The sequence below is a fragment of the Panthera tigris genome, chromosome C2 (genome assembly GCF_018350195.1).
Source record: "Panthera tigris isolate Pti1 chromosome C2, P.tigris_Pti1_mat1.1, whole genome shotgun sequence".
In the NCBI taxonomy this organism is placed as follows: domain Eukaryota; kingdom Metazoa; phylum Chordata; class Mammalia; order Carnivora; family Felidae; genus Panthera; species Panthera tigris.
The window spans coordinates 127,644,683-127,902,580 of NC_056668.1; the positions used below are offsets into that span (position 1 = coordinate 127,644,683).

The window sequence follows — 257,898 nt, forward strand, 5'->3', positions numbered from 1 at the left end:
TGGAAAGCCTCTCTAGATACCCTTTACTCTGTGGGTGAATGAAGTGGGCAGAGGCGGTCCACTGTCCAATGGCTTTTCTTCCGGCACTGCCTGCTGTTGTGTCCAGGGTTCTTGGACCACAGGTGCATAGGGGAAGCCCACAGACAGAGGACAAGCCCAGACCAGGCCCAGAAAGGCATCATCCTGTGGGTCTTTGTCTTAGCCAAAGTTTCCTGGGCATTGAAGGTGGGTTTATGCTTTTCCAGGAGACAGGGTGGGCTTCCAGAGGTTGGCTCATCAAGAGACTACAGGGATTAGGGAGCTGGAAAAATACTTCCAGAATTGGATTCCTTACTGCAGCTGCTTTTGGCATAACTTTCTTGTCCTTCTCTTGAAAAGTCTCACCTTCTTTCTCTTCTCTGCAGTAGGAATTCTAGTGGAAAAAGTCTTGGGGGAAAAATAAAGCTGCTGTTCTATTCCAGCCCTGAGAAGGAGGCCAGTGGGGTGCGTCCTGTATGTCCACGGGGGGTCCTCTCTCTTGGCCAGAAGTACTTCAGGCCAGACCCAGCCATGCTGACACTTGACAGCGCCCGCAGTTTACCTTGGCTCAGGTCCAGAGAGTTCGGGCCCTGCCCGGGCGGCCCCCTCTCCAGCGCAAAGAGCAGTTTAAATATAAATCAGTCCTCGACACAAACAGCCTCAGCGAGTCTCAGAGCCATCACCGGAACTGAGAGCCCAGGTTTTCGGCAAGTGCAAACAAGCAGAGACCCGCTCCGTAAATCTCCCCGAGTGCGTCGGGAGGGGCGCCGCTGCACCCCTCTCCTCTTGAAACCCCGCTCCCTTCCAGTTCCCTGGCTCCCGTTGGCCCCTCCAGCACCCCCTCGGTTCTCCTCCTGCCCCCGGAGTCCTGCCAACCTCTTCTCCGGTCCCTTCCAGTCGCCCGCCTGTCGGTCCCCGCTGCACCCCCCGTCCCGCCAGTCCCGCAGGCGCCCCCACCCTCCTATCGTCCCCTGCCCCTCCAGCCACTACCTCCCCTCCCCGGGGCCGCCGCTCCCGGCTCCCCAGCAGGCGGGACCTTCTCCGGGGCGGTCAAGCCTCGCGGGTCCTAGCCAAGCTGCGGGAGCAGAGGCGACCCCGGGCCGGGAGCGAAGTCACGCGCGGCCAGCCGCCGCGTCACACCTGTCTGAGGGGCGGCCGCGGCGGGGGCGGGGGCTCGCAGAGCCTTCAACAGCCGAGGAAAAGAGGGAGGAGGGAGAGCGCGTTTCATCATCGGCGACGGCGGCGGCCACTTATAAAACTTCTGGGCGCGCACTCGCTCGCGCAGTCTCCGCGCTGCGAGCCTCCTGCGGCCGTCGCCGCCGCTCTCACCAGCCACCCGCGCGGCCGCCCCGGCCCGAGGCGCCCGGCCCCTGCTCGCCCCGCCGCCCGCCCGGGGCCTGCCGCCGTCCCGCCCCGCGGGGGCCGCCACCATGGGGCTCTGGCCCGAGCCTGGCGCGCGCCAGGACAGCGACGCTTCTTCGCGCCAAGCCGGACGCTGTCCCCGCTCTGTCTTCAGCAACATTAAGGTGAGCGGAGAACCCTCGACCTCCGGGCGCACCTTTGGCGGGCCCGGGCAGGGGTGCTGCGGGAGCCTGGGGCGGGGGAGGGGGCGCCGGGGCTCCCCGTCAGCCCTTAGTGCCGCGCTCTGCGAAGCATCCCTGCGGGACTGGCGGCGGGCTGGGGGCGCCTGGACTGGCGATCTCTTTCTGGGAGTGTGTGCGCGCGTGTGTCTGTGCGCACGTGTGTGCACGGGTGTGTGTGTGTGTGTGTGTGTGCGCGCACACTCACGCCCTCGTCGGGGTTAAGAAACAGGACAATGACAGTACCTATTGGTTCAACTCTGGTCGGATAGTGTCTTCCTCTTTGAAAAAAGAACATCTCGCGGGACACTTTTTAGGTCTCCTGAGGGCAGTTTCTTCGTGAAGGGGTGAGCTTGGAGGTGCCGGGTGACAGGCTGTGGTTCCTCTGAGATGGAGGGCAGAGCCTAACTCATCCTGGGGTGGGTGGCAGAAGAGATGTTTTTCTGCCCGACGAGCAGCGGTACAGGGGCTCCACTACCCCACCGCTCTGCCGCGCGCAGGGTTCAGAATTCCCCCGGGCTGGCAACCAACTCTGCGTGCTTCCTGGTCTGGAAAGGGCCCCAGGAAAGCAGCAGGCCCTCGCGGTATGTTCAGTAACATCTAAGCAGGTGCCTCTCCCCTAGCAAGTTATGGGGAGTGGCTCTATGGTGAGGACGCTTTCTTCCCCAGGGGGTCGGGAATGTTTACCGCTTCCTCACCAGGCCAGGGAGGCCTGGAACAGTTGAAGCCTGAAACAGGCTTTTTTTTTTTTTTTTTTTTTTTTTAAACTGGTTCTACCTGAGCAGAAGTGACCTAGAAGTACACGTCCTGAGAGGACAGAGCTGCTATGGTGAGGACTGTAGAGTCCACATGAGGGCTCCTTGGAGACAGTGGGGGAAGAGGGGGGCGGGATTAGGTATGGTGCAGAGAAGTTGTTTCCAACAATCAAACAGTCAGATGGGGCTAGGTAAAGCTTCCAGTGGTGCAATTAAAGGGATGGTCTGGGAGGAGTGTCTCTGTGAACTGATGATGTGAGTGTTGAACAGAAAGGGATCTGGAGGTCACAGTGAATCCCACGAATGTATTTACTCATATTGTTAGCAGAGGAGCTGGGATCCCCACTTCTGCTTCTGCTCTATCCCCACACCACAATAAATAAAGGCTGAGTTGATTCCATGGTTGGATGTAAATAAGACATAGACATTTTGAGATGGTTTCAGATAATCCTCAAATTGCCTCACCTTTGGCTAGACCTGGATGGCCAAAACACTGTGTGTGGCTTTGGTCCCACCATTCAGAAGAGTCTTGGAGAAGTTTCAGTAGAGAATTGTAACAAATTTGGTGTTTATAAATTAGGAACTGGGAGGAAAGGGTGGGAGCAACAGTTGGGTGGTCGGAAAAGAAAGAGGCCCAAGAAAGAGCCAGGGTAGGGGCAAACTCTCCCTATTTTCACCAACAAGGGCAAGAGAGATAGATTGTCCCAGAACAGTTTCCTGACAGCAAGGGTAACCCCTCAGTGAGGTTGATTCATTTAGACCCACCCTGAATCCCTAAAATGAGTTTATGGCAGCAGTTTCTTTGAAGATCCATAAAAATGAGATAATTTATCACATGTTGATGATTTAGCCACAAGTGACTGAGGCCTAGACCCAGGCCAGTTGGCCTCCTGAAGGCTCATACCAATTAAGAGTTTTTCTTAACTCTAAAAATCAAATTCTCTTAATTATTACCTCCATTGATCCATAGTAACACTGAGACCAGAGTTTGGAGAGACTTACACTTAGCTTCACTTAATCAACCTGAAACCAGGTACAATTTGGATATCTCAAGGCAAATCTGGGGCTTGTAATTCCATTAAACTCACTTAAGCCTTTTCTTCCAGGGGGGTGGTAATGGTTGTTTGGGGGGTTGCTATTTGTTGGGAGATTCCTTCCTCCCAATGAGAGGTTGGTTGAGTGGCTGCCCTGCACTCTCTCACTGGGGTATGGATGGCACATGTTTTGTGACATGTGTGACATGGGGGATAACAGGGGATGCCCAGCCCAAGGACCCATCATTTTTCTGGGTTCCTCATTGCTGGGACAGAGTAACCAATTGGCTTTATGACATTCCTGCAAAACCCCACATACCGTATGGTTTAAGGGAAGGGAATGAGGCCAGGGGACTTAGATTCACCTCTAAATCTAACCTCTTACTAAATAGGTGACAAAGGGGAGCATTTCTTACCTTTCCTGGACTGCAGAACCTTTACGTAAAAAAAACAAAACAAAACAAAAAACAAAGACAAAAACAAAAAGCAGGTACTATGAATGATCCCTACCTCATGGGGCTTCTTAAGGATTATGTGGGATGAGGTGTAGGAAAAGGGTTTTGTAAACCATGCAAGACTCTCCAGGACTGACATCAATAAAATGTCAGTTCTTGCCTCTACAAACAGGACTGCTTGTTTAAATATCATTTAGGATCTGTTGTTTCACCAATTATGCCTCACATGAGGCATACTTAAGAGAAACTATAGTTAGCAGTCATGTCCAAAATAAAGGTAATAGTAGCTAACACTAATGAAGCCATCTGGATGTACCAAGAACTTTGGATATATTTCACCCATATGTAATCCTCAGTACAATTCTATCTAGTGAGTATTATTACTGTCCCCATGAATGATGAGGAAAACTGGGCTTAGTGAGGTGTAGACACATAGCCAAAAAGGGGTGGAGTGTAGAGGAACCAGATATGTGAGATTGCAGGGTCAGAGACTCTAACCACCATGCACCCTGCCCTCACCATCACACAGTGCTGCTCAATTCTGGCTTAGCACTTAGGGATACTGTATGTATAGTTGTTCCCAGAGTCAGTACTGTTTTCAGTTCCCGGTGACGCTCACATCCCAGCTGTGAGCAGGGGTCACTGTGGTGGCTGCAGGATGGATATCCCCAGTCACTAACAGGCTCATTATACTTTTTCATTCTTCATAACTCTCCCCTAAAGAGCTTGGCAACTCTCACTTATGGGGTGAGGTTTTTGTATGCCCTCCTGTAGTAGTAAATATAATTGTGTTTAATCTGGAGACATCTCAATTGCCTCTGGCTTGCAAGATTCTTAAGAAACAGAAGACCTGCTCACTAGTCATTGTCAGAGAGAGCAGTTCAACATCCAGAACTCTAAATTAAAAACAGGTTCATTCAGCGATTATGGGGGTGTGGGTGGGGAGGTAGGAGACAGCCTTTGTGGCTAACTCATCCTGGCAGCCTCAAAGAGATCTGTTTCTTCTTAAAATGAAATTTTGGGGGGCAAACCGAGGTTATCTTATAAAAGGAGTAGATGATTGGTAATTGCTGCCCAAATTTCACGAACTCCCACACCCCAGGTCCCAGTTTAGGGAAATAGTGCATATCTCATCAGTGAGGGAGAGTCCAGTGGGAATGGAGGGCAGGGGAAGTACAGTGGTGAAGAAAAGGGTAGGCAGATGTCAGCTTGGCCTGAGTGGCCTGGGGACCTTCGATCTGGGAGGGAAGCCCAAAAATGAGGAAGAAGTGCTTTGTTTTGGCTTGTGTCTGTAACTTCCTAAGGCCTTTGACCCCCAACTGTGGGGAGGCATCTTGGGCTTAACCTCTTGGTTTCCAGAGGAAAGTGCTATATCCACCAAACTGATGCTCACAAGTGGGGAAAACACTTTCAAGAGAATCCCTGGAGCTAAAGAATTACTTAACAGACCTCATGGATTAAGAGGTGCCCATTCCTCCCCCAGGCTGGTGGGTGTTTCTCTGATGTGAATGAGGACAGCATTCATCTATCCCCTGAGAGGGCCTGGCATGCCCACCCTGCTTTTGTGTGGGGGTCGGGGGAGGGGAGACCAACGGGAACTGGTTGGGTGGGGTCACAGGTCACTGAGAGCCTTTTCCTCCTGTGATAATGCTCAGAGCCCTTCTCCTGGTGATGAACTGTGACCTACACTGCCACAGAACAAAGGGAAGGTGATTTATGTCTCACACTATGGATAGCTCATCTCTTTCTCATCACTCTCTTTTGTCTGTGACAGTGACTTTTTTTCCATTCTCGAAGACCCGGATGTGATGTTGGGGTGTTGGGTTGGGACCATGGCTTTCCCTCACCTTTTTTTGCCCTGTTTATGGAATGCGGAGGAATGTGCATGGTCCCCAGGGTAGACCTCATCCCTCCTTGTTCTCCCTCTTCACATCCCTGCTTGGTCTTATGCTGTCTCATGGGTTCAGCCACTCCCAGCCCTTGCTTCACCCCACTTTCTGCCTGTGGAGGCACTGGCCTGTGGAGAGCTCCAGTTGTGTGCCAAAGCCAGAGAGCTGGGCGTGGTGGAGCTGAGAAGCTCGGGATGGTCCCAGGCAATGGACCCATCGGAGGACCTTGCCTGGGGCTGGGCGAGTCTGGCCCCCATTTTACATCATAAGATCATTGCTGTGTACTTGGGCATTGCACTGTCAGTTTCTGTTGATAAAGGACATGAAGAAATAGCTGTGTGAACTTACACTTGTCTGTACCCCACAGGACTAGCACAGATGGGTTGTCACTGTGGTCCTTGGGGGCTCCTTTTGAGGGACCATGGGAGAAAGCTGAGTTCTTAGTACCAGACAATGCTTGATTTATTTTGAGTTCTTAAAAAACTTTTTATTTTGAAACAATCCCATATTCGTAGGAAACCAGTGCCGAGATGTCCTGTATACTCTTCACCCAGTTTCTTCCAAAGGTTCTGTCTTACATATTGCACTATAATACCAAAAGCAGGGAACTGACATTGCTATAATGTGTGTGTATAGTTCCATGCAATTTTGTCACATGTATAGATTCATGGAACCACCACCCCACTGCCTCAAGACACAAGAACTATTTCTGTCACCACAAAAATCTCTGTTGTGCTGCTCCTTTGTTGTCATGCCCACCCCCTTCCAACTGACTACCGTCACAACCACTAATCTGTTCTCTATCACTGTAATTTGTCATTTTGAGAATGTTGTATAAATGGAATCGTGCAATATGTAACCTTTTGAGATTGACTTTTTTCATTCAGCTTAATACCCTTGAGATCCGTCCAGGATGTTGCTTGTATTAATAGTTTGTTTCTTTTTATTGCTGAGCTTTATTCCACGGTATGGATATACGGTGATTTGTCTAACCATTCACCTATTGAGGGACATTTGGGTTGTTTCCAGTTCGGGGCTATTATAAGTAAAGCTGATATGAACAATCAGGTATAGGTTTTTGGGTCAGACATAAACTTTCATTTCTCTGGAGTAAATACCCAGGAGTGCATTTGCTGGGTAGTATGGTAGTTGCATATTGATTTTTTTTTAAGAAACTGCCAAACTCTTTTCCAAAGTGGCCATACAGTTTTATATGTACACCAACAATGTAGGAGAAATCCAGTTTCTCTACATGTTTGCCAGCATTTGGTGTTGTCATTACTTTTTAAAAAAATTTCTTAATGTTTTTATTTTTGAGAGAGAGAGAGAGAGAGAAACAGAGCGCGAGTGGGGTAGGGGCAGAGAGAGAGACACACACACACACAGAATCTGAAGGAGGCTTCAGGCTCTGAGCTGTCAGCACAGAGCCCGACACGGGGCTTGAACTCATGAACCACGAGATCATGACCTGAGCCGAAGTCAGGTGCTTAACCGACTGAGCCACCCAGGCGCCCCAAGTGTTGTCATTATTTTTTATTTTAGCTATTCAAATGGGTGTGTAGTTACATCTCAGCATGGTCTTCATTTACATTTCCCTAATGGCTAGTGATGGTGAACATCTTTCATGTGCTTATTTGCCATGTGTACGTGCTCTTTATTGGAATGTCTGTTCCTATAGTTTGTCCTTTTTCTAATTGGAATTTTTACTATTGTTTTGAGAGTTCTTTATATATATGAAATACAAGTCCTTTGTTGGGCATGTGGTTTGCAAGTATTTTCTCCCAGTATGTAGCTTATCTTTTATCCTCTTAATAGGGTCTGTCACAGAAAACATTGTTTAGATTCTGATGAAATCTAATTTATCAAGTTTTAATTTTCTGGATCCTACTTTTGGTGTAAGTCTAAGAACTCTTCACCAAACCTAGTTCCTGAAAGTTTTCTCTTATGTCTTCTTCTAAAAGTTTTATAACCTTGCTTTAAATCTATGATCCATTGTAAGTTAATTTTTGTATACGTAAGAAGTTTAGGTCAAGGTTATTTTATTTGTTTGTTTTTTGTTTTTGTTTTTGTTTTGCCTATAGGTATCCAATTGCTACTGAACCATTTGTTGAGAAGACTGTCCTTACTCTATTGAATTGCCTTTACTCCTTTGTCAAAAACCAATTGGCCATGCTTGTGTGGATCTGTTCTGGGTTTTCTGTTCTGTTTCATAGATGTATGTGTATATCTCTCTGCCAATACCACACTGTCTTGATCACTGTATCTATACAGCAAGTCTTGATATCAGGATCAGGTAGAAGATTGATTTTCAGTCTGCAGTGGTATGTGTTTATCTTATGGTTACCATACTTCATAACCCATTCAGTTTCCCTTCTACTTTGCCTTTTGGGAAGATTTAAAGACAAATTTGAAGCTTGCTTTTAGTAACTGGATGGGACCTTGTGTATTTCTGTGCTCCAGCTTTTCTTCTGGGCTTATCTAAATAGTTGTGTTTTCCCTTGAACTTGATTTGTTAATCAAGAAAAGAAGTTTCCTAAACTTTTTCTACTCTCAACCATGGCCTCGCAAGGGGTGGGGGGTGCTCAGCATCTCTCTTTCATACTTAAGAAAATGGAGGCTCATTTAAGAACACCTATCCAGTAAATGGCAAGCAGGAATTCCCTCCCAGGGTCATCGCGCTCCCTAGTTCTCTTCTTCCCATGGCCACAGAATGCCTCTCGGTTCTGGATTCTCTCATTCGTAAACATTTGGGCCTGAGCTCAATGATCTCTGAGGTTCTTGTAAGTTCTCAGATTCTCATCTGTTAAGTTGCTGATGGAGATGAGACTGGGAGCAGGGCCAGTTGGGTCTGAGCTTTGCTGGGAGACCTGCTATGAAGGCTGGCAGAAGTGGAAGGTGCAGGCTAGGTGGTTATCTTTGGTCAATCCCCAGCTCTCTCAGTTTAGAGGACCCTGATTCTCTGGGTGTGTCCTCCTGCTTGGGATGGATTACATTTGACCAGGGTGGGGAATGAAACCAAGGCAGGGAGTGTCCTCTGGCTGTTGAAGGACAGGTGGATACTCCAGTGAGCAGCCTTCTTCCAGAGCCTGTCCTCCCAGCCTCTTTGCCCTGTTGAGCGGGATACTCAGGAGGCTCAGAGGAGATGCTGGAGGCTCTTGGCGTGGCTGGTGGGGTGGGGTGGGGGCGGAGAGCAGCACCAGCCTGGGACGGTAAATCCCAGATGAGCTTTGGGACATTCAGTCTGGTCAGGATCGGTGCTGGCTCCCCACAGGCTGCCCCCCTGCCTCCCTAAAAATGGGCAGACTAACCCTTTGTTAGAAATTTAGTGTGCTAGTTCCTCAAATTTAGTTCCTGAGTTCTGTAGGAATCTGGGAGTCCTGGTAACAAGTTTTCTTTTGTTTACTCAAACACTGGTAATATCTACTTATGTTCTGAAGAATGCCCCATCTAACATCCTTGCGAGATGCTGGCCTAGAGCACAGAGGACCTCAGTTAAGACTCAGATGTTATCAGAGAGGGCTGTAGTAAGCTAGTGTTTTTCAAACTGCCTCACCAAGATGCCCTGAATTCTAGGACAGAGTGATCAGGTTTCCACGTATGAGTAGACAAGAGGATGAAGGGGATGAACTGTGATGTGAGCACTACATTTCTGTGATATTTTATGTTTTAATCTTAAAATCAAGTGAATTTTATATTTTCCTCCACAGTATAGGTATGTGTTTCCAAAGAATATGTTCTATTTCCCCCCAAATCTTGGAGTAACATTGATACTCTCAGAAGCTATGCTGTATGTGGCTCATGTCTCCCAGATGTGACTAGCAGGTAGGGCATACCAAGTTTGGGAAACACAACACAGGTAGACCTCAAGTCAGAACTAGTTTATCCGGTTAGTTCACTCAGCCAGCTTGTGAGGCACAGAGGGAAAGGTACCTAGAAAGTTTAAGTGGGACAGACATGGGGTGTGGATATCAGACAGCTCCTGAGCTGAGCCCTGTGGGACACCCCAGGAGAGGAGCCAGCTAGAGAATGCACTGAGGTCCCTGTGGACCTTGGGGGAAAGGGATGGTGGCAGAAGGAAGGGGCTGGGAGGACAGCAGGCTTCCAGAGCCACTCTTGCCCTGCTTATTGGACTGCCAAGGAGTTTGCAGGATGGGATTAAATTGACCACTTTCTCATTCCGTTTTACATCATTCCTGCCTTTTGCCTCAGGCCCTTTTTGATAACTTCCTGCTTTACCTTTGATCCTCAGTGCTTTTGAGGGAGTTGGCGGGAGCTGAGTGTTGGTGTAGGAGCCTGGGACTCACTCACTCAGAAGCCTTTACTGAGCATTCACCGTGTGAGGCTCTGTACCAGGTATTACTGTTTTGGCATTTGGCTCCCTAAGAGGTTCCCAAGCTTCCCATAAATGATAGCCTGTAAATTCCCTGCCTCTCAATGTGACCAACTGCCTCTTTTTGCCCAGGACGAAGGCAGTTTCTGGAACACAGAGCTTTCAGTTTTAAAACTGGAAAAGTTCTGGGCAAATTGGGACAAGTTGGTCCCCTATAGCCTCCCTTGCTGTGACATTGTACACAAATGGACTTCCACCCTCTGTGGGGCAGTGGAGATGCCGAGGGAGGGTCAGGGATGGTGTCCGTGATGGAAATAAACCTCAAGGATCTATGGTAGGAAGGGATTGTAGTCTTCCAAAGAAAGGAGAAGCGGGAACCAGGACACTGGAGGCAGACTCATGGAGCAGCAAGCCCCATGACTCCTTGTCTGTACACCAGGTCCTGCTATCTTCCTTGCTTATCATGATTTCTACAGCATTTTTTACTTCTCATGTTGTAGAATCCATATAAGTCATGATAAAACTGACATGTAGAAAGATAGTACTTCCTGGCTTATAGAATATTTGGATTTCAGAATTGAAAGTGACAAGAAAGCTCATCTGCTCAAAGAAGCAGGAATCCTTTTGAAGATGTCCTTACCTCTGTTTGCATAGCTCTAGTAATGGGGAACTCACCCCTTCTCAAGGCAGGCCCAGGACTGGAAGCTCCACAGTCTTTAAGTCTCTCCTGTGTTGAGCCAAAATCTGCCCCTATCCTTCCATGTACATCCCCAGAGGGAAGCTAGCAGAACCCCCTCTTCCTGGCTACTCTCTCGATGTTTCCAGTGGAAAGCAGTCTCCCCTCTCCCATAAGTCCCTCTAACTGGAAAGCTGCTAGGCAGGGTTGAAATGGAAAGCCAGATGGTCTGGGCTACCTTCCTCTGAAAGGTGAACAGGCTCTGAAGTTGGGCGTTGTTAAGGGGACATGTATGACCCCTGATTCTTGTTGTCCCAGATCACAAAGGTCTTCTTGCTGGTTCTAGTCACTGCTTGGTCAGCTTAGTCAGCACTCATGAGGAACCCTCGGGCTGTGTGGAGGCTGGTGGACCTTGAGTTTTCTGGAACCAGCAGAGATCTTCCCATGATGGGGACCTCCACACATCAGGCCCTGCAAGTTTGTTGTGCCCTCATGAGCTCCAAGGCCTGCCCCAACCTGTCTCTCACACTCCTTCTCCTCACCCCTAACTTCCTCTGTTTTCACTCCCCAGCTCTCACTTCCCCCTGACTTTGGGGCTTTCATGGAGTGTCCATGCCAAACCTGGAAGAGCCCTGGATAAATCATTGCGTCTACTCTCTGGCCTCCAACTGGAGGACATCTCTTAGGAGGAAGTAGATGAGGGGCACACTGGGGACTTACCTTCTAACTTTATCACCAGAGGGCCCAGCATAGACCCTCAGAGAGGGATCTAGCCTAATGCTAACAGGAACATACCTGTGGAGTGTACTCCAAGAATGCACCCCATACATCCCTCCCATCCCAAGTGGCAGAGCCAAATTATTGTAGAACCAGCCTTGTCTTTTGGACCATCTCCACCCCTGGACCTTGTCACTGACTTGGAAAGTGAGTCTACATAGCCTTGTGATTGTCCATTTCATTTCACATTGCCCCTGCCATCAGGAGGCTGTCCTTCTAGACTCGCCTGAGACTCCTTCTTCTTCATAGTCAGCATCCCAGGAAAGCACAGTCCCACTGAGTCAACCTATAAATTTAACATATAAATATGTAAACTTAGCAAGGAGTGGGGACAAACCTATTCTGGATGCCCTAAAATCACAAATTCAGAATTCCCACCCTCAGCAACACATTTTTATTAGCAAAACTTATGATACGATTTTCTGAGCTATCATAACATAGATGGATACATTTTATTAGGGCACATACATATGGGCAATATATGGGGGCATTGGGATATTTAGTTGTGAATGCAAATGCATGTATTTGGGGGAACCCATTATGTGCCAAATTTAGTGAAATAATAAGTGGACAAGGTTAGGTCCTTTCAGAAATGCTGTCTTGACTAAAGCCTCCCTCCCATGCTCCAAGATGCATATTACCCACATTTTATAGGGGAGGATACTGGCAGGAAGCTCCTGGGAATTGGCACGTTACACAGTGACAAAGCTGGTATCTGGGAACTCTGTCTTATGATTCTCTTCTCTATGACTGCTGCCTGCTTCACACCACAAACCCCAAGCAGCTGAGCCAGACTGTGCTACTTCAGTCCTCCATACCAACAGACACAAGCAGGGCTGCTAATGTCTGTAGTATTTTATTTTCCCAAGCCAAATTTGGCACTGGTGGCCCTGTAATTCTTTGTGCCTCAGCTTTCCTCTCTTAAACCTTTTTTATAGGGGCACCTGAATGGCTCAGTCAGTTAAGCGCCCAACTCTTGGTTTTGGATCAGGTCATGATCTCACGATTTGTGAGTTTGAGCCCGACATCAGGCTCTGTGCTGACAGCACATGGAGGCTGCTTAGGATTCTGTCTCCCTCTCTCTCTCTGCCCTTCCCCTACTTGTTCTCTCTATCTCTGTCAAAATAAATAAATAAAAATAAATAAAACCTGAACCTTTATTTTAAATAAATTATTTTAATTTATTTTTCTATTTTCTTTTTAAGAGAGAAAATGAGACTGGGCGAGAAAGGCAGAGGGAGAAAATCTAAGCAGGCTTCATGCTCAGCATAGAGCCTGACACAAGGACTGATCCCACCACCCTGGGATCATGACCCGAGCTGAAATCAAGAGTTGGATGCTTAGCCGACTGAGCCACCCAGGCATCCCCCTCAGCTTTCCTTGTTGCATGTCCCCTCACCCATGTTGATAAGGCTAGACAGATACTCCAGCTGTACAGCACACAAGCACTTAGACCAGGGACTCGGCTTGGGGCGGGGGTGGCCATCAAGTGGCTTAGAAACACTTCCTGGAAGAATAAATGGAAACCCAGTCAGTTGAACAACATTTTATTATGTGACTCAAATGCTCAGAAGCTTATAATGACGAAGTGACTTGTATATCTAGCAACTGGAGAGTCAAATACATCAGGGGACATCCATCTGTAGCATATATAAAAATTATTTTTAAAGTTCTATTGAGAATAGTTTAAACTTGGGAGAAGGGTTCATTCTATAATGTTAAGCAGAGGCTGCAGGATAGGCAACCAGATGTAGAGATGATCCACATTTTTAAAAGTCACAAGAAGACTTGAAGAGGGTCTATAGCCAAACAGATAGTTCTCTGTGTGGGAAGCCTACAAATGGTTTTATTTTCCTTCCTTGTGACTTTCTGTATTTTCCATTTTTCTGCAGTAAACAGGTCCTGGACTTGTAATTAGAAAAAACTGCCAACTAAAAAACTCTAGTCTGTGGTGACCCCCACAGTCCCCTTTGCAGCGAGACATTCTGATGTGATATATGAAACGCAATATAAGATGGACTGCATATCCATATAATGGACTTATATCCATTATATCTTATACCTCTGGTCTCCATGTACCTGAGGAGGGACCGAAGATGAAGCCAGGATGGCAGGCAGGGGCAGGGGCTTCTCTAGAAAGACCATTCCTGCAGTTTCCATCACTGTCCCCCCTGCATTATTAATCTGTTACCACATTTGAGTGCTATGGCTCCTCAGAGTTGGAGATAAAGTCAGATAACAATACTTTAATTCTAAGAGAGAGGTCAACCTATGGAACATTTTCTTTTTTGGGAAGATTGAGAGGTGTTTGTCTGCTTCCCTCTCTTTCTTCTAGTGCCCACTCCGAGAGGCTGGCTCAGAGCTTGGGAATCTAACCCTAAAGATGGCCAAACATCTTAGGGAAGTGAGTATATCTGATGGGCTCCATGCCATGAAGGAAGAGAGGGCCTGAGGAGGAGGCAGTGAGGATAGAGGCTGGGACAGGAACTGCTAAGTGCTGCCTGGGGTCTGGTCCTGAGCCTGGACTTTTATACCTGGGAAGGTGTGGGGACATCCCTGGGTGGATTTTCACCCAGTCATTTGGTAAGCCTTGATTCACTATCCACTGTTTGTAAGATAGCACTCTGCTGGTGTATTCAGCAGGAGTTTCGGAACTTTGAGGGCAAGAACGGTGTCAGGATGGCTGCCTGAGATGCATTCATTTGTTCATTCATTCACGCAACATGTCATTACTGATCACTTACCATCAACCATTGGAGATACAACAATGAACGAAAAAGAGTGGGCTATGCTCTCATGAGAGATATAAACAGTGGGCAGATGCACAGATAGATGTAGTTACAAAATGTGTCAAATAGGAGGGTACCGAACTGGCTTTTATGAGGGAGAAGGTGGTAGAGACAGAACTGGATTCTGCTTAATACATAGGAGGCCAGGAACTCTAGGTTCTAAAAAGTCACCTTCATACTTCTGATATATAATCTCTCCATGGGGAACACAGCTGCAAATCATACAAGGTAACTCTCTTTTAAAGGCTCTGGCTAGTTAGGATAAGATGGATCATAAAGAACTATAGTGAATTATGGCTTCCATCAGCATGATGGGTTCACATAACAGGGGACTTCATACTATGAATACCGAGACACTGCATAAAATAGAACACCACCAAATATTTAAATGCATAGCCAAGCTTGCAAGAAAGTGAAATTTTCAGGTGCAAGAAATGAAGAATGAGTTGAATACCAAAACAATGAGTGTACCAGCTGACCCTGCAGCAGGGATCGAGGGGGAAAGTGTGTGTGGTATGACTGGATCAGTAAAGAAACCCTGAAGAAAGCCCTAATGGAGACTGGGTATTAGTAATCACACAGATAGCAACGATGACATGGGGAGCTGGTCCTCAGACTTATGCCTAAAGCTGGCCCCTTGGTGAGAAGGGAACTTATTAAACTCTGCCCACCACCCTAGGGACAGCAAAGAGGCTGATCTCTAACAGGACCTCTGGGTAAAATAATGCCTCTAAGAAATCAAAACCCCAAGTCTGTGCCACATGCAATGGAAAACAGAATTTATGCTATCCACATGATATGGGAATCTCTAAGCAAATAAATTAGCATAAGAATTGTTAGGGGGCTGGTGATAACTCTTTGCTATCTGGTAGACGCAAAAGTGAAACCACTCCAGAAGGATGCTTCTATAATGTAGACCAACCGGAATCCCCAAGGGAAGACTGCCTTTGGAAGAGGAGCTTACAACAAAAAGTTACACAAGGAAATGACCCACCATAACAACAGGCAGCAAATATATCAATGGGGGAGATTAGCACCTCAAGATTTTGAGATAATGGAACATTTTGACAGAGACTATAAAAACTATATTAAAATGCTTAAAGAGGTGTAGGAAGAAATAGAAAATACCAAGAAAGAACAAATACTCTGAAAAATGAATGGGCAGTTTTGAGAAACGTGGGAATTCTAGAAATAAAAAAATATAGAAAGTAAAAATTCAGTGAATGGTTAAATAGCAGGTTAGATAATTTCCCAATTTGAAACCCTTAACTTAATCACACCTGTGCTTAATGATATTACCAAGTGGAAGATAAGATTGAAGAAGTCACCCTAAATATGGCACAGAGGAATAAAGAAACGGAGACTGTGAAGGACAGGGTAAGAGATATGGAAACAGTAAGGACAAAGTGCAATGAAGGTCTGAAGTGAACAACAAAGAAGAGAGTAGAATGAATAGGTGACAGACACTATTGAAGAAATGACAGAGAATTTCCAGAGTTGAGAACACGTATGGCACCATGATATAAAGAAAGCACCATAAGTTCTGACAGGAATTTACAATTATAGCATGCCTCCGGGAGCCTGGGTGGCTCTGTCCTTGGGTGACCCCCTCTTGATTTCAGCTCAGGTTGTTATCTCACTGTTTGTAGGTTTGAGCACCTCATCCAGCTCTGTGCTGACAGCACAGAGCCTGCTTGGTATTTCTTTCTTTCTCTCTCTCTCTCTCTCTCAAAATAAATAAACTTAAAAAAAATTTAATAAAGAAAAGAGCACACCTCTGCTTATTATACTGAAACTTCAGAACAGTAAAAATAATAATTTTAAGAGTTCTATGGTGAAGTTACAGACTACTTATGAGAATCAGCAATTAGACCAACACCTGTCTTCCCAAAATAAATAATAGATACTAGAAAATAATGGAACAATTTTCAAAATGCTAAGAGAAAATTGCCACCAAATTCAAATTTTATAACTAAATAATTCAGGGAGACAAGTTAGAGATTTTTCAAACAAAAGCAGGTAATTTACTAATCACAAGTCCTCACTAAAATAAAGAAGGGTGAAATACATAAAGCAAGAAATGAAACACAAAAAAGGATAGGATGCAAAAAGTGGTAGTAATTATTAATTGGTGGTAGGCAAAAAATAATAATGATTTATGGAGGGAAGAAACATTAGAAGGGAAAATTGGAGTTAAAATCATAAGTCCTTGGCTTGTTTGGGAGGAGAGTGGAAAAATTAATTAACTTAATTTTTAATTAATTAACTTTGTTGTCAGTTATGTATGTTAAAATGTATGCATAATCATTAACAGAAAATGATAAAATGAGGTAGATATACATCTAGATTTGTCAGAAATTACAACACATGAAAATGGTCCTCTCACCATTTCAGAGCTAGAGAATCTCAGACTAGATTGAGACAGGAGCAGAGACAGACAGAGGGAGGGAGGGTGGGAAAGAGAGAGAGAGAGAGAGAGAGAGAATCCAGTTACATGCTCTTTAAAAGAAAATGTTGAAAATCGAAGGACAAAAGCAGATAAATCAGGAGATATATCAACTAAAGAGAAGATTTATCTACTTTAATCACAAAGAAGAGTTTGTTAAGGCAAAAAGAATGACAGATTGTGAGATGCTTACAATGTCTAAAACTGACTAGAGACCAATATCTAGATTGTATAGGATCTCCTGACAAGAAAGAGGCAAGAACTACAATAGAAAAATATGCAAAGGATTTGGGCAGGTGGACTAGAGTGCCAGCTGGGCTCCGTCTGCCCTCTGTACTTTTCTCTGAACGTCATTGCCATTATCGTCCCCTGTAAATGTCTGACTTCATGGCTAAGTGATGGTCAGCAACCAGCATTCCTGTGGCCTTTCATTTTAGTTCCAACTTGGAATAATCCTGGGAAAGGACTCTGGCTTAGCTGGGTCAGGTACCCTCCTTGAGGCAGGGCAAGGTCCTCTGACTGGTGGCTTCTCCTAGAACCCTGTGGTTGAATAAGGGTCCTTCTCTAAAAGAAAGAGGGAGGCAGTGCTGGTCTCAGGAGGAGGGCTCAGCAGACAAGACGATTGAGACTTCCTATGGAAAGGAAGAGAACACGCTATAGCAGACACTGAAAAGGAGATGTGGTCCTGCTGAGGGAAAAGAGGTAGCCTGAATGAAGGCACTGGTACTGGGGAAAAAGGGAAGCGTCCTGGATGGAACAGGGTTTGTATTAGATTTTTACTCCTGTTGGAACAAATCACCATAAAATGTAGTGGCTTTAAAACAGCACCAATTTACTGTCTTAGAGTTGTGGAGAACAGAAGACCTAAAATCAAGATGTTGGTAGGCCCGTGGTCCTTCTGGAGGCTTTTGTGGAGAATCTGTTTCCTTGCCTTTCCTGGCTTCTAGAGACTGCCTAATCCTTTGGCTTATGGCTCCTTCCTCCTCAGAGTCAGCAAGTTAACATCTTGAAATCTCTCTCCCTCTCACCTTTGTTTCTGACTCTGACCCTCCTGCCTCTCCCTCCTAAGGATCCTGTGATTACACTGGGCCCACCCAGATAATCCAGAATAATCTCCTATTCTAAAACAATTAATCACATCTACTTAAGTCCTTTTTGCCATGTAAGGCAACATGTGTTCACAGGTTCTGAGTATTAGGGTGCTCAGACACTGGGGAGGTCATTGTTTTGTCTATTTCAGGGTTCAATCAAACCAGAGCCAATAGAAGATACACATATATGTATGTATATGTATTTGTATTTCAAGGAATTTGCTTATACAACTGTGGGGGCTGGATAAGCAACTCCAAAATTCATAGGGCAGGCATTCAGGAAAAGATGATCACAGGCATTGGGCGAAAGCTCCTGTTCAGGGGGCATCTATCTTTTTCATTCTCTCTCTTCCTCTTTCCTTCCCTCCCTCCCTCTCTCTAGCTTTGTTCTCTCACACCTGCTTTTAAGACCCTCTGATTAATTGAATCAGGTCCACCCAGATTATCTAGGATAATCTTCCTTACTTAAAGTCATCTCACTATATATTGTAATGACATCTGCAAATTTCCTCCACAGCAATACCTACCTTAATGGTTGATTGAATAACTGGGGACTGAAGCCTAGCCAGACTGACACATCAAAAACATTGTCACAGGGGCAAAGGGCAGTGACATTCAGGACATGTACATGACAGAATGTGGCAACAGCACGCAGAGGGCTCCAAGAAATGTGAGAACTCCCGGGCAATAGACAACCCCAAAAGGAGTGCCGCAGGGGCCAGAGGGGCTTTGCCGAGATCACTGAGGGGAGGAAGGCATACTTTGGGGTGAGTTGCTGCAAGGAGGCCTAGAATGAGACATTCCATCCATTTCCATCCACTTCCCATAACTGGAGTCTTCTTCCCTCCTCTACGCTGATCAGATCCCAGCATGTCACCAGTGCCTTGATACTCCTTTCTTATGTTGCTTATCAGTATTTGTTCTGTTGAGGTCACAGGCCCCTGGGCTGCAGACATGAGTAGATAGCCGTGTTGGAAAGGTGGGTGAGCTCATGTCTGCTGCTCCTAGGGCTGCAGCTGGTAGGCGTCAAGTATTTGCTTAGCTAATCTTTTCCCATCTAAAGATGCTTATTGATGATTTCATTCATGAGTCTTGAAACCTACAGGTAGCAATCCCAGCCAAAACACACCAGGTGTGGATGATGAAAACACATTCCCTTGCACTTGCCTCCGACAACTCTAGTGAGGTGGCATGGGGGAGTCAAAGGAATGGGGAGGTGGACAAAAGTACACAGTCAGGGCTGGTGTGCCGGCCTCTACCAACAGTACAGCCAGAGCCACACCATGTGAGGACACCTCATGTCAGATGGGCAGATGCACAAGGGGAATGCTGAGAAATCATGAGATTTCTCGATTTTACACCCCCCTTTTTTTTTTGGTAATGGATTTGCATACAGAGGTTGGACCTTGTCTCCAGGAAAGAGATATCTGGAAGGAAAGATTTAGGTTAAAGCTCAAGAGGACCTACGTGAGTCTCAGGCGGTGGTTCCCTAAGTGTGGTCCCTGTACTAGCAGCATCAACATTACCTGGGAGCTTGTGATAAATGCAGACTCCTGGGCCCTATCCCAGAGCTTCTGAATCTAAAACTGGAGGTGAGGCCCAGCCAGCTGTTTCAACAAGCCCTCTATCTAATTCTCATGCACCCTGAGATTCCAGAACCTCTATTCTGAGGCAAGGCACAGATAGGAGCACTGATTCACATCAGAGGTCACTGGACTGTCTGTGATATCCTTGTCTCCAAGATAGTCACTAAAGTGACGTATGGGAAGTGATCCCAGTAAACTGAAATGATTCCCAGGAAACGGGGGTCTCTCAAGTGGAGCCACAACTGATGGGAGGAACTTGGGGGACCTTCTTGCTACATGTAGCCTGAGGCAAAGCCAAGGGCTGTGCAGCTCAGGCCCTGACACCTGCCTCTGGGCCACGGAGAAGGGAGGATGGGGAGGGTGCAGAGGGCAGTGTGCTCAGCCTGGAGGAGCATGACCAGCCACACGTTGGAATTCAGAGAATCTCCGGAGGTGCCTTGGGCCCACAGACTTGCTGTACCAGGCTGAGTGACGTTTCAATCTCTTTTTATTCCCCCAGGTAGTTTGGAAATGGCAAATGTTCTCAGGGGCTGAGGTCAGGGGTGTTCGAATTAATGATATTTATAGCTTAAAATTAAATCCTGTAGGTAAACAGAGAATTTGAGAAATGTGCTCGCTTTCCCCCTTGCTCCTACTCCTTCCCTCATTTCCTGTGTTTGGACTGGACATGTCACAGTGCACAGAAGACCTTGGCACCCTGAGTGAAGCCTCCCCACAGTGATGGAGATCACTGTGGCCCTGTCCCTTTGTCACTCCCTGGGGTCCTGGGCAGTGGTGTGGGAGGGGGTGCCAGAGGGTGTGGGTAGCAGGGAAGGATGTTCTGGTGGCTCTTATCTAAACATGACTTTCCGGTGGGAAAGAGGCTAGCATGCCTTGCTTGACTTCCTGCCTTGACTTCTAGTATAACAGTTTCCTTTCTTCTCGAATACCAGCCTAGGACCTGAGGAAATTTTCCAAGAGAGGCTTTGGACATTTTCTGCAGTGTTGCCTGCCTCTCTCTCTCTCTCTCCTCTCTGCCTGAAGACTGGTTCCCACCCAGCTTTTCTACCTTTCCCTATGCAGGCCCACTGGTGTTTCTCCCTCCTTGCCCTCCTGGCTGAGCTGAGGACTGGAACTGGGAGGAAGGCAAACAGAGGGGAGGTGGGGAGAGGGAGACCTTGAGAGACACATAGGAAAGTCAAAGAGGCAAGGTCACAGAAGGAGTGGCCCTCTGTCTGCAAGAGTCCAGAAAGAAGCTGAAGCAATGGAGAGAATAGAGCTGGAATAGCTGGCCGGAGATGCCGACAGAAGACCACCTATATCCTGATGCAGACTTCTACCCATCTGGAGGCTAGACGAAAGACTCAACTTGGACCAAATCATGTATGTTGCTAGCAACCAACCTACTTCTGTCAGCCTCCAGATCCTTCACCTTTAAAAGCCAGAGTTCTTCTGTCCCAGAGAGCCTTGTTAAAGGCCTGTGTATCATCCTGATTCTTTTTTTTTTTTTTTTGAGAGAGAGATGGTGGGAGTGAGCAAGGGGCAGAGAGAGAGGGAGAGAGAGAGAATCCCATGAGAGGCAGAGAGAGGGAGAGAGAATCCCACGCAGGCTTTGCACAGTCAGCGCAGAGCCTGAAGTGGAGCCTGTGCTCACCCGAAGCAAGGCTCGAACTCAGATCCGTCAGATAATGACCTGATTCTTCTGCAAATTTAGAAAGTGAAGTTCTGTTAGGAGGTATGCCCCAGGGCTCCATTTCAGGCATCTCATAGATGGTAACTTGCAGCTGTGTAGAGTCTAACAAAACATAGGGTTCTTTGGCCTCAGGGAGAAGGAACAAAAGGTAACGGAGATAATGGGATAAGACATCTTCCCATAGCAGCATTCTTGCAATGTTGACACCCAAAGAATGTCAACATTGCATAAAGCCCAAAGGGGATTTATTTCAAAACCCCACATATAGCTATTGAGTCACCATTTTATTCTGGAGATTGATCCTTATATTCCATGTGGTCCAAAAGAACTTATCCTATTTTCCTGGGTATGAGGTTGAATAGCTGTCAGAAGTAAGGCTCACTATCTGTAGAGGCACCTGCTGGCCAGCCAGCCTGAAACCCAGGGATGGCTCCCTGGATGTCCGCTTGGGTCTGCCCCAGCCCCATAGTCTACATGTGCCTCTCACCACTCACCATGTTCCCACTGTCTTTTGAGTTCCCTCTTTCCATTTCCTTGGTCTTCAGATCCTCACTCACTACCTCCCATTTTCCCTTAGTCATCAAGTCATTGCCTTCCCTGGAGCTTTTCTCCTGCTGATGTCCCCTGGTCCACTGCCCCTTCTGACTGGAGGCTTCCTCTACCTGTTCCAAAACCTTGCATTGGCCTACCTGCCTCCAGTTGTCCTATTCTCTCCTCTATCCCTCATCCTGTTACAGTTTAACCTTTCTAAAAATGTTTGACGTGCATTATGTCTTCCCAGAAGTCTTCAGTGATGGCCAAAGAGAGATAAAATTCTGTGGCTTTCCTTGGGCACCAATCCTCTTTCCTGACTGGGTTTTCCCCTCTCACCTAGCCAGAACTTTCTCAGACTAACCAGATCATTCCCTGACCCCAATCCTGTCATGCTTGTGTTTTTCCATTCCTCATCTTGCCTCCTGGGCTAGGATGACCCCTTTGTTCCCCTCCACTTTCTGACATTCTCCTCATCCTCAAAAACCCAGCTCTGACCTCATTTTCTCCAGGGACCTCTCCCTCACCTTCTCATATTCTGAGTGCCTCTGGCACCATTACTTGTATCATTCCTCTAGCGTCTGCCATATTGCCTTGAGAGTAGTTACTACCACTATTGTGTACATATGTTTCATCTTACTAATACACTGCACCAGAAGGGTCTGGCCCTACTTGACCCTTGGTCTCTTCTGGAATATGCTTGGCTCATGGTGCTGTTCAATAAATATCTGCTTACTATATTATTTTTAATGTTCCTTCTGGGCAAAATTAGCAATAATGTACCCCCCCCCAACATACACACACACAGCCCCTAGTAAAATCTATCAGCACTGGCAGGCCAAAGAATTGTAAACTATATCTGCACCTTTGGCAGAGGAGGTGCAGTTTCAGTCGTCTTAGGGAGATACCACATCCAGTGAAGGGTAAGTCTTGACTTGTGTGTGTTTTGAACTAAGTGAGGATTTTAAGAGTGGACCTGCCCCCCCCCCGCAACCCTGAATAATCATGATTGCCCTGGAATCACAGCTGTGATGGCATTAAAGTGATGTTCAAACAGAGCTTGGTAAGGAAATCACAGGCCGACAAGGAGGTCTGGGCAGGGAGGACACAGGAGAGTGTTCTAGGCCGAGAGCAGCATGTGCAGGGGGCATTACCCAGATGAAGAGAGATGTGTTTAAGGAATGGACACAAGTGCAGTGTGATGGGGCTTGCACCACCTCCCAGAGCCAGCCACAGAGAGGAAGGGGGCCTCTTACAGGTGTGCCTGCTGGCAGGCATGGTTTAGAGGGAGTCTGGAAAAGGAAAAGTCTGGAAAAGCAAGTCAACCTGGAGCTATGTCCTTTATAAGATCTAGAAAAAATGGTGAGTAGATATTCTTTGGCAAAATGTCTGCAGACGATTCTCTGATGCTTGTGAGAAATTACCATCGACCAAGGAGACAAGTCTTTCTACATGGCAGCTTTGAAAGGTACGAGGTAAACCATTTCAGTTGGAGGAGAGAAGGTGTCCCCTGCCCCATCACATTTTACATGGGTTTCCTGTGACTATTGGCTCACACGGAAAAGAGGTCTGTGTGTTTGGGGAAAATTCTCATGAAACATGAGCAGTCAGCACCGTCCAGTTGTGAATAGAAGGCAGAGGAACCTGAGAACAAGTAAGAAGACACCCAGGGTTGGGGGAGCAGAGCCTAAATTGGGCAAGCAGATCAAGGATGGGAACAGGGGTGAGGCAGGAAATGTGTGCCCAGCACAGAAGGTCCTGGCTGTCAGTGTTTGTCCACAGTGGACAATAAGTGAATAATAGAGGAATTAAGGAAATAGCTGGGGTGAGTTTGGAGGGACTTAACAACTAGAAAAATAAAGCGAGGCGCCTGCGTGGTTCAGTTAGTTAAGCATCTGACTCTTGATTTTGGCTCAGGTCATGATCTCACGGTTCATGGGATCAAGCCCCCAGTCAGGCTCTGTGCTGACAGCATGGAGTCTTCTTGGGATTCTCTCTCTCCCTCTGTCTCTGCCCCTCCCCTGCTTTCTCTTTTGTGTTCTCTTTCTCTCTCTCTCAAAAAATAAAGCAACCTACTTCCTCGAGCAGCTGGAAAGCAGGTGAGAACACGCTCCTGAGAGCTGGAGGAGGTAATGTGGTGGCCCAGAGAAAGTGACACAGGTTTCTGTGAGGGTCAGCTGAGGACACCTGAGCCAGAGGGACAGGATTCTGTCACTGAACCAAGAGGATGAAGACCAAGGCATGTCCCTTGCACTTCTAATGATTGGCAAAAGTCCTTGGTATTCCTTGGCTTATAGACACATCAATCCATTCTTTCCCTCCATTGCCCTGTGTATCTCTGGATCCCAATTTCTTCTTCTCATAAGGATGCCAGTCATTGGGTTGGGGCCCATATTATTCTAGTATGACCTCACCTTAACTTGATTACATCTGCAGAGAGCCTATGTCCAAATAATGTCACATTCCTGAGTACCTGGAGTTAGGGCTTTGACCCTAACACAATCCAAGGACACAGTTAAACCTATCATACCCAGCAAGGAAGCTGGGGGCAGCATAGGCAGTAGAGAATGTCCTTAGCATTTTTCTGTGAGTTCCAGGGTCTAAGAGAGTTTGGTGTAGAGAGACATGAAATCAGTCATGAAGATCATAACAAAGAGTGTTGGGGGACCACCACTGTAGGTGGTATAGTCCTTTGGGTCCATATCTTTGATATTTTGTCATGGGCCAGTGGGGAAACTGAGATTACTGGGTTACACGCCATTGCTGTGATCTATAGGAGGTCAAGTGGCAGAATCTGGAATCATGATCATTGCTTAGCACTTAGGGAAGACATTTTATTCCCTTGAGGTTCTGATGGGATAGAGACATTTGAGTGTGAGACAAAGAACCCTTTCCTTCTGACATCCTTCCAACTGCCACCAGAAGAACAGAGGGAAGGAATAACCAAAGAAGTGTGGTGATTTTCCTATGTAGGAGCAGTCAATTCCCTCTGTTGCAGGTTGGGTTTTCTTTTTTGTGCCTCCTGAATGTCTTATCCTGGCTGCCAAGGGTCTGCTCCACCTGGGGCCAAGTTATTAGGGGGCTGCATAGCTTTCATGGAGTAATGAGATTTTGGAAGGGTGTGGGCATCTGTGAGATCAGCCCGTGAATCCTGGGTCCCTCGGCGTGCAGGGGAATGCCAGGGTGATCAGGATGGGGTGTGACAATGTTCCCAAGCAGGAAAGCATGTCTCTGCCAGTGACAGGCCTGTTGCAGGGGAGTCCCCACCTGTGTGGGTGCACGTGGTGGGAGTGGCGAGCTGAGCACACCTGTCTGATGCATGTGTGTGCATGTGTGCATGTGTGCGTGTGTGCCTGTGCCGTAGCCTCGGGAGGCACTCTGACACCAGAGCAGCGGGAGGGAGAGTGCTGACAGGGAGCGGTGCCCAGCACAGTGGCTGGGCCTGGGCCAATGGGCGGCCACACGCATGTCAGAGCCTGGGCCTCTCAGAGTGGGCAACGGCTCACCCTCCTCTCAAACACCTGCTGTGTTTAACTCTCTTGCAGGTTCTTGACACTTTGTTCTCAGGCCTCTCCTGTGGCTTTGATGGGCTGAGCGTGCTGTGATTTATCCAGAACTCTGAGGGAGGCTATGGACTGGTCTTCCCAGAGCTGATGCTGCTGAGGCCCAGCATCAGTGGGTGGGCACAGGCTGCCCACTGTGGGGGTTTCCTGGGCAAGGGCTCTTTCCTTATTCTGCCAGGAGACCCACTAAACCTTCTCAGGCTCTTCACCTGGTGGCCCCTGGCCACACCCAGACACTCACTCACCACTCCCTCCTCACCGCTCAGGGCAAGTCTCCAGTCTCTTGTCTGCTAAAAGACCCGGAAAGGCCAAGAGTCAAAGATGGGTCTAGGCTTTCATTTCTCCAAGAGGAGATGCTTGGGAGCTCTGATTTGGAGCTAGTCCAGCACTAATTCAGAGGAAAGTGAAAGAATTTATAAGGGCTTGCTAAGTAACTTACCAGCCTCCAGAACTTTTTTGGAAGATAAATGAGTACAATAGAAGGAAAAAAGCCACCTATTTGTACAAGGAATTTGCAATCCCTTTTGATAATTGCACATCCACTTACTTATGGTTTTTGGGTGCCGAGGTTACCAGTGGTGCAATTCACTAAAATGTATTCCTTCCCTTTGATTTATTCATTATCAAGCATTTGCGGAGCCATCGCCTCTTCCTCATAAAGTAGCAGCCGCGTTCTGTGGTCATTCTCCTCCTCTGCCCTGCTGGCAGGTGACAGGTACATGCTAGGTTCCAGGATTGCTGCAGGGCCCAAAACACTCATGGTGGTTGTAAATGCAGTCTGGGCTCAGTGCCCCATAGGAACAGAGACTGTGTAACAGGAGGGCCACTCTTTGCCACCAGAAAGACAGGTGAGTAGAAGCTAACCAGGGGAGGGGACAGGAGTAAAGAGCCCCCAGGTAAAGTGAATGGCTCTGAGGCAACACCTCATCTCACAGGGGCCGTGAATTTTCCACTCAGTTTTCACTTTCTACAACAGGCTGAACATAGGAGAAAAGGCCCAGGTGGTGGGTAGTGCAGCGAGAGCAGAAGGTAGACAGGGGCTAGATGGGGGAGGGAGGTGCCTCTAGGCTGGGACACTTTGCTTGTTTTCACTTTGAGATGGAGGGAATCTATTGGAGGGTCACAACAGGCTCTGATATTCATTTTCAGAACATCATGCTGACATAGTATGTGATTGTATTTCGGTAAAGTACAAACAAAACACGCAGACTAGCCCATTGGCTAGAAGCCACTAACCCATGTGGCTAGAAGTCAGGAGAGTCATTCTGCTGGAGGTGGGGAGTGGTGAGAGGGGTACTCGGGCTTTTGGGAAGCAGGACATGTTCTGTTTTTCGATCTGTACACTGGTCCTTTAAGTGTCCTCAGTTTGTGAGATTTTACCAAGTTGTACTCTATGACTTAGGCCTTTTGTGTGTGAATGTTATACTCAAAGCTCTTAAAAGATGACTCCTTGGGGGAAGGAGGGGTGCCTTGTGGCTCTGGTGGTTAAGTGTCTGACTCTTGATCTTGGCTCAGGTCATGCTCTCACAGTTCATGAGATTAAACCCTGCTTAGGGTTCTCTCCCTCCCTCTCTCTCTGTCCTTCCCTGCTCGTGCTCTCTCTCTCTCAAAAATAAACAAATAAACTTAAAAAAAAAATATGACTCCTGGCTAAGGAACAGATTGGAGGGAGGAAGGCGTGAGCTTAAGAAAAGGGTAGGAACCTGATTGCAGCCAGGCGAGATCTGACATTGGCTGGAGTGGAGGGCGGCAGTGGAGCTGGAGACCATGAGCTAGATTTGAGTCTTGGTTTGGAGCTTGAAGTCCCAGGGTGAGAACTGACATTGAGAAGAGGAGATCCAAGGTAAGATCATGGTTTGGGGCATGGATTTCAGATACTGGAGGAGAGTCAAAGCTGAAATGTGTGGAACGCAGTTCATTGCAGGACCTGGGCTAGAGGAGGAGGGGTCTGCCCTCCAGCGATGGCAGGACTTCAGCATCCCGCCAGGGTGGCCCTTTGGGGGCTGGTGGGCAAGGTTCCCAGGGCCAATGTGTGTAGAGAGATGGGCAAAAAGGCTGAGGATAGAGCACAGATACCACCCTTTTTAGGTGGGGAGCCAGAAAAGGGCTCCCCCAAGGATTTCTTTTTTTTTCTTTTTTTTTAACATTTATTTATTTTTGAGACAGAGAGAGACAGAGCATGAACGGGGGAGGGGCAGAGAGAGAGGGAGACACAGAATCGGTAGCAGGCTCCAGGCTCTGAGCCATCAGCCCAGAGCCTGACGCGGGGCTCGAACTCACGGACCGCGAGATCGTGACCTGAGCCGAAGTCGGACGCTCAACCGAATGAGCCACCCAGGCGCCCCCCTCCAAGGATTTCTAAGAAGGGACAGACAGAACAAGAGGGATGATAAGTAATATCACAAAGGTGAGGGAAACCAAGTGTGTCGAATGCTAACAAAACTTAGAGCCACCGTTGGAGGCCACTGGATTGGCAATTAGATAACCAGTAATCTTGCTGAAAACAACTTCAGGGATGCTTCCTTCCACCAAAGTCTCATAAGATCGGGCAGCTCGGTGGGGCAGGGTGATGGCCTGATTTGGCGTCAGCTGGCTGCCTACCATTTACCAGCTGTGTGACATGAGACAATTGTGTAAGCTTCCCTGAACCTCCATTTCCTCATCCATAAACAAAAGGAATCCTACCTACCTCTCAGGGCAGTACGAGGACTAACTTAACGGAGCAAATATTAATTGGACATTTATTATGTGCCAGATGGTCAGCCAGATGCAGAAGATACAGGGTGACCAAGACTGATGAAAGGGAAAGAGAAAAAAGTAAGCAAACAAGATGATATGAAGAAAGCAGACAGCCCCTCAGTGCTCCCCCATGGCCACGAGCCAGCCTCCCTTCTGGCCAGCTTCCTGGGGATCAGCTCTCAGGGTTCCAGGCTCTTCTCACTCCACATCCCCCATCCCCACTTTCTCTGTGAAAAACTAGCTTTCCCTTCCTTGCGGGCTTAATCTTCAAACCCTTCAGAGAAGCAAGGGAAAATATTAACATCCTATCTTGTTACTGCAAAGAATAGCAAGAATATAAAATAGGTAAAGTCTCCATATTAATACAGTCTGGATGTTCTTTTCCTGCCATAAGTGGATTCAAAGAAGTTTCCCTAATAACGCCTTATTTCAATCTAACAAATTACTTTTGTGCCAACTTCCAAAAAAGACAAATGGCACTTGTACTCCATGAAGGGAAGCTTTTCTGAATTAAAAACATAATAATAACTTTGGGAATTTCTGAGGAAGAATTTGGACACATATTTACATAAATGTCAATGATATGTTTGTTTCAAAGTTTTTGTTTTCTGGGGACACTTGAGTACCATACTTCTAGCTAATCTGATAAACTCATTTAGTCTCATGTGCTCATGTCTCATCTCTTCCAGAAATTTGATTTCTAAAGCCCAGAACTGCAGGTCCCTATTATATCAGGCAGTCTCTCACCCTCTGTCCTCCATTTTATTTTCCCTCTCAAATGCTACCAGATCAATCTAGCCCTTTGCCTTCTCCCTCCCTGGGGCCAAGTGCCAGACAGGCACCAGCAGGATAAAACCTAAGACAACCACAACCAAAAGTGTTTGAGAATCACTAGTGTTAGCAGCTAGAAAGCTCATGTAGCTCCCTTTCCTGTGCCGGTGTCCCCTCCGACAAGGACTGAATGGCAATCCCCATATCTCTTTACAGATGGTTCTGATCTTTGTACTTGCAAGGCCCCCAGGGCCTGGGCTTATCAAAGGCCTGTTCTGGCTCATAATAACATTAAACACAGAACACACAAAATGACAACAAAAACTACAGAATTATGCAGATTGGGACCTTCATGGTCCATCTAGTTTCATCTTACAGGCGAGAGTTTTCAGGTGAGATTTTTATCTAAGCTGAGTAGACTAGACTAAACAATGGCCAAAAGATCTTTTTTCTAATTCAGAGCGTTGGGGACCTGGCTCCAAACAGTGCCTTGGCCAGGACCCCCCAGGCGGTGTGAAAGCGGGAGAGCGTCCACCTGCGCATGATGTCCCTCTGTGCCTGCTGTGGTTTCCAGTGGCCTCCTGGCCTCCACTGAGCCTCCCTCCTCCCTGAAGCAGCTCTCACAGGCCTCAGAGAGTGGCCTTTGTCTGTCATATTAGGAGAACCCTGCCATACAGTAAGGCCATTCTGTGGACAGTAGAGGCTGGCAAGGGGGCGCTGGAGAGAACAGACAGGGGCCTGGCTTGACCACTTCCCCTCCCAGGCAGGGTCCCAGTTACAACTCTCCAGTCTGGCTACTTCCTTCTTAAGGAACAAGGAGGCTGTGGTGGAAATCATGTTTTTCTTCTTAGATTATCCTGATTTTTATACTTCCAAGGGTCTCCCAGGGCCCTGTCATATCAAAGGCTCTTTCTAGTTTATAATAATACTAAAGATACCTTTTATTATTGCCCCTATGAATACCACCAACTTTGACCCTAGGCTGGCTATTTTGAATCTCTGAACTTTATCTTGTTCAGGCATTCTTCCTGCATGGGAAAATATTTGATTTCCTGAATCACTTCTTGAAAGAGACGTTCCCCTTTGGGGCCACTGGGCCATGGTTGGGATCCAAAGCCACACCCTGCAGAAGGTACAGGAGGGGTAAGCCAGCCGACTGATGAAGGAGGCCTTTCACCTCTGAGTCCTTGCTTTGCTTCCTTCTTTTTCTTGTGTCAGGACAGGGGAAAGGGATCCCTGTTTCCCATCCAACTCTGTCTGAGGGGCCTTTCAAGTGGGCCTCAGAGGAGCTAACACAGAGCCTCCTCCCCTTTCAGTTGCGTTGGTCTGTGAGGTCACTGGGAAACGGCGAGCATCACCCTTTCTGAGTTCTCTTCTTCGTCCCCGTTGCACTAGGGCATCTTGAGCCCAGGGCCTCACCTCCAAGGTCTTACCCATGTGGTGAACTGCCAGCCAGGACTGAGATTGGGCTATGAGGGTAGAGACACTGAAAGACGCAAATACACGTGGAGATGGGCAGACACCTAGAGCCAGCACCACCTTCCAGCCATGTGCCTTCTTTTGGAGATACCACTGGAAATAGCACTTTGTGGAAGATTCTGATCAAAGAAATGAGGTATCAGAATGCATGAATGTAGTAGGGAGGTCGTGGGGGAGAGTTGTAGAGAAAGACCTGGATACACGTTTTGGTTTGACTACTTCGTCCACAGACAGGTGTATACTGCTTTTTTTTCTCCATTGTAAAAGTGGGCACAGAATTACCAATTTGTTTGCTAGACCTAGCATCAGGAAAGACGTTGTGTTTATGATTCAAGATGGCAGGCCAGGCACATATTTGTCTCCCCTCATCTCCATCACCCTCAGTATAATGAGAGTGATGAATAAAAGAATGGTGAAAGCCAGTAACAGAAAAGAGAAAGGAGAGATTATGAGTAGGTGAACAGTTGCAATAATCTCAGTAGATGGAGGCAGCTGAGAACGTCGATGGGCCGAGGAAGGCCCGCTGTCAGGTGCACGCATGGGGCCTGCAGCGTGTGGAACCCTTGCACTGGGCACAGCCCTAGAGAGCGACCAATTTAGAATGTGGAGGGCTGGCAGAGACAGAGATGGGAAGTGGGGCCAAACCCCAAGGGGTTCATCCATTTACCCTTGGGAAACACAGGCAACCTTCAGCTGAGGAACCATCAGCTGGCACACGTGCACACTGAGAAGGGAAGTTTTGCGCCTTCTGGCTCCCTGCCTGCTTGCCGCAGAGCAAAGTGATCCAGTGTTGGGTCACTTGGTAGATCCAATATTGTAGAACTATTGCAAGTTGGAAGGAACTGGGAGAGGGGTGGGAGATGTAGGAATACATGAGCTAAATCCTCTCCTCTAATGGCATGCAGTCCAAAGTGATAAATCAGGAGACTGCAGAACAAGCGTGTTATTCTGATATGTGTGGATGTAATCCACCGAACAGCTCAGACCAAAGGTGGTTGTCCCTGACCTCCTGCTGCACTGGTGCTGGGCTTGAGCTGAGGGCAGGGCGGAGCCTTGGCAGTCTAAGCCCTTCCGTGTTACCTGATTTTTAAAAATATATGCACATCTTACATTGATACAAAACGAAGGGAGAGAATGAAAAAGAGAAAAGAAGTGTAAATGGGTTTCTGATTACATAGGAGAGATTCCAGTTGACTGTGGAAAGGGGGTTCCGAATGCCAGCTGTTGCTCAAACCCAGGAGGGTCTTCAGCGTGGCTCTGCAGCTCTGATGCTTCCTGAGAGACGTGTGAGCCTGTCTGGGGTGTGGTCAGCTCCAGCCGGGGGACAGGAGCGGCAGAATGGTCTCTGGAGCCAGATTTTGACTCCAGAGGTTGGAGGAATGAAAGCAAGCAGTGCCTTGGGGTCTCCGCCCTCACTCAGAGAACTGCTGAGTGGTCCTCAGCACACCCCTGAACTCTCCCTGAATTGCTGGGAGGGTGAGAATAAGGTCTCACTGTGCTCTTCTTTTCTCTTTCTTCTCTCTCCTTCCCTCCCTCCCCCTCCTCCCTCATTCCTTCCTTCCCTCCTTTCCTCCCTTCCCTCCTTCCAAAGAATAGTTCCATTTAGATTCGTGGCAGCTGCCATGTATGGAGGGAAGTAGTTGTTCAAACTGGGAGGTCACAGCCTAGGTCTCAGTCCAGCCTCACCTCCTGCTCCTGAATGGTTTTCTTCCTACTCCTAGCCTCTCTTGGTAGATTAAATTATCTCAGAGATGTCACATCCTAGTGGACATCACGTATCAAGTGAATTTTTTAGAGTTTTGCCTTCCCTAGGATGTGTGTGTACAAAATCAGAATTGGTGGACGGCAGAGTCCATGATTAAACAGGTAGCAACCTCATGGGCATCACATTTCAGAACCTCTGCCCAGTGTCCCTATAATCGTGAGTGGATGCCTCAGATCATAGTCATAATGCTTAGTTTGGAAAAGAGGGTGATGGACGTGTAAAGGACACCATGTATTAGCTGCACTTTGACCCTTTCTCATTTATCTTGAGCTGCGAAGGATTCCCTCCTTGTCCTTATGGCTTACCCTCTATGGTGGTATTACTTACATCTTGAAGCTTCGCTGGGGCCCAGGGCCTCACTCTGAACCCTCACTTGGCATCTCAGCCATCTTGTCAGCCTTTTGGAGCTCTTTGGCACATGTAGCAAAAAGATTTCTCTTCTTTAGAAGAAAGACCTTCATGACCACCCCAGTTTCTCTGCTTACCTCCTCTCCAAGCCTCCTCATCATGATTATTAGGGTTGAGAGAAGGAATGGGGTTGTGGGCATGAGCATTTGGGTCTAAGAGATTCCCTTCTACCACGCCTTGCAGAAATATTCCTCTGTGTTAGCCTTCTCCTCGAGCTTCCTTCTACAAGATGTGCCAAAAGACATGTACAGTTTTACACACACACGGAAACCTAGCTGCTTATATTGGCACACCACACAAGCATAGCCATTTACGTGGGTTCTGACCCTTTCAAAGTGGGCTCTTTGAGTAAATAAATGTATTCCAATGACATTACCAATGCTCATATTAAAAAACAAAACCAAACTGTGGAACTCCCTTCAAAGCCTCAGAACATTATCTTGAATACCTTCATGGTTGCAAGTCCTTTTAAAATCAGTTTTTCCTTAAATCAACTTTATTGAACTCTAGTTTATATACAAAAGTGCACAGATTTTAAATGATTGATGAGTTTTGCCAAATGTATACACCTGTGTAAATACTGCCACAATCAAAATATAAAATATTTCTACTACCCCAGAAAGCCCCTTCAGACATAAATGCGAATGTTGAACTTTTTAGTTTGGGTTTAGAAAAATCCAACAGTGACTTAGCATTGAGCCAAGAAAATGAATGGGGCAGCAGAGTGGATAAATGTGATTTTGTGCCTTGAGACCTATGTGGCTTATAGACTGATCAAAGGCAGCACTGAGGGGGCATTCATAAATGACTGAGGACAGATCACTGGAATGAACCTGCAGCTTCCTCAGTGGCTCTGATGGACGAATTTCTTGAGCAAGGACTCATGAGTTAGAGTATTTATTTATTTTTTCTGTTTACTTATTTTTGAGGGGGGGGAGGGAGGGAGGGGGAGAGAGAGAGAGAGAGAGAGAGAGAGAGAGAGAGAGAGAGAGGGAACCCCAAGCGGGCTCCTCACTATCAGTGAGGAGCCTGATGTGAGGCTCAAACTCACAAACAATGAGATCATGACCTGAGCCGAAATCAAGAGTCAGACGCTTAACCAACTGAGCCACCCAGGAGCCCCTGAATGTTTCTTTAAATACTCTAACTCATGGGGTGCCTGGGTGGCTCAGTTGGTTAAGCGTCTGACTCTTGGTTTTGGCTCAGGTCATGATCTCACTGTTCATGGAATCAAGTGTGATTCCCCGCATCAGGCAGAGTTGACAGTGAGGAACCTGCTTGGGATTCTCTATCTCCCTCTCTCTCTCTCTGCCCCTCCCTTGCTCATGCATTTCTCTCTCTTTCTCTCAAAATAAATAAACAAAATTAAAAAATAAAGATAAAGACACATATATTCACTCAACAACAATTGAGCTCTGACATGGACCGGGCATTGTTCCAGGCAATGGGGAAGTGGCACCTTAAAAACCATTCATCATCTTTCCTCTGTGCAGTCTCTGTCTGGTGGGGCAAGATGCCAATAAGTGGCAATGATATAATTTAGGAAGCAAGAAGTGCCATGAGAAAGAAAAAACAATATAGTGAGGGGATTGAAGATGATAGGGAGAGAGAGGGTTCGGTTGGAGAAGTATGGTGAAAGTTGGCTGAAAGCTGGTGATGAGGTTGGCTCTGTGAGGGGGTGTAGGATGTGGAAAGGTGCCAGCTGGCTCTAGGCAGAGGCTCCCACCTAGTATCTGGGGGGGAAAACGGGGAATTTCTGTGTTTCCTGGAGAGAGAAAAGGCAGATCTTTCAGGAAAGATTGGAGACAGATTTTTTTTTTTCTCCCACTGTCCTCACCTTCCTCTCATGAGACTGCTGGGGAATTTGGTAGAGGTTAGTCATTCCTATTAATTCATTACTAATTTGGTTAGAGGGAGACTGGTCTTTTCTGAGCTTTATGCTCAGAAACTTGGATACTCCAAAACTGAACTCAATGTCCTCTCACTCCATATACACTCCCCTGCCTGGGACCCCATCTCCACACACAGCCTTGCCCCCTTCCTGGCCCTGAGGCTGGAAACTCTGCCCTTTTTCTTCCAACTCAAATCACTGATAGCTTTGTGAATTCAACCTTTGTGGGTGCCTCCCTGGATCTCCGCTGCCCGACCCTTCATCCCGATCTCATACTCTCTCCCAGGCTGTTATGACGGCCCTCACTCCTCTGCTAGATGCTGCTGCCCTTAATGCCAACTATGTGCCAAGCCTCCAAGAGGCCTCTGCAGCAATAGTATGCTGGGATTTTTAGAAGCAACCTTGAACTAGACACATAACTGAGCCACATGCTGGGCAAGAAGAGCCAAGAAGAGTTAGTTATCCAGATCAAGAAGGGGAAGATAATTCAGCGCAGATTGTGAGCAGAGACACAGACAATGAATGTGTGCTGTGGAGAACTGGAGTAGTATGACCTTGATAGAGTTTGAAGGGCAAAGTGTATGGCCATGGGGGTTGTAGCAATCTAGTGCTGCATTACAAAACAATGCAAAACTTAGTGCTTCAAAGAATGACAGCATTCATTTGCTCACAAATCTGCCATCTGTGTAAGGCTTGGTGGGATCGCTCATTTCTGCTCCACTTGGCATGAAGGCTGGGGCTGGAACCCTCCAGGGGCTCTTTCAGTGACATGTCTGGCAGTTGATGCTGGAACTTGAGCTGGGGTTGGCTGAGACAACGACGCGTGACCTCTCCATGAGCAGGGAAGACTGGGCTTCCTTACTGAGCAGGATGTCTGGCTTCTTAGGGTCCCAGGAGAGTCAGAAGGATTCTCTGTCAGTGTCAGGACTTAGCCTCAGAGATCACATAGCATCACCTTCTGCTTCACTCTCTTCATTAGAAGCAAGTAAATAAGATTGGCCCAGATTGAAGGGGAGGGAACACAAGACCCCACCTCTTGGTGAAGGAATGTCATTGTCACATGGGATGGCAGATATTGTTATAGACATTTTCATAAAATACAATCAGCCACAGCAGAGTAGGCAGAGGCAGGCAAAGTCTGGGATCTGTAGTATCTTAAATACCATGCCATTGCATCTTAAAAACCAAGGCATTGGTTTTTATCTTGTAGGAAGTGGGGAGCCAGTGAGTGGTGTTCATTTGGGTATAGCCTGCTCACATCTGAGTTTGAGAAAGCTGTCTCTGGGGTGGTGGGATGGGGGATTTTAAGGGGAGGGCCTGAGGCAAGGCATGCCGTGCAGACAAAGCACAGGTCAAATACAAGAGGTGCCAAGGAGAAATCACAGGGCTCAGCAAGGGCACCAGATGTCAGAGTGTGAGAAGCACGGGCATCTAGGAGGATTCCCAGTTTCTAGCTTGGGGAGCTAAGTGAAGGTGCTGGGGAAAGAAGGGAAAACAGGAGAGGTTTGTGGGGACAATGAGTCATGTTTGGGACGTGGGTCTGAGAATGTCCAGGTGGACACAGTCAGCAGACAATAGGATGGACTTGAGTGTCAAGCCCTGGGGAAAGTTCTAAATGAGGGACTGAGATGTGGGTGCCACAAATGGGTTTTCCAATGAATGTGTGCAGAAAGGGTGCTGTGTCCCAGAAATGGGGACAACAGACAGAGCGTCAGAAGAGGTCTGGTGAGGCATCTGAGATCACTTGGCTCTTTCCTGGATCTGTCCTGGGCCAGGAAGCGGGATTCGAGCCTGCTCCACTGCCGTGTCCGTCCTGGAAAAGTCCCTCACTCTCCTTTACTGCCACCCTCACTATCTTAAGGTGCTTTTCCATCTGACCGATCCTCAGCAGAAACCCCTGTACATTCGGGACTGTCTGTGTTCAATTTGTTTTCTTTTCCTCATCTTCATACATTACCCTCTGCACACAAATGGTCAGAGCCACGGCGTCATAACACGCATTGCCCAGTGGATTCTGCTGGGTGAATTTGTCTAAGTAACACACTTCGGGCTTCACCTCCACCAGTTTTGACTCAGCAGGCCTCAGTTTGGGCCTGACCTTATATTTCAGAGACACCACCAGCCCCCACTAAGCGATCATGGATGAGAACTGAGTTAAGAACCACCAATTTAGCCCTCACAGGGCTAATCAAGACCCCAAGAGGCAGGGCCAGAACTGGTGCACTCCTGGTATCTCACTGCCTGGCACCCGAGCCCAGAGTGCTGACTCCATGCAGAATACTCTGCAAGGCACTTGGGAGCCCCATGTCGGGACCATAGTTTCCCCATTTATAAAAGACAGTGGGACTAGATCGTTTTCAAAAACATCTTTATCACAAAATCTTAAGAATCGCAATATATGAAATGAAGCTAAGCGAGGCCTCCCTAGGGAGGCAGGTATGGAGTGCTCCCTCCACCTCCAGGTGTACAGGCTTCCTTCTGTCCCTGGTGAGGAGCTAGGTGGCCGCGGGCTCTAGTAGGCGGCACTTTGGAGAGGTGTGTGGTTTTGTGGGTGTCTTGGCCTCCTCTGATTTGGAGACTGTGAGCATGGATGCATGTGTGGGCAGACAGCCAGTGCCGGGCCCTGTCGGAGGCCCCAGGCTGCCCTCACAAGGGCTCTGCCCTGGCAGGTAGGAGAGGGAATGTCAGCTCTGATCCCACAGCCTGGAGGGGGGCCCCCGCACAGGGGGTGGCCTCGGCTGTGCAAGGAAAAGGAAATGAAGGAGGAGACCCAGTTGCTCTTCTAAGATGCCAGCCCTTAATTAAGGGAAGAGTTTTGGCAGACTATGAAACACAAGGGCACCGCACCCTTCCCTGGAGGAAAAGTGCAATCTCCAGCAAGGGGCACCTTGCAGGGGAGCTCAGGGATGTGGGACTCCTGGCTCTGAGCCTGCTCTGGCCCAGCCCACTGGCTGAGAACCAAAAGGTCCCAGATCTCAGCCTGGAGCCAACTCCAGGTGCTACAAACCGTTGTCACCCTCCCAGCTGTGTATCTGTCCCATCAACCCCAAACTCACATTCATATTTACTCATACTCTTAGGGCAGACATATAGGGCAGGGAAGGATGAAGAGACAGTGGCCCAGGGCCTTCCTGGGACCCTTATCATTCATCCATGGAGGAGCAAGCACAATCACAGAAACCCCTGATAAGAGGTGATAGCAAGCTGGGGGACATTCATTCAAACCAGGGGTTTTGGGAATCCACCATGGTGCATTAGAGACCAGCCTTGGAGAATGGAAATTGATGGTGGAGTGGGGAATGGAGAACAGGTCAAGAGGAGTGAAGCAAGTGCCCTCAGGCTTTCTGTGTCCCTGAGAGTGACCTGGACAGCTGGAGATTGGCTTCCAGTCTTCACAGGACTCAGGAGGAAGGGCAGAGCAGTGCCAGGGGAGGGGGGGGGCGGGCACTGTGGTGTAGTTAGGGGACAATTCAAGGTGCTGAGTGCTCTAGATGTGGGGCTGATGAGTCACGCCTTTCCCTCCCCTTGGGGGTGAGGGTGCTTCTCCAGCCCTGTGGTTTTGCGGGGACCTTCATGCTGACAGGGCTAGGAATGGCGGGAATGATGGCAATGGCCAGCAGCCCTGAGTGAGTCCGTGGGGCAAAGCACTGATGCAACCATATCATTTCACCCTCCGGACCTAGCCATAAAGTAACTGTTCCCAAGTAACAGGTGAGGAGGCAGGCCGGACTGCTGGGGCTCCATGCCGCAGAGGTCCCGTGGTGGAAGGCCAAGGTCCTAGCCCGGGCTCACTGTCTCTTCCCCTAGGTGTTCGTGCTCTGCCATGGCCTCCTGCAGCTCTGTCAGCTCCTGTACAGCGCCTACTTCAAGAGCAGCCTCACCACCATCGAGAAGCGCTTTGGGCTCTCCAGTTCCTCTTCAGGGCTCATTTCCAGCTTGAATGAGGTAAGCAGGAGGTTCCAGTCCCTTGGACCCCACTTGTGTGCCACCCTGATCACAGGGTCTGCTTGAGGGCTCTGAGAGGGGCAGGGGAGCTGGGGATGCATACATGGGACCTAGAGACTGCTAGATGCCTCAGGTATGGAGGCAGCTACCTTTTCCGAGGCTTTGCTGAACCAGGCACGGGGCTAAGAGCCTCTGGCAGCACCTAAACTTGGGGCCTAGTCACAGCAGCCCTGCGAGCAGGTTTATTTCTTTTTTTTTTTTATTAAATTTTTTTTTAATGTTGATTTATTCTTGAGAGAGTGAGAGAGAGACGGAGCACGAGCGGAGGAGGGACAGAGAGAGAGAGGGAGACACAGAATCCAAAGCAGGCTCCAGGCTCTGAGCTGTCAGCACAGAGACCGACACGGGGCTCGAACTCACAGGCTGTGAGATCATGACCTGAACCGAAGTCAGACGCTTAACCGACTGAGCCACCCAGGCGCCCCGAGCAGGTTTATTTCTTAGACCTAACAATCCTGTGTGTGTGTGTGTGACTGTGTATTCCTGTGTGTACATCTGTATCTCAGTATTTGTGTGTGTTTGCGTGTGTCACTACATATATGTATCTGTGATCTGTGCCTCTATGTGAGACTATGTGTATGTGTTATTTGTGTCTCTGTGTCTATGAAGATCTGTGCCAGTGTGTATCTGTCTGTGTATTTGTGTATGTCATTGTGTGTGGGGGAGGTAGATGGGTGAGTGTATGAAGGTAGGAGAGGAAACTCAGCCAAAGAGCTTTCTACACTCTTGTTGTTTCTGATGCAGGCATTTGGAAACAGACTGAGTAGTAAAGTAGGGCTCTTAGCAGCAGAGCAGGAGAGCAGAGGGCAGCCAAATCAGGGGAGGCCTTTATGGTCAAGCTCAAGGCTTCCAGCTTTTGTGGTAGGTGGTAAGGAACTGGCACGGCTACTTGAACAGAGCCAGGCAGGATGAACAGTCTCATGAATGGGAACCCCCTGGAAGAGGTGACTGGGAGACACTAGAGGTGGGGGACAGTGCATCCAGAAGTCAGCTGGCTGGGAGCTGGTGCCACCAAGCCAGGCTGGAGAGGCTGGGGGAGAAGAGGACCCCAGCAACAGTGCGAATGAAGAAAAGGCAGGATTTGGCAGCTGCTGGAGTGCAGGGTTGAAGTCCCACAGACTACAGGGAGGCTGCCGCCAGAAGCCTGAGAGGTGCTAGAGGAGAATGGGCCTGGTGGAGGGGAAGGTGAGGCCGTCTTGACTGTGGAGTGTGTGGCCAGCCTCCAGGTGAATGAGGCTTCGGGCTGCTGCCTGGTCCCAGAGCCTTCCAGGCTGGCGGGTGAGTGAAGGGGAGGGGAGGGCTGGGTGCAAAAGGCCAGCGACAGGACGAGGAGCTTGGCTGGCGGGAGAAGACATGGGCATCTTGCCCTGTGAGGCAGCCTCTTCTTCTGCTCACTGCTGCAGGCCAGGCCTGGGCAAAGTCAGAGGGAGCCCTCGGGGCTCCACCCTTAATGCCTGCCACCAGTTTGCCCTGGGGACACCCGTGTTTGGGGACACTGATGGGCAGGGAGGTGTCACAAAAGGGCTCAGTAACAACTTTCAGGGGTCTAACGGGATGTCAACGAGCTGTTCAGGGGCTGCCGAGGGGCTGAGGTGTGGATGGCAGGGCCCTCCTCACCTCAGCTAGAACCGCCTCATTCATGTGTATGAAATGATGTTATATTTTACTATGGAAAAATGGCTTTTTCAAAGGGACTCCACTGCTGAAGAGAACTTTGGGGACTAAGGTCTTAAGCCAGCATCAGCCATAAGTGCTGTGGAGGCCCCACTTCTCTCCAAGAAGTGAGCCCAGGCCCTGGCAGTGCTGGAGGGGCCAAATCCAGATGGACAGGGCTCGGGCACCACAGGCCTTCCTCCCCATTGTGGGGTGCTTTGCTACCCCTCCTCACCCAGACCTTTTAAAGTCAGCCTCAGGTAGCTTAGCCTTTCTAGTCTGACAGTTACAATCATTTCTTGAAAAAAAGAGAAATAAAAGGATGGGGAGATAAAAATCTAAGAAGCATAAATGAAAGCTTTGCTTCCGGGTATGGGTTTCAGAATCTTCTAGAACCATGTCTAGCCGGGGGCCGGAGCAACCCCCTAGATCAGGTTAGGCTGCCTCCCCGCGTACCTTCACACCCCCTTTCTGTATATACTATAAACCATCTTACTCTTGGCCACAAAGCAGGAATCTTCTGAGCAATTGTGCCTTCTTAAAAAAGCCTATCATTCATTCATTCATTCATTCATTTATTCAACAAATATTTAATGAGCACTAACTATGTGTCAAACACTGCTCTAGGTATGGAGAGGCAGAAATGAACAGACAGATAAAAACTTCTGCTCATATATCATTCTAATGATAAATAGGACATTTGTTTACAGAAATAAATAAAATTTGGTAAATCAGATTACAGTAAGTGCTATGAAGAAAGATAAAGTCATGGAGTGAAGTGGTGGTTTTATTTTAAATAACTTTTTATATAAATTCTATTTAAATTATGAAAATATTTAAATAGAACTTAAATTATAAAATGGATTTAGAGGCACTTGGGTAGCTTAGTCGGTTGAGCGTCTGACTCTTGATTTTGGCTCACGTCATGATCTCAGGGTTGTGGGACTAAGCCCCGCATCAGGCTCTGAACTGAGCATGAAGCCTGCTTAGGATTCTCTCTCTCTCCATCTGTCCCTTCCCTACTTGTGTGCATGCACGTACACACGCTCTCTCTAAAATAAATTTAAAAGATATGTATTTAAATATAACTTATAAAAATATTTAAATACAATTTAAATTATAAAATATATTTAAAATAACTTAAATTATAAGTTATACTTAATTATCATAAATATGAGTTATATTTAATTCATTTTTTATTGAGATATAATTGACATTTAACATAATATTAGTTTCAGGTATACAGCCTAACAATTCGACCTTTGCGTATATTGCAAAATGATTTCCGCAATAAGTCTAGTTAACATCCAGCACCTCACACAGTTACAGCTTGTTTTTCTTCTGATGAGAACAGTTAAGATCCACGGTCTTAGCCACTTTCAAATAAACAATACAGTGTTATTAACTAGAGTCGCCATGGAGGGCATTACATCCCAGTACTTACTTATTTTATAACTAGAAGTTTGTACCTTTTGAGCACCTTCACCCCTTTCACCCAGCGCCACTCCCTTATTTTTCAGAGAAGACCTTAATGAGACATTTCCATCTGAGCAGAGGTCTAAAGTAGGTTAGATGACAAGGGAGCCCTGTGGACACGTAAGAGAAGGGGCAACAAGTACAAAGGCCCGACGAGGGCATGTGTTAGAACAGCTAGAGGCAGAGTAGCTGGGGCGAGGGAGGAAGGGGGATGGAGGAGAGCACATCAGAGCCTTAACACAGAGGGAGGCAGGCCCCATAGGGCTCGGGAGGCTCTGGGACAGACTTTGCCTTTTACTGTTATGAGTTTGAGCAAAGGAAGCATGGTCTGACATGTCAACAGGATCACTCTGTCTGCCAGGTGGAAAATAGGCTGCAGGAAGGCAAGAGTGGCCCCCCTGGGGCCCAGTTAGGAGGCTGCTGCAATAGTTCAGGCAGGATGTGGCAGTGGCTTAGACCAGGAGGTAGTGAGGGAGGTGGAGAGAAGCACTCAGCTTTCAGGTGGCTATTGAAGGTCCAGCCAGGGGGACGTGCTGATGGTTGCATATGGGTGTGAAAAATCAGTCAGGGATGATGCTCAGGTGTCTTGCTTGGGGCATTGGCGGGATGCAGGTGCCATTGACTGAGACATGAGGTTTGGGTGTGCTAAGAAGCCTATGAGAATTAGAAGCACACACAGAACATGTAAAGCCGTGGGTCCGGGTAAGGTCACCAAGACAAGAGCAGAGTCGAGAGTTCAGGAGAGCAAGGAGGAACCAGCTAAGGAAATAGAGAAGGAGCCCCCAGGAGAAGAAAACTAGAAGGTGGGTGTCCTGGAAACTCAGTGAAAGAAGTGTTTCAGGGAGAAAGAAATGGTCATTGGAATCACATGGTGCTGAGAGGTCATGTAAGAAGAAAACTGAGAATTGGCCAGTTGGTGGTTTGGCAAGAGCCATGTAGCAAGACTCTGACCCCTATTTCCTGAGACAGGGGTGCATGCTTTTCCAGCCAGAAGACTGTGGTGTGGATAGGGCAGGGCTGTGAGTGCTGGCATTTAAGGCTCCTCCAGTCCAGGTGAGCTTACATTCTGGGACAGAGGACATCTCTTTGGATAGAGTTGTAGTCAGAAGATCTGCTAGCACCCCTTTTATCATTTGAGACCCTGCTCCCCAGGCTGAGCCTTCAGTTCCCTTCCCTGGCTCAGGGTGGGGCTCAGAGACCACACCTTCCAGGGAGCACCAAGAATGTGGAGTTACTGATGTTTGCAGCCTGGAAGGAACTCAGGGGGTGGTTTGGTCCTCCTCCCTCACTAGCAGGAGTGGAAGTAGGCCCAAGGAGGGCCAGGGGCAGGTCAGTAGCAGACGTGCTGGGACAGGAACCCACTGCTCCAAGAGACAGGAGACCAGTCTACCTAAGACTGGGTGCTTTAAATTCAGTAGTCCCTGCTCAAGCCACCTCCTAACCCCATAACATGGGCAAGTTATCTGATATTCTGAGCCCCACTTTTGTCATAAAGAGAGAGTTGTTCCAGGATGAAGTGAGATAGCACACGTTGCTTGGTGATTTTCTGACTACCGAGCCAGAGTCTTTAGGGCATTTAGAGAACATGTGCTTTGATAGGAGCCAGCCAGAACTGGAGGCTCCCTTGGACTTTGCCCCCAAAAAGATTTGGTTCTAAGATGGTTGAAATTTAGGCTGTGAGCTTTACATGGTCTCTAGATACTTCCCTTGGTCTGGTCCAGAAGGCTGAGGCTGGTAAGGGTTTCTGCCAATAGGGGAGAGCTGAAAGAGCGCATGCTGGACCCTCTGTGAGGGTCTCTGGGCAAGGCTGACCCTGGGCGGCCTCTCACCTCTCTGCTTTTCCTGGACCAGGTACAGTCAGGTCTTCCCTGTGGGTGGGTAGGGACAGAGTCTCAGGTCTCACTCAGCCCCTCTGCTCTCTCTGCAGATCAGCAACGCCATCCTCATCATCTTCGTCAGCTACTTTGGCAGCCGGGTGCACCGTCCACGGCTGATTGGCATTGGGGGTCTCCTCCTAGCTTCGGGTGCCTTTGTCCTCACTCTCCCACACTTCCTCTCAGAGCCCTACCAGTACACCTTGACCAGTGTTGGTAAGTGGCCTCCAAGAGGATAAGGAAGGAGTGGGCATCTCACCAAAGTTGGTTGGGATGCCACTGGGGCAGTGGATACCATTCTGGGCCATGCTGTCCCCTCCCACCAGAAAGCATCCTTGGATTTCATTGTTTTGTTTCTCCCCAAAGCACATCTGAAAGTGAGAACATATGGAATCATGAAGAACTTTGGAGCAGCCCTGGCTTGCTGAGGTCAGAGCGTGAAGCTGGTGGCTCACCTCCCCCTGTGATTCTCTGTAATTCCCTGTGCTTTGTGCCAGGAATGACCCAGCGCACACAAGTGGGGACGCTTGTGAGCAGTGCCTGTGATGGGCTTGTGGAGGGTCAAAGCATTGACCATGATGAGATCTGTGGATTTTCTGCATGTTTGATCATGTGTTTAAAACTTCCCAACATTTTACATTCATCCATCACTCTTGAGGTCACAACACACTTACACTGTGATCTCATTGGAGTCCCCTTGACACCTGTGAAGGGGAGAGAAGAGGTCTAAGATGAGAAGTTGGCACTCAAAGCTGTCCAGTAACTTTCCCAAGGGTACCAGTCAGTTAGGGAGAGACAGACCCGGGTCTCCCGATTCTTGGATAAGTGGCCTTTCTGTGACAAGGAGTCCCTGGTTCTTAGTGATGTGCCCTGTAGTATAAGGAGAGATGTAGGAGGATTATACACAAGTAATGAACGAGGAATTAAATAACACCCGATTGCCCAGTAAGAGTTCCCTTTTCTTAAAAAGTTATTTTATTTTTGGGGAGCCTGGGTGGCTCAGTCAGTTAAGCATCCGACCTCGGCTCAGGTCATGATCTCACAGTTTGTGGGTTTGAGCCCCGCGTCGGGCTTTGTGCTGACAGCTCAGAGCCTGGAGCCTGCTTCAGATTCTATGTCTCCCTCTCTCTCTGTCCCTCCCCTGCTCACACTCTATCTCTCTCTCTCAAAAATAAACATAAAAAAAAATTAAAGTGTACAATCCAGCAGTTCTGGCATGTTATTTTAAAATTGTGATAAAGTATATATAAAACATAAAATACGCCATCTTAACTGATAGAAGTGTACAATTCAGTGGCATTCATTACATTCACGGTATTGTGCAACTATCACCACTATTTCCAAAACTTTTTCGTCAACCCTAAGCAGACACTCCGTACTGATTAAGCAGTAACTCCGCATTCTTCTCTCCCTGCAGCCCCTGGTTACCTCTAACCTGCTTTCTATCTCTATGAATTGGCCCAATCTAGATATTTCATATCAGTGGAATCATACAATATGTGTCCTTTTGTACGTGGCTTATTTCAATTTGCATCATGTTTTCAAAATTTATCCACGTTGAACTTGTATCAAGAACTTAATTTGTTTGTGGCTGAATAGTATGCCCTTGTATGGATGCAACACATTTTATATATCCACTCACCTGTTGATGGACACTTGGGTTGCCAGATACCCCTTTTCAAAAAAGAAAGAAGACATTAACACCCTCTTGACTCCTCACTTCTTCCCCAGAGGTGGCCACTCTCCTGTAGTTGGTGTGCTTAAGCCCGTTGTTTATTTGTATACTTTTCTTCCTTCTACTGTTATGTCCTATTTCTTTAGTCTTATTTTTTTTTCTTCTACTCATTTGGAAGGTATACATTATTAGTTATCCTTGTGTTGAAACATTAAAAAAATTATTAGAGAGTAAAATTGCCTTTGTGTTAGGGGTGACACGCAGTTCTATAAATGTGAATACATTTATAGATTGTGTAACCACCACAGTCAGAATACAGAGCAGTCCCATCACTCCAACACCCCCATCATGCTATTCCTTTATGGTCATGCTCTCCCCAACCACTGCAACCATTAGCCCAGTTCCATCACTATAATTTGTGGCTTTTGGGAATATCACAGAAATGGAAATATATAGCGTATAACATCTTGAAACTAGATTTGTTTCTACACCATAGACATTTGAAATTCACTTACATTGTTGCACGTATCAGCAGTTCATTCCTTTTTTATGGCTTAATAGTATTCCATTGTATGGCTCTACCACAGTTTATCCATTTACCTGTTGAAAGACATTTGAATTGTTTCCAGTTTGCACCAATATAAATAGAGCTGCTGTAAATATTTACATATAGTTTTTTTTTGGTAAATATAAGTTTATGATGTCGAACATCTTTTCATGTGCTTGTCAGGCATGTATTCTTTTGGGGGAGGTGTCTGTTCAAGCCTTCTGCCCATTTTGTAATTGAATTATTTGTTTTCTTATGGTTGAATTTGAGAGTTCTTTATAAATTCTGAATACAGATTCTTTACTGGACATCAGATTTGCAAATATTTTCTCCCAGTCCTCAGCTTTTCCTTTATATTCTTTTAACAGTGTCATTTGCAAAGCAAAAGTTTTTCATTTTGATGAAATACAATTTATCATTCTTTCCCTTTAATGGATCTTGCTTTTGGTGCACATTTAAGAACTCTTTGCCTAATCCCAGATCAGAAAGATTTTCTCGTGTGTGTGTGTGTGTGTGTGTTTCTGTGTTTCCTTAAATTGTATAGCTTTATATTTAGATCTATGATCCACTTGAGTTAGTTTTTTTATAAGATCCTTTCCTTCTTTTTGCATATGGATGTTAAGTTGTTTTAGTATCATTTGTCAAAAAAGACTGTCTTTTCTCCACTAAATATTTTTTGCACCATTATCCAAAATCAATGGGAGGGCCTGGGTGGCTCAGTCAGTTAAGCACCCTACTCTTGATCTCAGCTCAAATCTTGATCTTGGGTTGTGAGTTCAAGCCCCGTGTTGGGCTCTGGGCTGGGCATGAAGCCTACATTAAAAAAAAATCAATTGGTCATATTTGTGGGGGCCTTTTTCTAGACTTTCTATTCTTTTCCATTAGTTTTTGTGTCTGCTCTCTCCCACTATCACACTGTCATGATTATTGCAGTTTTATAGTTTTTTTGTATTGGTTAACATTTTATTCATTTATTATTTAAATTTTAATTAGTTAATATACAGTGCAATATTGGTTTCAGAAGTAGAATTAAGTGATTCATCACCTACATTCAACCCCCAGTGCTCATCACAAGTGCCCTCCTTAATGCCCATCACCCATCTAGCCCATCTCCCACCCACCTCCTTCCAACAACCCTCAGTTTGTTCTCTATCATTAAGAGTCTCTTGTGGTCTATTTCTCTTTCTTTCTTTTTCCTCCCGTTCCCATATGTTCATCTGCTTTGTCTCTTAAATTCCACATATGAGTGAAATCATATGATATTGATCTTTCTCTGATTGACTTATTTTGCTTAGCATAATACATTCTAGTTCCATCCAATTCATTGCAAATGGAATACACACACACACACACACACACACCACATCTTCTCTATTCATTCATCACTTGGTGGACATTTCAGCTTTCTTCATACTTTGGCTATTGTTGATAATGCTGCTATAAACATTGGGTGCATGTACCCCTTTGAATCTTTATTTTTGTATCTTTGAGTAAATACCTAGTAGTGCAATTGCTGGATCATAGGGTAGTTCTATTTTTAGTTGGTTTCTTTTTTTTTTAATTTTTAAAAATGTTTATTTATTTTGAGAGAGAGAGAGCATACATGTGAGCAGGAGAGGGGGAGAAGGAGAGAAAGAATCCCAAGCAGGCTCTGCACTGCCAGCACAGAGCCTGATATAGGGCTAGAACTCATGAACTGTGAGATCATGACCTGAGCTGAAATCAAGAGTCAGACCCTTAACCACTTGAGCCAGTTAGGTGCCCCTATTTTTAGTTTATTGAGAAACCTCCATACTGTTCTCTAGAGTGGCTACACCAGTTTGCATTCCCACCAGTAGTGTAAGAGGCATCCCCTTTCTCTACATCCTCACCCCCACCTGTTGCTTCTTGTGCTATTAATTTTAGCCATTCTGAGAGGTGTGAAGTAGTTATCATGGTTTTGATTTGTATTTCCCTCCTGATGAGTGATATTGAGCATCTTTTCATGTGTTTCTTAGCCATCTGGATGTCTTCTTTGGAAAAATGTCTATTCAGGTCTTCTGCCCATTTCTTTACTGGGTTGTTTTTTGTTTTTTGTTTTGTTTGTTTTCTTTTTTTTTTTTTTTTTTTGGTTTTTTTTGGATGTTGAGTTTGATAAGTTCTTTATAGATTTTGGATACTAACCTTTTATCAGATATGTCATTTGCAAATATCTTCTTCCATTCTGTCAGTTGCCTTTGAGTTTTGTTGATTGTTTCCTTCACTGTGCAGAGGATTTTTATCTTGATGAAGTCCCAGTAGTTCATGTTTTCTTTTGTTTTCCTTGCCTCTGGTGACATGTCTAGTAAGAAGTTGCTGTGGCCGAGGTCAAAGAGATTGCTGCCTGAGTTCTCCTTTGGATTTTGATATAGCATTACTCTTACATGCTGGAAACATAACAAGCTTTTAAAACACACAAACAACAGAAACTTAGCCAAAATAACAAGATGGGGACTTCTTCCCAAAACATAGAAGACACCAGAGAAACCCTTGCTGCAGAGATCAAAGACCTAAAAACTAGTCAGGCTGAAATATAGAATGCTATAACTGAGATGCAATACAGACTGAATACAATGACAATGAGGATTGAAGAAGCAGAGGAGAGAATAGATGATATAGAAGATAAAATTATGCAAAATCATGAAGCTGAAAAAAAGAGGACAAGAAAATTATTAGATCATGAGAGACTTAGAGAACTTAGTGATTCTATGAAACAAAACACTATCCATATCATAGGAGTCCCAGAAGAAGAAGAGTGGGGAAAGGGGGCAGAAGGTTTATTTGAACAAGTTATAGCTGAGAACTTCCCTAATCTGGGAAAGGAAACAGGCATTCAAGTCCAAGAGGCATAGAGAACTCCCCTCAAAATCAACAAAAACAGGTTAACACCATGACATATCATAGTGAAACTTGCAAAATACAAAGATAAAGAGAGAATTTTGAAAACAGCGGGGGACAAAATGTCCTTAACCTACAAGGGGAGACACATAAGATTAGCAGATCTGTCCACTGAAATTTGGAAGGCCAGAAAGGAGGGGCAGGAAATATTCAATGTGCTGAATGGGAAAAATATGCAGCCAAGAATTCTTTATGCAACAAGGCTGTTCATACAGAATAAAAGAAGACACAAAGAGTTTCCCAGACAAACAGAAACTAAAGGAGTTTGTGACCACTAAACCAGCGCTGCAAGAAAGTTTAGTGGGGATTCTCTGAGTGGAGGGGGCGGGGATTCTCTGAGTGGAAGGGAAGACAACCAAAGCAACAATGATTACAAAGGATCAGAGAACATCACCAGAAACACCAAATCTACAGGTAACACAATGGCACTAAATTCATATCTTTTAATAATCACTCTCAACGTAAATGGATTAAATACTCCAATCAAAAGACATAAGGTATCAGAACATATAAAAAACCAAGATCTATCAATATGCTGCCTACAAGAGAATCATTTTAGACCTAAAGCCACCTGCAGATTGAAAGTGAGGGGATGAAGAACCATCTATCATGCTCATGGACGTCAAAAGAAAGCTGGAGTAGCCATACTTAGACAAACTAGACTTCAAAACAAAGACTGTAACAAGAGATAAAGAAGAGCATTATATCATAATTAAGAGGCAGTTTTATAGTTTTGAGACTTAAAATTGGGTACTGTGATTCCTCCAATTTTATTTTTCTTGAAATTATTTTATCAATTCTTATTTCTTCCCATATAAATTTTATAATCAGTTTGTGTATATCTAAAAAAATCCTTCTGGAATTTTTATTCAAATTGCATTAAATTCATAGATCAATTTGGGGATAATGGACATGTTTACTCAGTTGGCAAGTCCATGAACACAGGATGCCTCACCCTTACCCTCACATTTTCACACTGACCTATGATTTAACAAACTCTAAAGATGACAAATGTCTCTATTTTCCAACAGAACAAAGTAAGGTTGCTAGGATGTTTTACTACTTGGTCTCCTCTTCCATCTTCCATGTTTTTGTTGACCAGTACTTTAGTTCTGCCTGTCTTTAACCTCCCCCCAGTGCTCATTATTATTATAATTGTTGTTACTTATAAAGTCAGCACTTATGCACATTTACCCACACGTTTACCGGTTTCTTTGCTCACAATTGCTTCTTGCATTTCACCTACCCCCTGTTGATTTAATTTCCTTTTTCCTGAAATATATTCTTTAGCATTACTTTCAGGTGGACCCATGGGTGAGAAAATATCTAAATCTATGTCAGAAAAATGACAATTTTACCCTTGTTCTTACATTGTAGTTTAGTTAGTTTAGTTTAGCTGCAAGCAGTATTTTAAATTCACAGTTATTTCTTCTCAGTGCTTTGAAGGTACCTCAAAGCCTCTGTCTTCAGGCTTCTCTCATTGGGGCTTCTCCATCAGTCAAATTGTCATCCCTTTGTAGGAATTCCATTTTTTCTCTCTAGTTGTCTTTAAGATTTTTCTCTCTATTTTTGTGGTATTGCATGTGTACCATACAGTGTCTAAACATAAGTTAATTTTTCATGTCTATTTTGAAGTTCAATGTGCTGTTTCTTTTGAAGATTAAAGTTTTTCTTTGATTCTGAGAAATTTTCAGTCAAGAATGTTCCTGATATTGCATATTGCATGGCCCTATTTCTCCGTTCTTTCCTCTAAAGATCCATAAATATATATATTTTTATTCCCGTTCTCCTTGTCTCTCATCTTTCATAGTTTCAAGTGCCTTATTCATCTAAGCTGCTTCCTTTGTGATTTCCTCAGATATGTCTTCCTGTTCACTTAGTCTCCCTCCAACTCTCTTCATCTGATGTCCAACTCCTAGTATACATTTTATATCTTAATGGCTCTATATATTTTGCTAACTTCCAAAAGTTATTATGATAGTTTCTCAAATCTATCTGCTCGATCTTCATGGTTTTTGATATTTACTTATGATTTATATTTTTATTTAGGTCTCTTGAGTTATTTTAAACATTTTAATTTTATAGTCTTTTTCAGAACATTAGTTGAAGTTTTGGGAATGCTAATCCTCCCATTTTTGTGTTTGCTTGTTCTTGTTCACAGTGGCTTATTTCCTGTGTGTTCTGTCATGTTTGGCTGTGGGGTCATTTGCAGTGGGATTTTTTTCTTCTGAAGAAATTTGTGTGTTCTTGGTTGGGAAATAGCCTTACAAAGTGGTTTTGCATTTGTATTCACTTGGCACACCAGGAACAACCCTGCTTTGGTGCTAATTTTATGATAATTTATTGGCTTGGGATAAACTTGCACTTCTTTTCAGGGATGTAAGAAGGGACAGTGGTTTTGTGATGAACAGCAGTGAGAGGCCAATCCACAAATGCTCATCCTTGGCCCGCTGTATTGGAATTGAAGATGTCTGAGGATAAATGAACCATCAGAAAACAGGCCAAGGGACAACTGATTTCTGTTTGCTTAAATACCAGGCTTTTTTGTTGTTGTTATATGTGAAGGTCAGATTCGAGAGGTGAATCACTTAGAATGATAGAAGGGATTCCTTTATAGGTTGTGAGACCTATGGTAGAGAGAGACAGGTGGCTGGATTGGAAAAAGAATGGAACAGGAATAATAGCATCTAGTGATGAGATGTCTGTTGGGTTCTGATCATGGGAATATTTTAGATTTCTACATAAATCACCAGCGAACTAATCTTTTATCATGAACACATTGTGGCCTTGTGTCTATTTGGACTGTGTAGGGAGTGAATCCTTCAAGTAGGTCCAGGAGGAAGACAGAACCAAATCTAGGGGTTCTACCATGCTCTTTCTCCTCCTCAGTCTAGACAAGGGGTTTGAGGCCAGCTCTGAAGGAGAGTCAGGCGTTCCTGGCCACCCTCCCAAGGAGCTGTGTGCCAAGCCCACTCCAGACCCAGTGTCCCTGCCCTTCCCCACCAGCATGAGGACTGGGTTGATGAAATCAGCAAGGGAGCCTGGGCGCAGGGGCCAGACTGATGGGAGGGCTTCCTGCCAGGCACCACACACCATGGGTTGGTGGGTTGGCTGCCTGCAGCCTGGGCCACATACCAGTGGCATTTCCTTCACACAGAGAAGCCACCACAGAGGGTGGTTAGAGACAGGCGGGCCTCTGAAAGCAGTCACTCTGCTCCTTGTTAAGGATGGTCCATTGGCTGGGGTTCAGCCCACCAAGATCTTCCCTGCTCAGAGTTCACTCTGGCATTCCCTCCTTGACCTCAGTGCTCTTAGCCAAACTCCAGTGAGAGGGGACTGAAGGGCATGGGGACAGGGACCACAGCTTGCCTCTCAGCCTGTGGGGAGGAATCGCAGGCCAGTAGAGGAAACTTTTTCTTTGTCGTTGCTCATTTTGTGTGTGTAAATTCTATCTGTGATGGTGAGGCCAGCAGTCTCCCTTACTCTGGCTGGGTTCAGAGCAGCAGCTGGAAGTGCTTGGGCAGAGCCACCTTCAGGGCATCTTCCCAGTGCCAGGAGGTGGGATGAGGAGGACGTTGGCTCAGGAGCCACATCCATAGGATCTATCAGGGGCTGTGTGCTGGGCTCCAGTGCAGCATGGGCTGGTGCTGTGCTAAAATGTGCAAATGAAAATATTCAGAAAGTCTTACTTCATGGGAAAAGTTTGAAATGCGACTCCTATTTCAAATGCATTCCTATGGGAACTTTAGTTTTGAATTATGCAAGGCGATCAGGAACAAATGAATTTTATTAAATGCACCACCCTGAGTGGTGTTCTGGAGTCAGGCAGTCCTCGGGATTTGACACTCCCTCACAGTGCGGCCCAGGCAACCTCCTCCACAGCTCTGAGGCTCAGTTCCTCCCTACATGAAATGGACCCTCGCTCACAGGGCTTCAAGGGCTGGGAAGATGCATGCTCAGAATTTGGTGGGGACAAGATATGTATTATGCTGGTTAAACTAGGGTCCCAAATGAGGGGAGGCCCTGCTTCCTGTGGTGAGCAGAGTCTCACAGCTCATGACTGATGGGCCTGTTGTCCTGGGGGCTTCGAAGGCAGCTTCCCCCCGGTCCTCACTGTAGGTCTTCTGCTCTGGCTCAGAGCAGGGCTTGTCCCTCAACCTAGTCCCTGCTGCGTCCTCCATATGTGAGTCAGTAGGATTCCTCTTAGTTGAAGCTTAGGCTGCTTTTCTGCTCTCTTCCCAGACCCTCAGTTAGAGCAGCCTGGTATTATGGAGAGAGCACGGACTTCAACATTTAAATGGCTAAGCCATCTACTTGCCAAGCTCCTACTTTAACTTTCTGAACCTCGGTTTCCTTATCCGTAAAATAGAACCCATAATACCTTCACTTTCAGGGTGTCCTGGGGGCAAAATCAACACAAGATAGTATAGGTAAAGTGCCTGGCCTATGTTAGCTGTCCAGCACATTTTTCTTGGCCTGCCCTTGTTGTGACATTTGAAATTTGTTACTCATGAGTAATGACCCCCAGACCTATTATGTCCTGATTGCTGATTTCGTCTCCTTGGAGCAAAGCTACTCCAGAAATGAACATGGGAAATGAAGAGTAACTATGTATTTTAGGAAAAAAAAAAAAAGAGGGGCTGAACATTGTGGAAATCATGGAGACCTTTAACAACTAATTGCTAATTTTAAAAAGGCCAGGCAGACATTTATGAATGTTTAGATTTTCTAAATGTCAGAGGGGTCCGGAAATGTGCCCTGGCGCCTTTAGAGAAAAGACTAGCTACCCAGCCAAACCTCCAAGACCACTTCTGGAAGGCGCAGCAACGTTTCGGTAGATGGGAAACAGGCCAATGTGACACCAATTCTCTCAGGAGATAAGAGAGGAGTCTTCGGAAACCAGAGTCTGGCAGGACGAGGTGTAACCTCTGAAGGCTCCTGGGCCAAGTCCAGAGGGAAGTGGGCCCCTACACAGACAATGGATGCACACAGGCAAGGAGTTTCCTGTAAGATAAGAGGTGGGGGTTGGATTGTATTTTTGGAGCAGTCAAGAAAAGAAAGGGAAGAGTCATTTTCTAGTCCTTTATTCATAAATGTGCCAGCCCCTCACCCAGGCTCATTCATCCCTGAGAAGGAGGATGGGAAGGAGGTGTAGGGAGGGGAAGCCTCTGGGCCCTGAGTGACTGTGCCCCTTGCTCAGTGGATGATAAGCAAGGCTTAGAATGAGCTCCCCAACCCCCAGAGCAGAATGCACTCCACTGAATGGTGGGAGCCATGCAGCGCCCTTCCGCTGGGAGAGCTGCTCATGGCAGACCAGCTTAGGGGTGTTCAGTGGGGGAACACCCAGCTGTGGTATGAGATGGGTATGCTCAGAAGCTGTGCGGGGTAGACGGGAAGTATGAGTGTGTTTGTGGGGTAATTGTGTATAGGTGTGGAGGGGAGGGAGGTGTTTTATGTGTAGGGAGTTGAGGTGTACTGGTGTGGAGGGGAGGTGGATGTATTTGAAGATGGGAAAGGTGGGGGTGGAGCCATATGCAAGGGAAGAAAGGTGGGGGAGGTGTTTGGAGGGTGTAGGGGAACAGTGTGGATATGTGGGGGGTGGAGATGGGGATATACGTGAGAGGGAAAAGTGAGTGTGGCAGGGGTTGGAGGGGATGTGGAGGTGGGGGGCATATGGAGGGAGGTGTAAGTGTGTGTGTGTGTGTGTGTGTGTGTGTGTGTTGGGGGGCATGAGTGGGTGGGCAGTTGGCGCAGTTGGATCTATTTAACCTGAAAAGAAAGAGAAAACAACAAGAGGGGAGAAATCACAAGACACATGGGGGTTATTAAATCAACTGAGGAAAAAACAGCCCCAAACGGATGAGCCCAACAAAAACTAATGAGATTTGATGTGGAACATTCTTTACTGCGGAGTGCAGGAAAGAATAGAAACCACTGTGGAGAAGTGATAGAGAATGCTAAGCTGCAGTGTTGGACATTAGGGGAAGGAGCCAATGGGTCATCTCCATGGCAATAGCACCATGGTCTCTCTAAAGGCCCAAGCAGTTGATATGAGAGTAGTCGACTCTGTCAGGCTTTCTTCCCATCTGTTTTGTGGGCAAGCCACAATTCCCGCCCCCAACCTTGGCCAGACTGGAAATGAGACCCCCTGTTCTCCTGGGTCTCCGGCTGAGGTCTGAGTAGGGACCTGAGCTTGGCTCCCCCTCCCTGTCAGGCCCTCAGGGCTTGTTTAGTCATTTCCCCCATTCAGGAATGAGGCTGGGGTGGCAGCCGTGCTTGGGGCCGGGTGAGCTGTATCCTGCAAGTTGTATCCTGCATCCTGCTCCAGGGGAGAGTCACTTCTGCAGGATCCCTTAGATGCGGTGGGGGGCTTGGAGGGTCTCCTTGGGAGAGTCAGCACATGGAGTAGAAAAGAAAGGCTGGTTACAATTCTACTGGCTTTGGGCACCCCAGGAAAACTGTTAGGGAGTGAGAGGTAGCCCCACAGAAAGAGTGCAGGCCCCTGTCCTGCTGGAGTATATGGTTTGAAGAAACCATTGATCTCTCCTGCAGGAGGCCTGGGGCTCCCTGAGGATCCCTGGGGGACACAGGGAAGAACTTTCTGCTCTTCTTGCCACACCTGGTAGAGCAGAACTTCTGGCGGTACCCAGACACCTCCTGTGGCCCAAAGGCTTGAAATGGGAATCACCAGGCACGTTTGGGCAGTGTGCTACCCACTAGGAGGCAGGAAACCAGCAAGAGCAGTTTCTTTCTCTCAGGGACAAGAGGAATTTTCAGGGTTCAGAGCTCAGATTGGCCACCATCAGAAATGATGTGAGGCTCAGATCTAACAGGGGAGAACAGCAAAGAGAAGTCAGGACCAACATGATGGCGTTAGGAGGTGGCGCCTTTGGGAGGTGATTAGGTCACAAGGGTCGTGCCCTCATGAATGGGACCAGAGTGCTTATAAGACATCAGAGAACTCCCTCACTCTCTTTCTGCCTTGCGAGGACATAGAAGTCAGCAGTCTGCCACCCAGAAGAAGCTCTTGTTAGAACATATCTGTGCTGACTCCCTGATCGCAGACTGCCAGCTTCCAGAACTGTAATAAATGTCTGTTATTTACAAGCCACCCAGTCTATGACACTTTGGTATAACAGCCCAAACTGACTCTATTAGATTTGTTCTCTTTGGTTGCAGCCCCACTTTATACCCTCAGACCTAATTTTGAGCTTTCAGGCTTTGGACTGTCTTGTTAACCATTCTTCCCAGCTTTGTGTCATTCACAATTTGTCAGCTGTTCCTGCTTTCACCCCAGGCCATGACAACAGTGTTGAGTTGTGGGCAGTTAGGGCCACCATCTTCTGGGTCACACTGGCCCATTGATGCCTGCCCTGGGCATGCTTCGGGCCAGTTCTCCCCAGAGGACTCTCCAGCCACGTGTCCGCATCTTGTCTACCAGGATATTATGACAGGCTTTGTCAAAAGGCTTCCTCTAGTCAAGTAACACCATGTTACAACTTCCTGCTGGTCTGGGAGCCCCACTAACAAAGGAAATGAGGTTGGTTTGGCATGGCTGACTCTTGATGAACTCATGTTGGCTCAGCTAATCACTTTTTTTTTTTCCAAAGAGCTCCTCATCAGCCTACTGAATAAATCTGTGAATAATAAGTTCTGCTTCATTCCCAGTTGGAGGGTGCATAGTAAGTGCACATCTCTTCCAGAATTAAAATTAAATGACTTTGAGCCACCATCCTGCTCATTGAGGTATGTTTTCCTTCCCTCCTATCCACTAAGAAACAGTTTTGATGACAAGCCAAGCCAGGTGATGCCTCCTTCCTTGGCCTGGTGGCAATTCCTCAGGGTGCAGGGGCAAAGGTATGGGTGGGGTAAGCCCCTTGCCTGCAATATAATATGCAGTAGACCTGCCCTTTCAATGCAGCTCATTGGTCGCATGGCCTCCTCAGTACAAGTAGGCATTTTCCCCAGGGCCCCTTTAGTGCCAGGGTGGCTGTGTGGGAAGGGGTGCCCAGCCTCAGCCTCAGAACTAGTTTTGGAAACTCAGTCTGAGAGCAGAACACAAGAATATTCTCCTTTTCCTCCCTCAAGCTCTCTTTTCCTTCACAGAGAGGAAACCTTCCAAGCAGCTCCTTTATTACAGTCTATCCACTGCCAGTGATCAGCACTGATCTTACTTGTCTCTGGTTTCTAGACCCAGTCCCCAAGTTCTTAGAAACTTGGGCATTATTGCCTGTCCCCAGAGTTCTGCCATCTCCCTTTTCCCTTTAAATTTCTTATAGCTTCTGACCCCTTTGGATGAAAATTGATTTTATGTGATCCCTATGTCCCAGGTTATGATATATACTCATTATTTTTAATCCTAATATAACATTACAAGGTAGGTATTATTATATCTATTTTGAAGATGAAGACGTTGAGGTTCTGAGAGGTCCCCCAACCAGTGAGCAGTGGAACCAAGATTTGAACTTAGTTTATCTGGCTCCAAAATGTGAATTCCTTCCATTGCCCCATGATGTGACTCAGGCTGTCAACCCTAACTCTTTTGTTTTCTGCTGGTGCAGAAGAATATGTTCTCCTAGTTTCCCAAAATGAAAGTCAGTCTAATGGGAATAGACCACATATTACTACAGGGGTATTTACAGATTAATATGGCTTTGAGAACTCCACTGAGAATCTAATCACTTCTGACGTGTGAACAACCCACTTTGCAAACCACTTTGAGATCTCGAATCATGGACCAGGTTTGGGACAGTCTGTTCCAGGCCTGATGGTGGGTGTTGCCAGAGTTTCGGGATGAACTTGAGTAGCTGAATTTAGGAGGATGGGGAAATAGGTCCTTCAGAGTGGAACATTCTGAATGAGGTTCCAGGAGTTTGCTGATAGTCTGAGGGCTTGCACCTTGGCCATGTTTCCAGAAAACTCTCTGGAAGCACCTTCCTACCTTTCCCTATTATTCTCTTATGGATTGCATCTGAGACTTGGGTCTTGCTAACCTCCTCCTCACTTGACTCTACTCACCCAAAGCCACGCCATCTTCTGAGCAGGGAGGTAATGTGTGGCTTTCAAGGAAATGACTTGAAGGAGGACTCACTGCTGCTGTTCTGTTTGCTGTTTCCCAGAAGAACTCTCTCTTTCCTCTACCAGAATGATGAAATGATCAAAGGAAAGCCCCATTTGCCATGGCCTTCCTGTGTTGCTTGACCCTTCTAGGCTTCTCTCTTGGACCCAGTTTCAGATCTTTATGTGCTTGGGAGCCTGACCTCAGGCTGGCCACACCTGGAACGTGTGTGCTTGAACAATGGAGTGGCTAGACCTAGGTCTGCCCAGATTTGCCCTGTCTTTATGGGTTCCATTCTGGGGAAATGGACCTTCTTCCCACAGTCCCCTATCTTTCCAAACCCACTGAGAGGTCTAGAAATTAGAACTGAAACTCTGCATTTATATTGTGAAATGAGTCAGAGGGTTGACTCACGTGCAGCTGGGGTTGTGCTGGGGTAGCTGGAGGAGGGGAGAGGTCCCAGCCTGTTTCTAGTTAGCATTTCACAGCCCTGTGAAAACTGGCACAGCCAGACTTCTGGTGTCTTGTGGGAAAAGAATGTGTTCTGATGAACTTGAGCCTTCCAGAAGTCTGCCTCAGGGAAGATGAGAAACAGACTGACATCCCTCTAATGAAGACTCCCCTCCCTCCCTTTCCCAGGGCCCTCCAAGATGGAGGAAAGTGACCTTGGGTGGGCAGGCAGCCTCTGGAGTCTGCGGTGACTGGAAGAGGCAGGCATTTTTCTGACCTTACCACCGGATTTGACACGGTGGGAAGATTGGAGCTAGCAACACTGGAAGAGGAGGGTGACGTGCTTCCATAAGTCAATGGAGAGTAACTGGGTATAGGCCCTTTGCTGGAATGCTTGCGAAATGGGGAGAGGTTGCTCTCTCTCCTTCACATGGGCCTGAGCTCCTGAAAGAAGCTGAGAAATCCACTCTAGGGAGGAGAGGGATGCAGTGAGGTGAAGAAAGCCGAGCTCCCCCACCACTCCCAGTTGTGCCAAAGTCTTCTGATACAAGGTCTTTTCCTCCCCCTTCTTCCAGCCCTTGGATTCACCAACCCCTGTCCTCTAGGTTTTTAAGAGAAAAGCCTACTGGTCTAAATTCTGGAAGACTCTGCTCTCACCAGAGCAAGCTGGCCATGACTACCCACTGCAGAAAGTCCCAGGCATGAGTTCTTGGGAAGCTCACACTATGTCTGTCTCTGACATAAACACCTGTGCCTACATCAAGCCAGGGAGCAGTGGGTCCTACCCACTGCGGTGCCCTGTTCCTCCTGGCTCCAGGTCTCGCTGCCTCCAGGACAGCCAGCTGCTGTTTCCCTCAGGGCACTGCTCCCTGGTGAAGGAATCCTTGCCCTCTGCAGGTGAATTTTGCATGAGTCACAGCCTGCGCCAGGGTGGATTTGGCCCCATTCAGGACTGGCAGAAGGAAAAGAGAGTTTGTTAGGAGATATTCAATCGATTTGGAATGCAGAAGAGCCAAAGAGGAATTCTGTAGACTTGGAGTTGGGGCCAACTGGTTATATTTTTTAAATACACATTTTTAATAAAGGCAGTTCCTGACATATAATCTGATACTTTAGAAGTTAATAATAACAAATGATCCCCAGATCGTTTTCGCCTCCTGGACATTTCATTAGGTGAAATTTCGTGAGTATTTTTGTGGCACTGGTGTAGCATGCAAGGTGCCATGTGAAGACTTAATAAGCCAGTCAACGTTTTTACGATCTTCGATGACCATGAAATGTCCCACAAAAAAATAATTCTGCCAGCCAAGACAGCAACAGTGTTCTATTAAATGTGAATGTAGTAAAATAACAAGAATCAGAGAAATAAAGAAGTATAACTTTTAAAAAAATATTTTAGTGTTCATTATTTTTGAAAGAGAGCAAGCAGGGGAGGGGCAGGGAGAGAAGGAGACACAGAATATGAAGCAGTTTCCAGGCTCTGAGCTGTCAGCACAGAGCCCGACATGGGTTCAGACTCACGAACTGTGAGATCATGACTTGAGCCAAAGTTGGATGCTCAACCGACTGAGCCACCCAGGCACTCCAAGAACTACAACTCTTGAAAAAAATACTTCTCCAGTCCTTCATTTGTCACACACCTGCACTCCTGCAGCCAGCCTGGCCTGTGTCTCACATATGCCTCTGGGCTGTGCGTCACCATCTACATAACCACAGAGCGGCCAGCACCCCCTGCCCCTCCTGGAATGCACAGCCTTACCTATTTTGCCACTGAAATATCTCTTTACCAGGTCAATTCCACTCCCTACACAGGGGCCTTGCAAACTGGTCTTAATCCCTCCAGTGTGTTCGTTGCATTACCACCACTCATGATCTTCTGGAACTTTCCTTAGGAAACAATCCATGCCCCTTCCCAGCACACACAAGCCCTCCAGAAGCAGCCATGCCTCACCCTGAGTATACTTGCATGCTGACCACCCTGAACTTCATTTTGTGCCATGGAGCGTGTTACCCACATCTCTGAGCCCCGCCACAAGCTGCTTCTCAGTCCTCCTCACTACCAATCTTTGTCTACTCCCTTTGCTTCCTCTTAGTTCAGGGCCATCTTCCCCAGGAATCTTTTCCCAAACCCTCTCCCAACCAACACTTGGTATGGTGCTCCTCCTACGTGCCTTCTGTTCTCTCCCAACTCATGTCGACCAAGCTATATTATTTATTGTGGAGATACATATATATATATATATATATATATATATATATATATAATCTCATAACATTTACCATTCTAACCATTTTTAAACGTACAGTTCAACAGCATTAAGTACATTTTCACTATTGTACCACTGTCAACACCATCCATCTCCAGAACTTTTCATCTTTCCCAACTGAAGCTGTCCTCATTAAACACCAACTCCCCATTCCCCCTTGCCCCTGGCCCCTGGTAACCAACATTCTACTTTCTGCCTCTATGAATCTGTCTATTCTAGTTGCTTCATATAAGTGGAGTCATGCGATGTTTGTACTTCTGTGCCTGGCTTATTTTAGTTCACATAATGTCTTCAGGGGTCTTCCATTGTGTATGCAGCACGTGTCAGAATTCCTTTCCTTTTTAAGGCTCAGTGATATTCCGTTGTGTGTCTATATCACATTTTATTTATCCATTCATCCATTGATGGACACATTGATTATTTCTACATTTTGGCTATTGTGAATAACTCTGTTATGAAGGCTGGTATAATGTTCAAGTCCTGCTCTAAATTCTTTTGAGTATATACCCAAAAATGTAAATGCTAAATCATATGGTGGTTGTATTTTTTTAAAGTTTATTTATTTATTTTGAAAGAGAGTGTGATCAGGGGAGGGGCAAAGAGAGAGGAAGAGAGAGTATCCCAAGCAGGCTCTGCACTGCCAGGGCAGAGCCTGACACAAGGCTCGATTCCACAGACAGCAAGATCATGACCTGAGCTAAAATCAAGAATCGGATGCTTAACCAACTGAACCACCCAGGGGCCCCTGGTAGTTATATTTTTAAATTTTTTGAGGAACTGCCATACTGTTTTCCATATGGCTGCACCATTTTACATTCCTTCCAGCAACGTACAAGGGCCTTAACTTTTCCACATCTTTACCCAATACTTGATGTTTTCTGTTTTGGTTTATACACACACACACACACACACACACACACACACACACACAATGACCATTCTGATGAGTGTGCAAAGATATCTCATTGGGTTTTGATTGGATCAGGCACTATTGTGGGTGCTCCTTCAATGATCTGTGTACCACAAAAGGCTGGAGAATTTGTAAGGGCAGAACCTATGCCTGTCTCAGTCACCTTCTTGTCCTCACCTGAGTGGTGTGTCTGCCCATACTCACTATTGGCCAAATAACTGAACAACTGAGGACGAATGAAATTTGGTCCAGTAGTCTTTTCATGACTTAGCATCCAAGCTTTCTCCCTGTCTGGATGGCCCTGACAAGAAGACATCTTGCCGTCCCTTGCTGTTCCTGGGACAGGACTCCCTGTTTGATGGGGGAACCCTGCAGGCCAGCAGTTTTCAAGTGTGTCCTATACAAACACCAGCGTAGAGGACAGGTGAGGGCGGGGCCAGGCTGTACAGAGCATGTTGTGCCTGGGGGAAGAGAGAGGGCAATGAGGAGGGCAGAACCTCCCTAGCCCCACCATCCAGAGCAGCCCTGGGCAAAGCATGAGGGGCAGATCTGGTCCACAGCCTTCATATTTCCTCTCTGTAAGGCTTTGAGGCCCACAAAGATCAGGGCTATACCCTCTCTGGGAGCATCCCAAATGGGAATTAGAGGAAATCATGTTAGTAGAGCAAGATTGGTGACTTCAGTGGTTTCCATTGGCCTGGACAAGGTAAGTAAAGAAGGGATCTTATGGGAAGGGAGTCCTCAAGAGCTCTCAAGGCCTTGGAGAGCTGACAGTGCTTACTGGTTGGTGTGGGCATGAGATGGCAGTCCAGCCTGACCAGGTCCCCACAGCCACAGGCAGCATGGTGCCCACTGGAAGTTTCTGGGGGCCTCACAGAAGGGTCTAAGGTGCAGCCTGGCTCCTGGGTGTGCAGTCTTGGCTCCCCATTTGTAAGAGGAGAGATTGAACTAGAAGGTCTCAAAGTCCTTTCCAGCTTCCCAAGTCGTATGATTCTTGATTGCTGCCCATGTTTGGTAAGGACATTAAATGCCTTTGGCAAAAGGCTCTCCAGTATGACACAGTGCCAGGCTTATCCAGGAATCAGGCTCCAGGAGTCATGACACAGGAGGGACACATCCAAGGTGGGGGTGACACTGTCTTCTGTGAGACAGAATAACCTTTGTCCTGCTAAAGAGAGCCACACCCTGGGGACCCCAGGCCTGAGGCTGAGCACAAAGCACTTCAGGCTGGTAAGCCTGGGGTTTGATCCTGGATCCCCCTTTTGCAACTGGGGGATTCCTCCAGGAATTATGGCATTGGTCTCCATGCACAGCTCCCTGCCTGTTACCCATAGAGGACAAAGAATGGTTCCCCATGAGTGGATAGTGTCCTCTTCCACCTAGGAAGGGCTGCTTGCAGGACAGGAAGCCCACACTCACCTTTCTGTCACCTCCACTCACTCTCAAAAGGCCTGGGAGAAAGGCCAGCCTCAGAGGCCGGCTGGTGGAACCCGGAGACTGGGGTGGTGGTAACCGGCATGCTCTCTCATTGCAGGGAACAGCAGCCGCTTCCAAGCTGAGCTCTGTCAGAAGCACTGGCAGGACCTGCCCCCCAGTAAGTGCCACAGCACCGCCCGGGACTCCCGGAAGGAGACCAGCAGCATGTGGGGTCTCATGGTGGTCGCCCAGCTGCTGGCAGGCGTTGGGACGGTTCCCATTCAGCCATTCGGGATCTCCTACGTGGATGACTTCTCTGAGCCCAACAACTCACCCCTGTACATCTGTGAGTCACAAGCTTGAGGAAGGCTGTGGGGAGGGGCCCAGTCCTGATGTGGCACTCCTTCAGGCCCTGAGGGACTGAATTGAGGCCTAACCCTCTTTGTGCCACAACACAGCAAATGAGGGCAGAGCTTTGGGGAGCAAATAGATCTGGTTTGAAGGCCAGCTCTGTTAATCTACCAGATGTGTGATCCTGGGCAGGTGGCTGGGCCCCAGGGCCCCAGGTTCCTCACCTACAGAACAGGGCCAATAGTATCTGTGCACTGGGCAGCTGTGGGATTACATAAGTAATGTATATAACCACTGAGCCGCATGCTGGGCACACGGCAGCTCCTTTATCAGCCCCTTAATGTTATTGTCCTGTCCTCCAGGCACGGGCCGGGGTACACATGTCTTCTCAAACCGTCCACTTAGGGGCAGTTTGGCTTCAAAGAAGCAAAAGCAAAGCAGATAACAGATGACCATCTGACAGCCCCGTCCTTCCCTTAGAGCACGGCACATTGAGCATTCTCAGGGCCCACATGCCAAAGCAGACAGGGCACACCCACCCACTTGGTGGCCCCACAGCTCCTGCATTTGCAGGAAGCTTCACCCACCAGCACCCCCAGCAGCAAACTTTAAATGCTGAGGAGGCTTTTCCTCTCGGCAAGTGGATCTCTCTGGCAGCTGGCTGGAGGAGAAACAGTTTTGGTTGTGCGCATCCTTGAGGGATTCTGGTCTTGTCTATGGGAAATGCCTTCAGTGTGGACTTGTCAGGGCCAGGGGACAGATTCCTGACATCTCAGGAATCCCTCAGCTAGGGAAAGAACCTGGTACCCTTTCAGTCTCCTCAGCCTCCTTTCTCTGCTCCCGTTTCCAGCCATCTTATTTGCCATCTCTGTATTCGGACCGGCTTTCGGGTACCTGCTGGGCTCCGTCATGCTGCAGATCTTCGTGGACTACGGCAGAGTGGACACAGGTGAGTGTGGGCGAGGATGCCCATTCCATCACCGGTTCCACGAAGCAGCCTCCCAAGCCCCAGACAGTCGAGGAAAAAATGAAACTTCAACTCCAGATGCTCAGGACTCCTCTTTCACTCACTCATTCACTCCTGCAGAGCCTCAGACAGCCAGCCAGAAGCAGACAGCACACCTCCTCTTCCCAGGCTGGGCTGGAAAACACACTTTCTGTCCTCAAGAAGTTTGTCACAGGACACCTTGAGACCTGGAGCAGGGCCTCAGGTGTTGCTAACACAGCTGCCCGTCTTGGTGGTGGTATTAAAAATAGTTTTATGGGGGTGGCACCTGGGTGGCTCAGTCAGTTCAGCTCAGGTCATGATTTCATGGTTCGTGGGTTTGAGCCCCGCGTCTGGTTGTGTGCTCACAGCTCAGAGCCTGGAGCCTGCTTTGGATTCTGTGTCTCCTTCTTTCTTTCTGCCCTTCCTCCCACTCGTGCTCAGTCTCTCTCTCTCTCCAAAAAAAAAAAAAAAATAGTGTTATGGTTCTTTGATTCTAAGATGGTTTTGATTGTTTTAAAAAAAAAAAGATCTGATAAGAGCTGTTTTGAGGGGAAAAAAACCAAGCAGTACACAAAATATACACATGGATTATGAGTCACATCCAGAAGGGTATAACATCGTGTTTAACTCTGTGGGCATTGGTAGTAGACAACCTGTGTCTAATGCTGATTCCACTTCTCACTGGCTGAGTGCTCTCTAGCAAGTGTCTTTATCTTTCTGTGCCTCAGTTTTCTCATCTGTAAGATGGGGCTAGTGATAGTAAAATAGAGTCGTTGTAAGGATTAGCACATGCCTGATATATATTAAGAGGTTCACAGGTGTGAGCTCTTGTTCTTCACAAAATGGTATGGACTAAATCACTGTGTATCTTAGAAAGAGAAAATACAATCCATAGACCAGGGCACAAGCACTGAGTTAACCATTCATGGAGCCAGCCCCATGATGAATCCTGCGAGGGCTCCTTGACTTTGTAAGCTTGTTCCATGGCACCCAGCCTCCCACAAGGCAGGGAGGGCCAGCACTATAACAGAGGGGCGGGCGAAGTGCTTTGGAAGCTCCAAGCAGGCAGGAGACAGTGCTACTTTCTGAGGTGGGCAGGGAGGGCTTCTCAGGCAGCTGATGTCTGCGTCAAGCCCCACTGATGGGTGGGATTTCTGCAGGTAGTACTGGGAGGGAAGGCCCTCCAGGTGGAGAAAAACTCGTGGACAAAGCCAAAAGGTGGAATGTGTAGGGGGTGTGAGGGTGATACATAAAGTTCCTGCCAGCCAGAAGATATGGCTGGAAGGCAGGTCTGAGCCAGACCCTCAGGAATAATGCTCTCAACAGTTCTTCACACACAGATCAGGGTCTGCCCATCTCACAAAGAATGTAGACAGGCATTAAACCTGCCATGCTGCCAGAGTCCACAGACTCCTGTTCCTGGGGACCATCAGACCGTGATGCCTTCCTTGCGGTATCTCCTGCCTTGACTTCACATGATGGGGAAAAGCTAGGGGGAGCTTTCTGCCTCAGGGTCAAGCCATCTTTGCCCTTTTACTGGCACTTCCTGAGTTGATTCTTGCCTCTTATTGCCCCAAAAGACTAGCAGCTGAGCTCTCAGTACCAGGGACAGTGCCTAGAGATGTCTGTCATTGTTTGGCTGAGGGCCATACTGCTACCTTCTCCTTCCCTCTATGCCCCTGTAGTTTCTTTACAAAGAGAAACACAATGGCAGACTCTCAGATGCAGATGGGAGACCTGCCAGGAAAACCATTTCCTTTGGAGGCTAAGGAGCCCACTCTGATGATGGTTGTTCCTTCAGGCTCCTCCTAAGGACTATGGGGACTCCTTTCTTAGGGTCAATAAAGTTGGGAAGCAGTAGTACTCAGTGGTTAAGAATGGTTAAAATTGAGCAATCAAATGGCACTCACTAGCCTTAACCTTGCACCAGGGCAAGGTTGATTTCTCTGGTCCTCAGTGTTCTGATTGGTTAGAGGAGAATGGATGCAGCCTCCTTTGCTATTATTCCTACCAGGGGTTTGGAATAAAATAAGGTGAGGCCAAGGTTCTGATTCCTTCAGCCTGGGGATTCTCTGATGCTCTCCTTTATGCAGAGTGGCCGCTATGCTCTGGAGACCAGATGGCCTGGAGAGGGAATGTTGTCTTGACCCAGGTTCTAGCTCATGGCTTATCTCTTCTCTATCATGGGAGGAAAGTTCCCTTGATCAGAGGCCCTCATTCCAGTTAAGTGAGATTCCGTATTCATCCAGAAAACATTTGTTCCCTTTGCTTTCTCTCCAGCTGCAGTTAACCTGAGCCCCGGAGACCCCCGGTGGATTGGAGCTTGGTGGCTCGGGCTGCTCATCTCCTCAGCCTCCTTGGTTCTCACCTCTTTCCCCTTTTTTTTCTTTCCTCGAACAATGATCAGAGAAGTGGAGGTAAGGTTCTGAGAACCCCTGACTCTACCTATAGAACTTCAAGAAAGGGAGGTGGGGATCAAATTAAACTGAACTGAGAAGCTGCAGCAATTTATGCAAATTCTGCATGAAATCTAAATGAGTTGCATGATACAGGACTTCTCAAAGGCTTTAGGTGAGAGTGCTGGGAATTCCCTAAAGATGGGTTCTCACCAGTGTCCCCTTACCACTTCAACACCTCAGGTATCAGGACAGCTTCAGGGAATGTAGTTTGGGAAACTACATGAGTAGTTGAACAAATGAGTTCATCTAAACTGTGATGAAGAGTTAAGAGCTAGTAAAAGCAGAATATATGACCTGGCACCATATGAACCTGCAGGACTGAGTGGGAAGGGGGTCCCTAGAGCTAGAGAGCATAAGGGTGGCCTGAGAGTGAGCTTACTCTGAGCACTTGGACGTTCCATGTGTCTGCCAGCCCTGTCTGCTGGGGACGAAGTCAGGAAAGGATGAAAATGGAAAACAGAGAAGTCTGGTGGGGCTCTGATGTTAGGCTGAGGGTCTAAAACTTAAAGTTCTGGGGCACTGCAGTAACTGGGTGGCCAGCTGGGTTGAAGGTCAGGGAGTCAGGGAGGAGTGAAGGCTGACCATCTGAAAAAGCCGGTGTAGAGACAGGGGATGAGACCGAGCACCGGGGCAGTGGTTGCTGGACAGCTGAGGCAAGGGCAGGCAGAGATATTCTTGGAGGGGGTGCCAAGGACTCAGCAGTGAGCCAGACTGGAGGAGAAGAGGGACCGAAGTTAGCATCAAGGTTCTGAGCCAAAGCTCCACATTGGGCAGTGAGATGTAGGCCCCTGTGTGGGAGGAGGAACAGGGGTAGGAGAGCCTTCGCTTGTCTTGAGGAACAGTTTTGGACGTTGGCAGTACATCGTGGTAGTTCTGGAGTCAGGCAAACCTGAGTCTGAGTCCCGGTGTGTCACTTAAAACCTTGCCAAGTGATCTTGGACAAGCTTCCTCGTGTCTAAGTTTCCTTTACAATACTGGAGATAGAGCACCTTTACAATACTGGAGATAGAACAGGTGGTCTGTCACTCCATGAGGAGTGACAGTGCATGTGGCATGCTGGGCACGGTGTCCGATGTGGACTAAGCACTCAGTGCATGGGAGCTCCCACACCTGGTAGTGTGTTCCCCTGGGGGGCCGTGCACACCTGTGTAGGGGTGCAGAGCTGCAGCTGACGAGTTCATAAGTGGTAGGCGAGCTCACTGAAGTGGTATGAACAGAAAGCATGGGCCAGGGGCCGGGACCAAGCCTTGGTTGAGCAGGACTCAACTCTGGGCCCAGAAGGAAGCAGTGACTCCATAGAGGAGACAGAAAGAGCTGGAAACAGAGGTCATTCTAGACCAGTGTATCCCAGAAGCCTGCAGCCCATGGAATCTGAGGACAGGGAAGCAGTGCAGCCACGACAGAGAGACAGGGAGTGAGATCTGATCAGATACCTTTTGGCATCAGTCAAGGGAAAGTTAGAGGTGATAACATGCTCAGAGGTATTTCAGGAGGCATTGGCATAGATGTGTTCTGGCCGGCAGCCACAACTCTGGGTTCAGTAACATGCAGGTGGTGTTCGTTTCAAGAGAGCATTCTCTGGGTGCCCTCCCACACCCACACCCACATCCACACCCACACCCACACCCACCTGGGGTGGGCAGCTCACTGCTGCCCATCCCTGAGCCACCAAGACCAGAAGGGTCAAGGGCCCAGGGAAGGGTCATGACAAGGAGCCTCGGACATTAACATTTACCTCCTTCGCTGCCTTCAGAGGTCTCCTGCCATAGTGGACGAGGCAAGGAAGATGGACGAGGTCAAGCCAAGAAGCTCCCTGCTGGATTTCATTAAACGTAACTGACTGACCTGGCAAAGCCCTGGAGGTGGGGGGGGGTCTGTCTTGAGGGAGGTTCAGGAGGTACCCCAGCCCATGTGGTGTTGTGTGTGGTGAAGGTCAGTAAGAACAGGTGGTCTGTAACTGGCCCATCTCCCAGGAGGGGTTCTGCCAGGGGTCCTGGTGACTGCTTCTTTGCAGGTCTCAGGAGACTCAGATTTAGCAGTCAGCCCTGCCTCCATGGTCTGGCCCCGTGTTCTCTCCCCTCCTTTCACATGGAGGTGGCTGTCATGTGAGGAGAATGTTCCTGGTGTTAGTCCTATTTCTATCCAGCCTCCGCCTGATATCCTATAGGCATGTCCTCATTTTACTTAGCCTGTGAGTATGTTGAGTGGGAGTCGAGCGGCTCTGTGCCCCCAGACTGGCCACTGAACACTTTGGTGCCTCAGATCTGCCATGAGAAAGAGAGGAGAGCTGCCTGGAGGAGGAGGAAGGGCAGTGACCTAGTATCAAGGTACCCCTGGGATGACTACCACGAAGGCCTGGCCCCTGACAGCCGTCTGATTACAGGGTTTCCCCGCATCTTCCTGAGGTTGCTGATGAACCCGCTCTTCATGCTGGTGGTCCTGGCCCAGTGCACCTTCTCCTCTGTCATTGCCGGCCTCTCCACATTCCTCAACAAATTTCTGGAGAAGCAGTATGGTGCCTCCGCAGCCTATGCCAACTTCCTCATCGGTGAGTCCAGAGGGTGAGGGCGCTGTAGGAGCTAGGGGGCCTGCCTGAAGGAGAGGCTGGGCCCTCTGCCGCCCATACAGGATGGGTGAGGCCAGACCGGACACAGATAAGAGCCAGAAGAGGACTGTGGCCCTGGGGAAAGAATTTTAAGGACACTTTTCCTGGTTAGCCATCTAGAAGGTCTTTGGCAGATCTCTGGGGCCCCTATAATTCCAGGCAGGGAGAGGCAGAGGCTGGGGTCTGCCTTCCTTTCCATCAGAGGGGCTGGAAGCCTAAGGGCTTCTCAAAGGTCCTGACATCATCCGGGGCAACAGAGGAAAGAGAAAGGTGTAATTTGGGACTAGGCAAAATGCCTCCTGGTTTTTTCCCTTCTTCACCAAGGACTTGAATACATTCGCCTGGGTAAGGAGTATGTGGCCCAGTGATTCTCCACCCTGGCTGCACTTTAGGACCCCCTGGACAGCTTTAAAAAGTACAGATACCCAGGCCCCACCCTCAGTCAATGAAAGCAGAATCTCTGGGTGGGGCCCAGCATTGGTATTTTTTGCCAATTGAGATTGAGAATCACTGATGTGGTCCCAACCAAGTACCGAAGTGAATTATTGAGCCCAGTCCACAGGTGAGCTTGACCATAGGGATGTGGCAAGGTGGCCAGGGCCTCACCCCTCTAGCTTTCAGGCACCAACCGGCACATCAGGCAGGGAGCACCACTGTGTGACTCATGTGGTCACAGTGAGGGTGCAATGAGGGGCCAGGTAATGAAAAGCACTTACTAAATGCACATTCAACCCACATCCCTGTGACTGCAAGGGCCCCATTTATTTCTGTATCCTTTGCACAAGCAGGACAATCTGCTACATCAAGAGAACTCTGTAGATGTGTCTGGCAAACAGTAAGCGCTGAATTAATGTCAGCTCTTACCACAGCATTTGAATGTATCAAATGTCCCTCCAGGTAGTCGTGTCTCCTTGTCCATGGCTCAGCTCAATGTCTGCGGCTCCTCACAAGACTCCCAGTCCTATACACCCAGACCAGCTTCTCTTTACCTGTAGGTGCTGTAAACCTCCCTGCTGCGGCCTTGGGGATGCTGTTTGGAGGAATCCTCATGAAACGTTTCGTTTTCTCTCTGCAAACCATTCCCCGCGTGGCTGCCACCATCATCACCATCTCCATGATCCTCTGTGCCCCTCTCTTCTTCATGGGATGCTCTACCCCCACTATAGCGGAGGTCTACCCCCCCAGGTAATGGGAATGAGAGGTGAGAAGATCCCCTTCACTGAGGCCAGAGCCTGGATCTGGCTGCCGTGAATCTTCCTTTCTGCTTCCTCAACTCCTCTCTTCTCTCCTTTCCGCTTTTGATCTAATCTCCTGTGTGGCAACTTAGAAAATGAGGCCTTGAATAATATGCTCAATTATGAAAAGAAATCAGAGAGTCCTACTGGGTCACCAGCAATCAGGGTCAGAGTTCTGTCTTTTGTTTTGTTTTGTTTTGTTTTGTTTTGTTTTTAAGAAGTACCAAAAACTGGTTAATTTGGTTTCAGGATGAATCTGTAGGGCTGTGAGCCTCAGGAACCAGGAAATAAGCTATGTTTAGCATCAGCTCTGTGCCAGCTACAATTACAAAGTCTCCTTGAGCTGCTGAAGAAAGATGAGAGAAGGGGACTTGAAAAAATCTGGGAAAGAACAATGAAAGTGATGGCAGACTCAAACAAAATTAGGGCAGGTGAGGAAGAGGGCAGGTAAAGTACACCTGTCAGTTTGCATAAAGCAACCTGGTCCTAAGTTTTGAATCTGGTGTCATGTTCAGGAAGAGCTTTAGGGGCCTGTGAGGGAAGGGTGCTGAACAAAGAGCATTTGTTTTTACCTGAGTGCCCCTTCCAACGACTTCTTCTTTTACATTTTGCCTAACAAGGTTGCGACGTTTGGACATACTGTACCTTTCTGTCTTGGTGTTTTCTCTTTTTCTCTGAAATTACCTCTTCTGTCTTTGGTGGGTGAAGGAGGGAAGGGAGGGCTGCTCAGGGCGGGGACCCCCCCCACCACCACCAGGGTGCGTTGTTCTGCAGGCTGACTGTGGATTGAGAGGGGCCGAGAGAGCTTGGAGCCCCTGGGCTGCTCTCAGTGGGTGTTTTTAAATTTTTTTTTTAACGTTTATTTATTTTTGAGACAGAGAGAGACAGAGCATGAACAGGGGAGGGGCAGAGAGAGAGGGAGACACAGAATCTGAAACAGGCTCCAGGCTCTGAGCTGTCAGCACAGAGCCCGACGCGGGGCTCAAACTCACAGACCGCGAGATCATGACCTGAGCCAAAGTCGGACGCTTAACCGACCGAGCCACCCAGGCGCCCCTCAGTGGGTGTTTTTAGCACAGGGCTCTGTCATCAGACTGGGGAGAGTCTGGCACAGCCCTTTGTAGCTGGGGAAAGTTACTTGTCTCATCTGCAGTTTTCTCATCACAGAAACAATGGAATTAATTGAAGAGTTGTCATGATGGCTGTGTGAAAAGCCGTGAGCATGGTTCCTGGCACATAAGAGGCACCCCATTACTGTTAACTATCAGTGGTGTCATTGTTTTAGCAGCCCCCTGGCTTGTGGTTTGTCAGCCTATGCCGACCCTCCCCAGAGACGATCATGAACATCAGATGTGGCGGGGGGGGGGGGGGGGGGGTGGTGGGGTGGTGAGAATGGTGAGGTCAGCTGGTGAAACCCCCTTGGGTGCAGCACAGGGGGTGGAGCGACCTAGGCAATGTCTCCATAGACCCAGAGACTGGAGCCCTCTCGACCCCAGATTGCCTCAAGGAGCCCCAGCCTTCCCTCGGCCTGAGCACAGATGAAGGAGAAGGGAAGGGAAATATTGCCTGTGACTTTGCGTAGCACCTGCCGTCTCTTTCATCGGAGTCCTGGCTGGTTGGGTGTCTTGACGTCCTTCTTCAGTGTGGGGTTTGCTGACCATGCCTTGCTGAGCTGCACCTGGTGATGCCATGAGCCCTGATCAGGCAGTCAATTCACCATCAGCTCCGATAAGCATCATTCAGGTCCCAGGGTGGCGCTGGCCCAAGACAGAGACGCACAGGCACACTAAACAGGCGGGAAACTCACACTGGGCTGGCGTGAGGAGACTTTTCTTTGGTCTTGCTTTGTTTGATTCCCCATTTCCTGTTTTGCTGGCAGGACATCAAGTCCTATACATCCGCAGCCTCCTGCCTGCCGCAAGGACTGCTCGTGCCCAGATTCCATCTTCCACCCGGTCTGCGGAGACAATGGAGTGGAGTACCTCTCCCCATGCCACGCCGGCTGCAGTGAGATTAACGTCAGCTCGGTAGCCTCCAAGCAGCTGGTAAGGGTGGGAGAAGCCCTGTGGGGTCTCTGTGCTTAGCATGTGCCCTCGCAGACCACTCCTAGGCTCCAGGATGGGCAGACTGCCACCCGCCCCACACTCATTCCCAGCCTCTGGCCTCTGGGCCACACCCGCCCTCTCTCCACCTCCCCTTCCCTAAGGTCATGACCAGATGCCTACAGCCCAAAGTCAATTAAAGATTGGCCGATGTTCAACAGATTCACATTCCTGAGGCCTAACAATGCTCAGAGCAGAAACAAGCCAAAGAACTGCTTCAGCTGAGGCCTTTGAGCCTCATCCCGAAGGATCCTAATGGGCATCCTGGATCCTGCATACTGGCTGTGTGGAAAGCCACAGAGGCAGGCCTAGATAAACTGAGGGCAGAGGATCTTCTGTGATGTGGCCCCAGAAGGTTAGAGCTGGAAGTGTGACCTAGGGCATTCAGTGGAACCTGTCAGCCCCTACATGTGGCCACACAACTGACCTGAAGTCCTGAGCTATTTAGGGACAGATCTGGGACTAGAACCCAGGACCCGGCCTCAGTCTGGGACACATCTGTTCAAGGTCATATGTCTCCTCACCACCAGCCTTCCAGTGGTGCAACCCACATTCACTATGCCCACCTGGCAAGGCTCTAATAGCCCTCTGAGTGCTATGCTTCCTGGATTCGAGGGTCATTCAGCAGCAAACCAAGTCAAGACATTTGTTCAGTTATTCAACAAATATTTAGTGAATATCCAGCATGGCCACAGAAGTTGAGGATTCAGCAGTGAACCCATCAGACAAGGTGCCTGCTCTCACTGAGTTTGCATTCTATCAAATAAATGCACAAGATAGTTTTAGAATGTAATCCATGCCCCCAAGAGACTTAATGGACAGAGAGTGTCTGGGGGCCTCCCTGAGGAGGTGACATTAGAACTGAACAACCAGAAGAGGAAGACCCTAGAAAGTCCTGGAAGTGAGGCATTCCAGGTAAAGAAACAGCAAAAGCAACGCCCTAGGGCATGACCTAGCTGGGTGCAGGAGAAAGCAGAGAAGGCCAGGGTTGGTGCTGAGAGGCATGTCACACATAGGCCAAGGCTGGACAGGCCAGGCCTAGGATTTGGATCTACCTTTTCCTAAAAGCAATGGAAAGTCTGTTCAGTTCTGCTAAAGATGCCCTAAGGAAAAGCATATGCCTCATTCCTTTAAGCCTGTGTGGAAGGTATGGACAAGGCTAGCCCCACTTAGCATCATCCTCTGAGAGCACAGGGCAAGGCTGCTCCCACAGCCACCTCTGTGGGCAGGTGGAGGACAAGGAGTGCAGACATGATGCTCTCTTCATTGCCTTCTAGTCAAATGAGTCTGTGGTGTCTTCTGTGGTTTCCTTATCTTTATTTACTTACCTCTGACTCATCTGCTTCCAGAAATCATCTTGACAGGTTTCCAATAATTACACAGAGCCATTAGCATAATATCAAGAACAGACGGTAAATTACAAAGGGAAAAGATCTATGTTAAAAAAAAAAATCCAGACTGAAGGAACTAATAGCCATACTGCACATAACTTATTTCTGAGCTTCCTGGCAGCCAAAACAAAGAAGGTGTGTAGTTCCTGCTGTCTGCCAGAAGGGGGCATACTAGCTCCTTAGTTCTGGTCCTAGCCTTGTAACTGCTATGACACTTAAATGGTCATAGGCTAGTCCATCAGATGCTGTGAAAGGTAAGGTGAAGACCACCTGTCACGGGCAGTGGCCACCAAGGCCAGTCTTACAAGAGCGCTGAACCATCTGGACTTGCAGATTTGAGACAGGGACCTCCTTCGCTAGAGGCCTTCACAGACAGGAGGAGTTCCGCTTAGGCAGAGGCCTAACAGATGAAGAGCTCAGCGGATTCAGCTGGGTTCCCACTGCTGTCTCCTATTTATACCTTTCTTACCTTCCGTGCAATAAGCACACAAACTGCAAGAACAACCACCCACGAAACCACTGCTGCTGGGCACAGGCCAGCCTGGCCCTGAAGAGAGCCCTCCCAGCCCCTGGTCCCAAGCTGGGTAGGCCTTGCCTGGCAGTGGGATCCTGCATGTCCTGATGTGAGTGGAACCGCTGGAGGGGCCCAGCCCATGCTAGACGACCGGTTTTGGTGAAGATGGTTTTGATTGCCCAAACAGAGGTCAGAGGTGGTATCCATGGGGCACCTTGAACCCCTCACCGGGCCTGCTCTCCAGCCTCCACATGCAGCATCGCCCAGCTCCCCAGGGCAGAGCTGTCAAAACCTGAGGGGCTCTTAGGCTAGAGCTGGTGCAAGCGTTTGTCATGTGTGGAGGCCAAATAATAACAGCAGATTTCCCCCTCCCCTCTCCCTCTCCTTCCCAAGACCTATTTGAACTGCAGCTGTGTGACCGGGGCGTCCTCTTCAGCCAAGACAGGATCATGCCCCATCCCCTGTGCCCACTTCCTGCTCCCGGCCATCTTCCTCATCTCCTTCGTGGCCCTCATAGCCTGCATCTCCCACAACCCGCTCTACATGATGGTTCTGCGGTGAGTGCGCCTCTCCTTCCCCATGCTGCCTGCTTCTGCCTCTCCTTCCTTTCCCTCAGAGTCCTTTGAACGCCAATCTGCAATGCTCTTTGGATGATGTGGGATGGTAATACTAACACAACAATGTCGGGGGCCCTGCCGAGCCAGACTCGGTGCAGAGCCCCTCACTGTGCTGCCTCAGTCTGTCTCAGGGCACCCATGTGCCCTGTTGGCACCTCCACTCTGCACTGAGAGACCTCAGCCCTGGGAGGGCAGAGCCATGAACAGTTAAGTCCTGATGAAGCCGGGCTGCCTGGTTCCATGCTGTGGAAATGCCTGTAGATTCACTCATATTTAAATCCTGGAAGAACTGAGAAGAAGGAGGAGAATTGAGTTAGATGCGCAAAATCAAGGAAGAAAAATGTGAAAAGTTTTTCCAGAGACAGAATGAAGGCTATGAGGAAGAATGAAAATAAGAAAAGCCCAGTGTGTGAGGAGCCAGGACCAAGTTCTCCAGTCAGAAGGGAGAAGCTGGCCAAGGTGGGAGGGGAGGACAGAGGTGTTCCATTACAGTGGCGGTGAAATGTCTCTGAAGTTTTAGCAGGGAACTGACCCTTCCTTCACCTCATCCTCTGCAAAAGGGAAAACAACATTTCAACCAAGTTCACCTAACCCACCCCTGCCCGCCTCTTTCCTGTCCTCACCCACCTTGAAAGAAGAAAGGGAAAAACACAGGATTTGGATGCCCATCGCTGGGATCAGAGACCCAGCTCTGCCATGCGTTGGCTGAATGCCAACCTCACCGAGCCTCAGTTTCCTCATTTATGAAAAGAGGTTAATGATAATTGACAGGAAAGGACTGGTGTTAGGATTACCTGGTAAATTGCCTTGTAAATATAAGGTATCCTACATATTAGTTAATTATCACTATTAACCAAACTCTAAGAATCATTAACAGGTAGCTAGGTGCCAATGACCTATTTTTCCCAAAAGTCTAGGAGATGAAGAACAGAAGCAGCCGCTTGTCAGGACCTGGGATTTTATCCTAATTATAAGTTAGCTTGCAAACTACCAAGCTCCTGTTTTTGTTACTGTTTCAAGAATGCTGGCAGAAGACAGGAGACTCCTGGTTCAAAGATAAAGGACTATTACTCACAGCACAGTAAGGAGCGTGAACATCATTTATCCTTGTGTCCCACATCCCATGGGGTGACCTGGAGCACCCAGGTGTATGTTTCACATGCAGTGAGCTTATGACACAGTGAGGAACACTGAGCTTGAGAGAGGCACAGCTATATAGACCAAGACTGCTCTTTGTCTAGGGGAAGATTTTACCCCATGCCTCCAGGTTGCTCATTGCAACCACCATCCTGAGAAATGGCACAGAAAAAGAGCAGTCAGAACCTTGTGTTCTTAGCATATTCCACAGGAACGTGTGGGGATGCTCAGAGCCAGAGCATTTTGCTTCTCCCAATACCATCAGTACCCTCTTTCTACCACTCCCCACCCTGTGCATTCCAAGCATGAGTACTTTCACCTGAGGCCCCTGGGTGGGGTTACCTCTTGCACCAGGACCAGATGGGCCGTGGAGGACCCTCTAACCCTGAGAAAGATCTGTGGGTGGCCAGGATGAGGAGAGGGAACAGGATAAGGAAATTTCACAGGGAAGTCCCTGAGCAGTCTGCCTCCCAGAGGACTACAACAAGCCTTAGGGATAGGGAAGATGTGGAGAAGGAGTGTCATTTCAACCACAGGATGGGCTTTCCTAGGAAACCTCTCCCTTCTAAGTCTGGCAGGAGCTGAAGCGAAATTGAAGAGGCCCCAGGACCCCAAAATTGTTTAAAGATAAATCCCACTGGGAAAGATGGGAAAACGGATGCTATTTAGCGTGGAGAAGGTGAAGCTTAAAGATAACTTTGTAGGTGACCCAACTGTTGTTTGTACCCTGACCCCCAACTAGGCATGGAAATACAGGCTGGGAGGGAAGCTTCACCAGAAATGTGGAAGGAGAGAGTGGGCAGAATGCCAGAGTTAATTCACCTCCAATGGCAGCAGACACCATAAGAGGCTCAAGTTGTCCATCAGAAGGCAAACTGGGGTGCCCAAGCCCCATTCAGTTCAGAATCTAGGGGAGTCTGCCCAGGGACAATGACCAAGACTTATGAATTGGGCCACTAGAGGGACCTATAGGCATAAAGGGAGCGTCCATTAGATTGAGATTTGAGGCACTTTCCACTGGGGGGTCCCAAGTGGCTGTCTTTTTCCCCTGCTGCACCCCATGAGTACTCTTTTCACTGGGCCTTCCTTCAGAGGAACTGGAAGAGGGTCCCATTCCACTCTGCTGGCAGGACTGTAGGGACAGAACAAAACGTGTGCAGAGACCTGGAGATTAGTTCTGACTTCCCTTCCTTGATGTCCCCTCGGCCCCGAATGCCCTTCCCCCACAGATACCCACCCAGGAGTGTGGGTTTTCAGAGCACAGAGAAGCCTGATGCCTCTGCAGGCCACCTCCTGGCTCCCCACCTTGTGGATGGGGTGTCCTCCCTTTCTGCCCCATGCCCAGCTGGGATGTCAGGGCCTGGCAATACAACTGACAGATACCTTCCCCATCTCTCTCTGAATCTCCTTCCTCAGCCAAACATTCATCCCCTCTTGAGGGAAGAAGGGTAGGGGTAAGACTGGCTACATAATCTGTAGGATCCAGTGCAGAATGAAAATGGGAGGCTCCTGGTTCCAAAATTATTGAGAATTTCAAGACGGCCGCAGCAGACCGTTAAACCAAACGTGGGGCCTTTCTGAGGGTTGGGGCCTGGGAGGCTGCACAGGCCACACGCCCAGGAAGCTGGCCCCAGGGAGAGGATTCTTTTCGTTGCACACAGAAGCCTACAGCCCAGGGGCCTCAATTAGACTTTCATCAGGGCTGTCTTTATTGCTATTTACACTCCATGGGAGTTGTTCAGGCCTGCTGCTCTGAACACACCCTTCCCCATCCTTCTGTCCGTTCCCAGCCTTTTCTGCCCTCTGCCTCTTGGAGGGGACACTGGGCAACCCTGAAAGTCACAGGGACCAGTGGTTCTCAAATGCGAGTGTGCAACAGAATCTCATGGAGGGCTTCCTAAAGCACAGATGGCCGGCCCCACTCCCAGAGGATCTGATTCTTAGGTCTGAGGTAGGGCCTGGGAATCTGCCTTTCTAACAAGTTCCTGGGGTGTGGGGAGGTGCTCATGCTGCTGGTCCAGCGATGATGCTTTGAGAACCGCAGATATAAACAACAGGAGCACTTGGCTGAGGTGAATCCAGTCGGTCAGGTGGCTGTCAGGCCACTGGAGGGCAGGTTCTGGCATGCTCTGAGGTTGGCTGCCCCTGAGCGAAGGCACAGCCCTCAGTCCTCCGGCTGCTGACTTCCAATCTTCCTTTACAGCGTGGTGAACCAGGAAGAAAAGTCATTTGCCATTGGGGTACAGTTCTTGCTGATGCGCCTGCTGGGTAAGTGTCTGCGATGCCCCCTTCCTTCCTGGGGAGTGGCACCAGGCATCTGAGGGCTGTGAAGTGCAGGTTGGGGCTGCAGGAAGCCCTCTCTCATCTCTGCTGTGAAGAGAAGCTGTGCATAATCAAGCATCAGCAAAGGCCAAGACCCTATATGGACGGTTTCCCTGTTCCTTGAGGTTAGGAAAGATTCCATCTATGGCATTAATTCCAAACAAAACCATGTAAGAAAAATGAAAAGTGGACACAGCTGAGAATACCTAATAAAGAATTGAAGGCAGGTATTTTTTCATCTCTCTCCAAGAACTGGGTGTAGGAACAAAAACCCTGCATTCCTGTCCCAGAACAGCAGCTGAGCCCAGCCCTGGCTTCCCTCCCATTTTACAAAACTCCCTCCCTTGCCTCTATGCAGCAAATAATTCTCATTGAGGTGGGATGGGGGGGGGGGAGCCTCTGCCGACAAGCCCTGCCCACGCTCCAGCAGCCCAGAGCCCACCCTCCGGAGGGATGGAGCTGTGAGCACAGGATCAGTAATGCTCCCCACCCCCCACCCGAGGGCAAGCTCCCTGAGGGCATGGTCTGGGGGAGGCTGGGGCATGTGTGGACCTCACTGCCCTTTCCCAGAGGCTCATGCTGGATCCTCCCTTCTTGACACATTCAGGAATTAATGTGCAGACCCTTGCAGTGACAGGTAAACCAAGTAAAGGGACTAAATTCAACTGAGTATGAAGGACCCAGTGTGTGCACACTGCAGTGGGGAATATGGCAATTGCCCCAGAGGGACTTCAGTTGCTATGGGAGTGGACTTTCTGACCCTACATGCTGAAATCCCTTCAGGGCCCACCGTGCATTATTATCCAGGAGCCAGGCCGCGCTTGGCCCTCCATTATCGTTCTGGGGTGTGTTGGTGATGTCCCTGGTGGGGCCTGCTGAGCGAGAACCTTTGAGGAATGAACCAGCCTTTTCAATGGGATTTCTCAGGCTCGGGTCACTTGCTCCCCTCCTTCCAGCACCGTGCCTTCGGACCCTCCTCCTCAGGCCTGTATTACCAGCATGGAGGATGCAGGGCAGTGGGCTCTACCCTGTCCTGGTGGCAGAGGCACTGCCATCACCACACCTCCTTGCTGTCATTTAGCCTGTCATGTATGATTCATGTATAACTTGCTCCAAAATCTCTGCTGGGAAGGAAACCCTGCATTGTGCCCAACACAGCCAGCAGCGAGGACGGGCTCTGAGGACCTTCTCCTAGCCGCCTTGAAAACAGTCACGGTCCCACTGCTCAAAGCACCTGCTGCCTTTGTTTTCTCACTGGAGCTCAGACAACTCCATCTGGAACCACAGTTAGAAAATCCAGGCTGAAGGCATTTCCGTTCATCACCCATGAACACAGCCCCACTCTGGGGTGGAAAGAAGGACATGGATAAAACCCAGCAAGTTTTAAATTAACCACTGAAATTTGGTTGAAAATTTCTCTGGATTTTGTTTCTATTTAGGGAAGCATCCTTGGTGGACAATCCTTGTGGCCAGTTTCCATCCCCTGCTTAGCTGGAGACTTGGAAGTGAGCAGGGTCTGAGTAGAGAGGCTGGTTCTCAAAGGTTCCCATTATGGGTAGAGCCACAAGCAGATTTCCTCTTTCTTTCCTCCTGAAGCAGCTTCTCACAGGGCCTTAAAGACAGTCTGGAGACTGTTCTGAGGGCAGAGTTTGGGGTATGAATCCCGGACAAGCCCCTCCCCAGTCCCAAGACTGCCTAGAACTGTAGCTAACAATACAGGAGTTATTCTGAATATTTAACACCAGGACGGCATAGCCTTTGCCTCACCACTCAGCTGTGGGGAAGTTCAGGGGGCTGGGGTAGAGGCTCTGAGCAGTCAGAGTGTGGGGGGTCTTGTGGGGGTGCTGTCTCAGCCACTGAGGCAGCCTGTTGTGGTGAAAGGTGGGACCAGAGGAAACCAGGGTTCAGAGCCCAGCCCTGACCCTCCCGGCTGTGCAACGGTGAGCTAGCCATGCCCACCTTCCTCCTTCTTAAGACAAGGGTACCCACCCACCTGTGAGGATTTGAGGAGTCGATGCCCTCAGGAGGCTCCTGCCACAAGGTGGAGGTCAGCCTATCTCCACTTGGGACCAATCCAGCGTGAGAACGATGTGGTATGTCTGAGCTGGCATCATGGTGCCCTCTGTGACTCACTGCCCTGAAAGGATGGCTCAGGTCGCTTTTCTAAGCCTCTAGTGAAAGAGGAATTCATGCTTCTCGGGAAGCTATTCGGCTTTCCAAAGTCACTGTGGTTCCCAGGGCTGGGGCAGAGCTGGTCTCATTCAGGCAAACCACACAGGGGCGATGGGTGGGTGGGTGTGCTCTCCTGTCACCCAGTCGGGTGCCTCAGCCTGCAGCTCCATGTGACTGGACTCTCTCAACTCTCTTCCCACCGACACCAGCCTGGCTGCCGTCTCCAGCCCTCTACGGCCTCACCATTGACTACTCTTGCATCCGGTGGAACTTGCAGTGTTCAGGGAGGCGCGGGGCCTGTGCCTACTACAACAATGATGCTCTCCGAGACAGGTGAGGGCCCGGCAGCCCGCCTTGGGGGGCTGGAGAGGGGGGTCAGACCCCAGCCCAGAGCAGAGGGCAGCCATCTGCTGTGGCAGCTCTGGGGGGGGGGGCGGGGAGGGGGCAGCCAGGCTTCTGAGGGAGGGGACTAGAGGGGCGCTGCCATGGACAGGGACCAGGGGTCACTGGTGACAGAGAGCCGTCCAGGTGATGGAGAGAGAGAGAGAGAGAGAGCCCACCAGCACACGCACACACTACTGGGAGCTAGCCCCTAGTCCACAGTCCCTCAGGAGGGGCAGCAGCAGAAAGAAGTTTGCCAAAGGGAAAGGGACTGGCTGGAGTCTGAGGCGAGGCTGTGGCTGTGGAATGATGCAGGCCATCTCCCACTGCTCTGAGAGAGGTGGCCCCACCGTGGCTCATGGCACAGGTCAAGGGCAGGTGGGCCTAACCTGCCTCAGCACCCCTTCCAGCCATCTCACCTGTTGCCCATCACCATATAGACCAGAAACCGAGGGGAGAGTGGGCTTGAGGGGGTGGAACAGAGTCTGGAAACGGTGTCAGAGTGGCATAGAAGGCCGGGAGAGGGCTGGACCAAGAGGGCAGTGAGCAGACACCCGTCTCCTGGCTATGCTGGGAGGACCAGATGCTCCAAACTGGCTGGGGCTGCAGTGTTGTCTCTGGCCCTGGGAGCGTGGTGGGGCAGGGAGAGGGGAGCAGGGAGGGGGGCAGTGCAGGGGTGGGGAAGGACTACTGGATTGGGAACATCATGCCTATTCTCTGGGAGGCTCCTGCCCGTGGGTCAGAGAGATGAGGAAAGTGGTCCCCAGCTGGGTGGTAATGGATCCTTACCTGACAACATAGTCCCTGAGCCACTGTGGAAATGATGATGCTCTTCTCCATGGCCCTGGGACCCGGTCCACAGAGCCTCCACACCCCCTCACTGGCCCCGCCTCCTCCTACTATACAGGTACCTGGGCCTGCAGGTGGGCTACAAGGCGCTGGGTACGCTGCTGCTCGTGTTCATCAGCTGGCGGGTGAAGAGGAACAAGGAATACAATGTGCAGGAGAAGGCTGCGGGCCTCATCTGACTCTGGATGCCCGGCCCGGCCCGGCCACTGCCCTGCTCCAGAAAGTGGACCCTGCCCCCCCAACACCCACCTGTATTCACTGTTAACACATCACTTCCTTTTTGTTTTTTAAATAAGAGAGAAACCCCAGTCACCATTTGCCTTCCCTGCCTCCTCCTCCCCCAGGATTCCTTAGGTCCACTGTGCACCTGGGCCGGATGGGCACTGAGCTGGAGGGCCAGGTCTTCTCTGGATCCTCAGGAGGCTCTCCTCAGTGCTGGATGACCACCAAAGCAGCCCCGGCCCCTCACCAGCCTTGGGAGGTGGGGGTGGTTTCCTGAGTGGAGAGAGGAAAGGCATATCTTCCCAGAGGAAAAAGGAAGAGGGCTGGATTATGATTAATGGCCAGATCCAGGCTAGAGGAGAGGAGAGCCTGGCTGTAGCCCCTTTGAGTCTCCATTCGGCATCAGCACGGAGCTCAGGAGGGGCTGGCCTCCTTCCCCTCAGATCTTTGTGTTCTGCTCTTAAAGGCCATCTTGGAAGCTGCCATGTTGGGAAGTATGGCCAGTCTCCTCTCAGTTCCCTCATCCTCAGGCACCAGAGCAGGGACCAAGAAACCCTGAGGGTGGGTCATCCAGATGCTGTTCACGTTAACTCTAGACCCTTCTGTGCTAAGAAAGCCACACCATGGTGAAGACTTGAGGAGGGCTGTGAAGTGGTCCGTAGCCCGACCTCCCACACCCACAAAGTGAGGACGAGACCACTCGACTCAGACTGATGAGAAGACCCTCCCCAAGTTTTCTTGGGAGCAGACGAGGTGGCCTCACATGGGCCTCCCTGTCTGGACCTCACCCTGTGTGTCAAAGAGTAAAGACGGGCAGTCCAGATGTCAGCAGAGCAAGTGATGAAGCTGAGGGGACGTCAAGGGCTACCAAGCTGGATGGCAAGCTGCAGCTCGCAAAACAGAGGCCAGCATGGTCGGCTCCCCTGTTCCAAACAAGCTTGTATTAACATTTTCTCAGCCTCTTCTCACTGCCCCTCTGTGCGCCTGGGTTGCACTACCCCGCTGCTATGTGGGAAAGGTTCAGAGTTAGAAGTCCACAAAGGAGGCCTTTCATCAACAAGTATTTTATTTATTGCAAAGCAGCTTTGTGCAAGGCAGTGCTAGTACATGGTGCTCCACCGAGCTTTCCTGAGACCTCCCCTCACCTCCCTCTGTCTACACTGGGCCTTCTTCCAGAGTGTGCTCAGTGGACAGCAGCAGGAGAGGCACAGCACGAGCCCAGAGCTTATGAACAGGATCTTGGCCATCAGTGTCCCACCAGGTTGCCCCTGAACCTGGCCCTTTGCCAGATAGACACCTGGCTCACCATGTCCTCTGGAGCACCTGGGAACTGGTTATTGCCATACACGACTCTCTTGAGTGCCACTCCTCTTAGAAGAACCCTCCAGAAGCATACCAGAAGCCACCTCTGAGAACGGCTTATATGGTAGTAAGCCAAAAAATGTATGTCAGTGGCCAAACTGCCATGAGACTGAAGTCTTTGTGAAAGCCACCATTAGAGATGGCTTTATTACCTAAGCCACCTTTTTATTTCCAAAGATCTCACTCAGGAAGGGAGGCTCCATGCAACCTCAGGGGCCAGTTTCAGCATTTAAAATGGGTCTGCTTGGAAAATGATTCCCTGCAACTAATCCTGGTTCTTCTCGCTGTGATGTAACCAAATTCTGAAGGCACTACCTTCAGCTGAGCTCACAAACATCGGATGCCAGCCTGCAGATTCTGGAAGATTGGTTGCCCTCCCAAGGCTTTATTCTATTATGATATTGCTATTAATATATTATAATTTTGCTATTGCTGTAACTTGGTTATGAATTTGTACTGTCATGTGTATCTGTCAGAGAGCCCACAGAACTGTACTTTCTGGCCAGAGAAGGTGCCCAGGCCACAACCTCAGGGGCCCATAGCCATGGAGATCAGAGATAATGCGACTCTCAACCCATTAGCCTGGTATAGAGCAGGCCGCAGACTCTCTCTGTTCCTTCAGTGACATTCTGCAGATAACTGTCAAAGCCCATGGTCCTGGGCTCTCAGGAGGCCTAATAATCCCTGCCTGAGTTTATAGCTGTAAGTGGAATTGAACACCAACAGCTAAGTCCATGACATAAATCAGAATTAATATCATAATCATCATCGGTCACTTGGTCACAGCCAGTGCTACTGCTCCACAGCAAATCTTTTCTTCTGATTGCCAGCAGAGAATATAATGGTGTCACCTTCATTTCACTTCTAGAGCAAAGCTGAAGGAACTTCCTAGAGTGCTAGACACTCATAGAGGATGTGGTTAAAATGCAAATTCCCGACCTCTCCAGCTAGCCCCCGAGTTGATCTCTGTGGATCTAAGAGGGCCCAGGAGTGGCACTTTCAACCGGCTCCTCATGTGAGGCCGATGTGGGTGGTCTCTAAACCCTGTGTGGTGGGCCATCAGTGCAGCAGAACCTTGGGGACGCCCACTTGTGCCTAGGCCACTGAGAAATTTAGAGACTCTGTAGGCCTTTGGTAAGTAAAAGATGATTAGGGAAGGGGTGCCTGTTAATCTGATCTCCTGGGTGGCTGAAATCAGGAGGCAGCGGGCATGAACAACAGTCTAAGAGCTCACATTTATATTAAGTTCATACCAGTACTGAGAGTGGAATTCTCACTCTCCAAGCTTAAGTGTGCTTTAAAAAGTCACAATTATTCTTTAAATCAGTTATGTTTGATTTCTTGCCGTCTTCCTGCTGGCTGGCTGGAAATTTAGCACCAACCATCCTCAGGTCTGGCTCCCAAAGCACTTGGGTCCTGCCAGTATGAATCTCTGGTCCCTTCCCAGGCTGAGGCTCCCTAGTTGCCCTGCTTCCCCCTGAGCCTGGAAACCTTGCAGAGGCCAGATGCAGGGCTAGGCCCACAGTGAAAATCAAATACCATATCTTCATAAATTATCCTTTGGCCTAAAGCCCTCTAGGGTGATCCTCACCACAGCCCCATGAGGGAGACCAGCCTGGTCCTAAGGCCCCACTTGAAGACGAGGAATCTGAAATCGAGGAGATCATTGTGGCCAACTTCACCCATATAACACCTGGCTGGGTCTGGACTCAAACCAGGCTATCCAGATCTTTCTACTCCAGCTCCAGCTGCAGCCCCAGAGCCCCTACTGAGTTATTCTGCTGAAATGGGGGGAAGCCCCTCTATTCCCACGGAACTTCACTGACCCATGGTGGGGGCAGAATCTACTGAAGGCTATGGAGGTAGGGAGGACCAGGTACCACTTCATTTACCCAGCTTCTATTCAAGTGGCAAGAACATTACCCTTGCTGAGTTAAAGGAGAGTCGCAGAGAAACGGGACAAGGAGGAAAAAACTTTCAGGAGAAAAGGCCCTGAGAGAGCTGAACACAGACCCACAAGGGAACACCCCCACCTGGTGGTGGGTTAGCAGAGTCCCGCTTAGGAAACAAAGCCATAATGGGAGTTCTCTAACCGCTCTCAAAGATGGAGAGAAGCAGCTAAACTGGGGGCTGAATCCAGTCAGTCTCGGGTTGATATTAAAATATTATATTACCGAATCCCAAAGTGAGAGATTGGCAGGGGCTCTGTCTTTGTGTGTGTGTGTGTGTGTGTGTGTGAGAAAGAGAGAGAGACAGAGACAGAGACAGAGACAGAGAGAGACAGAGAGAGAGGCAGACAGAGAGAGAAACCGTGCAAATCTAAAAGAGAAATCCTATCTTCTACAAGCACAGGAAGTACATACCTGGGAAAAATATCCATCTCCTGCCAATAGTACCTGCTTCATTATAACCTTTCCTCAGAGATTAAATATGTAAAGAGGTCGTGGGCAAGCCCTTGGCAAATCATAAGTGAAAGAAAGTTTTTCTCCTGCCATTCGTCCCCACACTACACAGGGGTCACTCCAGCTTGCTGAAGTCCCTATTCCCCCTCCCCCGGGCACCTGCCACACCTTGATGACAATAACAATAACTAAAATGCATACGGATCTTTATGGCTCCCAGTCACCCATCCACTCCATCCACTCACCTAACAAGCTCATCTAATTGGAATTCAGTCAGGACAGGCTTGGCTATGCTGTGGTCACTTGACCAATCTGTCATGTGACATAACGGGAGTTCCTGTCTTGCTCACCTAAAGTCCACTGTGGGTCTAGGTGGCTCTCTGGAGCAGTGGCTCAGTAATCCAGTATTCTGAGGTCCCTCCATTTCATAACATGCCACTACAGTTGACAAGGCAGGGGCAGATCCTCAAAGGTCTCGCACTGGTAAGTAAATGTTCTGGCCCCGAGTAACATGCTTTCACCTCTGCTCCCAGCCTGTTGGCCAGAACTTGCATGTATGTCCCTGACTGAACTGCAGGTGCGGGGTGAGTTCAGAAGAAATAAAAAGCAGATACGGACAGTACTAGAATCTTCTACCACTGGGGGCGAACCTGGGGGACGTGGGTGCTCCCAGGGACACTTAGGCCAGGCTGTCGGGGAGGGGGAAATGCTTTCCAAAGGAGGCAGCATCAATGCTGGCTCCCAAAAGGTGATGAGATGATTTCCAGGCAAGGCTGAGCCAGCAGACAGTTTGCAGAGGGATGGGGAGGTGGGGGAGGAAGCAGAGGAAGCAGAGCTGGGGTGGCAGTTGAGAGAGATATACAGGGTCTCCTCTTGAGACAGGAGAGATTTGCTGAGCAAAGAAAGGGGTAAAGGACTGGGGAGGCTGAGGAGTCAGACAAGTACAGCTGCCCGAGTGACCCTGGGAAGGAGGTAGTGATGAGCCAGTGCATACCAGCCCTGGAAGGCCAGTATGGCTAGTCCTATCCTACGAACGGGGAAAATGAGGCCCCTTCTAGTTGTCACTTGTGTCTCCATTTATTCATTTAGTACCTGATGCAGATGAGGACTGGAGATGACAAACACAGGGTCGCTAGCCTTTAAGGGCATATCAGAAACCAGAATAAGACTTTAACAGAGGGCAGAGTTCAAGTGCTTTGAACTCATTTGGCTGAGAGATCAGAAAAATGGGTTGATGCTCGTCCTGCAGGATGGACTGGATCTCAAGAGACTCCAAGGTGCAAAGACACTTCAGGCAAAGAGAAGGAGGCAGGAAAACCTGGACAAGTTCTGAGAGACCACTGGGCACAGGATCCATGAAGGAGTTCAGAGATAAGGCCTGGAGAGGCAGTCAGGTCCAGGCTTAGAGACTTCTGGAGGGTCTTGAGGGCTGGCTTACACCAGGCTGTGAGTGGTGGGGCCGGCCTGCTCCCGGCTCCTGGGTCAGGGCCTTGGAGAAGGGCCTTAGGGCCCCAGCCAGCCAATCCCAGGAAGGTGCTCTTAGCTCAGGGTCCCCTCCTGGAGTCTACACTGGGGGGATCCTGGTGGGCCATGCCATACCCTCAAGGGGGCTGCCCTTTCAATACTCCCAGCACTCACACAGGGAGCCCCTCACCGCTTGTGCTTGAAGGAGCCACAATGCACAAATGCAGTGCTTGAAGGCTGCATTTGCAGCCTTCCTCTTGGCCAAAGCTTCAAGGCTGTCCCAGCCCAGAGTGGGGTGAAAACTACTCTATCCCCATCCCTTTCTTCCCACTGCTTCTCTCTGCCCATCTGGGCCCTGAAGCCCCAGGCTTGGAGCTGGGAGTCAGAGAGGTTCAGTCTCAGGGCAGAATAGAGTAACTAATTTAAAGGGGCACCTGTTCAGTCCCCCAGTGTTGCTAACCCCCTTCCCTCTACTCTGTCATCCATCAGCGTGAGAAACACGAGGTATCCCCTTTTCCAGATGCCAAATCCATAAAAGTGACCTCAGAGATCCCAGATAGGAACCAACATTGGTTTAAACCTTGATCCTCATCACACCTCATTACCCCTAGTTTACAGAAGAGGAACGGGGGTGTCTGGATGAGACAGAAGCTCTCCCTTTGCCGTCTACACTGGCAAAGGACCCAGGCCGATTTCACACTGTTTCTGTCTGGCCTCTAGATCCAGGCAGCCTCCCCAGACATACTGAGATTCCAGAAGGGCTCCTGAAGCGCAGAGTTTCAATACATCGGGTGTGTGGAGCGCTCAGACACCGTCCCAAATGCTTTAGACAATTTTGCACCTAGACCCATCACCGCAGCCCTATGAGATCCAATTATCTTGCCATTTCACAGACGAGGAGCCTGAGGCAAGGAGGACCGCGGTCTTGGCTGCTTTTCCCTCCTTTGCAGCGAGGCGGCGCGCGCCGGGAACGGCGGCGGCGGCGGGAGGGGGGGGGGAGGGGCTGAGCAGAGAGCGGCGCCGCGGAGGGGCCAAGTGCGCCAGCCGAGTGGCAGTCGGCCACCAGGGGGCGCGCGCGTCCCTGGGCCCTGGTCCTGCCGGGAGCCCGGAGGAGGTCAGCCCCGCGGACCCAAGACACGCGCGGCCGGGCCGGCTCCGCGCCCGGATGGGGTGCTCTGCCCGGGGTTCCGGCCGCCCGGCTTCCCCGCCCCGGCGCCCTCGGCCCTGCGGGGCTCCACACATCCATCCCACGGCGGCCTCCAGAGCGGCCCAGAGTCTGGGCACCCGCTCACAGGTCATGGCCTTGAGAAAATGTCCTTCTCTCCTGCTCCGCGACAAAGCACGATTTAGTCTGTTTACCTGCGTTTTCAGTACGAATGTGTATGAACACATTAAAGAACAAGGAAAGCAAAGAAAAAGATGCCAGGAAGCACCAAAAGGCACGCAGGGCTTCCAGAGGCAATCGGACCTGTTGTGGGCAGACGGTTCACTCAGCCTGCATATGCAGTCAGTCGTCACAGCGTCGCCCTCTCGGAACCCCTGTTCCGCGGCTCCAGGGGCCTCAGGTCCCTCTGACCCCTCTTTCCTTCAGTTCCCAGAGCACCTCCTAGGGCCTGGCCCTGAAATAGGAGCAGGCTTCAGAGAGAAAGCTATGTCTGTATCCTGGGCATCTCCACTCAGGGAGTGTCCCAATTGCCCATCCTGTGGATTCGGGTATCAGGTAAGTGGTGGACACCAGGCCTGTGGAGTGAACATGACAAACGGAACCCCTTCACCCTTGGAATTTACAATTTGGGAAGCAAAACAGACCTAACCAAGAAGGCACACGAATAGTGTGGCAACTGGCTAATAACCTATTACAGGGCCAGCAGTGCCATGAAGAAGTGCACATAGACAGAAGGACACCCGTCTCGGAATGCAGGGGGAAGAGCAGGTATGTGGTGGTACCACAAAGGTGAGAGAGGCCAGTTCCCCAGCAGATTGGGGGTCAGGAGTACAGGCAGTGAACTTGGGCTGCATGGTGAAGGATGGGTCAAATTTGTTGAGCAGGGCCTGAGAATGGAGGTGTTCTGGGCAGAGGGGGCTGCAGCAGTGAGGGCTCAGAGGCCAGAAAGCTTGGGGTATGTTACCTGGAGGGCAGGGGGTGCATAGGTCTCAGTTGGCAGAGTGTAATGAGTGCTAGGTTGCACCGTGCACACCTGCTTTAGTACCTGGATGCTGCCTGTGGGTAATGGAAAGGCACTGACAGTGTAAGAGGCAAGATGCAACCAGATTTCTGGGCTTAATAAAAGGCCATTGGGGCTGCAGGTGTACTTGGGAAAGGGAGCCTGGCTGGCAAAGGTGGGTTCTAGGGAAGGAGGCCTCCTTCTTGTCATTATGGCTGCTGGAGGCACTGGGGCTGCAAAAGATCGGAAGTGGGATGCTCCAGCGGGTCCAGAGCTGAGGGAAGGACCAGTCAGCAGCAGGAGCACCCCAGCCACACACAGGCTCCCAGCAGCTGGGCTGTGCGCTGCCTGAAGGGCTGGAGCCGATCCCTGTGCCTAGAATGTGCCTTGTTATAAAGCAGACATTGGGAACTGGCTGTCTCTGGGCCCAGCACATGGGTTCTAATTGGCCCACGTGACATTTGTGTTTTTAAGTTAACTGCAAACATTGGGAGAGTTTGAATTCCGGAGTTTCTCTTGAAAAACCCTGGCCCGGCACTCCTGCCTGATGTCAAGGGACTGGAGCTAAGCACAGAGCACTCCTTGTACCCTTAGGGTTGCTGCGGTCTCCACAGCACTGGCTTGGACCCTGTGAGTATTTACATTTCCACACGTACACACACCCTTAAAAAGTCCAGAGAAGCCACTGAGAATCCAGGTGAATGTTGGGAAAGGCCTGGAGGAGGACAGAAGGGCCGTGTTTGAGAAGTAACAAGCAGGTGGATGACTGGCGGGTAGAAGGTGGGAGGAATCGGTGCGGACCGCCAGGCGGCTGGAGAGTGAAGTCCAAACTGAACTCCCCATCTCTCTGCCCAAACTGACTTTCCCATCTCACTTAGTGGCACTCCAGCCTTCTAGCTGATGAGACCAAAAACTTGGAGACAGAAGAAAACAAGGAAGGAAAGCTTAGTAACTGGGGAGGCATGAGGGAGCCTTCCGTGGTGGTAGCCTTCCGTGTTCTATGTCTTGAATTCGTGGTGGGTGCGTTGTTTTGTGATAACGCATGGAGTTGTATGTGGAGCTTTATGCGCTTCCGTGTATTATAGTTTACAGTAGAAAGTGGCAAAATGTCACGCACGTATCTCAGTTGGGCACTATTGTTACCATAACTTCACCCCAGGGAAAAAACACAGCATCGTCCTCAAAGTAAAACTCACACTTCAGATTTGATTTTCCAACAGTTTGTTAAATTCGGGCTTCTGAGTAAATTTTAGATTTGCCCTCATGGTTTCATTACACAATAACATTTTACTATCTTTTTAAGTAAATGGTCTTTGTATTGAAATGCCCTCAGATGGAAAGCATTCCCTATCGTAAAACTTTTACCAATTTACTTTTATGATTTTTTTTTTTTAACGAGGGCCGATGTTACCATGTTGCAAGGTACCACCTGCCCTGTAATTTATTATAGATGGAGGTGGCTTCAAGCCAAAAGTCTGATTTTTTTTAACTTAATAAAAGAAATAAAGAAGTGACTTTTCCATTCCCCGCTTTCTCAGGCTGCACTGATAGGGGAGAAAACAAATTATGTGAAAAAAAAATTGGATTATCATTTTTAACATTCAGCATAAATTGTAATAACATTTTAATCTTCATTGTTTGAAATTCATCTGGAACTTGAAATGTTATAATTAATAGCTTTTTACCCAAAAATATCTACATATATTTGTTCTCTCTTGTCCGAGCACAATATTTACTTATTAAATGGAACCTTAATTTTTTTTGAGAGAGAGAGCGCACAAGCCAGGAAGGAGCAGAGGGAGAGGGAGAGAGAGAATCTTAAGCAGGCTCCACACTCAGCATAGAGGCCAACATAGGGCTTGATCTCCTGGCCATGTGATCATGACCCGACCCAAATTAAGAGTTGGATGCTTAACTGACTGAGCCACCCAGGCACCCCAGTGGAAGTTTAATTATTATTATTATTTCAAATGTTTATTTATCTATTTTGAGAGAGAGAAGGAGTGCGAGCATGAGCGGGAGAGGGGCAGGGAGGGAGAGATTGAATCCCAAGCAGGCTCCTCCTTGTCAGAGCAGAGCCTGATGCAAGTCTCAATTCCACGAACCATGAGATCATGACCTGAGCCAAGATCAAGACTCCATCACTTAACTGAGTCACCCCTGGAAGCTTAATTATTAATACATAGCTTACTTTGATATCCACAAGCTACCTCTTTCAAGAATAAAGTTTTGGGTTTTTTATAAAGTCTGTCCTTTAACAATGAATTTTAATATTCATTTAATATGCTTACACACATCTTAGGGGTTGGGTTTTTTTTTTTTAATGTTTTTATTTATGTCTGAGAGAGACAGAATGTGAACAGGGGAGGGGCAGAGGGAGAGGGAGACACAGAATCCGAAGCAGGCTCCAGGCTCCGAGCTGTCGGCACAGAGCCCGATGTGAGGCTCCAACCCACGAACCAGGAGATCATGACCTGAGCCAAAGTCGGATACTTAACCAACTGAGCCACGCAGGCGCCCCTACACATCTTAGAGTTTTGAAATCATACTCTTTCATTTGGCTTTCTGTAAAATTGCAAAGATGGGCCCCCTCAGACTGCAGGGACGGGGGAAAGAACAACATGTTCATCAAGCCTTTGGTTGTTATGACAATGAGTCAGGAATACATAAGTCACTGTACTGTCTATCTGAATACCTCTGGAGTATTATTCCACATCTTTGGATAGATAACTGCATGTGGCCATGATTCATATGTGCTGGGTGAGAATCCCCAGAGACACACCCTTCTGTCTCTGCCCACTTCACTGTGTTCCTGGGGAACATCTTGCACACTCAAGCAGTGGCACGGAGGTACTCAACCCCGTGCTGGGAGGGCCTCTCAACCCACATGACTTAGTCGAGTATGGGGATTTTCTGGGGGTGCAAAGCAGATGGTGCAAACCAGAGAGGGGGCTACGCATCCTGACACATACACAGCAAACACCTCCTTTTTGTTCTGGCTCCTGAACCGTGGGCCCCATCGTTTAAATGTGAATGGTGCTCCACACAGATGCCCTGTGCACAGTTAAGAAAAGAGACAATGGGATCAGAGCTGACTCCTGTTGAAACAAGTTGGGACCAGAAGCGTGAAACCCCATTTGTGGATCGGTACAGCCCCTTCTTCCTTCCTGTCCTTGCCAAGGGCCCAAAACAACAAACACTCAAGCCAGCCAGCACAGCTATCTTCTCTGACTGAGACTTTATCCTCTAGCTGCAGAGAGGCCCCACAAAGGAGGCCAGCGGGTGCCAGGGGAGCCCCGAGGAAAGCCTGAACCTCTACCTTGGTCTGGGACAGCGAGAGACCCCGCCCAGGTGGGGGCTTCCGATCAGAGTAATTCACGCATTCACAGCTTTGAAATGGAAACCTCAGTTTCTACAGTGTGAGGCACTGTAGAGCCTCACTGTAGAGCTAGACACTTTTCTAGCTTTCTTAATCTTACCACCTGTGGTAGGCTAAATGATGGCCCCCAAAGATATGTCCATGCCCAAATTCCCTGGAAGCTGTGAATGCTATGCTCTATGGCAAAGACTTTGCAGATGTAATTAAGGATCATAAAATGGGGAGATTATCCCGGATTATCTGGGTGGACCCTAAATACAACCACAAGTGTCTGCTAAGAGGGAGGCAGAGGAAGATCACACACAGAAGAGAAGGCAATGGGAAGAAGTAAGGAATGATTCTCCCCTAGAATCTCCAGAGACGGTGTGGCCCTGCCGACGTCTTAATTTCAGTCGAGTGATCCTACTCTCAGACTTCTGGCCTCTAGAACTGTAGGAATACATTTCTGTCATCCTCTGTTGGTCAGAACCAACTCCGACTGAAGTGGTGGTCATTTATTACAGTGGCCGCAGGAAGCTGGGACACTGCCTGTCAGCCGGAACCCTGCATTCTCAATGAAAACCACCTTGTGACCGAGCTTCTAAAATTTTGGTCCTCAACCCCATTGGCTGGCGGGCAGGCAACTCCTTCTGTATATGATTTAGTGGTTACACAGCAAAATCAACCCCTCATAGCTCTGAGCTGGTAGGGAAGTATTGTACCCTTGGCATCCCACCAGATAAAGCTCCATGCCGGGGAGGCCAGGCAGCCTGTCTCTCTGGCCACACTCCATAATTGTCATTAAAGACACCCTATGTTTTCTTTTTAAATGAATATGCTATAAATTCTTGCCTAAATATTTTTAAGGAAGAAAGCTTACCTTCAATTTCGTATTCCACAGACACTCTCCTTAGTTTATAAACCCAGATTAATTATAACAAGGTCAGAGGGGACATAGTCTAGGATTACTTGTCAAGTGGTTGTGAGCAAATCAATTTCCTACCCCCTATATAGTTTGCAGCTCTGGGTGAACATTCATAATTTTTTATAACGAGCATCTTGATAACTACTTTTCTCTACCAGACATAAAAAAAATAACACTTTTCTCTACTACACATACAAAATAAAACAAACATTTCAGTTTCTAAGGCCTTAAAGTGAGAGGTTACATTCCCAAGAAAATTTATGGTAATTCTAGAGTTAAACTGTAGAAGATTACAGCACACTCCTGTAAATAAACTACTTACAGTAGTGATAGCAAGATTAGAATGGGCAGATAATTAAAAATTTTTTTTCTTTTACATGAAAGAAAACCAGTATGAGTTTTGTAAAAAGAAGGCATACATATTATAAATTATTCAAGTACTGCATGGAGGTTAAAAAATTTCAAATGCCACTGCTCATAAATAATTAGCATTTACATTAGGAGGGTCTTCTCGTGTGTGTGTTGCAGAAAGGCTAAATAGATACATCAAAAGACTTTGATAAATATGTGATTGTTTTATATATGCTATTTGTAATGTCATTCCATTTAATTTCATTTATATTGAAAACTTGAAAAAGAAATCAAAAGGAATCTAAAAGATTACATCTAATTCTAATTATTATGCCTAATAATATCAAAATATATAATTATATACATTAGCTATATATTTGAGGCTAGGTTGAGAAATATATATTTCTCAGATATTAGATATATTAGATATATTTTTATTAGCTATGTTAGATATTAGATTTTTAAATTTTTTTTAATGTTTATTTATTTTTGAGAGAGAGAGCATGAGCGAGGTAGGTGGTGGGGCGGGGGGGTGCTGGTGCAGAGAGAGAGGGAGACACAGAATTCAAAGCAGGCACCAGGCTCTGAGCTGTCAGCATAGAGCCTGATATGGGGCTCGAACTCATGAACTGCAAGATCATGACCTGAGCTGAAGTCGGACACTTAACCTACTGAGCCACCCAGGAGCCCCAATATTAGATATTTTTTTAAAAGATCTTTTTATGATTACAAAAAAAGACTTGGGAGGAAAACACATTGAGATTACAGTAATTGTTCTTACATTCCATACTTCAATTTAGGCATTATCCTTTGATGCCTTGATATGAAAAATGAGGACATTAGATCCAGAGCCTTCTTTTCCCCTCCCCCACATCTTTACCTATTGTGATATTAATATTCTTACATAAATAGCATTTATATTTTATTTTGTAACTATAATTTGTAAAGTGTTTTGTAGTAATATTAGTAAATAGTTAAATGTTTCCAAATCTTACCAGCTTCTCTACTCCTGAAATCTTCATTTCAGTTGATGGAAAGTTAATTTCAAATAAGATCTTTATACCCTCCCAGCTAATGATATTTATTTCTTGAATGTCTTTATTTTCAGAAATAGTTCTTTTCAATAGTATTTCCCCTTAAATTTTTTACTGTAACTTGTGACTTCTATTTTCTTGAATATTTAAATTTTTCCCAAGGCTGAGAGGAATTAAAGGCTTTTACCCAGTGTCACACAGCTAGTGTGCCAAGTCAGTATGCAAATGCAGGCCTCATTTCTTTTTCTTTTCCTTTTTTTTAATGTTTTTAAATTTATTTTGAGAGACAGAGCGCAAGTCTGGGAGGGGCAGAGAGAGAGAAAGAGAGAATCCCAAGCAGGCTCCATGCTGTCAGCGCAGAACCCAACACGGGGCTTGATCTCACGAACGGTGAGATCATGACCTGAGCTGAAATCAAGAGTCTGACCTTCAACTGTCTGAACCACCGAGGTGGCCCTACAGGCCTAATTTCAAAGCACACCCTGTTGTCATCTATCCATTATCCACTGACACCGTTCAGTTATACATTCGCTCATTATCCATCACTCCTCACCTGTGCAGCTCTGTTTCTATCTATCTGTTACCTCTATCCATCCTTCAGACATCCATTTACCTGCTTCTTCATTATTCCATTCACACACATATGATACAAACTTACATACATATATATACATAGTCCTTCACCTATCCAGACATTCTACCTGTTGCACCTGTCCATCAACCCTTCATCCTTCCATTCACCTATCTATCCATTTTTCTATATTAATATACTCCAACATCCATCCATCTACCTATACTTGGATGCATACATAGATACAACCCCTCATCCAGACATTCATCTATCCATCTACTCACCAACAAAGCTACCCTTTTACAAATCAGTCCATTCTTTTCTCTTTAAAAATTTGTAATGCTTATTTTTGAGAGAGAGAGAGAGAGAAACAGAGCACAAGTGGGGAGGGGCAGAGAGAGAGGGAGACAAAGAATCCAAAGCAGGCTCAGGCTCTGAGCTGTCAGCACAGAGCCCGATGCGGGGCTTAATCTCACAAGCTGTGAGATCATGACCTGAGCTGAAGTCAGACGCTTAACTGTCTGAGCCACCCAGGTGCCCCCAAATCAGTCCATTCTATCTCCTATGGATCCTTTTATTCTTTCTATTAATTCATCTACTCATTCAACCAGTTTATCAATTTATCCAGTCACCGACAACTCTGAAAACCACACCTTCCATAGAATAGGGAGCTGTCTCCTTCTAAGATTCTTTTCTGATCTTGTTCCATTTCCTAGCCACCAAGAGAAGACCACAGTATTCCATGAGCACAATAATGAGGCTGAGCCCCTACCTGTCTCTCACTCATGTGAAAATTCTTGCAACAGACTGTGGGTCTTACGGTACCCTGTAACACCCCAATAATTGAACCTACTAATCTTCGTACAGTAACTAATCCTCTCTTTATTGAAGAGTCATCAGCAAAGATTATAACCTAAGACTATGAGGCAGAAACTTTGCCTACATTTGGAATCCTGTAGACCTCCTTCATCATTGCCCTGATATTTTTATTGCAGTCACAACCTTCTATCGATTGACCCACTGCTTAGCTCTCCGACCATCCACACCCAGTTACTCTAGAAGTGACTTGCCAATTTACACATACTTTAACTTTCCCCACCCCCATGGTAGGTTAAATATTAGGGACGCACCACTTTAATGGATCTCGATAAGAACTTGACATGACAGAAGCTCAATTGCTCACTCAAACAAGCGATTCACAACTAGAATGATTGGATCAAGGCTATTCATGACAAATACAAGTCAAAACAAATCAAAAGAGTAAAGAAATAAAAACAAACTTTAAAGACTCTCTTGCAGACTATTTTGCAAAGTAGAGATAAAGAAACTATAATCAAACTTAGAGTAAGTAGAAAAAGAAAAGAAGAAAGACAAAGAAAAAAAGAAGAGGACATTAATCATAATGACAAGGAGTTCCAGGAGGAAAAGGTTGGAGGAGAAAGAGGGATAGTAGTGTCTTACAACATACAGAACTAGCCTTGTCTTCTGGCTGCTTCCAAAACTATCAGTGATAAAAAAAATTACAGAAATGATGTCACACAACTAATATAAAAATTGTGACTGGTTCCTGGAGCGACTAAAGCTGGGGTGAACTAATGTGAAAAGTTAATAGCAGTCTCAAGTGGGGGTGGGAGGTACAGAGGTGGGAAGAAATACTCGGGAGGGGAGATTTTAAGTTCTGTTCATTCCTCTCTCCCATATTTCGCAGGGAAGGTGACTGGTAGCCTCTGCCACTGGAGGAAAGAAGTCATTGGCAATAGCTTGGCTGCTCAGGAATCGCAGAGTAATATTGGAGCCATGCTGACTTGAGATTCTGATAAAAACACATGCAGGCTGACCAGATGCCCAGGCATTTACTCTTCCATCCCAGTCTCCTCAAAACCCTCGTGGATTGACAGATGAGCATTTCAATGACAGTGGGATGATCTCCTTGTGAATGGTGGCTGACCATTCTAAAGATCTTGTCTTCTTTCAGTGCTGTTTTTTTTTTTTTCAAAGAATTTAAGAGGAATCTCTGACTAGGGAAAGTTCTCTGTGACACGATGGCAAGAGGGATGTTGAGTAGCAATTCTGGAGTCCCTGAAGTTCTCCATCCTAGGGCTCAACTCCACTCTTTCCTTCATATTCACTGGAGGGACAAAAACAGACCTCTACTATATCCCCACCCATTATCAGACTGGGCAGCTGATAACCACAAGGGAAACAGAAGCTCACAAGCCACAATCAATGGAGACCCAAGGAGTAAAACCATTATACAAGATTATACAACAAACCAAACACAATGTAGGTCTAGGACAGATCAACGGTATAAGATTGTATAATAAATATAACAAATATATTCAAAGATATAAGAGAGAATATTGGTAAAATTAAGAAGGAACAAGAAGCAATAAAAGAAGACAAACCTGTGCCTCTTCTGATAGAAGGACAGGAAATTCATTCAGGACAAGAGGAACTAGGCACAGAGTTTTAAAAATATACTTGAAGATACTGGGGAGAGAGCAAAGTAGTAAAGAAGTGGCAGGCCTAGGGGCGCCTGGGTGGCTTAGTTGGTTAAGCATCCGACTTCAGCTCAGGTCATGATCTCACAGCTCGTGGGTTTGAGCCCCACGTAGGGCTTTGTGCTGACAGCTCAGCGCCTGGAGCCTGCTTGGGATTCTGTGTCTCCCTCTCTCTCTGCCCCTACCCCGCTCATGCTCTGTCTCTCTGTCTCTCCATCTCTCTCTCTCTCAAAAATAAATAAACTTAAAACATTGAAAAAAAAGTGGCAGGCCTAGATCTTGGAGAAAATGAGAATCCAGAAAAGTGTGCTCAACATTTGAACTACTTCTGCCCCAGAAACATTTACTGATTCTGGACAAGTCAGCAGTGTTGGTAATAACCAAACACTGGAAACAACCAAAATGTCCCTCTACAACTGATGGATAAATGAACTGATACAATCACACAATGCAATACTACACAGCAGGGAAATTAATCAACTGTAACTACATGCAACACCATGGGTGAATCTCAAAAACTCAGTATTTAATGAAAGAAGCTAGATGTAAAAGAGTACACATTGTTTTATTTGACTTATATGAAGTTCAAATATGGGCACAACCGATCCATGCTGACATATCTGAATAGTTATTTGCTTTGTGGGAGCAGCATAATGACTGAAAGGGTGATGGAGACTTCCAGGGTATTGGTAATATATACGTCGGAAGGTGGAGCACACACACTTTTCACTATTCCTCTTGCTAAATATAAGTGAATACTCTAGATGTTATGTAGAAAATAAAGCTAAAAAAACTGAAAGGTGGAGAGAAGAAAACCTGTTTTGGACCTTGGGACACAAGGAATGGCATGGTGATGAATTCCCTATGTTTTCTTTTTACCTCATATATCCTAGACTTGGAGCAGAAGAAGCTGGTGACTCAAAACGCCACTGAGGGGTGCTTGGGTGGCTCAGTTGGTTAAGTGCACAACTCTTGATTTTGGCTCAAATCATGAGATCAAGCCCAGTATCAGGCTCTGCACTAACAGCGCAGAGCCTGCTTGGGATTCTCTCTCTTCCTCTCTCTCTGCCCTTCCCCTCTGTGCTCTCTCTCTCTCTCTTTCTCTCTCCTTCCCTCCCTCCCTCTCCCTGTCCCTGTCCCTCTCCCTCTCTCTCTCAAATAGTAAATAAACTTAAAAAAAAAAAACACATCGCCTAGTACAGACAAAAATAAAGCCCCAACGAAAGCCTGCTCTCTCTAACCAATGGGCCAAGAAAAGGAGAGCCTAGCAAGAAAGAAAACATTAGTCAATAACTGCTCTACTCTAGTCAAATACCACAGAAAAAAACTGAGATCTCCCCCAATACCTACCTATCCTGGCAAATGTCCAAGCTGTGAGTATGGACTTCCACCACCACCAAGCAATATCAGAGCTGCAATGGTATGTCAAGGAAGGCCAAGATGGGAGACAATGCCTTTCATCCCCACCAGGCAGGACTGAGGGCTTCAACCTGTGCTATCAGTGGAGACCATGTGGGAAGTCTGGACATTCACCCTTCCCCTACAGTAACAGGGCCCAACCTTTGGCAAAGGTGCAAAAGTAATTGAATAGAGAAAATATAGCCTTTCCCAAAAACTGGTACTGAAGAAACTGGACATCCACAGCATAAAACAAAACAAAACCCTCCAACACACCTCATACAAATGTAATTCAAACTGGATCATAGACTTAAATGTAAAACATAAACCTATTTTTAAACTTTTAGAAAAAACATAGGAAACAATCTCCGGGACTTAGGATCAAATGAAGCATTCTTGGACATGACACCAAAAGCACCAAAAGAAAAAAATCAGTAAGTGGGCTTCATCAAAAGTAAAAACTTTTACTCTACAAAAAAAAAAAAAAAACGAAAAAAACAAACAAAAACAACCAACCAACCAACAAACAAAAACCCTGTTAAGAGGTTGAAAAGACATGCTGCAAAGTGAGAGAAAATATTTGCAAACCACATATCTGACAAAGGACTAGTATTTAAATATATAGAGAACTCTCAGAACTCAACATAAAAACTCCCCACAAACAATCCAATTAAAAAATGGCCAAAAAACATAAGCAGATATTTTACCACAGAGAATATATAGATGGCAAATAAGCATTGTTCAGCATTGTTAGTGGTTAGGGAAATGCATATTAAAACCACAATGACATATCACTTCATACCTCTCAGAATGGCTTAAAAAACAAATGAAAAGTGATGAAAACAAAGGCTGGTAAGGATATGGATAGACTGAATCCCTAACACATTGCTAGTAGAAATGTAAAGTGGTAAAGTGGTACAGCCACTCTGGAAAATAGTTTGGCATTTGATTTAAAAAAAAAACAACAAACAACTAAATGCAACATGCAACTATCATATGACTTGGCAAATGCACTCCTGGGAATTTATCCCAGAGAAATAAAAACTTACAGTCACACAAAAACCTGTATATGATTGTTCACAGCAGCTCTATTGGTAGTGGCCAAAATATGGAAATAACCCAGAAGCCCTTCAATAGGTAAGTGCTTAAACAAACTGGAGTAATCCAGGGACACCTCAGTGGCTCGGTTGAACATCCAACTCTTTTCTTTTAATGTTTATTTATTTATTTTGAGCGAGAGAGAGTGAGAGAGATTGTTCATGCATGTGAGCAGGGGAAGGGGGAGGAGCAGAGAGAGACAGAGAGACAAAATCCCAAACAGGCTCCACACTGTCAGCATAGACACTGACTCGGAGCTCAGCACCATGAACCAGGAGATCATAACCTGAACTGAAATCAAGAGTTGGACACTTAATTGACTGAATCACCCAGGTGCCCCATGACTGACTCTTGATTTCGGCCCCAGTCATGCTTCTGGGGTCATGGGACCGAGCCCCATGTCCAGCTCCATGCTGAGCATGGAATCTGCCTGAGATTCTCTCTCCCTCTCCCTCTGCCCCTTTCCCTGGCTCATGCTCTCTATCTCTCTCCCTAAAAATAAAAAGTAAATTAAAAAAATAAAAAACAAAAATCAAAAAACAAAAACAGCTGGGGTAATCCATACCATGGATTCAACCAAGCAGTAAAAAGGGAGCCAATAACTGATACACACAAACTGGAAGAATCACCACAGAATTATACTGAGTGAAAACCAACCCCCAAAAGGTTACATACTGTATAATTCCACTTATATAACATTCTTAAAATGACAAAATTATTGAAAAGAACAGTTGGTTGGTTGCCAAAAGTTAGGAAGGGGTTAGGCCAGGAAGAGAATATAATGACAACATGAGGGACCCTTCTGACAATGGAAATTTTCTTTTTTTTTAAATTTACTTATTTAAATTCAAGTTAGTTAACACAGTGTAATATTATTTTCAGGAGTGGAACCCAGTGATTCATCACTTCCATATAACACCCAGTGCTCATCCCAACAAGTACCCTCCTTAAGGAGGGCATTAATGCCCATTACCCATTTAGCCCATCCCCCCACCCACCTCCCCTCTAGCAACACTCAGTTTGTTCTCTATATTTAGGAGTCTCTTATGGTTTGTCTCCCTCTCTGTTTTTATCTTATTTTTCCTTCCCTTAACCCATGTTCATCTGTTCTGTTTCTTAAATTCCACATATGAGTGAAATCATATGATATTTGTCTTTCTCTGACTGACATTTCACTTAGCATAATACACCCTAGTTCCATCCACATTGCTGCAAATGACAAGATTACATTTTTTGATCAGCAAGTACTATATACATATATATATACACACACATATATATACATATACATATATACATATATATGTGTACATATATATGTGTGTGTATATATATTCATATATATACATAACTATATATATACATATCTATGTGTGTGTATATATATATATATATACATATATAAAAATACACACCATCTTCTTTATCCATTCATCAGTCAATGGACATTGGGTTCTTTCTGTAATTGGCTATTGTTGATAGCGCTGCTATAAACATTGGGGTGCATGTGCCCCTTTGAATCAGCATTTTTGTATAAATGCCTTTGGATAAATACCTAGTAAAGCAATTGCTGGGTCATAGGGTAGTCCTATTTTTAATTTCTTGAGGAATCTCCATACTGTTTTCCAGAGTAGCTGAACAACTTTGCATTCCCACCAACAATGCAAAAGTGTTCCCTTTTCTCTGCATCCTCCCAATACCTGTTGTTTCCTGAGTTGTTAATTTTAGCCATTCTGACAGGTGTGGGGTGGTATCTCATTGTGGTTTTGATTTGCATTTCTCTGATGATGACTGATATTGAGCCTCTTTTCATGTGTCTGTTAGCCATCTGGATGTCTTCTTTGGAAAAGTGTCTATTCATGTCTTCTGCCCATTTCTTCACTGGATTATTTGTTTCTTGGTTGCTGAGTTTGATAAGTTCTTTATACATTTTGGATACTAACCCTTTATCCAATATGTCATTTGTAAATATCTGCTCCCATTCAGTTGCTTTTTAGTTTTGTTTATTGTTTTCTTTGCTGTGCAGAAGATTTTCATCTTGATGAGGTCCCAATAGTTCTTTTTTTTTTTTTTTTTTAATATCCTTTCCTTCCAGAGACGTGTTAGTAAGAAGTTGCTGTGGCCAAGGTCAAAGAGGTTAGTGTCTTGTTTTCTCCTCTAGAATTTTGATGGTTTCCCATCTAACATTTAGGTCTTTCATCCATTTTGAATCTATTTTTGTGTATGGTATAAGAAAGTAGTCCAATTTCATTCTTCTGCATGTTGCTGTCCAGTTTTCCCAGCAACATTTGCTGAAGAGACTGTTTTTTCCATTGGATACTCTTTCCTGCTTTGTTGAAGATTAGTTGACCATACGCTTGTGGGTCCATGTCAGGGTTATCTATTCTGTTACATTGATCTGAGTGTCCATTTTTGTCCCATTGCCATACTGTCTTGATGATTACAGCTTTGTAATACAGCTTAAAGTCTGGAATTGTGATGCCTCCAGCTTTGGTTTTCTTTTTCAATATTACTTCGGCTATTCAGGGCCTTTTCTGGTTCCATACAAATTTTAGAATTGTTTGTTCTAGCTATGTGAAGAATGCTGGTGTTATTTTGATAGGGATTACATTGAATGTGTAGATTGCTTTGGGTAGCATAGATGTTTTGACAATATTTGTTCTTCCAATCCATGGAATATTTTTCCATTTCTTTGTGTCTTCGTCAATTTCCTTCATAAGTGTTCTATAGTTTTCATTGTACAAATCTTTTACCTCTTTGATTAGGCTGATTCCTAGGTATCTTATGGTTTTTGGTGCAATTGTCAATGGGATGGATTCCTTGATTACTCTTTCTGCTGCTTTGTTATTGGTATGTAGAAATGCAACTGATTTCTGTACATTGATTTTATATCCTGCAATTTTGCCAAATTCACATATCAGTTCTAGCAGTTTTTGGTGGAGTCTTTCGAGTTTTCCACATAGAGTATCATGTCATCTGCAAATAGTGAAAGTTATTTCTTCTCTGCCAGTTTGGATGTCGTTTATTTCTTTTTGTTGTCTGATTGCTGAGACTAGGACTTCCAGTACTATGTTGAATAACAGTGGTGAGAGTGGACATGCCTGTTGTGTTCCTGACCTTAGGGGGAAAGCTCTGTTTTTTCCCATTGAGCATGATATTAGCTGTGGGCCTTTCGTATATGGCTTTTATGATGTTGAGGTGTGTTCCTTCTATCCCTATTTTCTTGAGGGTTTCCATCAAGAAAAGATGCTATATTTTGTCAAGTGCTTTTTTTGCATCTATTGACAGGATTATATGGTTTTTATCCTTTCTTTTATTACTGTCATGTTTCACATTGATTGATTTGTGAATCTTGAACCAGTCCTGTAGCCCAGGAATAAATCCCACTTGATCATGGTGAATAATTCTTTTAATGTTCTACGGAATTCAGTTTTCTAGTATCTTGTTGAGAGTTTTGCATCTATATTCATCAGATTAGTGATCTCCTTTCAGTGGTGTAATTCTCCTTTTTAGTGTTGTCTTTGTCTGGTTTTGGAATCAAGTTAATGATGGTTTCATAGAGTGAGTTTGGGAACTTTCCTTCCATTTCTATTTTTCTGGAACAGTTTGAGAAAAGGTATTGACTCTTCTTTAAATGTCTGGTAGAATTCCCCTGGGAAGCCATCTGGCCCAGGACTCTTGTTTGTTGGGAAATTTTTGATAACTAATCAATTTCTTTGCTGGTTATGAGTCTGTTCAGATTTTCTCCCTCTTCCTGTTTCAGTTTTGGTAGTGAGTGAGTTTCTATGAATTTTTCCATTTCTTCAAGATTTCCCAGTTTATTGGCATATAGTTTTTCATAGTATTCTCTTATAGTTTGTATTTCTGTGGTGTTGATTGTGATCTCTCCTGTTTCATTTGTGATTTTATCTATTTGGGTCCTCTCTCTTTTCTTTTGATAACTCTGCCTAGGAGTTTATCAATTTTGTTTATTCTTTCAGAGAACTAGCATTTAGTTTCGTTTATCTGTTCTACTGTTTTTTTGTTTCTATACTATTTATTTCTGCTCTAATCTTTATTTTTTCCCTTCTTCTGCTGGCTTTAGGCTTTACTTGATGCTCCTTTTCTAGCTCCTTTAGGTAGAAGGTTAAGTTGTGTATTGGGGACCTTTTTTTGCTTCCTGAGATAGGCCTCAATTATAATGTACTTTCCTCTTAGGACTGCCTTTGCTGTATCCCAAAGGGTTTGGACTGACATGCTTTCATTTTCATTTGCTTCAAAGTACTTTTTTTTCTTTAATATCCTGGTTAACCCATTCATTCTTTAGTAAGATGTTCTTTAACATCCATGTGTTTGAGGGATTTCCAAATTTTTTCTTGTGGTTGATTTCAAGTTTTATAGCATTGTGGTCTGAAAATATGCATGGTATGATGTCAATCTTTTTCTACCCATTGAGGGCTGATTTGTGACCCAGTTTGTTATTTATTCTGGAGAATGTTCCATGTGCACTCAAGAAGGTTGTGTATTCTGCTACTTTAGAATGAAATGTTGTGAACATATCTGTTAAGTCCATCTGGTCCAAGGTGTCATTCAAAGCCATTGTTTCCTTGTTGATTTTCTGCTTCAGTGATCTGTTCATTGTTGTAAGTTGGGTATTAATGTCCTCGACATGTTGGTATTATTATCAATGAGTTTCTTTATGTTTGTTACTAATTAATTTATATATTAGGGTGTTTCAGGTTGGGGGCATAAATATTTACAATTGTTAGATCTTTTTTTTTTTAAACATTTATAAATTTTTGAGAGTGAGAGAGATAGAGCATGAGCAGGGGAGGGGCAGAGAGAGAGGGAGACACAGAATCGGAAGCAGGCTCCAGGCTCTGAGCTGTCTGCACAGAGCCTGACATGTGGCTTGAACTCATGGAGTGAGAGATCATGACCTGAGCTGAAGTCGGATGCTCAACCAACTGAGCCACCCAGGCTCTCCAATTGTTAGATCTTCTTGATGGATAGACCCCTTAATTATTATACAATGTCCTTCTTCATCTCTTATTACAGTCTTTGTTTTAAAATCTAGTTTATCTGATGTAAGTATGGCTACCCTAGCTTTCTTTTGATGTCCATGAGCATGATAGATGGTTCTCCATCCCCTCACTTTCAATCTGCAGGTGGCTTTAGGTCTAAAATGAGTCTCTTGTAGGCAGCATGTTGATAGATCTTGGTTTTTTATATGTTCTGATACCTTATGTCTTTTGATTGGAGTATTTAATCCATTTACATTGAGAGTGATTATTAAAAGATATGAATTTAGTGCCATTGTGTTACCTGTAGATTTGGTGTTTCTGGTGATGTTCTCTGATCCTTTGTAATCATTGTTGCTTTGGTTGTCTTCCCTTCCACTCAGAGAATCCCCGCCCCCTCCACTCAGAGAATCCCCACTAAACTTTCTTGCAGCGCTGGTTTAGTGGTCATAAACTCCTTTAGTTTCTGTTTGTCTGGGAAACTCTTTGTCTCTTTTATTCTGTATGAACAGCCTTGTTGCATAAAGAATTCTTGGCTGCATATTTTTCCCATTCAGCACATTGAATATTTCTTGCCACTCCTTTTTGGCCTTCGAAATTTCAGTGGACAGATCTGCTAATCTTATGTGTCTCCCCTTGTAGGTTAAGGACATTTTGTCCCCCGCTGCTTTCAAAATTCTCTCTTTATCTTTGTATTTTGCAAGTTTCACTATGATATGTAATGGTGTTAACCTGTTTTTGTTGATTTTGAGGGGAGTTCTTTGTGTCTCTTGGACTTGAATGCCTATTTCCACCCACAGATTTGGGAAGTTCTCAGCTATAATTTGTTCAAATAAACGTTCTTCCCCTTTTTCCCACTCTCCTTCTTCTGGAACTCCTATGATACAGGTTTGTTTCATTTCATAGAATCACTAAGTTCTCTAGGTTCCCCCTCATGATGTAATAATTTTTTCTCACTCTTTTTTCAGCTTCATGATTTTCTATAATTTTATCTTCTATATCACCTATTCTCTCCTCTGCTTCTTCAATCCTCGTTGTCACTGTATTGCACCTCAGTTATAACGTTTTTAAATTCAGCCTGACTAGTTTTCAGGTCCTTGATCTCTACAGCAAAGGTTTCTCTGGTGTCTTCCATGCTTTTATCAAACCAAGCTAGTAGTCTTATGACTGTTCTAAATTCTTGTTCAGATATATTGCTTATATCTGTATTGAGCAAGTCCCTAGCTGTGATATCTTCTTGACCTTTCTTTTGGGGAGAACTCCTCTGCCTTGTCATTTTGGCTAAGTTTCTGTCTTCTGCGCATTTTAAAAGTTTGTTAGGCTTTCTGTACCTGAGAGGACTGCTATATTAAAAAAGGGTCCTATACACTGTCCGGGGGCTGGTACTTCAGGAAGTGTTTCTAGTGCATGTTGTGTGCAATCTGCCATTGCATCTTGGCTGCTCTTTCCCACGGGTCAGTCCTCTGCAGAGCTCCTCCTTGCTTGCAGTGGGGAGTATTTGAACCTTTAACTAGGTGTGCTTTGATTTATTTGTTGAAGTAAGCCTGCCACACTGTCTCCCTCCAAATGTGGAGATCTTTCTGCCACCTGTGGTTGGTTTCCTGGGCGTTCAAAGTGATCTGACCTCAATACAGCTGTTTTTGAGAAACAAGGAAAACCCAGGGTCCCCCTACTTCTCCATCTTAACTCCTCCCCAGTGATGGAAATGTTCTATACCATGACTGTTTGAGTGACAACACCCTAGCTGTGGCATTTTACTATAGCTTTGCAAGATGTTACCTTTGAAGGAATCTGGTTAAAATGATACACAGAATCTGTCTTATTTCTTACAATTATTTGTGTATCTACAATGATTTCAAAATAAAAAGTTTAATTTAAAAAAGTATATATCACAGCAAAGGGCTGAGAATATCAAGACTTTCTTGAAGAAAATAAAAAAACATAGGTGAAGATGTAGAAATACATGACCTGAGGACTATCTTTGGAAAACAGTTTGGTTTAAAATCAAAGACATATTTCTTTTTTTTTTTTAATGCTTATTTATTTATTTTGAGAGAGGGAGAGAGAGAGAAAGAGAGCATGAGCAAGGGAGGGGCAGAGACAGAGAGAGACAGAGAGAGACAGAGACAGAGAAAATCCTGACATGAGACTTAATCTCACAAATTGTGAGATCATGACTTAAGCCAAAATCAAGAGTCAGATGCTTAACTGACTGAGCCACCCAGGCACCCTACATATTTGATTCTATACCTCAATTCATCTACTTGATAAATATCTTGGAAAAACGTCTCCCAGGTGCATTAGGAAGCACATAAGGAACATTCATAGCAGCATTTGTAGTAGCAGAAAGAAACCTCTGTGTGTTTCCCAATGTTAATTTCCTTTTTTTACTAATGTATAATAGCAATGTGAGATGTTATCATTGTGAATTAAATGTATGATGGTGATGTAAGATGTTATCACTGTGAATCTAAAATTATTTTAAATTAAAAAAAACCCTTTTATCTGGACACATTTTACTGAAAATGATTTAAAAACTGTATTTAAAAACTGTAAAAAGCATACAGTGGAATACTAAACAGCAATGAAAACAGAAGAACCACGGCTATATGCAGCAACAGATATATCTTAGGAACATAATGTTAAGAAAAATGCAAGTCATGGGGAGACAATACAGTTTGATACCTTATATAAAGTTCAAAGGATGCAAACAGAAGTATTGTTGAAGGACATATCCAAATGTGATAAAACCCAAAGAAAAACCAGAGTTCTGCAATTCTGCTTTGAGGAGGGAGGAAGGGAAAAGGGCACAGGGGAGGGAAACAACTAGAGATCTCAAAAGTACTGTAACTTTGAGGGCTTGGAGGTGCCAAGACAGGCCTGTGTTCCATCCACCCTCCCCTACTGCCTACCACCTTGTGTGCAGAGGACCAGGTGATCAGAGAAGGTATATGACTTGCCCAGGCTCACCTAAAAGATGGTACACTTCCTGTCACATCTCAACTGCTTTGTCTTGCCACTGACAATGTCCCCAGTAAAGGCTGAGAGGGTGCAGGAAGACAGCACCAGGTGGCAACTTGACCATGATTCCTCTGGAACCTTGGTGGAGGGACCACTCAGAGGTAGGAAGGGCTGCGGCATGGGAGCGTCTTCCAGAGCCTCCTTCAGCCCCATGCTGGATGCAGTCTCCTGAGAGAATGAGAACCTCAGAGCGGAAGTACAGTGGGAGTTTGGAGGGTCCCCCTGAGCCTGATGCCGGGCACAGTGGAGTAGATATCCCAGAGTGCTGGCCTGCAATCCCTGAGGCTCCAAACCAAAGGTGACTGAGAAATAGAACAGCTGTTCTGATTTGCGTTCTAGACATTAGCTCAAACGTTCTACAACTATTTAGTAGGCTCTCAGCTAGATCCTTGAGATCCTATAGTGGAGCTTCAACAGCTGCTTTCATGGAACTCACTTTCTAGTTTTTAAACAAGCAATGAGAGAGGGGCTTTAGGTCAACAAACCAGGGAGACACCCCAGTCAAGCCCTGTAAGTCAGAAAGTGGGTAGCAAATGTTCCTTGGTAATACCTGGGGATTAAGATTGTTTCTCATTCTTTCTTTCTCTCTGCGCGTGCGCACACACACACACACACACACACACACACACACACACACAGCCTGTTCCCAAATTAATGTTCTTTGAACCGCTGTAAGGAAGGAGGTGGTAGGAGAGTAGTAGGCAGCTTTGTGAAACCTGCATTAACCAGAATGCCTTACCATATGGCTGTCCTGAGAATGCTTCTAACACTTGGGATCCCTTGTTCTCACCCACTCACAACCTGTCCTTTGTGCCTCAGTGGGCCAGTGACATACAGGGGGTAATGGAAGGCCACCCTCCCGGCCTCTGGGAGCGCATTGTCCAGATACAACTAATTGCCAGGGCAAGCAGTAGTCTTGTCAGCCTGGTGGCCCCAGGGTCAAGAACTCCAGAAGCACTGTCTAGAGTTGGCCACACTGATATTCCGGACGTCATTGCTCCTTCTCACCCAGGGGACAACAGACTTAGGGTAAAATTCTCTGTAGGAGAGGTTGGCTTCAGAAAGGCACACCTTGGACTGGTCCTCTTCTCTTGCTGGCCAGGTCTGAGGTGACACCTATGACCCCACAGAGGCACCCAGAGGACCTAGAGAGGGGAGGGCAGGCTAGAGGCCCCACGGGGTGACAGTAGAGCCAGCCTACCCGCACATGGTCCACCACACAACCTGGCTCTGCCCCAACCTCCTTTCCTTTCTGTCTTCTCATAAGGCCGTGCATCTGCGGTGTCGCGGGAGGTGGAAGAAGGGACTGGCATCTAGGTTTTGAAAGACCAGAAACAAACGTCCCCTGACAATTTCTCAGTTTCTCCTGTCATTTTTCTGGATTCAAAGGAGGGGCAGAGTTAAGAGTGGGGAAGACAGACGTAGTGGGGCAAGGAGAGACGGCCCGATCCGGGGGTCCCCCGGAGGCCGGGCCAGGCGGTTCTCTCCCGCCGAGCGTGGGCTCGCGGTGGGCGGGCGGACGCCCCCAGCCCCGCAGCGCCGCGGGCCCCGCATGACATCAGAGGCTGGGGAGCGCGCAGAGCGCAGGCGCCGACCGAGGAGGGAGACGGGAGGGGGCCGCGGCGCGCGGCTCGAGAGAGCGCTCCTCCGCCCCGCGCGCCGTCCCTGCGCCCCGCTCCGCCCGCGCCTCTCTGTCCGCGCCGCGCCTCGGGCGTCCAGAGCGCGCCCCTCGCACCGCAGCGAGCGCCGCCCGCAGCAGCCCAGCCCCAGCCTCCTCCTCCTCCTCCTCCGCCGCCGCCGCCGCCGGACACGCAGCCGCAGGCCGGGGCCGGGACGCAGCTGGGGAGTCAGGGACGCGCGCAGCCAGCCCTTCCCCCTCCGGCTCCCGCACCGCCGGCCGCCTCCCCTCGCCCTCCTCCTCCCTCCCTGCTCCTTCGCTTCTCCTCCTCCTCCTGCACGGCCCGGCTGCCAGCACCATGTCCGCAGGGGGAGATTTTGGGAACCCACTGAGAAAATTCAAGTTGGTGTTCCTGGGGGAGCAGAGCGGTAAGTACCCCGCTTATTCTCTTGGCTTGGCGCCGCGCCGAGGCGACCCCTGCCGCCAAATCATCCGCCCCGTTAGGGCCCCGGCGCCGGCTCGGAAAGGCCCCTCCAAGCCCGGGCGGAGGGGAGGGATGGGGATGTGGGGGTCGAGGCTGGCTCGGGCGGCGCCAGGCAGGGGAGGGGCCCGGGGTAGGGATGGAGGGGGCGCTGGGCCCCAGGTGGGAGTGAGGGTGGGAGGTGGGGTGCGGGGCGAGAGCTGCGGGGCCGGTGCGGCGCGGCGGGGGGCCGGAGGGCGGCGGCTCGCTCGGCGGCGCCGGCCGGGGCGTGAAAGCGCCGGGCTCGCCGGCTCGCTCGCACTGCGGCACCGGCTGCGGGCGACCGCGCAGGTGGAGGGGTGCCCGCGGGGGCCGGGGGAGGATTGGCGCCCCTCTTCGGAGAACGAGGCGGGGCCGGCGTCTGGTCCGAGGGCTTCCTGCGGACCCTGCAGGACCCATGTTTAATGACGGGCACGTCCGGGCCCTGGAGCCGAGGGCCGCGGGGGAAGGCCAACACCTGTCTCCTGTGGAAGGAGCGGGCGCAGGCTGTAGGGGAACCGGGCGCCTACCTCCCCTGGCCTGCGTCCGACTGAGCACGGAAGGTTCTAGACGCTGCCCTGTGCCAGCGTGCGTTAGTGTCTCTCGGGCTCAGGGTCTGGGCGAGGACAGCTAGGGTTCCCTGGTGCGACGCCGATTTGGGGGATGGTACAGGGCGCTGCGCACCAAGAGGCGGCGAAGCCTGGCGCTGGGCAGAGAAAGGACCAGGCGACACGCCCTGCCTGGCTTCCCAGCACCCCTCCTGAGAGCGTTGTCGGCGGAGGAGGCTTCCCACCCCCACCTCCCAGCTCACCGCCAGTCTTGGGGGAGGGGAGGTCACCGTGGCAGCCGGCCAGGGGCGGGGGGGGGGCGGGTTGGGGGAAGGAGACAAACGGCTTCCCTGCCGCCCAGCAGCCTCCCCAGGGAGAGCATCTCTGAAACCCGGGTTGGCCCCAGGGTGGGACGACCAGAGTGAAGAGTGTGGACCCCTCTGACACCTGTAGGAAGGAGTGGTTCTCAGTGCACCTCTCCAGAGGCCTCTTCCCTGGGGCTGCAGAGGCGCAGGCTGGGCCTTGCCCAGCTCACCTCAGGAAGAACGTGGTTGCTGGGGACAGCACCCCCAGCTCTTGTTTTGCAGACCAGTCCAGTTCACCTGGTTTGCTGCCTGTCTGTACAAGGAGCTGAGACACAGGCAACCTTAGGAGGACCTTGTGGGCTCAGGAAACAGTGCTACTGTGGTGTGTGTACATGTGGGTTGTGAAGGTCGCATGGCAGTCTCCTGTGTTGCTGCTGATTACCTGGGATGGATGGTTGAGAGAAGGATGTCAGACATGGTCAGACCCTAACACGGGGGTGCATCCTGGGGCCAAGCAGGGCATTTCAGAACAAGATCAACTGAGCCAGCCAGTCCTGTGTCCTGGACTCTGAGTTTCTGATTTTAATAGAGTCCAGTTTCAGAGCTCACTTTTCCCATGCTTGCAGGGATTTCAGGGGTCTTCACATCCCAGTGCTTATCTTACCCAGCCTGGAGCCCTGGGAGAGAACTCTGAAGGGATCAGGCATCCTGGGAGTTGAATTCCTACGTGGTTTGCCTTGAGCAGAGTTTGAGGCCTCTCTGAGCCTCAGTTTCTGCCTCTCTGAAATGGTTGCTTGAGGGCACTTCTCTTCCTCCTCCGTGTTTCCCCTGTGCCTCTCAAAGGTCCTGGACCCTGGTAGGTTCTCAAGAAACATTTGTTTATCCCAAGTCTGAACTTGCTTCAGTAAAGGACCAGGGCTTTGATGAGACTGTCTCTTGTGAGTTTGAGTGAAAACTCTGGACTCACTCAGAATCTCTTATGGGTTGAGGTCCCTGAGGAGCCTTGCAAACCCCCTTTGTTCCTAAATCACAGAAATGAGAGTTTAGGGCCTTAGAGATAGAGCCCCCACCTTGCATGTGTAGATTAGAACTCTGAGCCCAGGGGTGGGGAGGGCTTGGAGAGAGAGAGAGCCCCCATCGGTGTGTTGCTAGCACTTCTGGGGCTAGAAACCACATCTTCTGTTCCCAATCATTAAATGTTGGGAATCAAGATGACCTTGAATTGGGGAAACAAAGAATTGGGGAGCCTTCCAGAGTTGAGGTGAGGATTGCCATTCTCTGACCAGACTTGTGGCTGGGTTAGGTGACCTGGGAGGAATGCTGGGCTGTTTGGTTGGGGGCAGGGTTTGTGGGCCCTGGGAACACAGTCATTAGAGACAAAAGACTGCCATCAGTGAGTTTGGCTATTGGCTACTCTGGTTCCTTCTGGCTGGGATCCCTAGGGCCCTGAGAAGCCCTGAGTAAATCATTAGTGGGTTGTGTACCTTGTATTCTGCATGGCTTTTGGGACCCCCCAAGTTAGGTGGGGATCATATGCATCCCTGAGCCTGATGGGATGGGGGGGGATTGCCTTCATAGCCGTTGCTTCTGTCTGGCCTGCACACAGTTTTGTGTGTGTTGATCCTTTGTGCCACTGCAGTCTCTGCAGTGCAAGGAGCCCCTGAGGTCTGGCCCTCCTGCCACCCTGGCTCTCCCTCTCTATGTGACCTCGGAGGCCCTCACCTTCTATACCTGGGACACTTGGGCCAGCTGAGCTTGACAGAGCCTTCTAGAGGAGCATGCATGGGTCTTCCTATATGAGCTGACTCCCTTGGATAGAGGCCAGGGGAAAGGGCTGGAGGGATGTGGCCTTCCCTTGTTTCCTGTGCCTGGTATAGTGGTGGCATCTCCCTAGACCAGTAGATGAGGACAGCTAGATTCCAAAAAGGAGTACCCAACCTGGAGCCCAGTGATGAGAAGAACACCCTGAAATAGATAATCCCAAGAGGGCATCAAGCCTTCAAAGATACCAGGACCTGGTTTGAGTGGGAAGACCTTAAGGAACCACTCTAGAGAGAACACCTCAGCCCAGGAGAGAGCCCACTTCCTGGCAGCAGAATGACGCTGTCCCCTGGACCATGGACTACAGGCTTGCTGTCTGTGTCAATCTGGCAGGGCGTGGGGTTGTGGAAAGGGTGCTGTGGATCTAGAATGAGTAGATTCTTTGCAGTAGGAAGGCTGTGCAATGCTGCTGGTGTTCAGATGGCTCTCTCTGGGCCTTTTGGCCATGCCCTTGTGCTGATAGCAGTGGCAGGGGATGGTGTGGAGGGCGAGGCACATGCCCCTGTGCTGATGGCAGTGGCAGGGGATGGTGTGGAGGGCGAGGCACACTAATCTCAACTGCGACTCTTGGTGACATCCAGAGAAGAGAGGCATGAGCAGGTGTCTTAGGAAAGAGAGGGGGCCTGGGGGACACATGCCTTCCTCCTAAGTTCAGACGGCATTCTGTGGGGGTTTAGGCTTCCTTCAGTGCATCTGGGTGTGTGGTGGGGACTAGGGATGTGGGATATGCCTGTTGGGTGTTCTGGCCTCTTCTGATCTCCCTTCCCTTTGACTCCTCATGCCAAAGCAGGAAGATTGAGGGACACCACAAGTTGGGTCTGTATTCCCAGGCTGAGGCCAGCAGGACAGCTTCTCTCTCTGACCTGCCTTCTCCTTGTCCTTTCCCTGGCAGTTGTGCTCTGGAGGTGCCATCACAGTGAGCATGATGGGAATGGCATTCTCAGAGTATACAACACAGTGACTGTGCACACAGCTTTGGCCATTTAGTCATTTGTTCACTCATCCCTGTCCCCACCCCCACCCATCACTCTCTCCTTTCCTCCTTCCATCATCCATTTATTTATTTAGTCAGGCCTTTGAGTGTATCCCTGCCTCCCGGAACTTATGGTCCACTGGGGACTTCAGACATTTGTGGATATAATTACAGTAAAGGTCTGTGCAAGCGAAGACAAGAGAACAGCTGCTATGGAAGCACACAGCACGGCGTCCCACCCACCTTTGTCGGCAGGTGTCAGAGATGGCTTCTAAGGCTTCAGAGGAGGAGATGCTTCTATAGGCAACTGGCTGGTGCTCCTTTGGTGGGCTGAGTACAGGGAGTAGGACTTGCGAGGGGCCCACCCTCTCGAGGGAGCTTTGTCTGTTCTCCCTGCTGTGGAGAAGAAGTGTGTGGGGGTGGGGGGCAAGAGGATGAGAGTGTCTGGCTTGCCAGTGCTGAGGAGGGGCTATCCCCGACTGTCATCCCATTCCTCTGGGTTAAGGAGTCTTCAGTGCCCCTCCACTGCCTGGAGGGCTCCCCCTGCCCCTCCCAAGGCCTGGCTCAGCCTGACCCCTGCCCTCCCACCACACACCACCCATAACCACATAGGGCGCCCTTTGTTGGCCTGGGGATTGTATGTGAAGCCCATCCCGATGTCTCCTTTCCAACACCTCCCAGATCCCCTCCCTCTGCTGTGCCCAGCCCACCTGGGCGCTCACCATGGAGTAGCTTTGGTTTCTTTCTGAGCATTTTTAAAAAAACTATCACATGTTGCCCCATGACCTGTCTGTTGTCTCAGTTATTCTGGATTTTTAAATGTTTATTAGCTTTTTAAGAAACAAAACCCCTAACTGAATTTTAAGCCCCTCAAACGTGAATTTAAGCAACTGAGAGGACTAGATCTTAGTTCCTTTCCCCTTCTCCCCATCTGCAGGAGACTTTTGCTCATTAAATATCTGGATTTAAAAATGATGAGATTATCCTCACTGTTTGATATTTACTGATGGTCCATCAGTAGATTAAAAGTGAGGGGAGTCAAGGCAGTTTGAAGCAAGATTCTTCATCCTGACACCTGCTGCTTTCTCAAGCTAGGAGATTTTTACCAGAAACACTTAAAAATCTTTCACATTGGGTTGAAGCCTTTAGCCTTGGTTGTGCCCAACCCATAGTACATCTCACAGAAGGTGAAATTCTCAAGGGACTCTCATCCCCACCACCTTCTCTAAAGAAATATGAGAAAGCAGTAAGGCCACCAGAGGTGGGAAGGAAGGGATATGCCCAAATGGGATGCTGCCAGAGCTCACTGTGAGATTGGGCATAAATCCAGTTGCTCTGTTCCTCAGTTTCTGGGTCTCGTTTTTGGTCCTCCCACTTTTTTCCTTCCTTTCCTCAGTGTCTGGAATGATAGCGGGGTACCTTGGATGTGGGCCCAGAATGTTGGCTTTATTTGTTTAAAAAGGTGTGCATGAGATGAGAAAATCAGATGAGACGCCATGATGAGAATTAACCTGTACTTGGTAGAAGACAAACGTGGCACCCTCCATGCTAAGGGTCAGAGACAAGAGAACTAACCAGAAGAGAGAAATGAGACCGTTAGATTATGTTCTGGCTATGCAGATGTAATAGTACCATCTTTTTTGTGATCCTATTATCATTTGCAGCCCCCAAATTATAATGAATCCCACTAAAATACAACAAAATAATCTCATTGTCCTTTTTTACTTATAACATCCATAAACTCAGCCAATGAATATTTAACTTGGTAGGTGTTACCTTGACCTTGCAAACTCCTTGGGGGCACATCTGAGGGTGGTACCATCTGTGTCCCATCCAGGCTGTGAAGTCTCTCTGTCCTTTGCACTCTGTGTCTTCCGCTGTTGCTGAATGAATGAACCATTGAATGTGCAGTACTGCCTGATCTTAATGTAATGACTTAAAGAAATTATTGGGCAGAACCATTGATCAAGGTGAGAAAAGATTAGGGTAAAAAGCAAAATCCATAGACATCAGAGGTGAACTGCTAGAAAAACTGTGCTGGGCATTTCTCAACTGTCCACTATCATCCTTTTCCATTTCTCAGCACAGAGAAGAGAAGATGGGGGAGGTTGCCAGGGAGAAGTATCAGACTCACGTTGAGATGGGCAGCTTTGTTAGAGCCAAAAAGACAGGCCCCAGGAAATGGGGCCCCAGGCAATGGGGCCCCAGGCAAGGCCTGAGGGCACTGAGGCACAGGCCAGTCTCTGCTGCTTGGGACTCAGAAGGAAAGGAGAAAGATTCATAACACCTACAAACTCCTAGGGGTTCTTTATTGTATCTTAGGGCTTGAAATTTCCAGCTTTCCTTTTTATTTTCATAACTTTTGACCTAAACTAAGTGGGATCTTGTTTTAAAAGTAAACGTTCACTGCTATGAGTACTTTGTCATTTTGGTGAAGTGATTTATTTTTAGTAGAAAAACAGATTTATTCTGGTCTCTTGGTAACAAGACCAGTGGGAGCCCAGGTGACTCAATCACGTGTCCTGGGCCAGGCACCACCTGTTCCCAGGTGGGGACCTACCCAAGGGACAGGGCAGGGTCCAGGAAAAAACAGATGATATCCTGCTCCTGAGGGCAGAAAAAAGCCTTAAAAGCGAAGGTTACTTCCAGGAAATGCATTAGAACACTGGCCACCTGATGCCCCATAGTTGCTGTGGGTAGTGGGCCAGGGAAGAAGGAAGACGTCAGTTGTGTGCGTTCTGTGATAGAAATCACAGCTTTCTTCCAAGAGCTGGATGGACAGTTGGGGAAAGGGCATGATGCCTTAGTGGGATTTCCCCCAGAGAAAGGGACTTCCAGCATTAGGTTAACCAGCTCACCCAGCTTCCCCTGTGGCTGGAGATGAGGTGTGAGGGCAGGTCACAGAGGCTGGCCATGAGCTGTGGCTTTATTCTGAGGGAAGTGGGGAGCTGGTGGAGGATCCTCAGCTGGGGAATGGCTCAGTCACATCTACACCTAGGAAGGATTCTTTATTCTAAGGGTTTGGAGAGGATGATGGGAAATGGAGCTAACCTTCCTGGGTTTCCGTGTTCTTCCTCCAGTTAACCTCAGATGGCATTTAAGAATACACTCTATGCCCTAGGCTCCACACAGGGCACTTTTCTTTCCGGCATCCTGTGATAGATGTGAAATTCTCCCTGTTTTGCATGTCAGGAGACAGGGGTTCAGGGAGAGCCGGTCATGGCCACAGACTTACTGCTAGTGTGAACCCAATCTTTGAACCCATTGTCCATGAACCCAGGTCACTATGAGAAGCACATAGTGATCTGTTAGACCTCATGCCTCAAAGGCAGGCTCAGGCCCTGTTGTGGGGAAAAGAGGACAGAACACTGAGGCCTTATAGACAAGAGGTCTGCCATAAATGTCTCCTCGGGAATCATGTGCCAAGCTGTTTGCTGAGGAATGGATCACAACATGGGGGTGGCTGGGAGGAGGTCTTTGATTCCCTTAGGCTGGTGAGAGGGCACTGGGGCCCTGAGCAGAGAGGAGGGCAGGGGGATAGCTCTAAGAAGCAAGCAGTCTCTCCAATGTGATTGAGCTGGATTGCATATCAGACACTGCATTCTTACATAGAATGAACTGCTTATTTGGGGTGGTTTGAAGGGAGTTGGTTGGAGAGGATGTGGGGCAGTTAAAGCCTTCCCAAGTCAGTCCTGCACACCATGGACAAGATGTCATCTGGGTTCTAGCTGAGAACTAAATCCTAGGAAGGGAAGAACCAATCAAACTAAGTGGCTGGTTCCCACCTGCTCTGGGGTAACCCTTCTCCTGGCCTCATCCTCCCTTCAGGCCTGGAGATATCAGGGCCTGGAGACCCTGATTCTGTTTGGGGTCAACTACCAGCAGCCTCTGTGGTTGGATAAGCCCACAGTGTTCTCTGGCTTTCTCAATATATCCTCGGAAGCTGCTGGATGGATGACCACTCAGGCTGATGGAGCTCTAACTCTGGTCCTGTAATTCACAGCTAGCTCAGGGTATGATGCCAAGCCAGTAACACTCTCAGCCTGGAGATTGCACTGCTGGCTAGAGAGGTCAGAGGAACTGCAGAGATGAAGGCATGTAATCAGGGCCTCTGCTAATTATATCCCCCCCAAACTCCCCTGGACAGCCCCAGTGCAGAGTCCTCCCCAGTCTGCTACCTCTTTTTCTGGGAGGCATTCTTGGCCCTCTTCCCTGGTGTGCCCCCAGGGCGCTGTGGCTCCTCTCTTCTGACGGTGTGTTTGACTCAGGTTGCCAGGCAATCGGGATGGGGCTATCCTGCCCTCCCTGCTGGCGGGCAGTTATTCCATACCGAGAACCTTTGGTGAGGACAGCAGAACAGGTGACAGCTCCCAGGTACCCCTACTCCAGGATACTTCTTTCTGCAGCCAGGTGGGTGTGTGGTAAGCAGAGAGGGCTGGGAAAGGGCTGGCATCACCAGACCAGCCCCAGCTCCTGCTCCAGCACCACCACTTACTGGTGCTCCTAAGCCCTGCACTTCTGCCCCAGCCCCACTTCTCACTCTCTGGGTGGAGCTGGGATATAACAGGACCACCCTGTGCTCATTTTTCTCATCAGACAGCAGGGCAATCCTTACCTTGTTGAGGTTGCATGAAGATCTAATACATCAGTACATGGCACACGGTGAATGCTCAAGTGACAGGTAATTTTGTTAATGAAACAATGACAGCAATCCCCCCTTTTATAGATGAATGAGAGAGAAGTAGGGTGGAGGTTTTGAGAATCACCCATTGGTCCTCTTGTGTAGTGAGCTGCATAGCCTACATCCTTGTGATCTGATGAGTGGAGCTGTGTACCCATTTTATAAACGAAGAAAGTGCGTCTCGGAGAAGGAAAGGCTTTAGCACAGATTGCAGGACCCAGAACGGTTACTGCTAACTGGGAGGAGCTCCCAGGCCTCTGACTCCCTGGTTGGCATTTTTCCACTGCCCGTCCCAGCAGAATTGGGACAGATTCACCTAGCCTTGCTCTGCTGGGCCCCCACAGCTGCTCCCAGGAAGAGCACCTCATCTTCACGGCTCTGTAACTTCCCCAAGGACAAAGAGTGCAGCCTGGGTAGACCACAGGGGCTGAGGCTTTGCCATGTTGTGATTAGAACAGTGCTTGGTGAGGTAGGCAGGTGATAAATCTTAGCCAGTGTTAATGTGACTGTTAAAGCACACAAGCAAGGCTGTGGGTGTGGTCTGCTGGGGGAGTCAGGGAAGGCTTCCCAGAGGAGGTTTTGCATAGTGAGAGGGAATTCATAGGCACACAAGGGAGGCATCTTGAGCGGAGGGCCCAACTATGCCAAGGTTGGGGGCTGGGAGAGGCTTGGAGTTTCTGGGGGAATTGGGTGTAGTTCAAGGTGACTGGACTCTGGCGTAGGTGTGGGAGGTGAGGTCGTGAGCATAGTTAGAAAAAATCATTGAACCTGGAGAAGTGGGCAGGTTCAGGCCTCAGAGAATCTTGCTTCTACACACAGGGTCTGTGTCTTCCCTGCAGGCAGTGGGGACCCCCGGGTGGTTTTGACCAAGGAGGGACATGCTCATGGATTAGAAGACAAAGATGAATATGGCCTGATTGGAGGCAAGAGATGCAGGCAGCCTGAGCCAGGCCATGCAGGGAACAGTCAGAGAATGGAACACAGAGGAGGGTTTGTGAGCCTGAGCTTCCAGCTCTGAGATTTAGACCTCTGGGTACATAGATTTTATTGGTTCTTTCTCTATGTGGTGAAAACTTTGGGGCAATGAAAGGTTGTAGGGGAGGGGCTCCTGTCCTTCTTTACAAGGCCATGCTGTACTCAGATGTACCCAAACTGGCCTCCTTGAACTCCTCTGTCCTTCCTGCCTCCACAATGCCCTGGGTCCCCTGACTGCTTCTGTCCGCCAAAGGGGTGCTCCAGGGCTGCTGGCTGCCCTTCCAGACTCTTCCCCTCTGCCACCTGCTCAGGTTGGTTATTAGATAACTGTACCCCTAGCCTCCTGGTCTTTGGGTATGTGAACTTGCCTGCCTCTCTGGTCATTGGGTGTGTGAGCTCCCCTGGTCCTTTGTGCAGCCTCTTATCACTCCTTCCCTTTCTGGGTTCCTCTTCCAACAGATGCTTGATCCACTGTCTTTGCTTTCTCCCATGGATTCCCTTGCTCTTCTCTGATGAATTCTAGCTCCCTAATAAGCTTAGGGGCCTGTGAAAACTTGAGGGAGGGCAGCATTATATAAGGGAGAGCCCCTCTCCCTGACTTGGAGACAGAAACCCAACCTCAAGTGGCTGCACAAAAAGTGAATGGCAAGAGCCAGGGAGCCAGAGTAGAGGCAGGGGACTGCCATCCTGAACCCAGCCCTAGACCAGAGAGGGCAGCCTGTTCAGGTCAGTTGATGCAGTCCCCCGCCCGTGGGTCAGCTCATGGTCTGTTCTCAAGGACTGAAACCTCACCCTGCAAAGCCCTGGTGACCCCTGCTCCCTGTCCCTCCTGTCTTCTGCTCAGGCAGTGCCCATGCACGTTACTAAGCACCCAGCTGGGTATTCCTTTGTCAGTGTGGCTAGTGAGTAAAGAATATCCTAATTGTCAGTAATCAAGCACATTTTAGTCACTGCCTATGGCCCCTCTGAGCAGTGCCAGATTAATCGTCTGAGGTCACAGTGGGTAAGGAGACCCATCCCCTTGCTTGGTGCTCAGCAGAGGTGTCACCCTTGCCTGGAGTTGCTGGCCTGGAGAAAAACAGACCCCGAAGCTGGCCACAAGCAGCTCAATGCAGCTTTGACCATTTGAACCCCTTCTGGTTCCTCCATTGCCCCTACCCCTGGGGCAGAGGCAGGACCAAGAGACCCATCCCTGGTTCAGGACTGAAGAGCTGTGATGGTGGCCTCCACACGAGAGACAGGTCCCACTGAGGATTGTGTGCTACTTCGGAAAGACGTGGAGAAAACGTTCTGTTCTGACCCTGTTGATGAGCAGAGAGTAAACACTGTGCAGAAGAGATTAAGTGAAGCATTTAGAACAAGTGTTTCTTGTTTCCCCATCCAGTGAAGGGAGAGGTCTAGGAGAACAGAATGGGGAAGGGAGAGCCATGGAAGCGCTGAGACGGGGAAGGGACGTGCTCTCACCAGACACAGATGGACCTAGGTGTGCCAGTCACAGGGCTTGTGGGCCAGCACTGGTGCCTTGGGAAAACCAGGGTGGTTTGCAGCTCTGGGCGGCAGTGCCGTGCATCCCAGGTTCTGTCCAAATAGAACGAAGGGCTGGAGGTTCCCGTGGAGGCACTGGTGTGTGCTGGGTACAGGAGTGAGGGGACCCATTCTGTGTTCGGGTCGAGGACAAGGTGAGGAACCAGGGCTGTGGCTGCTGCTGTGAGGAGGGTTGAGGACCGCCAGCCAGGTAGAGCCGGAGTGGAGAGAAGGGCTCTTACCTTGTCCTGGGGGATGAGAGAGGATGTTCAGCAGCACCAGTGCTCCAGTGCTGGGCTTCAAGGAGCAGACGCAGTTTTGTTCCTCCCTCCCAGAGTCAGGTTGGCTCTGCCCCACTGGGACCCTGCAGTTCCCAGCTCAGGCGGCTGTGAGTAGGGTCAAGTCTTGGGACCAGGAGATCTTTGTTTAGTCCTGCTCTTCTCTGAGTAGAGAGCACCTCTGAGAAGGTTTCTTTTTAGGGAGAAAAAAGGCTCCTCCCAAATTAGTCAATTTTTATGATTGAATACCTGTAGCGCCAGGATCCAGCAGTTCTCTGATTCCAGTTAAGTCTTCCCTCCCTTCCCCCACATCCAGCCAAAGCACTGCGGCTGCTGCCCAGATCGGAAGATAATACAGTCCTGAAAAAGTGCCCAGCTAACCTCCCACCTTGGTTCTCTCGCATTTACGTCAGAAGAGGGCAGAGCCCAGCTCTCTCCTGCCTCCATCATGCAGCAGAAGGGCCACTTAGCCAGCGTTCTGGTCTGGAGAGCTCGTCCATCCACCTCAGCTTGGGGAGGGCTGGATGTGATGTGCAAGAACTGTGCAGAGCAGTGTGCAAATGCACGATGTAGTCGACACAACAGGGGCCCGGCCTTTTCCCCCATCCCCCCCAGCCTCTGTCCCAGGCCAGCTTTTAGCTTCTGCCTTGAGGCAGAGAGACCCATGAGATTCTGCTGCAGGCGACCAAGCCACCTCACTACTATAGGAGAGGAAGCAGAGACTGAGTGAAGAGTAGAGGTGGTGTCTCTTAGGAATGTGTAAATGTGAGTGTGGCAGATGCGACCTCAGGTGATGCCGAATGAGTCATGCCCTTGCACAGCACTCCCCTTGAATGCACATGGAAACTGAGGCTTGCCTCTGGCCAGTATGGTATGGCAGAGGTGGTGGGTGTCCCTCCCATGGTTATTTCTGCAGAAGACCCCTCTTGCTGGCCTTGAAGACATGAGCCGCCATGTGTGAGAGACCCTGTGAGGGGTCATGTGGCAGAGAACTATGGGTGGCCTCTAGGAAATAAAAGTGGCCTCTGGCTGGCAGCCCCACCAAACTGGAACAAGCCACAAGGAACTGAATTCTGTCAACAATCACAGGAGCTTGGAAGAGGATGCCAAGCCCCAGAAGGAAGTGTAGCCTTGCTGATACCATGATTACAACCTTGTGAGTCCCTGAGCAGAGGACCCAGCTAAACCATGCCCAGACTCCTGCCCACAGAAACTGTGAGATAATCAGTGTGTGTTACTTTAAGCCGCCGCTAAGGTTGTGGTGTTTATTACACAACAACCAATAACTAATACAGATGGGGTGAAGATTTTTCCAGGGAGGAGACACCTTAGCGATGCCTTTGTTTTGCAGACAAGGAGTTAGAGCATCTAGGAAGGGGCCAGGACCTGCCCCAGGTTAAGCAGCTGGCTGAGGCCACCCAAAGCAGTTATGAGGGAGGCCCCTGGGAGTGGGGTCCTGTTTCCTGCTCTGCTCTTGCTCTTTCTTCATGTGGCCTTGAACAAGCCCTCTTGCTCCCTGGGCCCCCAGTTTTCCTGTCACATGCTGCATCATGTCACATGTCAGGACTGGATCAGACTTTTATCTACCTGCTTTTTTGCCATGACTTGGTATTTTGTATTTTGCGGCCACTCAGATCTGTATTCCTTCTAGAACCCAGGCTTTTGTGCCTTAGTGCAGTTTACTCTGTGCTGCTCCTTGGCACTTCCTGTGTTGCGTGTTTCTACTGGGACTTTAGGAGGCTGGATCTCCTTGTCCTGAGCACACTTTGGAAAGCCTTATGGGCTCAGAGAAACCTCTGAAGTGGAGATCTGACTGTGAACCAGGAGAGATCCTGTCTGACCATGACCCTGGTGCTGTATGATTCTGGGCAGGTAGTCCCCTTCTCTGACCTCACGTCTCCTCAGCTCAGTGAGGGACTTGAGCAAGATTAAATCTAGAATCCTTGATGACTCATGCCACTTCTGGTGCAGCTTTTGAGAGGGCTTCTTAGGGAACCAGAGCTTGTGGGATGGGGACTGGGTGAGCCTGGCTACCATCTCCTTGTCCTGGTCCCCAGGAGTTCAAGTCCAGAGGGCAGACCTCAGTATTGACTCAGGTCCCGCTGTTCCCTCCCTCTAGCCTGGCCCTCTGGCCACCCCAGTGCCTGGCCAGCAGTTGTCCCTGATTCACAAGGGCTGGAGACACAGTGCACCTCTCTCCCTGCTGGGTGGTCCTGTGCCCACTCCCAGGCCTAGGGTCCTGGAGATTTAGAAGCCTTCTCTACCTCCATAACAATGATCCCCATCTCTCAACTTCACCAGGAAGGCCATCCCCGCTCCCCAAGTGAATTGTGAGCAGGTGACCTTGAGTCACCTCCTGAGAGTAGGAGGAGGCTTCTTTCTTTTGACGGAAGGGGGAGTCTGCATGTCCAGTCTTCCGTCTACAGCTGGCTCTAGAGGTGCAGGGGCTGGGATTGTGCCCGGTTGCCCCCTTGTCAAAGCAACAAGGCGAGCAGCAGTGGGCAGGCTGTGTGAGAGTATACACAGGAGAGGAGAAGAAGCCACCGCCAATGGGAGTGCCAAGAACAGTTCCCTATGCTCATGGAGACCTCAGAGACCACACCTGTGGATGTCCAGCCCAGGGGCTTCTCAAGGGGTCTGGAGATCCAGGAAGGTTCCCTGCCTACATTAGCCTGCACTCTGAACTGCCACCTTCCATCTGCCTAAGCGAGGTTGCTCTCTTGGCCAGACCATAGCAGTGCCGTCATGGATGGGTGCTGGGGGTCCTTTGTCACAGGATCACTTTGGTTAGTCCTCAGCTGACAACCTGTGAAACACACGCCATGCCTCTCAGCACTGCCTGCCCGTTCTCACTACCCCACCCTTCTCTCCCTGTTAGTGAGGCTTTTACCACCAACACCAGCAATATGCTTCAGGAAGAAAGGATAAACATGAGCATGTATACTACTTTGCCAAACTCCATGCTGTGGATGGGCCAAGAGTTCCTATCAGTTAAATAAACTACCAAATTGCATTAACACCAGTCTTGTCAAAAAATCAGCTGCTGGTGGGAATTTAGCATGTGCTCTCTCCTTCTCTCAAACAAACATACATATCCTTACTATGAATTCATTTTTCATAGCACCTGTGCTGCTGCTCGGGCATGTGGACATGACTGGCCTGTGTAGGGTCTGAATGGAGTTAGGCTGAGTTTCAGGCTGTTCTGCCTGCCCCACCCTGGCTCTCCAGGGAAGCCATGCCAGAGGGTAACTGTGTGTGCTGTGTGGGGGCTGTAGCTGGCACTCAAAGCTAGCAGGTACTGGTGCTGCCGTTGGGACCTGGAGGGGAGACCCTGCACCTTTTTGAAGCTGATAGGAGTGTTTGAGATGCATCAGGGAGGCAGAGAAGGTCCTGACAGCAGGTGCACTAGTTGTGGTCGGGACCAGCTCTGCAGTCCACACAAGCTGTGTGGTCAGGTCTCAGGTGGTTGTCAAGAGGTCCTTCAGATGCTGTCTTGACAAGGTTCTTAGTTTCACAGCAAAGTCACCAGGGGGATTGGAGAGTTCCCACACACACTGTAGGATTGACCATGGCACCTGCTGGATGGACCATGTGTGTGTGTGTCTCTGTGTATGTATTTGCATGCATCTTGGTGCACGTGCACATGTGGCGGTTACACATGGGCTCTGCCCACTGAGCTGATTTGTCCAGGATTGCTCAGCCTCCTGGCCCATGGTTAGAAGGGTTCACAGCAGCTTCCCAGCTAGGTTCTGGTTCTGTAGAAGACTAAGTTGATGCCAAATACACTTACATTCTGGTTTCTTCGGAAAGCATCATGTGGATCAGAATGCTTAATAAATCAGAACAAGCCATTTCCTGAATGTGCCAGGAATCTGAGAGTCATGGATGTGTGTGTGTATGTGCATAATTTTTAAAAAATCACCATATTTTTTTCTTTAACTTTTTATTTTGACATAATTTTAGGCCTTTAGGAAAGTTGCAAGAATAGTACAAAGTCTTCCGATGTGTGCCTTTCACCCAGAATGTTAACTTTTTACTGCTCTCGTAGAATTCATAATATAAGAGACGAGGGTAGGCATTTCTGCCCACATTATACATATGAGGAAGCTAAGCCTCAGAGAGGATAGTAACTAACCCAAGCAAATAAGTGACAGAGCCAGGATTAAAATCCAGATCTCTCAGATTTTTAAGTGCATGTACGCATGAGTGTGCAGGTGTCCTCCTCTGCCCAAAGAACTTTCTTCCTTGTGTTGTGGGTCTGCTAGCAGTGAATTGTTTTGGCATTTGATTCCTTTTTTTCACCTTCATTTTTATTTTTATTTATTTATTTTTAAATATTTCTAAATGTTTGTTTTGAGAGAGGGAGAGAGAGAGAGCACATGTACATAAGCGGGAGAGGGGCAGAGAGAGAGGGAGACAAAGAATCCCAAGCAGATTCCAAGCTGTCAGTGCAGAGCCCAGTGAGGGGCTCAATCTCACCAACTATTAGATCATGAACTAAACTGAAATCAAGAGTTGGAAACTTAACTGACTGAACCACCCAGGCGTCCCTCACCTTCTTTTTTAAAAGACTTTTGCTAGGTATAGAATTCTGTGTTGACAACATTTTTCTTTTAGTACTTCAAAAATGTCACTTCATTTTCTTACAGTTTGCATGTTTCTGACAAGGTAACAAAAATTTTTTTCTTCCATGTTTTGTTAGGTCTGTGATACAACATACTGTTGTTATTTTTGTTTACAAAGCCAATGATCTTTTAAAGATGTTTTTCAAAGATGATATTTTTAAGCCCCAACATGGGGCTTGAACATACAACCCAAAGATCAAGAATTGCATGCTCTACCAACTAGCCAGCCAGGCACCCCAAACATTCTTAAATAATATGAAAGAAATATTACATATTTCACCATTATTAATCATTTGTTGTGTTCATCATTCCTTTGTGTAGATCCACATTTCCATCTGGTGTCATTTCACTTTTTCCTGAGGACTTCCTTTAACATTTCTCATTGTGAGAATCTGTTGGTGATGAAATCTATCAGTGTTCGAATGTTTGAAAAAGTCTTTATTTCATCTTTGTTTTTGACAGATGTCAGACGATACATATCTGAAAGTTATTAACCTCGAGTTTTAGGTTAATAATACTTTACAGATTTTGCTCCATTGTCTTCCTGCTTGCATTGTTTCTGAGGAGAAATTGCTGTCTTTTTATCTTTGTTTCTATGTACATAATGTGTCTTTTTTCCCTGGCTGCTTTTGTGATTCTCTATCACTGATTCTGTGCAAATGGGTTATGATGTGCCTTGGTTTCTTTTATGTTTCCTTTGCCTGGGATTCATTGAACTTTTCGGATCTGTGTGTTTAAAGTTTTCTTCAAGTTTCAAATATTTTTAGTGATTATTTCTTCAAATATTTTTCCCTGTCACCACTCCCACACAACCAGTCCTTTGAGGACTTTAATTACATATATGTTAGTCCACTTGACATCATTCCATGGCTCACTGGGCTTCCAATCATTTATTTCTATTCTCTTTTTCTCTTTGTTTCATTTTAAATATTGCTGTCTTTAAATTCATTGATCTTTTCTTCTGCAGTTAATCTGGGATTAATCTCTTGTTAATCCCATCCAGTGTATCCAGAAGGTTGATTTATGTCTTTTAAATGTCTTCCACATCTCTGTTTAACTTTTTGAACATATAAAATGGAGTTATAAAAATTTTTTAATGTCTTTGCTGATTTGTCAAACTGTGTCAATTTGGGGCTGATTTTCATTGTTTTTTTTCCTCCTCATTAAGGATCTATTTTATTGGTTCTTTGCATGTCTAGTTATTTTTTATTGGGTGGTAGACATTTTGAATTTTGCCATGTTGTGTATTGGATAGTTTTCGCATTCCTTTAAGTATTCTTAAGATTTGTTAGCTGGGACTGAAGTGGTGCTTAGTCTGGTGCTAATTACCACCCACTATGGAGGTGTTCTTTGCATGCCTGGTAATTTTTTTCTTGAATGCTAGATATTGTGAGTTTTGCATGATATGTATTGGATAGTTTTTGTGTTCCTATAAATATCCTTAAGATTTGTTAACTGGGATTGGAGTGGCGCTCACTAGAGTGGGGCTAATTATTGCCCACTACTGAGGCATAGCCCATTTGTCACAAATGATGAGGCTTTCTACTCTGACTGGTAGGAACAGGCACTATCCCCAGGTCTGTGTGGATGCCAAACAGTTTTCTTTAATCCATATGGGTGGCTCTTTCCCTAGTCTTGGTAGTTTCCTTACATACATTTGCTGATGCATCGTCAGGTGAATACTGAGAATGTTCTGGAGTTCCCTCTCTCTCTCCCTCTCTCCCTCTCTCTCTCAGTGTGTGTGTGTGTGTGTGTGTGTGTATCTCCCTCCTCTCCAGCACTCTGTCCTGTGAACTCTAGCTGCATTGTTTTCTCTGGACTCTAAGCACTGTCTCCTCAACTCAGGGAGTCCACCTGGCTCCACCCTCCATGTGCTATGGCCCAGAATATCCTCAGAGCAACAATTTGAGTTGTGGGGTTCACATAATTTGTTTTGTGTCTCTTAGGGTTTGCTGTCCTTCATTGCTTACTATACAGTGTCTTGAAAATCATTTCATATATTTTGTATGCATTTTAGTTGTTTCAAGTGAGAGTATAAATCTGGTCCCTGTTATTCCATCTTGATCATAAGCTTAAGTCCTGGACCTTGGTTTTTCATTTAATCATTTATTTGTAGGAAACACTGGTCTGGGCCCATGACTATGAATAGTGACTTGGGTAGGGGTGTTATTGGGGCTGGTTAGCATCTTTGATTTTCATCAGTGATGGTCATCCAGTTGATTATATAAGTATGTAAATTTCTGCCTCATGATTTCTGCCCTCCAGACTCTTTTCAAGAACTTTATGCTGCCTAGCTCTTATAAAAAGCTCAGTATTGGGGTGCCTGGGTGGCTCAGTCAGTTAAGCATCAGATTCTTGATTTTGGCTCAGGTCATGATCTCACAGTTCATGGAATCGAGCCTCACATTGGTCTCTGCCAATGTGGAGGAGCATGGAGCCTGCTTGAGATTCTCTCTCTCTGCCCCTCCCTCTGTTGTGTACATGCTTTCTCTTTAAATCAATGAACATTTTTTATTCTTAAAAAAGCTCAGTATTGCAACTAGTTTGGTTTTTCTCATGAGTGCTGTGAATCTTACAGTTGGTCATGATTTTGGTTTTGGTTTTGGGTGTTTTTTGTTTTTTGGTTTGTTTTTGTTGTTGTTGTTTTGTTTGCTTGCTTGTTTTTGCTTTGACTGCCAGGGAGCTCAGATAATTTCTTAGTCTCACTTCCTGGCTGGGGTAAGATATCATAAGATGTATTTCTGTAAACAAACTCTTTACTCCAGCCTTCTCTTTTTAGCTCACTTATTTTTTGCCTTATATCTCTTTCAGAATTCTTAGTTAGAAACAAAAGACATCTGCTCTCACTATCCAGCTGATTTGAGCAAAGCCAACAGTAACTGTATTAGAGCAATGATTGTGAAGTTCAGCGTCTCTGGGAGGGTCAGAGAGCTAGGCCCAGAGCACCAGCCTGAGTCACACCAGGACTGGTCCAGGGGGAGACACGATTCCTGTGCTGGATACTGGCAAGAGCTCATGCTCAAACCCACATCAGGGCTACCTCTGTATGCAGACCCAGAGGGGGTCCCAGCCCCCTCCCCTAGATTCATGTTGGTCATTTTTGGTGGAGTCTCATGTGAGGGTCCAATGGGAGAGCCTAGGTCATGTGTCTATAACATGGCTGCAAAAGAGGCTCCTATACTGGGGGGGGGGGATGGCTTTGGACCTCCTTAAACATAGGAGGGGTATTCAAAAAGATTGGGAGGCTATTCAGTATTGCTATTGATACATAGCTATGATATCCTAGTATTATTTTAAACAGTTATATTTTCAAAAGTAACCAGTAATCCTTTGGGAGGAAAAAAGGTGGGGGTGGTTAACCCCAGCTGTCATAAATGCAGGCACTCCTTGTATGTAACCAGTCACATGCCAGTCAGCACAGCCTCTCCCTCCATGCCAGCACACCCTCACTGGCTCCAGGGCCCCTTGCCCCTCCTTACAGAGTAGACAACCGGAGCACAGCCCCATCTTGGGCTCTCAGGGCTCCAGGCCACTTGGGGGTGGTTGTGGGGATGGGATGAAATGTTTGAAGGTTGGCAAAGCCCAAGGGCCAGAGGGACTCTGGCCAAGCAGGAAAGGAGCCCGTGTTAGTGCTTTCATCCAGCTGTATTTCAGGCTTGGTAAGCATTTGTCACCAGCTCCAAAGTAGAAGCAGGCCTTCAAAACCATCTAGCCCGACCTCATTGGAATAGTGACCTCTTAGTCTACTGAGTGGCAGAGCTGAGATGTATGTTGTTAGGGGAGGGAGGCAGTGGATGACACCCTGTGGCCCCTGACTCAGAGCAGACTTCCCTAAGATCACTGGGTTTGCACAGAGGGGATAGGGATGGGTGGAGGACAGTGGGGAAAGTGAGAGGGTCAGGAACAGGTCAGGTTGCCAACTGGAGCATAAGGAAGGGCCTCAGCCAGACCAACCCCTAGCACTGTCCTGCCGACCCCTCCTCCCAATTCCTCCTCCCTCCTCTGTCTGTCTTCCCTGGGTCCCTCAGTGAGGCCCAGGTGGCTGAGCATCCTTTGTCAGAGGGAATTAACACACTTAATTAAAGTGTCCAATGAAGAGCTTTGCATATTTCTTAATTACTGTCTGAGTCTTTGGGGGGACGGTTTGAAATGGGATTTTTCACGTTTCCTCATTTAGCCTACAGTGAGCCAGCTGGCCCCTCAGGGCTCCAGTAGGAGCTGGCAAAGCCCTGGTCTGGAGCTGCCTTTGTGAACACAGGGTGCAGGATCGGGTGTGGAGTGGGAAGCCTGGTCCCCAGCCCTCCAGGCTTGTCAACCTTGCAGGAAGGATAGACCAGGCTTTTCTGTTGTGTAAAAACAGCACAGAAGGAAACAAGGATCAGACAGATGTAACTGGTGTCTCACCAGTTCCTCTCATCACCATAGGGCCCAGGAGCTGTGCACCCCATGGTCAGGACAAAATGGGGGACCTTATGGGCAGGGAGATTCAAGGGAATAGTGGAGTCCTCTCCCCAGGCCCCTGAAGAGCAGGGACATTGGCCCAGATGGCCTTGCCTCCTTCCTAGCTGCAGGGCAAGGACTGCACCCTTTATCAGTCAGGCCCTTCCCAGCATTCATACAGCTTTCCCCACTTGTGTTCTGGAAACTCAGCTGACAGAATATCTGAGTCAGCTGGGCCCACCCTAGGAACAGGTTATTATTGGCCTCAGCCTTGGGGATGCAGATTTGCCTTTTCAATCCCGAGGACCACTTCTGACAGACAGCTGCAGACAGTCTCTGACCTGGGACTGGCAGTGAGCCAAGGATGCAGAAGCCCTTTCCCTGGCGTGGGAACTGCTGTCCTAAAAACACAGGTATCAAAGAGATGGGTCTGCCAGGGTGGCCTAGAAATGGCAAGGGCTTCTTCCAGGTCTTTCCTGCCTCCCACTCTGGGCCTAGCTCTGTGAACCCAGGGAAGATCAGGCAGAACCCCACTGTCTGTCCAGCAGTGTCCTGTAGCTGGTGTAGGTGGTAAATGTGAATGTGTGGCCTAGAAAAGATTATGGGCCAAGGTTCTGGCTTAATTCACGAGAAGGCTACCGTGGGGGTGGTTCATGCTCTGCCAGGTCTTTCCAGACCTTCTAAATTCTCCAGCTAATTTCTTTTGCTCTGCCTCATGTTCTGCCCCATTTCTGGCCCTCATGGAATCTCTCCACCACACCCACACCTACCATGGACATGACAGGGAGGAGAGGGGTCCTTCATGGAGGAAGACAGTGTTAGACCAAGAGTCTGGGGGCTTATGGCCCACTCAACTATCATTCAGCCTGGGCACAAGCCAAACCCAGGAGTTCTCATAGGCACTGACCCCAGAGCCCTGGGAGACTTTGGCTTCACGTGGCAGCTCTATGCTCACGTCTCTAGCTCCATCCAGTCCCTCCCCTGGGGACTCTGTTCCCCCTGATGCCTCGTCCCCATCAATCAAGACCCAGCCCAAATGGCCACCTCCTTTAGGAGACCACTGCAGTTCTCCAGCAGAGCAGACTTGCCTTTTCCTCGGCTCTCAGTAGCCCCTCCCATGTTACTTCGTACTTTAGGTATCTGCACCTGAACAGCTCCACCACTGGAGCAAGGCTGCTGGGAAAAGCAGGGGTTCATCTGTTTTCTTGCTGTGAATTCTGTGCGCAGCACGGGCCTGGCATAGAGTAAGCCCCCAGTGGGTGTTTGTTGACTGCATAGAGAGGCCTCTGCAGCTATCTAGAAGCCACCCAAATGTACAAAAAGCTATTTATTTGGATCGGCCACTGAGATGGGGACTGCAGCCCATGGGAGGCTGGCTGGTGGAGTGAGGTCCAGGTGGGTGCTGGTAGCTAATTGTGAAGGGCCAGCATCCAGTCTACACTGCACTGGTGGAATTTCCAGGGTGTATGGGACTGAGCTCATCTAGATAGGCTTGCAAAACTCCTGGGCCAGCAATCACACTCAGGTAAGAAAATGACTGTTTAATGATCATGGCAATAATGAAAAATAAGCTTAGATAATCATGGGATTGAAAAATTAGTATTAGTTCTTTTTTAATGGTTTCCTTTCTGAATTTAGTGCTGATATCTGTGCTTTGGCCTGACAGTTTTAAAGACAGCTTTTATGGATGACCTGAATCCAGGTGATTTTACTTATTTGGTATTTGCTCCTCATCCAGTTTGCTTAGGCTTAAGGAATGGCTCCATCATCTGCTGGTCACAAAGCCAGGTGACAAGGAGGTATCCGGGGCTGCCCTCTGCATCTGACCAGTCACTAGGTCCCACCACCCCCAGCTCTGTTTCTCTTCAGTGTCACTGCCTCTGTTTTAACTGAGATCTGCTGTCTGTCACTGGACTGCTGCCCCCGGTCTGGCCCCTGTGAGCCATTCTGCCCAAAGCGGCATAAGTTTTCTTCCTAAAGCACAGATCTCTTGCCTTCAAAGAGGTGGGTAGCCTGCCAAGGTGGCCTACTGCTGTATAACAAACCACCCCAAGACTTAGTGGCATATGAAATGTGAATGTTTACTTTGCTCAGGAATCTATGGTTTGGGCAGATCCTGGCAGGGAAACTGTGTTTCTGTTCACTGGGCATCAGTGGCTGTCTCCAAGGGTGAGGGCTGGAGTCATTGGAAGGCTCACTCACCCACAGGTCTGCTGCTGTCAGGTGGGTGTCTGTGTGGTCCTCCCTCATGTGGGCTGCCGTGGGTTTCCACACAGCATGGTGGCTGGGCCGAAGAGACAGCTTTCAGAGTGTGAGGGAGGGGAAGCACTCCAGACAGAAGCTGTGCCACCTTTCCTAACCTAGCCTTGAGAGTCACAGGGACATTTCTGCCATAGTCACAGGCTCACCCGGCTTCGCCCCTACACAGAGCATTGGTGGTACATGGTAAAAAGAGCATGTGGGATGGGGAATATGTGGTGGGCCATCATGGAAGTTAGGAAGTGCCACACTTGTTCCCCCCACCTGTCTACTTAAGACCCTTCAGGAATGGCCACCACCCTTGGGAGAGAATCCATGCTCCTTGGTGTGTTCCCTGCCCTTCTGGCGTTGCCTGTCTCTGCCTTCCCTTCGCTCCCTCCCTCCGTAGCTGGCCCCAGAGATGGATTTTGGTTTAAATCAACCCACTGGCCACATGGAACTTCCTTGAACAGGCAGTGGGTTCTTGAACTTCCTTGAACACTTACCCCTCTCCTCACACACTATTTGGGCTCCATTTTCTCTGTGGCAAAACTCAGATGTAGAGGCTCTGAATGTATCTACCCCATGGCTCCTGGACACACCTCCACTCCCCCTGGTAATCTGGCTTATTGCCTCCAGCCCCTTGTCATGAGCTTTCTGTCTCTGCCTCTGTGCCTTTGTTCACACTGTTCCCTCCACCTGGAACACCCACTCTCTCTCACCCTCACCCTTCCACAGCTGAATGGATGTCCTGCCTCCTCCTTGTGGTCTCCCCGACTGCCCAGCCACCTGGGCCCCTCCCTGCCTTTTGTGATCTCCTGCAGTGTCTCATGTACAGTGTTGCACATGAGACATGACTGTGGTGTCAGATCTGGGTCTGTATGCCAGCTCTAGTGCTTGCCAGCTCTATGACCTTGGTGACAATAGCTCACTCGTTGGATTGGAATGAGGATAAAATGAGCGAACCCAAGTTAAGCACCCATTTCTTGTCTGGCACCAAGTAGAAGCCCAGTAATAGGGTTTCCTTTCTAAAGCCTCTGGCAAATGCTCAGTAATGAATTTCCTCACCCTCATTTGGTTGAAAGATTGAAAATGCATCTCCCTGCTTAATCACATGGGACTAAACTACCAGAAGATGTTGCTGAGCCCTGAGCAGAGAGAAGAGCTCAGTAACAATACACCTGCTTATTTAATATAATCCTGCCAGTGGAGCTGAATCTTTGTCCTCAGAAAAAGCTCCGCTTTGCTGCAGTGGTGTCCAAGAGCTGCAGTCAGAAGGCATATGGGGCAGTGTGACCTTGAGAACAGAGCTGCGAGGCAAGGGCAGTTCCCAGAGGCCGCAGGGGCCGGTGGAGAGCAGGAGCTGGTTGGATGCACAATGCTGCTGCCCCTCTCAGGCCGCCCCCAGCTTTGGCCCAGTGGTAGTGCCCTGTCAGGTGATGGCTGCAGCTGTCTTGCCATCCTTCATGGGGAGACTGCGAGAACAGGATGGCCAAGGAGGTGGGTGGTGCAAGCTGTCCATTCGCAGGTTCCCATACCTTCCACCCAGGGCAGTTGTGGAGGATCTGAGCCACATTATCCTGGCACCCGTGGACAGAGTATGGGTGGTCTTGGGGAAGCTCTGAGGCAGGGAAGGGTGGGGGAGCTTCTGCTCTGAGAAATGAGAAAGGCAGACCTAGAGGAATAGTAAGAAATTATTCCCCTTTGCAGCAAATCAGTAATGAACCCCTCATTCAGTCCAGGCCTCGGTTGGGGTGCTGGGCCTAGGTGTTCATGCCCGCTCACCCTCACATTCTGATCCCCTCCTTGTCCCCCTTACTTCCCAGTTTCTGACCTTCCAGATTGGGTCAAACACGGCCTCAGTGCAGAAAAGCCCTCCCCCCCCACCTCTGTCTGTTCCCAAGGAAAAGGGCTTGGTGGGGCCATTTCCAGAGTTCCATGACATCCATAGTGGTGGCAGCAATGACCTGGCAAAATCCTGAGACCCATTGTGACCCCAAGATGCTGAGGAGGGTCAGGGACAGTAGCTCATTCCCTGGTCAGACTACCTCAGCCTGGTCCCACTCGGTCTGACCCTGACAGCAAATAGCTGTCAATTCATTTCCCCTTGTATAAAATGAGGATGATGTGAGCACCTGTTTCAGAGTTGAGGCTCCCCCCCCAAACCGTGTTAAGGGCTTCGTGCAGGATTGCCGCAAGCACAGAACTCCTGAAAACTTGAGGTGGGTAGGGGTCTGGTCTCTCTTGTTCACTCACTGTTATCAGATAAATCTGCACCTGGCACAGCTCCTGGCATGTGCCTGGAACACACTCAGTAGATACAGGAGGCACGTGCTGTCATGGTTGTTGTGGGAACACTCAGACCAGCAGGACCCCACACCTAAACGTTCCTCCTGCACAGCCCCAATAAACAATTTGTTGTCTTGGGGCTTTCCTCCACCTGGAAGTCACCCTGCGAGCTGGTTCTAATCCACTGCCAGTGGCTATTGTCTGGTCTGGGATGGGGTGGCTTGGCATTCGAAGCCCTTGCAGGGATTTCTAAGTTCTCAGCCCCTCCGGGCGCTAGTTGCTTTTTGCCATTCCACAGCCTCTTCCCTGTGTGCTCAGCTGCCTCGGGGAAACACCCCTTGCAGGGAGAGAACTGTGTCTTCCTGCCTTCTCTCCACCCTGCTCTCTGATGCTCGCCCCTCCCCCACCCAGGTGTGAGATGGGATGTGTCACTACCTAGGGAAGTCACTAGCGAGTGAGCCCCGGATCCCCGTCTTCCAGAGGAGGCAGTAACTTTCCACCCTCTCTTGGAAAAGGAGGATGCTGCGTTGTCTTCCTTCTCTTTGATTTCATCTGCCTCTTGCTGGCTCAGGGTTTCACTCTGTGGTCCCCTTAGTATTTTGCAGCCAGGCCTTTCCATGGGGGAAGCCTCCACTTCTCGCCTACATGTGAAAGTTAAGGGGAGATTTAATGCAATTGGAAAGCACTTAACAGATTAATACCTAACAGTTGTCAAGTAAGATTAGAAGAGATTGTGGGTGTGTTACTGCTCACCCCAGAGAGGTTCAGAATAGACATGTGGCTATTCTGATGCCAGCTCGTACAGGACCTGGCACTACCAGGCAGAGCTGGCATCAGACCCCTGGTTTAAGGGCGTGCCCCTAACGAGACTGCCCCACACTTGAGATGCCACCACGAGTGGACTCCCCAAGGACACCACACTTCTGATCAACAGGCTGCAAATTTGAGGGGCCCTCATGACCCTCCTCAGGTTCCATAATTTACCACAACAACTCACAGAACTCAGGAGTATGTTCTACTTATAATTATAATTCTATTACAAAGGATCCAAATCAGAAATGGCCAAATGAAGAGACACGATGGGCAAGGTCAGTCCAGTAGCCGTGGTAGTATTTTTTTAATCTGATATTCTGGAAATCGTCTCAATATCTCAGTTGCCTGCTATCTGCTTCTACTTTTAAGCATTTCCTGTATGCCTGGCTGGCACTTTTATTTAATTCTTACCACTGCCCTTTGAAGTCTTTGAGGTTATTATACCCATTTTAAAATGCAGAACTGAGGTCCAGAGGAATGGTGACCACCTCAAAATGACAGGGCCAAACAGCAGCCCAGCTAGGATTGGAATTCAGCTAATCAGTTCTGAGTCAAAGATGGGGCCATCCCAGTTTGCCCCAAACAGTGTGTCAGATGTCCTTCCTGGCTAGAAGATGGTGGCCTTTCCCTTACAAATATTGGCTGTTTGGAAGGTGGTTGCTCATCTCTTCTGTGGTGTATGGCTAAGGCTTCAAAACCAGAGAAGGACCCTTCTCAGAGGAGCCAAGTAGGGCTGCCTTGCTCCATCTGGGCAGTGACCAGCCACCCCAGCAGGCCCAGCCTTGTGGACATCCCGTCCAAGAGTCAGGGAGAGGCAGGAGGGAGAACCTTCAGGTGCTGGCTCTTTTGCTTTCCCTATCAGGGTTGCCTGTGTCTAGCAGTCCAGAGCAGGAGGGCCTCTGAGCCAAGCTCAGCTGGGCCAGTCCCCCTCGGAGATTCCCAGGCTCATGGCGGAGACTTGATGGGACAGTGTAGACAAGCACTCCATGCTGGGCCTGACCCAACAGTTGTTCCTTCGTCACCCTTCCTCCCCTCCCAGGTAATTAGAAATGCTGCCTGCGATAGGCATTTCTGCCACTGCCAGGCCCCAGGGGACCTGCACAGGGTTAGGTCAGAAGCCAAACCCCACACAGTTTGGGAAATTAGCATTTGTGGAATTCCCAAGAGATGGCCTGGGTTCTCTCAGCCATACTGGTAGGTGGCTCTTGTTTGGGGTTTACTGCCCCTTAGAGGGCATTTGTAAATACGGAAGGCGGTCCCGTCAGCATTTACCTGGTAAGATCCAATGATGCTAAACATTCTGTGAGGAGATAGACTGTCAGGCACACACTACAAAAAAATAGTCCTGCCCTTGAGAGACACTGGGGGATAGCCCATTAACTTCCCCTGCACCCTGGTTCCTTGGAAAGCCACCTCCTTACTAGTTCCAGGCTGAGTGAATAGGGAAAAAAGAGTATGCCTCCCTCCCAGCCTGCGGCCAATGGCAAGGCAGTAAGTATTTCCAGGTGACCATGGGCCCATGCAAGAGGAGCATCTTGTCTTATGCACATACTTGCTCTGATTCTTCTATATGCTTCTTGCCTCACTTGTGCTCTTGGGGGTCAGGGAAGACCTGGATGCGGGTGGTGAGAATTCTCCAGACTGGGGAGGCCTCTTGCTTGGTGCTGGCAAGTATTCCCCTATAACCTACCCAGTGTAGACTTGGCCACCTCACCTTAGGGTCCATCTCCGAGGGTCTGGCTCCTGCTTCTGTTTCTGAATTTCATCCTTCCTCTAGGCTTTTTTGTTTCCTTGTTTGTTTTTTTCACATGATATGTGTTTGGAGGATTCTAGTTTGCATGCCACAGCTGAACCCCTTTCTTCTTGTTGTTTTGCAGTCGGGAAGACGTCTCTGATCACACGGTTCATGTACGACAGCTTCGACAACACGTACCAGGTGAGGTCCTGGGTTCCCCTGCCTCCCCCACCATGTCCGCAGCCATGACCGCAACCTAGAGACTATGCTGGCCTCTCTCCAGGGCTTGCTAGTGCTGGCCAAGAGCAGCATGGTCCTGGGTCCCCTGGGCATCCGTTTTGCCTTGGAGGAGCTTCCTACTTGTGCACAAGCCCCAGCCCAGTAAAGACCCTGAGCCCTTCTGAAAATCCAAACTTTGGTAAAGGAAACATTTTCTAAAAACAGAGAGGACACATTTCAGTCTCTGTTCTCTTGCTCCCCGTGGGCAGGTCTAAACCATTATAATGTGTGGTTACTTGGAGGGTCATCATGTAGAGGAGGATGGGTAGGCAAGATGTAAAATGAGGGAGATGAAACTGAAAGCAGTAGGATAACTTGTTTCTCGAGCATGGTTATGTTTGCTGGACACTTATGCACATGCACGTGCACACACATGGTTGCTGAGGTGATTCCTTCTTGGAGAGGCTGGTGTGATGGGCTTGTACTGCTGTATGTGGACAAGAGACAGACAGAGTGATCTCTTGGCTCCTGTCTCTAGAAGGTGGGCTGAAGTCAACTGGTGGCCTAGAGATGGCCACAGGTGGCACAAAGACTGAGCTCCTGGGGGGTAAGTAACATTTCATTGTCCTGGCATTACTGGTGAGTCAGGAGGTTTGTGCAAATGAAATGAATTTCCCTTGCAACTGTAGCTTTTCACAAAAGGCACCAACTTCAATCATTTCAAATATTTTTTAAGGAAAAAAAAAGATACTTTCTTCCTTGACAAAGAGACAAATATTCTTCTAAACCAGTGGGTTCTGTAAGATACTAGTTCCAAGAGATTATTAGCTGGTGTTACTTGAGAAGAAAAGGTAGGGAGGGAAGGTCAGTGCTTGTACAAAGTTAAGGAGCACTGGTAAACAGAATTCAGTCAACTTTTCTACTGCAGGGCTTCTCAGGGCTTTTACTACATCAGTGTATGGTTTTGATTTGCTAACAGGAATATAGTGTACAGGATCTTCCGCACGTATTTGATCACAGAATCCTCTTGTTCCTGAATCCTCAGAGGACAAGCACTTATAGAACAAACTGGGGAGTGCTATGCTAAGAGGCCCCCCTTCCCTGGTTTTACAAAGGATGCAGAGTATAGCTAACTGTGGATTACAGTTCCGTGTCTGCTCTGTAGTCTGTCTTCCTCCCTCAGGACCAATCATCGTCTTTGCCTCAAATACAGCCCCTCTCTCTGCCTCCTCTAATTCCCTGTCTTTTTCTCTCCTGTGTGTGAAATACCAGATAACCAGTGGCCTTGGGAAGAGTTGATTGAAGGGTGAGAAGATGAGGCCCTGGGAGAGGGGCCCTGAGTACTCTGCACAACCCTGGGCACGGGCTGTGGAATATCTTGGCCACACTTTGTCTTCGCTGTGTGCTTTCCAGGCCAGGGCTTTGTACTACTGCAGGCTTGCCAGAGACCTCCTCTCCACAAGGGAGTTCTACCACATTAGTCTTTGTTTGAGATTACAGTTCTAACAGACTTTAGTTCTGAAGTCTGACTTGGTATTCGTGTGTGTGTGTGTGTGTGTGTGTGTGTGTGTGTGTGTGTGTGTGTGTGTGAGATATGAATGACCTCACAGATACTATTTTGATTGATTTTTGAAAAATACTGAGTTATTTATAATGCCTCTTATTGGTGTCCCATTGAAAACAATGGGACTTTGGTTGGCTACTGTTCTTGGCAGTAGGTGGCAGCAGATAGGGCCCCAGGGCCTGTGCAGTGAAGAGTGATTCTCATGGGCATGGATCAAAGTCTCCTGTCCTTTGAGTTTCTTGGAATCTCCTCCTTCGTCTCCAGGGTCCTCTTGTATTGCTTATTGCTAGCCCTGCATCCTGTGGTCCAGCAGGCCTCTCTGCTAGCTGCTCCCCACCTAGGCGACAGTCATGCCTCCACACTTGGGCTAATGGTGTCACCTCTGCTGGAATGACCTTCCCTCTCCTCTTCTCTGCTCTGAAAAATTGTTCTGACTCATTGAGACTCAGAGCACATGTTTGCTCTGCAGGTGGGGCCTTCCCTGTGTTCTGTACCACGGCCCCCTCCACCCTAGCACGTTGTCCTCAGGTCTCCTTTAGCTCACCGCCTATGTGCTCTGGCTCCTTGGACGGGCTCTGAGTCTGAGGAGCCAGGATCCCTCAGATCCGCCGCTGCATTTGTAGGCCCGCACAAGGCCTGGCCACAGCTGGTGTCAAGTACCTACTGGTACCAAATTGGCTTGGAAAGGGCTTGGTTTTCGGACCCCATCGGGCCGAGAGGCCACAGAGGCCAGATGTCTTGGTGAGCAGGGGAGAAAGCCCAAAGGGAAGCAAGACCTTCCGGATGGTGAGCCTTTTTGACTTTGTTATTGCAGGAGATAAAATGTCTTTCCCAGTGCTCTTTAAAATGGTAATTAGGCCAGGAGGCCAGGGATCCAATTCTGTGCATACACAGGCCATTTTAATGAACTCTCTGGAGAAAGAGAGGGGGAAATGGTACTGTTTATTTTGTTTTTCTTTTTTTTTTTTTTTAATTTTTTTAACGTTTTATTTTTGAGACAGTGAGAGACAGAGCATGAACAGGGGAGGGTCAGAGAGAGGGAGACACAGAATCTGAAACAGGCTCCAGGCTCTGAGCTGTCAGCACAGAGCCCGACACGGGGCTCGAACCCACAGATTGCGAGATCATGACCTGAGCCGAAGTCCGCTGCCCAACCGACTGAGCCACCCAGGCGCCCCTATTTTGTTTTTCTTAACATGGTGGCAGAGACATTTGGGAAGTAGACAAGATCCTCAAGGGCTCTGGGGAATGTTGGTTGCCCCTGACCACTCCCTGCCAACCCCCCCAAACATCCTCTCCATCCGCCCCCACCATTAGCTGAGACACTCGGTTCCCAGGACAGAATCGTCCCTCCCTCCCATCCTTTTGCCTGCCTCTGGCTCTGTGTCTCATCCCTTCCCTTCCCCCATTCATTCATTCTGACAACAGATGTTTGTCAAGTACCTCATCTGTGTTGGAGAGACAATAGGAGAAAACAGTCTGGCTGCAGAATCTGGCCCTGCCCTCAGCTGGGGCATGGAGGGCAGAGGGGTTCAATCTCATCCTGGGTGGCAGTGAGCCCTCCCTTGGTCTGGGGCTGAACAAGCCTGAGGCCCTGAGGGGCTGGCGTGAGGTCCCTTGAGGACCCTGATGGGCCCCCTGTCTTGGCCGTACATTAGCATCACCTACTGGGGAGATGGCCTGGAGTTTCACAAGCTGGCTCAGGCAGTAGCATTCTTTTAAATCTCTGAGGTGATTGAGATGAACGTCTAGCCGAGGCCGGAGCCAGTGGCCCGTCCCTAGATCTCCCACCACAGCACAAGTTAGGAGACCGCTGACCTACTGGGCTGCTCCCGGGAGAGGACCCCGACCTGCTGGAGCTTACTCAGCTGCTTCGGGAGTGGAGGGCCATTTCTGAAATATTGGGCAGTTTGCCTGTCCTGGGTCACTCCTGGGATCCCATGGAGCCCCTGGGGGAAGGAACAGAACAGCTGTGTCCACTGTGCCAGCACAGGCCAAGGGGTTGCCCCGAGGAACCCTTACCCCCTCAGTGACCAGACCAGACGGCATTGTCATTCCTGGCTGCTCTGCCCTGAGGCTTTCGTCTCCCCTCTGGGCTCTGAATTCATTTCCTGGGGCTGCCATAGCAAATTATCACAAACGAGCAGTTTTAAACAACAGAATTTATTCTCTCACAATTCTGAAGGCCAGAAGTCTAGGATCCAGATGTGGCAGAGCTATGCTCCCTCTAAGGGCTCTGGGAGAAAATCCTGCCTTACATCCCCTGGCTCCTGGTGGTGGCCGGGCTCCTTGCCTTCTCGTCCCTTCACCTCCTCACCCTGGGGCTGCACCTCCTCGTCCTCTCACCTCCTCACCGTGGGGCTGCATAGCCCCAGTCTCTGCCTTCATCTTCAGGTGGCCTTCTCCTCTTGGGGTCTCTGTGTGTCCTCTCCTCTTCTTGTAGGGACCCCAGTCATTAGATTTAGGGACCTACCCTAAATGCAGGATGAGTTTTCATCTTGCAAAGATCCTATTTCCAAATAAGGTCACATTCTGAAGTTCCAGGTGGATATGAATTTGGTCGGGGGCGGGGGCATTCTTCAACCCACTACGGCACCTCCCACTCTGATCCCACTGGGGACCAGTCCTTCTGGCCTTGGGCCTCAGAACCATCAGACAAGGTAGTGATCAGTGGGCACCAAAGGCTTCCTGGAGGAGAGGGCGGGAGGATTTAACTGTAGCTGCACTGGAGGGAGGGATGGTGACATAGAGGAAGGATGACATCTGTGGAAGTCCAGAGTGTAACGTCCAGCACTGCATGTGTGTGGTGGGGGGGGATCTGCCTGTTGCAGTGGAGGGTAAGCGTGGGGCCTTTGGATGGATTATTGGCAGGCTGCATTTTGATGTTCATGGGTCTTTCCCCTTTTGCCTTCCTGGGTACTCTGCTCCTTCCTTCATTATATATATATGTATGTGTGTGTGTGTGTATGTAATGTATATATATATGAAATTATATTTTGCAACTGTTGTACATAATCCAGACTAGATTCATTATTATATATTTAGTATTATTATGTTTGTTTTTCTCTTGATTTTAAAAGACATTAAAATTTAAAAGTTAGAAAATATTTTCATGGCCCCCTGAAAGTACCACAGGCTCCAGGCTCTGAGCCTGCCATGCCTTGTGGATAAGTGGGCCCAGAGGGTTGGTACTGGAAGGCCCTGGATGCTCAGAGGGGCTTGGTCTCGTGGGGCAGGAAACACAGGGCTGTTGAGGGTTCCTTCTGTGGGTACTGATGGGATCAAAGGCATCCGTTTGTAGGAGACACAGGTGGAGCACTGCGTTGGGGCAGGGGTGACGGCTGTAGGCGGGGCACACACAGACCTGGATGCAGCTGTGTGTGGAAGGGCAGGGCAGGGGAGGGAGGAGTGTCACTGAGCATTTATGCAGGGCTGTGTGGGAGGTGAGTGAGGGGCCTGGGCCTAGGACAGAGACACCATAGGGCAGTGGAAAGGATGAGTGAACAGAGTGGATCTGTGGGGTACAGAGGAGGGAGAGGCCTGAGTGGGCCCTGGGTTTCTGTCCAGACACCCTGGAAGACTATCAGTGTCATCAACACACACACAAAATGAAGAGTCAAGTGGGAAGTAATGATGGAACAGCCAAGTGAAGGTGTTTGAAACTGTTACATGGGGTAGACCCTCGACTGGTTGCACAAAATCTGGATTCCTGAAGCTCTAAGAACTAATGAGTCTTCTGGGTTGGAGTGTGGGAAGGAGGTGGAGGACCAGAAGGAGGGGCCCTTTTCCATAGAATCTAAGATGCCACATGTCTCCGTGTGGCAGCCGGGGGAGACAGGGATAGGCTCTTCTGCCCCTGGTAGAGGGGGTCAGAGTGAGGTCACACACCAAGGAGAAGGATACAGCATGTTCCGTTCTATCTCAGCTCTCTTTCTCTTTCAAAATGATGCTACGTGCAGAGGAGGCCTGGGTTCAAATCCCAGGCCTGTCACTTAGATTACAGACCCTGGACCAGCATCCCAGTTGCATTTTCTTTTAACCTGGAAATTATTTGGGTAGGACTTAACCCCTATATCACCTAGACCAGTTGCCTCAAATTTTAGCAGTAAGAATGAGGTTAATTTGTATTTAGACCATAGCTCACCTCGGTCTTAAAGTCTAGATGATGGAAAATCATTGGCCAAAAATACTGTTGACATAGATGTGCATTACGATATACTATAGAGAGAAGCAGAACAGGATAAAACCTGGAAGACAACAACCTGCCACTAGCTCGGTCGATAGTGATGGAATGGAGCTAACAAGAGTCCGGCTGGAACTGGTAGCTTTGCTACCAAAGCGTCCGGCTGGAAACTGTGGGCCTCCCAACCACCCCTGCGTTTGCACCTGGGCAGTGCTAGCCAGCTCCGCCAGATGACGCTGTGCTTCTAGCAGAAGACTGAACTTTAGTCCTCATGTAACTCTAGCAACACGATGATTTTATTACATTAATAGAGTGGAGTTCAATCTTTGCAGACATCAAGCTCTGTGGCCAACCTGTGAGGTGACGGTCTTCCGTAGTAAAATCCCCCTGAATGCCAGGTAGCTTGGAAAGACTCCCCTGCCCTCAGAGACCCACTGGGGCACCAGCATTCATCCAGGTGCTTCCTCTGGAAATTATCTGGTTCTGGACTGAGGGCAGACTTGCCCTTGTGCTAACATCTTTTCGTTCCCTCCCTCCTCTCCTCTGCCCTCTTCTCCCTCTCCTTTGTGAAGCATGTACGAATTAGCAGTGTGGTCACCTTCTGGTACAGAAGGCTGACAAGTGGTGGCTTCAGAAGAAGGGTTGAGGTTTTCCAGGTGCAAGCAGTCACGGTGGGACTTCAGGTGGCACAGCTGCACAGTGATGCTGTCGGCTCCCGGGCTCTTGCTCTCGCTCTGTTCCTCCTTCTGGTGTGTGGGTTCTCATCTGCGTGCAGGCTGGCTGTTGCTGCTCCAGACATCACTTCTGCATTCAAGGCAGAAAAAGAAAGCAAGAGCTTCCCTAGAATCCCCTCCCCTCCCCTCCAGCAGACTGTGGCTAGAATTGGGTCACCCGATGATCACCCTTACCCTCTGGAGAGGCTGGGAAAGCAGAATTTCACTTTTACAGTTTTCAGGCAAACAAGGGAGTAAGAGGTGGTCAATGGGTAGTGGGTGAGTCCATCAGCAGCATCTGCTATGTTTCATAAGTTTAAAGGGACTCATGATGTGGTTCTCTGTCCCCAGATGTCTGTAGTCTGTCCTGTTCACTTTGTAGGATACCCCTCAATGGCTCTTAGACACCCTCAAAAGTCCACCACTTGGGGCATCTTTCACCCTGTTAAGAAGAGGCCTTTCGTACTTGGATCCTTTCAAGGCCCTTCAGGAAGCCTCCCAGGGAGCATCAGGCCACATATCAATGGGCCTCTGCATGGCTTTTGAAGGGATCGACTGATTTTGATGAAATTTAACCCCTTATTTAAAGTTGCAAGGTACATACTGTTTGCTTGATGTCCCAGACCACAGGAGACAAAAAAGCAATGGATAGATATTTAAACTGGGTGGTGGCAAGCCCAAGCCACTCTCCACTGGGAGGGAAGTGGCCACCAGGACTGTGTAGACTTTGAGGCTGAAGTACTGAAAGCACCCAGGTACCTGCACTGTGGCCTCCGGAGTCAGCATCCCCTCCCCCAGAGCTCATTGCCAAGCTGCTGGCAGGGACAGACCCTGCCCAGCATGTTTTCCAGAGGCTACCGCCTCCTTCCCCCACAGCGCCCACTTGCCAGCCTGAATCCTTAAGTTTTGCCAACCTCATTTGCATGCTAATTTGCATGAGTCTACCCTCTACTCTCATCTGATGGTTGGTGCAGAACACCACAAACAGCAGCTTCATTGTCAAGGGCTTGTCATGCCCAGCTGCTTTCTGCCACTTATGGATGCTTCCCCAGCCATGGGCCGAGGCCTGGCCAAGGCTAGTAAAAGGCACACATACACTCCTTTTCGTGATTTCTCTTCCCGAGAAGAGTCTTGAGTCAATTTATGCAAATCACCATGCAAATTTCCACTGCAGACTTTATTACTGTGTCTTGTCAGAATGTGGATGGATGCAAAATTATATTTCATAATAAATGCACATAGCAAAAAAAAATTCAACAAGTGCCTCAGGAAACATCTTCTTTGGGGATCCAATGGGCCAATGGCTCTTTTGTGCAGAGGGAGGTGTGTAATGTACTGTCAGTCTGTGCTTTGTGTCTGAGCCCCTGTTGACACTGTGTAATACCACCTTCAGAAGAAGATGAATGTGGATGTGGCTGGGAAGTCTGTGTTTGTTAAGATTCCTCAGAGTTTGCATAAAATGAAATGCCTGCCATTTTTCATAAGCAGTGCTGTTTGTAAGCACATTATTAAAGGAATAAATAGCAGAGTGTAGAGTGCAGCCTGGCCTCCTGGGAGGGGCATCAGGCAGTACAGGAGGCTTGTGCAGCACAACTTAGGAGCAGGGCAGGTATCATGGGGATCAAAGTCCCCCAAAGTCAAGTCTGCCACTCGTGTGTCTTGATATCCTCTTTACATTCCTATGATGTAGTTACAGGCAAGAATAAATTTACTTGTAAAAGGAAATGAAGTACAGAGAATGAGTACTTTGACTCAGACTTCATGACAAGCTAGAAGAGGGATGTGGTCTCCTTTAGAACCCAGTTAACCTTTCCTGAAGCCCTGGGAACACTAGTTTATTAATAAGGGATGTTAACAGGGATTATAAACACAAAGTTTCCTAGAGCAAGGAAGCTTGGGAACATTGGGTTCCATGAAATTATTCATGTTTCTTTAGTGCAGGACTTCTCAGAGCCTTTACTGTGCCAGTATGTTTTCTGGCTCTCCACTAGGAGCTAGAACATGCAGCCTTTCTCAGAAACACTTGATTACAGTTTACCTTTATCCTGTAGATTGCTTCATGGGGATGTATTTCACATAAACAGTCTGAGAAACATGTTGGACGGTCTTCTATGGGGTGGGTTTCTACAGTTTCTCTTGAAATTCCCCCAGTCAGTTGGTCAGTCCTCATTTTTGTTTATACAGGGTACCTTCATGTGGTCTAACTCCTGTGATCTGAAGTCTTTGAAAGAAGCTATGATTATCCCCATTTCAGAGAGGAGAAGCTCCCTATCCATTGTTCTTTGGAACCCATCAGAGTACTCAGCCCTTGCCAAAGCACTGGCAGAGGTCACTGAAAACATCACGTGACCATCCACGTCCATTTGATGATGGTAGGGCACTCTGCTAGTGGCATGCCAAATCTTCTGGGACTGACCATGGTCAGCATCGGGAGACATTGAAGGAAGCCTACGTTTGCTGGCAGAAACCTGCCCTTCCCTCCTGGTCACCTCAGCCTCTTAGCCTTCTGGCATGACCAGAACTATGTGCATATCATGGATCTGGGCTTTATCTCCCTACCCCACACTCACCCACACAAGCATAGTACACCCACTCCTACCCACATACACATACGTGTACATGCAAATGAATACGTAGCTGCATCACATGTGTATGTCTTCACTTGTCCATGGGTCCACCCCACACAGTCATACACATGTTCCCATCAACACACACACACACACACACTCACACACTCACACACACTCACACACACACACTGGCCTTCAAGAGGGAGAGTGGGTTGTGGCAGGTACCAGGGAGTCCCTGAGGTTTCTGGGGCCTTTTGTGGGAGGGGGTGTCCTGCCTGGGTGGCTAGTTGTTCTTTTTGCTTGGTGTCCCCATATTATCCTGTCAGATAATTTCTGTTGATGTGTTTTCAGATTTGCTGTTTCATCTTTTGTTAAGCCCGTCAGTGATTTAAAAATTTCCGTTCTAAGTTTGGTTCTTCTTTCTAGTTTCTCTTTCTCTGCTGAGATTTTTTAAATCTGTGCCTTCATTATGAGCATATTTTTCTGTATATATTTGAGCATTGTTATGCTATATTGTATTGTATTGTATTATATTATATATTATATTATATCATATCATATCATATCATATCATATCATATCATATTATATTAAACTACTTGCTACTTTCAGTGTCTGGGTCACCTCAAGGTTGGTCTCCCTTTCTTTTTTTCTTGAGTATAGCTTTTACTTCATATGCTGAGTGATTTAAGGTTTATCCCACACGTTGTGATTAAGACTGTGAATTCTCTTCGTTCCTTTGGAAGAGTATTGGTTGGATCCAGATTCTCTGTTCTGTTCCCTGTGGTCAGCAGCAAATTAAAGTTCTTTTGAGGTTCGTTGGTTTGGTTTGATTTGGTTTTCAGTTTTAGGTAGACTGCTTGGCAGAAACCTGCCCTTCCCTCCTGGTCACCTGCTTGGGTCGGTCAGAGATTTGGGAAGGTTTTATTTGTAGAATTTGGGGTGCCCTTCCCTGTAGCTATCTCATGTTTAGGATTTTTCACACTTTCTGGCTATTGGGGTAGCTTTGGGATCTGACTTATTTCTCAGACAGGAAGACTGTGGGTTTCTTGCCAAATTTTAGCCACCCCTGATCTCCAGCCAGGGCTGCCCTCAGTCGTAAAAACGGGAACCTCACTCAGGGCTGTTCCATTTTTTAAAAGTTGACACCCCTCCAGTTTCTGCCTGCTTTTGGTCACTTTCCAGTGCTTTCAGATAGTTGTTTTATTTTGTTAAGAGTTCATAATAGTCATCTGCAAGAGGTTGGTCTGATAGGGACTCTGCTGTTAAGGAAATCAGAACTGGGGCACCTCGGTGACTCAGTTGAGCATCCAACAGTTTATTTCAGCTCAGGTCATGATTCCAGGGTCATGGGATCGAGCCCCGTGTGGAGCTCTGTGCTGAGTGTGGAACCTGCTTAAGATTCTTTCTCTCTCTCTTCCTCTGTCCCTTTCCCACACAAGCATTCTCCCTTTTTCTCTCTCTAAAATAAAAAAAAAAAAAAAAAGAGGAAATCCAAACTCTCCCATTCCCTCCATCTGGGCTTTTTTCCTCACACTTCCCATCCTCCACTACACCCCCATTTCCACCTGCTGGGAAGTTAGTATTCACTGGAGGGCTTGCAAGAAATCAATTAGAAACAGGGTTCCCCTCCTCTTAGAGTCCTTCTCACTATTCTTGTCTTTTCCATCCATCAAAAACCATACTTCTGTATGATAATCTTAGCTCCTCTACAAGGTTGGAAGTTCAGGGCTGAATCTGAAACTCTGACTAGGCATTAACCATGTGGAAGAGCATTCCAGGGGAGGGACCAGCTCCTCATGGGCAGGGACAAGGGCTTGTTCTGCTCAGTGACTAACACATAGTAGGCATTTGAGGATGTGGAAGTGAATGAGTATTAATTACTTACGGCATTTTCCAGAAAGGGACTGCCCAGGGAAGACCATATCTAACTTCTCCTTGCAGATCTGGCCTGAGAGAGATGGGCTCCAGCTGGCAGTGCTGTGGGGCCAACTGCTTGTGCCTCATGTCTGGGAAAATAGATGATGCCAAGGAGCTAGAAATTTCCTGGTAACCAAGGCCCAGCCAAAGCCATCTGAAAAGTTCTTGTTTTTGCTCCATCCTTAGAGAGCTGACTTTTGTTGTCCTTGTTAAAATGCAAATGAAGTTCCTCTTAAGTGGGCTCTGCTGAGCTATTATGGCTAATGACCGTAAGAGTCTGACAATAGGAAGCCAGACAGGATCTGACCCCCACGCAAACCCAATGACAGCTTCAGGGCACAGTGACAGCTTGAGAAATGAAGGGATTTCAGGAAGCAGAGGGAGCACAGCTGAGTAGTCCAAGTAGAGGCTTTGTAGTAAGGGAGACTTCAGTTCGAATCCCGCTTCTGCCACACAGGTCATGTGTGTGGCCTTGGTTTCCAAGTGACCCTTAGTTTTCTCATGAATAGCACCTTCTGTATACATGGGCATCTCCCTCTGTCTGTCACCCCAGGTAGGGAATTTGCCTCTCCTTCTGGATGCCTCTCCTTCTGGACAGCCTCCTCAGACTGATTACAGCACAAGCTCAGAGTCTAGGAGGTTGTTTGCAAACTTCACTGCACAAATGAGTTATCTGTAGGCTTGTCTGGAATTCTGATTCCCTGAGTGACACGCCAGAGATTGTGATTCTGTGTGTCTGAGTGGGGGCTCAGGAATCTGTATGTTTAACAAGCTCCTGATGTGGCTGTAAAGCAAGTCGTCTGTGCACTGCATGTTGAAAAATCACTGAATCACTGGCCAGTTGGAGAGACTGACGGGTATGAGATCTTTCCAGTTCCATACAGAAACTGTTAAATGAGGGGCCCTTGAGGCCAACCTGAGGGCTCAGAAGATGACTTGCAGAATATGACTTACAGGGGAGCTGAATCTGAATAGGTTTGAACCACATGGAAGAACATTCCAAAAGAAGGAACAACATTAGATAAGGCACAGATACACAGAGTAACTTTGTGTGTGTGGTGTCTTGACCAGAGGATTACTACTAAAGGATTAAGTAAAAGCTGGATATAAGGGAAATGAGACCAGAGAAAGTGAGGGGCAAGCCCTGAACAGTTTGTAAGCCAAGCTGAAGTGATTGGACTATCTCCTAGGGACAGTGGGAGAGTGAAGTGGTCAGATTTATGTTTTAGAAAGAGCCTGGTGCTGGATGAAAGACTAGTTATAAGGGGAGAGCCTGAAAGGCAGAGAGATCAGTCAGGAAACGGTTGAGGTTATTCAGATAAAAGAAGTTGGAGGTCTGTACTGGGGCAGTGCTGGTGGGGGTGGTAAGAATGGAGAGGCTAAATGCTCAGGGGGCAAAGTCATCAGCTTGAGGATTCTTCTGATGTGAGGGAGTGGACGAGAGAGCAGGTGAAGAGCAGGGAATCGGGAGGGCTTCCAGAGGCTTCGGCACTGGAGTGGTGGAGTTGCCATTCGTGGAGGGAGGAAAATAGAAGCTGGTTTGGAGGGATATGATGGGCTCCGTGTGGGACACACCGTGTCTAGTGAGATGTCTAGTAAACAGTAAACAGTAAACTGGATACCTGGATCTGGGGCTCAGGACAAAAGTAAGGCCTGGGATGTACATTGGAAAGCTGTCGGCACATCCTATTTGAAGCTGTGAGAATAACGAGGTGCCCTGACACAAGCAGGGAACACCAGCATTTTAGGAACAGGGAAAGGAAGAAGTTCCTGCAAGAGTTCAGTAAGGAACAGCAGTTAGAGAGGCAGGGAAGCCAGAAACAAGTCGTGTCATGAAAAGCAAAGGAAGAAAGGGTGTCCAGGAAGAAGATTGGTCATCAGGGTCAAGTGCATCAATTGGGGATTGGCTCAACAGTGTCCTTATACTTTAGAGGGGCATCTGGGTGGCTCAGTTGGTTGAGTGTCTGACTCTTGATTTTGGCTCAGGTCATGATCTCATAGTTGGTCAGTTTGAGCATGGAGCCTGCTTGGGATATTCATTCTCTCTCTCTCTCTCTCTCTCTCTCTCTCTCTCTCTCTCTCTCTCTCTCTCTTTCTGTTTCTTTCCTGTTCATGCTTGCTTACTCTCTCTGAATGAATAAACAAACAAACACACAAACTTAAAAAAAAAAAAGAGCGTCCTTACAATTTGGAGATGAAATGGCACCTGGCAATGGTAGCAAGTGTACTTTCAGTGGGCGGAGGGCAGAAAGCAGACCACCCTAGTCAAGTAGGAGGTGGGAGGAGAGAAAGTGGAGACTGGGTTTGGGGTCCTTTTCCAGTAAGCCTACCATTTGAAGAGAGCTGAGAGAATGCCAGATGGCTAGGGAGCCACTTAGCAACAGGGACATGAGAATTTTGAGAATGCTTCTTGGACAAAAGGAAGGAGCAGAGCATGGAAGGTTGAAAATACGGAAAGGAGATGGCTGAGAGAGCATCATCTGGGAGGAGGGGGCCAGGAACCAGGGATCTGCAGAAGCTTGCTTTGAACAGGAAGAGCAAACATGCAGAGCCCAGAGGGATGTGGGGATAAAGCTGGACACTTGTAGACAACTTTGCAAATAACCTTTTCAATCCTGGCTCTGCTTCTTCCAGCTGTTGACACTGGGCAAGTAACTTAACATCTCTTCTACTCAGTTTTCTTATTAAAAAAAATTTTTTTAATGTTTATTTATTTTTTTGAGAGAGAGACAGAGCACAAGTCAGGGAGGGGAAGAAAGAGAGGGAGATACAGAATCTGAAGCAAGCTCCAGGCTCCTAGCTGTGAGCACGATATGGGGCTTGAACTCACGAACTGTGAGATTATAACCTGATCCAAAGTCGGATGCTTAACCGACTGAGCCACCCAGGCACCCCTTTTACTCAGTTTTCTTAGCAGTGACATACAAATACTAAAGAACATAACTCATAACATAGATATCAGGATTAAATTAAGTAAGGCATGTAAAGCACTCTGTACAATAGCTGGCACATGATAAGTAGTCATGTTTAGTCATTGTTACAGTGCTTACCAGTGTTGTTGTATTAAGGGTTAAATGCAAGGAATTGAAGTAGTTTATACCTAATGTTGTAAAGTAAGATTTGAGACCATTTTCTGAGAGGGAGCCATGCTGAGGATGGAAAAACAGGGGAGAATGTTATGAACTGTTGCTGATATGGATGCAAATAGGAGGCAAAAGCAAGTCACATGTTTTTATATTTACCCATAGATTTACCATTTTTGGTGCTCTTATATTCTTTAAAGATTCAAATTTCTTTCTGTAAAAGTTCCCTTTAGCCTTAAGCATTTCTTATAATTAGGGCCCAATGGTGACAAATTATCACAGCTTCCCTTTATTTGAAAATGATTTGCCTTCATTTTTGAACAAAAGTTTCACTGGCTATTGAATTTTAGGCCAACATGATGGTGGTGGTGATGCTGTTTCCTTGAAAGATGCTTTTCCATTGTCTTCTGTCCTCCATTGTTTCTGAGGAGAAATCGGCCATTGTTTTTGCCATTATTCCCTTGTGTTCAACGTGTCTTTCCATTCTCTGACTACTATCAAAGTTTTCTGTGTATCTTTGGTTCTGGCAGTTTGACTATGACATGCTTACGTGTGGTTTTCTTTGTATTTTTGATGTTTTAGGTTTACTGAGCTTCTTGGTATCATAGGTTGATGTTTCTAATCAAGTTGCAGAAAAGTCTGGCTATTAATTTTTCAAAAATTTCTTTGCTGATTCTGTCTACTCTCTTTTTGAGACACCGATTGCATGTTAACAGATCACTTGATATTGTTCTAGAAGTTCTGGAGACTGTATTCATTTTTATTGTATGTTTTTTCTCTGTGCTCCAATTTGAACAGTTTATTTTGTCCTCTCAAGTTCACTGACCTTTCTTTTGCAGTGTTCTAGCTGCTGTTGTACAAATCCAGTGCATTTTTATTTCAGGTATTGTATTTTGTAGAGTTAAGATTTTTGGTTTTTGTTTTTAGAATTTCCATATATCTCTCTTCATATTCATCATTCGTCTTTCCCTTTATATGTTTAACATATTTATAACAATGATTTTGAAGTTATTCTCTGCTGTTCCAACATCTGGCTCATTTAGGGGTCTGTTTTCTTGATTATGGCTTGAATTTCCTGCTTCTTCACATGTCTAAACCTTTTTATTGTATAGTGGACATTGTGAATACAGGCATACCTTAGAGTCCCTGCAGGTTTGGTTCCAGGCCACTGAAATAGAGTGAATATTGTAATTAATGAATCAAATTTGGGGCACCTGGGGGCTCAGTCGGTTGAGCATCTGACCTTGGCTTAGGTCATGATCTTGCAGTTCATGAGTTAGAGCCCCACGTTGGGTTCTGTGCTGACAGCTCAGAGCCTGGAGCCTGCTTCGGATTCTGTGTCTTTCTCTCTCTCTCTCTCTCTCTCTCTCTCTCTCTCTCTCTCTCTCTCTCTCTCAAAAATAAACATTAAAAAAAGAAATTATTTTTTTTGCTTTCCCAGTTCACATAAAAGTTATATTTATATTATACTGTAGTCTATTAGTGTATAATAACATTATTTCTAAAAAAATAATGTAGATATCTTAGTTTAAAAACCTTTGTTGCTATAAAATGCTAACCATCATCTGAGCTTTCAGCAAGTTGTAATCTTGCTGATGGAGGGTCTTGCCTCAACGTTGGTGGCTGCTGACTAATCATAGTGGTGGTTGCTGAAGCTGGGGGTGACTGTGGCAATTTCTTAAAATAAGACAACAATGAAGTCTGCTACATTGGTTGACTCTTCCTTTCGCAAATGATTTCTCTGTAGCATGTGATGCTGTTTGATAGTATTTTACCCACAGTAGAGCTTCTTTCAAAAGTGGAGTCAATCCCCTCGAACTCGGCCTCTGCTTCATCAACTAAGTATATGTAGTTTTCCAAATCTTTTGTTGTCATTTCAGCAGTCTTCCCGGCATCACCAGGAATAGATTCCGTCTCAAGAAAACACTTTCTTTGCTCATCCATAAGAAGCAAGTCCTCATCCGTTCAAGTTTTATCCTGAGCGCAGCAAGTCAGTCCCATCTTCAGGCTCCACTTCCAGTTCTCTCGCTGTTTGCACCACATCAGCAGTTCCCTCCTCCACTGAAGTCTTGAACCCCTCAACGTCATCCATGAGTGCTGGAACCAACCTCCAAACTCCTCGTTAATATTTACGTTTTGACCTCTTCTGAATGACAAGTGTCATTAATTGCATCTAGAATAGTGAATACTTTCCAGAAGGTTTCGATTTACTTTGCCCAGATCCATCAGAAGAATCACTGTGTATGGTGGCTATACCCTTACAAAATGTATTTCTTAAATAAGATAATAAGACTTTACAAGTCAGAATTACAACTTGATCCTTGGGCTGCAGGGTGGATGTTGTGTTAGCAGGCACAGAAACGGCATTAATTTCCTTGTACATCTCTATGAGAACTCTTGGATAACCAGATGCATTGTCAATGAGTAGTGGTAATATTTTGACAGGATCCTTTTTTCTGAGCAGTAGGTGTCAACAGTGGACTTAAAATATTCAGTAAACCGTGTTGTGAACAGATGTGCTGTCATCCAGGCTTTGTTGTTCCATTTACAGAGCACAGGCAGAGTAGATTTAGCAAAATTCTTCAGGATCCTAGGATTTTTGGAATGGTAAATGAGCGCTGGCTTCAACTTAAAGTCACTAGTTGCACTGGTCCCTAACCGAGTCAGCATGTCTTTTGGAGCTTTGAAGCCGGGCATTGACTTCTCCTCCCTAGCTATGGAAGTCCTAGATGCCATCTTCTTCCAACATACAGCTGTTTTGTCTACATTGAAAATGTGTTGTTTATTGCATCCACCTTCATTAATGATCTCAGATCTCCTGGGTCACTTGCTGCAGCTTCTCTTTCAGCACCTGCTGCTTCACCTTGCACTTTTAGGTTGTGGAGACAGCTTCTTTCCCTAGACCTCATGAACCAACCTCTGCTGGCTTCCAGCTTTTCCTCTGCAGCTTCCTCCCTCTCTCAGCCCTCGTAGAATTGAAGAGAGTCTGGGCCTTGCTCTGGACTAGGCTTTGGCTTAAGAGAACGTTGTGGTTGGTTTGATCTTCTATTCAGACCACTCAGACTTCCTCCATATTGGCAGTAAGGCTGTTTCATTTTCTTATTGTCCATATGTTCACTGGAGCAGCACTTCTAATTTCCTTCAAGAACTTCTTTGCATTCACAACTTGGCTAACTGTTTGGTGCCGGAGGCCTAGCTTTTGGCCTGTGTCAACTTTTGACATACCTTCCTCCCTAAGCTTAATCACTTCCAGGTTTTGATTTGAAGTAAGAGATATGTGGGGTGCCTGGGTGGCTCAGTCAGTTGAGCGTTCGACTTCGGCTCAGGTCATGATCTCACGGTTTGTGGGTTCGAGCCCCCTGTCGGTCTCTGTGCTGATAGCTTGGAGCCTGCTTCAGATTCTGTGTCTCCCTCTCTGCCCCTCCCCCTGCTTGTGCTTTGTCTCTCTCTGTCTCTCAAAAATGAATAAATGTAAAAACAAAAATTTTTTAAGTGAGAGATATGTGACTCTTACTTTCACATAAACACTTACAGGGCACTTTAGGGCTATTAATTGGCCTGATTTCAATATCATTGTGTCAGGGAGGACTGAGGAGAGGGAGAGAGATGGAAGAGTGGCCAGTCTGTGGAATAGCCAGAGAATACACACAACATTTATTAAGTTCACTGTCTTATATGCATGCAGTTCATGGCACTCCAAAACAATTACAATAGTAACACCAAAGATCACTGATCATAGATCACCATAAAAATATAATAATGAAAATTTTGCAATATGAGAATTATTAAAGTATGACACAGAGATACAAAGTGAGCAAATGTTGGAAAATTGGCTCCAATATCCTTGGTCTACATAGAATTGCCATGGACCTTCAATTTGTAAAAATCAGTTATCTGCAAAGTATAATAAGGTGAAGCATGGTAAAATGAAGTATACCTGTAATAAGTTGTAGGAGATTCTTGGATTGTATTACCTTCCTCTGAAGAGTGTTGAGTTTTAGTTTAATAATAATCAAATTATGGAGAGCTCATCTTTTGGGGGGAATGGGAATAGGGGTTACTTACCATGTTTAAATTTTGTTAAGACCGATCTCTTTGGGTTTTTCCCTTAGTCCTCTGGCGTGACCCTTAGTCCTGAGATGATACCCTTTCTTCCAAAGCCAGCCTTTCTGGGTTTCCCATGGAAAGCCTGAAATGTTTCCCAAGTCCTTATAACTTATATAACTAGGCAGTTACCTCAGGGGAAAAATTGATGAAATGTAGGATCTCACTTTGTTCTCTCTCCTTCCTTCAAAGATTGTAACCGCTCCCATTTTCTGCCTACTTTTGATCGCTCTTCGGTGCTTAAAAATTACTTGTATTTTTCCACAGTTTATAATAGTTATCTGTGGGATGGTTCATTTGATAAAAACTACTCAGCCATTATTGGAAATAAAACATAGGAATATATTTTTGGGCAGAGCTGATAGTTCAGTCATGCCCAGGGACAGTGTTTGTGCTTTGGCAAGAATCTGTACAGCTGTTGGAGGATCTGCTGTGGCTCAGTAGCCTGGCTTGGTGGGGACAGAGTGGTCACTTAAGGAACCAGATATTTCTCTGATGTGGAAGAACCATGAGAGTGGGACTAAAGGTGGGAGACAGCTGAAGAGGTAGGAAGTTGGCTTCTTCCAGCCTTCATTTCCTCAGTACCACTGATGTGGTCAGGCTTTTGTGAGGGGTGATTGGAGATAAAGTATGTGGCTGTCCAATAGTGGGTGTTTATGATTGTGGAGGCCACTGAGTTGAGCTTTGCCAAGGCTTGATCCAAATGGCACAATTCTTGTCATGTCATCTGGTGACTTTTCAGTCCTTCATGGAAGCAGAAGTGCCTTGTTCCCACATGAGGTAAATTGGAGTTGTCATTGTTATACCATAATCAAGAATATCACCATCACATCCATGCTGCCTACCTTTGAGGGATATGTTTCCCCATGGTTCTTGGCTCTATTGGTTAGGCTATTGTTAGTGTTAAAAGAAACCCAAGATAACAGTAGCTTAGGCAAAGGAGAAGTTCTTTTCTCTCTCACACAGTAGTCTGGGTGTAAGCAGTCTAGGGCTATTGAGGTGGCTACTCTGGGTCAGGGACTCAGGCTTCCTCCATCTTGTTGGTCTGTCATCACTACTCTGTCACCTTCATCTGGATGGGCCAATATGACTCAACACCACCCACCTTCGTTCCAAGCCACCAGAAGAGGAAGGAGGGCAGCTGTGGGCATGTCAACCTACCCCCCCGCCCCCAGGAAGGACCCATCCCGGAAGATGCATCCATCACCTTCATATCCCGTTGACCAGAATTTAGCTCCCCACCTGCAAAGGAAGCTGGGAAATACCATCTTTATTTGGGGGTAGCCATGAATCCGTGTACACATCTAGAGTTCTACTACTAGAAAGGGAGACTGTAGGAGAGCCTGGGTGGCTCAGTCGGTTAAGCATCTGACTTTGGCTCAGGTCATGAGCTCACAGTTCATGAGTTTGAGCCCTGCATTGGGCTCTGTGCTGATAGCTCAGGGCCTGGAGCCTGCTTTGGATTCTCTCTCTCTCTCTCTCTCTCTCTCTCTCTGTCTCTGTTCCTCCCCCTCTTGCTCTCTCTCAAAAATAAACATTAAAAAGAAAAAAATAAGGGAGACTGCATATGGGAGGATAGCCACCAATCCAAGGTCATGCACCTGGGTTTTAGCTCAAGAGTTACTTTGCAGAAGGAACCTGGCACTCCCTGGAGAGCCAATGGAGCACTGATGAAGTGAGAGATTTCCATGTCGTCAGCACATTTCTCCTTAAGGGTATCGGAAGACAAGGACTGTCACTCTAATGTAGATCATTTAGTGGATGTTGTGTGACTCAAGGAACATGGCTGGGTCCATAAGCCACTTGTCAATTCCAGACTTGTTCCCCAGTGACTACACCATGTAGGAAAGGTGTGCCAAGCTGCGGTAGAAAGAACCCAAGTGATACCAGTGTTTTAGTGCTGACCCTTCCAGCTTCACCCATGACTAGTAAAGTCACACCAGGCGTGCCCTGGTCTTTCATCTTCAAATTAAATTTGGGTTTGGATTGAATTGGGGTATGTCTAAGGTGTGTGGCTAGCACCCATGTTCTAGAATTGTAAGATTCCTCAACACTCCACAGCTTTGCATTAAAGCAGCCTTCCATGGGGATGCAGCCACTTTAACTCCTCTGTAGAATTGAGTCGGAGGTCTGAATGTACGGGTACCTGGCATGCTTGCAGACCACCTGGGACCTGCAGACATGGGTTCTATTTCTTTGGGCTTCCCTGGGTTGTGGTCTTTGTAATCAGAAGTCACTGCACAGCTTCCCATACAAATAGGGGCGCCTGGGTGGCTCAGTCGGTTAAGTGTCCGACTTCGGCTCAGGTCACGATCTCGCGGTCCGTGGGTTCGAGCCCCGCGTCGGGCTCTGGGCTGATGGCTCAGAGCCTGGAGCCTACTACCGATTCTGTGTCTCCCTCTCTCTCTGCCCCTCCCCCATTCATGCTCTGTCTCTCTCTGTCTCAAAAATAAATAAACGTTAAAAAAAAAGTTTTTAAAAAAGAAAGTGTAGAAAATAAAGGAAAGTATAACAAAAGAAGCAAAAAAAAAATTACCCGCAATGTTGTTACTCATACTGGAATTATTAAGGCTTTACTGTAGTCCCTTAATTTTAGTATCTAAGAAAATATGAAAAATACTTATGTCTCTACTTCAGTTCATCAAATTGGGATCATACTATCTATATACATGATGTTTACAACCTGCTTTTTTTCACTTGACCATTTCCTCAAATCCTTAAATATTTTTCAAGAATCTGATTTTAAATGACTGCCAAGGATTCTAATCACATGGATGTACCACACTGTACTTAATCAGTGCCCTGGACATTCAGGCTGTGTCTGAGTCTTCATTATTGTTAACTACATAGCAGTGACATCTCCATTTCACATGGACAACTTATTAGCTCCTTTCATAGATGCTATCATAGCTCCTATCGTAGATGCAGGTGAGCTCAGAGAGGTTGAATGGCCTGCCCAAGGCCACACAGCAACTGAGTGATGGGTCCCGGCCATCTGGCCACAAGGCTGACTGCACCCTGCCCAACCGCCTCTCCCCAGTGCCAGGAAAGAGAGGGCATAGGTGTGGCATAGGTGTACTGGCGACGGTTGGCTCCTAATGTGTTGGTTTAGGTAGAAAAGAGTCAGCATGGTTTCCCCGGGACATGCTGTTCGGGGTGGTTTGTGATGCCCCTGAGGAAAGCCAGCTGACCACACAGCAGCAAGCCGCCCTGCGCCCACTCCACTCCTGCCTGCTGGGGGCAGTGATGAACCCAAGCCTGGGTGCCTGAGTTCCAGGAGCCTCGAGGGGAGGCTGTGAGAGTGGGAGGCAGGTGAGGCCAAGTGGGCTTTGGCAGGGAGACCACTCAGCTCTTGCTCCTCGAGGCCCCCACCCAAGGAGGGCAGGAGATACGCCTGCCAGTGGCCTTGATCCTGGGGAAGCCTCCTCACCTGGCTCTGTCGTCCCCTGCGCAAACACTTTTGTCACTTCCTGAAGACCCGTCCTCATTCTTACTTGGCACCAACCCACTTCCTCTGAGAGGGACCACTGGGCTCACTGTCGAGTGCGGGGGTGGGGACAGAGACAGCAGAGCAGGACCCGCCTTAGGCTTGGCATGGGTATCCCCTGTTTTGCTGGCTGTCACCACCTGGATCACTGGGCTTTTGCCCTTACCTGACACCTTTGAATTTTAACCTTTCTTCGCTTTTCTCTAACAGGCAACCATTGGGATTGACTTCTTGTCAAAAACTATGTACTTGGAGGATCGTACGGTGAGTGCCAGACTTTAGAACCAGAAGGCTAGGGAGGGCCTGCCTCGGAGCCCACGCCTACCCCAGAGTTGGCAGTGCCGGTGTGACAGAACCAGGGCCTCCCCCAGCCCCCACCCCACCGTGAAGACGGCACTGACCCCCTTGTCCACGGTCCCACCCCTTGTGACAGGTGCGGCTGCAGCTCTGGGACACGGCCGGCCAGGAGAGGTTCCGCAGCCTGATCCCCAGCTACATCCGAGACTCCACTGTGGCCGTGGTGGTGTATGACATCACAAGTGAGTGTGGGTCCTGGGGGCAGAGGGAGGGTGGCTCACAGGGGCTCCAGGGCCTGTGTGTGTGTGTGTGTGTGTGTGTGTGTGTGTGTGTGTGTGCGCGCGCGCGCATGCGCGCATGAGCACACATGCATGTGTATGCCCACGTGTGTGCTTGTCTACTGACTGCAAGAAGACAGGTCCTTAGTGGTGGGGTGAGTTGCCTTCCAACACCAGCATGTGTCTGCCTCCCCCGACTCTCTTGTGTACTGGACTGAGCTGGCCCTGCTCAGAGCAGGGGCCTCTATGTAGAACTGAGCAGAGATGCTCAGGAGGCTGGCCCTACTCCCACCTGCCCTCCTTGGCCCTGATGGCCAGAAAGACCCTTGTGGAGCAACTTCTGTGTGTGTGTGTGTGTGTGTGTGTGTGTGTGTGTGTGTGTGTGTGTGTGTGTGACAGGATGGGAGCAGACACTGGTCTTTGGGCCAGTCTGACCCGGCAGCCATGGTTTTGTCAGCTGGCATCCCAGCTCCTGACTGGGTCTGCTGGAAGGAGAGGCCAAGCGGGTCTGGGAGAGCACTTCTCACACAGCGCAGCTCTCGTAGCCAGAACAGCTGTTCTTGAGAGCAACTGCACAGCCCCAGGGAGGTCCGTCCCAGGGGCCCAGGGCAGGTGCAGGGCTGCAGCTGCCCGGGCGGGTGCAGCAGAACACACCCGGTGAGCCCTTGTGCTGTGGTCGCGCCAGTGGCGGGAGGGCACCCTGGGCGCCGGCCACAGCACTGAGTTCACGTGGGGAAACGTGTGCGTCCCACTGCTTTGAGTCGAGTCCGCGGTCCCTGGCTCCGCCCAGCCCCTCTTTCCACCCCTCCCTGACTTCAGGCTCCCCACCTACCCTGAATACGGGTGAGAGATGGGGCCTTCAGCCTGGGTTTGTGCAGCCTGACGGGAGCAGGGGAGAGAGCAGGCTGGGGGAAACCGAGTCTTCCCGAGATAGGCTGCCTCCCCTCAGCCCCTCAGATGTGTGCGCCGCTGAGGGGTGGACATCACCCTGCAACTACTCCCCACGTCTTCTGACTGAGGAAAGGGCTGCCCTGAAGCGGACTTATCTCTCATTGCCCTTGTCTTTCCTGGGGCCACCTTCCCCCTCCTGCTCACAGATCCTGAGGGTTCTCTTTGGAAATCTTGCCTTTCCCAAGCCAACCTGAGCTCCCCTCAGTGGGAGGCCACTCGGTAGGGCCTTCCTCCCCAGGGGCTCCTATGGTCCCCCTGCCAACACACACGTTTCCAAACTCAGCCAAGTCCAGTGTACCCATTTCTCATGCTCTGAGCCCCCAAAGTCAGGTCTGATTGTCAGGTGGGCCCCTAAAACCATTAGTCCGTGTAGCACATTATGACAGTGACCTTCCAACAGGGTGTCTTCCAGGGAGTGGGTCAGCCACATGAGGGTCTCTGCAGGGCCCAGAGGCAGCAACTCCACAGACGCATGCATCCCCAGCCTGGAAGGCCCAGACCCAGTGGTCTGGGTATGAGGATGCACAGTCCCCCTCCTTCCTGCTGCCCCTTCCCACCTTCCCCCTCGCCCTGCTAGGGCTGGCTCTCATTCTGTTGTGTCCCCACTCTCCGCCTCCAGATCTCAACTCCTTCCAGCAGACCTCAAAGTGGATTGATGATGTCAGGACAGAGAGGGGCAGCGATGTCATCATCATGCTGGTGGGCAACAAGACGGACCTGGCAGACAAGAGGTAGGTGTGAGGGTGCAAGGTGCAGGGTGCTGGCAGGCCCGGCCCACCCTCCACTGCTCCGCAGCTCCTCCTGGACAAGGAGTTCCGGGATCGCGTGAGTGGTGAGTCTGTGCTGCTGACCTGTCCCCATGCACCTGGGGCGCTGGAGGCTCCAAGAGCACCTGGTAGAGCCTTGCCCCACAGTGTCTCAGCTCTGAAGCCCCACCTTCCACTGCCAGTAGAGACACTGCTCTGAGTGACGTCTGCACGGAGTGGTCTGGGGCCTGGCCGTGGCCACAACACAGCTGCAGACAGCAGTCCCTCAGGCCTCCGTGGGCTTCTGCTTGTGCTTTGTCTCTGCCCATGAGATGCCTGTGCTGGTGTGAGGGTTCTGGTCCCCAGGTGTGAACATGCAGAGTTTCCTGTCTGTTGCTATGTCTGGTTGGGTGGGACACTTCCTCCAAAGAGGCTGCTCCGTGGCTGCCTCCAGTGCACAGACAGGGCTGACTTAGGTGCCACCTATGTGCATTCATCTACTTATCTCATGGGACCTGACTCAGTCAGATAAAGCCACGGGTCCTGGACTATGAGCTTCGTGAAGTGTGCTCTGACCATCTACAGAATTATCTGACTCAGAGCCTGCGTTATTGGGGTCTTGTCCTTGACGTAAGGGGAATGAGGTTCAAAGCACAGGTCTGTTGTTAAGTAAGCCCTAAGTATGAGGTTGAGGCAGTCACTTCTAACCTCACTGTCCTCCTGTGGAACGGGGACTGATGACACCACCCCAGAGGCGATATGTGGCTCAAAGTGCTTTCTAGATGTGGCTGCACGGGATGGTGGACCCTTGGGGGGCAGGCAGGTATGGGAAGGCCCGCTGCCCGCTGCAGGGCCTGCTGCTGAGAGGGAAGGCACTGTGGAAGGAGAAGGGGAGAGCTGGTGTCCGGCCGTGCCCTGTGCCCTTCATGCTGGACGGGGGCCCTGGATCAGAGCCCTGTCCCCAGGGCTGACTAGTGGGCCAGGCCCTCCTCATCTCAGGCTGCTCCCTCTGTCTCTACCGGGGGCTCATTTTCCCCCCTCCCCTTACTCGCAGGCAGATAACCATCGAGGAGGGGGAGCAGCGCGCCAAAGAACTGAGCGTCATGTTCATCGAGACCAGCGCCAAGACTGGCTATAATGTGAAGCAGGTAGGATGCGCTTGGTGCTGAGTCCAGCCAGCCGGCCCACAGGGTCACATCACTCGTGGGCCTGAGGGGCTGGTGACCAGGCTGGGGCAGGCAGCCTGGGCACTATAAACCCCACCTAATGGGAAACAAGCTGACAACCTTCAGATCTGGGAAGGCACACGAGAGGGAGAGTACTCCTCTCGGGGGGGTGTCTGCAAGTACATCATCATTAGCCACTATTCAGGCAGCCAGTTGCGTGGCCCCTGTAACATGCTGTGTGTCCAGCCACCAACTTCCAGGTGAGAGGAGCAGCATTTCCCTGGCATCTTACCTCATTTGGGAAGGGGGTACAGGAAATTCAGTTCAACCAGTATTTTGGGGTTCATGGCCTTGTGCTCGGCAAGTGCTCAGGGCTGTGCAGGGCCGGGTGGGCTTGGAAACAGGAGCCCGCCCATGGTGCGGTTGGAGCTTGCAGGGGTCGAGGCCTGGGAAATTGAGCCCATCAGAGAAGCCATAGTGGGGGTTACTCGCCTCGCAGCAGGGGGCTCCCTAGGTCCCCAGACCCCCAAGGAGTCCACCGGTGGGAATCAGCAGGTCAGCGGACTTGGGTGGGAAAAAGCTACCCCTCCGTCTTCACTGACCTCTGACTGCTCTTCAGCCCTTCCTTCAGCAATGAATGCAGGCAACAGGACTCCGTGATGGGGGCAGTGCCTGTGACTTCATCACAGTAGACATCCCAGCCCTCTTCTTGTCACCTTGCGGTGTGACGGGTCCCTCGGCCTTTCCCCACATTGCCACTGCAGTTCAAAGGGTTACTACAGGACCTGCTGCCAGCTCTTGTTGTTTAACATGCTCGTGGGGAAGCATATTCGCTGCTATGTAACAAAGTTGTCTTTAGAGATTTTATAAGTGTATTTCAGTTCATTTTTAAACTCCTGTAGAAGTGATGTCACACACTTACAAGGAGCCCATAGGCTTCAGCAGACTGCCAGAGGGGTCTTTGGTTCAAGAAAGGTTAGGAGCCCCTGCCTTCAAGGAAGAGAGGGCTTGAAGAGGTGAGGAAGGAGAGTGTTGCAGACAAGGGTAACCCGTGAGCGCGGGTGCAACAGGAGGGGTGCTGCGGCATAGGGAGTGGGCTCAGTGAAGAGCATGGCTCCGCAAGGGTGTCACTTCCACCCTGCCCCCCCCACCCCCACCCCAGCAGTGCCTGGGAGCGCTACATCAGGCTGTCCATGCAGCAGCTGGTCTGGATGCAGTGACGGTTCACCCGACATGGATGGTGCCCGGAGTGCCCTTGTCATGGCTGTTCACGACCACGCCCTTCCCAGCACTGCTGTGGCATCTCCTGGAGCAGGGCTGCCTGTCCCTGGAGCATGTAGGAGGCACTGAGCTGCTGCTGTGTGTGGCCCTGATGGGAAGTCATGGGCGGCGGGGAAACCACAGGCAGCAGTCCATAAGGCGGGTAGCTTCTGCCCCAGGGGTCAGGTGCAGGGAGATGCTGATGCCTCTGTTATCTTACCATGCTCTGGAACCCAGATGATGGTCTAAGCAGGAGTTAAATGTGGTCTGTCCAAACCCCATGTGGTTCAGGAGTCTTCATGCAGCGCAGACTCCTGGACTCTAAGCCTGATTATTTCTGCTTTCAGAGACCCCACACGGCACCCCAGGAGGTTCCTTCTAGCTGCCAGTTTGGCTGGTGGCAGAGGCTGTGACCATTTTGACAGGTAGAGCAGGGCTGCCTGGGGAAGGCCATGAAGGAAAGCTCCAGAGGAGCGACCGGGCCCTTAGCACCCTCGCTCACTTCTTCCTGCCCGACTTGGGGCCTCCTCTGCAGCCTGCCCAGAGGGTCCCATACGCCACCAGGCCCACGGGTGACTTCCCCACTCGGGTCCTCACCACTGTTGGCCCTGCCACCAACCTGGGTGCTCTCATAGAGCTGGGCTCTAGGGTGAGACCATGAACAAGACCTACCTTATCTCACTTGAGTCTCCGGAGTCGGTGTATGTGGTGGAGGAGAGGGGGTGTTCAGAATCTTCCGGTGCCTTAAACTTCCGCTTTGCTTGTCACCTCCTAGGTTCCATGCCTGCCGCACCTGACATCCCCATGTGCACGCATGCATGCACACGGGTGCACACACCACACACACACAATTCTCCCTGTGCACTTACGCAGACTTACACAGAAGCCCCACATGTGCACACGCCCTACAGACATTCCCTCACACACTTACACAAATTCACAGATATCGCACATCCACATACTCCACACATATGCCTGTACATACAGCATACACATCACACTAACACCCACACCCAAACCCACAATGTCACGGTCTCACTCCTGTGTGCTCTTCTCTCAGAATTCTCTTTCTGATGTGACTGTGCGGCCCTGGCTCCCAGTACCCTTCTGCCTCGATGCCTGTGGACTCCTAGAACCCCCTGAGGAGAGGGTCATTTGTCTTGAGGGCAGGTTAAAAGTTGGTGCCCCACATGGCCAGTGGGACAGGAGCCCACCTAAGGGCCTAGATTATTTTCTGCACTAGGGTAGATCCCTCACAGTCACCATGACTGATACACAGCTCCTGGTGACCCATGGCCAGCCTGCCTGGGTGACAGGCTTGCCAGGGCCCAGACCTGTGACAGGTGCTATGGGCAAGGGAGAGAGGTTAGGTGCAGCCCCTGCCCTCCAGGGCACAGTTAGCAGGACAGACAGGAAAGCAAGGCCCGGGGTCAGGACAAGAAGAGGCAAGAGGGTAGAGACGTAGCTGTGGGGACAGGAGGGATGGGGCCAGGGTTTCATGCTGCATCTCCCCCTCTCCAGCTCTTCCGACGTGTGGCGTCAGCGCTGCCTGGAATGGAGAATGTCCAGGAGAAAAGCAAAGAAGGGAGTATCCTTTTCCTTTGATAAGTGGTAAGTGAGTGAAAGATGCCGGAGAAGCCATTTATCCATCGATGTATTCACTTAGTATTTTAGAGCGGTGGGTGAGCCTCGTCTTGTCTCCAGCCCATCCTTCTCTGCTGGTGAGTATGCTGTGGGGCCTCCTCTGTACCAGGACAGGGCTGAACTCCAAGGGCTTGAACACCTCATCCAGCTCTAACAGCCTGAGCTTCTACTTGTAAAGCAGTGGGGGATTGGGTAACACTGGATGTGAGTGACAGTGTAGGGCGGGGAGTGAAAAAATAGTAACTCTGCCCATGTTTACAGTGAACATCACTTTGTATTTCATGGATACAAGTAGAGTGTCTGCTGCGCAGGAAGGCCGTGTACACCCAGAACATGGTTCAACCTGCTCTACCTGACACACTTCCTACCATGTCCTGCCTGCTTCCTCGGCCCAGCCCTGCACAGCCCCATAGTGTCCACTGCTCTGTGGGACAAGGTCCGCGTGCCGCTTGCACAGTCTAACCCAAACCTCAGGTGACACTCAGAAGCTGAAACTGAGATGCAGAGAGGTAGTCTTGATTTTTCCCAGTAGGAAGGAAGGCAGTTATTTATACATACTCTGCCATGTTACAAAAAAAAAAAAAAGTGTTCATGCGTATATACACAAGATAAGATAAAAACGTAGTTGCGTACACACACATAAGAAAACTGAGGTGTAGGAAAAATCAGAGATAAAGGCATACTCAAAATACATGCCATGGCCAAAAAGTGGCAAGGAGAGAAAATGTGACCTTTAGAAGAAGCATGGCTCTTTATAGTACTTAAAGCCAAGAGTCCCTCCCCCAGTCCTTAAGCAGGCGCCACAGAAACATCCCGGGACGCCTGCAGCAGGCCTCAAAGCGCTGCCCAGGAAGAGGCCTTCTGTGTGGTGATCAGGCCAATGTGGGGGGAGTGGCAGCCTGGCTGTGCATCTTGAACCCATTCCTCTGGTGGTTTTGATCAGTGCTCCTCCAGCCCATAGCCCCCGGGCACCCATGGGAAGGGCTGGAGAGGGGGCTGTGCCAAGGCCCTGCCCCGGGGATGTGGCTTCCCCCGGCAGCATCCTCAGAGTCTAAGTGACAAGCTCTGACTAGAGCCTGAGGGGTCAGTGTTGCTGCGAGGGACTAGAGCGAGGCACACTTAGCCCCGTGCTAAGAGATGGAATCCATGCCTGGCCAGCGGGCTGTCCACCTCCAGTGCACATCTATAGGGTGGAATCGATAGGTAAACAAGGCTGAGGCACTGGTCACCAGGAAGGCTTCTGAGAAAGGGCCTCTCTTGCTTGTGTTTACAGTCATCCCACAGCCCAAATGAGCTTTGCTTCAGGTGGGTAGGGGTGAGGGGTTGTATGAAGAAGAGGGGTGGGAACTGGTGACCCTGCGTCCTTCCTCCCCAGGCCAAGCACAGAGCCAAGTCCCTAGGTGTTTGTGGAAAGACAGAGGATCTGCGTGGGGCAGCTAAGGGATGCACAGGGACATGAGCCAGGGTGGTAGTTTCTCTGTGAGTCATCTTCCTTAGCGCAGCTCCCTGCAGTGATCGACATCAAGCTGGACAAACCCCAGGAACCCCCAGCCAGTGAGGGCGGCTGCTCCTGCTAATGCAGCCTGACCTGCCAGCTTCCTTTGACACTACTCGCTTGTTGTGTTGCTTCCTATTGGTTAGCTTCCTAAGGGGGGTGGGAAATGAGCTTATCAAGATGGGAGGATTTTTCTTTTCTCTCTGTCTCTAGGAGTAGGGTGGGGTGGGGAGGGAGGCTGGGCATCAGGGATCACGTCACTCTTAACAGCTGTTACTTAAACAACTATTTTTTGGTTTGGTTGTAATATATTGTACTTTATTAAGATTGCCAAAAACTGTTAAAATTTAAAAAAAATTTAAAATCATGTGTATACAACTTTTTGCCAGATAAAAATGTAGTCATTTTTATTTAAAAGATGTGCTTTTTGTTTTTGTATATTTGTAAACTTACAGAGAACCTTTTCCACACACCTCCTCCTTCCTGTCCTCTTTGAACCGTTAATCACCTCTGCCCTCCTCCCATCCCAGCCCAATAAATTACAACAATTAACTGGGCAACTTAATTAGGCTCCAATCCCAGACCCTACCAAACAGGTTAAATCAAACACTGAACAAAACAGCCTCTGAAGAGGCAACTTTTAACTCTGTCCTTCTTCCGTGGCCAGAGTGGGACATTAGCCATGGCCCCGAGGTGAAATTAAGACCCTGTGGACAGCAGGGAGCCTGGCAGCAGGCCTCACTGGAATTACTCCTGCCTCTCCCCTCCCCACTCTAAAAAGCCCCGAAGGGGGTGGAAGCACTTGCCACAGGCAACCTGTGTTCTCTGTGGTCCACTCAGTTATTGGCAGATCAAGAAGTCATTGGAAGGAAGGATGAGGTGCTGTCGGCAACCGTGGGCTTGTGTCCATGTGTGGTTTATAGCCTTGGGGCACCGTGTGTGGTTCTGAAATGTTCTAACCAACCTTTCCATCATTCAGCCCACAAGTGTGGGTTGAATCTAAGGGAAAGGCAAAGAGAAACTCAGTGTGTGCCACCCTGAAGCCTTCCTCTTTGGATGTCTGGGAAGCTAGAGCCTGTATCACACAGTATTTGTCTGTGATTGGGGAAGGGAGGGTGGACTGTGGTACCGCCACCTTGAAGATGCATGTGCAGATCCTCGGTTGCTGATACTATTGAGTGCCGTTCTGGAAAAGCTGACCTGATACATTTCTGCCCCACTGGCATAATGCAGGTGTAATCTTTGTGCACTTACCTTTGTGGATATCGTAGCAGCACTCTGGTTGCCTGAGGGTACTTCTGAGGCGGGGTCTCTAGAAGGCTGCCCAGAGCGCCGTCCTTGCCATTTTGACTCTTTTCTGAGAAGGGCATAATCCTGAGAACCTGTAAAATCTCTGAAGAGAATTCTAAGTAATGTAACCCCATTTGGCCAGCATTCCAAATAGACCCACACTTACTGAACCTGCACCTGCACAGAGCCAGGCAGTAGGCAGAAACTCTGTCCCCACTTGGTAAAACCTACCCTTGAGGCTGGCATTGACTCTGCCTCCACTGCTGTGCGCATGTCCTAGGTGAGCTAAAGGACCATCTGGAAGCGGTAGGAGGTGCACCTCCACAAAGGAGAACTCTAAAGTTGTTGCGTTAGAACTTCTCAGAAACTAATCCAAAATGGCAGCCGAATTAAGTGGAGCAGAGCCTGGCAGGACTCACTGATATTTGTCTCGTGGGCCTGCCACACACTTTCAGTTTAAGGAGACTGTGTGTCAGAGCTGATCTTTAGAGAGGAATTGATCTTCAGGTGAAGAAAAGAGGAAGCAGGATTCACATTGAGCTCTTCTAGTAGGCAAAGACTGATGTATGAACGTAATTCCGATGTCATGTGTTTAGTTTTTATATGTGTGTACATAATTATATATAGAGATAGACTTGTGTATACACCTTCCACACATTCTCACAGAGATACATGTGCTCAATGTATATTCTTGTTTTTCCTGCTCTCAAGTTGGAACTTGCATTGTGATAACAGTTTTGGAAATTCAGAAGTACTGCAACGTGTTGAAATAATACTTAATATTGTCAAAAAACTTGTGATTGTCTTGCCATCAATAAACTAATGCATAGATGTGTTAAACTACAGGCAAAAACAGCCATGGGAATATGTGCACCGTATCTCTCTATACTTATATGCACAGGTGTGCACGCCCATGTGGGCCAGTACCCCCCCACCGTGGCACACCCCCAAGTGGTGCTTGTTGGAAGAGTGCTTACTTACCTCGTGAGAACTTCTAGGAGTCCACATTACAGCACCTGGCCTGGTTGGCAGTGAGGGCCATTGTTTGTGGCCTCTGGGACAGCCCCATTTGCTGGGATCTGCATTGGGTCCCAGTGAATGAATGTATGGTGGATTATAATTTTCTTGGTACTAAAGAGTAGCTTTTCTTAAATATTACTGTAAAAACAGAGTAGAAACTCAGTTACCTTCTCGTGTGCACACACAGTTTAAGGCACCACGAACATTTTTTCTTTCCATCACAGCCTAGGAGCAGTAAGAGATGCAGTAGATGTCATTTGGCTTGATGTGGCCTCAATGAGCCGTGCCTTCCTCACACATACACAGGGTCCTCTCTCGAGTCCAGGCTCTCCCTAGCCCTGCGGCTTCTGAGGCAGGGGCAGTTGTCTCCTCTTGTCCTCCCATCTTAGTGGTGCCATGCTATCCCATGACTCTCCCTCCCTCAGGCCTGGTTTCCACACCTCACTCTCTGGTCTCTTGGGGCAGCCAGAGCTCTCACACAGACGTGGGTTGGTTCCTTGGCTCTCGTTTTGAGCAGGTGCCATCACCGTTCTCTTGCCTGTAGATGGTATCTTGACTTGGAGTTAAGGTTCAATCATCAAATGGCCAGATCCCCTTGAAGAAGAGGTGATGAAATTGCCTCTGCATCCCTAGTGTTACATCCCGAATCCAGATGGGCCAGCACGAGGCAAAGCCGTCGTTCAGTCCTTCTCCCTGAGGACTAGCCCTCACCTGGGAGATGGCCAGGGTCATTGTGTTCAGGCCCCCTTTTTTTCTTTTAATTTGGGGGTCTCAAAGAAAAGCTGGCAGTAAAGCTCCTATTCCACAGACATCTGAAAAAAGCATGAGATGCAGGAAGCAGAGAGCATATTCATAAATGTACACACATGCCAGAATGAAGGTGTGACGTCAGCAGCTTGAGTGTGTAGTCCAAGGTTAGCAAGCTGGGTGATTGTGAGCAAGTCTCTTTGGGTCAAGAGGCCTCTCTGCCATCACTGTCCCCACTCTCTTCTCGTAGGCACCCTCAAACATCCTGAAACACTCCTGGGTCTGAGGAGCAGTGGCCAGATCAGTTCAAGTGTCTCAGGCAACAGAAACCAGGATTCAAATGTCAGTAGCTAAGTGTACAGACATATCTTGAGTGCAACAGCTCTGTCCTCCTGATGGCAAGGCGGTGCTGGGCGTCCCTGCCCTCAAGTACCAGGTGTGACAAAATGGCACCGCTGGCTTCGGTGTCCTGCAGGTAGAGCGGCCTCATTCCTTCACACGGCAGAAGGCAGGTGAGGATGTCAGGAAGTGAGAACAGGTAGCCAAGGACGGAGTCCGCTCTGAGCCACGTGAGGGGCGACCTAACAGAAATATGTCTTTGTGCAGTGACCAAGCAGGGCCGTGTGCTCTCTAGTCTCCAGACTACCTCTCCCCAGGCATGGGAGGCATCGCCACCCAGCAACAGCAGCATGAGGCAGCGGTCTCAACCCTTCCTGCCTCACAGGCAGGGAGACAGAGGCGAGAGGGCGACTTGCTCATGATCACCCAGCAAGTCGGAAGCAGTCAGGGCCAAGGTGTCTCCATTCTTCATCGCCAAGTTGTGTGTACAAACGTGTGCACTTGCACGGGAAGGGCTGCTGTGCATGGGGGCTCCTCAGACCAGCTCTTCTCCGGTTAGGGTGTAAGGTTCTGTCCAGCGTATCCGAGCAAGCTGGGAAAGAATGCACATACATTTCACGCTCCTCCATTGCCAACAAGGCCCGGTCTCCAAGTACATTCTGATCGTCATGGGCGCCTGCAAACCAGGGCACCCTTTGAATTTTTGTTTGAGATGAACTATTTAGGTGTTCCAAAACGGGCTCTCATGTGTAAACTCTGCTCCAGAGCCCTACATGGCTGACGCTCCCCGCAGGGCATGGTTTCTCCTCACAGTGGGGTTTGGGAGCTTCCTTCCAGTGGGAAGCCTCCATACACAGAAGGCTAGCCAGCATCGCATGGTGTGTCGACTCGTCCCCTCACTTTCCCTCCCCCATCCCCTTAAAAGTGGTTGGCCACGAGGAGCACAGAGGGTGGCGTTTCCATCTTTTACTGGCTCAGCAGGTGTAAGTGGCCACATTGACTTTACATAAAACTGTGTAAAATGTGGAAGATTCAGCATGTTGATCAAACAATAAACTGTCCTGATTCTCAACACAAAACCTCTTGTCTGATGTTTCTAAGTGGTGCAGTCATATATGGGGTGTGGGGTGCAAAAACAGATGTCTTCAAGTGCCTGCTCCACAAAGACCCTCTTCTCCTCTCTGGGTGCTGGGCCCACCACCCAAAGCCCATTGCTTCTTCCTCCTCTTGACCTGGGTCCTCCACATACTTGGAAGGGGGAAAAGCAAGGCACACTGATGAGGGTAAAGCCACACTCATTTCCATGATCTCCACTCTCCCTAAAGACTGATAGAAGGGAAAGCCCCAGGCAGAAGCTGAGACTCGGGTGTGTCACCCCTGGTCTCCACTTACCATGGCTGAGGGGTTTGAAGGGTGGGTACAGGGACTGAATCTCTCTTCCTTCTGATCATTTCCAGAAAGCCATTTAAAGAATTTAAGTGGGGCGCCTGGGTGGCTCAGTTGGTTGAGCGGCTGGCTTCGGCCCAGGACATGATCTCACGGTCTGTGAGTTTGAGCCCTGCTTTGGGCTCTGTGCTGACACCTCGGAGCCTGGAGCCTGCTTCGGATTCTATGTCTCCCTCTCTATCTGCTCCTCCCCTGCTCATGCTCTGTCTCCCTCTCAAAAATAAACATTAAAAAATTAAAAAAAAAAAAAAAAGAATTTAAGGTGAACCATAATCATTCTTGAGGTAACACCAAGCAGCCACAAACAACCTCCCACTCCCCGTGCACTAAGTAGAGAATATCCTTGAGAGGCCCCTTCAGGGCTCAGTCATCTCCAGACTAAAAGATGCCTTGAAGGCCAGGACAGTTGTGGGACCAATCCAAAGAGGACACAAAGGCCAAGATCAGGCATAGAACTGCCCCAGTCTGAGAATGCTGGGATTCCTACAGTACCAGGTCTCATTCTTGTTCGAGTTCAATTTCACTACATATCTCTTCCCTTCAAAAGTTCTAAAGTTTCTGGAATATCCTCTAATCTGCCACCTCGAGGAAGGTACCTCTAAATTAGGAGGGACAGGAAATAGATGCCTCTGCCCACTAAGCCTAACTTTCCTCGCTGCCAGATATAAAATGTGAAGTAGAGGAGGTACAGGGGATGTCAAGAGGCAGAGGCCTGACGACAGCCAAAGTGCACACACCAGATGAAAGCCAGAGTCCAGCTGTTCTAAGACCAGAAGCCATTTCCCAGGATTATAGTGCTCAGGGTGACAGGACTTGAGACAGTAAGGGGAGGGAATAATCTCCCTGAGGAGGACACAGCATTTACCCACAAGGCCGTCCGGCACCCCTCCCCTTGCCAGGTGAAGAGAGCACAGCTGGGGCTCCCCAGACATCAATGGGAAGATTACAGAGCGCTGGTGAATGACCAGTCTAAAGTGCCCCACGTGGCACTGAGGGATGCTGTTCAAGGTGGCCTTCCTTATCACTGTAGCTGTATTGGTGTCCAGTGAGCAAGAGTGGAGAAAGGAGCTTTGGTAATCCTTTGCTAATCTCAAATGAAAAACTACCAAAGTAAGTATACTGATACACACAAATATACCAAAAATACCACAAACAAAAACACGTATATCAGTTCAAACATAATCTTAAGTCAACAGAACGTCAGCACCTCACACATTAACAGGACCACAGGGGGACATTGGGATCCCAGGAGGTGCCGAGACAGAGACCATGGGAAAAGAGAAGTGGCAAACCCAGGCACTCCCCGCTAACAACAGCTGTTGATGGCTAGGACCCCAGCAAACTGGCAGGTGCTTTGAAAAAAGAGCTGGGATCAAGAACAGGATGGCCAGCCCCCAGAGCCCCCAGTCTGCAGTGTGCCCCATACCTTGTGGAAGACTGCATGCCAGAAGCAATGGCGGGCCCAAGGCATATTCATCGCAGCCACCCCCCTACCATGGCATCTCCCGTGGCCTGCACCTCTCCCTCAGCAAGGAACAGGATCATTCATATCAGGTGGCAGCCGGCCTGGGGGCAGGTCTCAGTGCCCATACACTCCCAGTGGCTCAGACACTGCTATGTTCCCAAGAAGGAGCTCTTTCAAGCCATGACTGTCTCATCTGTGACATACAGTTGTGCCTTGTCTGCCAGCCCCTGTGATTGACATCTCTTTCCACTCTGGCCACACTTGCCTCCCACCTCATGAAGAAATGGCTGCAGGGCCACAAGAGGATACCAACAGAGGAGAGAACACATGTGAGCAATCAAAACTCCTACCCAGCACCCGAGGGAAGTCCCCTCGTGATTTCATCCTGGCCCAAAATGCACAAGAGTGGAATGACTGTAGCGCAGGAGTAGGAAGCAGGATGAGTGCTTACTTCATCCTGTTAGAAGAACTAAACAGGGCTCATGGCCCAAAGGACTTAAAAACAAAACCTACTGAAGGTGCATGTGATACTCCAGGGCAGAGGACTTCTGAGGGTGTTCCTAGGAGCCCACGTACCTCGTAAAGCATATACTAAGCACGCGGATTCCTGACACCACACCAGATCTGCCGCTGAATTGAAAGTTTAGGACCAGGATCCTCAGAAGGGCTAACAAGCAGCACGGATAGTTCAGACGCACACCAGCATCTGAGAATCAGTGTTTGAGATACGACATTACTTCTTCGGAAGATCATCTTTCAGCCTTGAAGACAACTCAACCTTGCTCCCCTTGTCACTTTTTTGGTATATTGCCTCCTCCAATAAAGTATAACAATTTATTAACCAGAAAAAAACAAAAAAGCAAAACTGAGAGATTACATGCCTCTTAACAGAAGCATCAGGCCATTGATTTTTATTCACACAAGCACCTGTGATTATGTGAACATGTCACATTTATCACAACCCTTTTTGATTTCTTCTTCGTTACTCTTACCTATTTCCTTAAATCACTGCTAGCTAATAAGGACAAAAACCAAGAATCCAAAGGACAGAAAGAACACTAGCAGCACTGAGGCTTTAGGATAATAACTCTACCAGGGTCAAGGTCCAAGGTCTTCCCCGTGTCAGCCTGCACTTATTCCACATACGAGCAGCGAGGTGTAGGAAACAGGGTTGAGGGCAGAGGGGAGCTGTAGTCTCACGCGGAGCTAGAATCACTCTAAGGAAGATGTGACGGCAGCCAGAGGCTTGGGCTGTAGCACATGCGGGGACCTCCCGCACTCGGATGTTATCGGCTCCGTGTTTATACAGACTCCCCCTGACCCCTCAGAGCCAGGGTGGGTGCCCGTGCTGCGTGCTTTCCGAGCACCCACACCCCCATCATGCTCTGACCACACTCTTCTGGGATTAACTTCTCACTTAGCCACCGCCACCCTGATCTCATCTGAAGCTTTGGCCGAGCTTGTCCCTGAGTGTGTGAAGTAGGGACAGCTGTTTGTTCCTGTGTATGCTGCAATCTGCAGGCCCTGGAGATGTGGAACCAGGCCTGCACCCTTCCTAACACATGCTCCCATTTGTACTCACCATACCGTTCCATTTCATTGCTTTGAGCCAGACAGGTTGTTTTATTTGCCAAGAAATGCATTAATAATTTATAAAAGCCATTTAAAAAGCCAACATTCAAGAAGACAACAAAGAGCATCACTTTGAAGAGGCTGACTTTTCTTTTTTAAAGTGTATATTCACTGCTGGTTAAAACTATGGAGAACTTTTATCATTCCTATGTGTTCCACTGCATTCTAGCTAGGAGTACAAAACAGGGGCCAAACAGCACATGAACACATCCAGGAGCCCTCGGCCATCCAGAAAACCACAACAGTTTCTAAATCTCCACAGACTCCTCAATTAAGGGAAACCACCAGAACACACGAGGCCCTTGGCATTGGGGATTTAGCATTTACAGTTCTGTCATCTGGGAATGACTCCAAGGGTTCAGGGCATGTTTTTGAAACCTAAGTGTTATGAGGCTGGAGTGTGGACAAGTCACCAAGCTGATGAAAAACAGACCTGCTGTCAACACAGCCTTGCTGTTTTCTACCTGTCTTCACGTCAGGAGACCACCTTGTAACTACACCCACACATCTGAGAATTCACAAAGGACCAGATGATGTCTTGCCCGTGAACCAGCCAAGGACAAATGGAAATCAACTAGTTCCATACACAGACAGGGTTTGTTTTCAGGAAAAGGGACTAAAGCACAGAGGCAGAGGATAAGAAATTTTCAGATGATAATCATATTCTCATAATACCCTCCTAACCTTACGTCAAGCTTATATTAAAGGGACAACACCTTAACAAAGGGAAGCACACAAATAAAAGAAAGCAACGAAGGAGAACTAAACTTAAAAACAAAAATTCCAAGTTACTTTCGACAATAATTTGTTTCCAGAACAAGAAAAGGTTTCTTATTACATTCTGTACCCCTTCTTTATCAACTCAAGGCTACCACACCCTTTTCCACACACATACAAGTTCAAATGTCCTGCACTTTAGCTCTGTCCCTCAGGCGATTTTAGCCAGCCATTTCTCCAGGTCCCGGATGTCAGCAGAGCCAGCGTCCCCTCTTCCGCCCTTGGCACTGCACTCCAGGAACTCCACTTTGAGGGGCAACTGTGAGAACTCAAATTCTTTGCCTTTCTTTCCCAGCTGAACAGGGGCAGTGCTGGAACTGTCCAGTGTGCTGGGGGCAGCAGAACGGGTGACTCGTAAAGTGTTGCTGTGACACAAAAGAAAAATGAGTCAGGAAGGAGAGAGTAACTTTTATATAGTGATTAAAGGCCTTTAGAAAACCACATTCATTCCTAAATATTTCAGTATTTATTTAAATACTTAATCATAAACCTGTCAATTACACTATTAAGACTGTTGAATAACCCTTTGCATTCATATACCGTTCTCAGCTAGGAGAGATGTGGGTCCGGCCTGACTTCGCTTGATAAAGAGCAGGTCAGTAACATCCCCAGGTCATACCAGTGCCCCCTTTATATATCTATAGAAAATCAAGAGTCGGACACTCAAATGACTGTGCCACCCAGGTGCCCTGAACACATTTTTTAAATACACGTTGTAAATGTTATAATAACTTAAGTCTCTGAAAGTTAAATGCGGGTAGATAATTTACATTTATCACAAGTCTATGTGGATACAGAGCTTAGAAATCCAAACTCCAAATTCTCATATCCAGTTTGGGCCCAATCACTATTCTCCAACCTCTTTCCCACTAAAACCTTCCCAATTTAAGTTGTCTTACTGCCACCTGCTGGCCCCCCAAAAAAGTGCATAGCAATGCTCATTTGTCTACTTCTCCCACACTTTCTGCTATCCAGAAGCAGAGGAATACATGCTCCCCAAAGTGCTTTCTTAACAAAATAAAAAGCATTTCTTGAAGCTGTAAGGCTGCATGAAAATTAGTGAAGAATCTCCAAGAAAAACTAAACAATACCTTGCTTAGAAAAAGACACACATGAAAAAACTATTTTGAAGAAACAATTAATACAAAATTCAAGATATTACTTACCTCTTGATGGAAAGGAAGAAAAACTTTTGGGGAGAAACCCCTAGGACCTTCTAAGCAAGGTGGTGGGTCCATGGGTATTCATTTTAGTATTCTTTAAAGTCAATATATGTGTCATATCTATCCCTTTATATGTAAGATATTTTACAGTAAAAAAAAACAAAAAAACAAAAAAAAACCACAAAAAACCTTAGGGGAGGCTGGGTGGCTCAGTTAGTTAAGCATCCAACTCTTAATTTTGGCTCAGGTCACAATCTCACGGTTTTGTGGGTTTGAGCCCCACACTGGGCTCTGTGCTGAAAGCATGGAGCCTGCTTGGGATTTACTCTCTCCCTCTCTCTCTGCCCCTTCCCTGCTCATGCTGTCTCTATCTCTCAAGTACATAAATAAATTTAAAAAAAATTAAAAAAAAAAAGACTTAAAAAGGAAAAAAGGCCAAACATTAAATATGTACTCAGCTCTTGCCATAAAGCCACATGAACATAGTTAACCTTGTTATTCAGGAGACTATGAAATGCTTCAAAGCTGATAGGGCCTAATTCTCACAAACAAGTTAGACTCCTGGGATGCCCCGCTGGCTCAGTTGGAAGAGCATATGACTCTTGATCTTGGGGTCATGAGGTCAAGCCTCACATTAGGAGTAGAGATTACTAACAGAAATAAATAAACTTTAAAAGTAAAATAAAATCAGGCTCCTAATTTAACTGATATTAACCTTCCTAACTTTTAACATTTTGCTAAGTTACCTTGTAATGCATTTTCTTCTGTATTGCTTTTATATGGCTCTTTAGAGTAAAAAGCAAATGGACTAAGGAAAATATGTACTTTGAACACAGGAAGACTTGGGACAATACTGCTAAATAGAAAAAAAAAAAAATGGGATACACAAATATGATCACTTCTTCCCCCAATTCCCAACAATTGCAACAGAGTTTCTAGAAAAAATAAACCAACTAACTGTTCCAATTTCCTTAGTCTAACAATAAACAATTTACAGTCTCAAGAGAGAGCATCAAGAGTAAGGGAAGAGGTGAAAAATATGCAATTTCAGAAGGGACAGAAACCACTAACAGTGACGTCAGCAAGAGGGCAGAATAGCAATTTCCAGCACAAGTCTTGTCACAGAACCATCAATCTGAATAACCACCTATGCATGAGAGATAAGGGATCCAGGTCAAAGATCACAGGACCTGGGTATTATACAGAAATAAAAAAAGATGCACTGAAGAGAGTAGGAAGGACAGCTTCACATTACCCACATTACTTCTCCAGCCAGCATGGAGAGATATGCTTCAATTGGGGGAAGGACAGTGAAGTGAGCACTCACTATCCCAGAAAACCCAGCACCAGGCTGACCCTCATGGCCCCAGCCCACTCATGTGGACCCAAGCTCCAGGACCACCCCAATGGACCCCAGCACAAGGCCTGCCCCAGGAGACCCAGGCACCTGGCGAGACAGGAGAGATTCAGGTTCCAGCCTGCCTGAGTGGACCCTGGTGCCAGGCCCGCTTCTGTGGACCCAGGCAGTAGGCCCACCTACCCACGGATCTAGGAGCCAGGCCAGCCTGCCCAAGGGCTCCAGCAGCAAGCCCACCAAAGGAACAAAATAAAGTACCAATAACTAACCTTAAAGAAATGGAGATCTACTAACTGACAAAGAATTCAAAATAATCCTTTGAAAGTTCATTGAACTATAAAAGAAAAAGACAACTCAATAAAATGAGAAAAACAATATATGAATAAAAATGAGAAGTTCAGGGCATGTGGCTGGCTCCGTCAGTAAAGCATGTGACTCTTGATCTCAGGGTGGGGTGTTCAAGCCCCACATTAAGCATGAAGCCTACTTAAAAAAATAAAGTTCAACAAAAAGAAACCATGAAACTTTTTTATGATATTCTGGAGCTAAATAACACAATGACTAAGGTGAAAAATTCAGAGATCTTTAACAGCAGACTTGCCAGAGCAGAAGAAAGAATCAGAGGAGCTTAAAATCAGGAATTTGAAGTTACCTAGTGAGAAGAACAAAAAGAAAAAAAAAAGAGTAAAGAGAGCCTATATAGGGGCACCTGGGTGGCTTAGTCAGTTAAGTGTAGACTTCAGCTCAGGTCATGATCTCACAGTTGGTGAGTTCGAGTCCCACCTTGGGCTCTGTGCTGACAGCTCAGAGCCTGGAGCCTGCTTCGGATTCTACGTCTCCCTCGCTCTCTTGCCCCTCTCCCACTCACACTCTGTGTCTCTTGCAAAAAGAAGCAAACATTAAAAAAAAAAAAAAAAGCCTATATAATTCATAAGATATCATTAAATAAACAAAGTACATGCATTATGGTAGTCCCAAAAGGAGCAGAGAAAGACAAAGAAACAGAAATCTTATTCAAAGAAATAAAACAACAACAACAAAACCCAAATCTAGAAAGGGAAATGAACATCCAGATCCATTAAGCCCAAAGAACCCCAAACAAATTAAACATGAAGAGAAATTTTTTCTCTCTCCTTCATGTCTGATGGACAGCTTTGCTGGGTATAATATTCTTGGTGGCATTTTTCTTCTTTCAGCACTTTGAATATATGATTTCACTCTACTGGCACATAAAGTATATGCTAAGACTAAGAAATCTAGTCTTACGGGGTTTCCCTTGTTTGTGACAACTGGCTTCTCTTGCAGCTTTCAAAATTCTCTTTGTCTCTGACTTTTGTCAATCTGATTATAGTAGATGCACAAAATAAAGCACCACAAATAGCACCACAAACAAATAATTAAATTATAAAGAGAAGAAAGGGACAAAGGAATTATAAAACAAAACAAAACAGAGTAAATCCTTACCTATCATTACTTTAAATGTAAATGGCTTAAATTCTTAAAACAGAGTGGATGAATGGATTAAAAAACAAGATTGAACTATGTTCTATCTCCACGAGAGACACACCAGATTTAAGGTTCTACATGAAGGGATAGAGATAGATATTCCACGCAAATGGTAACCAAAACAGAGCAGGGCTGGCTAGACTTATTTCAACAAAACAGACTTTTAAGTCAAAAATTGTCAAAAGAGACAAAGAAGGTCATTATATAAAGGCATAAGTTCATCAAGAGGATATAACAATTGTAACCATATATGCACCTAACATCAGAGAATCTAAATACATAAAGCAGATTAACAGAACTAAAGGGAGAAATAGATATCAACACAATGATAGCAGGGGACTTTAATCTCACATTTCCAACAATGAACAGATAATCCAGACACAGAATCAGTAAGAAAACAAAGTATGTGAACTAGACTAAACACAAATATAACTAACAACTATAGAACATTCCATCCAACAACTGCAAGAACGCATTCTTTTTTGTTGTTGTTGTTTATTTACTTTTGAGAGAGAGAGAGAGAGAGAGAGAGAGAGAGAGAGAGAGAGACAGAAAACGAGCAGAGGAGAGGCAGAGAGAGAGGGAGACACAGAATCTAGAGCAGGTTCCAGGCTCTGAGCTGTCAGCACAGAGCCCAACATGGGGCCCGAACTCATTGCGAGATCATGACCTGAGCCGAAGTCAGATGCTTAACTGAATGAGCCACTCTGGTGCCCCAAGAATGCATTCTTTTTAAGTTTACACAGAACAGTCTCCAGGATAGATAACATATTAGGCCATAAAACAAGTCAACAAATTTAAGACTGAAATCACATCAAGTATCTTTCTGACCACAATGGTATGAACCTAGAAATCAGTAATAGAAGGAAAATTTTAAAATTCACCAGTATGTGGGGAGTAAATAACATGTTTCTGAAGAACTAAGAAGTCAAGGCAAATAAAACAATATTTACACAAATAAAAATGGAAGCCCAACACACCAAAACTTACAGGATGCAGCAAAGGCAGTTCTAAGAGGGAAATTTGTAGCAATAAACATCTACTCTAAGAAAAAAAGAAAGATCTCAGAAAAACAACCTAACTTGACACCTCCAGGAACTAGAAAAAAGAACAAACTACCACAAACTTAGCAGAAGGAAAGAAAAAATAGACATCAGAGCATAAAGAAATGAAATACAGACTAGAGAACAATAGAAAATATCAATGAAACTATGAGCTGGTTTTTTGAAAAATAAAACTGACAATCCCTTAGCAAGGAGGAAAAGAAAGAAGACTAAAATTAATAAAATCAGAAATGAAAGGGCTAACTTACACCACAGAAATACAAAGGATAAGACACTATCAACAAATTAGACACCTAGAAGAAATGGATAAATTCCTAGAAACACACAACACACCAAAGCCTAATCATGAAAAAACAGAAAATTGGAACAGACGGATAATGAGTAAGGAGACTGAATCAGTAATTAAAAGCCACCAATAAAGAAAAGCCCAGGACAAGATGGTTTCACTAGTGAATTCTACCAAACTTTTTTTTTTTTAATTAAAATTTTTTTTTTTTTTTTTTTTTTTTTTGAGAGATAGAATGCAAGTGAGCAAGGGACAGAAAGAGAGAGGGAGAGAGAGTGCAGAGCCCTGGAGCAGGGCTCAAGCTCACCTGATGCAGGTCTTAAACTCACAAACTGTGAGATTATGACTTGGGCCAAAGTAGGATGCTTAAAACATTGAGCCACCCAGGCACCCCTCTACCAAACATTTAAAGAAGAATCAATACTAATTCTTCTCAAATCTCCTAATTAAAGAGGAAGTAACACTTCCAAACTCATTTTATAAGGCCAGCATTACCCTGATATCAAAGCAAGAGAAGGACACTACAAGAAGAGTATAGGCCAACATCCCTAATGAACATAGATGCAACATTCCTCAGCAAAATACTGGAAAACAAATTCAACAGTACATACGTTAATGGATTGTACACTATGATCAAATGGGATTTACTCAAGATGAAAAGTTCAACATATCAATAAAGGTGATACACCACTGTAAAAGGATGAAGGATAAGAATCATATAATCATCTCAATAGATACAGAAAAATCATTCGACAAAAATCAACATCCTTTCATGATCAAAACTCAACAACAGGCACAGAAGGAATGTAGTTCAAAATAATAAGGGTCATATATGACAAGCCCACAGAAAATACTCAATGGTGAAAAGCTGAAAGCTTTTCCTCTAAGATCAGGAAAAGGCAAGGATGCTCACTCTCACCACTTCTATTCAGCATAGCACTGGAAGTCCTAGGCAGAGTAATTAGGCAAAGAAATAAAAAGCATGCAAATCAGAAAAGAAGAAGTAAAATTATCGCTGTTCACAGATGACTTAATCTTATATACATAAATCCCTGAAGACCACTAAAAAGCAGAACTACTAAACAAATTCAATAAAGTTACAGGATAACAAAATTGATACACAACAATCAGTTATGTTTCTATGTATTACTAACAAACTATGAGAGAAATTAAGAATTAACAATCCTATTTACAATAGCATCAAAAATAAAATACTTAGACACAAATGTAATGAAGTAGGTGAAAGATCTATACACTGAAAATTGTAAGACATTCATGAAAGAAAGTGAAGACATGAGTAAAGGAAAAGATGTCCCTTGTTTCTGGATTGGAATAATACTGTTAAAATGGTTATATTATGCAAAGCCGTCTATAGATTCAATGCAATTCCTATTGACACTTCAATGGAATTTTTCACAGAAATAGAAGAAACAAAGGATGAAGGGATAAGTAAAATGTGGAACATAGTGTGGAATATTATCCAGCCCTGAAAAAGAAGGAAATCCTACTACTTACAACAACATGGATGAACCTAGAGGACATTATGCTAAGTGAAATAGCAGACACAGACACAGTAAGACAAATACTGTATGATCACATTTATATGTGGAATCTAAATCAAACACAAAGAAGCAGAGTAGAATGGCAGTTACCAGGGGTGGGGGAGGGAGAAATGGAGAGCCTTTGACCATTAGGTCAAAGGTTATAAAGTTACAGTTATGCAAACAAGCATATGCTAGAGATCTACTATACAGGATAGTATCTATGGCTAACAATACTACCTTGTACACTTAAAATCTGCTAATAGGGTATCTTAAGTATTCTCATGAATCTCTCTCTCACACACACACACTTAAGGGAGCAGGAGGAAACTTTGGGAAATAGTGGATATTTTGATGGCCTCAATGGTGGTGATGGTATCAAAGGTGGTATTTATCCCCAAATGCACTGAGTTGTATATATTAAATATGCACAGCTTTCTAAATATCATTTACACCTCCATTAAGGGGTTTAAAAAAATCTCTTGATATTCAACTTGAATATCTTTTTTTTTTTTTTTTGAACATTTATTTATTTTTGAGACAGAGAGAGACAGAGCATGAATGGGGGAGGGTCAGAGAGAGAGGGAGACACAGAATCCGAAACAGGCTCCAGGCTCTGAGCAGTCAGCACAGAGCCTGACGCGGGGCTTGAACTCACGGACCGCGAGATCATGACCTGAGCCGAAGTCGGACGCTTAACCGACTGAGCCACCCAGGCACCCCAACTTGAATATCTTTGATAAATGATATCTTTGATAAATCTGATTGAAGAGCTAACTTTACTCTTTATATTTTAAGAAGTTTAAAGCATATGGAATTAAATATATCATTCTCAACTAAAAGAAAAAAAAAGAAAGAAAGAAACCACAGAAAATGGCAGACTAGGCCTGGTAAAATTTTTCTGTCAAGAGCCATAAATTAAATGTTTTGGGCTTGTAGGTGACATTTAGTCTCTGTCACATATTTTTCTACTTTTCTTACTATTTTTTTTTTACCTGTCCTTTAAAAATATAAAACTAAAAAAACAAAACAAAACAAAACAAACAAAAAAACCCATACATACATACACACATACATAAATACATAAATAAATGTAAAACTATTCCTTGTTTGCACATCCTGAGCAGGAATTTGTCAACCCTAAGCTCCTGAGTACAGGAACCACATTGTATTTCCCCCTGTAGCTACATTCTAAATGCAGGGCTTACCATATACTAGATGAATTATAGGTGCCTGTTAAATGAATAAAGGAGTAATAAGTAAATCCTAGTGGGAAAAAATGTGCTCAAAGTTGAATTTATGCAATTTTTCTTCATCAGGTTCTTTTCTTTAATAAAAGAAAATCCTGGGGCGCCTGGGTGGCTCAGTTGGTTGGGTGTCCAACTCTTGTTTTTAATTTTTTTTTAATGTTTATTTATTTTTGAGAGAGACAGACAGAGTGTGAGCGGGGGAGGGACAGAGAGAGAGACTGAGAGAGAGATTGAGAGAGAGAGAGAGACAGAATCTGAAGAGGCTCCAGGCTCCGAGCTGTCAGCACAGAGCCTGACACGGGGCTCGAACTCACAAGCCGTGAGATCATGACCTGAGCCGAAGTTGGACGCCCAACCGACTGAGCCACCCAGGCGTCCGGGTGTCCAACTCTTAATCTCAGCTCAGGTCATGTCCTCACGAACCATGGGAATCAAGCCCTGCGCTGGGCCCTGCACTGATAGTGTGAAGCCTGCTTGGGATTCTCTCTCTGCCCCTCCACAGCTCTCTCTCAAAATAAAAAAATAAACATTTGAAAAAAAAAGTCCTTATACACAGCAGTAAGAAAACAAACTTGCTTCATTATAAGGTTGATGTTATCTCCTAGGTAAGCTAGCTCTTACAAAGTGGCAGAGTACAGATATATTAGATTCCTTAAAATTCAAAAGGTTACAGCTCAATTTACAAATGTTTAAACATTAAATTCAAGCTAAATAATGTCATGTAGCTTGAAAATAAAATAAGCTATAAAATACAGTATCATAGATATTTAAATTCTTCCAAAGTGCTCCTTTCTTACTCCAACAACAAAAATTTCCATGGCTTTCAAAGTCTGTAGTTTCTAAAACCTTTCCTAACTACTATAAATGAACTAGAAACAGTGGGAAAATACACTGAATTTATAGCCTCAAAAAAGCTGAGATCTTCTATCCATGAATTTTTTTTTTAATTTTTTTTTTAACGCTTATCTATTTTTGAGACAGAGACAGAGCATGAACAGGGGAGGGTCAGAGAGAGGGAGACACAGAATCTGAAACAGGCTCCAGGCTCTGAGCTGTCAGCACAGAGCCCGACGCGGGGCTTGAACTCATGGACCGCGAGATCATGACCTGAGCCGAAGTCGGCCGCTTAACCGACTGAGCCACCCAGGTGCCCCTATCCATGAATTTTTGAAGTATCCATGAACATCCCATTGATACTTTTTAAAATTCCATTAATTTTGTCAATTATTTAACAAATATATTTCACACTATTTATCAGACTATGATAATCATATACAACCAGACTTTAAGCAATATATCTGTATTTCCTAAGAGTTAAGATCTACATTAACCAATATGACTTATTCATACTTACAGTTCTTTCTCAAGCTGCTGCTGAATTAATTTTGCAGATTTTGCCATTGTAATGTCTGTACAGAAATAAAGACACTGTTATAGTTTAAACCAGAAAGGGTCGCTTCCCAAAACTTCTTGCACATATGGAAAATTCCTATTTAAACCAGTAAGTTTCTTTTCCCTTTAGTTTTTTAAAAGAGCTTTTTACCATTAGTAGCTCCACTATCAAAGTAATAAGCTTTATATTTGCATGCATGGGTTTTCCTACAAAAATGCTTACAAATGTATTAAGCTTGTGACCCTAAAATTGACTAGTTCTTTCCTGAAAGTTTTCTACATCTTACAGACCTTTTAAATTAATATGTACAGAAGTCCAGCCAGTGTAACAGAAAGAACACCTACCAGTTTTTTTATTGTAACAAGAGCCTTCACTCTAACAGAAAAACCCTGTCATATAAAAGTAAACTAAGCAGATTTCCAGCTGATACTAAGATGGTATGTTACTCAAGTGCACCTTGGTAAGAGATAAACACTGGTTTGCACATAGCAGAACCCAAATAAATATTACTTACTCTCTTTATACTGAAGAGAAAAAACAGAGAGGTCAGGTAATGATTCTAAGACCGATTCCTGATTAGACATCATTAAGGTTATTACTACCTGATCACTTCTGAGAAATGCAATGGGCTCTTCATAGAATCAGAATTTTAATCTGAAAGAGGACCATAAAATCAACTAGTTTATCTTATTTTAGAGGTAATGAAACTGAAGCCTAGTTTCACTTGGTATGATGAAAAGTTTTTAATGGCTATGAGGTTAAAGAAAAACAACTTCTGCAAACTCCCCTTGATGAAATGTGCTGGAAGGTAAATTTGTTTGAAAGGAGAGACTCCCCCTCTGGCCCTCCACAACTGTGTGTGAGATGACATACTGTCAATCTGACAAAACAGCTTGGTAAATAAAGTAAAATGATTTATAATTTTAAAAAATGCAAAACACTGTATCAAAGAAAAACTGATCATAGTCACTCCTTTGTATGGTAAAACTAATGAAAATGCAGATGTATAAACAATTTTAAGATTTAAAATTCTTCGTAGTCCATTAATAATTAGCTCTTTCTCAATAATAACAATCATAGATAAATGTATTAATTCTTAGTAGCAATCCCACAAAAATCTCAATTATGATTGCTGGAAAACATGATGGCACCTTGCTTATTGCAGGCGATTAAGAATGACGGTGTGTTCTTCAAACTCATACTGTCAATGAGAACTTGATAGAGAAACTCTGCCACATCTTTCACCTCTCGTTGGAAGGCTGCACTATCCACAACAAACACAACAGCCCTGGAGGGGGAGAAAGAAAAAGCAGCATGAGAACATGCAACAGTGCAGCAGTGTGTTGAAAAATCATGTCCTTAACCTCAGCCAGTTCAATGCTAATGAATAACACACAACAGACTCACATGCAGATATGCACACATGTAATCACACCACACAAATACTTAACAAAGGACTGCTGAGGAGACGCCAAGTGAAGTGTGTGCTTTTTTGATAACTGTGTACTTCTGGTGACTGTACAGCTTGAAATACTATTTTTTATCGAGTTGTATAAAAATGCAAAAAAAACCCCAAAAACAAAACAAAGGACTACCAAGTGTTACTATGTATCAATGACTGATCTAAAAAGATCAGTGCCTGGGTGGCCCAGTCAGTTAAGCATCAGACTCAGTCTTGGCTCAGGTCATGATCTCACAATTTGTGAGACTGAGCCCAATGTTGGTTAACACACTGGAGCCTGCTTAGGATTCCTACTCCCCCACACAGATCTCCCCTGTGCGTGCGCATGCTCTAACATACATACGTTAATATAATACATATGCATGTATACGTACATATATACACATATACACACTTATGTATACACACATATGTGCATATATATATACATATATATATACCTATACATATATATACGTATGTATATGAAGACGTTAATAGCAGAGCTGAATTTTAGCCAGACACAAAACTGGGACACAGATAGTCTGCAAAGTAGTGCATGCAGAGCACAAAGGAGTGGAACAGCATGGCCTAGAGAACTGAAGGTAGGAAAGGGGAGGGAGGAAACCAGGTAGCAAAGGGGAAAGACACACTGAGCTACAAAATTTATGCTCTTCCATTACAAAGAATATTGGTGCTTAATGGAAGACAGATACATATAAGAGGGTAATCTTATATTACCCAAGTAGGGCCCAACCTAAGGCAGCAACAGTGAGAATTCTCACGTGCTAGAAATAAAGAGGTATCAAAGCTTAAGCAAAGCAGTTCAGGAAAAATAACAGATAATAGACTGTAGGGACCAGGGTTTGAATACTCAGGTGTAGCTGGAAAAGAGCAATGGCCAGAATGCAGTTGGGGAGCTGGAAGTGAACACCTAGCACAAAGCCTAGAACTCAAAAGCAGTCTAGTGGAGTCTGATGTGGGAAAATAATCCAGGAGGAATTGAAGTATCAGGTATCTTGAGCCTCACACAGCAGGGGTATGAATTTACATTCTGTCATGGTGTAAGATTCTCAAGCAGAAAGAGGGAGGCCCCCAGAAGGTGGGGCCAAGATGGCAGAACAACATGAAAGTTTTTTGTGTGTGTCTTGTCCCTGAAATGCAGCCAGATCAACACTAAACCATCTTGCACACCTAGAAAACTGATTTGAAGATTAACACAACAATCTGCACAACCTGAACCACAGAACTCAGCAGGTACACAGCACAGAGAGGTGAACTGGAGGAGAGAGAAGCCACAGAAGGCAGGGAGCTGTTTTTGCTTGTGCAGAGAGGGCAGGGACGGGGGAGACTATGGGAAAGCACCCCCCCACCCCACAAAAGCAGTTGGGGAGAAAAGGAAGAGTCTGTGAGGGACTGAACAAAGAAGGGAGAAAGGAGAAAAGAGGGGGGTTAAATTCCATTAAGACGGGGGAGCACAGAGTCTGAAACTCTGCAGCTCAATACCTGGCAGTGCTCCGGTGGGAAGAGTGAATCCCCAGGAGCAGAGAGTGAGGTCCGAGGGATCCTCGGGCCACATGTGGAGAGGCAGTTCCCCTCCTGGGAGGACATTTGGTAGAGGCTGTGTGGCCTCCCCACAGGCAAAGGTCCCAGCAGACCCCAGAGAACAACCACATTCATTGGTGTTGGGACAAGGGCATAAAGGGGAAAATCTGGTGCCAAACGTGTGTTGTGATTTACCATAATCCCTGAAACTCTGCTGCTACATGATCACACGAACTTCTTCTGGGGCGGGGTGGCACCCAGCCACAGTCTCTGGGCATCCGGCAGCAGCACCGTCTCCCGAAAGTTCCTGGGGGTGGGCAGGCACCTGGCCATTGCTCAATGAGACCCTCCCCAGACAGAACGGGTCAAAGCTGCAGTCCCTCAAAAGTGAGGGATTGGGAAACACAGCCCACCTTAGATAAAGCTCAGGAGGAAGGTACCGCCTAGAAGCGTGACAGCTTGGTCACAGACAGTGTAAACACGGGGAGTGCACAGGAGCCAGTGACAAAGGAGGGAGGCTTAACTGATGGTCGGGGAGAGAACAGAGTTCTGATACTACAGACTGAGTAGGTGGATGATGCCATTTTCACTCCTCCCACGCAGGCACATACATGCCTACATGTGCCACAACAATCTACCCCAGTAAGCTAAGCAGCACCACCTAGTGGAGAATGGAGTTGTTACACTAGGCCCCGTCCAACTGGGCCAACTGCCCTCAGGAGGACCACCACAAGTCTCTGCATGCTTAGTTTACAGACTATAAAGTGCTTCCTAGTTTGACTTCTAGGGGAAACCAATGTAATTTCAATTGTATTTTCTTCACTGATCCATCTATTCAATTTTTTTTCTTTTTTTGTTATTCTTAAATACAGAAAGAGAAAATATTTTATGTTTTTATTGAAAAGATTTTTTCTTTTGTTTACTATAGTTTTGAATTTTTGGTAAATTTTTAAAATTCTATTTTCCTTCCATCATTTTATTGTATTCTATTTTATTGTGTTCATTTTTTCAAATGTTTTCTTTTTAGTCTTTGTCTTTTTTCTCTAATATACCAAGCTCCTTTCAACAACCAGACCAAAACAGATATAGCATCTAGTATCCTTTGATATTTTTGTGTTGTCTTTTTTATATTTTTTAATTTTTATTAATTCCTTTTCTTCCTTCAAAATGACACAAACGAAGGAATTCACCCCAAAAGAAAGAACAGTAAGAAATGACAGCCAGGGACTTAATCAACACAGATACAAGCAAGATGTCTGAACTAGAATGCAGAATCATGATCATAAGAATACTGGCTGGGGTCAAAAATAGATTAGAATCCCTTTCTGTGGAGATAAAAGAAGCAAAACCAGTCAGGATGAAATAAAAAATGCTATAACTGAGCTGCAATCTCGAATGGTTGCCATGGTGGCAAGGATGGATGAACCAGAGCAGTGAATCGACAACACAGAGGACAAACCTATGGAAAAGAGTGAAGCAGAAAAAAAGAGGAAGGCTAAGTCAAAAGAGTATGATTGAAGAATTACAGAAATCAGTGACTCATTTAAAAGGAACATCAGAATCATATGAGTCCCAGAAGATGAAGTGAGAGAAAAAGGGGTAGAAGGGTTATGTGAGCAAATCATAGAAAACTTTCCTAACCTGGGGAAAGACACAGACATCAAAATCCAGGAAGCACAGAGGACTCCCATTAGATTCAACAAAAACAGACCATCAACAAGGCATATCATAGTCAAATTCACGAAATACTCAGGCAAGGAGAGAATCATGAAAGCAGCAAGGGAAAAAAAGTCCTTAACCTACAAGGGAAGACAGATCAGGTTCGCAGCAGACCTATCCACAGAAACTTGGCAGACTAGAAGGAGTGGCAGGATATATTCTATGTACTGAACTGGAAAAATAGGCAGGCAAGAATTCTTTATCCAGCAAAGCTGTCATTCAAAATAGAAGGAGAGATAAAAAGTTTCCCAAACAAAAATTAAAGAAAGGAGTTCATGACCACTAAACCAGCCCTGCAAGAAATTTTAAGGGGTACTTTCTGAAGGGAGAAAAGAGGGGAAAAAAATAGACCCAAAGCAACAAAGACTAGAAAGGGCCAGAAAACACACCAGAAACTCCAACTCTACAGGCAACATAATGGCAATAAATTCATACCTTTCAGTACTCACTCTAAATGTCAATTGTCTAAATGCTCCAATCAAAAGACAGAGTAGATAAGAAAACAAGATCCATCTATATGCTGTTTATAAGAGACCCACTTTAGACCTAAAGACACCTTCAGATTGAAAGTAAGGGGCTGAAGAACCATCTATCATGCTAATGGTCGCCAAAAGAAAGCTGGACTAGCAATACTTACATCAAACAAACTAGACTTTAAAATAAAGACTGTAACAAGAGATGAAGAAGGGCTTTATATCATAATTAAGGGGTCTATTCACCAAGAAGATGTAACAATTGTAAACATTTATGTTCCAAACATGAAACACCTAAATATATAAATCAACTAATCACAAACATAAAGAAACTCATTGATAATAATACCATAATAGTAGGGGACTTCAACACCCCATTTACAACAATGGTCAGATCAACTAAACAGAAAATCAACAAGGAAACAATGGCTTTGAATGACACATTGGACCAGATGGACTTAACAGATATATTCAGAACATTTCATCCTAAAGCAGCGGAATACACATTCTTCTCCAATGCACATGGAACATTCTCCAGAATAGATCGCATACGGGGTCACAAATCAGCCCTCAACAAGTACAAAAAGATTGAGATCATACTATGCATATTTCAGACCACAACACTGTGAAACTCAAAATCAACCACAAGAAAAAATGTGGAAAGATAACAAAACTTGGAGACTAAAGACTATCTTACTAAAGAATGAATGGGCTAACCAAGAAGTTAAAGAGGAAATTAAAAAGTACATGGAAGCCAATGAAAATGATAACACCACAGCCCAAAACCTCTGGGATGCAGCAAAGGCAGTCATAAGAGGGGAGTATATAGCAATCCAGGCCTTCCTAAAGAAGGAAGAAAGGTCTCAGATACACAACCTAACCTTACACCTTGAAGAGCTGGAAAAAGCACGGCAAATAAAACCCAAAACCAGCAGATGACAGGAAATAATAAAGATTAGAGCAGAAATCAATGCCATGGAAACAAAAAACAAAACAAAACAAAACAAAACAAAACAAAACAAAACAGATCAAGGAAACCAGAAGCTGGTTCTTTGAAAGAATTAACAATATTGATAAACCCTAGCCAGTTTCATCAAAAAGAAAAAGGAAAGGACCCAAATAAATAAAAGCAAGAGTGAAAGAGGAGAGATCACAACCAACACAGCAGAAATACAAACAAGAGAATATTACAAGCAATTATACACCAATAAAATGGGCAATCTGGAAGAAATGGACAAATTCCTAGAAATATATAAACTACCAAAACTGAAACAGTCAGAAATAGAAAATTTAAACAGACCCATAACCAGTAAAGAAATAGAATTAGTAATAAAAAATCTCCCAAAAAACAAGAGTCCAGGGCCAGATGGCTTTCCAGAGGAATTCTACCAAACATTTTTTTTTTTTTAATGTTTATTTATTTCTGAGACAGAGAGAGACAGAGCATGAGTGGGGAAGGGGCAGAGAGAGAGAGGAGACACAGAATCAGAAGCAGGCTCTGAGCTGTCAGCACAGAGCCCGATGCGGGGCTCGAACTCACAAACTGTGAGATCATGACCTGAGCCACAGTTGGTCGCTCAACCAACTGAGCCTCCCAGGCACCCCTCTACCAAACATTTAAAGGAGAGTTAACACCTATTCTGTTGAAGCTGTTCCAAAAAATAGAAATGGAAAGAAAACTTCCAAACTCTTTCTATGAAGCCAGCATTACTTTGATTCCAAAACCAAAGACCCCACTAAAAAGGAGAGCTACAGACCAATTTCCCTAATGAACATGGATGCAAAAATCCTCAACAAGATACTAGCAAACTGGATCCAACAATACATGAAAAGAATAATTCACCACGACCCCAAGTGGAATTTACACCTGGGCATCAGGGCTGGTTCAATATCTGCAAAACAATCAATGTGATACATCACATCAATAAAAGAAATGAGAAGCATATGATCCTCTCAATAGATGCAGAGAAAGCATTTGACAAAATACAGCATCCTTTCTTGATAAAAACCCTCAAGAAAGTAGGGATAGAAGGATCATACCTCAAGATCATAAAAGCCATATATGAACAACCCAACACTAATATCATCCTCAATGGGGGGAAAAACTGAGAGCTTTCCCCCTAAGGTCAGGAACATAACAGGGATGTCCATTCTCGCCACTGTTATTCAACACAGTATTGGAAGTCTTAGCCTCAGCAATCAGACAACACAAAGAAATAAAAGGCATCCAAATTGGTCAGGAGGACCATCACTCTTCGCTAACCATCACTAACCATCACTCTTCGCAGATGACGTGATATTCTTATGGAAAACCCAAAGATTCTACCAAAAAACTGCTAGAACTGACCCATGAATTGAGCAAAGTCACAGGATATAAAATCAATGCAGAGAAATTGGTTGCATTCCTATACACCAATAATGAAACAACAGAAAGAGAAATCAAGGAATCGATCCCATTTACAAATGCACCAAAAACCATAAAATGCCTCAGGATAAATTTAACCAAAGAGGTGAAAAATCTATACACTGAAAACTATAGAAGGCTTGTGAAAGAAATTGAAGAAGACACACACAAAAAAGGAAAAATATTCCATGCTCCCAGATAGGAAGAATACTGTTAAAATGTCAACACTACCCAAAGCAATCTACAATGCAATTCAATGCAATCCCTATCAAAATAACACCAGCATTCTTCAGAGCTACAACAAAGAATCCTAAAATCTGTACAGAACCAGAAAAGACCCTGAATAGCCAAAGCAATCTTGAAAAAGAAAACCGAAGCTTGGGGCGCCTGGGTGGCTTAGTCGGTTGAGAGTCCAACTTTGGCTCAGGTCATGATCTTGCAGCTCGCTGAGTTCGAGCCCTGCGTCGGGCTCTGTTCTGGCAGCTCAGAGCCTGGAGCCTGTTTCAGATTCTGTATCTCCCTCTCTCTCTGCCCCTCCCCTGCTCACGCTCTGTCTCTCTGTCTCAAAAATAAATAAACGTTAAAATAAAAACAAAAAACAAAACAAAACAAAAAAAACCCCGAAGCTGGAGGCATCACAATCCAGGACATCAAGCTGTATTACAAAGCTGTAATCAAGACAGTACACTACTGGCACAATAAGAGACACTCAGATCAACAGAACAGGACAACCCAGAAATGGACCCACAAGTGTATGGCCAACTCATCTTTGACAAAGCAAGAAAGAATATCCAATGGAATAAAGACAGTCTCTTCAGCAAATGGTGCTGGGAAAACTGGACAGCGACATGCAGAAAAATCAACCTGGACCACTTTCTTACACCAGACACAAAAATAAACTCAAAATGGATGAAAGACCTAAACATAAGATAGGAAGCCATCAAAATCCTAGAGGAGAAAGCAGGCAAAAACCTCTCTGACCTCAGCCGCAGCAACTTCCTACTCAACACCTCCCAGAGGCTAGGGAATCAAAAGCAAAAATGAACTATTGGGACCTCATCAAAATAAAAAACTTCTGCACAGCGAAGGAAACAATCAGCAAAACTAAAAGGCAACCGACAGAATGGGAGAAGATATTTGCAAACAATGTATCAGATAAAGGGTTAGTATCCAAAATCTATAAAGAACTTATCAAACTCAAGACCCAAAAAACAAATAATCCAGTGAAGAAATGGGCAAAAGACATGAATAGACACTTCTCCAAGGAAGACATCCAGATGGCCAACAAACACATGAAAAAATGCTCAACATCATTCATCATCAGGGAAATACAAATCCAAACCACAATGAGATACCACCTCACACCTGTCAGAATGGCTAACATTAACAACCCAGGCAATGACAAATGTTGGCAAGAATGTGGAGAAAGAGGATCTCTTTTGCACTGCTGGTGGGAATGCAAACTGGTGCAGCCACTCTGGAAAACAGTATGGAGGTTCCTTAAAAAATTAAAAATAGAACTACTCTACAACCCAACAATTGCACCACTAGGTATTTATCCAAAGGATACAGGTGTGCTGTTTCGAAGGGGCACATGTACCCCAATGTTTACAGCAGCAATATCAACAATAGCCAAAGTATGGAAAAAGCCCAAATGTCCATTGAGGAATGGATAAAGAAGATGCGATATATATACATATATATATATATATATATATATATGTATATATATGTGTGTGTGTGTGTGTATATATATATGTATATACGTGTGTGTGTGTGTATATATATATGTATATACGTGTGTGTGTGTATATATATATGTATATACGTGTGTGTGTGTATATATATATATATATATATATATATATACACACATATATATATATATATATATATAGGATGGAATATTACTCAGCAATCAAGAATGAAATCTTGCCACTTGCAACAAAGTGCTTGGAACTAGAGAGTATTATGCTAAGTGAAATTAGAGAAAGACAAATATATGACTTCACTCATGAGGAATTTAAGATACAAAACAGATGAATTTAAGGGAAGGGAAGCACAAATAACATAAAACAGGGAGGGGGACAAAACATAAGAGACTCTTAAATACAGAGAACAAACAGAGGGTTGCTGGAGGGGTTGTGGAAGGGGGATGGGCTAAATGGGTAAGGGGCATTAAGGAAGCTACTCCTGAAATCATTGTTGCACTATATGCTAACTAATGTGGATATAAATTTAAAAATAACTATAAAAAATTATCTTCTAGAAAGTTAATACTTATCAAATATTAGCTTCTTTCATATGAGTAACAGTATATGAGAAGCAAAATGTCAAGAAACAAATGGGGCAAGAACCATACAATGGAGGCAGAAATGCGCCCCCCCCCCCGCCTTTCTTTAAAATAAAGAGGCTAATTGAGAAAAAAAAAAAATGGGCAGACTCCATGAACCCCTAGGGCTCCCAACAGGAGGAAATATGAATCCTTTCTAGAGAGAGGCTTTCATATCCTAAAGCAGTAAAAAACAACAATCACAACAACAACAAAATATTAAAAACACAATACCATTATCATCCCCCCCCCCCCCAAATGAACCTTTGGTATAAGTCTAATAAAATATGTCAAGATCTGTATCAGGAAAACTACAAAACTGATCAACAGAATCAAAGTGTAACTAGATAAACAGAGACATTCCACAATCATGGATACAAAGACTAAACAGTTTCAAAATGTCTCTTCTTCCCAACTCAATCTATAGATACAATTAAATCCAATCAAAACCTCAGCAACTTATTCCATGGATACTGACACATTCTACAGTTTATATGGAGAAGCAGAAGACCCAGAATAGCCAACATAATAATGAAGAACAAAGCTGGAGGACTGACTCTGCCCAACTTACTATAAAGCTTTAGTTAACCAAGACAGCAGGTCCTGATGAAAACAGAGATCAAAAGAACAAAGTCCATTAATCTGGTCAAGGGCAATACAGATGGTCCCTGACTTACAATGGTTCAACTTACAATTTTTTTTTCACTTTACAAAGGTGTGAAAACAATACGCATTCAGTAAAAACCAGACTTCAAATTTTGAATTTTAATCTTTTCCTGGGCTGGCAATATGCAGAACAATCTCTTGTGATACTGGGCAGCAGCAACGAGCCACAGCTCCCAGTCAGGCACTCGACTGCAAAGGTAAATAATCAATACACAGAACCAGTCTGTTTTTCACTTTTACTACAGATTTCAACAAGTTACATTAAGATTTTCAACACTTTTATTATAGGCTTTGTGTTAGATGATTTTGATGAACTGTAGGCTAATCTAGGTGTTCTGAACACATTTAAGGCAGGCTAGGCTAAGCTATGATATTCGGTAGATGTATTAGATGCATTTTCAATTTTCAATTTACTATGGGTTTATCAGAATATAATCCTATTGTAAGTCAAGTAAGATCTGTACAACAAAACAAAGATAATCTTTTCAACAAATGATGCTGGAACAGCTAAATACCCACATGCAAAAATATGAATACATACAATGAATAAATATAGGCTGTATACTTTTCAGAAAAATTAGCTCAAAATGGATCACATACCTAAATGTAAACCACAAAAGCACAAAACTCCTCAGAGAGAACACGGGAGAAAATCAAGGTATCTTGGGTCTGGATTTTCTAGATACAACCCTAAAGGCACAATCCATGAACAAAGATCAATAAACTGATCTTTTATTGAAAGATACAAATTTCTGCTCTACAAACGTCAGCATCAGAAGAATGAGCCACAGACTGGTAGGAAGTATTTGCAAAAGATCTGATAAAGGACTGTTATCCAAAATATATAAAAAACTCATATAACTCCATTTAAAAATAGGTCAAGGAACTTTTATAGACACCTCCCCAAACAAGATTTATAGAGAGCAAATAAGTACATGAAAAGATGTTCCCCATCATATCAACGTCTTCATGGAAATGCAAATTAAAGCAGTTAGGTATTACTACCTATGTATTAGAACAGCTAAAATCTATAACACTGACAACACTAAAGGCTGGTCAGGATGAAGAACAACAGGAACTCTTGTTTATCGCTGGTGAGAATGCAAAATGGTGCAGCCACTTTGGAAGACAGTTTGGCAATTTCTCGCAAAGCTAAACATACTCTTACCATATAATTCTTCAATTGCACTCCTTGATATTCACCCAAAAACTAATGTCCATACAAAAACCTACAGGCGATTTTTATACCAGCCAAGAAGTCGTTAGGCAGGTGAAAGGATAAACTGTTTACATCCAGACAAAGACATACTATTCAGCATTAATAAGAAATGAACTATCACACAATGAAAAAATATGGAAGCAACATGAATATATATTAGTAAGTAAAAGAAGCCGCCCTGAAAGTCTACATACTGTATGATTCCAATTATATGACACTCTAGAAAAGGCAAAGCTATGGGAACTATAAAAAAGATGAGTAGTTTTCAGGGATTAGTGGACAGACAGGGATGAATTAGCATAACACGGAGGATTTTTAGGATGGTGAAAATAGTCTGTATGATACTGTCAATGGTGAATACACGTCATTATACATTTGTTCAAATCTGTAGAATGTACACCAAGAGTGAATCCTAGTGCAAAACACAGACTCAGGGGCACCTGGGTGGCTCAGTCGGTTAAATGTCTGACTTTAGCTCAGGTCATGATCTCACAATCCGTAGGTTCGAGTCCAGAATCAGGCTCTGTGCTGACAGCTCAGAGCCTGAAGCCTGCTTCAGATTCTGTGTCTCCTTCTCTCCCTGCCCCTCTCTCGCTCGCTCGCTCATTCACTCACTCACTCTCTCCCTGTCTCTCACAAAAATAAACAAACAAAAAAAACACACAGACTCAGAATGATTACGATGTGTCAGTGTAGCTTCATCAATTGTAACAAATGAACATTCTGGTGGAGGGTGCTTATAACAGGGAAGGCTATGCATATGCTGGCTCAAGGGCAGGGGGATGTAATATGGGAAATCTCTAGATCTGTTGCTCAATTTTGCTCTGAACCAAAAACTGCTCTAAAAAAGTTTATTTTTTAAAAAATTCACACAACAGTCTCATCCATGATAGACTGCTCATCATCACCATCTTGTGGGCAAGGAAGAAACAACAAAATAAAAGTCAAGACATCTTCATAAATAATGAAAGAAATAACTACCACATTCCATCAAACCTAAGATTCCTCAATTAAAAGACACATTCTTATTTCAGGTACAACTAAGAAAGAGAAAAATACTGCCAATTAAACTATGACACAAACAACCATAAAAAGCATTCATTCTAATTTCATAGATAATAAAATGTCTTAAAATCAATGAAATGTGGTATTAAAAAAAAAAATCAATGAAATGTGGTATATTATTTCCCTCGTAAGTTTTCACCAGTGTGAGAGACAAAACAAGAATAAACTGCAGCACAAGAATTTCAGGAAATAAGAGTAACACTAGGACAATACTAAAAGAAATAAGAAAATATTGTTCTGTACTTTTGAGACATTAAATTTGGGTAATTTAAGAACAGAAATATATAATATTGGATTTAAATAACTTCTAGGATTTCACCTAGCTTTAAAATTCCTTTTTCAGATTTTAATAGCTCTACATGTAATTACAATTTGTCCTCAAAGGAAATGAAAATTTTATTAACATGGTAAGTGTTAACGCTTTCTGAACACTCTTGAGAAACACTTTCAAACATTATCTCATACAATCCTCATAAAAACCAGTAAAGGTGGGCTTGCAAACCAGACATGGTTGACCCCAGGGTCTATGCTTTCCTTGGCAGGGCACCAGGCTGCCTCCTGAATACCACCAGAGCAAATATGGGTGACCTTGATATACAGATTCAGGCAAGTTCACTCTAAATCCTACTTACCTGGCTGAAGCCTTAAAACGCTCTAAGAATTGAAGTCTCAAGCTCTCATGGCCAGGGAGATCAATCAAGGTCAGGCTAGCACCCTAAGGATGACAGCAATAACATTAAATGAATATTGTGGTCCTGATTCACATTCATAACATAAACTTTTCATATCAGATTTCAAGTACCAGAACAGTGTCCAATTCATTAATGAACAAAAAAAGGTTCACCATAATTAATGAATCAAACAAAAGTTCACAAAGCATCTTCTGTTTATAAATCATTAGTAGAGGCTCCAGGGATTTAACAGGGAGCAAAAACAGACATGATCCCTGTTCCAACAGGGTTTATAATATAATATATAATAAAAGATCAACACGGGGTGCCTGGGTGGATCAGTCTGTTAAGGGTCTGACTCTTAATTTCAGCTGAGGTCATGATCTCTTGGTTCGGGAGACTGAGCCCCACGTTGGGCTCTGTGCTAACAGCTTGGAGCCTGCTTGAGATTCTCTCTCTCCCTGCCCCTCCCCAACTCAAGTGCTCAGGCATTCTCGAGCACATGCACTCTCAAAATAAATAAACTCTAAAAAAAGAAAGATCAACACGATGCAAAATTATATATAAATGTAAAATTACAACTTTGATAAATGCTCCAAGGGCACCTAAGAAACCTGACCCTGTGAGGGAGTCATGGAAGTGTGGTCCATCTGAGGCTGGAGAAATATACCAGTATGAATAAAAACAAAAACATGTGAAAAGAGTAGTAAATTCTAACAAAGTAAATAAAGTAATAGGAGACCTACACTTTACCACACCATGTTACCATTACAGGGATCCCCAATCTTTGTAACAACAAAACATTCCTTTACATTCCCACTGTAATTTAATTTTTAAATATTTGTTGACAAGACACACCATTTATTTGTTCCAAATGTCAATATTTTGTGTGAATCACGGAAACGGGAGGGGGGGGTTGTGTCCCTCCTGAGTCGACTCATTAAGCACCCACTTAAGGACTATTCATTCCAGGTCTTCATTCTTGAGCTCACGTTCAATATGGATATGGCTTTGCTCATAGACTCTCTGGTATAATCCTGATACACTTATCAGGCCCATGGAACCTTTCTCCGATGTTCTACCTTATCTACAGCCAGCCTTAACCACTGTTCAGCAGGAGGGAGTCAGTATCATGCACAGATCTGACATGATTACAGCTGGATTATGACCTGTCACTTTGTGTAGTCTTTTATGGGTAAAAATATGTGTGCTAGCTTAAAAAAAAAAAAAAAAATTCTGTTAAGAGTCTAGGGACCTCAGGTTGGGACCGACTACCACATTTCATAATCAGCACTACACCACTATAAGCAATTCAGAAAGAATATTAATGATACACTGAGAGAGGGACTAGATCTAAAACATACTGGAGTGGGGGGGGGATGTGGAGAGAAGGATTGAAAAACAAGGGAGGAATGTTCTACATTTTCAAATAAAAAATATGCAGGCCTCATATGTAAAGTTTTCCAAAAGCTGTATTAAAAAAGTAAAAAAAAAGATATAGTAAATTTAATTTAATAAATATATTATTTAACCCAATATATCTAAAATATCTTTTTAATGGGGCGCCTGGGTGGCTCAGTCGGTTAAGCGGCCGACTTCGACTCAGGTCATGATCTCACGGTCCGTGAGTTCGAGCCCCACATCGGGCTCTGTGCTGACAGCTCAGAGCCTGGAGCCTGTTTCAGATTCTGTGTCTCCTTCTCTCTGACCCTCCCCCGTTCATGCTCTGTCTCTCTCTGTCTCAAAAATAAATAAACGTTAAAAAAAATAATAAATTTAAAAAATAAATAAATAAATAAATAAATAAATAAATAAATAAAATATCTTTTTAACAAGTAAAAAACTCAAGAAATTGTTGCCATTTTACTTTTTTTTTTTCTCATGCCAAGTTCAAGATCTGGTGTATACTTTACACTTACAACACCCCTCAATTTGGACTAGTCACATTTGAGGTGCTCAATAGTCACACATGGCCAATGGCTATTCTATTGGAAAAGCACAAGTTTAAAGTATACCCTGGGATATCCCACTTAAAAAATCTGGCCCAAGTGCCCCAAGAATTAAAGATCTCCCAAACCTGAACTTTCAAAACCTAAAATCTTGGGAGTTTAAAAATGACTGGGCTAGAAAGAGTGCTGTTATTGAAAAATGCAAAAAATATCTGTAAGACATTTAAAAGAATGTTTATCTTTGTTTACAATGTTTAATTCTGGAGGCACCAAAAAAGCAGAAAAGGTCTCTAAGATAACCACTTTAATTCATCGATTTATACATCTACCCCTCCAACCAGCCACCTAACCTTTCCTCCACTCACCAAATACCTATGCATTACAATCGACTTGGCAGTCACTTTCCACATTCTGGGGCTACACAGATACACAAAAAGTCCTTCTCATGATTCCTTACTGGTATTTTTGAAATATACTCATATATACTAAGATAGCCATTGCAATATTGTAAAATAAAGATTATAACAAACAGTTCATTAATAGAGCTCTTACTAAATTAGAACTTAATTGAATGGTACAGCCAAATACTCACAAATCAACTAGGCAGCACTATGTGTACAAATGAGGGAGAAAAACAAAACAACCCAACCACATCATATTGTTTAAAAAAAAACAAAAACAAACAAAACAAAAAACAGTGGGCAGAATAGACTATTAAAAAGAAAAAAAGGGGCACCAGGTGGCTCAGTCAGTTAAGCATCCGACTTTGACTCAGGTCATCATCTCATAGTTTGTGAGTTTGAGCCCTGCATCAGTCTCTCTGCTGTCAGCACAGAGCCTGCTTCAGATCCTCTGTCTCTCTCCCTGTACCCTTCCCTCGCTCACACACACACACACACTCTCTCTCCCAAAAATAATAAATAGTTAGAAAAAAAAGAAAAAAAAATTGAGGTGCCTGGCTGGCTCAGTTGATGGAGCGTGTAACTCTTGATCACGGCACGGAGTTCAAGTCCCAGGTTGGATACAAAGATTGCTTAAAGGGGCGCCTGAGTCTCTGAGTCGGTCAAGAGTCCACCTTCAGCTTAGTTCATGATCTCATGGTTTGCAGGTTCGAGCCCTGCATCAGGCTGTGTGCTGACACCTAAGAACCTGGAGCCTGCTTTGGATTCTGTGTCACCCTCTCTCTCTGCCCCTCTCCTGCTCGCACTCTGTTTCTCTCTCTTTCAAAAATAAATAAATGGGAAAAAAAAAAAAAAAAGGCTGCTTAGAAATAAAATCTTTAAGAGAAAATTAAAGGGTACACAGATATATCTGCATATACATAGACCATCTGAAGGGTACACAGAAAAATGGTAAGTTATTACCTCTAAAGAGAAGACCTAGTAGGGATGGGAAAGGCAAAATTACTTTTCATCTAATATTCTTTTTTTTGTTTATGAGAGAGAGAGAGAGAGAGAGAGAGAGAGAGAGAAAGAGACAGAAAGAAGGAGAGCAAGAGAACATGCGGGGGACGGGCAGAGAGAGAGGGAGACAGAAGACCCAAAGTGGGTTCCATGCTGACAGCAGAGAGATTAATGCAGGGCTTGAACTCAGGAACTGCGAGATTATGACCTGAGCTGATGCCAGATGCTCAGCCGACTGGGCCACCCAGGTGCCCCAAACCGAATATTCTTTTTAACCTTTTGAAATTTGGTCCCATTACATATATTACCTATTCAAAATATAAATGAAAAGGCTTAATGCTCACCCTTAAGAACTCATGGTAAAGTTGGAAAGAAGACAAGAAACAAAAACTAGTAAAATGTGATGTAACATCAGTGTGCATGAGGTACAAAGCAGGGGATGGTATGATTAAATCTGCTGCTTGGATGACTGAGAGCAGAATGTGTTACATGGACTCTACTTATCCATAAAAATAAGATATGAATGGTACCTACACCCTCAGACTAATTCATCCTACAAATGTCCTTTCCTGACAGACCAAAGTAAAGTAAAATTGTCAGACTTCCAACATTCTAGGAAACCCTTACCCTGGTATTGTTGACTCTGTACAGAGCAGAGCTGTCAGTGATCGATGTCTGAGTGTCTCTATAAAGGCCAGTTAACAACTGTTAAAAAAACAAACAACAATATGAGGGAGATCAGAGTAAATATATAAATAGCAAATATAAAGAAAATAATTTTGTTCTAACTCTCTAATGGGTCAGGTCAAATAAATGAGTATTGCTTGCAACAACTGAAAAGGACTATATTGTTTTTTCCTTATAGAAAAATCTAATTAATTGCATCTTCATTCCCCTCTCCACAATGAAAGGATGGGGGTGGGGAAACTAGTTTCAAATGGTTAGTGGCCAAATTTACCAACATTCCATAAATATTTTTAATCATCACAAATGACTGCAAATTGTATTTCTGTAGTAGAAAGGAAATAATTTATCCTCTCAAAAGGAAGAATAAGAAGAAAACCTCTGCTATGCTCTGTAACAAAAAACGGTTTAAAATACTAAAAAGATTAAATATTTGTGAAAAGATGGCTAAGTAATCCAATATGTCAAAGAATCAATCTTTTAAAAACCTTCCTTGACAAGTTCTCAGAAAAGTTTGTTACACAACAAATTATACACCCTACTGACATCACTGTCTTTTATCTTTCCAGCTTTTCTGGCATCCTTGGCCACCACAAGAGAAGGGTTACATAAAACCCTTAAATGGGATAAGGACTAAATGTCAGTATCTGGCAAGTGCAAGAAAACAGAAATGGTGAAAAAAAATTCAGTTTATGAGTTTTTCAAGTGTCTTAGCAAGTTTTTCAAGTCTTTTCAAGTGAGTCAAGAATTAACTCCCCAGTTATCAATATCAGCCTCCTTTCCTTTCACAAGAATATTAGGATGGCCTAAAATCTTCTATCAAGTTTAGGAGAGAGGTAAATCAAAGCATTTACTCTGACAAAGAGCAATGTTTTCCCAGAGTCACACAGGCCAACAAGAAGAACAGCTCTTTGACTGCTCCTTCTGCTCCGGATGAACTTCCAGAACACTGTGGAACAGAGAAAAACAACCAAAGTTATGCCTTGTAGTATCACTAGTACGCCTGTACGGTTGGGGTAGGGAAGTTAACAGAAGTCTACCACAGAACACCTCATTCAGCCGGATCTCAGTTTTTATTGTATTTTTACCACCATTACAATCATTTTTGTTGTTGTTAACAGTGGGAAGGCCTGAGTTGTGTAAATAGACTTCTCGGTTCTTGGATTCCCATAAAGTGGGATGTTGTGCCCCCAGGCTTCTAACGTGTAACCTATTTAACACCGTCCAGGGACTCCACCGAGTGCCGGCCACTATCAACTGCCAACCTTCCTGTGTCTACACCCCCATCCCGACTGTGGACTCCTCAAGTGCAATCTTGTCTTACTATGTATTCTCAGTTCCCAGGACACAAACTTGGAATAAAGAGCCCGAGAGTCTTGGTAATAAGAGCAAAAAAAGGAAGAGGGGGTGGGGGTAAGGACCACGCGCTCAGGCATAACAGGGGCCGATGAAGAAAGAGTAACCCGTGCACCCAAGGACGAAGACGTCCAAGGGTCGCAGGAGATCCTCTTTAACGCAGCACTACTCCCGCTGCTTCAGGTAACAGGGCAGGTTGGTGTAAGAAGTTAGTCTCCCTCTACAGATGCTCCTCAAACGCCTTCGCCTCCCGGCGTCGGCGGTCTGCACAAGCCGAGTCCGAGCCGGGACCCCGCCCGCCGTGAACCCGCCAAAACCACCGGCCACCTCTTTACCCAGCGTCAGCAGCACTGCGAGAAGCGCCACCACGATTGACAGCAGCGTCGGGTCCCTCTGCTGTAGCTCCTGCCGCAAGGAGTCTAAGTAGGGTTGGAAGGCGCCCCCGACACTGCCTCCATCCCCCATCCGCCGCGACTCCGCGGAAGCCATGGCTGAGATGCGTGTCTCCAGCGCCGGGAAAGCAACGTGGCCCTGGGCTCTGCGCAGGCGGCCGAAGCGGAGCATCACGGGAGTGGTAGTTCCTAAGTTGTATTTCCTCCTTTCGGGACCCGGATCGCGAAGGTCCTGATGGGAGTTGCAGTTCTCATGAACACTACATCGAGCCAGCGGTATTTCACGAGTGAAACTTTTATCTTTTAAGATAGGAGTCAAATGTCGCCACCCTTTTCATAGTTGTTGACGGAATGATGGATGAATAAAATGAATAGCTTAAGAAATCTGCACTGAGGATTTCCAGTCACTCGCTTTGTGAGGTGAGTCTTGTGAGGATCTCAAGCATTACACAAACATTTCATCTGACTATAATATGGCATGGGATTTGACAGAGGATGTACGGTGCGACATGGAAATACAGAAAGGGACGCTTAGTCCACCTTAGGTTCAGAGAAAAGCTCCTGGAGCAACGTGACGGGAACTGAGCATGAGGGATGCGTTAGCTTCCGCAGGTGTAAAAGGAGAAAGCTTTGTGTTGAAGAAAACGAGCAATTCAATGCACCTATACTGTAAATCTAGGGCTGTAACTGAGATTTCTACACGGAGAGAAGCAACTAGGAAGATCAGAGCGTGGGGTGGAGCTGTTGAAAACTGCAGCTGCTATTCCTCTCCAGAGCGGGCAGCCACTACTTTGCCAGGCGGACATATGTGGGACCAAAGTGGCCCGTTCTTCCAGTTTTTCCAGAGAAGCCAGAAAGGGAAATGCTCCATTTTTCAAATTTCAGCAAGTCATGAAAAACATTAAAACAAACAAGCAAACAAACACTTGTCGCCTAAATAAAACACCTATGGGGCCAGAAGTGGTCAGCTTAGGGGCTGCCACTTTGCATTCTGTCATTAAGCTGGTATCATTTCTGCAGAAGTGGCAGGAGATGAAGCGGGAAAGGTTGGCAGGAATGACCTGAAGGGATAATGTGTTATGCTGAGGAGCCTAGATTTTATCCAGAATGCAATGAGAAATGTCATTTGGGGGTAACATAGATGAATGGCAGATAAATGGACAACTGTGATTTGAGAGAGGAGAGACTGAGGCAGGGAGACCAACTGGGAGCTGTTCAGTGTTTTGGCAAAAGATGCACAGGGTCTGAACCAGAACAGAGGTAGGTGTGGGAAGGAAGCCACAGATTTGAAAGATGTGTAGAAGGAAAATATAGAATGTGGTGATTCATTGGATGTGATGAGTCAAGAGGGAGAGTTATCAGGACTGCATCTGAAGCAGTTGGTGCGGGGTACGGGAAAGATCAGAGTGCATAAAGTGAATTAGAGAGGGGCTTCGGGACTGAGGGCATAACCAGAATGAAAATTGCCTCTGTTTTCTATATATTGAGTTTCAGATGCCTCTGAGCGTGGGGAAATAGGTTCTACTTACATAAATGGGTTAGAAAAAAGCTTAGGGCCGCCACGGGGCAAAAGTGCCTGAAGTTAGGTAGCCAGATACTGTAATGGGATCATGAGCAATTTGTTATATCACCTGCAGGAAATTACTTTCCATCTGGCGCCAATGTATCTTCATCACAGACTCCACTTGCCCCCGCCCCCGGACCCTTTGCTTCTTACACAAACAAGTTAATGATTACTATCTGATAGTTTTCTTCACATTCACCACGTGTATGGGATCTTGTTTTCTTCACATTCACCACGTGTATAGGATCTTGTTTTCTTCACGTTCACCACGTGTGTAAGATCTTGTTTTCTTCACGTTCACCACGTGTGTAAGATCTTGAGCGCTCAATAAATATGGAGATGAAACCCCTATTAAGGCCTCTTGTCTCCTCTCAGACATTAGCCTCTCTCATATTCAATTCTGCATTTACTCTCTTGCTGGACAAGACAGAAGTCCAGACTCATAGTCTGTGACATCTGAGAATTCTAAAATCTTATATTAAGCTGGTGATCCAGTAAAAAAATGTACATTTTCAGCAATAGGTGCTATATTGTCATCTTAGTGTCAAACATAAACAAGTGGTCATTAAAATCATGGAGAGAATGGAAAGTGAGGAGAAAGGAACTTGCAGAGAAGCCTAATAAGGAAGAGTCAGTGACAAAGGAGTAAAACATATCCTGGAAGTGGTCAGCAGCATGTCTTGTAACAGAGGGGCTCCTGTGATGAGGGCTTGAATGAAAAGTGAGCTCAGAGGAAACACTGGGGTAAGTCAGGGGGTAGGGTCATGGTATGGAAGCAAGACTGTGGTAGATGGAGAAGAGGGTGGTTAATGAAGACAATTGTCAACATTAGTGAGTACTTGCTAGTACCAGGCATTGTTTTAAATAATTTTAATTTATTAATTTGTTTAATCCTCACAGTGATCCATTATTCCAATTTTACAGAGGCAAACTGAGGCAGGGGTTAAGTAACTTATCTATTAAGCCCAGGCAGTTGGGCTCCTTTATGCTTAACTATATGCTCTAACATAGTACAATTCATTTTCCAGGCATTCCGTTGATAAATGTAGGCAATAGTCACTCCAGATTAAGAAAGGATGTTTAGGATGTGAGGCTAAAGAAAGTAAACCAACTACTTTATTTTAAATTAGAACTATCAATTAAAACTATCAGAACTGGCAGTAATTTTACCACATTCTCTTTTTTCTTTCTTTCTTATGGTTCTGGTCCCTGTTCTGTATCCACTACCCAGTGCGTACACACATGCACATGCACACACACACACACACACACACACACACACATCCTTTGTAATAACCATTGATTCCTCTGTTAGGAGCTAAAAATGCAGGGAAGGGGGAAGGACTGAACAGGAGAACACTCACCATAACTGTCGTAACTGTATAAGAATTTTTGGCCAGAGCTATGTGAATGAAAAAGTGCTTGGTGGTAAAATTTGGGAATGATGAAAGAATGGTTTAACAAGACACAGACTTTTTTTCCAGTATGTTTCCTGGTTAAAGGCAGAAGAAATGCCATTCTCATGAATGAGAGCAGGAGGGAATCTGCTGTTTCCTGTCCTCTCACATCTCTGTCAACACATGCTTCCAGGAGGTGTGTGGAGATGAACCCAGAGGAAGGACAGGCAGATACTGACTGCTGCTTGCTGACCGTGTTTTGCTCCTTTACTCAAATAGCAAATGAAGAGAGTTCTAGTGAAACAAACATAGACAATTTTTCCCTCTCTCCCATTAATTAAAATGTCCCATTCTCCAGACACATTTCCCCCTGTTCTTCTATTCCCAATAGCTCCAAAGCACACTGGAAATGATCTCAGACTCAGGGACATCAATCGTATGATTCCCGTATTCTGGCTTATCTCTTTAACTTTGTTTCTTTGGGGGGAAAAAAAAACCACTTAGATGATTTTTCTAAAATAATTAAAATAGGACATGTTTGTCATATTAAAAACTCAAGCAATAGTGAAAGATCAAAGAAGAAAGCCACAAATCACTTCAGATTTATACCTGTAGTATCTGGTGAACATTACTTCATTTTTTTGTACATCTATACTGATAAGGCAGTCTAGAGAGAGGAATAAATCAAAATAAGCAGAAATGATTTCAAGAGACTACAATATGCATAGCTGCATTTACAGTCACTAGAACAGTGTCAGGCTTGTGGTAGACAGTACATTGTTGACAAAATTAGCTTTGTTGCCTCATTGCAATAAGACCCCAGAGGAACTGTTTCACCAAACAAATGTAAAGAGTTATTATAGGATTTAGGGTAAGGGTGGAGTTTAGGTGAATATCAAATAAGGCAGAGTGCTCATAGGCTCAAAGCTGTGTGTCAAAAGGTCAACATCAGGTCCTAACTGCAAAGTGGACCCAGCATCCTGTTAGAGATATGAACTATTGTGTCCAGAAATCCCCCATCTGCGGCTCTACCCCTGAGTGTACATTGAGGCTGTAGTAGGAGTGAAGTAATAAAGGGGCAAACTGGAAAGTCACTTAGAAGGCAAAATCAAAAGAACCTGCTGGCATTGGCTATGGAGTGAGAGAAAACAGTGAATTGAAATTTGACTCCTTGGTTTATGACTCCTGTACGTGGATAGAAGACGATGTCTTCAGCTGTTGTCAAATATATGGAAATGACAGTTGGACAGTTAGGGAAGCAGAAGAGGGAAGGGGCAAGATGATCCCCTCTGTTTTCTATTTGTTGGGCTTCTCATTGCTGTGAGAACTGTGTAGTATAGATCCATAGGCAGGAGGAAGTATGAGTATGGGGATGCAGGAGGCAGGGGCCAGGAATATAGTTAGAGATGTAGGTGCCCCAGAGTCATTCGCATTGCGTAGGGAGGGCCTAGAAAGTAAGAGCATTGGATCAAGAAAAGAAGCCCGAGAAGATTTCCCTACAATTTCAGGGCTGGCAGGATGAGCCCACGGTAAGACCACAAATGGACAGAGAGGGTTAGGAGCCAAAGCAGGGAGCTGCCATGTCAGAGAAATTTGAGAGAGTTCCCAGAAAGAGTGACCAGTCAGCCATTCAAGTGCAGTAAACAGACTCAGGAATGAAAGAATTAAAATTGTTTTTTACAGATGGCAGATGGGCCATGACCTTGGCCAGGGTAGCTGCAGGGAAGTGAGTGGAACAGAAGACTGATTTCTGTGTGTTCAGCCTTTAATAAGAGGCATGGAAAGAGTGAGCCTCCACCTTTCAGAAGAAGGAGAGGAGACAGGGCAGTGACTACTGTGGGAATCAGGGTTAAGTGATAATTTTCAGATGTTCCACTGATTCACTTTTCCAGCCCATTAGAATCAGAACCTCAAGTGTACCTGATAAAAATCATTACAATTTTTAAAAAATATATAAATCTTCTATATTTTTTTCAAGGCAAAAATAGCTGTACTCCACTGAACACTCCATTTCAATAACTCACTCAGCATCCTCCTTCCTGCCCCCCCCCCCCAACACACACACAGCCACTTATACTTGATTCTGTTACAATGACCATGCAGACCCCTTTCAGAAAGAATTCCTACTTGGCTATGGTACCACAATCAAAGCTGTGGAAGATGTCAGATGAACTTGAGCTCTGAAGGAAGTGCTTAGTTGCAAATGTATTTAGTCAGGTAGTGTTTAAAAAAAAATTCTTCCATTTAGAAACGAATGAAGTTTTTAAAAGATAACACCATAATAATTTTTATTTTATGTTCTGCAGAGACACCACTGCCAAACTGTGAAGCCAAACAAACCACTCAGGCTAGCGAGACCTAAAGGGAAGCTTATGGGTCACATGAGCTCCCATCTCCATCTGGTGTGGCTCCACCTCTTGAATTTTAATCTTTGTGGAAAGTACAGGCCTCCAGGAGTTCTGTGGAGCAGAGAAGAGAGGTAGGTCAGTCAAAATCTACTTATGTTTATTTTTTGTTGAGTGAATGAGCAGTTAAATCAGAGACAAAAGCACTCAGACCCACTAGGGGTCTACAGGTGGACTAGGCCATTCTCTCAGTGGCCTTCTCCACTTGCCCACCCAGCTCCTGTATCTTTCTGGGCAGTACTGTGCACCAAGGATGGTAACATGGGTTCCCTGCCCTGTATCATCCCCCACCTTGTGTCTTATAGGCATGTTTCCTACACCTAAATCCATGTAGCTGGAAGGAGCCTGGTGGGACTGTCCTCTCTGGCCTCCTTAGTCAGGTGAGGAACTAATAACAAGTACCTGGAACATGCCAGTTTCCAAGCTAGGGGCTGGAGAAGGAGCAAAGAATAGCAGACCGAGACTTTGTCCCCTTCTGGAGGATATAGGTTAGGTAAATGTAACCTGGGTGCTCACAACGGTGGCTGTGGGTAAACGTGTTCCTTACGTTGGAACTATGGGACGCTGGCACAGACTTGCTGAATCAGTATCCCCACAGCCTGTGAATCAGTATTTTAAGGACCATGGCTCACTTATATGCACACAGGAGTTAAAGAATAACCTCCCTCCATCCACATGTTATTCTCTCACCTCTTCCAAATGATTTCAAGGGATTCAATGATGTCCAGCATAGTTAAAGTGCAAAGGTGTGTTTTATTGTTATTTTGAGGCTTAGAAAACTGGTGTTCTCAATGAGCAGTAGGTATAGCAACTTTATAATTATAAAAATTGTCATTGTTCAAGCTCTCAAAAGCAGTGCTGTGTAAGGGAACTTTCTGTGATGATGGAAATATTCTGTTTGCTCACCTGTCTGTTGCTACATGTAGCTACTGACTGCTTGAATTGTGGCTGGTGTAGCTGAGGAACTAAATTTTTAACTTTGTTTAATTTTAATTAATTTAAATTTAAATAGCCATAAATAATTGGAGGCTGCTATATTGGACAGTTCAGCTGTATATAAAAAGGAGTTTAGTAGGGGTGCCTGAATGGCTCAGTCAGTTAAGCATCCCACTCTTGATTTTGGCTCAGGTCATGACCTCACAGTCGTGAGATCAAGCCTTGTGTCAGGCTCAGCATGTGGATCCTGCTTGGGATTCTCTCTCTCTCTCTCTCTCTCTCTCTCTCTCTCACTCAAAATCAATAAATAAACTTTTTTTTTTAATTTTAAAAAAGGAGTTTACTGCAGAGCAATGAGCATTGGGTACATACAACCTCTTCCTTTCCCTAGTAATAACATGGAATTCTTCATGTCTGGGCAGTTCATTACCTTAGTGCCCTGAGCCTGTGTCCACCTTACCATCTGCCCATACAAGAAGCCTTTCACACGCACTGGGATTACGGTGTTCTCTCATCATCTCGTCTTGTCTATTGGTCATCCCCAGAGGGCCACAGCCCACTCCTCCTTTTCTACTCACCACCTAGAACCCCACCCATGTTTGCTTGGCATCTTTCCCCATGCTGTTTCTCTTACTCACTTGAGGTGGAGCACTGTCTCAGGTTAGCAACAGCTGTGATATACTCTGGTCCTAAGTAAGATTTATATGTTGTGCCTTCCGGAAGTTTGGCCAAACATGTTGTGTCATCCTTGAACAGAAGGTCCTTGGTGTCTGAGTGGAACATACAGAACTGGCTCGAGCAGTCATTTTCAGTTTTTCCAAACAACTCCTGTCAGATAGAGGGAAAACACATGAGGGTCTGTGGCAGTGAATAGCTGAGAATACAAGGATTGGTTTCAGGGGGATGAAAGCTGGAAACCAGCCCTGGGGAAGCAAGGGAAGCTGCAGAGGATGCCTCAGGATGTTTCCATATGTCTCGCCTGGCGTTGACCCATTTTTGGCCCCAGCTTCATGCTTTCATGAGACCCCATGTCCTTTATGGGGTGCATCCTGGTCTCACCTCTGGAAAGTCCCTCCCACCCACCTAGTCACTCCTGACTTCCCTGATCTCTCTTCCCCACTTCATTGGCTATGGCCTTGGAGACTGCTTCCAGGAAATGAGAGGACAGAAACATGTTCCTTCCAAGTATTACTATCAAAGAAGATAGTAAACGGAGCACAACAAGGGGTGGTATAGGGAGTTGTTAAATTTCATGTTTGACTGCATCTTTGATCCCATCGTGGGCAAGAGGCTTAACTCTAGGCCTTGTAGGATTATAAGTGAAATGATGATTACAAAAAGTTTAACATTCCATCTAGCACCTAAGAAATGTTCATTAAATGCTAATTATTATTATCATTTACCTTAAGAGGGCTCACGAAAATATGCTATCTTAATTTTTTTTTTTTTTTTTAAAGAAAACTAATGGCAGGCAGGAAGCTATTGTTGAGGAGAAAGTGGTGTGTGTGGGTAGAGGACTCTCAGGATTAGAATACTCAGGCAGCCTCTTCCCCCTCCCCCTCACAACAAGGCTGGCCCTGGGTTGCTTGTTCTCCCCAGAGGACAAGCTGCCTGAGGATAGAGGTCCTGTGTTTCTGGCTGTTGGAGTGGTTCTCAGTCTCTCTAAACAAGAGAAATACAGTTCACATTTCATGACTTATATCAGTGAAGGCTAGGACACAGGATTACTCTCCTTCATTTTCAAAAAGGATACAAGGAGAAAATGACGGTACCATAGAGCAAGGTCAAGGGTGAGCAAGAAAGCAGATGCATGGACCCCAGAGCCAGTGGATCACGTGGGAACTAATCTCCAGTGACCTGGAGATATAAGCAGACCTGGGCCTGGGAGATCCAGTTCCACAAGTGACAGCCTCCCAATTCTAGTTTCCAGAAAGAGAATGCTGGAGTGAGGGCTGTGCTTAACACTGAACTCCCCCAAATAATCCACACACACGAGGAAGAAAAAATGGCAGGCCCTGGCTTGTCCATACCTGCTGCTCAAGTAATGTTTTGCTAACACAAGCTGCCATATCTTTCCGTGAGACCACAGCGTGATTCGGGGCATGGGCTAGGAAGCATTTTTCAGCCTCTGTCACATTCTTCCTGCTGCCATCAGGACACAGCAGCATAAAGTCTTCCATCTTCAGATCCTTAGCCCATTCTGCACTGTTATTTCCTGGGGACAGAGAAGGTGGGTCAGCCACAGCTGATAGCTTTGGTTAGGCACCCTCACTGAGGGCACATAACCAACCCACTGACATCTGAAGGACCTAGAGCCATTGGCCAGCAGAAGTGCACACACTGGGGTCACAGTGATGTGGAGAGGAAGAGACACTCACATGTATATAAGTCTGATTCAACAGATTCAACACTCAACCAAGAATTCCTAGTGACCATTCCTTCCAACCTGTCCCACCCAACCAGGAGAAAGTGAAATATATCTGTGAATGATGTTCAAAAACATCTTCATTTCTACTAAATTCCAAAGCATCTGGACTTCTTGCTCTAGCACAGGAAGAACGTGGCTCTCTGTGCAATACAATCTGGCATCAGCAAGCAAAAGAACTTCCCCTGGGGCCATTTTGCAAGCTGGACCAGTGTTCTAAATCTGATGTGCTCATACTGGTTCTACATGAAAATAAATGCACACATGCTTCTGTGCGTACAGGTCCATATCCTGTTCTCAGCTTCTTCATTGTTTCTGTAATTTCCCTGAAAAAAAAAAGAAAATCTCACCCATTTTCAAGGTTTCCTTCCTCCTGAGGCACTTCTCAAATATATTTTCCTAGTTTTTACTTCTCATCTAAAAGGCAGCGTTGCAATCTTTTTCTTAATTTAATTTTGATTTAATTTTATTTAATTGAACAACTAATGCATGAATTAGCTACCATAAAGCTGTGTATTATTTATAAAGTAAAAATACCTCTTTTCCTACCCTCCCCAAATATAGACTTACAGTTTTAATAGAAAACTCCAAATTGCCTGTGTCTCTCCCATGAGTAACTGCACACATCTTTGCTCACCTTCTAACATTTATCCTGCCCTTTCTTACCATTCCCTTCAACTCAGCTCCCTCCAAATGAAACCCACCATCATTCTCTCCAAACCAATTCTGTTCTACTTCATAATTTAAGCATTTATTCAATACTATGTTGTCCGCCCTCTGTCAGATACAGTATTATTGGAGCGGGAAAATAGCACATAAACCAAAAGCAACAATTCCGGATGCAGATAGTAACATTTTCTATTTATATTTCTAAATGCTGTATGAGCGGAGAACCATCTTGGTGAGAACATATTCATTAGGGAGAGATGGCTGGAGGAGACATGGTTTTAGGTGTGTAACCTGTGTTATACATACTGACTGGGAGACTAACCTAGGCCCAACTGTCAGGGCAGACGATAAAGGCCTCAAAAGGGATAGAAGCTAAGAAGAGGAGTGGATTTTGAAAGAAATAGTAGAAGTTTGGACTCATAGCGGTTGAGGTTGCAGTGCCAGTGAACTTTGTATATAAAAATGACCACATGGCAAATAGAGACTCCAGAGTGTTATTTAGAAGGCAGTTGAGGCCTCTGCTCTACCTTCTCCTCAGGGGGTAAGGATTTTGGAGTCATTGCAGGGTGCAGAGGTGAGACCTAGAGAGAGAAACCCCACTCAGAACAGTACCAAAGAAAAAAAATTTAAAAATCAAGGGGTAACAAAGAACCAATCTAGGGGTAAAACTCAAGTCATAGGAAAAAGGGCAGCCTTTAAAGGAAAAAGCAACAGTCATAGGAGAAAAGAAAGAAAAATTAGCCAACACAGTAGTCCTTCAAGTAAGTACTTAGCAACTTCTGTGTGCCACTTACCATAGTTGGGGTATAAAAGAAGGAAAAAAGAGCTCAAAGAGTTTCTGTAGCCACAGTTTATTACAGAATGAGATGAACCCAATGTACTAGTCATATGGATGGAAGATTCTGTTGTGGGATGGGGGCATGCCATCTTGGAAGGATTCTCAGAGGAGTTGGTGATAAGCTAGTTCATTCTAGATGAGTTGCTGGGATGATCTGGGGTTGGGTGAAGGGACATGAGAAAGGAAGCAAGGTAATACTTACCTGCACTATAGCAGGTTCTCTAAGCAGTTAGTGATAGGAGGGGGCAGGTGGAGTGCTCATTCTTACTAACTTTAAAAAAATTTTTGTTAGGTTTTTTAATGTCACGGCATCTAATATTCACCCACTAGTTTTAGTACCCATTGATGATTCTTGTTTGAAACAATTATTACTATATTGTTTGCCAAATGATAGTTTTTTTAACTGTATAATTACAGTATTCCTCCATTTATTCTTGTTCCACAATAAGGAAGATGTTTCCTTTTATCCTCATTTGCTTAATCAGGATATTATTATCCCATATTCCCATTTTATTGAACAAGTCATTATCTTACTACCATTATTATTTCTTCTAGTGCTCAAAATGTCCCAGATTTGGCCAGTGGGGATCATTAAAAATGGCTCCTGTATATTTTGATATATCCCAAAATTTTCACCATGATGTTCCAGGCTCACCTTATATTTTTCCTGCCCTAGCCCTAGAATCAGCTATTTTTCCAAGTGTCCCTGGCTCCTGCTATTGGAGAATGGTTCTAGAAGTAAAGATCTTGGTGTTCATTCCCTCTGGTGTACTATTGTCTCTAGGTTTTTTTCAGTGGACCTAGAATATATTTGGAATATATATATTGGACCCAGAAACATAGGAAATAGTTAAAAAGGACCTTTTGGGGACAATTCACAAAATCTTAGTATGGGCTGTGAACATGGTAAATATTAAATGCATGTTAATATCAATTTCCTGATCTCAGTAATTATAATGTAGACATATAAGAAAATGTCCTCATTCCTACAAAGTGTGCACTGAAGTATTTAGGGGAAAGGCAATGCCTGCACCAGTTCAGGGCCACTAGAAGAACCTCATGGTCCTTACCATTCTGCCTACCCAGGTGAACACTTCTCTCTCCACTGAAAAAAACAGGTCAAGGGTCAGAGCTCTGGAGTCTAACAGAGTACATACACATCCACAAAGGCATCCTGACCATAAGTGAACCCAGAAACCCCAATTTGTGGGGACAGAGGAGCATGTGAACATACCCCCAGTGTTCTCCATGACAGTCTGGTCTTTCACAAAGGCCACATCTCCCTTCTCAACCAGACACCTGCAGAGTGCCAGACAGAGAGAGAGAAGAGAGAAGGTCAGAGAGACAACATCTGTCATTCAGGAGGGCCACCTGATAGATCCAGGGCTAGCCATCTGATGTCAGCAATTGTGACTCCCATTCTATCACTAATCTTACAGATTACTAATGTAAGTAATAAAGAAAAGAAAACAAAACCTTCAATTAGCTTTGTGGTTATCTAATCTCAATTCCATACACTAAATGCTAAGTTATGGCATAGTTTCTTCAATAGAGCTATAGCATTTCCCTAGCATCAATAGAGATATTAGAGGGGCAGTGTCCCAATACGGTGATTTCTTACTCACACTCTACTTTGTAAAAATTGGGAATCTGTGGACTGTGAATTGTATTTACACTAACTCACCAGGTGGTTCTAACTGGAGAATTAGGATAACCTTTCTTTTCTCCTTCACTACTGAGAAGTTCAGTTAGAATACCACCATCATTGTGCAGATGATGGACTCATGAACTACTAACACAAGGCTGAATCATAAGACAGTTAAAAAGCAATAAGGTCAAAAGGTGCATAGGCATCTTTGTATAAGTAACAACTACCCCATGAAATAGACTTGGCAGTTGGGAATGTAGAAGTCCTGCAGGTTACTTTTGTGTATTGCCAGGTGAATATGGCCATAGGTTCCCCAGAGGTGCCTAGAAAAGCATGAACCAGACTCCTGACTCCTGTATTCAACTCTGGCAGTGTTTCCTCACCTTGGCAATTGTGACATCTTGAGCCAAACAATTCTTTGTTGTAGGATGCTTTCCTGTGTGTGTAAGATGTTTAGCAGCCTCTACCAATTAGATGCCAGTAGCACCCTCCCTCAACCCCATTTGATCATCAAAAACATCTCCAGACGCTGCCAAATTTCCCCTGAGGGGAAAATCGCCCCCCTGTTGAGAACTTCTAATCTGCATTGTACTGTCAGTCTTTGCTATGAGAGCCAGGTCTAGAGATAGTGTCCTGGAGGCACTTGGATGCTCCTTCACACAGGGTTCTAATACAGTTGCTAAATGGGGCACCCTAATACATGCAAGACTAACAGGCCAGGAACATAATAATCTCACTTTAGTTCCTAAAAAACAATCTTGTCAGGGCTGGGTTTATCATTATATTTGTGTCAGGATTAAAAGACTCACCTGAAAGCCCCCGTGTAACCATAGTATCTCTCATGGCTATTGGGAATACACTCCTTTCCTGGAGTTTTTGCCGAGCCAACACACAGAGCACAGAGACTGGAATTTCGCATAGATCCAGGGGCACAGCTCTGTTCGAAAATTTTATCTGTGTAGAAGGACAAGAGAAAGTCAGCTCTTCCTAACTGAGTCAATATGAGTAGCTTTCATCTAACACATAACAGGTGTGTATGGCCCAGGATAAGTGGAACATATTCATTCTGTGACCCACCACCAAGTCAGGACCTGCCAGGGTCCAGGCTTTAAAAGAAAACTTAATTGAGGCTGGGAATAGATGTCAGCAGAGCATTACAAGTCAGGTAGAGAGGATTCCATGGGTACCTGGATAGTGTCATCATTTATCTAAAGAGAGAAGAGAAGGAAATGACATGAAAATTGACATAAAAGTGATAAAATTGAAGGTCTCACTCCCTGAGCATGTGCCACTTGTTTTCAGGATTTTCCTTCCATTGCTATTTTTTAGAAGAGACTTTAATAGAACTTAGAACTCCAAACTCATTTAAGAGCTTGGGGGTTTTACTCACAGCTCAGCTGCTCTCTGATGGCTGTGAAACTGCCAGGAAGTTCAGAAGAGCAGAGGTAGTGCCCTTGCTGGTGGGGAGCCCAAGCTTTCTGGGTATCACCCCAGCCATACTTTGCCTCCTCTCAAACTGCTGTCAGAGAACACCCCAGTGCAGAAATATCCCCGGTCCCTACACACAGGACTTGTCTGGTTCATAACTGTCTTCAGAGGCCTCTCCTTTATTTTTATTTTTATTTAAAAAAATTTTTTTAACGTTTATTTATTTTTGAGACAGAGAGAGACAGAGCGTGAATGGGGGAGGGTCAGAGAGAGAGGGAGACACAGAATCTGAAACAGGCTCCAGGCTGTGAGCTGTCAGCACAGAGCCCGATGCCAGGCTCGAACTCACGGACCACAAGACCATGACCTGAGCCAAAGTCGGACGCTTAACTGACTGAGCCACCCAGGTGCCCCAGAGGCCTCTCCTTTTAAAGCAGTTGCACATATTTGGAGGTGTCAAGGAGGAAGTACTCAGAAAGTTGATGTAAATAATCTTTAGAAATTATTTGTCTATGGTTAACTTACATATACATTTTTCAGGGGTAGAACTAAACTCATACCTGAAGATATTCAGTGGACACAGAGAATAAACTGGTTTTCACCGCTTTGAAAGGGCCTAAGAGCTGGGCAGCCCCTCAGTGAGATTGCCAAGACCTTAAAGAGATCCAAGGATTCCACACATTCACATTACCTAGAAAGCCCAGTGGCAGGGATTGTACTGTCCACCCAACAGTCATTTCCCCTTATTCCTTAGTAACAAAGATCTAGTTGGGTTTTTTCTTTTAATTTTTTCTCCATTGTTTTTTATTGGGAGATAGATGACATGTAACATTACATTAGTTTCAGGTGTGCAACATGATTCGCTATAGCAATACATTGCAAAATGATTCCCACAATGAGTCTAGTTAACATCCATCACCGTATGTTGTCACAAAATTTTTTTCTTGTAATGAGAACTTTTAAGATCTGCTTTCTTAACAACTTGGAAAAATGCAATACAGTTTTATTAACTATAGTCCCCATGCTGTACATTACATTCCCAGGATTTATTTAGTTTATACCTACAAGCTTGTATCTTTTGCCCCTTCACCCATTTTGCCCATTGCCCCACCCCCCACCTTTAGCAACTATCAATCTGTTTTCCATATCCATGAGCTTGGGGGTTTTTTTAGATTCCACATATAAGTGAGATTATGCAGTATTTGTCTTTCTCTACCTAAAATACTTCACTTAGTGTAACAACTTCAAGTTCCATCCATGTTGTTGCAAATGGCGAGATTTCTTCCTTTCTCACGGTTGAATAAAAGTGTTTTGTGTGTGTGTGTGTATCTCAAATTTTATTCGTTCTTCAGTGGACACTTAGGCTGTTTCCATATCTTGGCTGTTATAAATACTGCTGCAATGAACGTGGAGATGTATATAATTTTTTGAGTTAGTGTTTTCCTTTGGACAAATACCCAAAAGTGAAATTGCTAGATCATATAGTAGTTCTATTTTTAATTTTTGAACAAAGTTCTAGTTTTATTTGGGACAGAACATGCCCAAATAAAAGAGGACATTCTCGAACCTCTGTTACAGCTAAGAGTGACTGTGTGCCTGAGTTTTGAACAGTAAGAAGTTACTTGAAGTAATTGATTTAGATTTCCTGGGTAGCTCCTTTAATAAAGCGACAGCAGGTGGCATTACACTTCAAGCTCCCTTTATTCCTTGCTCCTTGAGGCTGCGTGAATCATGGATGTGATGGCTACCATCGTTGACCTTGAAGACAGAGGCCCCGTGCTCACAATGGTGGAACAGAAAGAGAGGAGCCTGGGCTTCTAGTGACCATATCAGCCAGCCATGAACTGCTTACCTCTTTTTTTTTTTTTTTTAAATGAAAGAGAGAAGTAAACATATGTTTACTCAAGCCATATGTGCAACCAAAAAGAACCAGTCTTATTTAGCTCCCCAGCCCTAGTAACCCTTTTAGGTATCTCCTTGAGGTTCATTTTAACCAAATTTTACTATTATAAAACCAGGGCCACAGCATTTTGTACCATACCACTTTTTTCCAGAATACCTCTTTCCAGCCTGGCTCTGATCACAGCACCCTCCCAAGATTCACTTACCGAATTCACAGCTGTTGATCCTGTTGTAGAGCAGGCCCATGGGGATGTTCCAGCCAGCAGTTCTATCTACTGCAGTGTGGCAGGACTTCCTGCCTTTCAGATTGTTCCAGGTGAGGGATGCATCTGCTGATTTTTTAACCACAGCCACAGCAAGATACCCTACAGGAAAGACACAAAAAAAGAAAGTATTAACAACCCCGGGCCTTCCAGAGTATCTATCTACAATCAAAACCTGCCATTTCCCTATGAAAACAAAATTATCCCCAATCATTCCTTCTGCCTTTGAAAGGGTCTTCCCAATAACTGACTGAGATGTAGCACCTGGCGTGCTCAGTAGAGAATGCAACTCTTGATCTCAGGGTTATGAGTTCAAACCCCACGCTGGGCATGGAGCCTACTTATAAAAACAAAACGTGGGGTGCCTGGGTGGCTCAGTCGTTTAAGTGTCTGACTCTTGATTTTGGCCCAGGTCATGATCTCAAGGTTCATGAGTTTGAGCCCTGTGTCAGGCTCTGTGCTCACAGTGCAGGGCCTGCTTGGGATTCTCTCTCTCTTCCTCTCTCTCTTTTTGCCCCCCCCACTCATGATCTCTCTCTCTCTCTCTCTCTCTCAAAATAAATAAATTAATTTAAAAAAACAAAAAAGCAAGACTGAGAGGAAGTACCAGTCATTCTGTCAGATGGAGATTATTCTGAATTTAAAAAACAAAATAGTAAGAAAAGATCATCATCAGAGCAACGGTTGGTATATCAGTCTTCCCTAAATGCATAAAACTAGTAAAGTTATAAACCAGCAACTCACCTTCCACTGTGGGGTATCAGAGGAATGGATACTGAAAAGCACATGTGACTCTTACATTTTATACAGTCATAATTAGGAAAGAGTAGTAAATGACCAAATAAACTACAGGGAATATTCTGGCCATGAGGAGAATACAGGTTTGCACCAAAATAAATATGTGAAGTAGAAATTCAAAATCAAGTCAGCTACCATCTGTAGCAGGAAATACAGGCTACTCCTAAAACTGTGAATAGAATATCAACCCATGATTTCAACCTTCCAATTTAGTTAATTCAGTCAACTGTTCACACCAGAAAACAGAGAAGCCTTATCTGTGGAGTAAGACCAGGTCTTTCTATTTTCAGCTAAAGAGTCTGGCTCCTAGAATGAGGGGGAGAGGCTGGGAGGTTGTAACAGGGGAGGTCACAAGGACAAAGTTGCACACTAATGTCTGGAAAATGGCTGGAGAGATCTGAGCACCAGAGCTCTGGGACCCAGTGATCACCTTGACAAGATTTCCAGTCTTGTTCCTATCCCATCTTTCTAGACCCATCCCCACCAGAGCATTAACTGAGAGCCAAACCGGCCTGGGTTCCTGGGCCCAGCCTGGCTGGGAGACTGGGTAATTTCATGCTCCTAGACATATGCCCGTGTGAGCCGCTCTGCTCAGGCCTGCCAGGCACATATGAGCAAGACTCCTGGTGCTAACTCTCATCTAAAACTGTCCAGGCCTCATGTAATACAAAGAGTTGGGAGTGGTGAGGAGGGTGTAAATTTGCTTGCTGGATATAGGAGCCTAGACAACTTGTAACCTCATGAGCTGTTGGTTCTCTTATGGCATCCTTAAAGGATGACAGTACCCACTTAATAGGATTAAATGAGAAATCCTGCATGCAAGTCATGGCAAGTCTAAAAGAGTAACCATCATTATCAATTATCATCCTTCTAGGGTTCTTTTGTACTCTAAAAATTGGTCTCTTCTATTGCCTTACCTACTTCTGATTTGAATTTAAATATACCTTACCCTTTCCCCAAAGTAATAAGAATGAAACTCCTGAGGTACCAATCCCAACTCACCTTTCTCTGGCTTCTTGCTACACTCAGGGCCTTTAGTTTCTGGAGGAAAAAATGAAAAAATCATTAAACATTTATTCATTGAAAGTCATGCCATTTCTATGTGCAGCTCAGAATAAAAAGAGCCAGGAAAACAATCTATATGTTACCACATTCCCAAACAGTCCAGGCTGTCTGGATGATTCAAGTTCACTTTCACTCACTGGCCTCTGGAAGTTAGCCAAAAATTGTGCATTTCAAGTTTCCTGCTCTGTTTTGACCTGTGGCCACAGTCCTCCGGCTATACTTGAGTCCCTGCACTGGGACTACAGGAGAAGTGATTTGGGGAAGCAAGAAGACCTTCCAGGAATCCCAGCTGTCCTCTGCAGAGAGGTCACTTTTAGCTGGAACTTCCCAGTGCCAAGCTTCCTATCCCTCTGGTGGAAAGTATGATAGAAGATTCTGTCCTTTGCCATGACTGTGGGGATTAGAGATGAGGGGGGAGCCCAGAGCCTAGGAAGCAGGAGGTGCTCAGTAAGCAAGAGCTTTATGGCCAATGCGGTGTGAATCAGGCTATGATTTTCCCATCTCTTCTCACTGGCCCAAAGGAAATAAAACACTGAGAGACACTCCCTACACTTACTGTAGTTCTCTGCCAGGACAGGCACTAGACCACACTGGCCTGCTATGTAGATGAAGCCTCCATCCAAGCTCATGGCATCAGCCTCTCCTTTCTGCAAAGACACAGCACATTAAAGCAGGTGACGAGGCTATCTCCTGTCCTACCTGTCCTTCCAGCTGTTTCCTTGAAGCAGCCTTCCCAGTACAGGCCACGAAGGCCCCAGGAGATAGCAGGTACTTATACCAGACCCCCAGAGGATCTATCAGTCAGGAACACCCAGCACAGAAAATAAAACGTACTCTGATTTTCACCCAAAGCATGATGAACTGATGATTATTTTGGGGTGCCTTGCTTAGCTTTTCCAGGAGCAAAGACCCACATTGAGTCCTCCTATCCTCTCATAAGGATGCCCTGTCCTACAGACATTTCTACAATAACTTTCTGGAAACCAAAGTTCTTATTTGTAAGACAGATGAGTGGCATCAGGGACACAAGGCCATGTCTGTGGCATAGAATGCCTCCTGATGGGGCTCCGGCCCTGAATCATGGCCATGAGGTTGCATTCTCTTTCAGTGCTTGGTGTAGTCAAAGTGTTACTGAATGAGTAAAATATTCTTGAATGACCTAATTGTCAGGTTTATAAGTCCTGAATTATAGAGATGCTTAAATTCCACAAGATTGCCAAGCTTTCCATTGGGCCTGGAAATATACTTTTTCAAAATATACCCTAAAGGAGTAATTAAATATATGGGAAACTATCTCAGTGAAATGTATGATTCATAAAATGTAAAACATGCAAGTATAATTCATAACAGCAAAAAGACAGAAACTAAATGCTATTATAGATAATATGGATAAATGGCTAAGTAAACTGCATCATATCCACACTATGAAATAGATTACAACATTAAAAGATCATGTTTTCTAAAAAATGATTTGTGACATAGGAAAAGCTAACTAGATATCAGAAGAAAGTGTAGTGAATTGTGAATATGATATGATCCCATTTAACAGGATTTTCTCTGTGTTAGAAGATTATAAGTACTTCTCATTTTCTTTTTTGTACCATTCAGGATTTTCAAAATTCCAAAAGCAGACATGGGATGCTCTTGTGATCAACAAAGCTAAACTTCTGCCTGCTTGCACAATCAGCACAGCCCTGTCACACTTGTCATGGCACACCATGGGTCTCAGGCACACCACACCATGGTCCAGCCTCCCATAAGTGGACACAGCTCAGAGTGCCCTCCACTGTGTACTAACACCAGGAGGAAACAGAACCCTAAGGAGCCCTTCAGATCCATAAAATCAAAAGTACTGAAGCTTCTGTGGGGCTGGGCTCCCACACATGAGGGCAAGGTTCCTGGGAACGCAGGTTTTTATATCATTCCTAAGAACACTCACTCAGCCTTAGGAACAGGCAGAGAGCCGTGGTAGAGATGCTGCCCTGTGGGGGCAGCAATGACATACCGCGATCATGGCAATACAGTCTTCGGTGGACTCGGCTGTTTCACACTCTATTTTCCCTACGCTATTTACACTCCACGTATCACACTTGGCCTTCTCATGGTGACTTATTGCACACCATTTCACCTTCTTGCATTCATCCTTTGAGGTATCAGAGCCTAGGGCATAAAGAAGAGAACCAGATTTAGATGAGGCCTCAGAAGTTCCTGCTGGCTGCAAATACTGCTAACTGTCTTCATGAAAGTGCTGGGATTTTGCCAGCAATACACAAACAGATCCCATTCAAGGAATTAATAGCCTTAGAAAACAAAGGCAGTAACAATCTCTTTGTTGTATCATTTAGACGATAATTTCTTCTAAGAAGCCAACTTCACTCACAACCCCTCTATCACTTCAGTCAGGCTCTTCCTGTTTTTTTTTTCTTCTTTTTGAAATAGCACTTAACTACCTGAGTTGTTCCTTTTTTTTTAATACTTTATTTTTTTAAGTTATTTATTTATTTATTTATTTATTTAGAGAGACAGAGGGAGAATCCCAAGCAGGCTCCATGCTGTTAGCACCAAGCCCAATGTGGGGCTTGATCTCATGACCATGAGATCAGGACCTGAGCCAAAATCAAGAATCAGACACTTAACTGACTGAGCTACACAGGCACATCCTGAGTTGTTCTTATTTATTTGTTCATTGTTTATTATCTGTTCCCTGCAGGAAAACATAAGCTCAGCCAGGGCAAGGGCTATGCCTGTCTTATTCTCCAAGGCACCCTCACTATTCAAAGGCGGTGCCTGGCTTGTGGTCAGTGCAATAAATGTCTGCTGAATAAATGGACATCTATTCAATTTTCAAGTTCAGTTCAAGTCACTTCCTCGGGGAAGCTTTCCCACAGCTCCAGGATCTATTTTTCTTTATTTTCATGGTCTCATCAGACCATGATATTTTGTTCTGTTGTGTTTGTTTTCCCTTCTTTTGAGCAAATCTATCATTTGTAATCAATCATTCAGTAGAGTGACTATTCATTATTTGTCTTCTCCACTGGTGTGAGAAAGTTTTATGGCAGCAGAATCTTATATATGTTGGTCTCACCATTGTATGCGCAGCACCTAGCACAGTTTATGGCTAGATGATCAATAAATGTCTGTTGAATGAAAGAGTGATCAAGCAAACCCCACAATGATCCAAGGAAGTTCAGGAGCAGGATTAACCCGTCCAGAGCTCCAGCTTCATTATGGCACATGTTGATCATAATATGGCTGCAGATGTACAAGTCTGTAGTAGTTTTGTTCTTTTTGCCTTACTTTGTGCCAGGCTAATTGGTTTCACAAAGTGGGCAGGCAGGGTGGCCCTGATTTATACAAGGGAAATAATACTAGTATCAATCCAAATCATTTTAAGCATAAGTTTCCTTCAATGCCTTTTGGTGATATCCGGGCTCATCTCATGATGACCGATACCATTTAGCATCAGTCTGACACTGGGTGGCAAAGCTGGGCAGATAAAGAAATGTCAGGGTGGGCTTCTGGTACCTGGAAAGAGTCTATTGCTGGTCCCTGCCCTTACCAGGTTTCCTAGCTCCTAAGGTCACATGATCCTTCCCTAGTACTTACGCATATCTTCCCTTAGATTCCGAAGAGCAGTGACATACTCATATCCCAGGTACAGCCAGGTGTCCATTTTAGAGGGAATCCTTAAAAGCCCTTGGGCAGAGTCCTTAAACAGCAGGTCCTTCCCCAAAGTTGAGCTGAAGAGCTGGAAGGCTGTAGATTTGTCTTTGCCATAATGTTCCTGTATATAGTAAAACACAATAGTAAATGGCTACAGCAACAAGGAATGCTGCAAAAGGAGACTGAAGAAAAACAAACCCCCCAGAAAATGAAATTAAAACGATGAAATTTTCAAGATTCCAGGAGAGAGGGCAGACAGGCCTGCTCTTTCCCACCCAGCAACTTCCCCACCCCCAGCCCTCTTACAGTCATGCAACATGTTTCTGTGGCCTATCCCCCTGGCTGGATTGACAGCTCACTGAGTATAAGAAATGGATCTCCTTCAGAGGCTGACCCTGTGTGATTACCACTTAAACTCTTGATAGATGGAATGGCTTGATGAGAGGAGGTTGGCTCAGTGCTGGGATTCTGCTGCTCTAAGGAAATAAAGCTGGCTGTGTGTGTAGCACCCTTGTAGTCAGGCTGAGGGACATTGGGAAAGAGATCATTTCCTTCTGGGGATGTCATGGAAGGCCTTATGGGGGAGGGGGTGTTTGCCCTTGGCTTAGAAGTCCTGGTTTAGATAGAAAGAAATAGAATTAAGCAGTAATGCAGGACTAGACCCCGTGTGACCCTGAGTCCCTGCTGGGCACTTTCACACAAGTGGATAATATGTGGCACAGTTCCCACTATGTCCTGAAAACAAGGAATTCCATAGTGGCCAGAAGGGAATGTAGGAAAATGCCCCAAATCCAATCAGGAACCACTAAGCAGGAGGGAGAACAGTGAATTCAGTACCTGGGCCTTGTTGAGAAGCTCCCAGATCAAGTCCTCCTTGCCCCCCACACTTCGGGCCACAACAGCGTGGGAAGGAACCCTGGCCAGGTAGCAGTCCTCATATTTATCCACTGGCTTCCGGGAGTTGTCCCGGCAGAGCAGCTCATACTGGTCCCTGTCAGCTTTGTTTGGCAGGTTCTCTGGGGGAAGAAAGCCTGGATGAGCCAACGGTAGCCAGGACAGAGCCATGAGCTGTAGTCTCTGTCCCTATCCCTTGCAATCCCAATAAATCATAACATGTACAAGCTGAGATGCCTAGAGCAAATGAAAGCCAGAGCACATAAGAGAACTGACATAAGATCCCACAACCAGTCACAGGTAAGGAAGCTTCTGATGCCTAGTGCAGGGGTGACTGCCTGACACCCACAACAGGTCTCATCTCAGCGGGCCAAGTTCAGGCCGAGGTCAGCCAGACGAGCCCCCAATCCTTTGTTGTGGCAACATTGACCGGCAAGAAGGGTTCCTGTGTCCAGGAGGTTGAATTATGGAAAGAGGCCCAGGAGTCCAGGTGAGGACCCCATATGTACACAACTCTGCACAAGTAGAAGCCCAAGCAATGATAAAGGAGGAACACAGTATGCTCATATCTAACTATGGCCCATGAAGAGGAATGTAGAAGGAGAAAAAAAAAAAAAAAAGCCCACAGCCTGGAGGAGATATGCAAATTCTTCTCCTGTCACTTACCCAGTACTGTGCAGTGCTTGACAAAGGCCACTTGCCCAGCGTCATCCATCAGACACCTGTGGGAAAGAAATACATTAAAAGGATTACTGCAGGGTAGGCCCTTCTCCTCAGGCTTAAGGGTCTGTCTGATCACACCATCCAGCTTGGGGACAAGGGCAGAGCCTGGTGAAGGCCTCTGAGCAGACCCACAGTTGAGGAAGCGCCATGGGGCACTGATATGCCACTAAGATGGGAGGATGAATTTATAGAAACTAGAAATCCCTCATCATGTTTCCCAAAGCAGCAAAAAAAAAAAAAATCATTGAAAATATTTTAATATAGAACAGAGTTTTCAAATTTCTGAAATGGAAGATAAATACATCAAGTCTCCTAAGAGAGGAAATGTGGCCTTGGCTGTCTATCAAATTTTAGGATATAACCAAGGTAAAAGATGTAGCAAAAAATGAGCTGTCTGCACAGGGGTAGTGAGGGAAGACAGGAGAGAGGCCAGTGCATTGAACACGAGACACTACTACAATAGAAAACAGAGGGTCAGTCACAGAAGAATGGTCCAGACACTAAGGATGTGCCTGTCCCTTAGGCTCTGCTTAGCCCAGTGAGAGGACACATTGGGCAGGTTCATTGGGCTAGACTAAGTTCATTGGGCTGGACTAAGAAATCAAAAGCTCTGGGGAGATAGAAAGGGACTCCAGGAGAGGTGCTTCCCTGTCAGATATCACATGAAAGGCGTATGCACTGGCCTGGCCTGGAGGAGAGTCCCAGCTGAATCACTGAGTCACTGTGAAGAAATTAGGCCTCCTGGACACCTCTTTGCAGGCTGGGCTCTGCTGTGGGCCAGGTAGGGTCTCACAGCCTAAGGACATTGGACACTTTGGCCATCATAGAACAGCAGCTGGTCTCACTCACTTGAAGGCACCTGAGTAGCCGAAGTATGGTTCATGGTTGGAGCAGGCACACTTTTCTGTGTCTTTTCCCACACACAGTTGACACAGTTGGGGGAAGGTGGTCCGATCCACACAGGGAACACAGCTGCCCATGAAGAAATTGGACGCTGCTGCTCAACATAAGACATGTAACAAAGGCCATGAGCCACCCTGGCCACAGGCAGTTACAGCTCCCAGTCCCGGATCATGAGAGAACAGAGAGTGACTAAAGGAAAACCAGTACACCCAGTCCCAGCACACCATTATATGTGTTCACTGACCAAGATCAAGGTTTTCCAAGAGGGACAAGTTAACCTTTGTCCTCCGACTTCCCTCCCCAAGAACTAGGCCTGTGCCTGCCATTGACCCAGGCCTGTCTCAGGTTGCTGTCAGCTCCCCTCTCTGCCTGTCAGACTGGAACATCTCAGAGGTTTCCTCTAGGAATCCTATCTGAGAGATAGGAGACCCCCATATAGAGGTACAGGCCAAGTTCATGGCCAACAGATGGCCACCAGAAAAGCTCCAGCAGAATGGGAAACACACCAGCCACAGACAGGAAAGAACCCCAGGGAAGTGAACAGTAGGGCCGAGCAAACTTGGTCCTGACTGAAGCCCTCTGTCAGGCTTGATGCCCTTCCCCCCACTATTCCTCAGGACAGCCGCTGGTTGGATGTTAAGAGCTCAGAGAAGAAAAACACAGCTGACACCTCCCAAGGACTGCTGATGTGGCAGAACTGACCAGCTTAAAGTTGGTATACCTCCTACCTCTACCCCCAAAACCCATCACACATGATCACCTGATCATGTCTGAGCAACCCCAGTTTGGCCTGTGTAGGCCTGCCTGATAGCACTCACCCTCTTGCCCACTTACCCCTCAGAAGAGAGTCACGTGGCTCAGGCAACTTCCAATAAAGTAAGCCCATGGGGATGTTCCACCCAGCAGACCTGCCAAGGCCTGTGTGGCAGGATTTCTTGCCTTGGAGCTGGTCCAGATTGAAGTCACTGGTCTTTTTCACCACAGCCACAGCATAATAGTGGGTTTTTTTTATCTGCAAAGGGACAGTGTGAATGAAAGACCTTTAGCCTGGGGAACAGTTGGAAATATTGCTCCTTGCTGCTGGGCTCCTTAGTAGAAAAAGGGAATCCACAGGGCACATTTCTGTTGGGTTGGGTCATAAAGAGAGAGAGATCAGGAAAACCTGCCTTGACTTGCAGGGGAAAGAAGGCACCACAGAGAGAACATTTGTAATAACCCTCCAGGCAAACACAGGGGCAAGAAGGCCACATACACATGTGGCCCAAATATTTTTGCCTACCATGGCCCTGCAGGGGGTCTGTCTGCCTATACCTACCAACCCAAGCCCACCAGGAAACAGGAGTTGTGGCACAGGGACCACATTCATTCTAAGTACTTCCTGTCCCCTGACACAGGCCCAGGGACAGCTGGTTGCTCTCAGAAGAGATGCAAGGCTGTTGGGGCTCTGAGCATAGGCTCCAGTGTGGTCTCTCCCCTGTTTGTGGCACCTATGGTTCTTGGAGGGCTCCTCTGTGTAGCTCTCAACCCCAGTGGTTCAGGTCAGGTTGTACACAGCCTGCTCTGTTTCTCCAGGGAGCACATTTCCTGGCCCAGAATGTCAGTGTCAGGAGCACCAGTCCTCAACCATCCCAAAGCCCCAAAGGCCTTGAGTTGTGTCTTCAGCAGCTGATAAGACCTCTCATTCCCCACTGATACCCAATGGGGAATGCTCATCCATCTTTAATCCCCATTACCTGCCTGAACAAGACAAACTCAGCATCTACCAGGAGAGAATAAGAGCAACAAACTCTCTCCTGGGTCCTCAGGAAGAACTTACCATCTTGTGACTTATAGAACTCTGCCACTATAGGCTTTAGGTTGTAGGGGTGGAGGCCCGCCTCGAACACCAAGCCTGCATCCAATGTCACAGCATCTGCTTCATTTGTCTGAAAGGGATAAGACCAGATCCTGATGAGGACCTTACTTCTGATAAACTTTTGGTAAACTAAAAGTATATAGTACGAATTTAAGGAAATCATGAAAGAATATAAATAAAGTGGAAAAAAGGGGAAACAACACAAATGAACACACATGTATGAACTCAATTTTTGAAAACAGAAAAGGAAAAATCAGAAAATGAGGAAAGGCTGAACTAAGAAATCAAAAGTAATATGGCAGAAATAAGTCCATATTTACCAGTAATAACAATTATTAGTGGCCTAGTTTACCACATAAAATAAATGAGATTGTCAGAATGCATTAATAAACAAAAGCCAGCAATAAACAGTTTTCAAAAGATGCACCTGAAACAGAAGCACACAAAAAGTTGAAAATAAAGGAATGCAAAAAGCTATAGAAGAAGACTACTAAGCAGAAGAAAGTTGGTGTAGAATGTTAATATTAAAAAAAATAGAGTTCAGTCAAAAAGCACTGCCAGGGATAATTGAATAATGATAAAATACCAAATTCACCAAGAATGATAGGATTATTCCCTCATACACTCCTGGTGGGAGTAGAAATTTAAATAACCACATTAATTGTCAACTACACCCCCAAAAGAAAAAAGAAAGAAAAAGAAACAACATTGAATTTGCTTAAAAATCAAACACGTTTGACATTGTCTTAAAAGTCAAATTCATATCTCACGGCACAGCAAGTCTGCTCCTATACACACACACACACACACACACACACACACACACACACACACATATATACACACACATATATATATATATTCAAGAGAAACTTCATACTCGTGTCCCAAGAGATTTATATAAAAATATTTGTCATTCCCTGATTAGAATAACAGAAAGCTGGAAATAGCCCAAATGCCTAATGACCAGAAAAGAAAAAATAAATTGTGGTATACTAACATAATGGACTATTGTAGAGCTCTGAAAATGAATGAACAATGGCTATATTCAATGATATGGGTGAATCTTAGCATAATATCGAGGAGGAAAAAACAAATAGGAGAAGACAACACATAGTAATGTCACGTTTAGGAAACTTTTCACAAATCAAAAATGTGTCGTGATTCATACATGCCTATATACATCTTAAAATGAAAATAAAAGGTAAGAAAGTTTTAGGATTCAGTTTGCTCAGGATGGAGAAACACATCGGTGGTTTTAAGTAAGGTCAGTGGGATATACCACACTAAGTGGGGCCATTCTCATAAAATCCAGTACTGCCACACAGCAGCCCTAGAAGTAAGCTATTGGCAGTGATGAAGTTTTGAGAACCTGTGTTAGGTTTGTGGATAATATTATGTTATTAACATTTAAAGAGGAGCATGCATGGACTAAAATGGAACAAATGTCATAATTCAATGGTTAGAATTAAACCATGATTGCAACTGAGATCCAATTAAAACACGCATGCACAGCAGACCAGCTGTTCTTATCAAATCATTGATTCCTTCAGTGAATCATACTCTATCTGGCTGATCTCCCATCTCATTACTCCTTCTAGTCTCCTGCTTGCTCTATTCCTGTCATCCTGACTTCCCTATAGCAGCTTCAAAAAGCCCATCTCTCCTGTCTCAGGCTCTTTGCACAAATTGTTGTTCACCACTTGGTGTATTCTACCCATGGCACCCAGCAAGCAGCCTAACCCATGCTCATCCTTAGGGTCTCAGCTCATTGCTTCCCTCTCAGGGAGATTATCCTTGATACTCAGGCCACACAAGTTTCTTCTGAAAGTCTCTGTCAGAGCATTCTACTCTTTCCCTTCATTGTACATCACACAATTTGAAATTATAGTCTATGTGTTGCATGTTTTTCTTTTCTCCTGACTGTACTGTAAGCTCAAAACTAATGACCATGTGTGTTTCAATTCACCACTGCAGCCCCATTGCCCAGTACAGGGTCTGACCCACATTCAGATGTGCACAAAGATGAAGGAATGAAGAGTTTGAGGAAAATCTAGAAACAAAGGGTTCAGCAACCATCTGAAGTTCGCACTGTATTTCTCTTCCCTGGGAGCATCGTTCAACTTCCCGTGATATGTCAAGAACTTCCAAAACAATGTCATATAATAATTTTGATAGCAAACATTCTTGTTTTTCCCCTGAATTTAGAGAACTTAGTGCCTCAAAATTTCCCCCTTTTCAGAGCATTGGATTTTGTTTCAAGACCCCTTAAAAGTGAGCACTCCAATTTCCCTTTCTGAAGTGCTTTTATTAGCATTGGAGGTTGACTGTCACACACACCAGCCTCCTACCTGTGGGTAAAGAGTTGTTCCAAAATAACAGAAGAGAAAGGAAAGTACAGATTTTCTCCCACTCCTTTTTAGGCAACAGTGACTTACCGAAATGGCCCTGATGCACTCAAGGTAGGAGGTTTTCTTCACACAGCTGACAAAGGGACCAGTCTCAAGGACCGTTTTCATATTTTCGCTGAAACTGGAGCACTTACTGGCTTCATGATTTGAGACAGTGCACCATCTCACAGTTTTCTCAGGGGAGACAGCCAGACACAGCCCTAGGAGAAAGAGGCCAGAGGTCCCTGTGCTAGTGGGAGAGACAGCAGCACCCTCTGAAGGGTCTTGAAGGCTCCATCCCCTCTATCCTGTCCTCCTCCCACTCCTCCCATTAACACCCCAGGGCACAGATTCTGCTGCCTTCTGAGGCTGGGGACAAGATAAAGGAACGCTAGAGTCCTCCTAGTCACCTGCTAATCACCCTCTGCTAGCCAGAGGGATGTGGGCTTGACCATCAGCTCTCAAGTGGAGACCACTGTCTACTTCTCTCTGTTCTCCCTGCCTCCTTGCCTCACCATCCTGGGACTGCCACGGGACATAAGCCTTATTGGTGTGACAGGGCATTTTCAGCTACTTGAAGGCAGTGGCTTGAAACTACAATTTGGGGAAGCTAACAAGGTAGGAATTAGCATCTTGTGTTTATTTATGTTTTTAATATAATTTATTGTCAAGTTAGCTAACATACAGTGTATACAGTGTGCTCTTGGCTTCGGGAGTAGATTCCCATGACTCATCGCTTACATACAACGAGGAATTACCATCTTTTAAAGATGATGGAACTGGGCTCAGAAAGTGATGCTTTAGCCAAGGTCACCCAGCCTGTTAGTGGCTGAGACTGGCCTAGATACCAGGTCTCCAGACTTTGGTCTCTACCCAGGGAACAAAAGAAGATGACATTCTGAGTTATTTTCCATCTGTTTCACCAGTAGGTAGGGGCAAATGATTAATGAGATAATGAATTTGTCTATGATACTTTTCTATCATCCTCTGTTCCAGGAATAACTAGAACTCCACATCTTTAGTGGTTCTCTCTGTTTCCAATGACCCCTCCTTCAATCTTCATCAGTCTTTTGGGCTGCCATTAGAAGAAGCTAAAGCCACCCATGTCTGTAGCTATTAAAATCATGTGGTTGCACTACTCCCAAAGCCCATTGTCATCTCTACTTTCTGTGGATCAGTAGCAGAAGGCTGACTCAGGGAAGCTGATGAATATCCACAAATCACAAAGCAGGAAAGGGGGAGGGCAGTGGTTCTCCAGAATGCATAAAGAGGGGCCACAGGGAAGTTACTGCCCCAACCACACTTTACCCTACCTGTGCCCATGAGAAGTCACAGGAGGCATCAAGATTCAGTGGCAAACCCTCTCTAAACTGTCCCACCTGCAGTCTCATAGGCAGGAATTTGTCCTGAGTCCTGCATTTACCTTGCACAGTCCTATGAGGTGCTTTTGGTGGGGGGGAAGGGAGGGTGCACAGGGGAAAGGCAAGTAATGCAGGGCCAATTCTCAATGGTAAACTTCTCCAGGAGAGACAAATAAAATAACTAAACACAGAGGCTCCAAAGGTGTAACAAACGCACCGGAGTGGCAGATGAAAGTTAAAGGACAAAGGGAACCAAGCAATCTCAGGAGGTGATGGGCATTGGCAGAGGCCATCCATTGGCAGTCCCCACACCAAGGATGTGCTAGTGCCTGGATCCATGGCCTCATTTACCCTCACCTGACCCTCTCAGGCTGGGGCTGTACTGCCCTTCTCACTGGTGAGAACACAAGAAGCCTGGCTTCAGATATGCTCCAAACCTTTCAGTGGCCCTGCTTCTTAGCATGACATCATCAGTGCCAGGAGCACCTGTGGGACATCAGACTGCCAAGGTTAAGGACAGGGTCAGATCCCAGAGGTCTTGAATACCATGTTCGGCAGTTCAGACTCGACTCAGGCGGCCTCATAGAAGGGATCTGATAAACCATGATGTAAGTGCTCTAATTTGTTGTATTCTAATACTGTAAGTTTTACTGGACAATGAGGAGGAGGAAAGCAAGGAATGGAAGCAAGTAAGCACAGCGGGACACGAAAAGGCAGCAGAGGCACAGAGGGGAACTCGAGGCAGTCCTGAAGCAGGTGCAGGGGTGTGGTGGGGAAGAGTGAAGGAAATGCTCAGGGAACCCAGGGAGTGGTATGTTGGAGTGGGGGGTACAAAGAGCACCTGGGCTGACAACTATGTGGGCCTTGCCCGCGCCAGCACTCACCCAGGACCGCGCAGGCCAGCAGGGCACGGACGGCAAGCCTCATCTTCCTGAGTCTGTGGCTTGGAGCAGCGAGGACAGACCTATGGGCTTCTGCGCAGCCTCCCAGCCCTCCGCACGGCTTTATCCCCCGCACCGCGGGCCAAGCAGAATCTTTGACCTCCAATGTTTGCACAGCCCGCTTGCCCAATCACCCCTCATCCCGCCCCTTTCATTCCTTGCCCAGGCCGATCACCTCATTTCCTGAGCTCTAGAAAGATGCACGGATGGTATCCAGCACAAAAATGCTGATTGTAAGGGAATTAAAGAAAAATCAACCCTTTGTTAATACGCGCTCTCTCTGTGCCAGGAGCAGAGCTGCAGCAGAAAGGGGGTTGGTGGGGGCGGGTAGATCTGCTTCTGAATCTGAGGATACCAAAGCTGGCCTTGCACCAGTCCTGTGTATTCATTCCACAGATAATAGAGGAAAGGAACTACCCCAGATCCAGACTAGAAACACAGAATAACAAAGACCTTCCTGAGAGAAGGTGTCAGAGGAGAATAAAGCTGACCTCAAAGATAAGTTCAACACCCTTCACTTGTTCCCAGGTGTCCCCAGAAACCATACCCCCTGGGCTTTCAAAGGCCATCCTAACTGAGGAACTGCTCTCTCCCTGTGTGCCCTGCTGAACTAGGCTCCTGGACTGAAAACCTTCCCATGATGCAGCCTGCTGGACACCTTGACCTAGGAACAGAGCCACAGGGGAGACATAGGGAGCTTTCCCATAGGAAACTATCCAGGAATGTGACCAAGACTCTTGAGACTCAGAACAAAGTGTCACATGAGCACAAAGCAAGGGACCCAGGGGAGGATGTGGCCTGGTCTCAATGCTCTGGGTCATCCCTGGCCGCATCCAGCTAAGTAGTCTCCAGCTGGCTTTGGGTGCACATCCTTATCAGGAAAATAGTGAGATTGTACATTCTGTGTATGTACTTTTTAAACTAATACATTGTGCACATTTCAATAGAAGTTTATAAAGTAGTAAGACAAAGATGAAACACTCATTTTAAAATGTTCCTTTGTTTATTGTGCCTTGTATACAATGAGTAATACCTCAAGGCAAAATCATACATTTAGGGAAATGGCAAGTTTCCTGATAGTAGATATATATCAGTACTCCTGAAAGTCATCAGGATAATTTTAGGGTTCTCTAAAAGTTAATTCTTTTCCAGTCTGATCAGATAATTGTTGTTTTGGGCTCTATCTACACTAATTTACAGCAGGCCTAGAAGATATCAGTACTGTCATTTTATTTTTGTTCAGTTGTGTTTGTGTTATCAAAATCATCTAATTCTAATTTCCTTTCAAAAATATTTTTAAGGCACTTGTGCATTTGATGAGGTTTGGTGAGTTAAACCAAATTACCTAATGTGTGCATCCAATTTCCTGAGCACACGCAAACCACGAAATGTGGAACCCCACAAAAGCCAAAAGCAAAGGTCAGGTCAGAGGGTTACAACCACCCAGCACCCCCTTTCACAGCCCACTCCTTGTGAGGTGTTCCTGATCTTCCCTCAAGACACTTCAGAGGCTCTACAAGACATGTATCTGCCTGGCCTACAGACCAGTGGGAGACAGTGCCAATCTTCATACAAAATAGTAGTGAATGTTCATTTGTTAATCTGTTGCATTAAGAATGAACATAACTGGAAGTTAGGTTACCTTCTCTCACACCCCAATAGATTGTCTCATATACAAGTGGTTACACACACCCCACTTTAGAGAGCATTGCTATAGCAGGGACTTTCCATTTACAGTGGAGACATAAGACAAGCCTAGCTGGCCAAACACCCGCCTCACCAATGAGGAAGAATGACTGCTGCTGCCCTCCTTCCCTGCCCATCCTGGGCCCTCCTGCTTAAGCCATGAAAAACCCAGCATCATGGCGGGAGGGGCGTATTCTGACTTGCCTCTGCAACAGGCATTAGGGGGTGGTCTGGCTTCCTGTGGAAAACATTGAGGTACAGAGATGAAGATGGAGGGAGAAAGTAAGGGGAAGGGCTGGCTGGGAAAAGACTGTACAGAGCAAGCATGCCCGCATTCACGGACCCTGCAGTGAAATTGCAGGGTCTGCCCAGAAGTAGGAAGGAGAGTTGCCCAATGCCGAATAAGCCGTAAACTTGGGGAAGCTCTGTGGAGGGCATGGAAGGCAGATGGACCATGATTCTCATGCCTGGGTTCCTACTGCACTTACTCTCATACCAGAGGAGATAGTGAGCCTTTCCTGAGGCAGCTCCTCAAGGGACAGGCCCACAGCCAAGCCTGAGACCCTCAGAGAGAGCACCCTCTGGCGAGTGCACTAGAATCCCCATTTTATTTCATTTTTTATTTTTTTAATTTTAGAGACAGGGGAGGGAGAGAATCTCCACACTGAGCATGGGGCCCAACACTGGGCTAGATCCTGGACCCTGGGATCATGACCTGAGCCAAAATCAAGAGTCGGATGCCCAACTGACTGAGCTACCCAGGCACCCCTAGAATCCCCATTTTAAAGATGAGATGAGGAAACTGAGGTCCTGAGGGGTTAATAAATTGTCCCAAACCAACTGGTGAGTCAGATGCAAAATCAAGCAGTCTAATTCCAGAGTACACATACCCATCAGGTACATACAGAGACCAAGGGGTTCATCTGGGCTCACACTGAGAGGAACAGACAGGGCATTCCCAGCCCTGCCATTTCTCCACAGACACATGACCCCACACTTCAGTTTGCAGAGGGGCTTGTCCCCCTGGGAGAGGTCTGAGTGCCCCAACCGCAGAACCTCAGGCATGCACTGGGGTTTTATTTCCCCCGATGGAAGGAAAGTATCACATTTTCAGTCCTTCCATTTTCCAGGAACTGTTCTGGGTCAAGATCTTTGTGATCTTGACCAACTACCTTGAGAGATGAGATCAGTTCCCCACTTTTCAGATATGGACACTACACTAAAATGACAGGTCCTCCTTCACAGAGCTCTGGGACCTGAACTCAAATCTTCTTAGTCCCAGCCTTCTCTAGACCGCAGTTGCCTTCTGGATATTTATCTTCTCTTTACTTATCCAGAAGAGGAAGGGAAGAAGGGAAGGAAGGGCATAAGAAAGGTGCCGCGGGGTGGGGGGGGAGGCGGGGGGGGGGTGGGGAATGAAGAGAGCTTCCAGTTATAGACCAAGCCAAGTCATGACCCAAATCTTCCACCATAAACTGAATAAAACTCTTAAATTTCAGTGGGGTTGGCCCTCTTGTAGAAAAAGCTGAATTTGTGTGTACGTGCAGGGGGGTTGGGTTGCTGACCTAAAGGGATGGGCAGGAATGCATTGGCTCTCTGAACCAATATTTGTTGTTTCCAAATGTTGCCTCATTTACAAAGAAGCAGAGCAAACAAAGAACTTCTGTCTGGTTGAACTAGTCCCTCTTTCCCTCCCCCCCTCATTGCTCTCTGCTCAACACCAGGGCTTCTCCTCTGAAAACCTGAGTCTCGGTCTTCAGGAAGGTGGGATCAGGCAGCCTGAGAACTGCTGTTTATAGGCTGACTGTCCCACAGACCTACTGGCTTCGGTAGAATGTGGTAAGAGGTGAGAACCAAGGGCACTTGATGTTAGAAAAATGTCAAGCCATTTGAAATGCCATATACCGCCACCTCTCTGTCTCTCACTTCTACCCCTCTGAAGTCCCTGGACAAGGGAAGATTTTCAGGCTTCCATTCTTTTCCCACAGGAGTCCATAAAAATATCCTTTTCATGAATAGTCAAGGGCCAGACAGCTTCACCGATGAATTCTACCAAACACTTAAAAAGAATTATAACAATCTTACACATACTTTCCAGGTAATAGAAAAAGAAGGAGCATTCCCTGACTAATTTTTGAGGCTGGTAATTATAGTTTGAAAGCAAAAACCATCAAGGACATCATAACAAAGTTAAAAACTATCTTTTATGAACACAGATGCAAATATCCTGAGCAAAATATTAGCAAATTGAACCCAGCGATATCTAAAAAAGAATACTAAATCATTACCAAGTTAGATTTATTCCAAGAATGCAAGTTATCTTTTGAAAAATCAATCAGTATAATTGATCACATTAACAGAATAAAGGAGAAAAATTATATGATCATGCCAGTTGGTACAGGAACAGCATTTGGTTAAACTCAGCAACCATACTTTTTAAAACCTCTTGGTAAACTTATCCTAGGAAACGTGTTTAATCTGATTGTGTATGTGTGTGTACATATAAATACATAAAAGAGATGTTTTGTATATATATGAAATCATCATACTCAGTGGTGAAATGGTGAATGAAAGCTTTCCCTTTGAGACCAAGAAAAAGATCAGAACGTCTAGTATTATCATTTCTATTCATTTTACTTGTGAACCTTGCCAATCCAGTCAGGTACAAAAAAGATATAATATGTAGAAGAATTGAAAAGGAAAAAATAAAACTGTCATTTTCTTCACAGATTATTGTGTTAGAAGGAGCACGATAGTGATTTGTCTCATCATCAATTCTGTTAACTTTGTTTGCTTGGTTAAGGTTGTGTCTGACAGGTTTCTACACTGTAAATTTCCCTTTGTAGTTAATCAGTAGTTTGTGCAAAGATGCATTGAGACTATTTAATATTTTATTCCTCACCAGATTTCCACCCCCTTGTTTTAGCATCCATTGATTATTCTTGACTAGATCAGTTATTATCAAGTACTGATTGCCAAATAGTGATTTTCTGATTGTATCATTCCTTGTACATTTATCAGTTGGCATTCTAAAGTATACAAGTGCTTCCCATTCTCCAAGTATTTATTTTCTTTTATTTGTTTTTACAGCATGGACTCAGGGTTCTGTCTTTCTCAGTGGGTTATAATCCTTAGCTGTCATTTTTTAAATTTTTTATTGTGGCAACATAAACACTACATACAATTTATCATATTAACCATTTTTGAGCGTCCTGTTCATTCATATTGTTGTATGATGTGACTATCCATTTCTACAGCTTCTTTTATCTTGCAAAACTGAAACTCTATACCCAGTAAGTAAAAATTCCTCATTTCGCTCTACCCCCAACCCCACCACTCACCTTAGAGACTTTCTGTCTCTATGATTTTGACCACTCTAAGTACCTCATTTAAGTGGAATCATACAATATTTGTCTTTTTGTGATTGGCTTGCTCCACTTACCATAATGTCCACAGTTCAAGTTGTAGCAAATTTCAAGAGTTTCCTTCTTTTTTTAAGGCTGAATAATATTTCATTCTAGGTATGTACTATATTTATCCATTCATCTATCAGTGAACACTTGGGTTGCTTCCACATTTTAGCTATTGCAAAAAAATATGTCTATAAACATGGTGTATAAATGTCTTCAAGACCTCGCTTTCAGTTCTTCTACGTATGTAGTCAGAAGTGGAATTTCTGGATCACGTGGTAATCTTTTTAAAGTTTTTATTTAAATTTCAGTTACTTAACACAGTGTAATATTAGTTTCAGGTGTGCAACATAGCGATTCAACACTTCCATACAACACCTGGTGGTCATAACAGCAAGTGCCCTCCTTAATCCCTTTCACCTTTTTAACCCATCCCCCCATCAACTTCCATTCTGTTAACCAGCAGTTTGTTCTCTATAGTTAAGACTCTGTTGCAGGGTGCCTGGCTGGCTTAGTTGGTGGAGCATGCAATTATTGATCTCAGGGTTGTGAGTTCAAGCCCCATGTTGGAGATAGAGATTACTTAAAAATAAATCTTTAAAAAAAGAGGGGGCACTGGGTGGTTCAGTTGGTTGAGCATCCGACTCTTGATTTCAGCTCATATTATGATCCCAGGGTCATGGGATTGAGCTCTGTCTCCAGCTCTGGCTGAGTGTGGAGCCTGATTAAGATTCTCTCTCTCTCCCTCTCCCTCCCTCTGCTCTTCTCATGCTCATTCTCCTAAAAAAAAAAAAAAAATCTGCTTCTTGGTGATTTGCCTCTCTTTCTCTTTTTTCCCCTTTTGCTCATTCGTTTTATTTCTTAAATTCCACATATGAGTGAGATCATATGGTATTTGTCTTTCTCTGACTGACTTATTTCACTCAGCATTATATTCTCTAGATCCATCCATGTCATTGCAAATCACAAGATTTCATTCTTTTTTTGGCTGAATATATATATATATATATATATATATATATATATATATATGCGCCACATCTTCTTTTTAAATTTTTTTTAATTTAAATTCAAGTTAGATAACATACAGTGTAGTATTGGTTTCAGGAATAGAATCCAGTGATTCACCATCACTTACATATAACACCGACTGCTTATTCTAACAAGTTCTCTGTATTTAAGTTTTCTTATGGTTTGCATCCCTCTCTGCTTTTATCTTATTTTTCCTTCCCGTCCCCTATGTTCATCTGTTTTGTTTCTTAAGTTCCACATATGAGTGAAATCATATGATATTTGTCTTTCTCTGACTGACTTATTTCACTTAGCATAATGCACTCTGCTTTCATCCACGTTGCTGCAAATAACAAGATTTCATTCTTTTTGATTGCTGAGTAATATTCCATTGTGTATGTGTATATATATATGTATATGTATATATATATATATATACATATATATGTATATATACATATATATATATGTATATATATACCACATCTTCTTTTTTTTCCATTCATCAGTTAATTGACATTTGGGCTCTTCCCATACTTTGGCTATTGTTGATACTCTTGATATATAAACACTGGGATGCATGTGCCCCTTTGAATAAGCATTTTTGTATCCTATAGATAAATATCTAGTAGAGCAATTGCTGGGTTATAGGGTAGTTCTATTTTTAATTTTTTGAGGAACCTCCATACTGTTCCCAAGAGTGGCTGCACCAGTTTGCATTCTCACCAGCAGTTCAAAAATGTTCCCCTTTCTCTGCTTCCTCGCCAACATCTGTTGTTTCCTGAGTTGTTAATTTTAGCCATTCTGACAGGTGTAAGGTGGTATCTCATTGTGGTTTTGATTTTATCCATCTTCTTTATCCATTCGTCAATCAATGGACATTTGGGCTCTTTCCACATTTTGGCTATTGTAGATAATGCTGCCATAAACATCAGGGTGTTGTATCCCTTTGAATTAGTATTTTTGTATACTTTGGGTAATACCTACTAGTGCAATTGCTGGATCATAGGGTAGTTCTATTTTTAACTTTTTGAGGAAGGTCCATAATGTTTTCCACAGTGGCTGTTCCAGTTTGCATTCCTACCAACAGTGCAAGAGGGTTATCCTTTCTCCACATCCTCACCAACACCTGTTGTTTCTTGTTGTTGATTTTAGTCATTCTGACAGGTAAGAAGTGATATCTCATTGCAGTTTTGATTTGCGTATCCCTGATAATCAGTGATGTTGAGAATCTTTTCATGGGTCTGTTGGCCATCTGTATGCCTTCTTTGAAACAATATCTATTCATGTCTTCTTCCTATGTTTTAACTGAATTATTTGGTTTTGGGGTGTTGAGTTTTATAAATTCTTTATATATTTTGAATACTAACCCTTTATCAGATATGTTATTTGCAGATATATTCTCCCATTCCGTAAGTTGCCTTTTAGTTTTGTTGACTGTTTCCTTTGCTCTGAAGAAGGTTTTTATTTTGACGAAGTCCCAGTAGTTTGTTTCTGCTTTTGTTTCCCTTGCCTCAGGAGACATATCTAGAAAAGAGTTGCTATGGCCAACATCAAAGAGATTACTGCTTGTGTTCTCTTCTAGGTTATGGTTTCAAGTCTCGCATTTAGGTCTTTTATCCATTTTGAATTTAGTTTTGTGTATGGTGTACGAAAGTGGTCCAGTTTCATTTCTTTTGCATGTTGCTGTCCATTTTTCCCAACACCATGGATGATATGGTAATTCTATGTTTAATTTTTTTGAGGAATCTCCATGCTGTTTTCTACAATGACTGTACATTCCCACTAACAGTGCACAGGGCTCTAATTTCTCCACATCCTCTCCAACATTGACTACTTTCTGGGTATTTTTAAAAAAATAGCAGCCATTCCAGTGGGTATGACATAGTATCTCATTATAAATTTGATTTGCATTTCCCTAATGATTTGTGGTGTGTATCTTTTCACGTGCCTATTGGTCATTTTATAATTTCTTTTCAGAAAAGTCTACTCAAGTCATTTGTCCATTTTTGAATTGGTTGTTTTTCTGTTATTGGGCTTCAGGAGTTCTCTCTATATTTTTAATATTAACTCCTTATCAGTTATCTGATATGCAAATATGTTCTTGCATTCTGTGGGTTGCCTTTTACTCTGCTCATAGTGTCTTTTGATGCACAACAGTTTTATTTCTCATAAAGTTCAACTTGTGTATTTTTGCTTTTGTTGCCTGTGTCTTCATGTCATATCCAAGAAATTATTGCCAAATCTAATGCCATAAAGCTTATGCCCTATATTTTCTTCTAAGAGTTTTTTTTTATTTGTTTGTTTGTTTGTTTTTAACTTTTAGGTCTTAAGTTTAGATCTTTAAATAATTCTTAGTTAATTTTTGTATATGGTTTTGAGTGAGAATCCAACTTCATTCTTTTACGTGTTTATATCCAGTTTTCCCCACACAGTTTGTTGAAGAGACTCTTTAACCCACTGAATGCCCTTAGCCTCTTGTGGAAAATAATTTAACCATGTATGCAAGTGTTTATTTCTGGGCTCTCTATTCTATTCCATTGGTCTATGTGTCTGTCTTCATGCTAGTGCCATACTCTTGATAGCTGTAACATATGGTAAGTCTTAAAAGTCAGGAAGTATGAATCCTCCAGCTTTGTTCTGCCAAGAGATTTTAGCTATTCAGAATCACTTGAGGTTCCTTATGAATTTTGGGATTTTTTTTCTATTTATGAAAAAAAGTTGTTGGCATTTTGATAGCAATTAATCTATAGATTGTTTGGGGTAGTATTTACATTGTAATGATATGAAGTCTTCTATTCCATAAACATGGGATATCTTCACATTTATTTGTGTCTTCTTTAACTTTTTTCAGCAGTATTTTGTAGTTCTCATTGTACAAGTCTTTCACCTCTTTGGTTAAGATCATTTCTAAGCATCCTGTGATACCATCATGAATGGAATTGTTTTTCTTAAATTCCTTTTTGGACTATTCGTTGTTAGTATGTAGATGAACAACTGATTTCTGTTTGTTGATTTTGTGTCCTGCTACTTTGGTAAATTTGTTAATTAGTTCTAACAAAAAATTTTTGGTAGAATCATTAGGGTGTTCTACATATAAGATCATACCATCTGCCAACAGAGATAATTTTATTTTTTCCTGTTTGGATGCCTTTATTGTTATTTCTTGCCTACTTGCTCTGAATGGAACTTTTGTGTTGAACAAAAGAGGTGAAAGTGAGCTTCCTTGCCTTGTTCCTGATCTTAGAGGAAAAGCTTTCAGTCTTTCACCATTGAATATGATTTCTGCCTTGGGGTTTTTCATATATGCCTTTTAATACACTGAAGTAATTTCCTTCCATGCCTAGTTTGTTGAGTGCTTTTTTTTCATGAAAAATTGTTGGATTTTGTCAAATGCCTTTCTGCATCAATTTAGATGATCATGTGGGATTTTTCATTCTGTTAATGTAATGTATTACATTAATTGTTTTTCATATATAGAACCATCTTTGCATCCTAGAAATAAATCTCTCTTGGTCATGGTGTATAATCCTTTTAAAATACTGCTGAATTTAGTTTGCTAGTGTTTTGTTGAGGGTTCCTGAATCAATGTTGATAGGAATATTTGTCTGCAGTTTTCTTTTCCTGCAGTGTCCTTGTCCGGATTTAGTATCATAAAATAAATATAGTATCATATAATAAGCCTCAGAGTAAGTTAGAAAGTGTTCCTTCTTTTTAAATTTTTTGGAAAAGTTTAAGAAGGATTGGTGTTGGTTCTTTAAATGTTTGGTAGAATTCATCAATCAAACCATCATGTCCAGGGGTTTTTTATGTTGAGAGATTTTTTAATACTGACTCGATCTCCTTACCAAATAAAAGTCTATTCAGATGTTCTATTTCTTCATGATATAGTCTAGATAGGTTTTGTATTTCTAGAAACTTATCCATCTCATCAAGGTTATCCAATTTGTTGATATGCTATTGTTCACAGTAATCTCATAATCCTTATTTCTCTAAAATCAGTAATGTCTTTGCTCTCATTTCAATTTTAGTTATTTGAGTCTTCTGTTTTGCCTAGTCAGTCAAGATAAATTTTTGTCAATTTTGTTGATCTTTCCCAAGAACCAACTTACGGGTTCATTTATTTTCTCTAGTTTTTCTATCCTATTACCTATTTCTTTCACTTCTACCTTAGTTTTTATTATTTCCTTTCTTTTACCAGGTGAGTTTACTTTGTTATTCTTTTTCTAGTTCCTTAGGTTGTGAAATTAGGCTGTTGATTTGAGATCTTTCATCTTTTTTAATGTGTTTATAGTATAAATTTCCCCTTAGGACTGCTTTTGCTGTGTCCCATAAGTTGTGTTATATTTTCATTTCATTCATATCGAAGTATTTTCCAATTTCACCTGTGATTTTTTTCTTTGACCAATTGGTTGTTTAACAATGTATTGTTTAACTTCCACAAATTTGTGAATTTTCCAGTTTTCCTTTTGTTACTGGTTTCTTTTTTTTTTAAGTTTTATTTATTTTGAGAGAGAGGGAGTGAGAGAGAGCAAGAGAGGGTGAGTATGAGTGGGGGAGATGCAGAGAGACAGGGAGAGAGAGAGAATCCCAAGCAGGCTCCAGCATGGAACCTGACATGGGGCTTGATCCCACAAACTGTGAGATCATGACCTGAGCTGAAACCGAGAGTCAGAGGCTCAACTGACTGAACCACCCAGGCTCCTCTCCTTTTGTTATTGGTTTCTAACTTCATCTTATTGTGGCCAGAGAAGATATTTTGTATCATATCTGTCTTTAAAATCTGTTGAGACCTACTGTGTGGCTTAACATGGTCTGTCCTGGACAATGTCCTATGCACACTTGAGAAATTGTACTCTGTGTTATTGGGTAGAGTGTTCTGTAAATGTCTGTTTGGTTTAATGATTTAAGTCCTCTGTTTCCACACTTACCTTCTGTCTGGTTGTTCTGTCCATTAGTGAGAGTGTGGTATCGAATTCTCCAACTATCATTATAGAACTATCTATTTCTCCCTTCAAGTCTGTCAATTTTTACTTCATGTATTTTGATGGTCTGTTGTTAGGTGTGTAAATGTTTATTATTGTTATATATTCTGGCTGTATTGAACTTGTTATTAATATACTGTCCTTTTTGCCTCTTGTAAACTTTTTTGACTTAAAATCTATTTTATCTGATATTATTATAGCCATCCCTGCTCTCTTTTGGAATATCTTTTTCCATCCTTTCAGTTTCAATCTGATTGTGTCTTTGGATCAAAGTAAGTCTCTTATCCAGTGTATAGTGGGATAGTGTGTTTTTTTCCACTCTGCTAATTTTTGTTTTTTGACTGGAAAGTTTAGTCCATTTACATTGAAAGTAATTACTGTGATAAGGAGGGACTTGCTTCTGTCATCATATTATTTGTTTTCTATATACCTTATAGCTTTTTTTGTCCCTCATTTCCTGCATTACTATCTTCTTTTGTGTGTAGTTGATTTTTTTGGTAGTGAAACATTTCAATTCCCTTCTCATTTCCTTCTGGGTATATTCTATAGCTGTTATCCTTGTGGTTATCATGGAGATTACATTTAACATCCTAAAGTTTTAATACTCATTTGAATTTATATAATCTTCAATAACATACAAAACTCTGCTTTCTTATAGCTTTATTACCCAACCCTTTCAGTTGTTGATGTCATAAAATTACATCTTTATACCTTGTGTGTCTAAAAACAAATAATTGGTTTTTTAATGCATTACTTTCATATATTATATACATATAATGGTTTAATGATGTGGTCAAGTCCTCTATTTCCACATTTATCTTCTGATATGTATGTGTGTGTGTATATTTATATATGTATAAAACAAAGTAGAAAGTTATAAAATACTAGCTTTTATAATTGCCCACTTATTTTCCTTTACTGTGATATTTGTTTCTCCATAAGATTTCATATTATCTGGGAATGCAAGCTGGTGCAACCACTCTGGAAAACAGTATGGAGGTTCCTCAAAAAACTAAAAATAGAACTATCCTATGACCCAGCAATTGCACTACTAAGCCTTTATCCACAGGATACAGGTGTGCTGTTTCGAAGGGACACATGCACCCCCATGTTTATAGCAGCACTATCAACAATAGCCAAAGTATGGAAAGAGCCCAAATGTCCATAGATGGATGAATGGAAAAAGAAGATGTGGTATATATATACAATAGAGTATTACTCGGCAATCAAAAAGGGTGAAATCTTGCCATTTGCAACTACATGGATGGAACTGGAGGCTATTGTGCTAAGTGAAATTAGTCAGTCAGAGAAAGACAAAAATCATATGACTTCACTCATATGAGGACTTTAAGAGACAAAACAGATGAACATAAGGGAAGGGAAACAAAAATAATATAAAAACAGGGAGGGGGGCAAAACAGAAGAGACTCATAAATATGGAGAACAAACTGAGGGTTACTGGAGGGGTTGTAGGAGGGGGAATGGGTTAAATGGGTAAGGGCATTAAAGAATCTACTCCTGAAATCATTGTTTCACTATATGCTAATTTGGATGTAAATTTTAAAAAAATAAAAAAGATTTCATATTATCATCTAGTGCCCTTTGATCTCAACCTGTGGGACTCCTTTTAGCATTTTTGTAGGTCTACTAGTAACAAACTTCACCAGGTTTTGTTTATCTGGGAAAGTCTTAATTTCTCCTTCATTTTTAAAGAACAGTTTTGCTTTGGATATAGGATTCTTGAGTTAAAATATTTTTCTTTTAGCACTTTAAATATATCCACCCACTGCCTTCTAGCCTCCAAACTTTTTGAAGATGAATCTGCTAGTAATCTTACCAAAGATCCCTTGTATATGACAAGGCATTTACCTCTTGCTGTGTTCAAGATTCTCTTTTTATCTTAGGCTTTTAACAGTTTGGTTATACTATGTCTTGGTATGGGTCCCTACTTGAACTTCTTGGATATTTATGTCTTTCATCAAATTTGGCCATTATTTCTTCAAATATTTTCTCTACTCATTTCTCCCTTTCTTCTGTGACTCCCACAATGCATATATTGTTCTGCATTTTGATGTCTCACAGCAGGTCCCTGAGGCTCTGTTCACCTTCTTCCATCTTTTTTTCTTTACCTGTTCCTCAAAATCGATAACTTCCATTGTCCTGTCTTTCAGTTCACAGATTCTTTCTTCTGCCTGTTCAAATATGCCTTTGAATCCCTTCTAGTGAATTTTTATTTCAGTTGTACTTTTTAGCTTCAGAATTTCTTTTTGTTTCTTTTTAAGTTTTCTGTCTTTTTATTGATATTTCCATTTTGTTTATATAGTTTTCTTGACTTGCTCCACATCTTTTAGTTCTTTGAACATTTTTAGGACAGTTGTTTTAAAGTCTTTGTTTAGTAGATCCATTATCATGTCCTTTACAAAGACAGTTTCTGTGGTTTATTTTTTTCCTTTGAATAGGCCATACTTTCCTGTTTCATGGTATGCCTTGTGATTTTTTGTTGAAAACTGGACATTTGAATCTATAATGTAGTAACTCTGGAAATCAAATTCTCCTTATTCCCAGTGTTTGCAGTTTTTTTTTTTTCTGTTTTGCTTTTTATTTCTGTAGGCTATCTCTATACCAAGGATGAGATTGAAGTGAAAACTTAAGCTCTTTTCAGGTCTTCTTTCCTCCTGCTTTCCCTCAGTTTGTGCAGTAACTTTCTAATTTCTCTAGAATATATCATCACTTTTGAATGTCCTAGTCTTAAGTGTATGACTCTGAAAATGGAGAAAGAGAGAAATATGAAAGGGGAAAAAGGTGTTAGCTCATTAAATTCTTTGGAAGTTAACTTGAGGAGGGAAGTCTTGCAATAATGAGGGGAGGTGCAATAATGAAGGCCTCCCTCCTTTGTGTCTGCACCTTCATGTTTAGAAGCAGCAATCAGTGACCGTAACACAGATACCTAATATTTGCATGACAGAATCCTTATTGCCCACCCTGGATCCCACAGCTGTGTGCTGAAATATGTGCTCCTGAAATATGTGCAACGCTGCCTGATGTAGGGTGGGAAGAGGGGAATGGGTAGTCACTGCCAAGCTAAAAACTGAAATTAATGGCAATTTACCTTCCTTCCAAGACTTCCCTTAGATTTTGGAAGCCTTCAGTATCCTCCATAATTCCAAAGTAACTGCATCAAATACATATTACCAGTACAATAGTTATCTGGGTGGGGAGACAAATTCCTGGTGCTTCCTACTCTGCCATCTTCCCAAAATCATCCTCTTTACTTATTCTGGCATTCAGATTATTGTAAATTTGGCCACTGGGTGGCCCTTCAAGTTTGCTTCTATGTATATTTCACAGGCTGCATTAATTAATTAATTAATTAATTAATTAATTTAACTTCAAGTTAGTTAACATACACATTGGTATTGGTTTCAGGAGTAGAACCCAGTGATTCATCAGTTGCATATTACACCCAGTGCTCATCCCAACAAGTGCCCTCCCTAATGGCCATCACCCTTTTAGCCCATCTCCCCACTCACCAGCAACCCACAGTTTGTTCTCTGTATTTAAGTTTCTTATGGTTTGCCTCCCTCTCTGTTTTTATCTTATTTTTCCTTCCCGACCCCTATGTTCATCTGTTTTGTTTCTAAATTCCACATATGAGTGAAATCATATGATATTTTTCTTTCTTTGACTGACTTATTTCACTTAACATAATATACTCTAGTTCCATCCACGTTGTTGCAAATGACAAGATTTCATTCTTTTGATTGCTGAGTGATATTCCATTGTGTGTGTGTGTGTGTGTGTGTGTGTGTGTGTACACACCACATCTTTATTTTTTCATCAGTTGATGGACATCTGGGCTCTTTACATAATTTGGCTATTGTTAATAGCACTGCTTTAAGCCCAATTATTTTTTAAGCATTTCACTTTCTGGCAGAATGAGACGTTCAGGCCTATTTTGTACTTTCCCTTCATCACCTCTGGAATCTCTGTTTCTGGAATTTAATTTCTCTAAGAAACTTTATCCTGTAGTAGAATATGGTATTTAGGAACCAAAATCTGGATGCTAGGTGTGATAACTGCTTTGGAAAGAAATTGATACTAGAATATTTCAACAGAGCTAGAATATACACACATACACATAGACACACACATTCATAACATACATCTACATTAGTTCATACTAATTCTTCAAATTCCAGTTGAACATCACAGCAAATCTCCTAGTTTTCTTTCTCTCTGTATGTGCAGCTTCGTTCTCTGACAGTGAGAAACCTGAATCCCCATATTCTCAATTCTCAATATTTTTAGGTCTTTGCTCACTTCCTCTGTACATAATCAGTCTCCTGACCTCCAGCTGCCTCTTTGCCCAAGTCTCTCAGGCTCCACTGCCCCTAGCCACCTCAAGAACAAGAAAGTTAGAGAGCAAATACATGTTTTTTAACTGAATAAAAGAGGTGGGGGGGGGGGAAGGAAGGGAAGGGAAGGGAAGAGAGAAAGGTAGGAAAAAGTAAGAGTGAAAGGGAAACCTTTTTAACTGTCTCCACAGTCACCTGGTATGCTGTGAAGAACAGAGAGCAGGATGATGTACAGAATGAGGAATAACTGAGGAGAGATGGTCAGCATCATTCAATGTTACAAAGCTCTGGTCTTATTTTCTCAACTCAGTCATTCTTCTACAGTATACTGGGAAAGACAACAGCCTGTTTGTCCTCATTTCAAAATCTAGAGATATCCATTCTGCAAGCAAAAGAACCTCCTAAGAAAACCCTTTCCTTGTCAGTATAATGTTCAACCTAACCCAGCTGTACCCGACCTCTAGGCCAACAGGTGCAGAGGCCACTGACCCTGGAGATGAGTAGACTCTGGAAATTGCTATGTGTAAAGGAACAAAAGTCACTGATCAAAGGCAGTCATGCAGTAGAAGCTGGTCTTCTCTGGCATGCCATTTGCAGAACACCTGGACAGGTTTGGCAAAGATGGGAACAAGGTTAGAGGTCAGGGCCAGGGGCATAGTTTAGAGCTCCATGGCAGAACTGCTTTCAGGCAAAATTGTGAAACAGGGAACACGTTATGGAAGCTGCTTCAGTCCCTACTCCAGAGGCCCTTCTGACAATTGACTTCTCCCTGACCACAAACTTGGATTATAGAGAGGGGAAAGAAAGGTTGTGGAATTCAGAGAGCATGGTATAAAGTGGGCCAGGACACCAGAATGTCAAGAAATCTGGATTTTAAAATAAGGGAAGGATCCTAGGTATAGGAATTTGTTCCCAGAAGTAGAGTTTATTCCCAGATTTGTATTTGGAAATCATCTGCCCAGTGCAAAGCAGGAATGTAGTGTTAATAAAAGTAGCATTAGATCATGATAGAAATAAACATGAGAAATGTTCACAAATGCAAATATTAGGACAAGAGAAGGACATGGCCCTGGTTCTTCCTGATGGACAGCACCACTAAAGCTAGTGTGGTTTTGTCATTTACTTCTTTACATTCACTTCTATAGAGTAAGACTTTCAGTTATTCAGTGAATTAGTCAAGTTACTTAACTCTCAGTACCTCAGTCTCCCATCTAGAAAATGGGAATAATAATGCCTACTTCCTGGGCTTGTTATGAGAACTAAATTAACAATTAAAGTAAATCACCTAGAACAATAGCCAGCACATTATTCTCCTTCTTATTTTTATTTGTGTCATGACCAGTGTCTTTCCCCTTTAAGTTCTGTGTATGCAGCACTGTGAGCCCAGCCCCTCAGGTCACATTGCATCAGGGAATCCTACAAGTGTGTTGACCACTAGGTGCTAGACAACGTATCATAGACAATACACCACACAGAGCCTGGCAGCATTATTTTGTCTGTGTATCAGTTATCTGTGCACTCCTTTTATTTACCTGTCCATTCTTGAGGGCAGGTACTGAGTATTATCATGTGCAGTCTGTGGAATAAAATGAGTATGAAACTGGAGTCAGAGATTCCTGGGTTTAAATCATAGGCCACTTAGAGAAGCTACATGATGTTGGACAGATTACTTGTCTATTCCTATACTCTGTTTTCTCATTAGTAGTAAGAATATGAACACCTATCTTCTAGGCTCATTTTGAATATTACTCAGAGTGCTATTAAAGTATTGGCCCTGCCAGTACATGGCAATGACTATCATTTTTACAAAACACCTAGTATGGACTAAGTGCTAACAGCATGTTCAGTGACTCACATAATTTCTCAAGAGCTTTGTCTATTGCTGTGGGCCCTTCAGCAGAACATACCCTGTGAGACCATTTAGTACAATGACCTCATTTTACATAGAGAAAAACTGAGGCCCAGCCAGAGGACATAACTTGGTAGAGTGCCCAGCAGGGCAGGCAAAGCTAGAACCTACTTTGGACTCAACATCCTGAGCTATCCTCATCATCCTGTAACTCACTGGCCTGGAGTGTCCCTCATATTTTCTAACAAGGTTATTTAGAGATTTCGTTTCCCATTGCTCTTTCACCAAGAGAAGCCAAGTCCTGAGATCTTCAGGTGGGCCCATGAAAAGTGGCTGTTAAAGCTGAGCATAGTCTAGTACTCCTGGGGCAAAACAAACAGATCACTGATCCCTCTACTATTCCACAGCGAATGCCACTGTTTGATGTCCCTGCTCTCCATAGAAAAAGAAGAGTAAAGTCCACCTGGTTTCTCAGCTGTTCCAAAATAAACCTCTGGCCCATACAGATCTATAGACAATTGGTGTCACCTGTTGGTTTCTACAACTGAATGGTTTTACCCTTTTAGTTCTAAATGTTCTCACAGATAGGCCTTTTACATAAATATGTACAACTTGCCAATATGTGCAATTTAGTAAGACTTATTAGCCCCACGGGGTAGCATCTGCCTGAAAACAGGTTAACTAGCCTCTATCTTCACCCCCAGAGGAAAGTGGCATGAGGTCACAGAAAAATCACTGGACTGGACCTATGGAATACACAAAAATTGTACACCAAGTAGTGTGTGTGTGTGTTGTGTGTTGTGTGTGTGTGTGTGTGTGTGTTACTGGGGTGAAAGTCCCAGGACTTTATTAAATCTGAAAGAGGTCTGGGGCACCTGGGTGGCTCAGTCAGTTAAGCATCTGACTTTGGCTTAGGTCATGATCTCACGACTCATAAGTTTAAGCCCCGCATCGGGCTCTGTACTGAGAGCTCAGAGCCTGGATCCCGCTTTGGATTCTGTATCTCCCTCTCTCTCTGTTCCTCCCCCACTTGCCCTCCATCTCACTGTCTCTCTGTGTCAAAAATAAATAAAGAATAAAAAAAAGTTTTTTTTAAACCTGAAAGTGGTCCATTGGTAGCCCAAATATGTTGAAATGTAAAACATTAATTATCTGTCTTCATTTCAAGTTCTTAAAATTCGAAGAAAATAGGGGCAGGATACTTGACAGCTCTTCCCCAGTGCCAGTGAAAGGTCTCTGTTGGACCATGGTCTTTGGGCTCTTGCCTCAAGGTTGTGCCATTGAAGACTGCAAGGTTGGCTCTCCAGTAGGGAAATGTGGCGGTAGAAACTCAAGCCTCTCAGAGCCACTAGTCCCTGAGGCTTTGGGCAAGAATACCTGAGGATTTTGTAGCAGGTAAAACTCTAGGAATCTTCCTGGAAGCCCAACATAAAGGATGAGCATGCAGGTGGTTTCCTGGGGACAGTCTGCAGGGAGATGACCTAGGACTAGATGTGAAAATACCTTTACCAAGAAGGACCCAAAGGATCCGGAGCAATCTGGAACTAGAAGTAGAATCAAAATTGTACAGAAAAGGGACAAAAGGGATGAAGGAACAAGAAGTTCTAGATCAAAGTAGGCAAGAATAAAACCAAAAAGCCCCTAGAAAGCAAGCTACTATGTTTTTAAATAATGCACAAAATGACAGAAGAGGGAGCTCTGTGAAGAAAGAAACGCTTTGCCAAAAATAGTCTTATTTTTAAAGTTCAGTTCATGGGGGAGGGGAAGGAAAAAAAAAGAGGTTAGAGTGGAAGAGAGTCAAAGCATAAGAGACTCTTAAAAACTGAGAACAAGCTGAGGGTTGATGGGGGGTGGGAGGGAGGGGAGGGTGGGTGATGGGTATTGAGGAGGGCACCTTTTGGGATGAGCACTGGGTGTTGTATGGAAACCAATTTAACAATAAACTTCATATATTGAAAAAAAAGAGTTCAGGGAAGCAAATCTCACCTAAAATTGAACAACAGAAAGTACCATGGTCAAATATCATATAAAGTTATTATAAGAAAAAATTATATGTCCACGGACAATGAAAGCATACCAGAAAGATATGCCCACAAAACACCTAGAGTCTGTAATCTACACAAAAGTATGAAGAGAGCCAGAAACAATAAAGATATGGATAAATATTAAATATTTTGTCATTTAAAATTTTCACTAAAAGATAATTGATGCTTGATATGATAAAAATTATTGTCAAGTTTCTAATGTATGTAGAAGTAAAACATGATAATAAGAGCACACAGATAAAAGAGGGAAATCCAGTGGGGTAGTGCAGTAAGCTTATGCTGGCTCACAAAAACTGATTGTGTATATCTCTTCTAAACTCTGAATTCATTGACATCACTTTGGTAGCTTGAAATCATCTGCGGCAAAAGTATTTGCTCCATGGAATTGGCAAAAGATGCAGATCAGGGCCCTTTTTTTACCTTTAAGATCTGGTTATTAAAAGTTTATCCACATATCACTGGGGAAAGTGGAACTGTAATATTACAGGATCTTATACACAAAGTCATATAACATTACTTCTATTTTTTATTGAAGTATAACTAACATACAGTGTTATATTAGTTTCAGGTGTACAATATAATGATTCAACAATTCTATATATCATTATAGAGTGCTCATCAGGATAAGTGTATTCTTAATCCCCTTTATCTATTTCACCCCTTCCCCCACCAACCTCCCCTCTGGCAACCATCAGTTTGTTTACTGTATTTAAGAGTCTGTTTTTTTGTTTGTCTCTTTTTGTTTGTTTATTTGTTTTGTTTCTTAAATTCTACATATGAGTTAAATCATACGGTGTTTGTCTTACTCTGATTTATTTCACTTGTACCTCTAGGTCCATCAATGTTGTTGCAAATGGCAAAATCTCATTCTTTTTTATGGCTGAGTAATATTGAATATACACATACACACACCACACTTTCTTTATCCATTCATCTATTAACACTTGAGTTGCTTCCGTACTTTGACTATTGCAAATAATGCTTTATTAAACATAGGGGTGCAAGTATCTTTTCAAATTAGTGTTTTCATTTTCTTTGGGTAAATACCTGGTAGAAGAATTATTAGATCATATGGTAATTCTATTTTTAATTTTTTGAGGAACCTCCATACTCTTTTCCACAGTGACTGCAACAATTTGCATTCCCACCAACAGTGCATGAGTGTTCCCTTTTCTCCACATCCTTGCTAACACTTCTTATTTCTTGTCTTTTTAATTTAGCCGTTCTGACAGGTGTAACGTGATATCTCACTGTGATCACTGTGATTTTGATTTGAATTTCCTTGATGATTAGTGATGCTGAGCATCTTTTCATGTGTCTGTTGGCCATCTGTATGTTCTTTTGAAAGATGTCTTCTGCCCATTTTTAATTGGATTATGTCTTTTTGGTGTTGGATTATTTTGTTTTATTGATGGTTTCCTTCGCTGTGCAAAAGTCTTTTTATTTTGGTATATTCTCAATAGTTTAATTTTTCTTTTGTTTCCCTTGCCTGAGGGGACATATCTAGAAAAATGTTTCTACAGCCAATGTCAAATAAATTACTGCCTATGTTTTCTTACAGGAGTTTTTTGATTTCAGGTCTCACATTTAAGTGCTTAATCTATTTTGAATTTATCATTATGTATGGTGTAAGAAAGTGGTCCAGTTTTATTATTTTGCATGTAGTTGTCTAGTTTTCCCTGCACCATTTGTTAAAGAGGCTGTCTTTTCCACATTATATGTTCTTGCCTATTTCATTGTAGATTAATTGACCATGTAATCATGGGTTTAGTTCTCAGCTCTTTATTATGTTCTATTGATCTGTGTCTGTTTTTGTGCCAGTACCATACTGTTTTGATTATTACAGCTTTGTGGTGTATCTTGAAATCTGGGATTGTGATACCTCCAGCTTTATTCTTCTTTCTCAAGATTGTTTTGGCTATTTGGGGCCTTTTGTGGTTCCAGACAAATTTTAGTATTATATGTTCTAGTTCTGTGAAAAATATTGTTGGTATTTTGATAGCAATTTCATTAATCTATAGATTGCTTTGGGTAGTATGGACATTTTAACAATATTTGTTCTTCCAATCCAGGAGCATAGAATATCTTTCCATTTGTGTCATCTTCAAGTTCTTTCAACAATGTTTTATAGTTTTCAGAGTATTGTCTTTTACCTCCTTAGTTAAATTTATTCCTAGGTATTTTTTTTATTTTGGGTGCAATTATAAATACAATTGTTTTCTTAATTTCTCTTTCTACTTTATTATTGTATATAAATGTAACAGATTTGTCTATATTAATTTTGTATCCTGGTATAACATTATCTGACACTAGTATTAAAACAAAGATAAGTATTGCAAACTTTGGAGAAGACATTAAAAAATAAAAGAATAGGTAAAAGCCAGTAGAGAAGATAAAATGGAATACTAAAAAACAATCCAACAGAAGGCAGAAAAGAGGAAGTAAGAAACAAAGAACAGATGAGACAACAAATATTAATAACTACATTATATATAAATGAACTAAACACATCCTTTAAAAGGATAAAGATTATTGCACTGAATGAAAAAAGAAAGACCCAACCCTATGCTCTTTATAAGAAACCCCCCTTAATATAAACAGATGGATTAAGGTAAAAGAATGGAAAACAATGACCAAGCACACACTAGTCATAAGAAAGGTGAAGTGGGCATATTAATATGCAATAAAGTAGACTTAAGACAAGAAGTATTACCAGGACATAGGAACATTTCATAATGATAAAGCAGCCAATTCATCAAGAAAGCCTAACATCCTAAATGTGTATGACCTAACAGAACAAAATATATAAAGCAAAATCTGACTGAACTGGAAAGAGAAATGAGCAGATCCATACTTACAGCTAGAGATTTCAATCCTCTTCTCTCAGTGATTAATGAAAAAGTAGATAGAAAATGAGTTAAGACAGAAGATTTGAACAATAACATTAACCAACCTAACCTAATTGCTGTTTATAGAACTACACTATATATTACAGATCTACACACGATAGAATTACACCCCAAAATACAGAATACATATTTTTTTCAAGTGTACATGGAAGGATGGCAAGTCCTGTACTGGTTACTCTTTCACAGGCAGAAGCACAAGTCCACACTCATAAAACTAACATTTAACAATGTATAACTTAGGCTCCCATTCAACTTTTACTGAGGCACTATCATAAGCTGCAATTATGGTAACACTAGGTATGACAAAATCTCTGATAAGAAACTAACTTAAAAGAAATGAGTATAAATCCCACTTTAAGGAAGTTGACTATAAAAGGGTAGTAAGATTAGATTTTTTTGCAGTAATTTTAATGTTTTCCAATTAATATGAGTCAGGATTTGATTCCACTTAACATT

The 257,898-nt window shown here is 45.7% G+C and overlaps 3 protein-coding genes across 3 annotated transcripts; 2 read left to right on the plus strand and 1 right to left on the minus strand.

Annotated features, from left to right (window-relative positions):
• Nucleotides 1-1,429: 1,429 nt before the first annotated feature.
• SLCO2A1 (solute carrier organic anion transporter family member 2A1) lies at nt 1,430-83,680 on the plus strand. Its single transcript, XM_042956718.1, has 14 exons — nt 1,430-1,544; nt 38,053-38,190; nt 43,307-43,469; nt 62,611-62,838; nt 63,694-63,792; nt 66,112-66,248; nt 68,044-68,122; nt 68,674-68,838; nt 69,891-70,080; nt 72,010-72,175; nt 74,531-74,694; nt 78,095-78,159; nt 80,595-80,718; nt 81,674-83,680. The coding sequence occupies exons 1-14, from the start codon at nt 1,449-1,451 to the stop codon at nt 81,792-81,794; spliced, it is 1,935 nt and encodes a 644-aa protein (XP_042812652.1). The 5' UTR covers nt 1,430-1,448; the 3' UTR covers nt 81,795-83,680.
• A 26,508-nt stretch (nt 83,681-110,188) lies between these two features.
• On the plus strand, nt 110,189-171,945 carry RAB6B (RAB6B, member RAS oncogene family). Its single transcript, XM_042956541.1, has 8 exons — nt 110,189-110,533; nt 137,992-138,050; nt 159,903-159,956; nt 160,126-160,231; nt 161,838-161,949; nt 163,019-163,112; nt 165,912-165,978; nt 167,547-171,945. The coding sequence occupies exons 1-8, from the start codon at nt 110,464-110,466 to the stop codon at nt 167,609-167,611; spliced, it is 627 nt and encodes a 208-aa protein (XP_042812475.1). The 5' UTR covers nt 110,189-110,463; the 3' UTR covers nt 167,612-171,945.
• A 4,167-nt stretch (nt 171,946-176,112) lies between these two features.
• LOC102952826 (serotransferrin) lies at nt 176,113-235,453 on the minus strand. The gene is made up of 24 exons (XM_042998359.1): nt 235,136-235,453; nt 232,939-233,111; nt 230,473-230,570; nt 229,480-229,685; nt 228,592-228,739; nt 227,686-227,741; nt 226,963-227,141; nt 226,069-226,246; nt 224,468-224,622; nt 223,019-223,109; nt 222,400-222,438; nt 220,543-220,701; nt 217,816-217,960; nt 216,593-216,657; nt 213,457-213,641; nt 212,065-212,254; nt 210,514-210,544; nt 205,068-205,330; nt 204,231-204,325; nt 203,320-203,397; nt 199,302-199,384; nt 186,957-187,093; nt 185,767-185,821; nt 176,113-176,610 (listed from the first exon to the last, which is right to left on the minus strand). Exons 1-24 carry the CDS (start codon nt 235,176-235,178, stop codon nt 176,397-176,399), a joined length of 3,066 nt encoding a protein of 1,021 aa, XP_042854293.1. The 5' UTR covers nt 235,179-235,453; the 3' UTR covers nt 176,113-176,396.
• Between the last annotated feature and the right edge of the window lie 22,445 nt (nt 235,454-257,898).

Coding starts and splice junctions, on each gene's coding strand:
- RAB6B (XM_042956541.1), top strand. CDS start 110,464: ATGTCCGCAGGGGGAGATTTTGGGAACCCACTGAGAAAATTCAAGTTG. Junction 160,232..161,837: donor GGTGGTGTATGACATCACAA/GTGAGTGTGGGT, acceptor CTCCGCCTCCAG/ATCTCAACTCCTTCCAGCAG. Junction 165,979..167,546: donor GGAGAAAAGCAAAGAAGGGA/GTATCCTTTTCC, acceptor AGCTCCCTGCAG/TGATCGACATCAAGCTGGAC.
- LOC102952826 (XM_042998359.1), bottom strand. CDS start 235,178: ATGAGGCTTGCCGTCCGTGCCCTGCTGGCCTGCGCGGTCCTGG. Junction 226,247..226,962: donor AGCTTCTCAACAAGGCCCAG/GTACTGAATTCA, acceptor TACTATATACAG/GAACATTATGGCAAAGACAA. Junction 222,439..223,018: donor TGTCCTGGCAGAGAACTACA/GTAAGTGTAGGG, acceptor TTTTTCCTCCAG/AAACTAAAGGCCCTGAGTGT.
- SLCO2A1 (XM_042956718.1), top strand. CDS start 1,449: ATGGGGCTCTGGCCCGAGCCTGGCGCGCGCCAGGACAGCGACGCTTCT. Junction 62,839..63,693: donor CAACTCACCCCTGTACATCT/GTGAGTCACAAG, acceptor TCCCGTTTCCAG/CCATCTTATTTGCCATCTCT. Junction 78,160..80,594: donor CTTGCTGATGCGCCTGCTGG/GTAAGTGTCTGC, acceptor CACCGACACCAG/CCTGGCTGCCGTCTCCAGCC.